Consider the following 288,358-nt stretch of genomic DNA (forward strand, 5'->3'; position numbering starts at 1 on the left):
GCAACTTTAAATGACCCTCTGTCAGCCATTCCTGATTTGGCAGAATAGGAGGAGGAAAAGTAAGAAAAGGTAGGGAATAGCCCACCTGGACTATCTGCAAGACCCACTTGTCCGATGTTATGCATCTCCAATGGGGGAGATAATTTAGAAATCTCCCACCAACTGGAGTAGTGTGATCCTGCAGAATCAGCCTAGGATTGCTTGGAGGCTGCGGCTACTAGGGGAAGAGTGGTAGACGACTTCTGGCCTCCATTCTGAGATCGCCAGGCTGGAGGAAGAAAACAACTTCTTCACAAATTAATCCATCCTCTTGGATTCCCTATCCGGAGGGGCGTAAGGGAATGCGTCTTGGGATGTAGAGGCCTGCAGCATCAAACTCTCTGGGGTGGGGTGCTGGCTTAGGAATTTTGGGTCGCCCAGAGCTGGGCGATGGCGGCGGGCAATCGTCCTATTCACAGGAGCCCATGTGCTAGGTTTGGACCATGTACCTAGAAGGACGTCTGTAGGTGCCTTAATTATTGGCAAAAGGGGTTCGGAAGTGGAAGACCCAGGTTGAAGCACCTCGGTCAGGAGATTATTCCTGACCAGCAATGAGGACAGCTCTAGTCCAAGGACCTCAGCTGCCCTCTTTACCACCATGGCATAGGCTGCTCCCACCTTCGTAACCACTGTTGGCGGAGAGAGCATGCCAGTATCTGGAGAAGTATCCAGTCCACTGGCTTCCCCAAGTTTCCTATACCAATTCAAATTCTATTCAGAGACTTCCTGTGTTTCAAGAGGGTCCCCAGACCCCTCCCATTCCTCTCATGAGCATAGCACATCCTCAAAGTGCTCAGGCGAGAACATAGAACCTCTGGGTTCTGTTGACATCGGAATAGGCGTAGATTGATGCCGTTCCAGCTCTGTGTCGTCGGGGATGAGGATGGGGCTTGTGCCACCGACGAGCATCGGTGATGTCGCAGGCACCGACTTCAGGTCCGATGTCAGGGAGAGTCATGTTGGCACGACCAGCGTTGAGCGGGATACGGGATCGGATCCCATGGCCCCATCAGCGTTGTGGCTGGAGTGACGGCATCAAACCCAATGGGGCCCCGTCCAAACCCGCGGGGCCTGAAGGCTCACCAGCAGGGGTCCTTCCGTCCAAATACTCGGCGCATGGACTCTCAAAACTCTTTTATTTGAGTGGTAGGCGCTCTGACTCCCGGAAAGGGGGAGAGGAGCAAAGTCGACTATGGTTCCAGCTCTGCGGAACCATGCCTAGAGAGTCAGTGCTCCTTATCTCTCTCGACGATGGAAGTCAGTTTAGGTGAAGAAGAAGTCTGCTTGGATTTCTTCTTCTTCTAATGCCACTTCCCCGAGTATCCCGAGGACCTCGAACGGGAGGAAGAGGACTTACGGCTCCGTGAGCTGTCCTGCAAAATCCTCTTCTTTGATTGGGACCATGAACTCCTCGGAGTCTCGCTTGACAGTGTCTACTGCTGGGCCGCGAATAAATTCATTGTCTGCTCCCTCAAGATCTTTGGAGCCATCGCCCGACAATCCGAATGCGACTTCGTATCGTGGTCGAGCTCGAGACACCACAGACATACGCGGTGGGGATCGGTGACCAATATCATGCAGGGAAAAGTCTTGCACGGCTTGAAACCTGCCTTCCTCGAAGACATCCCTCGCACACGAAGTCGGAAATTCCCAACATTTTGACAAGAGTAGAGAAAACGCCTGTAAAAAAGCAGCAGAGGGGTAGCTCTTCCCGGTTCGACGCAGAACTGGTGCAGAAAGAAAAGAACGGACGTCTGCGCACCTGGGTGGCACCTATACAGGCACTGCGACGTCATAAATAACACTAACGACACCGACGATGTCACGCGGAGCCGAATGGTGCCACTCGATGTCGCAAGCAAGGGGTATTGCTCAGCAAAAGTTCTCAGATCCAGCCTGACGCCTGGGAAATTCAAAGGTAAGGAATCTGCAGCTAAAAGTCTTTATCAGAAACACTCATTGAGGTCACCAGAAAGTGGCTGACACTCAGAAGAGTGGCATGACGGGAGTTGGCCTTTCATTTTGGCTTACGCCTGGCATTGTGAGCTCTGCCTCTCTAATGAAACTAGTAGAGAAAAGTGAGGTTTAAAATATGCCCTGTATAATGAGCAGAAAGTGACCCATGCAGCTTCTTCTGCACACATTTAGAGAGCATACGGTGTCAAAACAGAGGTTGACTAGTAACTATTGGCTTTTGTGCATGTGTCATCTTGCCCCTAAAAAAGCACTGCCACACTCAATGAGGTCTCTAGCAAGATGCTGACACTCAAAAGAGTGGGATGACGGGTATCATCCTCTCATTTTGGCTTCGGCCTGGAATTGAGAGCTCTGCCTCTCTAATGAAACTGATACAGAAAAGTGAGGTTTAAAATATGTTGCCAGATGTATTAACCTCTTTCCAAGTCCATATAAGTCTCTGCAAAGGTACACTGCAAGAAGGCCGTAGATAGTGAGGTGTGTGCTTTAAACTGAAAGCGTACTCTGTCAAGTTTGAATGTCTGACTGCTACCATATCTCAGATATGTCTCTACTTGTACATGTAGTCTGACACATGTGCTGCTGTTGATGACCCTAACTTAGAAACTATACAGTCTATCATACCCCTGCACAAATCTTGTCAGAGCTACTTCAGCATTCAGTCCCAGAAGCACAGATCTCTTAGCTAGGCAGACCTCATTGAAGCACTTAAACACAAAGCGTCATACCCGTCTGCCCTGTATAATAAGCAGAAAGTGACCCATGCAGCTTCTTCTACACACATTTACAGAGAATGCAGTGTGAAACAGAGGCATTCTAGTACGTATACCCTGCTTTACATGTGTCATCTTACCCATAAAAGGCATAGACACTGTCACTGACTACTCTACAAAGATGCTGACACTAATAAGAGTGACATGACAGGGATTGACTTTTCATTTTGCATTAGGCCTGGCCAGGGACATCTCTCTTTAAAGAAAGTGGACGAAAAATGTGAGATTTAAAATATTGTGCCAACTGTATTAACCTTTATCCTAGTCCATATAGCTCTCTGCAAAGGTACACTGCAAATAGGCCAAAGATAGTGATGTGAGTGCTTGAAATTGAAAGCGATTGCTGTCAAATTTGAATATCTGACTGCTACCATATTTCAGGTATGATTGTAGTACTGCATGTAGACTGACATTTGTGGGGCAGCTGATGACCCTAACTCAAAAACTATGGGGCATATCATCAAGACAATTATTGCCGCTTTAGCGGCCGTTTTCGGCCGGAAAGCGACGATAATTCTAACGCGGTATTAACAAGGACACGCAAACAGGCTTTAGCGTGTGTTACCTTGTGTCATCACCCATTTCACTAACGCCTTGCATTTTATCGCTAATGAGATGCAAGGTAGGCGTTCCTCACATGCACTATATGGCAAAACATCGATAACGCAGCTTCGCGCTATCAACAAGGATGCCCCATACCCACGTTGTGACTATGAAAGTCGCGCAAAGACACAATTAACACTGGTTTCTAACACCAGGTTAATTTCTGACTTAGCCATATTGCCCTATGGGGGGTGGATTGTCATGCGAAATCCACCATGGTATATTAGCAAGGAATTCCCTATCGCTGACATATTATCGCTGGATTACCAGCGATACTGCAGCATTTTGCTGCTATCGCTGGATATTTTATCGCTTTGGAGATAGCCGTTGATGATAACGTGCTATCTCAGCAGTAAAATCCAGCGATAGCCGGCGATCACTTTAATTGCACTAAGCACCCTTAGCAATATTTATTGCTGTCAGTTGCTAATATGCCCCCATACGTTCTATCATACCCATGGACAAATATTGTGAGAGCTATTTCACCTTTTAGTCCCAGAGGTGGCATTAAATACTGACGCATTCCCAGGTTTAAAAGTTCTCGCAAATCTGAGAATGCTTCAGATTCCATGTGTGTCGCGTGAGAACACCCACAGCAACACTCATGGAACGCCCCTTTCAAAAACTGATCTGCTTGAAAAAGGGTCCCATTTTTACAAGGCCACGAAAAGCCAAGTAAAGTGGCTTTGTGTGGCCTTGCAAATATTCCACAGCACACTGCGCCACTGGAACGTGAAAAAAAAGACGTTCCAGGGGTGCAAAAGAGCGCTTAAATGAGGCCCCAGGTTTTTCTTGGTCTTATTTTTGGCACTGCCCCATATCTTGTACATAGGGAGAAAAGGCAATGGCTGTTGCAGTACAACATCAACACCAATTGCCTGCCCCTTTGCCATAGCAGACTAGTGCAGTAAAGGTCATATTTACAAGGTGGCATTAAGCCACATTAAGAGGCTTAAAGCTACCTTGAAAATATGGCAAACACAAGGAGATGATGGACGGAGCGATGAAACTTTTCAGACACTCACCTCCAGTCACAGATCTGAGTTGAATCCATCATCGTTCTTTCGCCACCTCAGTTCAGACCCAGCCATATGCAAATCAGTCTTGACCCGGTGCCCCATGGGAACAGTCCAGCCCGAACTGCCAAGCCAGGTCTTCCCTGAACCGGAAACAAGCATCCTGGGACAGGTTTCAGCGTAACACCCCTCATCAGCCAGGTTAGCTTGAATCCAGTGGCAAAGTGAGCAAGGGACACATGTCTGGGCATACCCTGCCAACTTAAATGACATCACTGATGACATCACCCACAGAATATCTGACGCACACACTCACACCCCCATGTAATCTTTCATACACCCACTCCAAATTCCACACTACCATTCTCAAACCCATTCACGCACCCATACCAGTACTTACACAGCCTCTCATTGATTCATAGATTAATACACACATCCCCTCACTTAATGAAACAGCCACTCATACACCCACGCACTCACTAATACAGTCACTGACATATCCACTCATACACCCATACAGCCACTCACACACTGAGTCAGTCACCCATAGAGCTACTCATACACCTACTCACTCACCCATAGAGTCAATCACACAGCTACTCACTCACCCATACAGTTGCACACACTCTCACTCACTTACTCATACAGATACTAACATGTACTCACTCACCTATATTGCCACTGACACAAGAACACACTCGCCCATACAGCCACCCTCACATCCACTCGCTTACCCTATCACTCACCTATACTGCCTTTCACATACCCAATTACTCACCCATATACCACTAACAGATGCAATAATTTACTGACATAGCCAAACACACATGCACTTACTAACCCATACAGCCACTGACTCACGTACTCACTCCTCACCCACCCACACAGATACTCAGACACCCATAGAGATACTCAACCAATCATTCATGCATGCAGAAACTCTCACATATCCACTCACACAGCGATACAGCCACCTAGACACCAACTGACAGACAGATAGACATTCACACAACCAGTCACTCACCCATACATTCATTGAGCCACTTAATAATTGACTTACACAGTTAGTCACGCATCCACTGAATCATCCAATCAGGCACTCATACACCCAATGATTTACCAATACACCTTGGTATATAATTTAACACTCACACTTTTTAAAAACACTCACAGTCACCAGTGATGTCATATGAGATGTCATCAATTATGTCATGAGTGATGTCACTGACCATGTCATGAGTGATGTAATATGTGAGGTCATAAGCAGTTCATTGTGGGGGCGAGTTATAGTTAGCTCACTAACTACAACAGCTGAATTTCTCTGGTTTTGTACAAGTGAAACGTCAGCCTAACTATAACGTACCTGTAACCTTTGTTTTTTTTTCTGTGGAAATAAGCACTGAATGATCCCGCCCATGTGCGTGAACCCTGGAGCAGTTCTTCAATATATCTTCTTAAGTGTGGAGTTTCCCCTTTCTTCAGGAAGGCCTGCAAAGACACTTAAGAAAGAGACAGATTTTGCATCCTATATAATTAGGCTACAATGGCCGAATTCTTCATCGTGTAGACAAAAACGGGTCAGTATAAGGTATTTGAGGATAATTTGAGATGATTTGTAAACAGCATAAATCTCCCTCACAAACTCTTTTTTATGACAGAGATTAAGGAAAACAGGACAGATTAGCCTCATTGGGTGTCATTATATGGCTAAAACAGAGACTGTGCCTTTAAGAACCCAGAGACCACCAGTATCCCATCAGGCACAGCAGGTGGCAGTTGTTTCAGTTCTTTTTGAAGGCGATGTGTGAACACATCTAGATAATAAGGATACCTCTGTCCATCCCACCGGGGAGGAGAGACCCTGCAAGCTGAAGTTATTGCTACAAGGAAAGCTGTCTTCCAAGAAAGGTGTTGTAGGGGAAGCTATGTGAATAAGCTCAAAAGGATCCCGCATAATGCAGGAAAGCACTATATTGAGTTCCCAGGGAGGCGAGGGACGCCTAATGTGAGGGAAAACCTTCCTCAACCCCTCTACGAAATCTTTTATTACAGGTATTCGAAAAAAAGAGGTTTGTGACGAACATTTTCTATAGGCAGTAAGGTCTGCCAGGTGAACCTTTACAGAAGAGAACTGCAATTCAGATTTAGCCAAGTGTAGAAGGTATGGAAGAATAACATATTTTTGGCAGGTAGTAGGGTCCACGTTCTTAGAGGAACATAAAGTGTAAAATCTCTTACACTTGAAGGCATAAGCGGAGCGAATGAAAGGCCACTTAGCTTCCTTGAGTATCTCCATGCAGTCTTGTGGCAGGTTTAAATGTCCATACTGCACTAGCCCATGAGCCATGCAGTCAAATTCAAGGAGGAGCTATTGGGTTGTACCATCTGGCCTACGAACTTGTATAGCAGGTCTGGTCTGCATGGGAGCTTGAGATGCGGACGCTGTGACCGGTAAAGAAGGTCCAGGAACCACCATTGACATGGCCACTCTGGAGCTATGAGGATCATCTAGGCTTTCGATTGGACAGTTTGATCAGGAGTACCGGGATCCGGGGAATTGGTGGAAAAGCGTAAAGAAAGTTGCTGGACCAGTTGATCTATAGGGCATTTCCCAGTGTCTCTGGATGGTAGTACTTGAAGGCGAAGCCACTGCATCTTATGTTTTCCACTGTGGCGAACAAGTTGATAAAAGAGGTGCCCCACATTTGAAAGATAATCCGAACAACCTCATCATGCAAGATCTATTTGTGATTTTCAGCAAGACCTCTGCTGAGAGCGTCTTCCTGAACTTCTTGGGCACCTGGGAGGTGAGTTGCTGTAATTGCCAGTTTCCTGCCAAGAGCCATTTCAAATCGCCCGGGCCTCTAGTGACAAGGCTCTGGACCTAGTGCCCCCCCTGCTAATTGAGGTTGCACACAGTGATTGCATTGTCAATCTGAACAAGCATGGTGTTGGCCATGAATGATGGGTATAAAGCCTTGAGAGCTATATAAACTGCACAAGGCTCGACGAGATTGATAAGGTATGTCATCTCTCTCTGAGACCATGAGCCCTGAATCTAGAGGTAATTAATGTGGGCTCCCTATCCAAGTATATGTCACTATGGTCTGAGAGGGGACCTGTTGGTGAAACTGCATGCCTTATAGGAGATTGGTTCAAGAACACCACCAATTCAGGGTCTGTGTCACATGTATGGATAGCGGGATCCTGTCCTCCCAGGTGCCCGTCAGTTGGTCCCACTAGTCCTCTAGACATTCCTGGAGAGGATGCATGTGGAGGCAAGCATTCAGAGTGAGAAAGATGCAGGAGGCCATCCAGCCGAGAAGAGATGGTACTGCTCTTACTGTTGGTTGAGGGACCTTCATTAGAGTCTGACAATTCCGAAGGATCGATAAGCGTTGCTCCTCCGAAGGACACACCTTTGCTTGAATGGTGTTGAAGGAAGCTCCTAAGTAAAATAAAGTATGGACTGGTGTTGACGTAGACTTGTTGAGGTTAACATAAAGCCCCAACCGATGAAGGAGATTGCAAGTCCAATTAAAATGCAGTTGGGCTTCTTGAAAAGAGGACGCCTTTATGAGCTAGTCATCTAGATATGGGTAGTTGAAGATCTGGTGCTTTCGCAGATGGGCTGCCACTACAGCCATGCACATCAAGAATTTCCTAGGTGCTGGCTTCAGGCCAAAAGGGAGTACTGTGTACTGGTAATGGGCAGAACCCAGGAGTCTTTTGTGATGCCTTGCCACTATGCTATGCAATGGAAAATACTTCTCCCTACTGGAGTAGATAACGGAAGAGGGTGAAGGGCAAAAGGCTTAGCTCCTGTTACCTGTTTACCCCCTTTGGAAGGCTGTTGGGCAGAGAGTCCTCTTGTTTGTTTTTATTGTGGTTGGTAAGATTTTTGATGTTGCTGCTGAGATCTACCTGAGATCCAGTGAGAGGTTTGCACCCTCTGTGGGTAAAACCTACGTTGAAAGGGTCAGAATAATTTTGGTTGAAATTTGGGTTTTTCGAGACCCACAGCTTTAAGAATGCCCATTTCAGTTTTCATCCTTGCCATCTAGTTGTCAGCATGGCCAAAGACCGCTGAGCCAGACAATGGCAAGTTCTGAATGTGATGTTGCGCCTCTGGTTTTGGAGATGTTAACCGGAGCCAAGCATGTCTTCCTACAGTTAATCCCTGACAGTAGCCATGAGCAGCTAGTAACAAAGAATCTGCTTCAGTGCTGATGACTTGATTCAAGACCATTGTGCCCACATTGACGATTTCCATGAAATTCCCTCTCTCGTCTCTGGGAAGATGTTCTGCGAAATTTTGGATGGAATCCCTGAGGGCTTGATCATATTTGCCCAAGAGAGCAGTAGGGATGGCTGCCTTCATAGATGTGGCTGCTGTGCTGCGGATTTTTCAGCCTGCTGAATCCAGTTTTCCGCTCGCTTTTTCTAGAGGAGAAGATGATGATAGAGAGGTGGAATGGTATTTTTGAACAGCCAAAATGACTACAGAGTCCGGTGGCGGATCAGGACGGAGAAATAGAGAATTGTGTGGCTCAATGATTAGAGCGGCAGACCCTGATGCAGAGGTCTACCCCGGGTCCAGGGTTCAATTCCCCGCCTCGGCGGGTCTTGGGCTCAAAAATTCCACGGACCTGATAATTCTCGCCTCGGTGCCATTCCAATCATGGAGTCCCACTCTGCAACTCTGGCCAATAGCTTGCTTAATCTCCACAACGGCCCCCACAACGCTAAGGATGCCTGGCCTCCACCTTGGGGGTGCCCAGGAGTGGACGCCTCACAGGGAAAGCCAGGATGGGTTCCACAGCGGTATTCGTACAAGCGCCTTGAGACCCTTGCGGGTGAGTAGTGCGCTATACAAGTATCAATTTACATTTACATTACGGAACTCAGTCAAGTCAAAAAGAGAACCATGGTGTGTTCGAGGACACCGGGAACCAGTGGAAGCAAAGTGTCAAGAATTCCTGTCATACAAGGGAAACACGCCCTTATGTAAACAGGAGAGCTGTTACATAACTCAAGGGAAACACGCCCTTATGTAAACAGGAGAGCTGTTACATAACTCAAGGGAAACACGCCCTTATGTAAACAGGAGAGCTGTTACATAACTCAAGGGAAACACGCCCTTATGTAAACAGGAGAGCTGTTACATAACTCAAGGAAAACACGCCCTATAAAGGGAGGAACCGGGAGGTACAAGGCTGTCGGATATTGTGTTTACACCGACGTACCTGCTTCGTGAAGAGCAGTGTTCCGGAGTGGTGCTCCAGTAAGGCAAGAACGGAGGTAGGTCGAGTCGATACTCCCTGGGCCGTGTCTTGCCCCATCGTCACCTGTGAAGGACCCGGAAGCTCTACCGGTCAACCATTGAGCTTCGCTTTTTGACTCGGCTGAGTCCAAGCGCAGTGGCGCTTTTGCTGGTTGGAGTCGTAACTCCCAGCCCGACCAGAGACACAGGGACTGCCAGCTGTAACGCACACCAGGAGGTGTTTGCCGCGTTACAGACTCGGAAGTCCACAGGATCGATCGAGCGGCTGCTCTCGGTTCAGTCTTCTTGCTTGTGATTGGGGTATCGGTGACGCATCACCAGGAGGTGACTCCGCGTCCCGGTGCAGTCTGAGGAAGAGGTTGAGCGGCTGCTCCCTTCAGGTAGAGACCCCGGCTGGGTGTTTCCCTGACTCCTCGATTCTCCCCAACACTCTTCGTGCCCCTCACAGCCTACCGATTGGCATTGTCGGCCATTTCATTTCTGCCCTCTGTTGGCATACGCCGGGATCGGCGTATATGCAGAGGACGGTTAGGACCATCCGTGCTGTGGGCTGGTAACGTACTTAGCCTGGAGGATTCCAGTGACTATAACTTTTGTTTGTTCTTTGTATTTTATTTGCCTTCATTAAAAGAACTAACCCTTCACAAGTGGTTGCGTCCTCATTGTCGTGTCTGTTAAACGATCCTGAGACGTTCAGGGCGTTACAAAATATCCGACCTTAATAACACTAACTGTCTCCCGGTCGATAACAGACATGGCAACACTTGATGATGTGCTGGCTGCTTTAGCGGCCATGCAAGTTGAAGTGGCTGCCTCTAGGCAAGAAACAGCCGATGTAAAAGCCAGACTGGATGCTATCCAATTGGACCCACTCATGCCCAGCACCTCCCTCACGAACCAGACCCCTGCGGTAGTAGTGGAAATGCCGGTAGCCATCCCCTTGGCAACACCAGAGAGGTACAGTGGGGATCCTAACACAGTGCAGGTATTCCTCACACAAGTGGCGCTACATTTATCGTGCAAACCAAAGGGCGTTCCCCACGAGTCAGGCTCGTGTGGCTTTCCTTATATCCTATTTGGCTGGAAACGCGGCACAATGGGCCGTACCTCTGGTGAGCAGGGACGACCCCCTCTTATGTGATTGGGGTGCTTTTCGCGAGGAATTCCTGAAGGTATTCGACAGAAGGGCTGACTCGTACACGGCGGACCGTGAAATGCTTGAGTTGAGACAGGGATCCAACGACCTGGTGCAGTATCTCAACGCGTTCCGAAGGCTGGTTGCGGAAACCAAGTGGCCTGTTGCTAAACAGACGGCGCTCTTCCATCAAGGGCTGTGCGATGAGCTCAAGGACGCCGTGGCTCATATTGACCCTCAACCCAAGACATGTGAGGGCCTTATCAACCTGGTATTACGGCTGGAACATAGGCTCAGTGAAAGAAAGGGGGATCATGGGAAAAAAGGAAAATCCCTTCCATCCTATGTGACGGTGGGAAGTCCTGAAACTTCCACCGCATCCAAGGGAGAACCCATGGACATCAGCGCAATACGAGCGAGCCTCACAGCCACGGAGAAAGAGTCACGCCGTAAACAAGGATTGTGCCTATATTGTGGCAAAAAAGGCCACTACGTACGTGAATGCCCTGCCAAACCGAAGACGTCACGTTATCGGGCCAACCGGTCGGTAACAGCCGTGGTGGACATACCGACGGAAAACTAGAGGACTCCAAGACCAGAGAAGGGGCATCTCGGAGTCACTCATCCATCCCTTCACTTTCCAACTCGGTCACTAAGGGACAACGACACCTGTTTATCACGGTGCACGTGGGAGTGCATGACCAGTGGATACCCGTTGTGGCCATGGTGGATTCAGGGGCCACTGGCATGTTTATGGACCACAACGAGGCATGCAGGCTAGGGCTAGTGCTTCTTCCCAAAGCAGTACCCGAAGACGTCTATGCGGTAGACGGAAGGCGATTGGTGACGGGGCCCATCGGACAGCACACGGGGGTCCTTCCGATGAGATATGGGAGGAACCATTTGGAACAAATCGATTTTAACATCATCCGAGCGCCCCAATATGGCGTCATATTGGGATTGCCGTGGCTACAGAAACACAACCCCTTTGTGGATTGGCCAACACATCGCATCGAAATGACGTCACCGTATTGCATCCTGCATTGTGGAATAAGAACGGAATCCCTTGACGCAGATGAGAGCGGGAGTCAGACGGTGGCTACAGCGGCAGAAAAAGATGTGGCTCTCCCCCAGGCTTATCACAGTTTTGAGGATGTATTTGATGAGGTGAAGGCGGAAGTGCTACCACCACATAGACAGTTTGACTGCCAGATCGACCTGGTGCCAGGGGCCAGCGTTCCCAGCGGCAGGCTGTATGCCCTGACGGAGCCTGAAAACGTGCATCTCCGGGGGTACCTGGATAAACTCCTCAAGCTAGGATTCATCCGCCCGTCCAAGTCTCCGGCCGCCTCGCCACTCTTCTTCATCCCGAAGGCTAATGGGGAGCTGAGAGCCTGTGTGGACTTTAGGGCATTGAATGCGATAACCATAAAAAATCGGTACCCCTTGCCTCTCATCAGTGTACTTCTGGAACAGGTCAAGAAAGCTCGTATCTACACCAAGTTGGATTTGAAAGGGGCATACCATCTGGTGCGCATGAGGGACGGAGACGAGTGGAAGACCGCCTTTAAGACCAGGTTCGGCCTTTTTGAGTACCTCGTCATGCCGTTCGGTCTGTGCAACGCCCCGGCAGCCTTTCAGTACTTTTTGAATGAGGTATTCAGAGAGGAGTTGGATATCTACGTGGTCGTATATATCGACGACATCCTCATCTATTCGTCCAGTGTGGAGGAGCACGTACACCACGTCAAAGCTGTGCTCCAAAAGCTGAGGGAAAACATGCTGTTTTGTAAACTCAGCAAGTGTGACTTCCACGTCACATCCGTGGAATTCCTCGGAGTGATGCTGAGTCCAGAGGGACAGGAGATGGCAGAACGAAAGATCAAGGCGGTGAAAGAATGGCCGGTGCCCCAAAGCGTGAAGGACGTCCAAAGTTTCATTGGCTTCGCCAACTTTTACAGGCGGTTTATAGATGGATTTTCAGGAGTGGTGGCCCCAATCACACAGCTACTGAGGAAGTCCAAGGAGTTTGTCTGGTCCCCTGAAGCGAACAAAGCCTTTGAGGCCCTGAAAAGCGCCTTTGGTAAGGCGCCGGTGTTGGCTCACCCCGATCCGGATCTCCCCTACGTGGTGGAAGCGGACGCGTCGGATGTGGCGCTGGGGGCTATCTTGTCCCAACGCAACCACGACACAGGGGTGCTTCATCCCGTTGCGTACATGTCCCGCAAACTCAACGACGCCGAACGCAACTACCATATTGCGGAGAAGGAGCTTCTCGCAATCAAGGACGCCTTCACCGAATGGAGGCATTGGTTGATGGGGGCAAGACATGTGGTATCGTGTACACGGACCATCGGAACCTACAGTTCATGACGGCCACTAGACACCTTTCTCCCAGGCAGCTGCGGTGGATGATCTTCTTTGCGGGGTTCAACTTCCGCATCACATATCGGCCGGGGACGGAAAACCGGAAGGCGGACGCCCTGTCCCGTCAATCTGCAGTTAAGGAACCATTGCCTGCAACCGAGCGTTCCATCATTTCCCCGAGGATGGTATTGGGGGTTATCCAACCGGATACTTTCCTGAGGGGAATAAAGAGAGGGATCAGGTCATTCGCATGGCGGAGGTGGCTCCTCAGTCACAGAGAATGGCAGCTGAAGGACGGGATACCCCTGAAGGGCAGGTGCCTATTGATACCCACGCCTAGGCTAAGGAAACAAGCATTCATCTGGTGCCATGACTCTCCATGCGCAGGTCATTTGGGCTTTGAAAAAACGGTGGCTAGCATGGGACGGCATTTCTGGTGGCCAACCATGAGAGTGGATGTCAGGAGGTGGGGACAGGAGTGTCCTACGTGTGCTACCATGAAGGCCGACCATGGCCGAACCCAAGGGCTCTTACATCCACTTCCGACCCCGGATAGACCATGGGATAGCATATCACTGGACTTCGTGGTGGGCCTACCGGTAGACCAGGGGATGACGGCAATACTGGTGGTGGTGGATTACTTGACGAAAATGGGGCACTTCATCCCCTGCAAGAGAGTCCCTACGGCCGGGGAATTGGCGTCACTACTCCTAAAGAATGTGGTACGACTGCATGGATTACCTGGGGTGATCGTGTCGGACCGGGGGTCGCAGTTTACTGCGCAATTCTGGAAGACTTGGTGCACTGCGCTGCATGTTAAGACCGCCCTGTCCACCAGCTACCACCCTCAAACGGACGGCCAAACCGAGCGCCTGAACCAAACGCTCAAACAGTATCTGCGATGTTTTGTGGACCAGGGCAGGGAAGAATGGGTCGACTTGCTATGGGTTGCAGAGATAGCCTATAACAACGCCACTCACAGCTCCACACAGTCATCTCCGTTCTATAGCAACTATGGCCAACATCCCAGGTTCTTGCCATTTCTACATCCGTTCAGAGAGGACAGGATTCCCGCCACAGCGGACAGGGTGGCACACATAAAAGACACGTTGATGCGCTCAAGGGCTGTCCTAATAGAGGCCAAGAGAAGATACAAGGCTGCGGCAGATAGGAAGAGAAGGCCCGGGCCACTGTACCGCACTGGAGACTACGTCTGGATATCCACAAGAAACATGAGGTTTCGAAAGAACAGTGTGTTCCATCCCAAGTACATGGGCCCCTATCGAATTACCAAGTGTATGGGTCCCGTGAACGTGAAGGTGTGCTTGCCCCAGTCATTGCGGATACACCCTGTCTTTCATGTATCATTGCTCAAACCAGCACCCTCCAAGCCGTCTGGGACACCTAGGCCGGTATGCGTGGAGTCGGAGGTGGAGTATGAAGTGTCGGGCATACGGGCGTCCAAATGGCGCAGGGGGAAGCTGTGGTACCTGGTTGCGTGGAAAGGCTATGGCCCGGAGGAGCATTCATGGGAACCGGCTGAAGGGGTTCATGCTCCGCGCTTGGTCTCCTTGTTCCATCGGCGTTTTCCTGCCAGCGCTGGACCCGTGGGGAGCCGCTGAGAGGGAGGATGTACTGTCAAGAATTCCTGTCATACAAGGGAAACACGCCCTTATGTAAACAGGAGAGCTGTTACATAACTCAAGGGAAACACGCCCTTATGTAAACAGGAGAGCTGTTACATAACTCAAGGGAAACACGCCCTTATGTAAACAGGAGAGCTGTTACATAACTCAAGGGAAACACGCCCTTATGTAAACAGGAGAGCTGTTACATAACTCAAGGAAAACACGCCCTATAAAGGGAGGAACCGGGAGGTACAAGGCTGTCGGATATTGTGTTTACACCGACGTACCTGCTTCGTGAAGAGCAGTGTTCCGGAGTGGTGCTCCAGTAAGGCAAGAACGGAGGTAGGTCGAGTCGTTACTCCCTGGGCCGTGTCTTGCCCCATCGTCACCTGTGAAGGACCCGGAAGCTCTACCGGTCAACCATTGAGCTTCGCTTTTTGACTCGGCTGAGTCCAAGCGCAGTGGCGCTTTTGCTGGTTGGAGTCGTAACTCCCAGCCCGACCAGAGACACAGGGACTGCCAGCTGTAACGCACACCAGGAGGTGTTTGCCGCGTTACAGACTCGAAAATCCACAGGATCGATCGAGCGGCTGCTCTCGGTTCAGTCTTCTTGCTTGTGATTGGGGTATCGGTGACGCATCACCAGGAGGTGACTCCGCGTCCCGGTGCAGTCTGAGGAAGAGGTTGAGCGGCTGCTCCCTTCAGGTAGAGACCCCGGCTGGGTGTTTCCCTGACTCCTCGATTCTCCCCAACACTCTTCGTGCCCCTCACAGCCTACCGATTGGCATTGTCGGCCATTTCATTTCTGCCCTCTGTTGGCATACGCCGGGATCGGCGTATATGCAGAGGACGGTTAGGACCATCCGTGCTGTGGGCTGGTAACGTACTTAGCCTGGAGGATTCCAGTGACTATAACTTTTGTTTGTTCTTTGTATTTTATTTGCCTTCATTAAAAGAACTAACCCTTCACAAGTGGTTGCGTCCTCATTGTCGTGTCTGTTAAACGATCCTGAGACGTTCAGGGCGTTACACAAAGGTCTTCCGGCTGTACGCTGATGTAGTGTTTTGAAAATGACCAATGTGGAAGATGTAGGACACGACTTCTGTATGTTCAGCTTGGCTGCTCCTCAGACTAGAACCTCATGGATGGTTGTACTGTCATCCACCGGGGAGACACGAGGTGGTGGAGAGTCTGTCAAAGCTGGGGAATAAACAGTTTAGTGCTGATGAGACCGTGACCTTGATGTGGTGGGGTGAGAACCTGTGGCGCTACTGGTGGAGGAGGTGCTGTTGATGGAGGTAGCAGCTGCAGAGGGGGTGATGTCGGTGGAGAAGGCGACAAAGGTGGAGACAGATGTTGGTAGCACAACAAGAGAATATGAATACGCTCCTGAATATTGTAAATCAGAAAAAGGAATATATTATTCTCCTTTTTTTCCTTGTCTCCTGTGTTCTCCTCGATGCCTAAAAACTCCTCAATGTCGATCTACTCTGAAGTTTAGAAGTCGGTGCAGTCCTCGACGACAACCTCCCTTGACGTCGCGATGTTGAACCACTACTTCTTGATGGCAAAAAACGTCTTGACGTCGAACGCAGTCGGTGAGTTGACGGCGTATGTCCTTTCAACGTCAACTGGGTTGCCTCAACGGCAAGCAGCAACGCTTCCTCGTTGTTGAACCAGCTTTTGATGGCAGACAAGTCAGCACCATACCTTGCATGGACCTCGATCCTCTTGATGTCGACTCGAGTAGTTCCTGTTCAGAAAAACCCTTCTCAGATCTTCCACGTCCTCTGGAGTTTGAGAAAAGAGCCCTGGTGGAAGACTAACCTTTCCCTCGTTCTGAGGTCCCATTTGTAGGCTGTTTGTTGCCCCGTCTCTCTTCTGGTCCCTGAAGGTGAATCTCTATCTCTCTCTTTTTTTAATTTTTTTTTTTTTAAAGTCCTCACTTGTCAAAACAGTTGAAACTTGGAGATAAAATGGGTTTCTGGCTTTTTTTCGGCATACAGTACGAGGGGTGTCCGGTCACTCCTTTACGGAGGGGATGTATTACATCTCAGCCCCTCAATTTGCCTAGCCGCTTTTTCATTTTCTCCGATCGTACAGGTGCACTCGGATTTTCCAGCCCAGGGCTGCCAATCCTTCTTGGCCACTCCTGAACAATCCCTGACAGCCTGTAGTACTGCTTCTTAATCATAGGACTAAATAATAAGACAAAGGGAACAAAGAAATAAGTTAAAGCAAGGAAGAAATCAAGGGTGTAAGACTAAAGTAACATGAGCGTTTTCCCCTAAAGAAGATGTATTCTTATACCAGTTATCCCATAAACTCCAGAATTTTGTTCTTTTTGTGTTATAAGTTGCTCTGTCTAATTTTGCAATTCTATGTATTGAGGTGCACCATTCGTATTCTTAGGGGGAGACCGGTAAAATCCATTTAATGCACAGAACTCTACGTGCCAGTAATATTAACATAAAAATAAGGGTTTTGTATTGTTTAGATAAAGTAGTTGTGGAGTCTTCATCCGGAATTACCCCCAAAATTACCAGAGCTAAACTCACCTTAATTTTTGTCCCCCACAATACTGGACAACGTTGCACCCACTTTCTCTCACAAGACTTGGATGGAAGGACACCGCCAAAACATATGTGCTTCGTCTACATTGACTTCCCCGCATTTTGGGCACTTCTTCACAACTTGTAGACCCATTTTTGAGAGCCTTCGAGGGGTCCAATATGCCTTATGAATAGTAAATAAATGTTTTTTTCTTAGGGGTGCAGACTTCACAATGTACCATAAAAAAGATAGAGATACTTGCCATAATATGTCAAGCTCATAATCCGGCAGCTCCTTCCTCCAAGTCGTTTTAAACCAAGGCTGTGATTCTTCATATGGCTGTATCAGCATCCAGTACCATACTGAAACTTCTTTTTGACCAAGTGGGCACGAAATTATTTTTAACTCAAAAAACTTGTTTCCTTTCTCGCATTTTTTCCTGACTTTGGACCAACTTAACAATTGATAGCACTTGAATTTGGAGATAGTTCCTTACGTAATCTCCCGCATTTTTTGCCAAGAAATTAGATCTGAACCCTCTAGCAACTGACCCCATGTGTAGATTCCTTTTTCCTTGATTGGCACTGCTAAAGAGTCTTGTAAACAGGCTGGTATTCCAGGTGATCTCCAAATTGGGGCGTAACAACTATAGTACGGGATTTGTAATATGCCCCGAATTTGTGACCATACTTTACATGCTGTTTGTAGAATTTTCAGTCTCACCTTTTTGAAAAATTTTGGGTCTCCGAATTTAAAGAGAAAAAAGTTGGATTGATCGGTAGGGCCAAAAGTAAGGGCTTGAAATAATGGTGAAATATTAGCGGTATCTTTTAACAATTGCCTGAAAAGTTTTAGATGGAAGGCTCTCAGATATTGGAGAAGATTTGGACTTGCAATACCTCCATTTTCCTTTTTTTCCCAGATCTTCCGCCAAGCTATTTTAGGTCTTTTTTTTCCCCAAATAAAACTGGAAAAAAAGGCCTTGAACTTTCTTTATTCATTCCTTCTTAAACTCCAGTAGAATCTAATCAAATCGAATACGAAGGTATATTTGGGTAAAATTGACATTTTTAAAAGATTAGACTTGCCTAGGAAGGATAAGGGGAGAGATTCCCACTGTTGTAGTTGTTTTTTGACCTTAGAGGTAACCTTGTCAAAATTTGTTTTGGCTAATGATCCGAGATTCTGAACCACCTCAATCCCTAGATATCTGATAACTAAATCACTCCTATAGTTTGTGTTCCATTGCATAATCTCTGTCTTTGCGGGGTTGATGGCGTATCAAGATAGTTCGCCAAACCTTTCCAGCATTTCCCATATGACTGCAATTGACTCATGTAGCTGACCAGTAAATATCATCAGGTCGTCTGCATAAAGCCCAATTTTCTTTTCCCACCCGTTACAGGAAAATGGTATAATGTCCCTACATGCCCTTAATTTAATGGCGAGTGGTTCAATATACAAGTTGAATAATAGGGGGAAAGAGGGCAACCCTGCCTTGTGCCCCTACCTATTTTAACCTGCTTAGATAAATTGCCATTCACTAAAACTCGGGCGGATGGGTTTTTATATAAAGCCTTAATTGCAGAGACAAAGATATGACCCAAATTAAAATGCTGAATTACCACTTGAAGAAAAGGCCAACTGACCCTGTCAAAAGCTTTGGCAGCGTCGCATGTCATCACGGTTAGGGGGCTGGAACTTTTTATTGCTAAATCTATTGCGCCAATTAGTTCATGAGTCAAATCATGTAAATACCTGCCCTTCATAAAACCTTTTTGGTCACTGTGAATCAAGAGGCCGACCATCTGATCCTACCTTTTCGTTATTATCTGTGTGTACAATTTATAATCACTGTTAAGAAGGGAGATCGGCCTGTATGATTCACATACCCTTGGATTTTTATTGGGTTTTAACAAGATGACTATCGTGGCTAAGTCCCAGGATGAAGGAAGATCATGGTTTACAATATAGGCCGAATTAAACAAGTTAAGAAAGATAGGGGCCAACTCATCATTCAGGTGGGAGTAGATTTCATTTGGAAGGGCATCAGGCCCTGCAGCCTTGCCCTTTTTGAAACTTTTTATTGCACTATAAACTTCTTAGATTGAAAGGGGGGCAGATAGTTCTTCTCTAAGCTCATCACTAAGGAGAGGGAGATTCAGGTCCTGAAAAAAGGCCACCAATCGATCCTTATCTGGATTTAGATCTTCTGTGTATAGTTCTTGACAAAATTGAGCAAATGCCTGTTCCATCTCATCGTCAGTGATACTGTTGCCGGTAAATTGACATTACAACAAACAAATGATGGACGGAATGCTGACAATGCAGACATTCTCCCCCAGTCAAGAGATCTGGGTTAAATCCATCGTTCTTTTGCCCACTACGCCACCCCAGTTTAGACATGGCCATATGCAAATCAGTTTTGACCCTGTGCCTCATGGGAACAGTCCAGCCCGAACTGCCAAGCCATGTCTTCCCTGGACCGGAATCAAGCATCCTAGGACCGGTTTCTGGCTATCAGCCGTCATCAGCCAGGATAGCTTGACTCCAGTGGCGTAGTGAGCACGGGTCCCACGTCTGGGAATACCCATCCCACTTAGGGCAAAAAGCGTTACAACTCATCATTCAGGTGGGAGTAGATTTCATTTGGAAGGGCATCAGGCCCTGCAGCCTTGCCCTTTTTGAAACTTTTTATTGCACTATAAACTTCTTAGATTGAAAAGGGGGCAGATAGTTCTTCTCTAAGCTCATCACTAAGGAGAGGGAGATTCAGGTCCTGAAAAAAGGCCGCCAATCGATCCTTATCTGGATTTAGATCTTCTGTGTATAGTTCTTGACAAAATTGAGCAAATGCCTGTTCCATCTCATCGTCAGTGATACTGTTGCCGGTAAATTGACATTTTAGTTCTTTGATGGCATTTTTGGTCTTGTCAGCTTTAACCTTCCAGGCCAAAAGTTTACCGCAGCCTTCCCCATATTCGTAATTAGCAAGTTTGCTTGCTTCCCATTTTTGTTTTACCTTATTTTCCAAATAATCTGTTAGATTGGCTTTGGCGGTAGCTAACTCCGTCTCTAGATTTATGTTATTGACTGGATTTAAAAAACGCCCAATATTCCTTTGTATTGTTTTAAGTGAATCCTCTAGAAGTTTAAACTCCTTTTTGACTTTTTTATTATGTGACGCATTTAAACCAACTAATATGCCTCTAAGGTACGCCTTATACGTGTCCCATACCTTATTTAAAGGAGCTGAATCAAGGTTAAAAAGAAAAAAACTCATTTGTTAAGTTCTTCAGTTTATCAATTATTGAAACATCTAAGAGTAGTGATCTATTTAAGGTCCAACGCCTTTCAGCTGTTTTTTCTTTTACCAGAAATTGAAGCGAAACTACAGAATGATCAGATAGATGCTCCGGTATATGAGCAACACTCTTTATATGATTACTGATGGCGGTTGTTACCAAGAAAAAATCTATTCTAGATCAATAACCATGCTTTTTATTATGAAAAGTACATTTTCCCGCTTCTGCCCCCGACTTTACACCCTTTGAGATCCATGTATCGACAAGACCTAGATCTTGGATCGTTTGTCTTAGGGCCGCTTTCATTTTTGGTACAGCATCAACAGCTCTCTTAGAATTGGTGTCCTGGGCAAGGTTAAGAGCTATGTTAAAATCCCCTCCCATAATAATAGGTTCATTCAACTCAATGAGATGTAAAAATTGTGTATTTAGGGGAAGGGGGTCATCCAGGTTTGGCCCATAATATCCTACAAATGCAAGCCAGGTTCCCTGGATCTTCACCTTTGCTATTACCCATCTACCTAATGGGTCAACCTGAGTTTCACCTAAAATACATTGGGAAGCTTTCTTGATCAAAATTGCCACCCCTTTTACTGTAACCGCTTGAGTGGTGCAGATGCAATGTTCTATCCATGTTTGAGTTTTTAAAATTTCCGACCATTCTTCTTTTAGAAGATGTGATTCCTGAATAAAAATAACATCTGAATCACACAGCTTCAAATACTGTAATATCCTCCTCCTCCTCAGTATCAGTCTTAGCCCATTGACATTTCATGTCAAACTTTTCAGACTTCTGGGATTATTTACCCCTGCCATTTAGTGAGACTGTTTTCCTGTGTTCTCCTGGGTGACCTCGGAATTCAAACGGCCAAGAAAGCCATAACACTACTGGACTAACTGCCAAGTTATGTTATGCGCCGCAAAAAGTTCCTGCAGCTATGACAGGTGTCAGCCGATGAGATAAAGGTAGGCAGATGATACAGACTTCATAAGAGTCTGTTTTGGTCTTTTTCCTGACACATTTAGGGCACTTGTCAAGTAATTAAGGCATTTTATTTGACAAAAGCCTCACTTTTCTGTCAAAAAACAACAGAAAAGAGCAGGGAGAGATGAAAAACGTTGAGTAAAGGTGTTGTCTGCAATTTCTGAGGACAATTTTAGGTGAAAAAAAACTGTAAAAGGTCAAGCCTAATACTCCTAGGTCCTGCCAGCAAGAGATGGAAAAAAACAACTGATGCAACTGCCACATGCTGTGTATGATGGAATACTAGTGGTCTCTGGGTTCTTAGAGGCACAGTCTCTGTTTTAGCCATTTACATGAGGCTACTCTGTCCTGCTCTCCTTCATCCCTGTCATAAAAAAAGATTTGTGAGGGAGATTTATGCTGTTTACAAATCATCCCAAATTATCCTTAAATACCTTATACTGGTCCTTTTTTGTCTTCATGATCAAGAACTCAGCGTATGTAGCCCATATAGGCTGCATAATCTGTCTCTTTCTTAAGTGACTTTGCAGGCCTTCCAGAAGAAAGGCAAAACTCCATATATAGAAGAACTGCTACGGGGTCCCGGCACATGGGTGGGACTATTCAGTGCTTATGACTATAAATAGAAATCCCCTACAAGAAAAATATAGCTTTCAGACAGTAATAAAAATGTCAAGAAAACTCTTGTGATTATGTTCCTGCTAGAAAGAGAGATCAAAGTTTTGCCTAGTGGCAGTTTTGGCATGCCTTTAAGTAACGCAGAGGGTTATTGGGCCTGCTGCACAGAATGGATCTGTATTTTATGTCGATTGGTGAGTAGATTAGTGAAGCCAATTGATACCAGCGCTTTAAAGCAAATGAAATGTATGTGAGAGAGGGGCACGTTTTCTGGGTGGTAGTGAGGAAATCCAAGGAGAAGGTCATGGTGGGTTTTGGGTGGGGAGTGGCAAAAATGATTGTCGCACTGGGCGCCTCCAGCGCTAAAGGCTGTGATGATGGGCATGTTGCAAGTTGAAATGATTCTGTGAATTTTTTTGTGTCTTTGGAGAACCTGCTGATTTAGGAAAGGAGACAAAGTAAGAGTTTTAGAAGGACGGTTTTAGCCAGTAGCAAAGACAGCAGCTCAGTTGATGACTGTTGCCCAAGCCCTAATTCGGTTATGTAGGACAGTTCTGAGGCAGGATCAGAGACTGAGACATCAGATACTGAGACCAAAGATACTGAGACAGCATCTGAAGGAGAGGAAAATGGATCAGAATCTGGAAGTGACTGTTCAGCCGGTGGAGTCCCAACCTACGACTCATCTTCAGTGATTCTGAGGGACATGATGATGGCAGTTGTGCAATCTCTTCGCAAACACAGTCTGTGCAGCAGGACAACAGTTCAAGTTAGACCAACACAGAGAGCAGGCACATGCAGCAGCAAGCACAGTCAGAGTTCTCTCTTGGAAGCCCCAATTGTGCCTTTCACTGGTGACGCTGGATGTAAAGTCGATACGGACAACTTTTTGACAATTGACTACGTCTTTCTCTTTTTGAATGTTGACATCCTTGAGCAAACTGTACCGCAAACAAATCTGCCTGCTGAACAATTTCTGAGAGAGCCTGGAGGCACTCAAGGGCCTCATTCTAGGGCGAGCCAGTGGGCTCCCACTTTGTTTGAGGGGAAGGAGTGGGCGGAACTCTCAGATTTTTACTCCGTGGTATTCCACGGAGTTACATATAAACTTCGCAAGATTTCACGGAGTTCCGCCCACCTATAAAAAACACAACAAACAACTCAACTACATAAATATGCATACAGGAGTCTAGGGGGCCAAAGCAGAGTGCAGAGCGAGTATGGAAACGCGGCGACAAAAGAAAACATCCTGAACTAGTGCCTTTTTCCTGTTGCTTGCTTACCCCTACCTGCATCACCGCTTCCTGGCACTCGCTGACCTGGGCCTTGGACTCCAGATGGTGGGGTTGCCACAACCTTCGCATTTAGGCACAAGGCTAGGAGGCTCCAACCAGCGTGGACAACTTCTACTCTCAACTCCTCATCATGCATCCCCAAGGAGCACAAAGTAATAGAAGGATAACGCGAACGCTCTGACTGAGTGCACACCTGTAGCTGTGTGCGCGTTCATGACGGCTGCCTGCGTCAACTAGGCTTCCAGGGAGCTGAAATGCGCTCCTCATCAGGGGCTTTCAGTTTCAATATTAATACAATTAGACGCACATATGCTCATTGAGTGTGCATTACGAACAGTATGGTGTATTGCATCATTGAGATTACAATATTTATGGCCAATGTTTCTAAACATTATTGCAGAACTTAAATATTTTGTTATAAAAGGATCTATAAATTGTGATTCTGCAAACGTGGACACGCTTATAATGACAAGTAATTCCCCGAAAAATAAAGGCCCGTACACTGCGCTGTCACGCTACATCTTCTGAAATCTTGGGAAACCTTTCCATTCCTGATGGAAATACAGATATTTTCAGTCTTTCGTAGTACCCTTCTAACTCCAGCGCACATTTTGCTCCTGCCAGAGAGTTTATGACCCTGAGACCAGAGCAGCAAGGGCAGCGCCAGGGATCAAGGACAAGCCAGGAATAGAGAATCTACCCAGCCAAGCCCCCAGTGGACATCCATGTCTCCAGTCCAATAGAATGTTCCGCAAAGAGGGTGTTACAAGTCTACAACACGGACCCGCTGCAGCATTATTTAATATAATGAGCACTTTAAATAGTGTTTATACATATCCTGAGTGGAAACATTTCAAAGTACAGAACAGCGTGAGTTGTTCTGTAGCTGTGAGATGAGAGCCTTCCTCAGAGCTCATCAACGATTCACTCAGAAACAGATGGTTTATTAACAAGAGCTATTGAAGCATCCTGAAGTTCCATTTAAAAATAAGTTAAGCGTTTGTGCAGCACGGAAGCTATTAGTGGGTGTGGAAAATGCGAAAATGCAGAGCACAGAGACATTTTTGGCAGAAGAGGGGAGGATACATTATTGCGAGCATGGAACATTAATAAAGGCAACATAAGGGTGAAGACTAGGGGAGTGAGCAAGAAGATTTAGAAATATTGTCAAAAGGTAGGGCAGGTACAGTAGGGGGGGTTTAGAAGGTAGATAAAAATACAAGATAAGCAGGGAAGGCGAAGTGGATAAGAGATACAAGAGAGGACTCACTGACCAGGCAGTCAAAGTAGACCAGGGTAGACATATGAATGTGAGCTGCAGCCTTAATCCCAACCGTCCATCTTCCCTGAAAAGTGACTCTGAGCTGGATATCAAAGGCCCAGACCTCTCCTCTAGAAAACTGGGAGTCGGGGCATGTAACATCAAGGTTTTGCAGGCTCATAATATTTATTCTGGTGTTAAACCCCTACCTGCATCACCGCTTCCTGGCACTCGCTGACCTGGGCCTTGGACTCCAGATGGTGGGGTTGCCACAACCTTCGCATTCAGGCACAAGGCTAGGAGGCTCCAACCAGCGTGGACAACTTCTACTCTCAACTCCTCATCATGCATCCCCAAGGAGCACAAAGTAATAGAAGGATAACGCAAACGCTCTGACTGAGTACACACCTGTAGCTGTGTGCGCGTTCATGACGGCTGCCTGCGTCAACTAGGCTTCCAGGGAGCTGAAATGCGCTCCTCATCAGGGGCTTTCAGTTTCAATATTAATACAATTAGACGCACATATGCTCATTGAGTGTGCATTACGAACAGTATGGTGTATTGCATCATTGAGATTACAATATTTATGGCCAATGTTTCTAAACATTATTGCAGAACTTAAATATTTTGTTATAAAAGGATCTATAAATTGTGATTCTGCAAACGTGGACACGCTTATAATGACAAGTAATTCCCTGAAAAATAAAGGCCCGTACACTGCACTGTCACGCTACATCTTCTGAAATCTTGGGAAACCTTTCCATTCCTGATGGAAATACAGATATTTTCAGTCTTTCGTAGTACCCTTCTAACTCCAGCGCACTTTTTGCTCCTGCCAGAGAGTTTATGACCCTGAGACCAGAGCAGCAAGGGCAGCGCCAGGGATCAAGGACAAGCCAGGAATAGAGAATCTACCCAGCCAAGCCCCCAGTGGACATCCATGTCTCCAGTCCAATAGAATGTTCTGCAAAGAGGGTGTTACAAGTCTACAACACAGACCCGCTGCAGCATTATTTAATATAATGAGCACTTTAAATAGTGTTTATACATATCCTGAGTGGAAACATTTCAAAGTACAGAACAGCGTGAGTTGTTCTGTAGCTGTGAGATGAGAGCCTTCCTCAGAGCTCATCAACGATTCACTCAGAAACAGATGGTTTATTAACAAGAGCTATTGAAGCATCCTGAAGTTCCATTTAAAAATAAGTTAAGCGTTTGTGCAGCACGGAAGCTGTTAGTGGGTGTGGAAAATGCGAAAATGCAGAGCACAGAGACATTTTTGGCAGAAGAGGGGAGGATACATTATTGCGAGCATGGAACATTAATAAAGGCAACATAAGGGTGAAGACTAGGGGAGTGAGCAAGAAGATTTAGAAATATTGTCAAAAGGTAGGGCAGGTACAGTAGGGGGGGTTTAGAAGGTAGATAAAAATACAAGATAAGCAGGGAAGGCGAAGTGGATAAGAGATACAAGAGAGGACTCACTGACCAGGCAGTCAAAGTAGATCAGGGTAGACATATGAATGTGAGCTGCAGCCTTAATCCCAACCGTCCATCTTCCCTGAAAAGTGACTCTGAGCTGGATATCAAAGGCCCAGACCTCTCCTCTAGAAAACTGGGAGTCGGGGCATGTAACATCAAGGTTTTGCAGGCTCATAATATTTATTCTGGTGTTAAACACAAGTTTGTGCACAAAACAGCCTTAGCGATTGAACCCACAGTGATGAGTGCATGCCAAGAAGAGTTTAATAAATGGGTCGACAAAGGTCCACAATTACAAAATCAATAAATGTGTTAATACAGGTGTCTACTTGAGGATGATTGATGGCTCAGGATATCTGAAGAGGCAGAAGAATTTTGTTCAGAAATAAATATTTTTATGCATCAGAGTCATACTGCCATGTAGAGGCTGAAGGGCAAAATGTAACATTTCACAAATTACGGACATGAACACAGCCAAATGCAGTCATTAATGAAATTAATCGCAGGGGTGAGTGGTGGTAAACTCTGGCATGTGGCAGATTGTGGAGTTTTTGCCGAACTCTGCGCTCCAAGCAGAGTGTGGAGTGGCATAACTCCACGAACTCCGCCAGCGGACCTGAATTTACTATTCACCACTATTGAGGAGTTGAATAAACATTTGGGCCTTATGCTCAAAATGGGGTCAGTGCAGAAACCAACCTCGCAGTCCCACTTTCCAACTCGCACGGTTTGGGAATTCCCCATCTTCCCACCGTAAATGAGCAGAGATCCTTTTTTGCTACTGCAGCGCATGCTGTAATTCAGTGACAATTCTGCTGCATTGCCCAGGACCATCCAGACTATGAGAGGTTGTTCAAAATTTGGCCTGTCGCGGAACATTAGTCTTCCATGTTTCCAGAGATTTATACTCCTGGAAAGAATATAGCCAGATGGGTCCTTGATCCTGTACAAAGGGTGGCTGCTGTTCAGCCAGTACATTGAGAGCAAAAGATCTTGCTATGGCATCAAGCTGATCATGCTGTGTGAGAGCTCTACTGACTGTGTACAGCTTGAGAGTGTATACAGGGAAGGACTCAACTCCACTCTAAACCCTGTAGGTTGCCCTCCGACGCTAGGAGTCACATGAAAGACTGTATGGGAGTTTGTCTAGCCACTTCTGCACAAAGGTTTAAACCTTTATGTGGACAATTTCTATATGGGAGTAGAGCCTTTCACTTAGCTGTGCAAAACTGGCACTGTGGTCTGCCGTACAGTTCATTGTAGCTACAAAGGATTCCCACAGGAGCCTGTTTGTAGGAAGTTCCAGAAATCCCAGAGCACTGCGTTACATTCCAACAAACTGGTCGTAATCAAGTTCTCGGATAGGCATGATGTGTACGTGCTCACTATAAGTCATGATGAGAGCAGTCCCTTGTCACGGTTTGGGGTCAGAAGGCTGGAGTTCACAAGCCCACCTGTATACTTGATCACTCCCTTGTCACGGTTTGGGGTCAGATGGCCTAAGTTCACAAGCGCAACTGTATACTTGATTACAACAAGTACTCGGGCGGAGTGTATAAGAACAACCAGATTCTTCAGACATACAATGCGAGTCGTAATACTAACACTTCGTACAAGAAATGGTTTACCAACCTGATCCAGATGGCAGTATACAATGCATATGTTGTATATTGTAAGACAACCACAGCAAGATTCAGTTGTCAGTTATTGAAAGTCTTACTGCTACGGAAGCAGCAGCCTCCACTTTATATACACTGCACGACCCTGTTTGCACTAGTGTAAATAGTTTTTAACCCTGCTAGTTCAAGTAATTTTTTTGCGTGTACTTGTTTAAGAGAAAAACTGTTTCTTGAATTTGTTGGTTTGGCTGGGAGGAGGGAGCAACTAAAAATCGGGATTCCCGAGCATTTCTACCATTTTCACTTTGCTGGGATATGGAGAGGCACCATTTTCTGACAGTGTGCGTTCTAGTCCTCATGCATTTAAACAGAGGCGCTGAGCGGACATAGTAGGTCTCTTCAAACCTAATACCTGCACAAACCTGTTTGCACTTGTTTAAATTGTTTTTAACCCTGCTAGTTCAAGTACTTTCTAAGCATGTACCTGTTTAAGAGGAAAACTGTTTCTTGAATCTGTTGGTTTGGCTGGGAGGAGGAAGCAGCTAAAATCAGGATTCCAGAGCATTTCTGCCATTTTTCCTTTGCTGGGACACGGAGAGGCACCATTTTCTGACAGTGCACTCTGCATTTAAACAGTGGCGCTGCGCGGACGTGCCGCTGGCGTGCCGCTCGCGTGCCTCAGGCAAGCCCGTCTGCGCCCGTCAGCATCCCGGAGGCCGGTGGCGGCGGGCACGCTGCCAGTTTGAATGCAGACAAGAATTAGAGACTGGTGTATGATGGGTCAACGCTGCGAAATTTAGATACAAAATGATCCTGTAAGGGAAATTTTATGGGGTGCGGGAAATTTGATGTATTCCAATGCACGCGCTGTAACTGGGTCTTTTCACTAGGAGCAGAGGGTTCTCCCATGGCGCCAGTCAGCATCGATATCAGACTGAGGAGGGAAAAGCATGAGGGAGACTTCTCTGCTTTTCTGTTAAACATGCGCTCCCTGCAGAAGCATGAAATGCAGGTTTATGACCTTCTTCAGGACTTTCAACCTGACTTACTGTTTTGAACAGAAACGTGGCTCACTGATTCCTCCAATCACAAGCTTGCAGCTGCCATTTCACATGGGTATAAGGTACTTAGGAAGGTTCGTCACGTCAGTAAAGGTGGGGGAGGGTGGATGGTGGATATTATCTCTAAGCAAGAATTTGACTGCGCGGTCATCACCCTGGGTGTTATAGAGGGAGCGGAATGTCTTGGATTCTTCTGCTCTTTATCACCACATCAATCCCTTGCTGGAGTCCTGATTTACAGGCCACCAGGGTCGGCGGGTAGCCTTCCTGAGATCTCTTAATGAGGCGGTAGAACCTTTGGCCCTTAAATATAGCCACTTCTTATTTGGGGTGATCTAAATCTTCACATGGACAGACAAATAGTGTCAGAAGTCATTTCGCCAACTGAGACCCTTTCAGCTCTTAACCTCTTTCCTTAACCTGGAATGTAAGGGGGCTTAAATCGCCCAAAAAAACACAACAAGTAATGGCTTACCTAGATGGGCACGGGATCAATATCGCCCTCATACAAGAGACGCACTTAACAAGACACACTGAAGCTCAAATAGGTACAAAATGGGCGGGATATAGACAGGCTTCATCCTACTCATCATATGCACAGGGAGTAATCATGCTCATTAATAAAAATCTCCCCTTCACAGTCATTCAACACTGCATGGACAATGCAGGACGGTATGTCATAATACACAGCAAACTGGCGGGAGAACTGGTTACCCTAGTGAATGTGTACGGCCCTAATGTAGAGGACCCTGAATTCTATGAACGCATCATTGCTATACTGCGAGAATGGCCGTCAGCCATAATAATATGGGGCGGCGACTTAAACACTCACCTGGACCCGGCCAGGGACAAGTCTAGTGGGACAGGGGGGCATTCACCCAGAGCTGCTAGAGTTATAAACGATGGGATGTCAGAGCTTGCTCTCACAGACATACGGCGCCTGCACAATCTGGACAGGCTGGAAGGCACGCATGTATCCACCACACAAGGTAGTTGGTCAAGACTCGACTACTGGTTAATGAGTGAGGGCAGTGCGACCTGGGTGTCCAACGTAGCCGGGCTGCCGCGAACCCTGTCAGACCACAACCCAGTGCGGCTTGAATTGCATATCCCATAGTTTATCTGCAGACAGTTCACCTGGTGGTTCCGTTCCGAGTTGCTGCTTGACCCAGTATACACACACACAATCAGAGAAGCCATCACACAGTATTTCACACAGAATAAGGGGTCGGTGGACAGCACAGTGACTCTCTGGGAAGCTTTTAAGGCTACAATTCGCGGAAAGTGCATCAGCACACCCGCAGGGATACTCAAAGATCGTCATGGTCAACTGACCAAGCTCGAGAACACCCTGCAGCGTCTGGAGCGGGAATACGAGACTGCCCCTAGTGAGCCATTCCTTGCCCAAATAAAAGAATCACTGCTGGAATTCACTCAGTTAGGTGATGAAGAAATACAATACAAGTCCAAACGTCACATGGCCTGCGCATATGGCGAGGGGGGCAGACCGGGGCGTACATTAGCAACTAAGATAAAAGACAGGAAACACAAGCACACTATCACTAAAATAACTGACGTCACTGGGGAGGACCACTACACCACGACAGACATTGCCGCACAATTTCTTACAGCATATCCCGACATGTACACGTCACAGACTGGCACATCCCCAGCAGAATTGGATGACTACCTCTCTGATATCGCTCTGGCGTGGCTATCAGACGGCCAGAGAGTCTATCTCTCCCAACCGATCACAGAAGATGATATTAGGGCAGTCATCAAAACCCTTCCAAACAAAAAAGCTCCGGACCCTGATGGCCTGACCTGTGAGTTCTACAAGGAGTTTGCACAAGAGTTTACACCCCACCTAATTGAGATGTATACTGAGGCCTATGAGGTGGGCACACTACCCCCTACACTACGTGAGTCCCTAATCATTACATTGCTAAAAAAAGACAAACCATCGAATCGCTGTGATTCATACCACCCGTTGTCGCTCATAATCACAGACTCGAAGATATTGGCGTAGATATTGGCAACCCTTCTAACCCCTTTAATGCCTAATTTAGTCCTGCTGGATCAATCCGGATTCATGCCGGAACGTTCCACATCTCATAATTTGTGGACGCTGTTCGCCATGTACGTCCATATATATGTATATCCTAGACCGGGACGTACAAGCAGCGGCGGTCATGCTTGATGCCGCCAAAACTTTTGATTCCATCAAATGGAGTTACCTTTTCTTTTTATTAAACTTTTTATTGTTTTTTCACACCAACCAAAGACCGGTACATACAAAATATAGTCACTGTGAGAAATAGCCCTTCCAATACAGACATGTCTGTTACATAATGCCATTCACCCAATGGCAAAATGGGGGTCCATGCAAAAAATAATCATTATATATTTCCTGAGAATAAAGAAAGATCAAGTTATGCATCAGATGCAAGCAAACAGTGAATAGGGAGCAGGGGGTGGAGAGACCTAGAACATTACCCCTAAGGGGCAGAAGCCAGCACCTCCGCCGTCAACTGGGCCATCAGCGCTTGTCTGTCCCTCCGGAGATCCACCGTTGGGGAGATGCAGATGTCCCCTCTGTACTTAATCCATTTTCCCCACTTCTGGTCCCATTTTTTGGGGCAGCCTCTACTCTTGAATACTGAGTTTTCAGCCACCATGACAGTATCCATGTCCTGTGCCCAGTCAACCAGGCGTGGGACTGTGGCCACCCCCCAGTGTTGTGTAATATTCCGCTTCGCTATAATGAAACCCATAGTGGCCCATGTCTGTTCAACCTGCGTGAGATCGGACACGCCCCATATGTTAAGTAAGCATAATTGGGGTGACAGCTCAAGGGTTTTACCTCCCGCTCTCACAAGTTGGCGGGCGATTTCCACCCAGTAGTCGTGTATGTGTGGGCAGTCCCATAAAATATTAATAAAAGTACCCTCTTGATTGCAATGTCAGAGGCAGAGTGGATTGGGGCGTCTACCCAGCCGGGACAGGAGTTTGACATCGAAATATGCTCGGTGAAGGATCTTGAGTTGGAGCAGGCACAAGCGCATAGGGATGGCTATTTCTCGGGGTGAAGCTAGAGCGTTCGGCCACAAGTCATCCTCTATTTCACCCAGATCTCTCTCCCACCCCTCCCTAAGTTTCAACATCGGGTCGGGCGATTGTTTACCAGCTTCTTGTAGGTGAGCGAGATTGCCTTATGGTCCATGGGATCCAACAACAAGCGGTCCTCCAGAGGGGACGAATCGGGGAGAGGACTGACTTTAGGCAGAGCTGAAGACACCGCGTGTGTGATCTGTAAGTACCTGAACGTCTCTGACAGAGCCAGTTGATATTTAGCTTGGAGCTCCGGGAACAATGCCAGCCTCCCCTTAACCCAGATATCTCTGATCGTGGCGATTCCGATCAAATCCCACTTGTCGAAAACCAGAAAAGCGCTGAGATGACCTAAAATATCGGGCTCCCACAGAGGAGAAGCCTTCGTCAGGCGCCCGCGCCAGCCTAATTTTCTGGTGACGTCATGCCAGACCTCAACCGTACGTGCCGTGGGGCCTGTCAGATTAAGTTTGCGGGGATTGGTGTACAGTGCCCTGTTGTAACCGCCTCGTCCCAAAAGCCAGTGATCCATGCGGAAATTAGGCTTGTTGCGAGGCTCAAACACCCAGTGATTGACCACCACCAATTGGGACGCCTGGTAATACAGTCTAAGATCCCGTAAAGCGATGTCCCCATCATACCAACCCATGGTAAGTTTGGTCATTGCGATGCGCGGCCCTCCCATAGCAGTCCCCGCAATATTCCATCGATCTGCGAAAAGTAAGAATTTGGGATCGGGAGAGGTGTGTTCTGTAGTGCATAGAGAAACCGCGGGAGCGCTAGGATTTTGAAAAGGGACGCACGGCCAAGAAGAGTTAACGGGAGAGAGCGCCAATGCACAACGTCTGATTTGAAGCGCTGAAGAGGTCCGAGTAAGTTGAATTAAAAAAAGAGATCAGGTTCAGGAGTAACGAAAATCCCCAAGTACCGAAAACCCCGCAGTGTCACTGGGATATTAAATCCCCGAGGATTCGCCGGGCGGGAACCCCATAGGGCATACATCTGGGACTTAGTCCAACTTATCTGATAACCGGAGTGAGCGACGAATATGTGAAATATGTGGAGCACCCGTCGCAGCGACCGTGCAGGGGAGGCCAGGTATAAGAGGATATCATCGGCGTACAGGGAGATACGGTCTTCGTGAGATTCCGTCCACTTAAGTCCCCGTATCTCCGGATCACCCCAGACCCACACCGCAAGCGGCTCCAAGACAAGAGCGAAAATCAGTGGCGACAAGGGGCAGCCTTGTCTTGTGCTTCGATGAAGCGAGAAAGTGGCGGAGCGGTGATTATTGACAACAACGTGAGCCGTAGGGTGTGTATACAGTAGCCGAATCCAACAAATAGATTTGGGAACATTAAGCAACAAGCAATCCGTGACAGTCCAGCTCAAAACAACGAAAGTTCCGAGGCCAGTGTCGGTGCCGACCCCACCCCACAGCCCTCTATCCACCTGGAATCAGTTAATCCACCCCTAAGGAAAGGCATACAGACCAATTTCTCGGCTCCGCCTGCCACCTCATCACAATCAGGAAGTGGGGAACCACCACCTGAGGCCCGGGCATCTCCACCCATCCTCACGCCCTGGGCTCAATTGGTGTGACGGCCCGCCGTTCGCCAGCCCTCCAGCCAGTCCCAGGTCTCCTCCGGACTGGTGAAGAACCAGGATTTCCCCTCCGACTCCACCCTCAACTTGGCCGGAAACATCATTGCGTATTTCAGTTCCTTATCTCGGAGTGCTCGCTTTACTTCCAGGAAACTGCGTCGCTGTCTTTGCACCTTGAGGGTGAAGTCTGGGAAGAAAGTGATGCAACTATATTGGTACTCCACTGGTGGGGCGGACCGGGCACATCTCTATAGCGGAAGTTGAAGATTCTGGCCAGAAGCGGTCTTGGGGGGGGGCCCGGGCCGCGGCCGGCCCCCCAGCACTCAGTGCGCCCGCTCCACCGAGAAGAAATTGGAGAGTCCCTTGGGCTTGAGATAGGTAGTGATCAGCTCCTCCAGGAAAAGGGCCGCCGAGGGCCCCTCCGCGCGTTCCGGTACCCCAATTATGCGGACATTGTTACGCCTGGAGCGCCCTTCATAGTCATTCAGCTACGCTTCTAGTTTCATAGCGTGTGTCTGCAGCTCTTCCATCTTTTTCTGCAGCTCAGACGTGTCCTCCACCAGGGAGGATGCCTTGACCTTGACGTCCTTCAATCGTGAGTTCATTGAGTGCATGTCCTCCCTGATGAGGGACACCTCGGCAGACACTGAGTCAATGCGAACCTCCAGCGACGTGTGGACGGTGGTAATGGCCTCAAGGATATCCTGCAGCATTGGTTCTCTCTGCTTCCCACCGGGTTCAGACTTGTCAGCCGCGTTTGGTCCCCCCTTGGGGCTTGCGCCGGGGCCTCCATTCCATGCATACTTCGTTAGTTTGGACTGGAGGACTGTTCACGAACCGCGTCCTCCCGCCATGATATATGCGAGACCTTCCGAGGGGACTCCCTCACGGTCGGTGTAGGCTCCACGTGCGATAGTCAGCAGAACTCCACAGCCCACCTCAGCACGCTATGCAAACTGACGGTATCCTGCGGTGCGGGACGCTGAGATCTCACATCCAGCAACACCTTCACCACCAGAGCGGACATAAACAGTCGGCCCCTTCACGCAGGTAGTCCCCTGCCCGATACACAGCAGATTGAAGCTCAATCCCAAGTCACAATTATCAATACGGAGGGAGCAGATACAGCAGTCATTCAATCAAACAGCGGGAGCCTGGGGTCACACAACGCCCACTGACGCTCCAGTGGGCGGCCTGGCTCCACCCGGTCAGGCCATGGATAGCACCAGCACCGACTGCTGAAGCCACGCACACGAGGCCCCACCAGGATGTGCGCGAGTGCGCACCACCCCCGCTATGAGAAGGCGCCACAGCGGCGCAGTATGGGCGATAGTGACACCTGGGGGGGGGCACGCCGCTGATGCTCGCTGGCGGTCACTGGCGCTGCAGAACAAGTTACTTACCTTCGGTAACGATGTATCTGTAAGAAACATTAGTTAGTTAGATTCCTCACCTTAGAATATCCCCTGGCGTCAGGCTGGATCCGGAAAGATTTTTGTAGCAAAACCCCTTGCGCGTCGGTAGGCGTCGTCTGCGGCTCCGCGTCCGTCGTCGGCGTCGTGCGCCGGAATGACGTCGTCGGAGTACTTAGACGCCGTCCTCGCGCGCTGACGTCAGTTCTTATACATAGCTTTCCGCGCCAGGGACGCTGAGCCATGCAAGAGACCGACACTGGTGCCAAAAAATCTAGGGCCCTGAAAGGGAGAACCTTAACCCTAGATGTCGGTTCACAGAACGGGGAGGCTGGTTGGGTCGGTGAGGAATCTAACTAACTAATGTTTCTTACAGATACATCGTTACCAAAGGTAAGTAACTTGTTCATCTGAAAGAAACACGTTAGTTAGATTCCTCACCTTAGAATAGATACCCCAGCAATACCAACCCCGGAGGTGGGCCTGCGAACCAAGATCACACCAGAAAGTCCTGGAGAACAGAACGGCCAAAGTGGCCATCTCTCCGGACTTGGCTGTCCAGGCAATAGTGCTTGGCAAACGTGTGCAGTGAAGCCCACGTCGCCGCCTGACAGATGTCCAGCAAGGGGACTCCCCGCCCCAGGGCAGTTGTCGCTGCTGTGGCCCGGGTGGAATGGGCTCTCAGCCCAACAGGAGGGACCTTTTTCGCCAAGGAATAGCAGATCTTATTACACAACACGACCCATCGCGAGATGGTCCGCTTGTGCACAGCTTTACCCTTCCTAGCACCTACATATCCTACAAAAAGTTGATCGTCCACCCGGAACTGTTTTGCGCGGTCCAAATAAAAGGACAGCGCACGATTTGGGTCCAGACGGTGGAGCCGCTCTTCATCTTTTGAAGGATGCGGAGGCGGAAAGAAGGTGGGCAGCGTGACAGATTGCCCGATGTGAAAGGGAGTCACGACTTTAGGAAGGAAAGAAGGACGTGTCCGGAGGACAACCTTATCCGGATGAACTGAAAGGAAGGGAGGCTTAGCTGACAGAGCCTGGAGCTCACTCACCCGCCTAGCGGTGGTGATAGCCACCAGGAAGGCAGTTTTCAGAGTCAGTAGACGAAGTGGACAGTTGTGAAGGGGTTCAAAGGGAGCGCACATCAGAAAAGTGAGAACAAGGTTCAAGTCCCACGGAGGCATTACAAATGGAACAGGAGGGAACATATTAGTAATGCCCTTCAGAAAACGGGAGACAACACGGGACTTGAAAAGAGAAGGCTGATCAGGAAGCCTTAAGAAAGCAGAGATTGCAGCAAGATAACCCTTCAAGGTGCCCAGAGCAGAGCCCTGCTGGGCCAAAGAAAGAAGAAAGAGTAGAACCTCAGAAAGAGGGGCGGAAAGGGGATCCACAGCCTTTGCTGTGCACCATGCCACAAATTTGTTCCACCGGCAGGCGTATACCGTCTTTGTGGAGGGACGCCTTGCAGCCAGAATGACATCACAGACTTCGGGAGGCAAGTCAAATGGCATCAACTGTCGCCGCTCAATCTCCACGCATGGAGGTGGAGGCTGGACAGGTTCGGGTGTAGGACCGTACCCTGCTGCTGCGACAGAAGGTCCTCCTGAAGAGGCAGACGTATCGGGGGATCGATGGACATACTGAGTAGCTCGGGATACCAGTACCTTCGTGCCCAATCCGGAGCCACCAAGATGACTTGGGCCCGGTCGCGCCTGATCTTCTTCAGCACTCTGGGCAGAAGTGGTATAGGCGGAAAGGCGTACAACAGACCGCAACTCCACTCGCGACGAAAAGCGTCTCCGAGCGAGTGCCGCCTTGGAAATTCCAACGCGCAGAACTGCTGACATTGCGCGTTCTCTTCGGTGGCGAATAGATCTAACCAAGGCTCTCCCCACTGCAGAAAGAGACCTTGCGCCACGTCCAAGTTCAGACGCCATTCGTGATCCATCATGCACCGGCAGCTGAGTTCGTCTGCTCTGGCGTTCAGAGAGCCCGCCAGATGTTGAACCACCAGGGTGATGCCCTGATGTTCCAGCCATGTCCAGAGGCGCAGAGCCTCCTGACAAAGGGTCCAGGACCCCACCCCGCCCTGTTTGTTGCAATACCACATGGTGGTGGTGTTGTCCGTGAACACCTGCACGACACTTCCCCGGAGAAAGGGAAGGAAGGCTTTCAGTGCAAGTCCGATCGCCCTCAGCTCCAAGAGGTTGATATGGAGCCGAGTCTCCGCCGGAGACCAGAGTCCTCTGATCTCCGCCTCTCCCATGTGGCCCCCCATCCCAGGAGGGACGCATCCGTCACTACGACATGCTCCGGTTGGGGTAGGGAGAGGAATATGCCGCTGACCCAATCGCGATTCGTGAGCCACCACTGCAGCTGGTTCGCAGTGTCCTCCGAGATCAAGACGTGGTCGGACAGGTTGCCTCGATGCTGGGCCCACTGAAACTTCAGGTCCCACTGCAGAGCCCGCATCCGCCACCTGGCGTGAGGTACCAACAGGATGCAGGAGGCCATCAGCCCCAGAAGCCGCAGCACCAACCTGACCGAAACCCAGGACAGAGGCCGGAAGATGGAAATCAGGGCCTGAATGTAGGAGAGTAGGGTCTGCTTTCTATGTTCACCACCACTTTTTGCTTTTGCTTTACTGGTTTTCGACTTAGATGTGGCTGTGGGCCTGCTAATCAGACCCACAGCCCTGCTGTTCTCTCTCTAAATTGATACTATGTACTTTAGGTGCATAACCCATTTGGATAGGATCACCTTATTGGCCCCTGTACAGTGTACCCTAGGTACCCAGGGCATAGGTGTACCCTAGGCCTACCAGGGGCTGCAGCATGTGTTATGCCACCCCTGGCCTGGCCTTCCATTATGACACAACTGGCTGATCACTCAGCTGGGGCAAGGTCGTGTAATCACCCCTTGCTTAGGTGTAGTATTCCTATACCTAACTTACATATAGACACATGTGTACCTATCAGCCACTCCTATGGCAGGCCTTAACAATCCTGGAGGCAGAGTGCTTGGTAACATGTGAGATGGTGCTCTAGCATGAGCTGAGCCTGTCTGCAGCTTTCGGAACCATGTCCTTATAGCTGTTCTATGATATAGCCTACCATATACTCTTAAAGTGCCTTATAATCTTAAACGGTTATGGTAACTATGGTTTGGCTTTATCAAAACATGTCGTGTAAGGTGTCTAACACTTTGGAATAATACCCCCATCCCATTTCTGGGGATGAGGATATTATCCCTCCCTTCTAGAGGGAGAAGACATGTTGTAACCTACTTACCCGGTTAAAGTTAACCAGAGCCCCAGCATCACAAAATGGATGCTGCTGCCACAGACACGAGTCTGACCTCCTGCTGCTGGGAGTGATCCCGGCAAGGGAGGCTTGGACAATAGGTTTCCTGCCTTGGGAGGTGCGAGAACCACCCCAGACAGGCCTTAGTGTATTGGGGCAGGGAGGGATGAATAGAATGAGACATGCCTGGGGCACACAAGGTGTCCCGTGTATAGTCCAGTTCAAACCGGTGCTGGGGCACTCCAGCCCCAGTCCTGGCGCGAAACTGGACAAAGGGAAGGGGGTGTAACCACCCCCCTCCCAGGTCCCACCCATAAGGCGAGACCTAGCAGGTAACCCAGCCCCCCAGATTTGGATAAGAGTGGTAGCTGGCCCCAGGAGATTACATTATCCTGAACCTGCAACTTGAACAGAAACTCTGGACCTTCGACATTCGACGAAAGAAGAAGACTGAAGAATCTCCCTTGTGGCCAAGGAGTGGCTACCCTGTGCAAACAGGCACCATCAAGAGACTACCCCTTTGCTTTGCTAAAGTTCTACGAGGGACCGACTGCAGAGCCCGACCAGAGCCTTGACTTCCAGACTTCTCCGACCCTGATACACATCCACAGCCGAGCTGAGATCCGTGGAGGCGACGAGAGACGTGGGACCGGCTACCTGGGAAAAGTGGCGAGTATCTTCCAGCGCAGCTTCTGAGGCACCCTCGAAGTTGTGCACCGGGGATTGAGAAGCCCCAACCCCAAGCACCATCTGCACCGAAGATCAGCCCCCCACACTCCACGAGTCCTGCGTGGGGCCCTTCTGCATTTTCCTGCTTGCCGTGTCTGTCCGGTTGCTTGCCCGCTGGCTAGTGGCCTTTGTGACGACGCATCCTGAAATCTTCATCGCTGGTTTGGCTCCTCCAGACTGGCTCCCGCTTCTTTGCAAAAGAGAAGCACCCGAAACCTTCCTGGTCTGCACCAGAAGCAAGTCCTCCGTTCTTCGTGGGTTCCGCTTGCCAAGGCTTGGTGAGTCCTAGTCCAACTTCGACGCCGCCGACAGCAAGAGCCTTCGTGGGACAGCTCGCCTCCTGGTCCTGGTCGTCCTCGACGTTCCCTGGTCCTCGTGGTTGCAGCGACAAGCTTCACCTTCACCTGCAATCTTCACGACATCGCCTGGTTCCTTCCTGGTTCCACGTGGTCACTGGCTAGTGACCTTGACTCTGTCCCTTCTGCTTGCAGGTCTCCTCTCTTCTTGATCCCAGCCTTGGGATCCACCGGACACTCTTCACTGACTGCCTGTCAGCAACTTTCCTTCAGGCATCCATAGAAGTCCACGACGAAACCCGACGCAAGTTCACACCTATGCACCCGCAGTCCGTGGGCTAGGTAACTTGGGTACTTCGGTGCTCACAAGGGTAGTGACTATCCTAGGGTCTAGTTTCCGAGTCTCGACTCTCTAGCTGCTTCAGAGGTGTCCTTAAACTGTTTATTTCTAAACTGTACTATTTCTATCGACTATACGCATTACGCGTGAGTGTTTCCACTCTGCACCTGAATCCCGTGGGCCTCCCACTTCCTAACTGTTGCTAGTGTAGTGTAGCCCCAGCGATTCCCTAGGCCTATTCTATTTCCGTGACAGTGGTCCTTATACCACTTACTTAGTATATGGTTTGCGTGGCCCCCAGGGCCTAACTGTATTACTTACCTGTGTGACTTAATGTATGCTTAAATAAGACTGTGTTGTACTTACCTCTAATCTCATAAAGAGTGCTGAGGGTTTGACTAGAATAAATACACTTTATTTTATATATATATCTGTTGTGGTGTCCTTTCATTTGGTATTCAAGGGATTATATATGGTATCACAGCTGGCTTCACATGCCATTCAGAGTTTAGCCTAAGACTGCTCTTGTCCATGCTACCACTAGGATAGCTGGTCTATAAGGTTGACTTTACAACCAATCACCATAAGGGTTGTTTGGACTAATATAAGGTGTACACTAGAACTAGTGACATCATACATCAGGCCAACTTCTCACACTGAATGTCCCGGACCTGCTGTTCCGGCGGATAGACCCGGAACTGCACCGAATCGAGAACCGCCCCAATGAAAAGGAGCTTTTGGGAGGGACTCAGGTGCGACTTCGGCACATTGATGGAGAACCCCAGCGAGTGCAGGAGGTCGGCTCTAGTCTGGAGGTAGGAGACGACTTGCTGGGGCGAGCCCGCCTTCAACAGCCAGTCGTCGAGATAGGGGAAGACTGGGACCCCTGATCTGCGCAGATGAGCTGCGACCACCACCATCACTTTCGTGAACACCCGAAGGGCACTGGTGAGGCCGAAGGGGAGCACGGTGAACTGAAAGTGCTCCTGACCCATCGTGAACCTCAGGTAACGCCGGTGGGCCGGCAGGACGGGGATGTGGAAATAAGCGTCCTGCAAGTCCAACGCTACCATCCAGTCTCCAGGGTCTAGGGCAGCCAGAGCCTGAGGTAAGGGGAGCATCTTGAAACGGTCCTTCCGGAGGAAGGCGTTGACGCTCCTGAGATCCAAGATCGGGCGTAGGCCCCCTTTGCCCTTCTTGGGAGCCAGAAAGTAGTGGGAATAGCAACCACGACCTACTTCCGGACTAGGAATGCGCTCGACGGCCTCTGTGGCCAAGAGGGCCGAAACTTCCTCTCGTAGAAGATGCAAATGATCGCCCGACATACGGTGGTTCAGCGGTGGCATGGCTGGAGGGGTCGTCTCGAAGGGGAGGGAGTAGCCCCTTCAGACGATTTGCAGCACCCACCTGTCCGATGTGATGGAGCGCTAGTGGAGCAGGTGATGGCGAACTCTGCCGCCCACTGGCGTTGAATGGGCCTGAAAGCTCGGACTAGGAGGGCTTTGAGGCGGATGCTGCCGGGGTAGATGTGGACTGACCGGCACGTTGACCTCCAGTTCCGCCTCGGCGGAATCCACGTCCGCGTGCAGGTTGGTTCTGCGGCCGGTGGCTGGGCGGACGTGAGGAGGCGCCCCTTCCTTGACCACGAAAGGGACGAAAGGTGGAAGTTTGCGGCCGCGGGGCCCGAAAGACCCAAGGACTTGGCCGTGGTCCGGGAGTCTTTGAACCGAGCCTGCGCACTGTCCGCCTTCTCACCAAAAAAGCGAGTGCCATCAAAGGGCATGTCCATGAGGGAACTCTGGACATCCCCCGAAAATGACGTGGACCTCAGCCAGGCGTGACGCCGAAGCGCCACCGTGGTGGAAATCGCCCGACCCAGCGAGTCCGTGGTGTCAAGTCCACACCGAATGGCATGCCGTGCTGCATCTCGACCGTCAGCAAGTGCTTGAGCGAGCCGTGCCCGGGCCTCCACGGGACACAAGTGCAGCACGTCCTCCACCGTATCCCACAGAGAGTGGGAATAACGGTCCAAAAGACAAGCGGTATTTAAAGACCGCAGCCCCAAACTCAGGGACGAGAACAGTTTCTTGCCAAACTGTTCCAACCTCTTGGATTCCCGATCCGGAGGAGCAGATGGGAAGGAGGATTGGGAGGTTGAGGCCTGGATAACCAGACTCTTGGGGGTGGGGTGTTGGGAGAGGAAACTGGGGTCGCCCGGAGCAGGGCGGTGGCGCCGGGCAACGTTCCGGTCTACAGGAGGAACTGTGGAGGGCTTGGACCAAGTGCCCTGTAGAACGTTAATGAGGGCCTCATTAAACTGCAGCAGAGGCTCAGTGGAGCTTGCTGTCGGTTGAAGGACCTCTGTGAGGACGTTAGTCCTCACGGCCACAGCAGGCAACTCCAGCCCTAGGGCTTCGGCCGCATTGCGCAGCACCACTGAAAAAGCTTCACCCTCCTCCGAGGCCACAGTCGGAGGAGAGATGAAGCCAGCGTCCGGCGAAGTGTCCAGACCACTGTCATCCCCCAGTTCGTCTGCCCAGTCCTGTGCAAGTTGACCCTGGAGGGCCATAGGGTCCTCAGACCCCTCCCAGTCGCCCCCGTCTTCCAATTCCTGATAAACAGGAGGAACGATCGGAGCCAGACGGTAGATGAAATTGTCATCCATCGACGTCGGGAGCGGCGCCAGGCGGCGCCGCACCGGCGTCGGGTCTGGATCGGGGCTGAACCGGGGAACAGCGTCATCCGGAGACGGCGCCGGAGGTGGAACCGGTGTCGGCGTCGGCGGAGGAGGCGTCGTGAGGTCAACCGGCGCCGACTGAGATCCAGGCCTGGATCCCTCGGGGACCTGCGGTGTCGAGGCCGGAGCCGTCGACGGCGCCGGGGCCGGAGCCGCCGGCACGCGAGGTCGCCCAGTCGAGCCTGCGGGGCCGGAAGGCGCGCCGGCCGGCGTCGACGGCGAAGTCAGGCTCCTCATGGCCGAGAGGAAGGCACTGACCTCCGCCGGAGTTGCGTCAGTCCCAGGGACCGGCGGGTATGGGGACGGACACGACTCCTGCGGCTCCGACGGAGCGGCGGGGGTGGAACCACCCGGACCCTCAGCCGAGTCGCGCGACCGGCGAGGGGAGTCCGAAGAGCGATGTTGTCTCTTGGACTTCTTGGAGTGCTTCGACTTACCCGAAGACCGCGATGACGATGGCTGCGGCTCCGCGAGCGGTCCTTGGACCTCCTCCTGGACCAGGACCGAGAGCGACGCGGAGCCGAGTGGCGAAGCTCGAGAAGCTTATGGGACCGCTCCCGTCTAGCTTTCGACGTCAAGGCCTTGCAATCGAGGCACGACTCCGCGTCATGGTCGGGCCCCAGGCAATACAGGCACCAGTGATGGTGATCCGTCACCGACATCAGGCGATGACAGGCGTCACAGGCCTTGAAACCAGGCATCCTACCAGCACCAGAGTCGTCGACAGACCAAAAGGAGTCAAAAAGTTAGTCAAAAAATGACCAGGGGTAAGCTCTTCCCGGATCGGCGCTTACTGGCGCGGAAAAAAGAAGAACTGACGTCAGCGCGCGAGGGCAGCGTCTAAGTATTCCGACGACGTCAATCCGGCGCACGACGCCGACGACGGACGCGGAGCCGCAGACGACGCCTACCGACACGCAAGGGGTATTGCTACAAAAATCTTTCCGGATCCAGCCTGACGCCTGGGGATATTCTAAGGTGAGGAATCTAACTAACGTGTTTCTTTCAGATCCATAAGGCAGATCACATCGTGTGTCGGCACATGATGATGAAGCGGCGTCCAAAATCAGCCTGGGGGGGCACAGAAGCATCCAGGTCAGCAAGTCCCCAAAAGAGTAAGCCCCAGTGCAGTTCAACTGTCTCAATCCACACTGTGTCAGGAGCGGGGCCACAGCAGCAGACACACGGCCTCGCAGCAGCCCCAGCGATGCAGCAGCACAATGATCCCTGCCCCGTTGGTCCGTAAGCGAGCCAGGGTGGGTGACGGCACAACAAACGCTCCCCGGGCACTCCCGACTTCTCACATGCTCCGGGGAGGCCGTCAGCAATGGGGCAGCAGATGGCAACGACCCACCTCCAGCGGCTCCTCAGCTGGGCACGCCGCACTCAATACCTGGAGTCCACGGAGGTGCCAGCGGCAATCGATAGCCCGTCTTCACTGTCAAGGACCCCCATGAGGTTAGGGCCCATAGCCTTCCCGGAACGAACATCCTGTATGGCTTTTTGAACCTCCGTTACTGTAATGTCTGCCTCCAAGGTCTCTCTGTCCTGCGATGAAATAGTAGGGATATCGAGCATAGCCAGAAGATCAGGAGACAGGGAGGCCTGGGAATCGGGGGAGCCAGTGTATACCTCCGCGTAGTGGCTAGCAAATGTGTCAGCTATGTGTTGGGAGTCAGTAATTAGGGTACCCTCCAAGGTTGCGATCGTGCGGACCCATCTAGCGGCCTGTTCCCTCCGTTCCAGCCACGCCAAGAGTTTACCCGTCTGTTCCCCCTGCTCATAAATCCTGTGTCGGGAGGCTAGCTAACGCGCCGCCCCCTCCTCAAAGAGAAGCTGTCGATAGTCCTGAGCAAGGTCCGGATCCCGGGAGACCGACTCCTCCAAACTCGAGACCTCGGCCTCCAATTCCGATACCCTCTTAGTCCGCTCCGCCCTATGTCCCACCATGAGTGACAAGGCCCTGCCTTTAATAAATGCCCCGAAGGCCCACCACAGGGTCCCTGCGGAGTCGACTGAACCAACATTTTCTGCGAAATAAAATTCTGCGTCCTTGCGGAGGGCATCTCTGATGTGTGTAATTTTCAGCGCCCAGGGATGCACGGAAATAGAGCAGGGGCGTCCACCAGTGTGAGAACCCAGAGTCGCACGGACGGGGGAGTGGTCAGAGATACCACGAGTTAGGCAACCGGACCTTATGAAAAGCCGAACATCTTGGGCATGAGTGAATAAATAGTCTATTCTGGACTGGCTACCGTGCCCCCCGGATTGGAACGTGAAGCGGGTGTATGAAGGGTTGAACCACTGCCAGATATCCACCACCCCCAGAGCATTCGCAAATGCGGACAATTGTGAACCTCTCGTCGGATCCCCTTGGGGAGGGAGGCGGTCCAGAGAACCGTCCATTGTGAGATGGAAGTCCCCACCCAACACCAACACCCCAAGCAGCAGGTCCAACAACAGGGTCCCTACGTCACGTAGCGTCAAGCGCTGCAATCCGGGGGGGGGGGGGGGCGCGTAAACAGAGATGGCATTGACCACACACCGTTCCCAGGTGCCTGAAACCACAGCATATCTGCCCTGGGGGTCAGGCCAGGAGTTATGAATGATGTAGGGGCCGCCCTTCCTAAGTAAAAGCCCCACCCGCCTGAAGTGAAGCCAGAATGAACCACTATTTTGTACCCTTTCCTATTCAGGGCACCACAGGAGTTGCCAATCAGGTGTGTCTCCTGTAATAACACAAGGTCAAGCTTGTTACGCTTAGTGTACTGCAATACAATGCTTCTCTTAATTTTATCACCCAATCCATTAACATTCCAAGTGGACAAATTAAGTGTCAGACCACGTGTCATCACGTCCAACTGGTGGGAACCAAGTAATGCTGACGGTCAAGCGGGGGTGTGTGAAGCCGAGGCAGGAGCCCCATGTACCAATGGCAAGTGAATGGAGTAGGATAATGGAGAGGTGAACAATATCGTGTACCGGTGTAAAACAAAACAAAGACAAAAACAACTGACATACTGCTGTTGACATATGAATCTGAGAATACAAGCCATGCCTGTACAACAACAATGCCCAAACTAGAACACAAAAACAAATCCCTCCCCCCACCCCACAAGCCCATTATGCAAACCCCCAATCCCCCCACTCTGCCTCCCTGCTCAGAGGTAACAAAACTTTCTGCCCCCAAACTAGCAAAGTGCCTATCGCCCACCCTTCCAAAAACTTACGGGTTGGTGAAGCCAAACCGAGCGCACAACTCTAAGCATTTTACTATTACAACATTGACATCTACAGCCTAAAGGGCTTATACTAACTTCAATCAGGGCCCAATGCAAACGCCCAGTCACTCACATATGTGGCAAAAGAATGACAAAAGTCAGGGAACATTAAGCAACAAGCAATTCGTGACAGTCCAGCTCAAAACAACGAAAGTTCGAGGCCAGTGTCGGTGCCGACCCCACCCCACAGCCCTCTATCCACCTGGAATCAGTCAATCCACCCCATAGAAAAGGCATACAGACCAATTTCTCGGGTCCGCCTGCCACCTCATCACAATCAGGAAGTGGGGAGCCACCACCTGAGGCCCGGGCATCTCCACCCATCCTCACGCCCTGGGCTCGATTGGTGTGACGGCCCGCCGTTCGCCAGCCCTCCAGCCAGTCCCAGGTCTCCTCCGGACTGGTGAAGAACGTGGATTTCCCCTCTGACTTGGCCGGAAACATCGTTGCGTATTTCAGTTCCTTATCTCGGAGTGCTCGCTTTACTTCCAGGAAACTGCGTCGCTGTCTTTGCACCTTGAGGGTGAAGTCTGGGAAGAAAGTGATGCATCTATATTGGTACTCCACTGGCGGGGCAGACCGGGCACATCTCTATAGCGGAAGTTGAAGATTCTGTCCAGAAGCGGTCTTGGGGGGCCCCGGGCCGCGGCCGGCCCCCGGCACTCAGTGCGCCGGCTCCACCGAGAAGAAATTGGAGAGTCCCTTGGGCTTGAGATAGGTAGTGATCAGCTCCTCCACGATAAGGGCCGCCGAGGGCCCCTCCACGCGTTCCGGTACCCCAATTATGCGGACGTTGTTACGCCTGGAGCGCCCTTCATAGTCATCCAGCTGCGCTTCTAGTTTCATAGCGTGTGTCTGCAGCTCTTCCATCTTTTTCTGCAGCTCAGACGTGTCCTCCACCAGGGAGGATGCCTTGACCTTGACGTCCTTCAATCGTGAGTTCATTGAGCGCATGTCCTCCCTGATGAGGGACACCTCGGCAGACACTGAGTCAATCCGCACCTCCAGCGACGTGTGGATGGTGGTAATGGCCTCAAGGATATCCTGCAGCATTGGTTCTCTCTGCTTCCCACCGGGTTCAGACTTGTCAGCCACGTTTGGTCCCCCCTTGGGGCTTGCGCCGGGGCCTCCATTTCATGCATACTTAGTCAGTTTGGACTGGAGGGCTGTTCGCGAACCGCGTCCTCCTGCCATGATGTATGCGAGCCCTTCCGAGGGGGCTCCCTAACGGTCGGTGTAGGCTCCACGCGCGATAGTCAGCAGAACTCCACAGCCCACCTCACCACGCTATGCAAACTGACGGTATCCTGAGGTGCGGGCCGCTGAGATCTCACATCCAGCAACACCTTCACCACCACGCCCCACTGACGCTCCAGTGGGATGCCTGGCTCCACCCGGTCAGGCCATGGATAGCACCTGCACCGACTGCTGAAGCCACGCACACGAGGCCCCACCAGGATGTGCGCGAATGCGCACCACCCCTGCTACGAGAAGGCGCCACAACGGCGCAGTATGGGCGATAGTGACACCTGGGGGGGGCACACCGCTGATGCTCGCTAGCGGTCACTGGCGCTGCACCATAAGGCAGATCACATTGGGTGTTGGGACAGGATGATGAAGCGGCGTCCACAAGCAGCCGGGGGGGGGGGGCACAGAAGCATCCAGGTCAGCAAGTCCCCAAAAGAGTAAGCCCCAGTGCAGTTCAACTGTCTCAATCCACACTGTGTCAGGAGCGGGGCCACAGCAGCAGACACACAGCCTCGCAGCAGCCCCAGCGATGCAGCAGCACAATGATCCCTGCCCCGTTGGTCCGTAAGCGAGCCAGGGTGGGTGACGGCACAACAAACGCTTCCCGGGCACTCCCGACTTCTCACACGCTCCGGGGAGGCCGTCAGCAATGGGGCAGCAGATGGCAACGACCCACCTCCAGCGGCTCCTCAGCTGGGCACGCCGCACTCAATACCTGGAGTCCACGGAGGTGCCAGCGGCAATCGATAGCCCATCCTCGCTGTCTAGGACCCCTGTGAGGTTCGGGGGTCTTTGCACGCACACACACACACACATACCACCCTCGAGCAGGAGGCGGTCACGCAGACGATTCAGCACAGCCAATGATGATCCCAGCCGGCAGGCTGCTCAGACACGCTTCCACCCAGTTCCAGTCTGATGGCGCAGAGACCGCCAGCGCCGCCCCAGAATCATGATACGGCTGAGGGTGGCCTCAAACTGTTTAGGCAAAAATTTACGGATATACAATGGACATATCGCTCGGTCGGTAGAGCCGAGAGCTCAAGCGGCCATCTCATCGCTAGGCTTGGCCATGCCCCGGAGTTACCTTTTCAACATTCTCTGATGTATGGGATTCCCTCCCATTTTTACAAACTGGATACGTCTGCTGTACACTGCCCCGACAGCGCGGGTACGTGTGGAGGGCATAACGTCAGATACAATTCCAATTTGCAGGGGTACTAGGAAGGGATGCCCCCTATCACCGCTCCTATTTGAGCTCATGTTAGAGCTACTGGCTTGCATCATCCGACAGCGGCACAGAGAGGCGGCCTTGCAGTGAGCATATCCCTTTATGCGGACGATATGCTTCTATTTTTAAGGGAACCACACACATTTCTCTTGCCTGTACTTAGAGAATACATACGTTTCGGGCGCCACTCGGGCCTCACTATAAACTGGTCCAAATCAGTGGTGGTCCCGCTAACTGTGGCTACCAACACCCATGCGCTTGAGTTTCCATTGACATGGTCTGTGAAACCTGTAAAATATCTCAGGGTATGGGTACACTGCGACCCAGACATTGTAGTTGACAAAAATAAAGGCATGGCCTGTACAAAACTAGAACAAGTAGACAAGTGGATACGTCTGCCGCTCTCACTGGCAGACGGCATGGCCCTTATAAAAATGGCTGTGTTGCCTAAGTAAACAATCCGATCGCTGATAATCAGACAGATATAGGGGGGCAACAAGCATGTGTGGGTCTGAAGACCCTCACACTTGATTACAGTAGGGGGGCTTCAGTGTATCCGACATATACCTTTACTATCTTTGCGCTCAAGCTCAATTTGCCTACTACTGGTATAATGCTCATGCTTTCATACCACATGTGGCTGTGGAGGACGATGATGCACACCTCATCCTGCTCAGCTCCATACTGACCCAAGTGCGCAGGGGCACCTCCTGCTCGGAAATCAACCCTATTGATACTACAATTGCAGCCTGGCGGGTGCTGGGTCGCCGGGCAGAGAAACTGCCATTATACTCCCCACTTATGCCGCTGGCGCATCAAGCAGACATATTGGTCACACACGGTTCAGGCCCCATGCTCACTTTAGTGTCAGCTGGCATTGATAAAATGCAAGACCTCTTCCCCAATGGAAGTTTTTTAACACAAGACGACCTCAGCTATGTCCAAAACCAGCCACCTTTGTTTATTTTCAATATACACAGACTGAAGAAAGCACTTCCACCACACTAACCAACATTCCCAGCTGAGACCCCTACACTGCTGTCGATACAAACTCTACTTGCCAGCCCCACAAGACATAAAATTGTAACTAAACTCTATCGGGCTGCTAGAGAGGACACCCCATTACCCCATAACAGAAGCACCCAATGGTAACTTACGCCTTAATCATTTCAAATATTTTCACCAAGTTTACCACACACCACACAGGCTACTTAAATACGGTCTCAGAGACACCGACAGATGCAAGAGATGTAGCGCCCCTGGCGCGGATTTCTGGCACTTAGCATGGGAGTGTGGAGGTGTTAGGGCATTCTGAGCATCTATCATTGCTATAACGCAAGAAATGTCTGGGCTTGCGCTGGACTGTACTCCACATGTATGTCTGCTGGGCCTGACGCCAACCCTGAAGGGAGCTGGGAGAAGGCTTATAACTATTTCTTTGTTATTAGCAAAAACAAAGTGTGGCAATGTCTTGGGAGAATGATGCGAGTCCTTCTTCTAAACAGTGGTTGAGAGATATGGTCTACTGCCGTGACACCCTGGCCTTGTATGCTAAGGAACTCCCTACTACCTCTAGGCCCAAGGACATTTGAGATCCACTACTGCAATATCTCCGGGCGCATGTTGATGAGGCATCATCTACCCCCGATACATAGCTCTGCTGTATTATATTAGTTACTGTAGCTAAATGCACTGCACTTTATGTATAGAGCTCTGAAAATGTCTACACTACCGTACCTTTCCTAAGCCACAAGTTGTTTTCGCTGTTATATTGATCAAAGTACATCGAGATGTTATATATGTAACATGTCTAAGTTTCAATAAAAAGATTTGAAACCTCTTTCCTTTTGTGTCTCACCCTGCGCATAGGGCGGGAAATACACTAGATCAGGTGTCCTCTAATGTTAAGTTTGAGATGGATCTTCCAATACATATGGTTTGGAAGGACCACTGTCTAATTAGCTCAGATGGCCAATCTCCCTGAAAAATGCCCAAACATATTTGAGTGGTGTGGAGATAAGAGATAGAGCTCTTCACACAATTTCCCCAATGGCCCTGGGGGATGCCCTTGAAACTTTTGCCCCTCTTCTATCAGGGAACCCAGAAGGGGACGCTGTCCAGTTAGAATCCTGGGTGAGGCAGAGCATTAATGAGTTAGCTCCAATGATGATACGGAACTCAAATAAAGCTAAGCATTCTGCCCCCTGGTTTAATGAATCTTTGAAAACCAGTAAAAGAGCTTGTGAGTGTCTGGAAAGAAAATGGCGGAAAAACCATAGTTTAGAGGACAAACTTGTGTATAAGTTAGCCTTGAACGTCCATCACATAAAGTCAAGGCAATGAAAAAAAGCTATTTGGAAGAAAAAAACTGAGACTTCAAATAATAAAGGAAAGGAGATCTTTAAAATTGTAAAAGCCTTTTCCAATCCTGTGTCCACCATCAGAGATCATCCACTAAGATAGAATGTGTCAGACCTGGCACCTTGGCGTGAGTCTCCCTTCCACTTTTTGTCGCTGTGCCTCATGTGTTTTTATGGTGTTGGCCGCTCAGCGCACTGTGCCACTGCCAACCAGTGCCACAGTGCAAGTGCTCCCTATGTAAAATGTATATGTTGGTTGGATTCCATGATTGGCTTATTTGGTTTACTGTCAGACCCCAGTAAAGTGCACCAGGAGTGCCCAGGGCTTGTAAATCCAAATGCCGCTGGTGGGCTTGCAGCACTGGTTGTGCCACCCACAGAAGCGGCCTGGTAAAATATGTCTAGGTCTGCCATCGCAGAACCTACGTGCAGTCTGGTACTGACATGCTGACTGGCAAGTGCACCCACTTGCCAGTCCCTAAAACCTTCCCTTAACTTCATGCATCGCATCAACAAAGTGCTCCAGAACTGGACTGAACTAGGCAAGGGCCCCCCTGGCCTGGGAGAACAAAAGAAATGGTGTATAAAAGAAGGAGCCCTGCTCCTAAGAAATCAGATCTGCTTTGAACCAAGAAGAATCTCTGCCTGAGGAGGAGGCGCCAGGAAAGCTGTAAGGAGGAAGACTGTCCCTATCCTGGGGGACTGGCCTGCAGTGGTGACCTTGCTGCCAAAGGAGAGAAGAGGAACCCTTTACTAAAGACTTTGCTTCATTTTTATTTTCAAGAAACTTGTGCTTTCAAAAACGATCTCCAAGGGCCTGGAAGCGAGCTTGCCCCCTGAACTGAGCCCCAGGACCATTGGGCTCATCCTGACCTTCACTCTCCTACCGCTGGACTGTGGTGTTCCTTCCCTTGCCGGAGCCGTGACTCCCGTGCCCATCAGCCCCTCCTTGAGCCGTGACCGGACTGCTTAGCCGCCCCTGCCTTGGGAAGAGCCTCGCTCGATCCGAGCCGCTCTCCCTACGCCGTGCTGGGCTGCCCCCGTCACCTCGCTCGCCGGAGGCCCGCTGCGCACCTTCACCCCTCCCGCCGGAATCGGCGCTGTGAGCATCTCCAAAGCCTCGGACGGCCCGGACGTAGAGAACGTACCCGGCCGCCCCGCTCTGCTCACTTGCCAAAGTGAAACACCCCGCTCTTGCTGTGAGCTTGAAGGACCAGACCCCCCTCGTAAAGCGTGGGAGCCCCGGACACCACCTATCCCTTCTGAAGAGCCGCTGAGCGCCCGCACCCGCCTTTACTAAAAGAAACAAGGTACTGTAACTTACGATCTCGACCACGAGCTTGCATCGGATCCAGGGTCCGCAAAGTTCTGTTTTCCCTGCCGTCTGACACATGCCACCCGGTCACCGTCATAGTTCACCTTGATGCCCCGCATAAGAAGAACTTTCCGCATAAAGAGAACTTTCCGTAATCATAGAGATCGTGGCCCCACCGTTTCACCGTTACTGGGTCTTGTACTAAATCTGCTGAAAATATAAAAGCCTTATTTTTGTATACAACCTGTCTGGTGTCCGTTTGTGGTGCATGCAAGGTATTTACTGTGTGTATAATTGCAAGTGCTTAACCGTGTACGCTCTGAGGTTTAGCCTTGACTGCTCACGCCACGCACCTAGAGGGTGAGCAGGGGTTATTCTAAGGAGCCATCCTTCGCCCTGACTAGAAGTGAAGGGTCCCTGCTTGTCGCTGGTACTTGCCTGCGCCAACCAGAGCCCCCTCATTTCTAACATTGGAGGCAGCGGTGAGGATTTTCGGATTTGCATTTGTAGTCTGCATACAGTGGATCATTGATCACCACATAGTGAGTGCAGACCAGTAACGGAGCCACAATACTATTGATTTTTTTTTGTTTGGCCAAGAATTGCCACTTTTGAGAAACCATACCTGGTTCACTCCCTGCAGGAAGGGCAGCCTCTATAGTCTCTGGAATGGATGATGTAGATTGGGGAGAAGGCGCACTTGAGAGCCTCACAAATGAGGATTTGAAAGGCTTTTGCTCAAAGTTCAGAATTTCCCAAACTGGATTGAAAAACAAGGCCCAACTTGTAAAGGAGCTGAGGGCCTGGTATGAGTCAAGAGCACCAGAGAATCTGGTGGAAGTGGTTCCACCAGAAAGCGTCCACGAATTTACCAGAGGCCTGTTACCAGAAGAGTTGGCAGACAGGGCAGCAACCAGGGCACATGAAGTGGAGATGGCAAAGCTTAATGGGCAGATGGATATGGACAAACAAAGATTAGCCATGGAAGGAAGGAAAATCCAAATGGAACATGAGATGAAGCTGAGGGAGCTGGAGCTGAAAGCAAAACGTTTGGAGCTTAATCCCTCTGGTGGCAGCACACCGCCAGGGCCGGTGGAATCAAGGTATATATTCCTAAAGATGTGGTTAAGGAGTTTTTTAAGAATGATGACATAGGGCAGTGGTTCAAAGCCTACGAAGTAGCCATGTCCTCCCACCGGGTCCCCGAGAAGGATTGGGGAGTGGGGTTGTGGGGGCGGTTCTTGAGTGAAGGGCGGGACACACTGCTAGATTTGCCCTCAGATGTGTATAACTCTTACCCCCATATGAAGGATGCTTTAATGGCTAGGTATGGGTTAACTCCTGAAATGTATAGGCAGAGGTTCAGGGGTTGCACTAAGATTCCCAATAGTACGTATGTGGAGTATGTGACTTTTTTTGCAGGGCACTGGATGGTTGGGTAAAGGGTAGCAAGGTTGATAATTTTCAAGGGCTTCTTGATTTAATGGCATGGGAGAACTTGTCCAGTAATTGTTTTCCTGAGCTACGCCAGCACCTGATTGATAGTAGGCTGACTAACCCTAGGAAGCTTGCTGAGGAGACGGACCGCTGGGTCAGTACCAGGGTCCACAAGGGTCACGTGGGAGATTCCGCCAAAGGTGGGCAGGGTCCCCAGCAGAAGAGTGGGGGTGACAGGGGTAACCAGAGGGAGTTCCCAAAAAGGCCACAAAGTAATCCCCAAGGGAACCAAGGGAAAGGTTCTCAGCCTCCCCGAGACCGACCGGGACACCGACAGGTCCTCCTGTTCAGAAGGGGCCCCTGAAATGTTACAAGTGTGGTAACCTGGAGCATTTTGCCTCTGATGTAAAGTGTCCTTTGTATGGTAAACCAGCACCCACTGGTGCTCCACCCCGGCAGGTGGCTAGTGTAGCCTTGGGGGAGGAGATGGCAGTCCAAGGTGGGTGGGGTCCCGCAGAGATGTCCCTTGTCTCATTAGGAGACTGTGAGATGGTCCCCCAAACCCAGCTGCCTGATAACACTAAGAAATATAGGCAGTGGGTGACCGTCAATGGCCATAGGGTAGAAGCTCTGAGAGATACGGGAGCCAGATTGACAGCTGTCAAGTGTCACCTGCTGTCTCAAGAGCAGGTGGTCCCAGGAGCATTCTATCCAGTTGTTGCCGCTGACAACACAGAGTCACTGCAAGGTGGCTCAGGTTCCCTTTGAGTGGGGGGGGGGGGGGGGGTCTCTGGTACTCTTCAGGTAGCTGTGAGGCCCGCCATGCCTGTAGACTGTCTGTTAAGGAACAACTTGGAGAGCTCACCTTGGGCTAAGGTGGAGCGGAGTGCTCACCTGGAGATGTGGGGTATGCCGGATTGGGCGTGTGTCACAACACGGTCCATGGCAGCAAGTAGAGGTACTCAAGAGGTCCTGGAGCCTGAGAGGGAGGCCTAGGGACCGGCCTTAGAGAGAAGGAGCCGGGGGCGCGGAAAGCCGGCCCCTGAAGTTCCCACGGCCCAGGTGGAAGCAGACCTTGAGGGGGATGCCCTGGAGCCTACAGGGGAGCAGATAGCTGAACTGGGAGACCTGCCTGAGATGACCCATTGGCAGCAGGAAGCAGGCCCCTCCAGGGAGGACTTTTGTAAGGCGCAGAAAGAATGCCCTTCTCTCATGGGTATGCGGCAGCAGGCTGCAGACCAGGCCGCAGGTGATCAGTCTGGGTCACATTTCATTTACTGGGAGAACGACCTCCTATATACAGAGCCTAAGGTTGCTGAGCCTGGGTCAGCCCGTGCGCTGGTGGTACCCCAGGACTTCAGAGCCTTCCTACTGGGGCTGGCTCACGATGTGCCATTGGCAGGGCATTTGGGGCAGGACAAGACCTTTGAAAGGCTTGTCACCCACTTTTATTGGCCTCAAATGCGCAGGAGTTCAGACACTCACTGCAGGACATGCCAGACTAAACAGGCAAGTGGAAAGAGTGGAAGGAAGCAGAAGGCTCCACTCCAGCCATTCCCTGTGGTCGGTACCCCATTCCAGCGAGTGGGGATTAACATTGTTGGGCCACTGGAACCCAGGACAGCCATGGGCAACAGGTTCATCCTGGTCCTAGTGGACCATGCCACCCGGTACCCGGAAGCCATCCCTCTGAGGACAGTGACGGCCCCCGTGGTGGGACGTGCACTGATGGGAATTTTCTCCAGAGTGGGATTCCCTCTAGCGGTGGTGTCTGACCGGGGTACCAATTTCATATCCAAATATATGAAATCCCTTTGGCAAGAGTGTGGTGTAACCTACAAGTTCACCACACCTTACCACCCCCAAGGAAACGGGTTGGTTGAGAGATTCAACCGTACCCTCAAGCGCATGATAATGGGTCTGGAAGAACCCATGAGGCGTAAGTGGGACGTCCTCTTGCCATGCCTGCTCTTTGCATACCGTGAGGTGCCACAGAAGTCTCTAGGGCTCAGCCCCTTTGAGCTCCTGTATGGCCACCCCGTGAGAGGACCTCTAAGTCTGGTCAAGGAAGGCTGGGAGCAATCTCCCAGGAAACCTCCCCAGAATGTATGTAGCTACATGCTGGCCTTCAGGAATCAGACTAGGCGATTCAGGCAAATCTGGAAGCCAGCCAGGAGGAGATGAAGCGGTGGTACGACCAGAATGTCACTCTGGTAGAGCTTCAGCCAGGACAAAAGGTATGGGTCTTGGCCCCAGTGGAACCCTGTGCGCTCCAGGATAAGTGGACCGGTCCCTTTGAGGTGGTGGAGCGCAAGAGTCCTGTTACCTATTTGGTGGACTTGCGGTCTCCAAGGAACCCCTTAAGGGTCCTTCATGTCAACCGCCTCAAGCCCCACTTGGAGAGGTCCCAAGTGGGCATGCTCTTGGCGACAGATGCTGGGATGGAAGAGGAGACCGAGCCTCTTCCTGACCTCCTGTCAGCCCAAGAGCAAGATGGATCAGTGGATGGTGTCATCCTCTCTTCCGCCCTGACCCCTGAGCAACAGAATGATTGTCGCCAATTGCTGGGGCAATTTTCTGATCTGTTTTCCCTGGTTCCCAATGTCACTGATTGGTGCGTCCATGATGTGGACACTGGGGATAGTCCAGCCGTGAGGCACAAGGCCTACAGGGTGACTGACAGGGTGAGGACATGCATCAAGGAGGAGTTCTCCAAGATATTTGCACTAGGGGTAATTGAGTCCTCCAGCAGTCCTTGGGCCAGCCCAGTGGTCTTGGTCCCAAAGGCTGCAGCGCCGGGAGCCACACCCGAACTCCGGTTCTGTGTGCACTACAGAGGACTCAATTCAGTCACCAGGACTGACGCACACCCCATCCCCAGAGCTGATGAGATCATAGATCGGCTAGGGGCTGCCAACTACCTCAGCACGTTTGATTTAACGTCTGGGTATTGGCAGATCGCCTTGACCGATGGGGCCAAAGAGAGGTCAGCATTTTCCACCCCAGATGGGCACTACCAGTTCCGGGTTATGCCCTTTGGGATGAAGAATGCCCCTGCCACCTTCCAGAGGTTGGTCAACCAGGTGTTGGCTGGACTGGATTCGTTCAGTGCTGCCTACCTGGATGACATCGCAGTGTTCAGCTCCACTTGGGAAGAACACCTGCGCCACCTCTGGGAAGTGTTGATGGCGCTGCACAGGGCAGGCCTCACGATCAAGGCGACTAAGTGCCAGATCGGGCAGGGTTCTGTGGTGTACTTGGGGCACCAGGTTGGGAGCGGCCAGGTAGCGCCCCCTCAACCGAAGATAGAAACCATCCTGAATTGGGAGTCGCCCAAAACCCAGACAGAGGTGAGAGCCTTCCTAGGTCTCACCGGGTACTACAGGAGGTTTGTCAAGGGGTATGGCAACATTGTTGCCCCCTTGACAGCGCTGACTTCTAGGAAGCAGCCCAGGAAAGTGATTTGGACTGACACCTGTCAGAAAGCTTGTGAGGCCCTGAAAGCTGCTATGTGCACGGCGCCCGTGCTCTTGGCTCCCAACTTCTCCAAAGAGTTTATCGTTCAGACAGACGCTTCAGAGCATGGTGTGGGGGCTGTTCTTTCACAGATTAATGAAGAGGGCCTAGATCAACCTGTAGCCTTCCTTAGCAGGAGGTTACTTCCACGGGAACAGAGGAGGAGTGCTATTGAGCATGAGGCATTTGCTGTGGTCTGGGCGCTGAAGAAGCCAAGACCGTACCTGTTTGGGTCTCACTTCTGGGTTCAGACATACCACAGGCCCCTCAGATGGTTGATGCATATGAGGGGTGAGAATCCAAAGCTGTTGAGGTGGTCCATTTCCCTACAGGGTATGGATTTCACGGTGGAACATCGCCCTGGTACAGATCACGCCAATGCTGATGGTCTGTCCAGATTTTTCCGCCTCAGTGATGAGGAACTCCCTGGGGTAGGGTAGTTCTCCCCACTTTTCAGCTGGAGGGGACGCGTGTTAGACCTGGCACCTTGGCGTGAGTCTCCCTTCCACTTTTTGTCGCTGTGCCTCAGTTGTTTTTATGGTGTTGGCCGCTCAGTGCACTGTGCCACTGCCAACCAGTGCCACAGTGCTCCCTATGTAAAATGTATATGTTGGTTGGATTCCATGATTGGCTTATTTGGTTTACTGTCAGACCCTAGTAAAGTGCACCAGGAGTGCCCAGGGCTTGTAAATCCAAATGCCGCTGGTGGGCTTGCAGCACTGGTTGTGCCACCCACAGAAGCGGCCTGGTAAAATATGTCTAGGTCTGCCATCGCAGAACCTGCGTGCAGTCTGGTACTGACATGCTGACTGGCAAGTGCACCCACATGCAAGTCCCTAAAACCTTCCCTTAACTTCATGTTAGTCACCCCTATGGTAGGCCCAAGGGCAGGGTGCATTGTAGCATAAGGTAGGACAAGCCCTGATGCGTGTGGCATGTCCTAATAGTGAATTACCGCCATTTTCGTTTTTCACTATTGTAAGGCTACCCTGTTCTCATAGGCCAGAATGGGCGGTTAAGATTGTTACATCCTATGATCCTAACCGACCCAGGGAACATGGTAGAAAATCGAGTTTAGTATGCCTGAACTCGGCGTAATAAGGTACATCTTTTCGTAAGATTTATTTTAATATTCTGCGTTTGCAAATGGCACTTTTAGAAAGTTATACCAAAGGGGATGATGGACGGAGCGTTTGAGCAAATCAATCACTCACCCCCAGTCAACTGATCTGGGATTATTCCATCATCATTCTTTAGCTCACTCCACCACCCCAGTTCAGACATGGCCATATGCAAATCAGTCTGACCCTGTGCCTTATGGGAATAGTCCAGCCCGAAATGCCAAGCCATGTCTTCCCTGGACCGGAAACAAACATCCTGGGACCGGTTTCGGATTCATAACCCTCATCAGCCAGGCTATCTTGAATCCAGTGGCAAAGTGAGCAAGGGACCCACGTCTGGGCACACCCTGCCAACTTAGGGCGAACAAAGCGATACCAAAGGGGATGATGGACGGAGCGTTTGAGCAAATCAAACACTCACCCCCAGTCAACTGATCTGGGTTTATTCCATCATCATTCTTTAGCTCACTCCACCACCCCAGTTCAGACATGGCCATATGCAAATCAGTCTGACCCTGTGCCTTATGGGAACAGTCCAGCCCGAACTGCCAAGCCATGTCTTCCCTGGACCGGAAACAAACATCCTGGGACCGGTTCCGGGTTCATAACCCTCATCAGCCAGGGTATCTTGAATCCAGTGGCAAAGTGACACAGGGTCAGACTGATTTGCATATGGCCATGTCTGAACTGGGGTGGCAGAGTGGGCTAAAGAACGGTGATGGATCAAACCTGGATCTGTTGACTGGGTGTGAGTGTTTGATTGGTTCTGATGCTCCGTCCATCACCACCCCCTTTTGTACTGCTTTGTTTGCCACAAGTTGGCAGGGTATGCTCAGACGTGAGTCCCTTGCTCACTTTGCCACTGGAATCAAGCAAGCCTGGCTGAAGACGGCTGAAATGCCAGAAACCGGTCCTAGGAAGCTTGTGTCCGGTCCAGGGAAGGCATGGCTTGGCAGTTCGGGCTGTACTGTTCCCATGAGGCACAGGGTCAGACTGATTTGCATATGGCCATGTCTGAACTGGGGTGGCAGAGTGGGCTAAAGAACGGTGATGGATCAAACCCGGATCTGTTGACTGGGTGTGAGTGTTTGATTGGTTCTGATGCTCCGTCCATCACCACCCCCTTTTGTACCGCTTTGTTCGCCATAAGTTGGCAGGGTATGCTCAGACGTGAGTCCCTTGCTCACTTTGCCACTGGATTCAAGCAAGCCTGGCTGAAGACGGCTGAAATGCCAGAAACCGGTCCTAGGAAGCTTGTTTACAGTCCAGGGAAGGTATGGCTTGGCAGTTCGGGCTGGACTGTTCCCATGAGGCACAGGGTCAGACTGATTTGCATATGGCCATGTCAGAACTGGGGTGCAGAGTGGGCTAAAGAACGGTGATGGATCAAACCCGGATCTGTTGACTGGGTGTGAGTGTTTGATTGGTTCTGATGCTCCGTCCATCACCACCCCCTTTTGTACCACTTTTAGAAAGTTGGCATTTGCTTGCCTAACCATTTCAGCCCGCCTCTGCGTGATGTGTATCTGCTGTCTGGCTTGTGTGAGTGACAGGGCAGGGGAAACCCAGATGGGCAGGGCTAGGTAGCCTGGTGGTGAATAGAAAGATTCACCTGTAGATGGGTGGGAGGAGTACACCTGGACTCTGAATTGGGCTGTACTCTGCCACCACAATGCTGGCTCCAACCCCTGTGGAGCGTCTGATGGGTCTGCCCTGCACCCTGAAATAAGAAGCCTGCATCGCATCAACAAAGTGCTCCAGAACTGGACTGAACTAGGCAAGGGCCCCCCTGGCCCGGGAGAACAAAAGAAATGGTGTATAAAAGAAGGAGCCCTGCTCCTAAGAAATCAGATCCGCTTTTAACCAAGAAGAATCTCTGCCTGAGGAGGAGGCGCCAGGAAAGCTGTAAGGAGGAAGACTGTCCCTATCCTGGGGGACTGGCCTGCAGTGGTGACCTTGCTGCCAAAGGGAAGAAGAGGAACCCTTTACTAAACACTTTGCTTCATTTTTATTTTCAAGAAACTTGTGCTTTCAAAACCGTTCTCCAAGGGCCTGGAAGCGAGCTTGCCCCCTGAACTGAGCCCCAGGACCATTGGGCTCATCGTGAACTTCACTCGCCTACCGCTGGACTGTGGTGTTCCTTTCCTCGCCGAGCCGTGACTCCCGTGCCCATCATCCCCTCCTTGAGCCGTGACCGGACTGCTTAGTCGCCCCTGCCTTGGGAAGAGCCTCGCTCGATCCGAGCCGCTCTCCCTACGCCGTGCTGGGCTGCCCCCGTCACCTAGCTCGCCGGAGGCCCGCTGCGCACCTTCACCCCTCCCGCCGGAATCGGCGCTGTGAACATCTCCAAAGCCTCGGACGCCCCGGACGTAGAGAACGTACCCGGCCGCCCCGCTCTGCTCACTTACCAACCTGAAACACCCCGCTCTTGCTGTGAGCCTGAAGGACTAGACCCCCCTCGTAAAGCGTGGGAGCCCCGGACACCGCCTCGCCCTTCTGAAGAGCCGCTGAGCACCCCGCACCCGCCTTTACTAAAAGAAACAAGGTACTGTAACTTACGATCTCGACCGCGAGCTCGCATCGGATCCAGGGTCCGCAACGTTCTGTTTTCCCTGCCGTCTGACGCGTGTCACCCGGTCGCCGTCTCAGCGCGAAGTGCGCTAAGGCCCACAGTTAACCTTGTTGCCCCGCATAAGAAGAACTTTCCGCATAAAGAGAACTTTACGTAATCTTAGAGATCGTGGCCCCACCGTTTCACCGTTACTGGGTCTTGTACTAAATCTGCTGAAAATATAAAAGCCTTATTTTTGTATACATCCTGCCTGGTGTCCGTTTGTGGTGCATGCAAAGTATTTACTGTGTGTATAATTGCAAGTGCTTAACCATGTACGCCCTGAGGTTTAGCCTTGACTGCTCGCGCCACGCACCTAGAGGGTGAGCAGGGGTTATTCTAAGGAGCCATCCTTCGCCCTGACTAGAAGTGAGGGGTCCCTGCTTGTCGCTGGTACTTGCCTGCGCCAACCAGAGCCCCTCATTTCTAACAGAATGGACCAATCACTTATCAGATTTCTTTCATGACCTTACAGAACTCCTTCGCAGGGGTGCCTCTAGTTGATAACCCTGATATGTAAGCTCCAGATATGGGGCAGCCCTCCAGGGATTCCCCTTCTCTTTTGCAAATACCGCAGCTGACTGGCGTCACTAGGGTTGGTGTCACCCGATGCGGGTAACTCATGGTGTCACCCCCTCACGACTTACCGCATGGACCTCCTCCGCTCCGAGTCCGGCTTCCCCCTCATTTCAGGGCGTGCCTGGCGGTTTAACCAGATTTAACAGGTGGATGCCTTTCTGCCAGGCAGCTCTCCACCATGGTGGAGTCGTGTGACAATGACACCGTAGTTGAGCCTCCCACCCAGGCATGGACATCGGGGGGAGGTGCTCCTACAAGCTATTCCAAATAAAGGTCTCAGTTCAATAGCACATAAATGCCCAATAAAGGGCAGCCAAATATAGCCCCCGCCCCCCTTCCTGTACTCTTATGGGAGTGACAGAAGTAAATGGTCGGTCTGAAAAATGATAGCGCCACAGATTCACCCCTTGTGTTGTCTTACCATTTCAAATTACAGATGGCTGCCAGGACACCAGGTCACATGATAGTGAATTTTAAAGCACATTTTTCATTACATATTCAAATTGTATCAACTTTCAAAGCACAGTAAATAGTAGATGATGACCTTAAAGAACATCAGGTTACCCACCCAGTCATATGTACCCATAGACATTCTATCAGAGAGCACCAAAAATAGACACAAGTAGTGAATCAGAGGGAACAAAGTAAAAGTGAGACCAGCCCCCACATGGTGTGTAGCGAGCAAGCGCAGTGAGCAACCACTACTAGGGGGAGTTTGGGGGGTTGAACTTCTCCACCCCAAGAAAATTTGGGAGACAGAAAGGGCAAAACAAAGCAATTTTCAACACATTGATCATTACATATTAGATTGTATTAACTTTAAAGCATAGTAAATGATTACCTTATAGAGCACCAGGATATCCAGTCATAAATCACAGACATTCCTACAGAGAACACTAAAAAATGAAATGTCGAGCATGAAACATGAATTTAAATATAACCAATTTATTCTTCTACCACCCAAATCTGTGTAGACAGTGAGCGCCCAGCCGTGCCTCAGCAGACAGAGACCCCTATGCCTGTTAACAACAGTGTGATAATGACTCCTTAATCAGGTTGTACAGTGGGCTACCTGCTAGTCAACAGTTTATTGGAATTTATAATATCATAGGTATGGTACTTTATACTGGTGTGGTGTTCCCACTATCCGGCAACATGATATATCAGTGGTCGAAGTGGGGGAAAAAAGTAGGGCAAGTGTGGGTGGAGCATCAGAGGGCGGGAATAACCCAAGGATTGGATCAGTGGGCGGAGCCAGAGGTGTGGCCAGAATGCGCAAACATCCCTATTTTTTGTATTTGGTTTGACTGCCCAGTTTAATCAACCAATGGATACACATGATTATTTAAGGTTATAATGAGTTATTGACAGTAAAATGTATTCACAAAGTGGGATATACTTCTAATCACAGAATGTCCCCAAATACGATAAAAAGCACAAGCCATTTGTCTCCGAGCCATGGAGTTTCTGTCATCAGCACTTCTCCCTTTTCCACAACAGCAGTTCAAACATGAATGGCTAAAAATCCTAGTTTGCAAATGTTTTCTAAATAATAATGGCTCTGCCATATTTGCCTCATAATGCAAGATCTGCAGCATGATCTGACCATTTAAACGAATAAATTGTTTGTAGCTCAAACGCATCAAAAGTTAATAAAAAATGTGACTTGTGTTGCTGCGGAGTAGATGACAGTTAATAGCTCACTGTTCTATGTTAGGATTTTAACTTATAAACTGCAAGTAACAAAAGGATCTCTCTGACAAAAGCAGTAGCCCACTGGCCTATTTACATTATGTGCACCTTGTGATCTGCATGGTACATGTTCTTTGCAGCAGATACATTAACCCTCTGAGCTACCTTTCCATGAGTCAAATTTTCCATTAGACAAAATTCCGATCTCTCTCTACGTAGAACATTAATCACCAGAGTCATCATGACATTTTTATTGTTACCGAAAATTACTGGAGGCCAGGAAGGAGGCAGCAAGCTCTTTTAAAACCATAATATACTTGCAAAAATGATGCCTCCACCTAAAGTCAGCACCTGCTGCGGTCACAGTGGTTGCGCCACCCTAGAGCTGGCCCTTCTCAAGGGTCCTGTGATCTCAGTGACAGGGTCACTGTTGTTCTAGGGTGTGCTGCTTCATAGGCCTGCCCTCAAGACTGGAGGTGAACTTCAGTATGAATAGCGGTGGACAAGCCTTGAAAGTAAACCTACACTTGTCATGCTACGGTCTCCCTGCTGGTGCTACGACACCGTCTAATATAAGGTCTAGCATGAGATAGTGCTCTCTCAGTAGAGTGGTCTGATGGACTGGTCATGAAGGCTGAACCTGGTTCCCCAGTTCCAAATTCAGCAGCTCTGACCATAGTGCCACATCCTCTCCCCCACACTGAACACCATTCTGCCCCACTGAGAAAAACTCACACTGCCTTCAACTACAACCCAATTGTTGCCAGCTATAAACACCTGGATGCGGCTCAATTGAAATTACACACTGGGCAAGAGCAATATGTGGCCTACATTTACAACAAAAAAAGTGACAGCATCCTGGAAAAAGCAAACAATCATAGGGGATGCAAAATTTCACAAACCATGTGAAATGTAAGCAGGAACAACATGGTTACCTTAACGCTTTTACACTCACTGTTCAGAAATCAGTGAGTGCTTTTGTCTGAAAAGTTAAGGACATGACTACAGGGCCCTGAATGGACCTATTTCAATGGTCACTGCTTATATCCTTACAAAACGTAAGCAGTATGGTAAAAAAAGACAACATCCCTAGATGCAGAGCAGCAGTACAAATTTTGTTTTTCAATCCTCACATTGCAGTACCTCCAGGATTGGTGCACTAGTTCCAAGCCCAGGGAAAACAAAGCCAAGACAACAAAAATAGCGCTTCACTGGCAAACTCTGTAAAAGTGGCGCTAATGTGTTTGGGTGTGAATACAATAAATCTGGCCAGTTTGCTACCACTCTGTCTTACATTATTTAGTTATTCATTTTTCATATTTTTAAACTTGTATTCACGATGCTGCCCTTTGGAATTAAATGTCAGAAAAATACGTCATTGATTTCCAGCAAAAGTGATTTTCTTTTTTGGATCCATTTCACAGGGGTGCAAATAAAAGAAAGGAGAGGAAAGAGAGTGAGAACCCCGTCTTGCAGGCAGCCACTGTTTTCAGTAAGAGTCAGACTAGAGAAGAACTGCCGCGCTAGCAGGCGAGACTGAGGCCTGAAGTTATTTACAAGAAGAGATACACACAGTAGTATAACACCCTTCGAGGTACAGACACGAGCGGAGATCCGCATAACCTCGGCTTGACCACCACCCACCGCCACCTGACCCACATGGCTTAATCAATTGGTGCCGCCCGACCGGAGAAACTGAAATACACTCACCTGCTGAGTTGGCAATGATGGCAGACTGGGGGGGGGGGGGGACTACGTCGGTTGGTCGGTGGCCAGCCTTAAGCCTGGCTCCTTAGAATAAAATTAAATTATGGCGGGTGGTCAAACCTGCTGAAACCTCCTCCTCGACCCTCATGATGCCGAGTCACGCGGCGCACTTAGGGCCCAATGCGCATGCGGGATTCCCGGCCCGGGCCGGATTCAAAATTACGATCACTGCACCCCTCTAGTGACGATGCCGAGGCGCGCAGACGCGGTGGAGGAGGAGACAGTGCGCACTGTGCACAGGCACCTCCTCCTCCTGAAAGCAGGTAACTCTTTCCTTAAACTCCACTAAAACGATTAATCACAAATGTAAACAGGTCACAAAATCTAGAACACGTCACTTACGTCCAAAAGAAGCTCATCTGGGAACTAAATCAGTACGTTCCTCTCCGCAATTCCCAGACATACGAATAACAGCAAAGTGACCCCTCGTAGGACAGGTCCCCCTCCTACCTGCATCAGACACCAGCTTGTCCAGGTCGAGTTCATCAAGTTCCTCTTCCAACAGCAAATGAAGTCTTTGACCCACACCTTGGAGCCGAAGGATTTAAGACCTGCCTCCGCTCCTTAACTCTGTGTAACATGGTGAAACCCAAAGTTAATCTCTAACTCTGCCCGTCCCACGCTCCCAGCTCCTCCCCCGCGGGCAGCGCCAGGCCACGCCCACAGCGCGCCCTGGCAAGCGCTGTCATTCCGTCCAGCAAATCTGGTCACGTGGCTTCCCAGAACTCTTGAGCGTGACGTCACGGGAGAACATTCTGTAAATCATTAGAGGGAAAGTAAAGAAAATAGAATCTACTACAACATCCCAACTATTTAAACAAGCATCTGCAATGTAATAGGTCTCGTTAGGTTAGGTTGCGTTGCGCCGCGGTTGCGTTGCTCTGCAGTGCACACACACCGGCCCTTTGGTGTCACCCCATGTGAGGGTGTCACCCGGTGCGGTCCGCACCCCCCACACCCCCCTAGTGACGCCACTGGTTAGAAGAATCTCTGGCTATTATCACAGGACTAAAATCGGAATCCCCTGCTGATCCTTGACCAGCTCAACTTTTGTCAAAAGTGGCCACGGCCATCAATCCATGTGGCTAATAAGGTTCTTAATACCTCACTGGACAATGGATGTCTGCCTTTTATATGGAAACACGCTAAAATCCTACCGCTATTAAAAAACCTTTGGCGGATCCCAAAGTTCCTAGCTAATTATAGGCCGATAGCTCTATGTTCCGCCATTTCCAAGGTGTTGGAAAAACATGTGAATGCAGTCATCTCAGATTATGTGTGAAAAAAACAATCTACTGCATAGCAGTCAATCAGGCTTCTGGGCTAGCTAAAGCACTGAAACTTCCTTGCTGGAGGTTACAGAATATACCAAAGAGAAGTTAGATCAGAAGGGAAGAGCAGTCCTGTTTTTGTTGGACTTGTCAGCGGTATTTGATAGGATGGAGAAGCTTGGTATTGGCGGTACTGCATTAAAGTGGCAAGCCTTCTCTCTAGAGGCAGAAGTCAGAAAGTCTGGACTCCTCCCTTTGGTGCTACCATTCCTAATTTAAAAGTGGGGGTCCCGTAGGGCTGGGTACTAAGCCGTACACTTTTTAATATGTATCTGACCCCACTAGCATCATTGGTGGAAACATACGGGCTAAAATATTTTCATATGCCGACGATACTCAGCTGCTCTTCACCTGGGAAAAAGGGGCAGACTTTGAGAGGGGGAGGATTACAAGATGTCTCTTCAAAGTGTTCAACTGGATGGTGAACAATCAATTGAAGTACAACCCCGAGAAATAAGAGATTATCTTTTTTGGGGCACTTCCCTCTGAAAAGTGGAGACTCTGGTGGCCTTGAGACATGTCTCCACCACCCTCTGCACAAAACACAGTTAAGGATCTGGGCATCTCTATCGATAGCATCCAAATGGTAGCAGGTACCGGTTTTGGTTTACTGCGAATGCTCAGGAAATTTCTACCGCTGCTATCACTGAACACTGGGAAGACTGTGGTTCGAGACACTGGTCACTTCCAGACTGGATTACGCGAATGTTTTGTACCTGGGTCTGCCTGAATATCTTCTCAACTGTCTTCAGGTAGTGCAAAATGCTGCGGCGAGACTGGTTTTTACTTTAAATCCCAGGACCTATATGTCCCCTCACCTCAGAGTCCTTCACTGATTTCCAGTGAGAAAGAGGATCACATTTATGGCTTTGGTGCTTACTTTCAAAGACTTAAATGGCATGGGGGCTGGTTACCTCAGGAAGAAAGTATCCCATTACATGTCTTCCAGAACTCTGAGGTCTTCATCGATTCGCCTGGCTTCTTTACCCAGGACACATCGGGCTCGATCTGGAGGGAGGTCCTTTAAGTTCCTGTGAACCCAAATCTGGAACCTGCTTCCGGCGCCCCTTAGAGCTACAACGGATCCGGCTGGTTTTAGAAAACAGCTTAAAACATAGCTATTCTGCAACTAAGGGCACAGAGGAAAGTAGTTTGATGCTTATAAGCACCACAACACTCTTGTTAGAGTAGCCGTGTGCTTTACAAATGCGAGTTAATTCATTCATTCTTATGTTCTGGAGGAAGTGGCAAGGCTGCAGGAGCGACACTTTGCTGATTGCATTCCTGCAACACCTAAAAAGGCTCAACTATGTTTTTGTTGTAAAGTCTGCTCTAAGCAGAGAAAGAGGCAGTAGAGTCATGTTTACTGTCCCCAGTGCCCATATCAGCCAGTCCTGTGTTTTCCTACTTGCTTCTTGTTACATCATACCAAAGTGAAGTTCTGGGTAATTGGCTAAAGTGGAGCTGCTGTTAGGTAAACCTTTCAATGTCTGTGCATGGATACCTACCGTCCATGGACCATTACTTCGCTAGGGAACCTGCTGCAGAATTGTAGTTTCTCTTCTTCAGAAAATCATGGACTTCCTTATGGCCTGCCCGACACCTTTATCCGCTGTCAGAATGTGTTAGGTGTTCTGTTCACCGATTGATAAGTGCATTATATTCTTCACACTGCACATACTGGTGGACAGAACATATGTCACGTTGTTACAGAGAACTCTATGTGGCAAAATGTTAAAGGCTTGACTAGATTTTGAAGTGCTTGTAAGGGAACTTATGTAAACTAGAAAAGGACCACCCTGATTGCCGAAGAGAACCAGAGTAATTGTAATAAGTCAAACAAATGTCCTGTGGTACTTATGCACCATCATTTCTACTTCCTTTGAAAGTGTGCAAACTCAATTAGTAACTTGCATCATAATCAATGTTATTGAAAAAGGGTACAGGACACAAATCTTGTATGATGACAGTTTTCACATTTTTAGTATAAGATATGAAAACAATCTTCATATAAGATATTGTGGCCTGAACCCTTTTTCAATAACATCGGGTATGATTCAAGTTAGTAACAGAGGTTTCACACTGTCAAAGAACATGTAGAAGTGTCAGTGAATGAGTCCCACAGGACATTTGTTTGGCTTATTACTTAAAGTACTTAGGCAGTATTCCCCAGCATGTTTGCCTTAGTTTCAACAGTAGATATGCTCGCTCAAGGAATGAGGCCTCTGGGGCATACTCAGACAACTTGCATACACAAACTGGAAGGAGTTAGATTTAGCACAACAAGTGCACAGATGGCGCATTACAGACATGTTTTCTTGAGCTTCAATTAGCTAGGGACAGAAGTCATTAGTATAGGTTTACTTGGCAATTCTACAGGATTATTCAGGACTCTGATGAGGACAGAGACAGGAACGGGTAAGAAGCCTTTCGGTAGGTTTGCTTTCCCAGGGATAATGCATAGGTAGAAGGCAGATAGTAAAGGTAGTACAGATACACATGCCATGACTTCAACTTCACCTATGGATTCAAACCCAGTGGTGCCGCACTCACCCAAATGCTGAATTACTATGGCACATATGGGTAAATGCTTGACCTGCTTGCCATGTTCACTTAGTAATGTTCAGCTTGATAAAAGATAAGTGCATTACAGTCATAGCACTGCATATAATGGTGGATGGGACATATGCTACAGTCTCACGGACTACCTGTGTGTCAAAAACTACTGTTCTTCATAGTTTATGACATTCTCTTTGGGGACTTCAGAAAATTCCCCAGCATGTTTGTCTACATTTTAAAGGTAGATATAACATAACATAACGTGTGTATTTGTAAAGCGCACGTTCACCCCAGCAACGGGGCATCTTGGCGCTGAAATAACAGATGTATATCAAACACAGATCCCTGCAGTGGATGCATTAGTCCACTGAGCCACCAGACCCGGCTTTGTTTGAGGAATAGGTCTTGGGGGCATACTCGGACACCCCCAACTTGCATCCACATACTGGATTTAGCACAGTGAGTGCACAAAAAGGCGCATGAAAGACATGTCTTCCTGAGCCTCATGTGGCTGTCATGAGAGCCATTAGCAAAGGTTCAATAGGCAAGCATTTGGCAATGTTGTGAAAGCAGGAGACAGTTGCTTGACAGGTATTAAAATGTAGTCAAAACTGATTCCGTCCTGTGGCATATGAATGTGATGGGCCCTTGCAAGGCGGCGGTATGTTGATGAGAGTGCCCTGATTGGGTCAGTGACAGGAGGTGATAAAGTCTTGGTGAATGGCATGTGAATGGACCATTAAGCGGTTAGTGCAGTGAAGTGGCTTTATGGCTCACCTTCAGAAGGCTTGGTTTCAACATTCAGATACTTTGATAAGTATGTGTGCTTTGAAGCCAGAATTTCCGGAGGTACTAAAGCCAAACAGTGTAAGTGGTGGATGAACTTTAACAAATCAGTACCAGATTTATATCTACTACGGTAAGATGGCCCCTTCTAAGAACTGCTTGGGTTTTTCGTTTTGTAATTATGGCTAGCTGTGGATTTTGAGCCCTAGTTGAGCCGGCACCTAGGCAAACCTGCACATTAAAAAAATTAGATAAGCAGGGGAGTCCTTATCTTATCTATCTTATCTTGCCTAAAAAACACATTTCCCTTGCATTTCTGTGCGGAAAAGTCCTAGATTCTGCTGACAGCCACAAATGTGTTACCACCCAGAGTTCCCCCAAGTCTCTAGAGAAAAACGGTGCCTCATTTGCGTGGGTGGGCCGAGTTCCTGCTAAGGGAAGGGCCCAAATCCATCACAAGGGGGGGAATGGCCGAGCTGTAGACCAAGATGGCCGCACGGTATTGAAGCTCTGGTGCCAGATGCCCCCATTCTAACAAAAACTCCATGATCCTGCTGACTACACCGAGGAGATGCCACGCTAAGGTCGCCCGACACCGCGACAACGCTGCTGGAGGCGACAAGATCTTGCGATGACCCCCCTTTCACCGAGCGGCAGCAGACGCTGCGGAGGCGAGTAGAGACGTGCGGAGGAACAGCCAGTCTCGGAGGCCGGAGCTATGGTGCCCGGCTGGGCCCCCTGCCCACCTTGATCGCCGCTTCTGGAGACCTTGACCGCTGCTGCTGGAGACGTGGGGAGACGCCTCGCTGTGGACGCTACAATAAACGGCGGAGGCCATCTGCAACTGTGCCCCAGGTGAGTCAGCCAGGCCAGACTGCGTCGTGCGTGGTCTGGCGTGAGGACCCCCGCAGCTGTATTCAACTCCCTCTAGCTCCCCGAGCACAACACCATCCCTGCGAGTCCCCGCGCCTGCCCTGTTATAATACACGTGCGCCCCTCCATCCTGGTGTGGAACCCACAAGGCGCTTGGGGGAGATGCCCCAGAGCTGACTGCACGTGATGATGGTTAGCGCTGGCTGGAGCCCGCATTTGCATGCAGCTGTGGGACCGAGCACGGGCATTTTGAACTTGGAGTCCAGATTACAAAGATAAAATCTCCTGGTGCAGGAGATGTGGACGATATAGATTGTCACCCCATCTGAATCTGCGCGACTCCTGCAGGTGCCGATTCTCTTCCCTTATCTGGGGCGTGCAGCCCAATGAGCCGCCCGAGACCGGGAGTGGGGTGCTTGCGGACTGCCACCCTCCCACTCCCTTGCCTGCATCAAGAACCAAGTGCAACACTACGGACCAGGAGTGGCGAGATAGCTAGGGCCCGGTTGCACACTTTCCCTTCATGCCTCCCACATAGCCACCTACAATGGTTGTGCCCATGCCTACAGGAAGGTACCGGATGACCCCATGAGCGGCCTCACCTTTACGTGCTGATCACTTGAACCTAGCTCCTTGCTGTCCAGAGCAGAGGCAGTTAAATATTTTCCTATCCTCCAGGGATTCCCCCTTGTTGGGAGTGTCACTGAGCGGCGCCCCCCAGCAATGATTGCCCTCCCCGAGTCTACCTTTCAGTGGCGTTAAACAAGGATGTGTGCTGGCCCCCTTCCTTTTAGGTCTCGCATAGGCAGCGCATGCGCTGCCTCTCCGAGCCATCAAGTAATCAGTATTACTAGTGAAACTCCACCCATTGCGTTTCTCTTTGTTTTGTTGCTTGCCATTGGTGAAATCTGGCATTGCTCTTCTTATCTCACTGATTGTTGGCTAGTGGTCTCATACGTCACTTCCATTTTCTTCTGTGTCTGGGGGACGCAGCATCGACCAACTACAGTTAACTTACACTGCAGGGTGGTATCTTTTAATGTAGGGACTACTTTGTTGTTTTTTTGCAAAGGTGCCTGGTCCGCGCATACGTTTAATATGTACGACCGCTTTCCTCTGAGTTTTCACCCGCCCCTCGCTCCTTGTTTTTCCTGCTGCTGCCTGAGAGCGGCTATTAATATCAAAACCGGCTGTTGCTGGCAAACCGCGCCGTATCCCTCCCACTTTTTTTATTTGTCTCTCCCCACCCCCTGTCTGAGATCGCTGTTTATTTTTGCTTACGTCCTTTGATAACAATGGCAGCAGTTCTGTACTGCCATAAAAAGACATCAATAGGGTATTTTGCTTTATTTTGTTTTCAGTTCTTTTGTGAATTGATATTCCAGTGTGTTTTAGTTCAACAAGAAGGGACACCTAGCGGCAAAGTGTCTGCTTTGCATCTTTCACAAGGGACATCTATCGGTGGATTGGTGCCATTGCAACCTCTTTAAAGGGACACAATAGGCAATGCTGGCGTCTAGCTCAAATGATGTCTTGTAACTCGCGCCCACTGAGGCACAAGTGTTGCACTTCCAATGTGGGTGTCTTCCTTGACTCACGAACGGGAACTTTGTGCAAGATCAATAGAATCCTCCTCTTAAGCCCTCACAAGAAACAATAGCACTGCAGTCAAGCACTAACCGGGCTGTACAGGTCGCGGGTCAGAATTCATCTGTGTGCCTTTAGACCCTCAGCAGTCTGGAAGTACATCGCTGTCTGGGGAAAGAATGAACCCACTTTGGTATGTTTTGTATACACTAGATTGGCTCTTGGTTAAGGTGTAAGCAGCATGTCAATACATAAGAGCTTAAGTGGCAGTGACCCACCTTCACCACCTTCACAATAAAATACACACGCCTGTTTGCCGCAGCATTCATTTTACCTGCTTGTCCTTTCATTTAAACCGTTAAATACATCAAGGTCTTTTGCAAGGCAATATTTTGGGGGGTTTTTGCATTAGAAAACACGGTATTACTTTACATGCAAGTTTTGTGATTTAATACCTACGGACTATGTCATGAAAAGACATCAATAGGGTATTTTGTTTGATTTTGTTTTCAGTTCTTTTGTGAATTGGTATACCAGTGTGTTTTACTTCATCAGTAAGGGACACCTAGCGGCAAAGTGTTTCCTTTGCAGCTTTCACAAGGGACATCTATTGGTGGATTGGTGCCATTGTAGCCTCTTTAAAGGGGCTTCTTTGTAAACTGAGCACGCTTAGTCTAATCCATTATATTAAGGAATACTCCTTCTGCAGTGCACCTCCCGATCAGTGGATATGTGCAGAAGTAATGTATAATATGCTGCATATCTAAACACTTATAAGGTTCCAAAGGTAAACACATAGAGAAAATACATTATCATTTACAATGCCAATAGCTGTAACTCTCCCAAATGCGAGACCTATTGCATTGCAAATGCTTGTTTAACCTTTTTATCTCAGACTTTTCACAGCTATTGGACAACGTCAACTCCCACTCTCCACAACTTGGCGGATCTCGCATAAGCAATCTGCTACATCCAGATGATTTTGTTTTACTTAGTCACACAAGGGTAGGACTGCAGAGGCTTCTCGACTAGCTGCTTCCTTACACAACCAGTAATGACCTAGAATTAAACCTATTGAAGACGAAGACAATTGCCTTTGGGAAATGGAATTCGCCGAGTGGAGGGCGATGATTCAATGGTAAAAGCATTGAAAGCACAACATTCTACAAATACTTGGGCGTTTACATAGACTCAAAGGGTATCGTCTCTAAACAGAAGGAAGTGGTTGCAGCCAAGACTCTGTCAATTGAGGTAGCCTTTACAAAGCTTGCGAGGCAGCTATCCGGCCCAAGTTTAACCCCACTCTTAACAGTTATGAAAGTTAAAATTACTAATTACTTATCATATGGCCAGATTATGCTGGGGAGAGACTCTCACATGGTGGACAAAATAACAACAAGAACCTTTAAACGAGTATGGCATCTACCTAAAACCTCTTCCCCAGCTCAGTTAAGACTTGAGTTCAGCCTCCTAGATCACGGGGGTGTTGGGGCTGGTTCCTTCATTAAACTGTACAATAAACTGCATAATTCGCGGGAAGGACGTCTGCTGGCTAAGAAGTGGCAAGAAATAGCGTCCAGTCAAGTGGGACAAAAACATCAATGCTACCTAGAGTACTTGCTGCAAATGCCCTACAAACATGCATTAAAAAAACTGTGTGACTCTTGTCTTTTCACTCTGACAGGGCACAACTGGCAAAAGAAAACACGCCTGGACTGTCCTCTCAGGGTTCAAGCCTGGAGTAGCGGCACCATACCTATCAAGCACCTATGCAGTACTTTGGAAAAAAAGATTCTTGGCACTGAGGATGGGTGAATGGCCTTTTTTGTACCATCAACCAGATTAGCGCCGTTCAAGTGAAAACACTGAGTGCAGGGAGTGTGGGTGCATCCCGGAGTCAATCAAGCATGTGGCTTGCGTCTGTCCTGCCTTACTTAATGACAGAAGGATGCTGCTACGGGGTGAATGGAACAAACTTGGTGTCCGCTCCTGTCATCAAGCCATCATTTCAGCCATGAATCCGGAAAACATTATGCTCAACATATTTACCTTAGGGTGGTGCAGCGACCCCACCTCTCCACCTACACGGTTGTTGAGCTGATACCCTCGCTCACACTGCAGACATGAGACGAGGGGACCCCAAGAACTGCAGGCTGATCTCTGACAGGGCGGGCACATCAGAACATTAAGACCAGAACCTTGATGCAGATGGCGAGTCGGAGCAGAACGCTCAGCCTCCCGCCCTGGAGGGCGCAGCCGCTATAATGGCAGAGCTCTGTGCTGGGCTTCGTGCAATAGACTCTAGATTTGACACCCTCACCTCCAGGCTGGACAGAATGGGCGAGTGCAATGATGGGCACAGCACCCGGCTTGATAAAGCAGAGCAACGTATTTCTGCTCACTAAGACCAGGCCAAAGACACCCCATGTCGGTTGGAGAAAATGGAAAGACTGCTTAAGGCAGTAGCCACTAAAAACATGGACGTAGAGGCCCGGTCACGAAGAAACAACATTTGTATCTTGGGTCTTGTGGAATCTACAAACACTGGGCGCCCTGAGCTATTTGTCGAATCTCTATTTATCGATATATTTGGAGCGGATAAACTCTCCAAGACCCTCAGTGTGGAAAGGGCACACAGAACCCTGGGTCCTCGTTCTCTCCCTGGAGCCCCTCCACGGCCTATAATCACCCGATTGCTCAATTACAGGGACCGGGACACGATCCTTTGCCTGGCCCAAGAAAATGCGCCAGTGCAATATCAGGGCTCCGTGCTTTCTTTCTATCCGGACCACGCGGCCACAGTCCAAGAAACCTGTTGCTAATTTGCGGATGCTAAGCCACAGCCCCGCACATTTGTTCTAAAATATGCTATGCTGTACCCTGCACGACTACGGGTACTAGCGGGCAACAAACCTAGTTTCTTTGACACCCCAGCCAATGACCTGGCCTTCTGCAAACAACAACAAAGCAACAATCGTAGAAGCCCTACCTGCTCCTCTAGACGCTCCTTTCGTTGATTGGCAGCTGGCTACGAGTGTTGAGCTCTCCCACCCGAGGTGATGGCCATATGGACTCACTCGTCTCACTGGACTTTATTCGCCTTAATATTACCCGCCCATCTAGAACTACCTAACAGCTATGGCGTCTCCAAGTACTATCAATGTATTTGTATTCCTCTTTTACAAGTTACATACCTTCAGGAACGGGTGTCGGGCATCCGAGGAGTTGCCCACCCCCTACGGATGACTCTGAATGGTTTGCTTTTGGGACATTTTCATTTCGGGTTGGGATATTGGGTATTCACCAGGTCCCTGAGTTCTGGTGTGGGAGTTGTATTTTGGGGCTTTCTCTTTTGCATATCTTTCTTTCTGGCTCTCTTTACCCTCTTTAATCCCTTCCCATTGTGTCCCCCCCTCTCCATATGCAGCACACTCCCTACACTACAGTGGATGTACACACACATACATTCTCCCCTGTGGCGCAGACCTCTTGCACTAATGTGGAGGCCAAGTTGATTACCTGGAACGTGCGGGGACTTAACAATCCCAGGAAATGCAAACTCGTGCTAGCCTACCTTCAAAGACACAATGTCAAGATAGCATTTTTGCAAGAAACTCAACTCCCCTCGCAAAACTCCCCACCGTTCGCTTCCTCTTGGGGGGCCCCATAGATATTTCTCGTGCTACAGCAACAATTCTTGTGGAGTTTGCCTCCTTATTCACCACACCCTCCCCTTCACGTACAAACTCACAGTGTCTGATGCGCAAGGGCGGTACCTTTTAGTGATGGGAACACTATTGGGAAAAGTAGTCATGTTTGTTAACATCTACGCAACTAAGACTGATGACCCCGCTTTCTTCTCCAATCTCCATACTTTCCTTGACCGCCATGAGTATGACACACTGTTCCTTGGTGGAGATTTTAATATATGGCTCGACCTCAGCTGCGACTCCTCTGACCCCGAGCAAAGTACAAAGCCGCATACCCATCGGGCGCTCCGGCATCTAACACAAGCTTTTGCTCTACGTGACATATAGCACACATACCATCCAGATAAACCAAGATACACATTCCATTCGGCCCCGCATTAGACCTGGACATGAGTAGACTACTGGCTCACCAACGCACTAGGGTGTCAATGGGCCAGTGGCATAGAAACACTACATCGTACTCTTTCATACCATGCCCCAGTACTTCTTCATTTAAAAATTCGACACTACCGGGTGGGAGTGCAGATGTTCCTTCCCGGCCACAGCTCTGTTAGATGCGCTTTTCAAGTCTGAACTACAGGACGCTATTGACGAAGTCTTCACACTAAACGTAGGCTCAGTACCACACTATGCAACTAGGCCGGGGTCTTATGCTCAATAATTGGCAGTCTTGCCCGCATTGAATCCCAGTTGGCACCCCTAGACAATTTACCCACTACACCAAGCACCCTTAACAGACGCAATGCAAATTTACTTGAATTTAACACACACGCAGATAGTTAAGCCACCTTACTGGGCAAATACCATGCAGAGCGTAGATACGGAGATGGGTAGCACCCTGGCAGGACTCTTGCACAACTGGTGCGACTCTCCGAGGAGCTGGGCATATCGCGATGCTGCGACGGCCTGACAACTCCACAGCTACTGACAAAGCGGATATAATGGTAGAATGAATCTCATACTATCGGTTCCTATATGTGACTACACTCCCTGCAGGTTTTACGGAGAACCTTGCTTACCTATAAGAGATTGCAATGGTATGGCTAACTACAGGGCAGGCACAATTCCTAAGTGAGCCCTTTACCGTTGAGGAGATTACCCAGGCAACAGACGCGCTAGATGGATCGAAGGCCCCTGGCCTTGATGGTCAGTCGGGGTTTTCTACAAGACATTCAAACAAACACTAACACCGCATACTCTCGAGGTATATGCTGAAGCGCTCGACAAAGGCATTCTCCCCCCATCAACGGGGGAAGCAGCTATATCCCTCTTGTTAAAACCAGGTAAGGAACCACTAACTGCACTTCATCTCGCCCATCTCCATAATTAATTTTGACAACAAAATACTAGCCAAAATGTTGTCCACTAGACTGTCACTGCTACTGGACCAAATTCTCTCACTGGTGCAATCAGGCTTCATCCCACATAGTTCTACTGCCCTGAATCTCCGGACTGTATACTCTGTGATAATTAGGATATTGCTGACTGTCACGGCAGCAGTGGCCCTTCTAGACGTATAGAATGCCTTTGACTCTTTGGAATGGCCATTTTATCGTTGCCACGCTTTGTAAGCTTGGCATCCCAGCAAACTTTATTGCTCTGATTGCTCTGCTATACTCCTCCCCATAAGGCCAGGCTCTGAGTGAATGGTTCTCTGTCCCCCACTTTTCCGGTCTTGTGTGGCACCCGTCAGGGTTGCCCCTTATCCCCCTTACTTTTTATTGTAGCTATGGATCCCTTAGTCAGGCATTTACAAGAAAAGCACCTGTTTCACGGCCTCCAATTCCACTGCTGTTATCTATGTTGGATGACATCCTGCTCTTTATTAGAGACCCTATTCCATATTTACAACCTCTCATGGACGACCTCTGCCTCTTCGGCGGCAGGTCCGGGCTGCGGATTAGGCCAGGCCCGAAAGAGACTTGCCCGCCCCTACCCCCTTTAGGCGCATTGCATCCCCTAGGCATACTGCTTGATCCAAATGATATACAACCCCTACCCACCACTTGCTGGGCCTGGCACAGACTCAGCCGGCTACTGGGCTCTGGCTCTTTAGCCCAATCTCCCCCTACAGCAAAATCTGTTTCTACCGCTCACTTTCGAGAAGGTGGTTCAGCGCACCGTCAACAAGCTACAATTACACATCAAGTGATCCCTGTTCCCTAACGGGCATGCAGACCTAGCCGCATGGACCGAGGATAAATTCATAGCGACTAGACTCTCCGTTCGGCCGCTCCTTCGTTTCCTCTCCCTCCTGAAGAGTTTCCACCACTTACGATGCTTATAACTGACCAGGATGGGTGCCCAGGGCCGGACTGACTACGGGCGTTTTGGAATTCTGCCAAGCAGGGGGCTGATTTCACTGTGGTAGGGGTTGATTTCGTTCATGGAGACCTGCGTGTACTTTGAAATAACTAAAGCAAAACGAATTTCGTTCAATACATGCAGGTCCCCATCAACGAAATCAGCCCCAGCTCAGCAGCATTCCAAAACGCCCGGTAGTCAGTCCGGCCCTGATGGTGCCCATCTGATCACCAAGTTATATCAGGCGTGTATGGGGCTCAAACAAGTTCAGGACAGGGGGATGCAGCGTCACTGGGAAGAAGCAGTATAAAACTATGCTACCGTAGGTTCCTCGCTGTAGCACTATTGTTAGCAAAAACAGAAATTGCATTACACAATGCCCCAAAAAGGAAGCATGGCTTCGCAGCATAACTTACTGTGATATGCAGACTGACACATACGCCACACTTCAACCCCCCACTTCACAACATAAAGAAATTTGGCACATATACTGCCAGTACTTACAGCTAACACACTAGGTTCAATCAGCACTGTCTCCCTCATGCCTGTCCAACCTGGATGGGCCCTTATCCACAAGTCCCCCGCAGCAACCCTCAGATCTGATCCACTAGGATCTCATACCTCCATTGCCCCTGACGTATCCTCAGCTGCATACACGCTACCCACCCTCTCAACATCCTCTTTAGAAACAGTTTATCGTGTTTCTCTCACGACCCTCATCTCTGCGTATGCTCAGCGAGCATGTGCATCTTCCTCTGTACCCCCTCTCTCTTCCCTTCATCTTTTCTTTCACTTCTCCATTCTAAGCGATGAAACATGTCAAACTCTGATTTTTTTCATGAACAATAATATTGATATTCTCTGTTTCATATGCTTGTGAAACCAAACAATATAATCAATTAAAAAAAAAATAACAAAAAAATGATCTATCACAAAAGGACCTGGTTTTGCAAGGGAGGCATCTGCGTTTTTGGTACCAGGCTGGGCAGCCATCTAGGGGAAACCTACCAACCGAGACATTTCTGAAAACTATACACCGGGGGAGGTCCAGTGAGGTGTGGCTTAAATGGATGCCTCAAGACTTTCTTACTCAGAATCCCCTGCAAACCTCAGATTTAGCAAAAAAGACACATTTTCCTCACATTTTTTTTTTAGTCAAGCACAAATTATCCACGACCCAGCATTCCCCCAGGTCTCCCAAGAAAAATACTACCTCACTTCTGGTGGTGGGCCACATGCCTGCTACAGGGAAGGGCCATAAACATATTGTAGAGAAATCAAATCTATCACAAAACGACTTGGTTTTGCAAGTGGGGCACCTGCGTTTTTGGCCCCGGGCTCGGCAGCCATCTAGGGAAACCTACCAAATCCAGACATGTCTGAAAACTAGACAACCAGGGGAGTCCAGGGAGGTGTAGCTTGCATGTTCTTGCCCAGAACACCCTGCAAATCTCAACTTTAGCTAAATAATAACATTTTCCTCATACATCTGTGTGTGAAAGTTGTGGGATCACCAGGCCGGCCGGCACAAATTTACTACCACCCAGTGTTTCCCCAGGTCTACTGATAAAAATGCTACCTAACTTATGTGGGTGGGTGGAAGTGCTGCTACAGGGAAGGCATCAAAATAATCTATTACAAAACTACTTGTTTTTGCAAGGAGGGCACCTGCGTTTTTGGTCCAGAACTCGGCGACCATCTTCAAAAACCTAGGAAACCCAGAGATTTCTTAAAACTAGACACCCGGGGGATTCCAGGGAGATGTGGCATGCGTGGACCCCCCAATGTTTCCTTACCCCAAACCCCCTGTCACATTTTCCTCACACTTCTGTATGAGAAAGTTGTTTGGATCACCAGGCACAAATGTCCTACCATCCAGCATTCCCCAGGGTCTCCCGGTAAAAATTATGCCTCACTTGTGTGGGTGCCCAAAGCAGAGTCATCCTAAAAATATTTAAAATTAAAAACCGAGGGGGAACCCAAGTGGGTCCAAAAGGGAAATCACTACATGTTTTGGGCCCTTCCCAGTCGCAGGCACTTGGCCCACCCACACAATTGAGGTAACATTTTTATCGGGAGATCTGGGTGGTAGGAAATTTGTACCGACCCAGTGAGCCCCCAACTTTCCCACACGGAAAAGTGAGAAAAATGTTACTTTTTAGGTAACTGTGAGGTTTGCATGCATTTCAATGAAAAAAACACAACATTAGCCAACTTCGTTTTCAATTCAATAAAACTTTATTTCGACCTGATTCGGCCATAAAAGCAGCATATAAAACACAGTACATTAAAATACACAATGGAAAACAACAGTACAAAAATTTAGAGCTGATAAACCCAGGTTTGTCTAGGCACTGTTTCGAATTATAAAACTCCTTTTTATCCAAAATGCATGAAGATACTTTGAAAGTGCAAACACAATATGACCTGCTGTATTCGATTTAAAGATTCTAAGTGCATCTGCATATTTGCGGAAGCCCAGGTTCCTACAGATCGGTACAATCCAGTACTTCCGGGCTCTACTGTACATAGGACAGAAGAATAAGATGTGACAATCATTCTCTATGTCCGTGCCGCAGCCTGGGCATTTGGAAACCCCGGTACTAGACCACTTGTTTGTAAGGCATGCTAGAGGGAGGCAACCGAACCTCCATTGGATATATAGCATTCTGGCCAGTACAGGGTAAATTACATTCAAATAATCCTCAAAAGAGTATACAGTTTTTATCTCTAAGAATGAATTTACCATAGAACCATTACATGAGTCATGCAACCATGCACTAGTACGTCTAGATCTATAAGACTGGCTAAGCAGTTTCCCCGAGATCTCACTGCAGGCAATTGCTGGCTGATGCCACATGTCTGCAAGTCCCATTGACATTAGTTCATGTTTGACATAGGAGAGCCAGGGAATGTGCACAGCTTTACTCAAGTTTAGTACTTCCTGAAGTTCAGTTCTGTATTGTGTAAGTTCAGGGGTTAGCCATAATCTCCTCCAGAATCTAAGGGGTTTTATAGATAGTTCCTCCTGAATTGGGAATAAACCCAAATCGAGCCTTAAAGGAATGAGAGGAGTACTTTGTGGGAGCAATAGCAGCTGCCTCAAGAATCTATTCTCCGCTTTGGTTAATTCGGGACTCACAACATGCCCCCATAATTCCCCACTTTGTTTTCTGATATTGGAACAAGTACAACTCAAAGATGGAAGAGACAATAGAAAATTCCTACTCCAACGGGAATTATTTTGGATTTATAAATTGGATTCCCTGCATCCAAAGGGCTTGAATGACCGTGTGAAATTCAGTTGCCATTTATAATTATGCCGATGGTTTTTGTACTTCACATAATTTAGTGTGTCATCAGTGCCAGCATGTACTCCATATCAATATTAATGAAACAGACAGGGTTTGGTTTCACACACATATGCTTTACTTAGCATCGCATTTATTATGTTACTAATGCACAATTTTTTTCTGATTGGGAGTGTTTTCAGATTGGGAGGCTATTTGGAAGGTTACTGTGTGTTTTCATTTTTTGTATCTTTATTGACTGTGTTAATTGTGATTGCATTTGAAACTAACATTTGAGCTCATTTTTGGTTCCTCTTTTTGTGCTCACCTTTTAGGTTTTTTGTTTACCATCTAATTCACCATGTCGCAAATACGGTATTTTTTCTGATCGGGAGTCTTTCCGTAAGCTCACTGCACTATTTTTGTTGTTTGTATCTTTATTGACTGTGTTGATTGTCAGCGCAGTTGAAGCCAACTTTCGCGTCTATCTCATGGTCTTTCCTTTGTGTTCACGGTTCATGTTTATTATTTAAGGCACTTTCGGGTTGACTTTTTTTATGGTACCCGTCTTTAAGATTAACTGGACACACAAGTATGATTATCTGAAAAGCTCACTATCTATCTTACGCTACGTACAATCGCTCACAACGAATCGCCGGCACCACTAATTCACCGCTGACAATTTTTTCTGGAAAGAGTGTGAGCATTCATACGCATAGGCGTATTTTTGGTTTAGGTTGCACCAGCGTTACTAATTCATACCTATTCAGCACGCACCACATGTTTGATACCGGCATTTTCGTATCTATGCTTTGATTCTTGGACACGCTAATAATATTGAAGGAGATTTCACGCATTACCCACAGAGTCACCCCTCCCACACAAGCGGCACGTTAAAAAGTGCATTCATGCAATTTCCTCAGGGCAGTGTAACACAGATATTTTTGTTTGAATTCGTCCCATTAAATGCACGTCTAACACACAGTTTCAGCCTTAATATATTTTCAGGCAGTCGTTTTTTTGTTTAATTGACTCATTTCAGCTCTGAGGTTTCTAAGAGTACGTATTTTTGTTTACAGGGAGAACCCCTGAAGAAGGGCTAGTCCCGAAATGCACTGGGGATTAATACTCCTGTGATCCTATGAACGTACCATATGAACAAGTCTATATCCGAATGTTGAATATTTGATTTAATGAATCTACCTACGGAATTTAATATTGGAATAAACAGTTATTTATGAACATCAAAATCTTGATTACTTTCATTTGAAGACGAACTTGGTTCGTATTGGAGTGCTCTGGGATGTCCCTTCCAGTGGCGAAGGACTTTGGAAATTTTTGGGGAAAGAACAGGCACTTCAAAATGCTGCTTTATTTGGCCATTTTTCTTGTTCCCATCCAGGGTAATCCATAAACCCTGGGTACCTCTAGATTCTCTACAATGTTAAAACAAACATTTGCAATGCAAATTGGTCTCGCATTTGTGAGAGTTAGAGGTATTGGCGTTGTAAATGACAATGTCTTTTACCTACCAAAGAAATGAAAGACCAAAGAATATGGAAAAAGAAAGGATGGTAGAGAAAGGAGGAAAGCGAAACGGAGATGGAACGAATATGTGGAAAGAGAACAACTGGAGTGAAAATAAAATAAAGGGGGAAATGGAAATGGCACAACAAAGACAGAATGATGCAAAAGAGAGTTAAAGAAAGCAAAAATGCCCAAAGAAGCCAGAGCTCACTGTTCGTCCACTGGAAAGAGATGGTAACAGACATGTCAGTTCTAAAAGTAGCCTTCCCTCCCGGAGGCAGCACGCTGCGCATAACAGACCTACTTCTCACATTATAATGGTCTCTCAAACCATGTAGTCACCTTTCTAGTTAAAAGGACAGTTCTCCTTAAATTTGGAGACAGGGCTTTGAGACAGACGTGTGTGACTGTGCAGCCGTCTCCAGCCCCACCGAGATGGAAAAACTAGACTTTTCGTAGTCCTAGCACTGACGCTACAAATGAAGTTTCTTTGAAAGGTCTGTGTGTTGTAGGGGAAGAGAGTGGAAAAAAGCAAACGTGTGTAACTGTTTGGGGAACTACTTAAAGCTCCTGGCATTAGGTCCATAAGACATTGCACAGGAGCAGAAATTACTGCGCTTGGCATTCTGTACGAAGCATGCTGGTTCTTCCCTGATTCTTTACTTCTAAATTCACTGTCAGGCCCTGGTCCCTCACTTCACCATCCTCCCGAGTTCCCCCCCCATCTTAATTCTTCCACTCTTCATGTTTATACCCTGCAAGTTTTCCTGGCCTTTTTCCCCCTCCACTCTGCTTTGCGATGCGTGTCCTACCACCATCGTCTTCTCACAATAGTATCTCGAAACACTCTGAAGTAGGAAAGTGGTATGACGGTGCTTCATTTAACAGAAAATAAATAATGAAAGAATATATAACTTGTGACATCATTTTTCATAAAGCCTGCCTAAGAGCAACTTTCCAGAAAAATGAAATGTGTTTGTGTCTTGCATCATCTGTTTACATGCTGCATGTGAAAATGTTGTGTCCACCTCACTGCTGGATTCCCTCAGAATACACATTGACCTGACACATGTACATTGAGTTGCCAACCAGGACCCCATGTAATTGGGATTAAAATAGGACTGGTATATAAGAACTAGTCTAATTCATAAAAAGTTCCCTAGGTAACAGGGCTGACTTTTTAACTCCTTCGTGGAAACTGAATATACCAAGTTCATTCTGGCATTTTCCTACCTAAAACTACAATCTGTGAAGTTTCTCAGAGTTTGGCCCCCTTGCCTTCCCCTTTGCAACAGATGCAAGAGGCGACCCAACATGCTCATATTATTACAGGTCGCAGCATCGACTGCCCCTTGCATGCATACGTTTACCAGCTCGCCTTAAATTTACAGAAGGGATCTGCGGACCACCACCGCGTGGTACTGCCCAAACATTTCCAGCACTGAATACACCAACATCAGTGCTTCCTTAACAGTGGTGGCTGTTGACATTTGAAAGTGGTGTGGCGTAAAACAATTATTGTACCGCACTGCGGCGAGTGGGCGTAGCGAGCAAGCCTGAACCACCTACTGGGGTTTGGGTGGGTTCTCCCCCCGAGAAGATTTTGAAAAAAGAGTGGGCAAATGGTGCATTTTCAAGCAAATTTGAGAAAGCAGGAAGGTTATTAAAGCAATTGTGATTTTTTTTTTAACAAAGACAATGATTGGCAAAACTGTCAGTCTAATCAGATGCATATCACTCGCCAGCCTATCACGTGCTCTGTCCATCTGTGCCACTGTGTATTCTTCTTTCACAAGTCTAATGTGTCCCCGTTACTAATTGAGGTTTGGATCTTTTTTTTCAGTTTAGAACAAGCGCTAATTTGCTAGCTTTACTGATACAACAGTGCCTTTCGACGAGGTGCACACAGGCTGGAGGGTGGGCTTCACATCTACGGAAGGTAGTTATTGAGGAGAAATACCCAGCCTTTGCAATTGGAGGCTGTGTGCCGCAGCCAAGGCTTTTAAAAAAACAAAAAAAACTCACGAGTGGTCTACTGAATCCCCAGACTGCAGTGCTGCGCACGAAAGGGCAAAGCAAAAGAAAGGAAGAAAAAAAAAGCAAACCACGCCATTCATTTTAACAAAATTATTGGCCACACATTTATGTAACACAAAATGACACACCAGTGGGCTGCTAGATTTCAAGAACTCCCACGCCTTTGAGGGGAATTATTGAAGTCAAAGCGCGGGCACTGCTGATTGTGCTTACCTAGAGCTAACGAGTATGCCTTAATTTTGGGTTGGCATACCTCATAAAAGAGCTGCCACAGGTCTGTGCACGGTATAGACAGCCATAGGAGGGATTGCACCAGTTTGTCCTACACACTGCAGCACGTTTTTTATTTCCCATTTGCAACTGCATTTCACATTATTCAGGCACTCTGGCAATAACATCCATACTGTGTCGCCTTCTGTTTAAGTAGAGGGGATCTCGACTTTTCTGCTACCCTAGTTCACTGCCACCTTGGGTACAGGAGCACTCAGGCTCACCCTGTGTGCTTTAGAGCGTGAATCGAAACCCTCCGGCCTCACCACACTGCATTCTAGTGAACTTACGCTTGTGGGGTTACTCTAAAGCCCGGTGAGTGGCACGCTTGGTCAGCAGAGGTCCTCACATATGCCTTCCTGGCAGGACTGTACTCTACTCATAAAGCAGTAGGCGTCCACTGCAGTGACTGGACAATGCTCGTATGCGTCTATTACTGAACTCACTGGCAGTGATTGCACATTCCAATTACTGGGCAGCCCTTTAATCGAGGTACAATGAGGGCTCTGTCTATGCTTGGTGCTGTGTGCGCGCTTCACTCACACAAATTACAATTAAAATAAAAGTAAACGTACCTGAGTGCCGCCGGGATACCGCACTGCCTCCGCTCCGGCCTGTACTGGTGGGTCCGCGTGTTCCTGCTGCCGGAAGCAGCCAGCAGGCAGCTTCCCTCCACTACGCAACGCAAGGAAGCCAATCACAATGCTGGTAGGCGCAGCAGGCTAGCACCCCAGCCGGGACATTTTCTCTGCAAAGAGAAAGACGGAGAGTGGGCGGTCCTGCTCAAGGGCAGGGGGGAGTGGCTTACCCACTGTTGTGGGTACTGACTGTTTGGTCGGCCCTGAGCCGACCAAACAGTCATTACCCCCAACAGTGGGTAAGCCACTCCCCCGGCCCTCGAGCAGGACCGCCCACCCCCCCACCCCCAACCAGGCACAGAGGCACTTCTGCTTTCTCGCAAGGTGAGAAGGCAGAAACATAAATGGTAGTTTATACCGTTTATGTTTCTGCCTTCTCACACTGCGAGAAAGCAGTGGGGCAACGACCCACGCCCCAATGGGGGAGCCGCCACTGTTCCTTAATGCTTCAAAGACAGAAATTCTACTCAGAGGCCTTGCTGACCCAGACCCTTTATCTTCTGGCTGCCCAGTAAGCCAGAGTTGGCTTCTAGTTCCCTCCAAAATGTGCACAATCTGAGGGTTTTGTTCGACTGCATATTCTCCTTTGCTCCTTAAGAACACATTTAGAAAAGGTGTTTTTTGCCACTTCCGTCTGCTATGCGGGATCCTCCCCTTTCACAGGTGACTCATTAAATCCCTCTGTTTCTGGGAGTGGCAATATTCTGCAAGCAGTATTGTAATTTAGCATTAGTAGAACACACACCTGCTTTATTGTCTTACTCAGGTGTTTATAAGCGTTGCTAATGCCCTTTACACTGTATAGGTAATGCAACAGTTTAACATTGAGTTTTATTTATCTCTGGTGGGGCCATATGTAAGTAGCTAAATACCGGTCGGTAACGTCCGAAATTCTGTAAATATCATGTTACCGACCGGTATTTAGGCGATTGAGATGTAGGAGGTCAAAAAGCAGGATTCGGTAATTATGAATCGGTAAATACCGATTCATCTTTACCGAATTCTAAATTACCGATTCGGAATTACCGAATTCTTATTTACCGAATCGGTAAATAGGAAATGGTAAAACGAGAAAAGAGATGTAGGTAAATTCGGTATTACTGAATTGCATGAAATTGGGTATTTAAGAGTCGGTATTTAACACTGAGTGAAAGCAGGTGGTAATCAGCTACAGTGCATATAAGCAATCCCAAAATGCAACAGCGTGATCACCATGGCGGCTCTCTATGTGATTGCAAGGCGCCAACGTCTACAGGCAGCAGGAATGAGGATTTGGAGACGGGAGGAGCGCATTTACAGACAGCGCATCACACTCTTCCAACAGACTGAGGCTGAGATACATGAAAGGTACAGGCTACACCCCCAAACCATCATGGACCTGATAAGGGACTTGCACCCACTCCTGGACCATTCAACAACAAGGGTGCACGCCATACCACCACATGTGCAGGTGCTGTGTAGCCTCCATCTACTCGCATCTGGCAGTTACCAGGGGGTGATAGCTGCGGTAGGCGGGGTATCCCAGAGTTGCCTGTCCCGTTTCTTCAGGAAGTTTCTGGATGCCATGATGCAGAGAATGCAACACTACATTACATTAGCACATTAGCTTCCCAAACACACAGGCTGAACTGCTGAAAACCAAGACAGACTTCTACCAGATGGCACAGTTCCCGCATGTCATAGGCTGCATCGATGGCACACACATTCCTATCTGCCCACCAGCAGCCACTGAGCATATCTACAGGAACAGAAAGTCCACCCACTCTATAAATGTGCAGGTAATCTGCGATGCTGCCAAAATAATTACTGACATCGTAGCCAAATTTCCTGGGAGCACCCACGACTCCTACATCTTCCAGAACAGTGGGATCTACACACGCCTGGTTGCGGGAGAATTTGGAGAATGATACCTGCTAGGTAAATCACTGTGACACTCCCTTATACTTACCGCAGATGAATGTGTATTGGTGTATGTGACTAATGGCACCCTCTTTCTCACCTAGGCGATAGTGCATATGCCGTGCGGTCATTTATCCTCACTCCCTACCTACACCCATCAACCCTGAGTGAGAGACGATACAATGTGGCACACGAATCAACACGAAACGTGGTGGAGCGCACGTTTGGACTATTGAAAAGCAGGTTCCGCTGCCCCCACAAGAGCGGAGGCGCAAGCCAGTACACACCCATCATCTGCTGCAAGATCATTGCTACTTGTGCAATGCTGCACAACCTTGCCACAAAGAAAGGTACAGAAGTGGAAATAACAGATTTTGAGGAGGATGATGATGAATTTGCACAGCCAGAGCCCAACGCAGCAGGAGTGCCAGCAGCAACAGATGGGAGAGAGAGACGGGCAGAGATCACATGCAACTATTTCTAAGTAAGTAAGGAGACACAGCCAGTTGTTGGATGCAATGACGTAGTTTTAATTTTTGGCCACTACGCCACAACACGAACAGCCAAACTGGGCTTTCAAATTGGTGACATCCATTGTAGGAAGTCATGGGTTACTTCACCCAACTCTGTCCTGGCAGTGTGGCCTGCATCAGCGTCTGCGGCCACGCACTACAGTGTGGGATGCCAGTGACTGACTGTCCTCACTGGCTGTGGGACCAGTGGCAGCCCCATGCCGTCTGCTGCTCCTCCGTGTGTCTGTGACAGGGGGGATAATGCTGCTCCTACTGGTCGTGTCCTCGCTCTCCACGACATCCACAGCACCAGTATTGGCAGACTGGCTCGTCAGCAGCACCTCAAGAGCACTGGTCACCTTAACCAGCCCCCTAGTAACATCAGTGCTGCAGTGCGCAAGCCCCTCCTGCATGGCCACCGAGCGCCTGCAGAGCAGAGAAGTGGCAGTAGCTAGTCGGTTCACTGCCCTGGTATGGTGCACAATGTTCTGCCTCTCCCTTCGACGTGTTGCTCTGTCCTCCTCCATTTTACTGCACAGCAGCATCACAGACTGCGACATGTCCCGCATGCCCGCAGCCATCTCCCTCATGCCCTCAGCGATTGATGAAATGCCCCTGTCAATATTACCCATTTTGTCATTTAGGCACTTCATTTGTCGTTGAACCGACTGTATTGCTTTGCCTTGTAGGCGCTGCACCTTCACCATGGTTGCCTCCAGCCCTCCGAAGACACCATGGCTCTCACCCAGAGGAGGTGGACTGCTGACACGAGCCCTGCGGTGGCGTCTGGCACCTGTGTTTGCTCCCTCAACGGTGGACAGCACACCAGCATTGATATCATCCACTGGCACATTGGTTGTTTCATCCCCCCTCGAGTCTTCTGAGGAGGACTCGGACACATGCAGTCTGCCAACAGCACGCCTCCTAGGTCTCACCACTGCAGGTGGTGTTGATGCTGGTGAGGCTAGCAGTAGCGGCGATGCTGGGTGTGGTGGCGTAGCCGGCTGTGTTGGCGAGCCTGGCTGTGGTGGTGAGGCTGGCTGTGGTGGTAAGGCTGGCTGTGGTGGTGTTGTGTGCCCTGCACTCGTGGTGGCCTTCTCGTGGATGTGCTTCCTGGGTGCCCTCTCTCCCTTCTCCTGAGCAGTCCTGCGCGATGTCTCGCCTGTGGACAGAAACGTTACATTAGCTCAGTGTACCTGGAGGCCTACATTGCTCACATCATAATACATTTGTGCAACACTGTCTCTTTGTCCTCTGCCTGATTCTCGCTGATGTGTGTCACATGCCCTGTTGTTCGGTGCAAATCCTGTAATGTTAGGGTTACACTGACTACATCACCCATAATGCATTGCTGGTCTGACCTAACACCTGTACTGGAGTGGGACTCACAAAGCACAATTGGGGATTTGGGATAGGGGAAGGGGGGGCACAATGCTGCGCATGCTTCTTACCTTTTTTGGTCGCAGCTCTGGCAGAGCTGTCTGCATCCCCAATCCCAACAACACTTTCAGGCTCTATGGTGGACTCCACGAGCTGCTCCAGTTCAGTCAGGTCAGGTGCCCTGTTCCTTCCTCCTCCGGTCTGGCTGGCCTGTTTTTTTAGCTCAGCCATCTTCCTCTTGGTGATGATCCGGATGTCGTACCACCGCTTCTTTAGCACATCAATGTCCCGGGGGGTGACTCCAATCGCATTTACCTGCAACTGTATTCCTTGCCAGATCCTTCTTTTTTCAGACTCTGCAACTTGCAGGGACTGCTTTCCAAAAAGCTTGTTGTGGTGCTTAACCACCTCCTCCACAAGTACCTGCAGTTCCTTCACGCTGAATTTCATTTTCCTCTTCCTTTCACCTCCATCTGTGTCCTGGCTGGCCATTGTGCAGGATCAGTTGCAAATGTTCAGGCACTGGCTCTGTTGCACTCCTCAGCACTCCCAGCCTCTTCAGAGGGTTCTGATTGTGTGCACCTGCCTGGGTGTGGCCACTTCCTGGTTGGGAGGGGTGGTGGTTGCACATGATTGGCTGATTCCTCAATTGCAGTGTTTTTGAAATACCGATTCGGTAAATACCGAATCGGTATATACCGATTCCGATAATACCGATTCGGTAAATGCAGATTCGGTAGATACCGATTCTGGAATACCGGTCGGTATTGTGGAATCGGTAAACTTTTTCCAAATGTTACCGATTCGGTAAAATTTACCGAACAATTACGTACACACGAAATACCGATTTCTAAATACCGATTCGGTAAAATTTGGTATTTAGGAATCGGTAATTTTCACTTACCTACATATGGCCCGTGGTGTTTTAATCTTACAAGTCTTACAAGTACTCTCCTGTATTTTGTGCCAGCTCTGGGAGTTGCCCAAGTAGCATGTAAATCTTGCGCTCATCATTAATGCTCATTAAGTAGGTGATAATTGGGCAACTTCAAAGTAGCGGTTCAGTGTTTTCTAGTACCTGAGCCTGCCGATAAAATTAGCAAAATGTGCAATGACGCATTGGGTTTTAAAGAAGGGAGCGCTCCAGTATCTGAAGCCCGTTTTCTAACAAGGAAGTGGGGGCTCGATAAAGTTCTGTGTTCTTGGTACACTTTTGTAATCTGGGTCAAGAGTGGAATCCCTACATGGCTGAGAGTTGAAACAAGCATTGGCAAAGCTAATTGTTTTGCCTATGCAAGAGCTTTTGACTTTACTAATGTCTTTTAGCCGTGCTGCAGATCCAAGTAGCAGGTGTGCAGCAGGGTTATTTAGAAAAGAAAGCACTATGACACGGCAAACGCTGACTTCATCATAGTGCTTTTCTTTATTATGGAATCTGGGGGTAGACAACATGAACAAGGGGAGGGAGGGAACATGCAGCACAGAGAACAGGAGGATTAAAGGTGGGAGCCACCCCTCCCCATGCCCCCACGCCGCTGTGCATCCGTTACCTTCACCACGTCATTGTTGAGGTGTTTGGGGTCCCTGTCACCAGGTCGATCTCCTTGGTGTGGGCGGCGCTGCTTCTTGTGCATGCACTCCTTTGCCATGACTTTGTTGTTGGGCTTGTAGATGTTCCCGTGCTCCCTGCAGCAGGAGCTAAGGAGGCAGGCCAGTCCGTTTGGGAGGGTGCGCAGTGGGCTGCCTTTTAAACACACCCCTCGGTACCAGAGCACAGGCTCGCACCACCAGGGGTCAGCGGATAGCGGAGCTTTTACTGCTCAAAGTGAGGGAGACTCCACATTCCGGGAGATTCCCTCCTCCGCCTTTCTGCCTTTCATATTGAGGACGCCGACCTCATGAGCAGCTCACACACAGAAGACCCCTGCTGCAGCAGTGACGCGCTCACAGGGGAGAGACCAGCTCGCACAAGCACCTCTCCTAAGAGCCACTCTTCCCAAACAGCAGAACTAGTGGGAGGGAATACTGGGCGGGCAATCAGGACGCCAAGGTGGGCGGGGCTGCAATGCCTCCACGGAAACAGAATTGGAAATTAAATCAAAGGAACACGAAACAATACAAGTGGCCACAAGTGTCCAAGCAGCATTAAAAGTGAAAGCGCGCACAGCGCGCTGAATATAAGCAAAGCACGTTATATAAACAAGGCACTACTTTAAAAACCAGCATTTGCAATGCAATAGAACTCGCATTTACAGGAGTCCTATTGCATTTTAAAAGGGAGGACGGGCGGGCAAAAAAGCACAAATGGGAGTGCGTGGGGGGTGGTGGGGGGCCAAGAAGTCATTGACTGCAGGAGGGGACGGGAGGAGGCATGGGAACAAAAATGTTTATGAAGTAAACGGGCTGATAGCCGTGGAAGGACACAAACGACAACATGGCTGTCAGGAGGAGGGACTAACAAGCTGAAAACTAGTCCGAATGCAGCATTTAGGATGTAAGCCAATCCAAAATATGGGTGGAGCTTAAACAAAGCCTAGGCGAGACCTAAAAATAGGTCGCAAATTTGGCGTGGATACCATATGTGGGAAAAAGTAAAGAAGCCCTGACCAAAAACTACCCCAAATAGCCAAAAAGGCCTCAGCACTGGCCCAGCAGCTAAGGTCCTAATATCTGCAAGAGCTACTTTGCCCACATATGTGAGTTTAAGTTCCTTGCCTCTAAAGGAATGTGCCTACATTCCTAGTTATGTGTACTTACTTACATGCATTCCGGAGAAATAAACCATCGTTCTCTTCAAAAATTTAGTTAGAGCCGCCTTTGACTTATTGTGATTCTGGGACCTTATGCACAAATCTCACAGCTGCTGCAAAGTCAACATATATACTGTAGCTGGGTGCCCTACTCTGGGTTTATTTGCACCTTTTCTTCTGTTGCAGCAAGATATAGGCAGCTTAACTTACATACAGCCTTCAGCTCTCTGAAATGCAAGTTAAACATACTCGCCCATACGGAAAAAACATGCAAGACTATTCGATATCCTAACATAATGTTCAATGTGTTGAACATGGAGTGAGGTAATGTTTCTGAATTTGGCATCATGGACATAATAATATCATCCGCAGAGTTCTCTTACAACATGCACTGAATAAAAGTATATTGGAAGCAGAATGGATCCGCTCAAATATAAATCAACTTCTGTAAGAGTAAAAGCCAAGTATAGGACTCCATCATCTTAAAAGGAGACTAGCCACTGTCCCAACATCGCAAACTAATTTTCATCAAACTAATGTCTTTCTTGGTTTTTAGCTTACCTTTCACCTCTTCTATCCCCTTCCAGCCGATATCATGCAATTTACTTTACACACAATCTTTTTTTCTTATTTTCCTCTCTTCAAATGTAATCCCTACCTCACCTGCATTTTGTTGTATTTTGAATAGGTTCAGTTTTGTATGATGTTGTGTACTAAAGGGCTAGTAGGACAAAATGTGCTAAAATTAAACTAGAAAAAAAAAGTTGACATTCATATACATACATGCATTTGGACGACTATTGTTTGTTTCATATTTTGTATCAAATTCATAACGCAATTTAAAATTTTAAATCGCAATATAAAAGCCTTCCAATATGACAGCTTATCTGAAAATGTCATTGGCTATAAACATTGCTGCATCACCTGCAAGGCTCAGAGAAACAGTAGCCCTGCAAATTCATATATCCCTGCAGTCTTGTAAACACCTAAAATATCACCTTTCATTGTTACGTTTCGCCTGTGAAAGCATATGTGAATTTCAGCCGCCGCCATATCCAGAAAGCACCAGTGCTTTTCTGTAAGTGGGTTTTGCCACTCCACGAGAAATTGCAGTTGGGCGCCTGGGAGTAACGTAATAAATGTGGAATACCAAAGCAACTACTGGCCACCGGGAGATACGCGTGGTCTTTGGCCATTCTGGCACGCTTACCGCCCCAGATGAAGGACTCTATAATGGACTGAAGTTTCTTTATTGTGGATGTGGACAGCTGTAACGGCATCACCTGCATCAGGTATAAGATTTTGGGCAGGAGGGAAATTTTCCCAGCAGCTATTCATCCTAGGCAGAAGATAGGGCCCCCATGCCAGGACTGGATGAGGGATCGCACCGTGTTCAGCAATTCAGAATAGTTGTGCGACACAGATTTTTCAATTGAGGGGAGTATGTGTACTTCCAGATAGGAAATTCCTTGTGTAGCCCATGTGAAGGGGAACTTCGTTGTGAGATGTGCTTGTTTATCTTGTGGGAGAGTAATGTTGAGTGCTTGGGATTTGGTATTGTTTACCCTAAAACCCGATGTGCTGCCAAATGCTGCAAGTTCCTCCAATAGAGGGCGCAGTGACTGTCGAGGTTGGTAAACAACCGTCACCCTGCATCCGTAACCCCGCATGTTGTTACAATGCGGTCGTAACCACAACCGCATTGTAACAACGCATACCATTACCCCGCAAGTCGTTACAACGACTTGCAGAGGGGGGAGAAGATGTTGGATTTAAAATCCAACACCTTCCCTACAGTCCACACAGAGTGGAGTTGGAATAGCAAATTTTACTAATCCAACATCCAGCGCCCCTCTCCACAAGTCGTTGTTACGACTTGCCGGGTAATGGTATGCTTTGTTACAACATGGTCGTTGTAACGACCGCGTTGTAACAACATGCGGAAAAATGGTATGCGGGAAAAAGAGGCATATTCGTTTAGGCTTGGTAATAGTTAGCATCACATCGTCGTCTTTGTATAGAGTGATCTTGTGGAATTGGCCACCCATCCAGACTCCTTCAATGAGAGGATACCCTTGAATGCATTCCGGTAATGGTTCCATCTATAATGCAAACAGGAGTGGGGAAAGTGGGGAACCCTGCTGCTTTCCCCTAGAGATAAAGAATGAGGGGGATAGTGAGTTTTTGACGCGAATCACCACTAACGGAAACTATGTAGCTGGCCCAGATCCACTGCCAAAAACGGAGGCCTAGACCAATGGCCTCCAGTACCACGCGCAACAATGGCCATTGTACCTGGTCAAATGCCTTTTCGATGTCTATTAATAGGAACAGTGTGGGTGTCCAGGACCGGTTCGTTTTATCTAGCAAGCGAAAGAGGTGCTTGATGTTGTCTCCCCATGCATGTCCAGGTAGAAAACCTGACTGGTCAGCTTCCACCAGTCCAGGCATGCACTGCTGAAGTCTATGGCTTGGATTTTTGTGAATATCTTTGCATTCACATTGAGTAGCGATATGGGGCAGTAGGAAGCACAGTGTTTAGGGTCTTTCTCCAGTTTCGGCAGGACTGTTAAAATTGCAGTCCGCATAGACTCTGCGGAGCTGAAATTGTTGTACAGTCTGGCCAATATAGGGGACAATTGCTCCGCGTATAGCTTATAAAAGGCAACTATATACCCATCCTGACCGGGGCCTTCTCCATCTTAAGCCTCCCTATTGCTTCCATAACCTCCTGCTCTGTTATATCTGCCTCTATAGGCGCTGCTGCTGTGTGCTCCAGAAGTATCATGAGGGAGATCTGTTCGGCCTTCGCTTTAGCTAAAAGACGTACAGCTCTGATGTGGAAGTCTGGGATGAGCCCTACACTTGAAGCATAGGTGAAGGAGGTCTGGTTGAATTATAAATGTGCAGATGGGAGGCCTGTTACATAGAGGCCAGCTGTAAAAACTGTTGGTACAAGCAAAAGTTGCATCACGTGTACTCTAACTGCAGAATGCACAAAGTCATTTTAGTTTGTAAATGCATATTTATAAGTCAAAATGGCTTCATTTATACCTATCAGGAATTACAAGAATGATTGCTCGCTTGCATAAGTGGATTTAGTATTGCGTATTTCCCCACCACAAGGGAGAAGAAATGTGCAGTAGTTTTTATTTTTGTATTTATTTATTTGAGTTTTATATAGCGCTGGCTAGACCCGGAGGTATCAGAGCGCTTTACATAAGGAAACAGCGTGTTACAAGTTGCAAAAGTTTCACAATAGTTACAGAATGAATACATTTACAATATTAATACAGTAGTAAATTCCGTGCAAAGAACATAGGACAGGGCGGATCAAAGAGTGTTTTGCCTTGAAAGTTTATGAATGCCCATAGACCTGTGACTTTGTTGGCATTCACAAAATCCAATTTGTTTTTTTCCCACCATGGAAATGGTCAGAGTTTCACTCCAGCATAGGGTTTCTCCAAATTCTCTTCCAGGATGGAAAGGGGAATAAATCACGTGCAAAGTTGGAAGAGGTGAAAGGAAAGGGGTTTCTCTAACAGTAAAAAGTGTTCCCCAACAGAGAAAATAACAACGGAAAAAATGGGCAACTACACATCAGATTGATATTCCCTCGGGCAGAATATGGCAATGTCGTGCTTATTCTCTCTGGAAAACCAAATAAGGAGGTCTATCTTTTGATTGGCCTGAGCCCAATAGCACTCTCCAATAACGAACTGCCCTTGCCTGGGGATTGTGTGGATGATCCCAACAAGTAAGCTGGGTTACAGCAGAGATCAAACTTCTGGTTGTGGCACTGAAGAAACTGTTGCAGAACTCAAATGTGCAGGGCGTAAAACATTTTTAAGTCATTCCAGACTGAAATCTTGGACATAAAATTGAGGAAACACTGAGGGTTTCTCCTTTGCTCACTGTGGTACCAGCAGCCCTGTTGTCTGTGGAAGGACGTCTGAACTTAACATTGACCACAGCGCTGATGACAGACAGAGCAGAACCTTGGTCTCAATATGTCATCATCAAAATATTGGGCTCTATTCACAAAGGTAAATTTACACATGTAGATATACTCATGCTAAGTTTCCTCTTACACCTAGAAGTAACTTTACTACTTTTCGCTAATCACCATTTTTGACTCTAAAGTTACTTCTAGGTGTAGAATGATGTGTCTCCACCCTCTCAGTTAGGGGGTGGACTCAGCATAAATGTTACTTACAACTATAAAGTTACTTAGTGACTACTAGTAACTTTATAATCGTATTATATGTTCCTCACACTTGGCAGAGGCTTCCACAAATGGGGTGGAGGATTCTACTACTGGGCTAGAGAACTCCAAATGTAAGACAGAGACCTATACACGCTGGAAGAAGAGCTCCACATAGAAGGGAGTAGGCTCTGTTGTTCTCCTGTATATCTTTCAAAGCCTACAGTCACCACATTCTTCTGCAGTAATGCAGACCTCAACACATTCTATAAATACCTTGATGTTTTCACTACAATTCATTTATTTGTACAATTTTAATAAACCAACTCTTTCAACTAGATTGGTTGCTTCATCAGAGACAGTAATTGTAGGTGCATTAGGGCAACACACAAGGCAGGTCTCTCAATGAAGCCCAACTACAGACACAGGTATTTCATTGGCTGATGATGCAAAGTTGTGTGGTGATTAGTTAAGAGGGTGCAAAGAAAACAAGATTTGAAAATAATAATATTGTCTACAGATGCTCATGGAAGACAATTTCTATGGACTGGAATCTAGAGAATGCTTAAGTGATTCTGGTATTTTGCTGACCTCTGCTGTTCGTTTTCTATCAAGAAAGTTAAAAAGAGGCAGTTACCAGAAATTTCTTTAAAAGAAAGTCCCTAAGCAGAGAGCAGTTCTGGTATTTTATTGACCTCTGCTGGTCGTTTTCTATTAAGACAGTTCAATAGAGGCAGCTGAACAGAAAAAAAGTCCCTAAGCGGAACCAGACAAGTCCTAGGGCTGAACTCCAGAGCCCACAAAGTACATACACATATAAGTATATACAAGAGGTCTTGAATGCTCGACCTAAAAGGGGGGGGTCCCAAAATGGATTCTCAACCAATGCATTTTTAATAGACTTTTTAAACAGAGACAGCGGCAAAATGGCTGAAAGGATTTACATGAAATGTGGCAGGAATATAGATTATAAAAATAAATCCCGCTCCCGAGCGAAGGGTGAATTAATTTCATCAAAGAATAAGTCCGTAAAAGAGTATTAATCCAAAATCAGTGTTTCAGTGTTATTCTTTATTTTCAGGTTGTCATCACATTCAGAAGCCACAGGTATTTCACAGACGATTCATATCATCATATAGATGTAACCGATGTAGCCAACACGTGTTTCGGCTCACTGTGATCCGTATTTTAGGACTGGAGCACTCTCCACGGAACTGATACACGTCCTTATATTATACTCTACCCCTTTGGATACAAGCAAACTAAGACCCATGCTGAATAGGATTGTCTGCAGGCTTGCCTGGATATTGGCAGCCCTGCTCTCAAGTTATCATTTGCCCTGAGGTAGTCAATGGGCGATAAACCCAAGACGAAACACGTGTTGGCTACATCGGTTACATCTATATGATTATATGAATCGTCTGTGAAATATCTGTGGCTTCTGAATGTGATGACAACCTGAAAATAAAGAAGAACACTGAAACACTGATTTTGGATTAATACTCTTTTATGGACTTATTCTTCGATGAAATGAATTCACCCTTTGCTAGGGGGCAGGATTTATTTTTGTAACTTGCTTTCTGTGAACCCTGTCCACGGAGATCACTTGGAAACGTGGGTGGCTGTTTCCCTCTTGTTCCCTTGAGCAGTTATTGTACATTACTGACGTTTTTGCTATAGTGATGATATTGTGTGAATTCCAACCCAGCCACATTTCGAAGTTGTAATACGGAATATAGATTATGGTGTGGAAAAAGTAATTTTTGTTATTTGTCCTGAATTTGGTCTGTTGTTTGTAAGTATTAAGGGACAGCAACTTAGTGCTATATTGGGCTGTGGTATACCACAGTACCTTTGCAGTATTCCACAGTACATGGCAATGCCGAAACATCATATCATTAGCTAATAAAGACCCTTGCAAACTAAAAAAGCAGCCATATAGTTTAGACCACACTTTGTCTTTGTTCTGTGGTTTAACGTGAAATATAGAAAAACATACTAACTTCTCAAAATCATACAGAAAGTACCATGGTATTTACTGAAATAAAAGAATAAATATATAAATATGAGAAAATAACATTTAACATAATATGGGGGTGGGGGTTCAGCCAAGCTTTAAATAATTTTGTAGACACATGCTTAAGACTTTGCACCCACGATCAGGGTATACAACAAGCCTGTTCACTCTAGATGGAATAGGAAAAGATGCTCTGTCCTGTAGCCCACATCACTAACAGGGGGGGGGGTGTGTGGTGGTGTGTGTGGTGTGGTGTGGTGTGTGTGGTGTGTGGTGTGTGGTGTGTGGTGTGTGGTGTGTGTGTGTGTGTGTGTGTGTGTGTGTGTGTGTAAGGTGGGCACAGGACAATAAGGGGCTACTATTTAATTACCAATCAATACTGAAACATACCCTTGTTCACCAAAGAGGATAAAGCCCCAGGATTTCCCTTGAACACGTTAGAGGAATGAAGGCTATCTTACCTGGTGGAGGAGTGACTGGTAAGTATGCCTCCATCACTGACAAAGTAGAGAAACATACATTAGTACAAGTTATGTAACGAATTGCAAGAGAAAAGATTATAACTGAAAAACAATTGTGAAAGTGTTTTATCAACTCTAAAAGCAGGACGCCTAATAAATAGGGTGCACCCCTAACCTCTCCAATCTTCATTCTCCTCTGTCAAACTCATTACCCAGGAGGAACTGACAAAGCTAGTCATAACAACCAAGGGATTCAAGCTCCCAGCAGATCCATGACCAGATTCTTACATGGATACATTTCTTCCAGTCTCACAGACAACAATACAGGCATAATTAATGCCTCACTGTCAAGTAGAGTAATTCCCAACACTCTAAAGCACACTATCATCACATCCATATGCAAACCCTAGGCAGAACCTCAGCATTAATGAAAAAACCTATACTTACCCCTTTTAGCAGCCTACACGACACAAACAACTGACTCAAAAGTAATCATAATAATTGCATATGTTTGGGCAGTGGGCTTTTATATCACAATATCTTTTAAGCTATAAAAGTCGGCTTGTGTCTTGCTGTATGGAACTGCCACTTTATGACTAAGACCAATGAGCATTGATGAATGGAGGCTTGCAGATCATTAATTATTTCTGCATATACCTCCTAATTACTAGAGGCCAATCGGTAGATTCCTACTGGTTATTAATCGCTTCAAACAGAAGTTCCTATATAGGTGTCTGAAACCTCCCAAGAAACAAATGAAGCTCACTGAGGTATTCTTCAACCACAAAGAAAGGGAAAGGTACTGTTGTGAACTACAGCTGTCTTGGCTCTAGCTTACAGGCTAAATGAGAGGAGTGAGGTTTTGCTCAGCCCACAGTCATTCGAGATCGAGATGTTTGTGGGAGCAGTGCAAGTGTATCAGAGAGAATATAGTATGGACAGTTAGTGACCTCAATTTAATTTAGAAATGCTCCAACCTTCCAATTAAAATAAAAAAGTTGATGTGGGGTCACCGGTTTCCAGCAATGACTCAGTGGGTGTCTTCGGATTTCAATAAGTATTCAGTGGGGGTCCCTGGAGAAGTAATTAGATCATGTTCTGATGCGACCAGAATTTTAAAAAGTGATACTACACTGAAAATTGTATTTAGTGCCAATAGATTTTTATTTTCTGTTAACCTAATACGGACAAAGAAAGGTTTAAAATCCTAACATAGTGTCATGTAACAAGGCCCTAGCATGTATGCAGTCACACTCTTTCTAATCCCCTGTGCAGAGGCTTACCGGTAACATCAAGGAAGCTTAGATACCTCTGGCATTTTATAGTATTGGTGTGTTGACTCTTTCCTTTGATAGAGAAAAACGTGTAGTACACAGGAGCAGCTTGTAGCTTTTTGTACACTACAAACGCTTGCACTTTAACCAGGGTAAATTTTAATTTTAATTAATGACTTGTTAGCCATATATTATATGTCTGCACAGAGGCTTGTTTGCAACAATAAGGAACTGTATGTACACATCCTTGGCACCTTACAGCACTTGCACTTTATCTATGTCGAGGCCTCAACATTGAGTTGTTTTCTCTTTTGTCTTTGCCAGCATTTCGTAGCCTAAAACCTAGCCTGGAAGTCTAAAAGACTTCTTTTAATTTTTTTAATGTTTGATCTCATAAATGATCTACTTGTTTTAGAAAATTTTAAATTGCTTAAGAGCCTGGGTTTTATACAGAACAAACACTGAATATGCACAAAACGACTGCCAAAAGGAACGATTACTGAACTGGTGGTGTTTCTCTTTTCTGAATGTTTACCTGTTTTTACTGTGTCTCTTTTATGGTTTTCTAAACAGAATAAAGATTATTGAATTGAAGTAATGATTAATTGGGGGTTGCAGAAAAGCGAAAAGGTTAAGAACCACTGATTTAGTGCATGGTTCTGGGTATATGGATGCTACAAATGCACTTGCTACTGAGCACTGAATGTAGACTGAGCTACTTGCCACGCTGACAGTGTCCCCTTCGCTCGCTCTGGCCGCTTCGAGAACTGGGTAAGTAGCAACAACATAGATAAACACCAAATAGAGGTGTCTTATACGCAGCAGGAGACTATGTTCTACCGCTGATTTTGGATGGTGTTGGTGCTACTGTCACAGAGCAAAAACAAGAATGCAGGAGAAACATAGCAACCTAGACCAGCACAACAGAAAATACCTTATTTATATATTTTTTTGAATGGTTATTTTGTGGTCAAGGTTTCCTAATATCTGCCAGAGCTACTTCGCCTACATATCTGCGTTTAAGTTACTCGCCTGTACAGGAGGGTGCCCACATTCCTGGTCCTGTGTACTTACCACAAGCATTCCGGGGAAAGAAACCACCATTCTCTTAAAACATGTACTTAGAGCCACCATTTAATTGTTGTGATTTCTGGACCTTATACACAAATCTCACAGCTGCTGTAATGACATGTACACTGTAGCTGGGTGCCCTGCTCTAGGTTTATTTGCATCTCAGCTCCTGATGCAGCAATATATAGGCAGTTTAACTTACATACAGCCTTCAGCTCTCTGAAATTCAAGCTAAAGATACTCTCCCATACAGAAAAAAAACATGCAAGATAGAAACAATTTGTTACTTCCCTGTAACTCTTGTTCTCCAGTATTGGTATCTTTCATAGATTCATATTCTTGAATCATTCCTTGCCGTCAAGGTGGGAGTCCCACTGTGCTTTCCAAAGCAGTAGTAACGGCATACATAGCTTATAATGGCAAAAGGCATTGACTTTAATAGCTTATCTACATCATTTATAATGAACCAAACTCCAGCCAATCAGGTGACAGCATCCTATAGAAAACTCCCTGCAGAGGCATCTTCCCTCAGACTTTTCATCACTATTGTGAGTAGTCCTCACTTACAATAAGGACAGCCTCAATGGGGAGGAGGGTGGGTTGCCTGTGAATCTACAAAAGATATCACTACTAGAGAAGTGTGGAGAATCTATGATCAGTATTTTCTAGTGCTAGTATTAGACTCTTTAGTTGTGCCAGCTGCAGAGTGCAGTCACCAAGTGACTGCATGTAGGTTTTCTCAGGTTGGAATTCTCCATCGTGCATGCACCCTTTTACAATTGCGCACACAGCTGAGTATTGGTGATTAGTCCCCAAGGCAGGCTGGGCTGACCCATCAGTATATATGATGTAATCATAGCGATCTAGAGGCATTATTTCATTCGGCAAGAGAATATTCTTGTTCATACTGCTGAAATGCTTGTGTTTGCAGTGAAGAATCAAATCTATAGTATATATCTGTTGCAGTGAGTGAGTTAGCCCATTGTATCCATGGGGAATGTAAAGCCTTAGCGTCTGGAATGCTTGCTTTGGTAATGGCCTCTAAGGTTGGCACCGGGGTCATGACAAATATGCGTTTACCCTGAGCCAGGGCTCACTCCCTCACTACAGCAATCTGCACTGCTGTGAGCATTGAGCATTTGAGCATTGGTGTATAAGTGTGATTTATATGCAATCGGTACTGTGTCACCTTCATTGAACTTGACATAAGTGTACCCTGATGTTCCCACGAATACGTGGATCACCAGGTTCGTTGTGTTCACACGTGTGGGTCAATGTTTCGGAAGCTATCATATCAGCTTGTACATAACATAAAACATTTGTATGTTCCTGTGTCCAATGTGGGCTTGAAAAGTCTGTATCAGGTTGTAGAATGGTTTAACCCGTTCTGCGTAATCTAGAATGTATGTTCTGACAAAATGTAGGAATCTCAAAATGGTTTGCAATCTTTTAATGTTGTTGGTGGTTGAAGTAGCGCACATTTCTCTAGGACAGCTCATATCCCTGAAAAAGGACATTGAGGTGGACAATGTTTAATTTTTTGTAAAGCGCAAACAATTACCCAAGGGTGTCATGGCGATGGGGGGCGTCGGGAAGATTAAGCAAGCTATTGCCCAGAATCACATGGTGCTGGGCTGATCTGCCGCCAGCACCTGGGATCAAACCGTGAGCCCCTGGGTTCCGGAGTCAGCTGCCCTGGCCGCTGCGCCACACCTCTTCCCAGTACAATTATACACTCCACTCTTGTCAAGTGTTCCATGAGATCATCATCCGTCGGATAAATGTCATCGACATAAGACAATGCCTGTTTGTCAACATTTTATAATAGCTCTGTTACTCTGGCTGAGAACAGCCTGTGGCTATTCTTATTCCTCTGGGGCAATCAACAGATTTGCCTCTGAGAGGCTAGCGCACTTAAGGTGGTCAAATATTTGCTTATGGGTTCTATATTTTGTCAGAAAACTCCATGCTAGTGTTGTTTGTATTTCTTCTGCACAATGTTGTTCATAAGTGCGGCACGGTGTGCATTTTGTACTGCAAATGTGCGAGTAGCTGTGTTTAAATGTCTATCACCAAATCCTAGACAAAAAACAAGTTACTTACCTGTACACTGTGGTTCTCCAATATTGATATCTTTCATAGATCCACATGCTTGAATCTTCCCCGTCGTCATGGTGGGAGTTCGACAGTAACAGTAAAATAGCAGTATAAAAGCTTAAAGGATAATCTCCCTTGAAAATCAATAGCATTTAGTAACCAGTTAACCTGATTGAAGAACATCCAAACTCCAGCCAATCACATCACAGACCTAGAGTATCCATCCCCTGCAGGGCCCCCATACCTCAGATTTCGAGCATGAGTGTAGCTAGTAAAATAATAGAGGTATGGAAGGTGCACCTGTAAGGGGAGGACAGAGGCCTGCATGTGAATCTATAAAAGATATCAATACTGGAGAACTACAGTGTACAGGTATGTGATGATTCCTCATCACCAACGGGTTACACATACTCCTTCAACATGGCAGACCAAGAACCCCCGAGAGGAAGTGGAGTGAGCGGTCCAGACGCTCATTCCGGATCCCACAGGATGGAAACGCTGTCTTCGCGCTACTAGAAAAGCGCAAAGAGGCGAAGGGGGAAGTCTCTGAGGAAGCTGACGCGGTAGAAAAGCTAGAAGCAGAGGACACCCATCGGGAGGAGACACCATGACAGCGGGACCAGTCCGGACGGGAACCGAAGACCCACGAGGACAACCGCTCTGGGAGCAGCGCCCTCGAGTCCGGTACTCCTACAGTGGAAGTGGAGGCTGCGACTCCCCTTCCCACGGCCCTCCTGTGCCGTGGGCTCAGGCAAGTGCCGGGCTCTTCTTTGTTTTGGGGCTGGTGGGCGGGCGTATGGAGCACGGCACACTGATCACCGATTCCCTCCCTCACTTAGGCACCACACAAGTAGGGTTCGGGTGACGGTGGCACTAATCGAACCCCCCCCCCCCCCCCACCCCCCCCGAGCAGTTAAAAAGGTTCAGGAGAGAAACCTGATATTTTCTTTTGTTGTTGTTGTTTTTTTTGCTTCCCCATCCAGAGGAGACGGGCCCCCCAGCTGCCCTGGCCGCTGCGCCACACCTCTTCCCAGTACAATTATACACTCCACTCTTGTCAAGTGTTCCATGAGATCATCATCCGTCGGATAAATGTCATCGACATAAGACAATGCCTGTTTGTCAACATTTTATAATAGCTCTGTTACTCTGGCTGAGAACAGCCTGTGGCTATTCTTATTCCTCTGGGGCAATCAACAGATTTGCCTCTGAGAGGCTAGCGCACTTAAGGTGGTCAAATATTTGCTTATGGGTTCTATATTTTGTCAGAAAACTCCATGCTAGTGTTGTTTGTATTTCTTCTGCACAATGTTGTTCATAAGTGCGGCACGGTGTGCATTTTGTACTGCAAATGTGCGAGTAGCTGTGTTTAAATGTCTATCACCAAATCCTAGACAAAAAACAAGTTACTTACCTGTACACTGTGGTTCTCCAATATTGATATCTTTCATAGATCCACATGCTTGAATCTTCCCCGTCGTCATGGTGGGAGTTCGACAGTAACAGTAAAATAGCAGTATAAAAGCTTAAAGGATAATCTCCCTTGAAAATCAATAGCATTTAGTAACCAGTTAACCTGATTGAAGAACATCCAAACTCCAGCCAATCACATCACAGACCTAGAGTATCCATCCCCTGCAGGGCCCCCATACCTCAGATTTCGAGCATGAGTGTAGCTAGTAAAATAATAGAGGTATGGAAGGTGCACCTGTAAGGGGAGGACAGAGGCCTGCATGTGAATCTATAAAAGATATCAATACTGGAGAACTACAGTGTACAGGTATGTGATGATTCCTCATCACCAACGGGTTACACATACTCCTTCAACATGGCAGACCAAGAACCCCCGAGAGGAAGTGGAGTGAGCGGTCCAGACGCTCATTCCGGATCCCACAGGATGGAAACGCTGTCTTCGCGCTACTAGAAAAGCGCAAAGAGGCGAAGGGGGAAGTCTCTGAGGAAGCTGACGCGGTAGAAAAGCTAGAAGCAGAGGACACCCATCGGGAGGAGACACCATGACAGCGGGACCAGTCCGGACGGGAACCGAAGACCCACGAGGACAACCGCTCTGGGAGCAGCGCCCTCGAGTCCGGTACTCCTACAGTGGAAGTGGAGGCTGCGACTCCCCTTCCCACGGCCCTCCTGTGCCGTGGGCTCAGGCAAGTGCCGGGCTCTTCTTTGTTTTGGGGCTGGTGGGCGGGCGTATGGAGCACGGCACACTGATCACCGATTCCCTCCCTCACTTAGGCACCACACAAGTAGGGTTCGGGTGACGGTGGCACTAATCGAACCCCCCCCCCCCCCCCCCCCCCCCCCGAGCAGTTAAAAAGGTTCAGGAGAGAAACCTGATATTTTCTTTTGTTGTTGTTGTTTTTTTTGCTTCCCCATCCAGAGGAGACGGGCCCCCCAGTATCTGAAGAGTAAACAAGACCTGGAGTGCCTCACAATCAAGACCGCCAAAGAACGCCTTCAAACTTAGTGACGCTTAAAGACAATCCCACCTGTTGTAGAACACAGCCCTTCTCTACGCCTTTTGTTTTCCTTTCTTCCCCCCCTCCGAGTGCAGTCTCTGGTCACCCTGGAACTGACAGGTAAAGGCTCCCCCCCCGTAAGAAAAGAATAAAAGCTAATACTCTCCTGACTCAGGTCTGAAGCATATCTTTTAGAGGACTGAAGGGGCGATAGATCACTTCCGGGGAGGGACATGATCACAAGGTAAGTAACTTGCTTTTTCTCCAGTATTGTATCTTTTATAGATTCACATGCTTGAATCAGACTAGTAAGCAGTACATAAAGGAGGTGAGAACAGGTGAACCGTCCCACCATGCGACCATAGTATTATAACCAGAATCGCAAACAAATAACATAACCTCTGCATATATAAAATATATATATATTCACTTAAAAAACCATAGGTTTCACACATGTTATAGTTAGATGGACATTTCACTCGTAAAAAACCAATGAAATTCCCCCGTTATAGTTAGTGCAGGCAACTATAACTCACGCGACTGCAATCCTCTGCTGATGACGTCAGATATTACATCACTGTATTTAGACACTTATTTACCCATGTCTTCTTCCATTAATCTTTAGCTATACATATATTACAAATATTTATTTTCATAAAGACACATATGTCATCAGTGATGTAATATCTGACGTCATCAGCAGAGGATTGCGGTCGCGTGAGTTATAGTTGCCTGCACTAACTATAACGGGGGAATTTCATTGGTTTTTTACGAGTGAAATGTCCAGCTAACTATAACATGTGTGAAACCTATGGTTTTTTAAGTGAATTTGCAAGGTTTTTTAAATGCTAATTCGTAACTATAACGTGTGTGAAACCTATGGTTTTTTCAGTGAATTTGTACGTTTTTTTAAATGCTAAGTTATGTATTTATTAATTATTTTTTTTTCAGGTTTTTCACCGTGCCCGCACGGGGCACTTTGCGCACCGTGCGCGCACCTCGCGATTTTTAAAAAAAATAAAAATTGTTTTTTTCGCCCTTGGGGGTCCTTCTGTGACCCCCTGACCAAGGCTAGGGGGTCAGGAACTGTCCACTCTGCCCCCTTTTCCCGTTCTCCACCTTTTTTTTCACCCCCTCGGACTGCGAGAGACAAAATGGCGGCCGCCACTTCCTGGTTTCGACCGATTCGAATGTTTACCGGCATCTAACAACCAATCAGAATTGCGCTCGCGCACGGCAGGGTGCGCGCACTGTGCGCGCACGGTGCGCGCGTATAGATATTGATATGCTTTTAAATGCTATTTTCTCAGGAAATACTGAACAGATTTACACCAGACCTGCAAAAGGCACTTCCTTGACCTTATGGCTACCTCTCTGCCAAATTTCACGTAATTCTGTTCAGCCGTTCGGGCTGTAGCTGCGACCGAGACTTTCAGGGTAGGAGCTGAACGGAGCGCCCCATTAGTTTTGAAAATTTCACGAGGATTCGTCAACCGGCGCCAAAGTTATTCAAAATAGAATTTTGAGATTTCCTATGGAAACTAGGTTGTAACTATAACTATCTACAGGCGACCGCCAGTAGATAATATATACATATAACATTTGTCAAAACGCAAAGAGAAGAACAAACTCAGAAGAGTGGTATAGGCAAGAAGTAATAATAATAATAAAGATAATAAAAACTCTTAATAAACCTCAATAAAATGAGGCCTACCTTAAGCGAACAGACGACATAGGGCTGCTTGACCAACAGCAATATCTGTCTTCCGCAAGGTATCCAGGCAGTAGTGCCTTGTGAAGGTATGGACGTTCATCCATTTTGCCGCCCTGCAGATGTGAGGTAGAGGCACTCCGGTAAACAGGGCCGAGGACGTTGCCATCTTTCTAGTGTAATGGGCAGTTACTTTAGATGTTAGTGGGCGTCCGGCTCTTTCATGACAGTACACTATAGTAGAAGAAATCCAACGTGCAAAAAAGCTCTAGTCAAAGCCTTACCCTTCCTAGGGGCAGAGAAGGCGATGAGGAGTTGGGTAGATTTACAAAAAGGTCTTGTCCTTTGAAGGTAAAACTTCAAGCACTGTTTGATGTCCAAAGAATAGAGAGCTCTCTCCGCCGGTGTAGACGGAGCAGGAAACAATGAAGGCAGGACTACAGGTTCATTCAGGTGGAACATGGTAGGTACCTTAGGGATGAACGAAAGATTAGTGCGGAGCACCACTCTGTCCTCCTGAAATTGTAGGTAAGGATCGGTTGCCGTGAAAGCCTGAATTTCGCCAATACGTCTATCAGACGTGATGGCTAAGAGAAAAGCCACCTTCCAAGAAAGGTATTTCAAATCACACTTGTGAATTGGTTCAAAAGGTGATTTAATGAGATGAGACAAAACAATGTTCAATTGTCAGAGCACTGGAGGAGGTCGAACAGGCGGGTAGGCTCTAAAAAGACCTTTCATAAATTCTTTCACTAGACTGCAAGACCATAGGGACAACTGATTTGAACATCTCCTATACCTTGAAATTGCAGCCAAATGAACTTTAATCGAAGAGTTGGTAAGGCCAGCCTTGGCCAGAGATAAGAGATACAGCAAAACATCCTCCGGAGGAGAAGAGAGAGGATGGCAAGAGTTTTTTGGACACCAGGAGCAGTATCTTTTCCATTTGGCTAAGTAACACTTGACAGTGAAGGGAGCACAGGTCTTGTTAAGTATGGAACAGCACTCCTCAGAGAAAGCTAAGTCACCAAACTCCGCATGATGAGGAGCCAGGCTGACAAGTGAAGAGAGTGAATCTGTGGATGAACCACTTGGCCTTGGTCAATGGAAAGCAGACATTCCGAAGGATGAAGGCGTATTGGAGAAGCCTCTGATAGGTGAAACAGCTCTGTGAACCAGAATTGCCTTGCCCACGTCAGGGCAAAGAGAATGATGCTGCAAGGCTCCTGTTTATCTTCTGTAGAACTTTTGGTATTAGTGGAAGGCGTTCCCCAGAGAACCTGGCTGAGGAATTCTGCTGGCATAGAATTCAAATTTTTTGTAGAGTGATGTGGCAAACAGATCCAGGGTTGGAGATCCCCAAAGCTGAAATATTTTTCCCAGCTGAACGGCATCCACCTCTCATTTGTGACACTGCTTGGTGTCTCTGCTGAGCGCATCAGCCCATTTGTTTAACACCCCTGGAACGTGTTGGACTTGTAACAAAATATTGTGGTGAATCAGCCAATTCCGAATTCGCTGCGCCAGACTTGAGAGAGCCGGAGATCTCGTTCCCCCTTGCTTCTGTAGATAGAACAGGGTCGTTGTGTTGTCCGTGCGGATGAGAATCAACAAACCCTTTATCCTTGGTAGGAAGGAACGGATCCTTAGGAAGACTGCTTTCACCAACAGGTTTATGAGACATAACGACTCCTGGTCCGACCACCTCCCTAGGACCTGAAGTTCCAGGAGGTGAGCTGCCCATCCTTCCATGGAAACATCCGTTGTCATTATCATCGAAGGTTTCACTGGGAGGAAGGATAGGCCTTGTGAGAGATTTCTTCTTATTATCCACCAGGACATCGTCCTGATCATCTCTGGTGTGATTGACACGGTGTCGTCGAAGGAGCCTCAAGCTTGGATCCACTGGAGGTCGAGCTGCTCCTGAAGAGGTCTTATCTGCAATCGACAATGAGGAATCAACAGGATGCAAGATGACATCATGTCCAACACTGATTTGTAAATCCTCACAGAAACGCACCTTCTTGAGGAAAGGGACTGAACCATCCTTTAAGACGAGAAATTCTTTCTTCCCTAGGAAAAGCCATTAAGCAGGGGTATCTAACATCGCTCCCAGAAACACCAGTGACTTGGAGGGGAGGAGCAAAATCTTTTCTCTGTTGAGATTGAGACCCAGAGAGTGAAAAAGGTGAAGACAGGCGCTTGTGGACTCCCTTGCACCCTGAAAGGTTGAGGCCTTGACCAACCAGTCATACAGGTAGGGAAAAACCTGATGGCCGAAAGGCCGGAGATAGACCGCCACTGGTGCCAAACACTTGCCGAAAACCCTGGGCGCTGACTTTAGCCCGAAAGGTAGCACCTTGAACTGGTAGTGGCACCCTGCCACCTGGAACCCGAGAAAACGACGTTGCTTTGGATGAATGGGAATATGGAAGGACGTGTCCAGAAGATCCAGGGTGGTCATGTAATCTCCTGTATCTAAGAGAAGGAGAATCTCCTGGAGCGACAAAATCCTGAACGGCTGACTTTTGATGAACTTGTTCAACAACCTGAGGTCCATAATCCGCCTCCATTTTCCAGACTTTTCTTTATATGAAAAAAGTGAGTATAGAAGTCTAGGTTGTGCTGACTGCGTGGCACTACTTTGATTGCCTGTTTGCCGAGAAGGAGCTTTATTTCCCTTTCGAGAAGCGCCAGATGACGGTGAGCAGTCTTTCTTTGGAGGAAATTCAGAGGTTGTTGAAGAAATTCCAGGGTGTGACCATGGTTGAAAACGTCTAACACCCATCTGTCGAACAAAATGGAGTTCCATTGAACGAAGAATTTGGCGCAGTTTTGAGCCAATTGGAGTGGGACTGAGGTGACGGGTGCCTGAAAATTCTCATTGCCTTCTGCCTTCGTGCCGGAGCCCTCGTGTAAGCTGGTGCAGGCGTCTGACGAAAGGACTGTGCAGAATATTGAGGCAGGTAACTCTGCTGGTAATAGTGCTGAAAGCGCTGATGATGCTGGGGCCGAGATGTAAATTGGTCCCTTCCTCGAAAAAAAGAGAACTTCTTCTGTTGCCGAATGGCTAAAGATTTCACTGTATCAGTGTCAGATTTGATAGCTTGAAGAGCCTCATCCCATGTTTACCATAAAGGTACTCCCCGTCGAATGGCTTGTCAAGCACCTTAGCTTTGACTTCTGGACAAAATGTTGTCGCCTTCAGCTAACCCTGTCTGCGCACACTGCAGCACCTGCCATCTGCCTAAAGGTGGTAGAAGAGATGTCCAGCGCCACATCAATTGCTTCCGATGATGCTCTCTCTCCCTCTCACAGTATTTCTTTTGCCTCTTTCCTCTTGTCCTCAGGCAGAAATGTCAGAAAAGGAGCAATGTTTGACCACATCTGCCTATCGTACCTCCCAAGGATGGCCATGGCATTGGAGGCTCTGATGGCCGTTGCAGCCAGCCCGGAAAATCTTTTCCCAATGTTGTCTAACCTGCGCCCTTCCTTGTCTGGCGGAGTGGTACATGGTGAAGCAGGGCTCTTAGATTGCCTTTGAGCAGTTAGCTTTATTACAGAATCAGGCTTTGGATGGCCAATGAGACATGCAGGAGAGTCCTCAGGTGCCCGGTACTTCTTGCCTAATTTTGGAATAACTGCCGGCACAGAAACTGGATTTTTCCTCAACCTAATGCCTTCTTGCCACAAGAAGTCAACAATAAGGATTGCCCTAACAGTACGCTATGTGGCAGCCTTGAAATTATACAAGAAGCATTCCTCTTCCTTGACCGGCATGAGGAGGTCAAAGCGCTCGATGCCCTCTCGAGAAGGTCATGGAAGCCACGATATCTGCTGGAGGAGAATCAGCCACTGGCAGCGTGGGAGAAGGCGGTGTGTGTGCCAAATAGTCTATCCATTCCTCATAGATATCAAAATCCACTTGTAACTCCCCTTCTTCCAATTGTTGGTCACCACAGTCTGATGCCCGAGCAGGAATTTGCAGGGGAGGTAAGGACTTCTGTTTTGGTGGAGAAGGTGGAGCTTCCTCATCTGGTATAACGACGGGATCCTCCTGTAGAGGAACTGGCTTTTGAGGTACATTAACATAAGGGAAACGTTTATAGTAGTCACTGAGCATCATACTTAAGTCTGTGACCAGTGACACTGCAACGTTAATGGAGGGTTCTTGTTGGTGATCCTCCTCTTGCTGCTCATAATAGGGGTAATGCTCTTGAAAAGTGTCCATGCGCTGCATACCTGAGCGTCTGTACGAGAAGAAATAATTACCTTTCAAGTATGCAGGAGGGTCATCTGGTTGGTCTTCTACATCTGATTCCTGGCACTTTACTCTAAGTTGAAAGGGGCTGTAAGCACAGCCATAAGGACATTCATCCTCCGATTCCTGGAAATTCATAAGGCGAGAAGGAGGCAAATGAGAAATCTTGGAAAAGTCCTGTAACAAGGAAGGAATTGTTTTAGAGACTGGAATGTCCATTTTCCTCGTCGACAGGATAGTCAACAGGATCTTTGTTAGAGACTGCGCATACTGTGGGGAAATGTCTGTCGAAGGGGTGGAGACGCTTGTCGACGACGCAGCTCCCAACTGAACCATTGACGGCAAAGCTCTCAACGACATTGAGCTCCTCACAGAAGCCACCGATGACATCACCACTTCAGTTTTTGTCAACGCCACAGCCGTCGTTGTCTTAACCATTGACGTCGTAGCTGTCACTGAAAAACCGTCGACGGAGCCTTAGTTTCAACAGTCGTAGGTGGAGAATGCCTCGTCAACCTGCCCATCCATGGGCGAATTTTCTGAAAGGGAGTATGTGGTGCAGAAGTAGGAGCAGAACCAGATCTTTTTTGGGAATGAGATGAGCCAGGTTGCATCTTTTTTGCCCTTTTTTCCACAGATAACTCCTTGCTCTGAGATATTGACATTTTGGGATCTCTCTGGACAGAAGGAGGATCTTCTTCCTTTTCTCAGAGAGTGAGGCCTCTCCTCACTCTCTGAGTCAGAATCTTTAATAGATTCTCTCGTTTGAAGTCAGAGGAGAAGCCTTCCCTCTCGATCCTTGAGGGTTTTTGAAGAAAAAGTCTAGCTGTGCTTACAGTCTCTAGGCTTGTGTGCTGGATAAAGGCAGTATAGGTACTCTTTATGAGGATCTTCAGAGAAGAGCCTGGACTTTCCACAAGACTTGCAGGGCCTAAACTGCCCTTTTTTAGACACTGACATTCTGCAGCAAACACAGAAAGAAAATGATAAACTCACTTTCTAGCATCATCACAGTTGAAGAGAAGGTTGAGGAAAAGGAACTGCTAGCTCAAAGTTGAAAAGTTCAAGGTAGAAACACTGTGACTGAGCAGAGCTCAGGGAGACTCCCTAACACACGACGTGCAGTAAGAAATCTGAGGTATGTTGGCCCTGCAGGGGATAGATATTCTGGGTCTGTGATGTGATTGGCTGTTGTTTGGATGTTCTTTAATTTTCTAGGGAGATTATCCTTTAAGCTATTATATTTCTATTTTACTGTTACTGTGGGACTCCCACCATGACGAAGGGGAAGATTCTAGCATGTGAATCTATAACAGATACAATACTGGAGAATATAAATGGTCTGGTTTCATTACTGAAAACAAAGGATTATTCATAGATGAGTTGCAACTTTCTATTACAACCTGGTATTCAAGTTGTTCTAGGATTTCCCTAGCTTCATGTTTAATTGGGTATTGTCGTTGACGTTGTGGGGTTGTCCTCAATGGGATCTCATAGTGAGGGGAGCCATCATCCCACCCCACATGGTTGTGGTATAACGCAGGTGTTAGTGCTAACACCAATCCCTTGGAGTAAGAATGTTTTACTGATTCTGGAATGAAGTCGGAGAAAGAAGGTAATAGTGCAGTTTCCCATGTCAGTCAGTCAGTCAAAAACTTTATTTCGGCCACAAGGGCCATAAAAGCAAGAATACAATACAACAATTTATATGTCAAAAGCAAAAGCAGATCACATTTTAACCACCAGGACAGAGTAAAATAGTCAGATTAAAATTTTCACATTATTAAGAGTTGGTGGAAAATTTCCTGCGCTGAAACCATACAGCATTAAGAAAACGTGAAACTGCGAACACAATTGGGGGATGGGTGTCGTATTTTAAGACTCGCAGGGCATTAACACAGTCTCTAAAACCAAGGTTCCTACAAATCGATTTTACCCAACGTTTCCTATGGGTAAGGTACGCTGGACAAACAAAGAACATATGAATTTCATCCTCCAGTTTGTAGCCACATGCAGGGCATGAAATACTATTGTTAATGTCCCATCTAGAAGTAAAGGACCTGAGTGGTAGGGTACCCATTCTAAATTGAACATATAATTTCCTGGCTACAGGAGGGAAAATCAGATCCAAAAATAACTCCCTCCCATAGTTCGGTTTAATCTGAAGAAACTGTTCAGTCAGCCTGCCTATATTAGGATCCATGTGCAGGCGTGTTAGATGAAAGTATCTTAGTTCTTCAGCAAGATTGGTTTTAGAAACAGATAGGCAGGAACCTTCTGGGGTATCCCAGAGTTCCTGGCGACCAATCTTGAAACAAGTTTCCCTAACGTGGGTTAACCAAGGAATCTTCATGTGTTTAAGTGTAGGCCAGAGATCCAGAAATTCATCTCTAAAAATTTCCAGGTCTGGATTAGACCATAGTCTCTTCCAATAGTGGACAGGCCGGGCCGCCACCACTTCTTCAATAGGAAGCAGTCCCAGATCTAGTCTAATTGGGACCAGCGGGGTGCTAGGGGGTAAACTTAGTAGTTTCCTGATAAAGGAGTTTTCGACCCTCGTTAGACTATCTATTTTGGAATGGCCCCATAGTTCTGCTCCATAGGTAGAGGCAGGTCGGGCTTGAGTTTTAAAGATTTCTACCACTGGAGCCGCTGGTTTAAAAACCGTGCCACTAAACAATCTAGCCATACCTCCTGTTGTTTGGGTCAACTTGAGTGTAGAATTGACCACCTGGCCTCCCCAGCCAAGATCTTCTTGGAGTGTAATCCCCAAGTAAGTGAACGTTTTCACCCTTTCAAGGGGGATACCATTCAGAACTGGGCTGGGGCGAGTACTTTTAGGAGGGTTGAGAATCATAAATTTCGTTTTGGCTAGGTTGATCTCAAGGCCCCTGTCACCACAGAAGTCAACAAAGCCATCTAAAATTCGCTGGATTCCCATGGGAGTGCGTGACAACAGCAGGGTGTCGTCAGCGAACATTAGGGCAGGAACCTTGCCCGAGGCAAGCCTAGGAACATCAATATCTTTGAGGGCTAAAAGGTGTTTTATGAGTCCATTGATGTATAGGCAAAACAACGTAGGAGCTAACACGCATCCTTGTCGAACTCCTCGGCTAACAGGGAAGCGGTCGGAGAGTTCGCCATACTTCCCACATCTAACCTGGGCGAAATTGGCCTTGTGTAAGTTCTTCAAAACATCCAAGAGATAGGGGGGAATGTTGAGCATTTGCAGAACGGCCCAGAGCTTTTCTCTCGGAACCAGATCAAATGCTGACCTTAGATCAACAAAAATGAGGTAGAGGCTGCCACCCTCTACTCTCACAGTCTTCCAGAATATAACCTGAAGACGAAATATCTGGTCGAGGGTTGAAGTACCCTTCCTAAAGCCGGCCTGCAAAGTGCTTAAAACGTTATTTTCTTCTTCCCAGGCCTGCAATCTATTCAAAATTATGCGCCCGAATAGTTTTTGGGTCGTATCAATTAGACTTATCGGGCGATAATTTGAGGGCTGTAGAGGACAGCCTTTTTTGTGAATAGGCACTATCTCCGCGCCACGCCAGGTTACTGGTGGCTCTGCACCATACAAGATGGAGTTAAAAAGGACACATAAGTAAGGAGCCCACACCGTAGGTTCAGACCTAAAGAGATCGCCTGGGATTTTGTCCAGGCCCGGCGCTTTGTTAGGTATGAGCATAGAGATGGCATTTTCAACCTCCTTAATTTTAATTCGTGGGATAACTGCAGCACGACAAGCTGTATTAGGGGAAGAGTCAACTGGGGAAAGTAAATTAAGATCCGCTATAGAGTATAGGCCACCGAAGTGCCCTTCCCACACTGCAGGGGCAATATTAGAACCAGTGATGGCGTCAGAATCTTTCTTTCCATTGCTAACAATGGCCCAGAAAGTCTTAAAATCCTTATTCTGTAAAGATACTCTTAGCTCCTCCCACATATCGTCTTCCCAAGACTTCCTTGCCCTGTTGGTCTGTTGTTTATAAAGGGCACGGAGTGATTTAGTTCTAAGTTTATCCTTTGCTTTTATTGCCACAATCAACTCAGTTTTTAGTTTCCTACATTCACCTGTAAACCAAGATTGCTTGTTGGGCACAGGTGCCTTAGGAACCTCTGAACGAGAAAAAACGTCCAGAATTTTCATTGATAACTGAGTGTGGATAATAACAGGGCTGGATAAACTTTCCGTGGAAGAGCAGTCTAGCACAACGCCGGCCATTTCATTAAGGCAGGGAAGTGCCAATCTATAAGTTTCTGCCAGTTTCTCAGGACGCATGAGGATGCTAGACCATTTGACTCTTCGTTTATTATTATGAAGAGTTAAAGATTGCAAAGGAGGGAACACCCCACTGGCATACGTTGAAAATCCCCAATGGTCTGATTTTAATTTCAGGGTAAGGGCATTGTGGTCACTATCATCACGAACGACCACTCTAAAATCTAGGACCTTATTCCATGATTTTGTATTGATCAGGATATAATCCAAGATCGACAAATGCCCAGCTCTGTTAAAAGTAGTATGTCCAGGCTGGTCGGATTTAAATCGGCCATTACAAGCCCTCAATGATAAAGAGTGGGTAAGAGAAAGAATTTGGAGTACTAATGGGGTCCAAGCTCTGACCGTAGGGATCATAGGATCAGGGATATTTAAATGTGTGTCTTCCGCCACAGGGTCATTTTGAGCTGAGAGACTAAGTGGCTCAAACTGGCAGTTAAAGTCGCCGCCTACTATAACAGAATAATCTGGATCTAAAGTCAGAATAAAATCATTCAAAGCTGTAATGACCTTAGATTCGCCTCCTCCTGGGGAGGGTCTAGAATAGACATTTAGGAGAACCAAATGCCTGTTCTCAGGCAGGTCCAGTAGAACACATAAAATGTCATCATACCATGTGGTCACTCAATTATGAAATCAGGTGGCCAATCCTTTTCCGCCAAAAGAATATCGTAACCGTATGGTAAGTCCTCCCAAAAGAGAACATTGATGTATCTGGGTATGTCCCCTTCCAATTGGAGTTGTATTTCATATAAACAATGGGGAACACTTACGCTGGTATCAGGTGTTTCCATCGTAATATGCTCACTCAGCGCTACTCCCACCAGACAATCAATCAGGTTCCAGCAAACTATTATGACTTCTGCCGCACTGGCTAGCATTGTCACTGCAAAAACAACAGTTGATGGGCAGAATGCAGAACACTGTCATACATTCACCCCAGTACAGAGATCTGGGCCTAAATCCATCGTTAGCATTGTCACTGCCCACTCCCCGCTCAGAAACAGAGTCCTCAATATCCAGGGCATGCCTAATTTTTAGTCTAGCTACCTTCTTCTTTTTGAATTGAGGTTTGGAATTTTTCTGGCCTGGGAAGCTTGCGAGATGTGACCGGACCGGGCCCCCACACGTACACGCAGAATAAGAAACTATAGATGGATTGAGTGTTGACCCCAGGTTTGAAATAGTTGGATTTTCATCTTTTTTTTTTCTTTCTCTTTTTTCTCCTCCTTGCCATCTTTTTCATCTATTATATTTATTTGTTCTTCTTTCTATCTCTTTGTGTTCTCTGAGGTTATTTTCTTACGGGAGGAAAAGTAGTGACTGCATTTAGTGGTTATGGGCTGATGCCCGGGGTAGCTAATTGTGGTTGTGCAGCTTGAGCAGTCCGCGCAGGGTTAACTGTCAATGTTCGCACGACGAACTATGTAAGACTTCTGTATATAGTTACTAAATCTTTGTATAGCGTACTACTACTGGTAAATTATCAACATTATGATGCGGTGTGTATCCGGCTAAGACTGACCATGTCACTCTGTCATTGCTGAGCAGACGGGGTCTAACGTTTGCTGTTGTGTGTAGGAGGGTGCCTTTAAACCAATTTATATGTTCTTTGTACATGAGAGGAACTTCTATTTCCTCATAAGGAGTGTAGATATCCAGTATTTCATCCTCAGTGAAGGTGTGAAATAATTGTGTAGTGTTGTCTGTAGCTGGAAATGTAACCCAAGAGTAGAACGCATCTGTCGTGAATGCTTCTTGTGCCTCAACCACGAAGGCAACATTTTCACCCCCCAGCCGAGAGACCATGGTTTACTAGTTTCAGAGTAACCGCATGACTGCAGTTCTCGGCAATAGTCAATGTCCGGGGACTGTCATCCCCAGACATGATAGTGAATGAATTACAGAGAGGTTATACACACAGGGAAGTAGATCCTTTAAAAGTTCAAGCTTGACCGGGGCTATAGCCAATATATAGGTGTTACCTAGTCAGCTGAGGAGGCTATTCCCTACTGCAACGGATGTCTCCTGTTTGGAGGTAAGTAGGGGTCTTTGAGAAGGCACGACTGAACTACTCGGGTAATCCATTAAAATATGCACCTAACCAATGTTTGTGGCACCATGTTGTGTAGTTTCCACCCTGCAGTAGGGACTGCGTGTTGGTGGACTGTATAACCATTGGGATGGTGCCAGACTGACTCTATGCACCCCTTCAGGATATGTTGTCCTATAAACCAGCTAGCTCACAGTGCCTCCATAAGTACCCCTAAACCTAGGCGAGTAGCAAATGGTTCTGGTAACCACTGAACATGACAACCCTGATCCCCCCAGAAATTGTAGTAACATATATAGAAACTTTTTTCTCAGCCATTGGTGCTCTCTTATTCTCCAAAAAATATACAAGGTATACACAGAGGGACATTTTCAATGTTTTTTTGAACCAGCACGATTCTTGTATAAAATATGTGCTGCAATAATCAATAGACAGATGCAGATGAAAGTGATTAGAAGCACCAAGACAATGAATAGAATAAAAAGCCCCACCATTGTCCTAATACAGTGTATATATGTAGGCATATAAAACAATATAGAAAGATGGACATACTCCTACTATGCAGGCTATAACCTAAGTGTCTAGGGTGTGTGAATATGTTTTCTGCCAAGAATACCCGTACTGGATGGTTACCTGAGGAGAAAGAATGTTAAGGCCCCGTCTTGGTCACAAGCTGGATACCCTTGCAGAGATATTAGCAAGCTGCTGGGCTGAAGCTTCAGCGTGTACAGACCTCGTCGATGACAGAAAAGCGCTCCTCTAACTAAACCCAGAAATGCTTGTTGATTTATAATGAAAAGAATCCTTGCGAGTCCCGTGCAAGCCAGTACGTTTTTCAAGAGTTAGACCTGACAGCCTTAGGCTGACGATAGTCAGCCTATATTCTGCTAGCAGGAAGCATCATTGTTTTTCCAAATGGTGCCCCGTCAACCCCACAGAAATTACCAAGAAGAGGAATGCGGTGATAATGCTATTTGGTATACATTTTTGCTGAGAAAGACCGCATTGTAGGGTAACTTAGTGGGTTATTCAGAGAGCTGTGTGTACCACTATAATGGGATAATTCAGTGGGTCTGGAACCTCGTTGCAGCATATGAATAGCTGGCACATTCCAACGGACTACCACTTTGCCAACATAGGGCCATATGTATGAAGCAGTTTTGCGATCGCATACACTGCGAATCGCAAAAAAACAGTGTTTGCTATCGCAAAACACAGCTTTGCTAAGTAAGAGACACATTCTGTACGCAAAATTGCTCATCGCAAAATCTGTGATTAGCGAATTCGCAAAATGGAATGCATGAAAAAATCGCTAATTGAGATTTGGCGAAATTCGTAATTTCGAGGATTGCAATTACCACCAAGTCTGAGCAGGTGGTAACCAGGTGCAAACTATTTAAGGAGGCCCACAATGCAACAGATTTTTTCAACAATGGCTGGGCTGTATGTGATAGCCAGGAGGCTGCGACTCAGAGCTGCTGCACAGAGAAGGAGACGCCAGGAAAGGATCTTTTGAGCGCGCATAACCCTGTTCCAGCGGACCGAGGAGGAGATCCATACAAACTACAGGCTGGATGAAGAGAGCATCCTGGATTTAATAGCGGAGCTCAAACCTATACTTGAACACCCCACACGCAGGACACACACCATCCCCACCCATATTCAAGTCCTGTGATCACTACACCTCTTGGCATCAGGTAGCTTCCAGGGGGTGATAGCCACAGCAGGAGGGGTCTCACAGAGTGCATTGTCGCACTTTTTCCACGCGTTCCATGCCATGGTACAGAGGCTGCATCACCACATCCACTTCCCCAGCACACCACAGGCCCTAGACCAGACGAAGCAGGAGTTCTATCAAATTGAACAGTTTCCCCACGTCATTGGATGCATAGATGGGACACATGTCGCCATATCCCCCCTCCCAGAATGAGTATGTGTTCAGGAATCGCAAATCCTACCATTCCCTGAACATACAGATGGTGTGTAATGCCAAGCACATTATCACACACATCGTCGCAAAATACCCAGGCAGCACACACACCGCTTTCATCTTCCGCCACAGTGGGATACACCGTAGACTCACAAGTGGGGAGTTTGGTGAGGGATACCTACTAGGTAATTGCATTTGTACAAAGGACACACTAGTAAAGGACAGTATGGGCAGGACAGTGTTTAACCATATTCCTCCCGCCCCACAGGTGACTGTGCGTATGCGGTCCGTGAATTCATACTGACTCCTTACCTGAATCCTGCCAACGCTGGGGAGCGGAGGTACAACAGTGCCCACATAGGAACCAGATGTACCATTGAGCGGACCATCGGAATTCTCAAGAGCACATTCAGATGCCTACATAAGAGTGGAGGGGCAGTACAATACAGTCCCCAGACCTGTTGCAAGATAGTAGTAGCATGTACCATGCTGCACAACATCGCCACCAGTAAAGGCAAACCACTGGAGCACAGTGAATCGGATTCATCAGATGAGGAGGAGCCAGCGCCAGAACGCATGCCAGCTGGTGTAATTGGTGCAGCTGCTGGGCGCCAGAGGCGAGATGAGATCACACAGAACAATTTCTAGGTAAGAAAATATGACACAATGCTAACTATCAATTACGAGACTGTGTTTTATTTCCTTTACTACAGGATTAATATTGGCACACAGCCTGTGTAGCACACAATGTATTGTTCAATGCCCAGAACATGTTAGGAACACAGTGCGAATGAACAATCTGGACCAAGTGTCCGTGTACACTAGGTTGATGCACCCATCTCCTTGTCCAAGTCTGAGCACCTCAGCCCCTGGCTGTGGGTGCACAGTGTCCTCCTCACCTGTCCCTGAAGCCATTCTGTGACGCACACTACGGCGCCTATCCGGGGGGGGGAGGGCGGGGGTGTAATGCTGCTCCTGCCAGATTGGGTGTCCTCGTCTGTCGGAGTGAGGGCTCTTGGGCCAGTAGTGCGAGCTGCCCGCAGCTCATCCACAGCACATGTACATGTACCTGTACCAGGGCCCTTGCCACGTCCTGGCTGTTGTGTGCCACCTCACGCTGCATACTGATGCTGAGCCTTGACCGCCCTGGTGTAGAGGTCTAGGCGCTGCATCTCCCTGCGCCTAGCAGCACGTTCCGCCCTTAATTCAGCACAGAGTGCTTCCAGGGCACCCGCCATGCCCATGAAGCCAACCCTGATTTGCCTCTGTATTGACCTGATATTTCTTGCCTGCAGGCGCTGAACTTCCAACATGTGCCCCTCCAGCCCTCTGAAGACTGTGTCCTCTCCTGGGACTGCTGCACTGGTGGATGCACATGTCCTGCACCTGGATGGTATTGGCAGGATTGGATCAGCACGAGCTCGATCACGGCGTTGTGGCTCTGACTGTCCCGGGACTGGTTGGACATCGCCATCGGTGTCCTGGGCTTCCTCCTTCAGCGGGGGCAATGGTGGCACTGCATTCTGCCTGCTGCGTTTTGGATGGATGACTGCGCTGCCCTCCTGCTCCATTGCCTCCGCCTCCTCTTGCCCTGTTGACTCTGGGTTAGGGGATTCATCCTCGCCTTCACTGACTGTTCCCTGTGTTTCTGATGGAGCTGTGGACGTAAATGCACACATTAATTTTCTGTCCTGACTTGCATCTGTCATGCATTAAAATTCACTTTTTGGAGTTACATGGGTCCTGTCTGTCTGTATTTTGCCTTTCATGATGCGCACATACTGTTTGGGACTGGCTGGGAGTCAATGCTCCACTGTTATATGCATGTGACTACATCTCCCATAATGCATTGCTGTGAGTGCTTGTGTACCTGCACTGGAATTTTAGTTTCATTGTGCCCCTGGGTCTCTCCTGGGTGTGTGGGGGAAGTAGGGCGGTATCAGGGGTGTGATGGCATGCTTCTTACCGTCTTGGTTCCGGGGGATCGGTGCTGTCCAGGTCTGCCACGCCCATTACTCGCCGGAAGCAGGGTCCCCTCAACCATTTCCCCGAGTGGTGTTGAGGCGGTGGCAGTAGAGGTCCCACCACCGGTCTTCTTGGCCTGCTCAAACCTGGCAGCGACCTTCTCCTTTGAGCGCTGGCACATGTCGTACCAGCGCTTCCTGAGGTCTTCCACGCTTCGGTTGGTGACACCAATTGCGTTTACTTTACGCTGGATATCAGCCCAAATCCTCCTCTTGCGTGTCTCAGGCACACGCAGGGACTTCTTTCTAAAGAGGTGCTCGTGGCTAACGACCATTTCCTGAATCAGGACCTCCAGCTCACTTTCAGAGAACTTTTGTTGTCTTTTTCTGGGTGTCTCCCCCTGCTGCTGATTGTCCTTGCTGGCCATGTCTCCAGTCTCTGCCATTGTTTCTAGCACTGCAGTGATCCCTCACCTCCACTCCTACTCTCTCACTGTGCTTCTGAGACTCAGGTGCAGCATGGATAGTCACACTTCCCGATTGTGATGTCATCATGCTGCACCTGAGTTTCCGATTCTCTAATTTGCGAATTTCGCAAATTTGCGATTTTTTGGTATAATAAATCGTTATTTGACATTTCGCAATGGGAATAGCAATTTTTACGGAATTGCTATTTTTGTGCGAATTTTTATTTACATACCGTTTTGCGATTCACAATTTGCGATTCGCAAAAAATTGCAATTTGGGAATCGCAAAAAGGAGTTTGATACATATGGCCCAAAGACACTTAAAAACAAGAAGTTCTTAAGACGCTTGTGCTAACATGGCGGTTGTGTTTGTGAAACAGAAGTGTGTCCTTTGAAGTCAACAGTGAAAATACACCCAGCTTCTGTTTTTGCTGCATGTCCTAGTGGTATTAGGGTTATAATAGCCCCCGTGCAGGCATGTAAAATGTAATACTTTATAAAGGAAGTGGTGGGTGCTCATCACAGTAAATTGATAAACATCTCTCTTGCATTTTAAGAATCAGAATTGTCCAAATACCGTTTCTTAAAGTACGGTTTAATTCATGTATGAAGGCAACGTTGACTATGTTGTCCATCATTTAGCTAACACAAAATATGGCATCCTTTCTCCCACTGCTCAAATCGCAGGAGGGTCAGGGGAATGTAATGGACAAAACTATTCACACTGTTTGGCATAGGTATTTAGGTCCTAATAGGTTGAAGCGGCAGGCCAGTTAAACGCTAAAACCAGGGGCACTTAAATTTTGTGATACTGTGGACGTGGCTTATTCTGCATAGTTATGGAATTGCCACACTTGCTATATAACCAGTCATCTGCTACATTATACATTGAAACATCTGCTACATTATACATTGAAACAATACAGCGACATGTGTTACCTTCAGTAGAAAGCCGTTTGTAAAGACTGACTGGTCATCTTTCAGTAGCTTATTGCTGCATTTGGGTGTTAAAGTGGTACTAATAACGTGAAACCTTTGATAAGGCTGTGCTAACAGGGGTAAAAATAATAAAAATCTAAAGTAGTACCATACCAATATGTGCCGCATTATGCCACATATTTTAGTCAACCTTGCTGCATAATTTGGTCCCCTCCTGCCACATAGTTCCAATGACCCTGCCTAAAACCCAGCTAAGACAGTCTGGGCATTCTTGCCAGTCCAGTGTTCCTCCCCTTCTGGTAAGAATAGGGCCTTAGCGCCACCTCAGCTTCAGAGCAGCATCAGCTCAGCACAGCACAAACTCAGCACCACCTGAGCCCCAGCTCAGTATCACCACCTCAGCCTGAATCATCACCACCACATCACCACTCAACACCCTCTCAGCATCGCTCAGCACCACCTCATTATCACTCAGCATCACCTCCGCACCAGCACACCACCACCTCAGCCTCACTCAGCACCACCTGAGTATCATTCAGCATCATCTCCCCACCAGCACAACACTACCTCAGCATCACTCAGCACCACCTCAATCTGCCCTCAGAATCTGGCATCTGTTGATTCTTCCCTAGTGTCCGTACGCTGCTTGTATTATAATTCAGATACCATTTCTTAACCTCCACCCTCCCGTTGTTTATGTCTACCACCCCATAACAAAAAAAAGCTATAACAAACAAGCATTAGGACAGGCAGGAAGAAGTTGCCAACATTGCAAGAACAGAAAAACTAGAAGACAGTTTTTATGATGATTCTTTTTTTAATAGGGCTGTTTAGTTCTACATAATGTTTCCTTGGTTATATATATGCAAACAAAAATACTTATCACACTTTATCATAACTTTTCAACATGCTGCACAGCAGCCACGCTGCTCTACCAGATAGTTTAAAGACATTAGCAAAGCCAATACCTCTGGCTAAACATTTATGAGGTCCCAAAGACGAGACCTATTGGCTATGGAAAACAGCCATTTCAACGCAACTTTTACTACGCGTTGCTATTACATCGCATGTGTTACAATGCATGCGATGTAACAACACGTAGCGTTTACTACGCATGCGCTTTTTTAACGCATGCGATGTAATGGCTATCCAACTCGTTGTGAGGAAACTGAGGCTGTTTCCTCACCACGACCTGCACCGCCCCTCGAAGCAGGAACCAGGAGCAGAGACAGTGACGCTGGAGAGGAACCACGAGGAAAGAGAGGTAAGGGGGTTTGCGCTTGGGGTGGGGGTTACTTTTGTAGGGTTTAGGGTAGTGTTAAAGTAGTGTTGTAATGTTTGTGTTGTGTGGGGTTGTGTCAGTGTTTTAGGGTTTAGTGTAGTGTTGTTGTGTTTGTGTAGTGTATTAGGGTAGTGTCAGTGTGTTAGGGTTTAGTGTAGTGTTATAGTGCTTGTGTAGTGTAGTGTCAGTGTTTTAGGGTTTAGTGTAGTGTTGTAGTGTTTGTGTAGTGTAGTGTATTAGGGTAGTGTCAGTGTGTTAGGGTTTAGTGTAGTGTTATAGTGTTTGTGTAGTGTAGTGTTTTAGGGTAGTGTCAGTGTTTTAGGGTTTAGTGTAGTGTTGTAGTGTTTGTGTAGTGTAGTGTATTAGGGTAGTGTCAGTGTGTTAGAGTTTAGTGTAGTTTTGCAGTGTTTGTGTAGTGTTTTAGGGTAGGGTCAGTGTTTTAGGGTTTACTGTAGTGTTGTAGTGTTTGTGTTGTGTAGTGTTTTAGGGTTTAGCGTAGTGTTGTAGTTTTTGTGTAGTGTAGTGTTTTAGGGTTTAGGGTAGTGTTGTAGTATTTGTGTAGTGTAGTGTTTTAGGGTAGTGTTGTAGTGTTTGTGTAGTGTTTTAGGGTTTAGGGTAGTGTTGTAGTGTTTGTGTAGTGTAGTGTTTTAGGGTAGTGTTTGAGTAGTGTAGTGCATTAGGGGTTAGGGTAGTGTTGTAGTGTTTGTGTAGTGTTTTAGGGTTTAGGATAGTGTTTGTGTAGTGTTTTAGGGTAGTGTTTGTGTAGTGTAGTGTTTTAGGGTTTAGAGTAGTGTTGTAGTGTTTGTGTAGTGTTTTGGGGTTTTTGGGTAGTGTTGTAGTGTTTGTGTAGTGTAGTGTTTTAGGGTTTAGGGTACTGTTGTAGTGTTTGTGTAGTGTAGTGCATTAGGGTTTAGGGTAGTGTTGTAGTGTGTGTGTAGTGTAGTGTTTTAGGTTAGTGTTGGGGGGGTCATGCCGGGTAGTGTAGTGTGACCGGGGGTCGGGGGGAGGGTTGTGTAGGGGTAGGGTAGTCAGTTACCTTGCAAACTTTAACCACGAGTATAGCTTTACCACGCATGCCTTTGCGTTGTAATGGCATGCGTGGTAAAGGCATAGTCGTGGTAATAGTTTGCGATGTAATGGCATGTCGTTGTCGTTGTCATTGACATCGCGTAGTAATACCCGCGTTGTAATGGCATGCGTGGTATTAGTTTGCGATGTAATGACATACATTCATTGGCTATGCCAATGCTTGTTTAAATAACTTGCTTCTTCAGAATTGGTATAAACAACCTGTTCTCCATGATTATATAAAAATAACCAACCAAACCTTTGACTATGAGACAGTAGAATCTCATTGTCTGCGTAAGAGTACCTGCAGACATTTACTACTCATTTTAGCAGAGAACATGAATACCACTAAAATCTTGGAAGATGGCATTGCCAGTGCTGGATTTATTAATAACTGCACACAGAAGGCACCTTTAAGGTGCCCCCTGAAAGCCTACTGAATGCTGGTGTGTTGACTGACTGGTCTTGACCAGCCAGCCACCACAGAAAGTGTTCACACCTCCTCCAAGCAGGAGGAACATTCCAGGGAGGAAGTTTAAAGGCACTGCTGCCTTTGTTATGCGACCCCGGGCCTTTCCAGATAGTGGAAGTTCCCCCCCATGTCGTAACCCAACTTTTTGGCTGCAATCTAGGCAGGAAGATTAGTTATATTAGGAGGTATGCCCACATACAGCCAGCACCAGCCCTAGGGTGGGCCAGCTGATGTGGACCCCACCTTTCAGATTTCTCCACGTTGTTTTGGAAGGCATTAACCCTCTAGGGTTATACCCACTTACCAGAGGAAGTGGTCATATAGAGGGTGTAGACACACTGAGGGTAGTTAGCCCATTGGCTCTTGCCTGTCACTCCCCATGACGCCCCTAAATTAAGTTTATAGGTGGCACCCCTAAACCTATGCCCTCAAATTTGGCAGATCAACAGAAGGAGGAAGAAGAGTCACTGCCTGGCAAGAACTGCAGCAGAATTTTGGACTTTGGTGACAAACCCTGCCGTCCTCAGCCTTCGCTTGACAATCGCAACAGAGTGACTTGTCCTGCGAGCTGGAACACTACCAAAGACTGGGGTAGCCTGCCAGCACCTCAGCAAACAACATAAATCTTCCTAGGAGTAGAGGAGCTACTCCCCAGCAGTCCACAGGCACTAAAAACCAGGAGAAGGTACTCATACCCTGGAAGGTCAGACCTGGTTCCCCATCGAGTGTGAAGACACCAGGAACAATCAGAGCTGTGTAGCACCAATCCCCCAGGGTACCAGACGCCCTGCACCAAAACACCAACAGTAAGTGTCCAGTCCGTATTCCCGCTGCACCAGGACCATCAGCCGTCAAGGGACGTCAGCATCGCTAAGACCCACTTTGAGAGTGGTCGAGCTGCCTTGATTTCACCTCTTTCAGCTGTTTGTTACTGAATGCAAGGTGCATCTTTACACACCAGCCCAGCCTACCAAACCACTCACTCCTCAGCAACCCCACCCCCCTGGGCCCGGATCCTGACGAACCGGCTGCGCACCTCTGCTCCAAGACCCCTTGCGACCTGAGCCCCCGTTTGGGAGCCCTTTGACTTTCTCGCAAGTCCCCCTGTGCAGCCTCCTTTCAGGTGACTTCTCCATAACATGCCAGCTTCCAGCCTCACCAGCACCCTGCTCCCGGTCGTACCTGGGAGGTTCCTGAAGAACTGCTGGTAGTTTGAATCTTGGCCCATTATTATTCCAATTCCAGACGGTGAACCCCAGAAACTGACTGTACCTACCATACATGGATCTTTGTCTTTTCCTCCCATAGGATTGCATTGTGCGTAAAAGAGCACAGGTTTGAAACGTACCTATGAGTATTTTTATCGAAAACCAGTCTTACCTTGAAACGAAGTGCTTGAGGTTGAAATATATATAAGAAGAAGTGTTATTTTTCTCAACTGGTCTCAGATTTATTGAGTGTGTTTCTCATTATTGCCTCTGTGAGTACTGCAAATGCTCAGCACTATCTTCTGATAAGCCTAAATGCTCGCCTACGCTACCCCAAAAAATAGCGTTAGTATTATGTACTTTAGCCTCTGTAAACCAATTGGGGACCCACTGGACTCTCTACACAGTGTACTTCATTTTAGTATACTATATAGAGGGCCAGCTTCCTACATTTGTGGATCAGCAGTGGGGTCTATGACTTTGCATTTGCTTACACCACTTTGCCAATAAGTGACCACACAAGTGACCAGTATCCTTGTCTTTAGCTAAATTGGTCATTTTTTTTCAAAATTGCTAAAATTAACAGTTACGGCCTTTGGTTAAGTCCCTGAAGTTTAAAACTGCTTACGACTTAAAAATGTACTATAGTTTGGACTGAGAAAACTTGTCTCCCGTCGTGTGATAAGGGATCGTGCAGGGGACATGGCTAAGAAGCTCGACCTTACCCCTTATCTTCAGCTTCCCTTAAAGCAGCTAAGGGTGACCTGCAAAGGGTACAACATTGAAAAAGGGTAAAACTCTTCCACCGTACAGTTTCAGAAGCTGTTGGCAGAGTATGAGAGGCCCATCCTACTGATGAGGCCACCGGCCCTGAGGACCAGGGCGGAGTGAGTGAAAAAGATGACATCAATATGCCTAAACTTGAGGTAGAGGATACCGTACTTCCGCCTGAAAAACCACCCACAGTACCAAGGGTACCTGCCTCTAGTGAGGACGGTTCAGGTCACTCAAGGTACATAGAAGAGCTCTCAGAGGAGGAGAGTCTTCTTCAAAGACTGGCATGAAGAATAGTCCTGGAGGACAGGATACTGGTCACAGAAAGGGAAAGGGCAGATATGGGTTTAGGACCCATAAATGGTGACAGCAATATTATTCCTAGGGATGGAGAGGAAACCTTTGGGCCTAAAATCCCCAAAGGGATTTTTCCAAAATATACAGAAGGTGATGGCATCATAAAATGGTTCACAGAGTTCGAGAGAGCCTGTAGTGCAAGGAAGGTCAGCCAGAAGTATTGGAGCTCAGTCCTTGGGAAACTGTCCTCTGGTAAGTGCAGCGATAGACTCCTGACAGTAACAGGAACAGAAGCTGAGTTCTATGACCATATGAAGGGTACCCTGATTGAGGCTTTGAACTCACCACTGAAAAATATAGAATCAGGTTCTGGGAGCCTTGAAAAACCCAGAGTCAGTCCTGGGAAGATTTTGTAGACTTTTCAGTGAAGACACTAGGTGGATTTTTGAAACGTAACAATGTGCATGACTATGATGGGTTTGATTATAAAAGTACACCTACTAATTAATTGTTATCAAGAAAAGTTGCACCAGTACTTGGTAGACCTAGGTACAAATTGTCCACAAGAATTGGAGAAGAAGGCGGACCACTGGGTCAAGACTAGGCTGACCAAAACTACCAGTGGTGGTGGTGACCAAAAGAAAGGAGTTATTAAGCCTCCTAGGGAAAAGAGGGTGAAGAACCTAAAGATACAAATAAAGTGTCTTCTAAAGGCCTCTGCTAAGGTGGGTGGGCCCCAACCCCTCACAACCCAAAACTGGGTACCAAGGTAAGATTTAAGATCCTAAAAGGGCATGGTGGCACAACGACTGGACACTAAAGTGGAGACTCTGTCTGTACCAAAAAGAATCTCCCTACTACTATTCAATTTGGCAATGGAATAGCAAGTCTCCAGGTGGGATTCCTCGTGTGCCCTGAGCAAATCTGAGTGCACATTGAAGCTTCACTAGTCTCTGAGGGTGGGGTGGACCTTGCAACCGTAGCTGTTTGACCAACCAATATGGGAATATACAAACAGCAGCCCTTGAATAATGGATTAGAGTAGAAGCCCTGAGAGATGCAGGTGCCAGTGTCACCATGGTGACAGAAAAAAGTTTTCTCCAGGATAGTACCTGACTGGACAGACTTATCCAGTCATCAACACTGACAATGTCACTAAGGTCCATTCCATGGCTATGGTAACCTTAGAATGGGGAGGGGTTACTGGCCTGAACAGGTAGTGGTCTTTTCTGCAATCCCAGTCAAATGTCTGCTAGTAAAAGAATGATTTGGAGCCCTCCTCTTGGGCTAAGGTTGAGCTTAAGTCCCATGCAGCCATGCTGGAAATTCCTCGACGGGTGTGCATAAAAACCCCGAGCACAGAGCAAGGTCCAGGGTGAAAAAGAGGTATTGGAGCCTGAAATGAGGGACCAACCATCCAAGAGAAAAGGTAAGAAGTCTGGGAGGCCAGCTTCTGAACAGCCACAAGTTCAGGTCCCCTCTCCTCAGGGAGGAGGCCTGTAAGCCCAAGAGGGAACTGAGCCCCAGGAACCTGGGCCTTACATGGCAGACCTCCTAAGCTCAGGGGGACCCTATCGGGAAGAGATGTGCCAAGGGCAGAGAACCTGTCCTACTCTTGAAAGTCTGAGACAGCAAGCTGCTGCACAGGAACAGGAAGATGTCAGAGGCTCCCACGGGACCTATTGGGAGGAAGAGCTCCTGTACACTGAGGCCAGAGACCCCCAAACCTGGTGCCAGCAGGTGAGTGGTAGTGCCTCAGCAGTTCAGAGAGTTTCTACTCACATTGGTACATAACATCCTCCTAGCTGGGCACCTTGGCCAGACCAAAACTTGGAGCAGGCTTGTCAGCCACTTCTACTGGCCAAACATGTCCCAGAAAGTGAAGGAATTTTGCAACTCCTGTGCCACCTGAAAAGCCAGTGGCAAGGCAGGTAGCCACCCAAAGGCCCCCTTAATTCAACTTCCAGTGATTGGGGTACCCTTTGAAAGGGAGGGAATTAATATTGTCGGCCCCTTTGACCCTCCGACTGCATCAGGAAACAGGTTTATGCTGGCAGTAGTGCATCATGCTACCAGGTATCATGAGGCAATTCACTTAGGACTACCACTGCTCCTGCAGTGGCTAAGCTTGTGGACTGAATTTGGAGTGCCTTACAAGTTCACTACCTTTTACGACCCACAAACTAATGGCCTAGTTGAGAGATTCAACACAACCATTAAAGGCATGATCATGGGACTACCTGAAAAACTCAGAAGGAAATGGGATGTCCTTTTGCCATGCCTGCTTTTCGTTTACAGAGAAGTGCTACAGATGGTATTAGGTTTTTACCCCTTTGAACATCTGTTTGGCCATTCTGTGAGGGGACCACTTTGTCTTGTTCAGGAGGGCTGGGAGATACCTCCCTATGAGCCTAAGCAAGATGAAAACAAGTTACTTACCTGTAACTTTGGTTCCCCAGTATTGGTAACTTTCATAGATTCTCATGCTTTGTATCATTCCCCGTCGTCGGAATGGGAGCCTCGGTAACAAAAATATATATATATATACATATGTATAACCATAGAAACAAAAGAGAAAAATAGGCCTAGGCCTCATCTCATTTTGTAGTATATCACCCTCTTTGTGTAAAAGAGCCCAAACTTTTGCCAGGACCAATCAGCACAGCCTCACCCTCTGGAACCTTCCTGAGAGAGCTCAGAGCCTCAGATTTTCGTAGCCGTTGTGCCAACAGCCACTACCTTAGTAAACCGGCAGAGTTTTCCCAGGGGAGGTGGGTGGGCGCATGAGAATCTATGAAAGTTACCAATACTGGGGAACCAAAGTTACAGGTAAGTAACTTGTTTTCTTACCCCAGTATTGGAACTTTTATAGATTCTCATGCTTTGTATCAGAATAGCAAGCAGTAAATCACAACAAGCACATTTCGGAAAACACATGGCTTTACAAAATCATCTCAGTGTACATGATAAAACAACCATTACTGAAACCAAATGTGCTTACCAGGATGGAGGTGTTAGAAAGGATAGACGGACCGGGAGGGTCGGCCGGGGTCAGGAGGAGAGGTCTCCGGGGAGAGCCGTCTCCAGCGATCGTACAGACAAGTAACTTCCCCCCCCCACAGACAGATACCACACACGGATAAGGTTCAGTGTTCTTTATAAGCACTTCTTAAGGTACGGTTGAATGTTACAAGGAGGTCTGGACTCAGGGGTCCCCTCGATTCAAGTCTCTCAAAGCAGGGTAAGGGGTAGCGGGACAGTCTGTCTACCAGTCAGGTAGTTTGGATGAGATGATGATTAGCTCACAATCCTCGAGCTTAGTTGGTGCGGGCCGCGGCAGCGCCAGCAGGTCCCGGAAAGATGGTCGATGTACGGTCCGCGGCAGCGCCAGCAGGTCCCGGTGAGGATGGTCGTTACAACGGGCCGCGGCAGCGCCAGCAGGTCCCGGAAAGATGGTCGATATACGGTCCGCGGCAGCGCCAGCAGGTCCCGGTGAGGATGGTCGTTACAACGGGCCGCGGCAGCGCCAGCAGGTCCCGACGAGGATGGATGTTGTAGAAGGCCTCGGCAGCGCCAGCAGGCAGGACGAGGGTTCACAGGAGCGGGCTACGGCAGCGCCACTAGTCCGTCAAGGCTGAGTTCTCTCGGTGTCTCTCGACTCCAGGATACAACTGCCTTCCTGCTCCGGAGTTGCCCCAGTTATAGGGCAGGCGCTCTTTGATGTCCGGACCCTCGCACTTGGAGGTCGGAGGGCCCGGGATGAAGGTGTCCAGACACCCAGCAGGGGGTGGAGCCAGCGCCTGGGGGAGCTGGAGGCGATCGGCACCTGGCGGGGGAAGAGCTCTTGACACTTCGTCCTCCTATTGACCTGCCAAGTGGTCCGCTCACCTCCCAGGTGGATGGTGGTGCCGGGATGTCGGGGCCGGTCAGGCCCGGGGTTTAGGGTCGGGGCGAGGCCACGCGGCCTCGTGGTGAAGGGCCCAAGATGGCGGCTTGAACCGGCCGGGGGAGCCGGTGGGGCTGGGCCCCGTGATGAGTAGAGGTCCGAGGGCAGAAGATCCGTCGGGAGACGGAGTACGGGTGCTTTTCGTGGGTTAAGTCTGGTGGGCCGGAGCTCGGGCCCTGTCGTGCGGGGAGGGAGCAAGCCCTTCGTGTGGCCTGTCCAACATGCGTCCCCCCCAGCTGAAGGCGGGGAGAGTCACCCATCTCCTTGGGGACTCTCTTCGTCGAGGCGGAAAAAGCGGGACAGGCCATCCGCGTTGGCGTGGTCTTGGCCTGGTCGGTGCTCCACAGTGAAGTCCATTCCCTGCAGGGAAATGGACCAGCGCAAGAGTTTTGGGTTCTCCCCCCGCATCTGCATCAGCCACTGCAGGGGTCGATGGTCGGTTTGTACCCGGAAGTGGGTACCGAAGAGATAGGGCCGGAGCTTTTTGAGGGCCCACACCACTGCGAAGGCCTCCCTCTCGATGGTGCTCCAGCGCTGTTCTCGGGCCAGGAGACGTCGACTGATGAAGGCCACCGGCTGGTCATGACCTTCGGGGTTCAACTGAGAAAGGACAGCTCCGATGCCGTGGTCGGAGGCGTCGGTCTGTACCATGAATTCCCGACTGTAATCGGGGGCCTGGAGCACAGGGGCGGTGCATAGAGCGGCCTTCAGCTTCTCGAAGGCCGCTTGACAATCGGGGGTCCAGTTAATCCGCTTCGGCTGGTTCTTGGACGTGAGACCCGTGAGGGGCCCCACGATGCTGCCGTAGTCCTTCACGAACCGCCGGTAGTAGCCGGTGAGCCCCAAGAAGGCTCGGACCTCGGTCTGGGTGACGGGGGGCTGCCAGGACTGGATGGCAGCAATCTTAAGTTGTAGCGGGGCCACCAGCCCGCTTCCCACTTGGTGCCCAAGGTAGGTCACAGACCCTTGGCCAATTTGGCACTTGCCGGCCTTAATTGTGAGGCCGGCCCGCTGGAGGGCCTGTAGGACCTCTTGGAGGTGACGGAGGTGGTCGGGCCAGTGGTGGCTGTATACAGCGATTTCGTCCAGGTAGGCAGCGCTGAACTCTTCGAGCCCCGCCAAGACCTGGTTCACGAGGCGTTGAAACGTGGCGGGGGCATTCTTCATGCCGAAGGGCATGACCTTGAACTGGTAGTGGCCATCGGGGGTAGAGAAGGCTGACCGTTCCTGAGCCCTGGGTGTGAGGCCGATCTGCCAGTAGCCCGCTGTTAGGTCGAAGATACTGAGGTAGCGGGCGGCCCCCAGCCGGTCGATCAGCTCGTCTGCTCGGGGGATCGAATGAGCGTCGGTCCGGGTGACAGCGTTCAAGCCCCGGTAGTCGACGCAGAATCTCAGTTCAGGTGCGGTGCCGGGGGCAGCGGCTTTGGGGACCAATACAACCGGACTGGCCCAGGGACTGTCCGAGGGCTCGATGACCCCGATTGTGAGCATCTTGGTCACCTCCTCCTGTATGCAGGCCCGTACCCGATCTGGTACGCGGTAGGCCCGGTGTCGGACAGGGGGACTGTCCCCGGTGTCCACGTCGTGCAAACACCAAGGGGTGACCCCGGGGGTGAGGGAGAACAGGGTAGCGAACTGCAGCAGGAGGTTCCGGCAGCCCTGGCGTTGCTCCGAAGTGAGGGCGTCAGAGAGCCGGACCCCGTCCACGGAGCCGTCATTCTCCTGAGTCTTCAGAAGATCCGGGAGGGGTTCGGAGTCTTCCTCTGCCCCACTGTCCGTAGCCATCAGGAGGCTGAGTTCTGAGCGCACAAAGTGTGGTTTGAGTCGGTTGGTGTGGAGGACCCGAAGGGGGTTCCGGGAGGTCCCCAGGTCGATGAGGTAAGTGACGGGGCTTTTGCGCTCGACCACTTTGAAGGGCCCCGTCCACTTATCTTGCAAGGCACATGGTTCGGTGGGGGACATCACCCATACCTGTTGTCCAGGCTCGAACTCAACGGAGGAGGCATTGTGATCATACCACTTCTTCATGTCCTCCTGGCTGGCCTCAAGGTTCGCCTTGGCCATCTCTCTGAAGCGCCGGGTCTGATTGCGTAGGGCCAGGAGGTATTTGAAGACGTCTGGAGGGGTCTTTAGGGGGGCCATCTCCCAACCTTCTTTTACTAGGCTGAGGGGCCCTCGCACAGGGTGCCCGTACAGGAGTTCGAAAGGGCTAAAACCGAGGGACTTCTGGGGAACTTCGCGGTAGGCGAAGAGGAGGCACGGGAGTAGTACATCCCACTGGCGACGGAGGGGCTCTTCCAATCCCCCAATCATCCCCTTGAGGGTGCGGTTAAAACGCTCCACTAGTCCGTTCCCTTGGGGGTGATAGGGGGTCGTGAATCTGTAGGTGACCCCGCATTGTTGCCAGAGGGACTTCATGTATTTGGATATAAAGTTCGTGCCTCGGTCGCTGACGACTTCTCGGGGGAAGCCTACCCGGGAGAAGATCCCCATTAGGGCCCGGCCAACCACCGGAGCTGTCACGGTCCGTAGGGGCACCGCCTCGGGGTAGCGGGTGGCATGGTCCACCAGTACTAAGATGAACCTGTGTCCTTGTGCCGGGCGGGGGTCCAGAGGCCCCACGATGTCTATCCCCACCCTCTCAAACGGGGTGGTGACCACAGGGAAGGGTTGCAGAGGGGCTTTCAGCTTCCAACCACTCTTCCCGCTGGCTTGGCATGTGGGGCAAGATCGGCAGTGGTTCAGGACGTCGTTCCTCATCTTCGGCCAGAAAAAGTGGGTCACTAGGCGGCTGTACGTTTTATCTTGGCCCAGGTGTCCAGCCAGGGGGACATCGTGGGCCAGGTTGAGCAGAAAGTCTCTGAAGCGGAGAGGTACCACCAGTACTCGACCGGCCCCCAGCTCGGCGATTCTTTGCTCGCTGTATAGCAGGTCGTTATCCCAGTAGACCCAGTGAGTTCCGGTGGAGTCCCCTGCGTTCTGGGCGCTGGCTTGTTGGCGGAGTCCCTCGAGGGAGGGACAGGTCTTTTGTTCCTGGCGGAACTGTGCTTGGGTGGGCCCCCCCTCTTGACGCCACTGAGCCAGGTCAGGAAGGTCCTGGGGTTGCGCGTCCCCTTCGGCCGTCGGGTCTGGGAGGCTGGCCTCGTCGTCGTCTTCTACTGGGGCGACTGGGGGCGGAGGTGCTGGCCATTCTGGTTCTTCTGATCGAGGGACGGCACGGGCGGCCATGGACCGGGTGGTTATGCAGGCCCAGTCCGGGAGGCCCAGCATCCCCAGGTGCTCTCTTCTCTCAACGGTGGCCCACGGGGAACTCTCGAGGTCATTCCCCAGGAGGCAGTCCACGGGGGCATCGTCCCGGACCGTCACCTTCAACAGGCCGGAGACCCCTCCCCATTCGAATGGAACGCAGGCCATTTGACACATACTTTCAGAGTTGTCTGCCGAGCGGACGGGGCAGAGAATGTTCGGCAGGATCTGCTCGGGCTTCACCAGGTGACAGCGGACGGCCGTCACACTGGCGCCTGTGTCACGCAAGGCCTCGGCTCGCTGTCCATTAATGGTCACCCACTGACCGTATTTCCTGGTGTTAGCGGGTAGGGGAGCCCGCGGGACCATGTCTCTTCCCCCTAAGCACGCCAGGACCATGGCGGCCGGTTCCCACTCTTGCTGGGCCGGCTCATACTCCTCTGGTTCCTCCAATGATCGCTCTTCCCCCAGGGCGGCGGCAGCTACCTGGCGGGGCTTGGGTGTTTGGTTCTGCGGGCAGCTCGGGTCATTGGCGTAGTGGCCGACTCGCTGGCATCGGTGGCACGTGACGTTGGCTCGGACCCCAGGGCGCCACGGGGGGTTTCCCCGACCGGCCGGAGCCGTGGTGCTGGCCACGGGTGTTGCGGGCAAGGCGTCTCTCCCTCGCCCCTGGCCCCCTCCTCCTCCCCGAGGACGGTGCTGGCCTTGGTTGTTTCTGTTCTGTTCGTGTGGCCCCCTCCGGCCCACTCGGGTGCTTTCCCATCGGTCAGCTTCGGCGGCGAGCTGCCGGGGGTCAGTCAGCTTACTGTCGAGGAGGTGCTGCCTGAGCTCGACGAAGCAGTTGTTCGACAGGTGCTCCCATACCATCAGGTTAAAGAGTTGTTCGTAGGTGGTGACCTGGCTCCCCTTTATCCAACCCTCGAAGGCACGGCTGAAATAGTTCACGTATTCTACCCAAGTTGTACCTGGGATCCGGGTGCAATCTCTGAACCTCTGGCGGTACATCTCGGGTGTGAGGCCGTATCGGGTGAGGAGGGCAGCCTTCATGTGGTCGTAGGACGACATTTGGTGATCTGGGAGCTGCAGTAGGGCATCGCGCCCCTCGTTGATAAACCTCCCCCAGAGTCCGGCTCCCCAATCACTCCGGTCGATCCGGTGGGAGGTCATGGCGATCTCGTAGGCTTTAAACCACTGTTGTATGTCGTCTTCTCGGACATACTCGCGGACAACATCCTTGGGGATGTGGACTTTTTTCTCGATTGGCCCCGGGGTGTGTGGTCGCTCAGGCACCCCCAGTTCTTTATTCTGTTTCCGAAGTTCTATTTCCGCCAGTTTGCGCTCGTGCTCGAGCGTTATTTTTTTCTCCTCCAGGTCTCTCTGTCTCTGCTTCTCTTCTCGTTCATCTCGGAGCCGCATGTGCTCGAGGTTGAGTTTCTGTTCAGCTAACTTGAGTTCCCCATCCATCTTGAGTCGTGCCATTTCCAACTCGTGCAATCTGGTTCTTTCTCTTTCTCGGATCTCCTCCTGCGAGAGGCCCGTTCCCCGCTCCTCAGGAGCCGTGGCGTTCCCCTCTGGTGTGATGCTGCTTTGGTCGGAGGGTCCGGCGACCCCAGTTTCTGTCCATGACTCTAGGGCGTGCTTTAGATCATCTTTGGTACTCAGGCCGGTGGTAGCAATGCCAAGTTCTATGCAGAACTGTCTCAGTTCGCGGTGGTTGTATTCTTCTAATTTATCCATTTGGAATTTCTCGGTGGAGTTGCTATCTTTGGCTGACATCGTGTTGTTGTCGTGGGGTGAGCTACTCTCTGTACGATTACGCGTTGATTCGGATCGCGCCGCTGGCCACCAATGTTAGAAAGGATAGACGGACCGGGAGGGTCGGCCGGGGTCAGGAGGAGAGGTCTCCGGGGAGAGCCGTCTCCAGCGATCGTACAGACAAGTAACTTCCCCCCCCCACAGACAGATACCACACACGGATAAGGTTCAGTGTTCTTTATAGGCACTTCTTAAGGTACGGTTGAATGTTACAAGGAGGTCTGGACTCAGGGGTCCCCTCGATTCAAGTCTCTCAAAGCAGGGTAAGGGGTAGCGGGACAGTCTGTCTACCAGTCAGGTAGTTTGGATGAGATGATGATTAGCTCACAATCCTCGAGCTTAGTTGGTGCGGGCCGCGGCAGCGCCAGCAGGTCCCGGAAAGATGGTCGATGTACGGTCCGCGGCAGCGCCAGCAGGTCCCGGTGAGGATGGTCGTTACAACGGGCCGCGGCAGCGCCAGCAGGTCCCGGAAAGATGGTCGATATACGGTCCGCGGCAGCGCCAGCAGGTCCCGGTGAGGATGGTCGTTACAACGGGCCGCGGCAGCGCCAGCAGGTCCCGACGAGGATGGATGTTGTAGAAGGCCGCGGCAGCGCCAGCAGGCAGGACGAGGGTTCACAGGAGCGGGCTACGGCAGCGCCAGTAGTCCGTCAAGGCTGAGTTCTCTCGGTGTCTCTCGACTCCAGGATACAACTGCCTTCCTGCTCCGGAGTTGCCCCAGTTATAGGGCAGGCGCTCTTTGATGTCCGGACCCTCGCACTTGGAGGTCGGAGGGCCCGGGATGAAGGTGTCCAGACACCCAGCAGGGGGTGGAGCCAGCGCCTGGGGGAGCTGGAGGCGATCGGCACCTGGCGGGGGAAGAGCTCTTGACACTTCGTCCTCCTATTGACCTGCCAAGTGGTCCGCTCACCTCCCGGGTGGATGGTGGTGCCGGGATGTCGGGGCCGGTCAGGCCCGGGGTTTAGGGTCGGGGCGAGGCCACGCGGCCTCGTGGTGCAGGGCCCAAGATGGCGGCTTGAACCGGCCGGGGGAGCCGGTGGGGCTGGGCCCCGTGATGAGTAGAGGTCCGAGGGCAGAAGATCCGTCGGGAGACGGAGTACGGGTGCTTTTCGTGGGTTAAGTCTGGTGGGCCGGAGCTCGGGCCCTGTCGTGCGGGGAGGGAGCAAGCCCTTCGTGTGGCCTGTCCAACAGGAGGGATTGTAGGGAAAGCTCCCCTCTCATTGAAAAAGATTCCGGAGGACTGCTTGACCAACAGCAGCGTCAGCTCGTCCCACCGATTCCAGGCAGTAGTGCTTCGTGAAGGTGTGTACACTGCTCCACGTTGCTGCCCTGCAAATGTCCTTGATCGCCACTCCCGCAAAGAGAGCCACTGAAGACGCCATCGCTCTCGTAGAATGAGCCCGGGCCCTTTTATCCAAAGGTTTGCCCGCAGCCTGATGACAGTACTGAATTGCACTGGAGATCCAGCGGGAAATGCCACTCTTGGCGAGCGGCAACCCCTTCCGTGGTGCACTGTAGGCAATAAATAGCTGAGTAGACTTTCTGAAAGACCGTGTGCGCTCGAGATAGAATTTCAGACATCTTTGGACATCCAAAGAATGCAATGTTCGTTCCGCTTGTGTGGAAGGACGCGGAAAAAAGGAGTTCAAAATTAAGGGTTCATTCAAATGAAACTCCGAAGGCACCTTCGGGATGAATTTTGGGTTGGTTCTCAAAATCATCACATCCCGCTTGAACTGCAGAAAAGGCTCCACTATAGAGAGAGCCTGGAGTTCACTAACCCTCCTAGCCGAAGTTAATGCCAAGAGAAGGGCTAGTTTCCACGATAGGAACTTCAAGTCCGCCTTGTGAATAGGCTCAAAGGGCGCTTTCATCAGTTGAGCCAGTACTAGGTTAAGCTGCCAGATAGGAGGGGGTGGTCGGACCGGAGGAAACATCCAAAATAACCCCTTAAGGAACTGCTTAACAATCCTTGCGGACCATAGAGATGGCCCCGATGTCTTCCGTCGAAAGCGGGATATGGCAGCCAGATGCACCTTGATCGAAGAGTGCGCCAGACCTGATTTAGCCAGAGACAGGATGTAAGGCAAAACCTGATGTGGCCGGGATTTGTAAGGATGGAGTTTATTCCTCTGGCACCACAGACAAAATCTCTTCCATTTTGCCCTGTAGGTCTTATTAGTGCTTGGTGCCCGCGCCTGAGATAAAACATCCCTGCACTCCTTGGAGAGATTCAGATGGCGGAATTCTCTGTGTTCAGGAGCCACGCTGACAAGTGAAGTGACTCCGGATCCGGATGGAGCACCTGCCCCTGATCTCGCGACAACAGAGATGGAATCAGTGGCAAGCGAATCGGGCGATCCTGGGAGAGAAGCAGGAGTTCCGTGTACCAGAACTGTCGCGCCCATGCTGGAGCAATGAGAATCATCTTGCATGGTTCCGCCCTGACTTTCCTGAGAACTCGAGGAATGAGGGGAATTGGAGGAAAGGCGTAGCAAAATGCGCCGAACCAAGCAATCGAAAGGGCATTCCCCAGAGACCCTTGCTGGGGAATTTTGCTTGCGTAAAACCGGCACTTGGCGTTCTCCGGGGACGCAAAGAGGTCTATGGTCGGAGTACCCCATCTCTTGAACACTGCTTCCAGCGTGGCCTGATCCAACTCCCACTCGTGTGTCACTTCCATCTGTCGACTTAGGGTATCCGCTGTGATGTTGAGACACCCTGCTAGGTGCTCGGCTTGCAGAGTGATCTTGTGAGAGATCGCAAAATCCCAGATCATCTGAGCTTCTTTGGACAGAGTCCGCGACCTTGTTCCCCCTTGCTTGTCGATATAGTGCATGGCCGTCGTGTTGTCTGTCCGGACCAGCACTGCACGATTCTGAAGTCTGGGAAGGAACGCCAGCAAGGCTAAGTGAATGGCCCTGAGCTCCAAAAGATTGATGTGGCGTAGTCTGTCTGCTGGACTCCAGTGACCGCTGACCTGAAGCTCCTGGAGGACAGCTCCCCATCCTTCTAGGGAAGCATCTGTGGTCACCACCATAGGAGAAGGAGGGATCCGGAACGTTAATCCTCCTGCGATGTTCTCCTTCACCAGCCACCATTCGCAGGCTTTGCGCATGGCAGGCGTTATCGACACCCTGTCGTTGAACGAGCCTTCTGCCTGGCGCCATTGTTTGTCCAACTCCTCCTGTAGAGGACGCATATGAAGCCTGCAATGCGGTATCAAAGGTATGCAGGATGAGATTGATCCGAGCAAGGACTTGTACTGTCGAACCGATACATGTCTCTTGTGCAGCATTTGACGAGCGGAAGTGGTCAGTTTGCCCTGACGCTCCTCCGACGGACGAGCTGTGCATCGTTTCGTGTCCAGAATAGCCCCAAGGAACTTCCGTGACCTGGAGGGTATCAGCTCCGACTTGGACACATTGAGCTGAAGACCCAAATGGGCGAACAATCGTATGCAAGTTGACACTGCCTGAGATGTTGCCCTGAACGACGGAGCCTTGACGAGCCAGTCGTCCAAGTACGGGAACACTTCCAAGGACTGCTTCCTTAGAAAAGCAGCGACTGGTGCCAGCATCTTCGTGAAAATTCGGGGTGCCGACCGAAGGCCAAACGGGAGCACCTTGAACTGGAAATGGCTCTTGCCTACTGTGAAGCGTAGATATTGCCTGTGAGCTGGGTGGATCGGAACATGAAAGTATGCATCCTCTAAATCAAGGGACGCCAAAAAATCTCCCGGATTGAGTAGTCGTAGAATATCCTGGAGAGTGACCATCCTGAAAGAGAGTTTGATGAGATAGGTGTTGAGCTCCCTGAGGTCTAGTATAGGACGCCATGTATCCTCCGTCTTCCGAACCAGGAAGAACCTGGAATAAAACCCCTTGCCCCTTTGTGAAAGCGGCACGGGCTCTATCGCCCCCTTGATGAAAAGTTGGTGGGCTTCGAGATGTAATAGTCGGAGATGTTTCGATGCACGGGCGTCCGGAGCTCTTGTTGGAGGAAGATCTTGGAACTCCAACGTATGGCCATTCTGAACGATATTCAAGACCCACCGGTCTGATGTTAAACGCACCCAGCTGTCCAGACAAAAAGATATCCTGCCCCCGACCGGTGTTTGTGGTAGGGGAGAAACAGTAGCCAGAGCCAGGAGGCCGCTATTGCCTCTTGGCGTTGTCTCGTCCCTGACGATTCTGACGTCCTCTCTGGGACTGTCGAGAGAAAGACGCCGAATGTCCTTGGCGTTGGCTGGAGTATTGACCTTTATAGGACTGTCCTGATTGTGTGGAATATTGACGTTGGTTTCCTCTGTAATTAGAAAACCCCCGACCACGTGCCCCTCTGAATGGCACTTTGCGATAGTTCAAAGATCCCAAGGACTTAGCTGTGTCTGTGTCCTTTTTAATGCTTTGGAGGGCGTCATCCACATGCTTACCAAAAAGCATCTCCCCGTCAAAGGGAAGGTCCAAGATCTTATTCTGGACCTCCTGGCGAAACCAGGTCGCCTTCAACCAGCCTTGACGGCGCAAGACCGCTGACCCTGCCAAAGCCCTGAAAGCAGTAGAAGCTATGTCCATCGCACAGTCAATGACTTCCGAAGAGCATCTTTCTCCTTCCATCAGAACCTGCTTGGCTTCCTCTTGACTCGAGTCTGGTAGCTGGTCCATGAACGGCTCCATATCACACCACATCTGGCGGTCGTACCTGCCCAGAATAGCCAGAGAATTAGCTGCACGCACCAACAAGCTGGCCATGGTGGAGAATCTTTTACCCACATTGTCCAGCCTTCTGCCTTCTTTATCTGGAGGAGTGGTTAATGGAGTGGACGGATTTTTTGACTTGCTTTGTGCGGCTTGTGAAATAACGGAATCCGGCTTAGGTTGTCCTAGAAGACACGCAGGACTGCCCTCCGGGGCCTTGTATTTCTTCTCCAGCCGGGGAAGAACCGGAATGACCGTCGCCGGATTCTGCATCGTCTTAATTCCCTCATCCCAGACATGTTCTATGATGGGAATTGATCTGACCGACTTCTTATACTGAGCTTTAAAGTCATATAGGAAGCAGTCGGACTGCTCCACTGTAAGGGGCGGACCAAACCTCTTGGATGCCTGTTCCATCAAATTATGGAAACCACCAATGTCTGCTGGAGGCGATATATTTGTCTCTCGGCCCACAGCATCCGGATCCTGCGTATCATCAGGGTCCCCATCAGGATCCCCTGGATCAGTAAGAGGAATCACCTGTCCCTCGTCGTCCTCGACCGTATACACATCTTGTGTGTCTCGATCGGCAGGTTCCGTACCTGAAGGTTGGGGAACCACTAAGGGCACCACCGGTGAAGTGGTACGAGGTATGTCCCTTGGCAGAGGTGGCAAGTCCATTGCCATGTCACGTGGCACTACAGACGTAGAAGGACGCACCGGAGTGCGATCCGGCAATGTCGGAAAACGAGATTTATAGTCTTGCAGCATCAGTTGCAAATCCGTCACTAAAGCCACTGGCAAGGCAATCATATCCTGCCTCAGAGAGCGGGGGTGTACTTCCTGTGTCAAGCTTTGCCGCCCCTCCTGCACCTCTGGACCATAAAAGTCCTCCGTATCTGTGTCCTGCTGTTTCACATTCAGGTCTGAAGGGCTGTATGCGTCCCCATACTGCCCATCCTCTTCATCCTCTTCCGAGTCCTCGAGAAGCATGGATGGTGGCAAAGGCGTGACCCGCCTAGGAGAAGTCATGTCCGGCGTAATCTTTAATCTTTGGATGGCAAATCCTGAATTTTTCGTCGTCGACGGTCCCGTCGACGGTCCCGTCGACGGAGTCGATGGCAAAGGGATTCCCAGCGTCGACGAACTCGACGACGACATCGTCGACTGAAGGGTAACTGTCGTCGACGGAGCTAGAATCGTCGTCGGCGATGAGGCCGTCGACAGTTCCGAAATCGTCGTCGACGGAGCAGTCGTCGACGGAGCTTTCTTCTTCGTCGACGGAGCATGTTTCATCGTCGGCGGAGCACCCGTCGACGGTCTCGTCGACGAACTCGTCGTCAGCAACATCGACGAACTCGTCGTCGTCGTCGTCATCGTCGACGTGGTCTTCGTCGTCAACACCGCCGTCGAAGACGAGAAAGTAGCCGTCGTAGACGATGAAGTAGATATCGTCGACGGTCTCGTCGACGACCTCATGGAAACAGTCTTAACTATGGAGATCGTCGTCGACGTACCTGCTTTAGCCTGCGTCGACGGACGCGGTTTCTTCACTGGAATTGACTGAGGAGTTTCTGCAGCATGTTTTTTCACAGATTTCTCCTTCTGGGACGGAGGGGAAGATGTTGCAACCTCCTTTTTGTCCTTAAGGGCTACGTCCACAGCAGCAGCCCGTCCCTGCCTCTCCTTTACACTGCCGTGAGGAGATTTCATGGGACCAGCCTCCTCAGACCTGTCAGAGATCCCGTGAGGGGCTTTGAGAGGGGGTTCCACAGAGGTGGAGGGAGATGACCTACCCCTCTTCTTAGATCTCCTGGAGGAGGTACCAGAGATAGATTCCTCCTCATCCGAAGAGAGGACCTCCGTCCTGGTCTTTAGCTTCTGCAGCCACGTCAGCAAGCGACCCTCTCTGTCTCTCAAGGTCTTGGTCGAGAAGGTCCGACAAATTTTACAGTCTGTGGCCTTGTGTTCCGGGTACAGGCAGTATATGCAGTTTTCATGCTTATCTTCCACAAACAGTCTCTTCTTCCCACAAGAAGCACAAGATCTGAATAAAGCTTTTTTCTCCTTTTCTGACATTCTGTCACAAAAGATGGCAATAAAGATAACCAATAGTAAAATTCTGATAAACTGAGCAGAGCTCAGTGGAGACTCCCTAGCACAACGTGCGGTAGAAAAATCTGAGGCTCTGAGCTCTCTCAGGAAGGTTCCAGAGGGTGAGGCTGTGCTGATTGGTCCTGGCAAAAGTTTGGGCTCTTTTACACAAAGAGGGTGATATACTACAAAATGAGATGAGGCCTAGGCCTATTTTTCTCTTTTGTTTCTATGGTTATACATATGTATATATATATATATATTTTTGTTACCGAGGCTCCCATTCCGACGACGGGGAATGATACAAAGCATGAGAATCTATGAAAGTTCCAATACTGGGGTAAATTGTGGACTATGTACTAGGCCTACATTCTAGGATGGCAGAGTACATGGACAAGGCAAGCAAATACATTGATGCCAGCCAACAGCTTCAAAACCTCTGGTATGACCAAAAGGCTGCCAAGGTGGAGTCTCAACGAGGGCAGAAGGTATGGGTTTTGGAGCCTGTGGCACCTAGGGCCCTCCAGGGCAAATGGACTGGGCCCTACCCTATCTTTGACAGGAAACGTGAGGTCACCTATTTGGTTGACATTGACACTAACAGGAGCCACAAGATAGTCATCCATGTTAACCGCCTGAAAGTTTTCCACGACAGGTCTGAAGTGAATATGCTGATGGTCGTTGATGAGACTCAAGAAGCAGAGAGTGAACCTCTCCTTGACCTCCTCTCCAGCAGCCCAAAAGATGGGCCAGTGGATGGAGTTGTCTAATCAGACACCCTTGCAAGTCTTGGAGTAGTATGTTGGGCCCTTCTCCTTAACTCCTGGACAGACATACTGGCATACCCATGATGTGGACACTTGCCTGTCAAAAATAAAATCTATCGACATTGTGACAATGTCAAGGAGAGCATCAAAGCTGAAGTCAGCTAGATGTTGGAGTTAGGGGTTATTGCACCCTCTAACAGCCCCTGGGCTAGCCCAGTGGTCTTAGTCCCCAAACCTCACTCCAAGGGTGGGAAACCAGAAATGAGGTTTTGTGTGGACTACAGAGGGCTCAATACTGTCTCTAAGACAGATGGTCACCCCATACCCAGAGCTGATGAGTTGATCGACAAATTGGGAGCAGCCACATTTCTCAGCACCTTTGATGCTATATCTGGGTACTGGCAGATTGGCATGGCTCCAGGAGCAAAAGGAAAGACAGCATTCTCTACTCCAGATAGGCATATCAGTTCTCTGTTATGCCCTTTGGCTTAAAAAATGCACCGGCCAACTTCCAAAGGTTGGTGAACCAAGTCCTTGCTGAGCTGGAAGCTTTTAGTGTAGCATGTCATGATAATATTACTGTCTATAGCTCCACCTGGGAGGAGCACCTGATCCACCTTGGCAAGGTTTTGTAGGGCATGCAGACTGTAGGCCTCACTATCAAGGCATCCAAATGCCAGATAGGACAGGACAACGTTGTATATTTGGGTCACCTGGTATGTGGAGGCAAAGTTGAACCCTTACAATCCACAATAAAGACCGTTCTGGATTGGGAAGCTCCAACCACTCAGACTCAAGTCAGGACATTCCTCGGCAACACAGAGTAGAGTATTACACAAGGTTTGTGAGGGGGTATGGTTACATTGTGGAACCCCTCACAGAACTCACTTCCATGATAACGCCTAAAGAAGTAAACTGGACAGTTAGTTGTCAAAAGGCTTTTGACAACCTAAAAGAAGTAATTTGCTCAGGACCCATTCTCTAAGCTCCAGATTACTTTAAAGAGTTTATTGTGTTGCTCGGCTATGGATTATCCTTCAATAAATGAAAGACATGCGGTGTTTGGCAAAACAAGAACAGCTGGTTTAATTAAATGCAGCAGCCGGGAGAGCAGGCAACAGAGTCGGGTCTGAAGACTGTCTCAGAGGACATTGGTTTTCGCCCACATTTTAAACATTTCACAAGGTGTAATAAAGTGATTTGTGCATTATTTTAAGAACAGGAATCTGGAACTAGTCACTGAGCCATAAATCTGGTCATTGGATAAGCACAGGTAGGTCTGGTCCCTGGGTTGACACAATGAGGAACTAGTGGGTACGTGCCCAGATGTTTGACAAGGGGAGAGCATGCTCACTGCGTGTAGTGTGCATGCTATTTTCTGATTGGCTGAGCTTTCCTAACTTAGTGTGGCATCTTACTTTATGGTGCTTTAGGAACGCGTGCCCCTCCAGCCAAACTTATTTTATAGGAGACCAATTCCATGAGACCATTGTGGCGTCACAGCCTAACTGTGAAGTCGACCTGGGTTTTCATGTTCACATGTTTGTCTAAGGGTTACCTGTCACCCGACCTGTGATCTGTCAATCAGTTGCTTCGGGCCAAGGACGCAGGCCCTGCCTGATCACGTACTACTGACTCTGGGTTGAGGGGGATTTCAACAATGGTGATGCGAGTTTTTCATTATACACACATATCTTGACGTGCATTGATATTGTATTTTCCAATATTAACAATTGTGCAGACTGATGCCTCTGAGCAAGGGATAGGAGCGGTCCTATCCCAAACAAACAATGGTGGCCATGACCAGCCTGTTGCTTTTATAAGCAGGAAGCTAATCCAAAGGGAACAGAGTTGGAGTGCCATTTAGAGGGAAGCCTTTGCTGTGGTTTGACCCCTGAAGAAGAGGATACCATACCTGTTTGGTACTCACTTACTTGTTCAAACCAACCACAGACCTCTCAGATGGCTTATGCAGTGCCTAAAACCTTTGAGGTGGTCTATATTCCTACAGGGAATGGACTTTGCAGTGGGACACAGACCTAGAATTGACCATGCCAATGCAGATAGTTTTTCCAGGTTCTTCCACTTAAACAATGAAGACTCTCTTGGGAAAGGTTAGTCTCATCCTCTTTCATTTGGGGGGAGTTGTTTAGGAAAGTGCCCCTTTTTACATGGTTACACTCCATTTTTGACTGGTATCTGGTGCAATTTAGACAGAAACTGTGCTGGGTTCCTGCTCACCAGGTCCCCGCACCAGTGGTCTCTCTCTAAACTGTCCAATTGTTCCACAATTGGCAAACCCTTTGGGATCTCTTGTAAGACCCTAGTAAGTGGTGCACTTGGTACCTAGGGCATTGGACCTAAAGAGGGTCCCTAAGGGCTGCAGCACGAATTGTGCCACTCTAAGGGACCCCTCACCAAGCTCATGCAAAGTGCCATTGCAGTATTTGTGTCTTGGTGCAGAGAAAACCTTAGAGTCAACATGGCACACATTCCTGTGTGCCATGCCTGCCAGCACAACATGTGGTATACGTAAGTCAGCCCTAAGGCAGGCCTTACTGCCCTGAGGCAGGGTGCACTAAACCCATGTGAGGGCATATCTGCAAGGGTGAATAGGTGCAGGTGATATCTAAGTTCACACTTAGATATTACAGTGCACAGGGAAGCCATAACGAGTACATGGGCTAGACACTTGTCATTACGAGTTCAACCAGCTACATGATGGCTTCACTGTACCCCAAGGTGTTTGGTACCAAACACCTAGTCTTAATAAAACCACACTGATGTCAGTGCTGGATTTATTAATAAATGCACACAAAGGTCACTTTAGAGGTGCCCCTGAAAACCTACCGACTACTAGTGTATTAACTGACTGGTCTCGACCAGTCAGCCACCATAGACAGATTTCTGACCTTCTGAGGTGAGAGCCGTTGCTCTTAGAGGACAGGAACAAAGCCTGCTCCGGGAGGAAGTTTTCACACCTCCCCCAAGCAGGAAAGATGTTTAAGGGAGAAAAGTTTTAAGAGCCCTGCTGCCTTTGTTATGCGACCCAAGGCCTCTCCAGATAGTGGAGGTGCCCACCCCCCTGTCCTGGCCCCACTTTTTGGTGGGAAAATTGGTTAGATTAGGAGGTGTGATCACATTCAGCCAGCACCATCCTTAGGGCGGGCCGCTGATGTGGACACCACTTTTCAGATTCATCTGTCTTGTTTTGGCAGGATTTAGCCTTCTAGGGTCAGGGTTATGTCCAGTTCCCACAGTAAGTGGTCATTTAGAGGTCGAAGACAGCTTAAAGATAGGTAGTATATTGGCTACTACCTGTCACTCCCCATAACGCCCCTAAATTGAGTATTCAGGTTGCCGCCTGTAGGAAGCGGACTCTGTATATACTATACCAAAGTAAGGTATAGTGTGCACAGAGTCCAGGGAGTCCCCAGAGGTTTACCAGAGGCTAAACTAGGTATGTACTAACAGCACTATTTGTGGTAGTGTGGGCAAACAGTTAAGCTTATCCAGAGGGTGTGTTAAGCATTTATTGTATTCACTCAATCAAGACTGATGGCAGACACTCAGACAGAATACAGACCAGTATAAAAAAGGTATACTTATATTTTATTTCCAGAACATTGCAGGACCTGGTACAGGTAGGTAAGATATACTTTTAATTATAAACCTTTAAACAGAAATGCAATTGGGGATGAATTTGCAATTGCTACTGGTTGGTATGTTTTAAAAAAGCAGGTTAAATTACACAGTAATTACTTATAGAATACTTTTTAAATGCTTTCAGATTACATTGACTACTGGGGTGGTATGCCTAGATACCACACCGAGGAATCTCACAATACAAATAATGTAAGATTTTTCTTGGTTTAAGTTATAGTGACTTTCTCCTCCATACAAAACAACAGTTCAAAACTTATAACATTTTAGGCCCAGAATCTCATAACATGGATTCCTATGGGAAAAAATGGTTATCGATTTTGCAGGTAAGTAAATGTCTTACAGGTGGGGGTTTTGGGGGATAGTACCAAGGTTCCCCATGGTCTAGGTAGGCACTTGAGTTGCACCACCAGCGGCACTGAGGCGGCAGAGTGCAGGGGCCCAATGTTAGCCAATGGAGCCTTCGGTTGGGGACTGCTTACGGGCAGGCCACTTGAGTGTGAGAGCAAAGCTCCTGGGGTTAGGATCAGCACTGTAGGGACCAACAATCAGCACAGGAGCTGCACCATCAGCGGCACAGGGGCAGCAGGGTGCAGGGTGCCAAGAAGACGTCGGGAACCCGGTGTATTCCAATAGAGACCTTTGGTTCATCAAAGTTGCTGCAGGCTCGGACAGGGATACTTCCTGAAGGTGACCACCAGCTGGAAAGCTAAGTTGGGTTCTTGGGGTATGCCTGGACACCGTCAGTTGGGCCACCCAAGGCCGTGGGGCGTCGGGTGCAGGGATGTCTTTTGGCATTGGGTTTCTTTACCAGCTACGGTCGCAGTTGTTGGGGACCCTTCAGGCTGAGGCTGCAGGCATCGCCTTGAAGCTTGAGGGATGTCGGGGTTCACCAGATCCCATGTTAGCATCGCTTGGGAGACCTCCTCATGGTGTTGGGCCACTCAAACTCGGGCCATGGGATCAGGGAGTCGCCGAAATCAGGATTCTGTGGATGAGTCTTGGCTTGAGCAAACCCGATGCTCACTGGAGACAGAGTCTCCGAGTTCTGGGGGCTGCTGGACACTCTGTTTTATTTCGGTGTATGAAGGTTGGAGTCGAGACAGGCTGGTATGGCTGGGGCCAAAGCAGTGGTGTCCTCTTCTTCCTGTGTCAGCATGGGTCTTCGGTCCTTCTTCTTTCCTCCTCGAATCTGAGGAGGCAAGTTTCAGGGTTGCCCTAAAATACAAAATTTATGGGCGTTTAAAGGGTTGCGCAGGTCGGAACCCATGTGTCCCTTCCTTGGGGTTGGTACAACCCCTATTATGCCTGAGCATGAGCCTCTCCCTAATTGGCTGAGTCCCCTCATCTTCAAGATGGAGAGGGCTGAGATATGTGCTTCACCTCGCCTACCCCACCTAAGGGGTAGGATTGACAAAGGTGGACACACCTCTCTTCCTAACTTGGTTTTCCCGCTGATTCTCCCACCCAAAGTGGGGGGGCAGAACCAGTTGTAGCCAGTTGCTGGGGGCAGCAACAGGCAAGGACAGCTTCCAAACATGGCAGGCCTTTTAAGCTAGTCCTTTGTGGACCCAGCCCATCCTGCGGAGGAGCCATGACACCTCTGCCCAGGATGAGCTTTGTTCTGGACCTAGATAGTGGAGGCTCTCTACCCAGCCGTCCAGAAACCTGTCTGGTGGTCGCAAAGGGCGGGCAACGATTCAGAAACCACACCAGGGCTGGTCGGTTTTCAGGGGGCTTCGCTAATATGGCCTCTTAGTGCATTTTACATTAAATCCCACACTGACATCAGTGTGGGTTTAATGTGCTGAGAAGTTTGCTACCAAACATCCCAGTTTTTAGTAACATCATTATGGAGCTGTGGAGTCCCTAATGACCAACTCCCAGACCATATACTCTTTATGGCTTTACTACACTTATAATGTCTAAGAATGGACTTAGACACTGTAGGGGTACAGGGTTTATGTCTCTGTACCCTGACCTAAGGGCTAGAACACCCTGCTAGAGGGGTGACTTACCTAGGCACCAGGCAGTGGGATGCAGGCATGGCACACACAGATGTGTGCCATGTCAACTCTTTTCTTTTCTGTGCACCAAAACATACAGCCTGCAATGGCAGTGTGTGGGTGTTAAGTTACTGGGCCCCTAAGGGTGGCACAATAGGTGCTGCAGCTCTTAGAGGCCTTTCCTGGTCACAGTGCCCTTGGTACTGAAGTAGGGTATAGTTTTTACCATATAGTGCCCCAGGCCCATTCTGTCCATGTCTGAAGCATAAGAGTCTAAATTGCCCCTGCCAGCCCACAGACAGGGTTCTGTTAAAATTCTCCACACTGCATTGAGCGTCTAGGAGGCAGTAGGCCCCTTGCCCTCCTGTATACTCAGATGTACATCTTTCTGAACATCAAGATGTAGCAATAACAGGATGTGTCTGTCATTTAGAAGAACAAAATTGGGCAAGAGTAGAAGTGGGGGCTAACTGGGCCAACTGGGACTTTCCACAGCTTTAGAAATTACAAGTGACCTCAAACCCTTTGTATTCTTCTGCTTTCTTAAAAAGTTTCCGAGAAGTGACGCAAATCATTTATAATAAATATTCAATTTCATTATGATTTACGGTAAAACATCAAGTGACCTTTTGGTAAACTTTTGAAATGTAGTGTCAGTGTCACTTCTGTTTTCCTAATATTTCCGAGAAGTGACCAAAGTGCGTGATATTCTGCAGTCAAAGCACCTGCTAATGTTGTGATTCTGTGATCAATACTTCCTCATTAAAAGAATATAAATGATCTGCTGTTCAGTCCATTCGACGGACTACCTTGCACAATTGATCACATGGGTCATGACGCATGTGTGTGCCCCTCAGCCATCTTCTCTAGCATCTTTGGCTGAGGCTATAATGCTTATTATATTTTGAAATTGTCTCTTTCTTTCTCCTCTGCATTGGCGTGATTTTTAACCCCTTCTGTGCCCATGACGAGCTGGACTCGTCATGGAGCACAGTCGCGCTGTGCCCATGACAAGTCCAGGTCGTCATGGGGCATTCCCTGGGGAATCCCTCTGGTGCGGGTACCAGAGGGATTCCCTTTCACTGAAAATAGCCTCGGGAGCTGGGGAAGAGCTTCCCCAGCTCCCGAGGCCCCCCCCCCCCCCTGCTTTCAGTGCAATGACGATCGGCGCGCACGTCGCGCCGACGTCATTACACTGAAAGTGAAACTGAAATGAGCCAAGAGGCTCATTTCAGTTTCACTTTCTACGTGCTGAGGGGGCTATCTCACCCCCTGAGCACATAGAAAGACGGGAGAGGTATCGTTGGAAAGGGGAGAATCTCCCCTTTCCAATGGTACCCCTCCCCAGTGGATGCCTGCTTGGGGATCACCACAGGAGGGCGATCCCCAAGCAGGGATCCACCCACTAGACACCAGGGAGGGGGGAGCGGCCCCTTGGGCAAGGGCCTTTGCTCCCCCCTAATTATGTTGGCACCATGGAGTCTTTTTGCCCCCCTGGGGGGCAGATGGGGGCAGTAGCCCCAATCTGCCCCCCGGGGGGGCAAAAAGCCCACTAGACACCAGGGACTTTAAAAAAAAAAAAGAGAATAGGGGTGGGGGCTGCCCAAAACGGGCCGGCCCATGCCCCCACCCCACCCCCAATTATCAGTCTTTCTGCCCCCCTGGGGGGCAGATGGGGCATTGGCCCCAATCTGCCCCCCCCGGGGGGCAAAAAGACCACTAGACACCAGGGAATGAAAAAAAAGAAATAGGGGTGGGGGCTGCCCAAAACGGGCAGGCCCATGCCCCCACCCCACCCCCCAATTATCACAGTCCTTCTGCCCCCCCCCCCGGGGGCAGATGGGGTATTGGCCCCTAATCTGCCCCTTCAGGGGGGCAGAAAGCCCACTATACACCAGGGATTTGTTTTCAGTTTTTTTTTAGGGTGGGGGCTGCCCAAAACGGGCCGGCCCATGCCCCCACCCCACCCCCAATTATCAGTCTTTCTGCCCCCCTGGGGGGCAGATGGGGCATTGGCCCCAATCTGCCCCCCCCGGGGGGCAAAAAGACCACTAGACACCAGGGAATGAAAAAAAAGAAATAGGGGTGGGGGCTGCCCAAAACGGGCAGGCCCATGCCCCCACCCCACCCCCCAATTATCACAGTCCTTCTGCCCCCCCCAGGGGGCAGATGGGGCATTGGCCCCAATCTGCCCCCCGGGGGGGGGGGGGGGCAAAAAGACCACTAGACAACAGGGAATTAAAAAAAAAAAATAGGGGTGGGGGCTGCCCAAAACGGGCAGGCCCATGCCCCCACCCCACCCCCCAATTATCACAGTCCTTCTGCCCCCCCCCGGGGGGCAGATGGGGTATTGGCCCCTAATCTGCCCCTTCAGGGGGGCAGAAAGCCCACTATACACCAGGGATTTGTTTTCAGTTTTTTTTTAGGGTGGGGGCTGCCCGAAATGGGCATGCCAATGCCCCCACCCACCCGCCACCATTACAGCCTTTCTGCCCCCCCTGGGGGGCAGATGGGGCATTGGCCCCCAATCTGCCCCCCCCGGGGGGCAAAGAGACTACTAGACAACAGGGAATTAAAAAAAAAAAAATAGGGTTGGGGGCTGCCCAAAACGGGCAGGCCCATGCCCCCACCCCACCCCCCAATTATCACAGTCCTTCTGGGGGCATTGGCCCCTAATCCGCCCCTTCGGTGGGGCAGAAAGCCCACTAAACACCAGGGATTTGTTTTTAGTTTTTTTTTTAGGGTGGGGGCTGCCTGAAACGGGCACGCCAATGCCCCCACCCACCCGCCATCATTACAGCCTTTCTACCCCCCCTGGGGGGCAAATGGGGCATTGGCCCCTAATCTGCCCCTTCGGGGGGGTGCAAAGCCCACTTGACGCCAGGGATTTTTTTCGCGCAATTTTATTTAGGGTGATGGATTTTATTTAGGGTGGAGGCTGCCCGAAACGGGCACGCCAATGCCCCCACCCCCACCACCATTACAGCCTTTCTGCCCCCCCCGGGGGGGGCAGATGGGGCAGTAGACCCCAATCTGCCCCCCCCAGAGGGGCAGAAAGCCCACTATCCACCAGGGATTTTTTTTGCACAATTGTTTTTAGGGTGTGGGCTGCCCAAAACGGGCGCGCCAATGCCCCCACCCTCCCCCCCACAAAAATGACAGTCTTTCTGCCCCCCAGGAGGCAGATGGGAGCTGTAGCCCTCAATCTGACCCCCCCTGGGCTGACACAAATTTCCTACCACCCAGCGTTCCCCCGGGTCTCCCGATAAAAACGGTGCCTCACTCGTGTGAGACGCCCAAGTACCCGCGACAGGCAAGGGTCCAAAACGTAGTGCACCTCAACAGGCAAGGGTCCTAAACGTAGTGCGCCTCACTACGTTTTGGGCCCTTGCCCGCTGGGTGGTAGGAAATTTGTGTCAGCCCAGTGATGCCACAACTTTCCCACACAAAAATGTGTGAAAAAGGTGATTTTTTCAGCTAAATTTGAGGTTTGCAGGGCATTCTGGGTAAGGAAACATTGGGGGATCCACGAAAGCCATACCTCCTTGGAATCCCCCGGGTGTCTAGTTTTCAGAAATGTGTGGGTTTGGTAGGTTCCACTAGGTGGCCGCCGAGCACCGGGCCAAAAACCCAGGTGACCCCCCCTTGCAAAACCAGGTCGTTTTGAGCTAGGCAATTTTCATGTCGCCTCACTACGTTGTGGGACCTTGCCTGTCGCGAGTACTTGGGCCTCCCACACGAGTGAGGCACAGTTTTTATCGGGAGACCCGGGGGAATGCTGGGTGGTAGGAAATTTGTGTCAGCCCGGTGATGCCACAACTTTCCCACACAAAAATGTGTGAAAAAGGTGAATTTTTCCGCTAAATTTGAGGTTTGCAGGGCATTCTGGGTAAGGAAACGTTGGGGGATACACGCAAGCCATACCTCCCTGTAATCCCCCGGGTACCTAGTTTTCAGAAATGTGTGGGTTTGGTAGGTTCCCCTGGGTGGCCGCCGAGCACCAGGCCAAAAACCCAGGTGACCCTCCTTGCAAAACCAGGTCGTTTTGAGGTAGGCAATTTTCATGTCGCCTCACTACGTTGTGGGCCCTTGCCTGTCGCGGGTACTTGGGCCTCCCACACGAGTGAGGCACCATTTTTATCGGGAGACCCGGGGGAACGCTTGGTGGTAGGAAATTTGTGTCAGCCCGGTGATGCCACAACTTTCCTACACAAAAATATGTGATAAAATGTGATTTTTTCAGCTAAATTTGAGGTTTGCAGGGCATTCTGAGTAAGGAAACTTTGGGGGATCCACGCAGCCATACCTCCCTGGAATCCCCCAGGTGTCTAGTTTTCAAAAATGTATAGGTTTGCTAGGTTTCCCTAGGTGCCGGCAGAGCTATGGTTAAAAAACTACAGCTAGGCCCTTTGCCAAAAAAGGGTAATTTTTCATAGCGAAATTGAGGTATGTCCACGTTGCGTTTTGCGCCATTTCCTGTCGCGGGCACTAGGCCGACCCACACAAGTGAGGTACCATTTTTCTCGGAAGACTTTGGGGAGCACTGAGTGGGTGGAAATTTGTGGATCCAAGTAGATTCCAGAACTTTCCACCACAGAAATATGGGGAAAATGTGTTTTTTTTTGGCAATTTTTTAGGTTTGCAAGGGATTCTGGGTAACAGAACCTGGTGAAAGGCAGTCAAGTCACCCCATCCTGGATTCCCCTGGGTGTCTAGTTTTCAAAAATGTATAGGTTTGCTAGGTTTCCCTAGGTGCCGGTAGAGCTATAGTTAAAAAACTACAGCTAGGCACTTTGCCAAAAAAGGGTCATTTTTCGCTACGAAATTGAGGTGTGTCCACGTTATGTTTTGTGCCGTTTCCTGTCGCGGGCACTAGGCTGACACACACAAGTGAGGTACCATTTTTCTCTGAAGACTTTGGAGAACGCAGATTCCAGAAGTTTCCACCAGAGAAATGTGAGGAAAAAGTGGGTTTTTTGGCAATTTTTCTGGGATTCTGGGTAACAGAACCTGGTGGGAGGCAGTCAAGTCACCCCATCCTGGATTCCCCTCGGTGTCTAGTTTTCAAAAATGTATAGGTTTGCTAGGTTTCCCTAGGTGCCGGCAGAGCTAGGGTTAAAAAACTACAGCTAGGCAATTTGCTAAAAAAGGGTAATTTTGCATTGTGAAAATGTGGTGTGTTCACGTTGGGTTTTGAGCCATTTCCTGTCGTGGGCATTATGCCTACCCCTACAAGTGAGGTACCATTTTTATCGGGAGACTTAGGGTAATTCAGGTTTGTAAAGGAACTGTTATTACCTATTGCCTTTCGATGCATTTCTGCCTTCCAAATTAAAGACATCGTGTAAAAAAGAGGTCATTCTAAAAAATGACTGATAATTCTCATGCTAGTATGAGTATTCCCAATTTTGGAAATGTGCAAATATCTACTGTTTCTAAACTCTATATTTTGTTCCCATTTCAGAAATACATAGGTGTCTTTCATACCGATTTTTCCATGTACACATTTTTACAGAATAATTACTATATACCCGGTACATAATAAAAAACCATTGCAAGTTGCTGCTCAGTTTTTGGCTCTGGGTTCGTCGGGTTCTTGGTGAACCTACAAGACCTATATATCCCCACAACCAGTAATGTCCAGCGGATGTAACGGTATATTGGTTTCAAAGAGCTGTCATAATTAGAAGAAGTTACAGGTGAAAACGTTGACACAAAAGGCTTTTTTTTCCAACTAATTTTCAATATATACTATATTTAACTGTTAGTTTCTATAAAGAAACCTTGATGGATCTACACAAATGACCCCTTGCAGAATTCAGAATTTTGTCTACTTCTCTAAAATGTATAGCTTTCCAGGATCCATTATAGCTTTTGTACCCATTTCTACCATTAACTGGAAGGAGGTTGAAAGCACAAAAAATAGCTAAAGTAGGCTATGTCCCAGAAAAATGCCAAAACTGTGTAAACAATGTTGAGTTTCTGACAAAAGTCTGGTATCCCCTAAAAGCTGGGAAAATGGTGATTTCAGCCCCACAAACCCTTTTTGATAACCTTTGCAGGGAAAAACCCAGATGCTTTCATTTGCAGCCCGTTTTTCCCATTTTCCCAAAAAAAAACTACATTTTGCTGTATTTTGGCTAATTTCTGTGACCCCTCCAAGGGAATCCATAAACCCTGAGTACCTTCAGAATCCCCATGTTGTTGGAAGAAAAGGACGCAAATTTGGCGTGGATACCTTATGTGGTCAAAAAGTTACAGGGGCCTCAGCGCGCACTACCCCAAATAGCCAAAAAAGGGCGTGGCACAGGAGGGGGAAAAGGCCTGGCAGCGAAGGGGTTAAACATACAAAATTGCATGATTTACTTTTTTATCTAGGAAGGTGTCTCTGAAACTTGTTATCTTCTAGATTACACAATGCTATTTTTGATTAATAATGTGCCTTTGACACTTATGGTGTTAAACATTGCTCTTTAATAAAGTGCCACTCTGACTCAGTTCCTGCATCTTACACGTGTTTCCTTATTTTAGATAGCGCAACCCTGCTCAAATTAAGCTGGTGTAGTGCAACCTAAAAACCACCCTTCAACAGTACCCATGGCACCTTTTACAGGGGCCTTACCTGTGGCCAGAGATGTCTCAATTGTGGGTACAAAGGTATAGTCTTGGGAAAGAACACATGCCCTGGGAACCTGATTGGCAAGGAAAAAGGGCACAACAAGTCAAAGTGCATCAGAAATATGGAAAAAGTTGTGGTGGCGTGGGGGACGAATAATGCAACAGAAGCACACTTTCCTACACACCACTGAACGCCAAAATGCAGAGTTGAAGGATCAACAGAAGAAGGGCGAAGAGTAGTCACTGCCTGGAGGGAACTGCAAGAGAACTTTGGCGAGAAACCCCTGCCGTTCTCAGCCCTCTCTCGGCAATCGCGACAGAGTGACTCGTCATGCGAACTGGAGCACTACCAAAGCCTGGGGTAGCTTGTCAGAACTTCAGGAAACACTAAAAGTCAGCCTTGGTGTAGAGGAGCTACTCCCCTGCAGTCTGCAGGCACCGACAAGCAGAGTCCAGTCCACCGCCTTGCTGCTCCCAGACCCGGCCGATGCCGCAAACAACCAGGAGAAGGTAATCGTGCTCTGGAAGGTCAAATGTGTCTTTCCACTGAGTGTGAAGACACCAGGACTAACCGGAGCTGGGCAGCACCAACCCTAGGGGTACCGGACGCCCTGCCCCAAACACTGATCAACGGTGTCCAGTCTGGACTACCACTGTACCTTCCCTACTGTTGCGTAGGCTGGAGTTGGAATAGTAAATTATATATTTCTAATGTCAGTGCGCCATCTACTGCAAATCGATGTAATGACTTGCGTAGTAATGGCATTGCGTGCTAACAACACGGTCGTTGTAGATGTTTTGACTCGCGTAGTAACGAGTCATATTCCGAGGTGCATCATAAGTTGCTCCCAGTTCTGCATGGTATACAAAGTTAGAATAGCTAGTTGGAAGCCCGAGAAGATTTTTAAAGAACTCATTTTCAAACAGCTGTAATGCATCCACATTTACATGCCCCCACAGCTCAGAGTCATACATCGCAATTGACCGACATTTGGCGTTGTAAATGCTAATCATTACTTTAGGGTGTTTACAGCCCAATTTCTTTGAAAAATTGCACAAACCTGTGATCGATCTAAGAAATTGCATCCTTCTCGAATTTACTGCACTTCTCCTGTTCCTTTCACCATCAAATAAAATTTCCAAATACGAAAAGGAAGATGTTTTAGGTAAGATCGCATTTCCTATTAAAATGTTACGCCCCTTGGATTTCTTTCGGCCTGCTTTCATGATAAAGATTTTACTTATATTAACCCCTTCCATGCTGCGCGAATTCCGCCGCTGTGCTGACGGTTTCTTGCGCGGGCGTGGTCATGACGGAACGGTTCCGTCATGAGCACAGCTCAACCGTGGCTCATGACGGAACCGTTCCGTCATGAGCATGGAAGGGGTTAATTAAAATGTACAAATGTATCTAAAAGGAGCTGCAAAGCCATAGGGGTGTGGGCCATAAGCACCACATTGTCCGCATATAGCAGAACTGGTGTATGCCAATGGTCGATTTGTGGCAGATCAAAGCCTTTGTCCGCAAGGGGGCTACCCAGGCTATTATTGTATACATTAAATAAAAAAGGGGTGAGTACACACCCTTGACGGACCCCTTTTTTGATGTCAACAGATCGTGTACATTCACCTCTCATCCCAAAGCAGATCTTTGCAGAGCTAGTTGAATACAGATATCTGAGGAAGTTGACAATAGCAACATCTACGCCCATTGAAGTCATGACAGACCAAATTTATTCATGACAGATCATGTCAAAAAGGGCCACTTTCCTACAGAGCGTTGATACAAAGGAAAAATAAAAACTGAGCTAAAACACAGATATTGTCACTTCATGTACAGACTAGGCTATTTGAGAAAATGCATCTGAGCGCCAAATCTAACTTCAACTGAAATACCTGTGTTCAATTTGATAATTACATCTAGAAAGTCCACACACATCTAGCTGTTCTCACAGCAGTGAAGAAGACTGTGAAATGCCTCGACTGTGAATGCCTTAAACCTGGCCTCTATCTGGTGTTTAATACAGAGGTCAAATTCAGATAGAATAAGGTTCTTATTTAGGGTCGAGTGCAAAAAAAAACAGCTGTAAAAACTGTTTGGTGCAAACAGTTGAAGCATGTGTACTCTAACTGCAGAATGCACAGTCATTTTAGTCCGCAAATGCCTATTTATAACTGAAAATGGCTTAATTTATACTGAACAGGAATTACAAGAATGATTGCTCTTTGGCATAAGTGGATTTAGTATTGTGGATTTCTCTACAACAAGGGAGAAGAAATGTGCAGTAGTAAACTCCATGCACAGAACATAAGACTGGATGGATCAAAGTGTGGCTTGCCTTGAAAGTTTATGAATTCCTGTAGACTTAAGACTTTGTTGGCATTCACATAATCCAATTCAGCCTTTTCCCACCAAAGAAATTGTCGTAGTCTCACTCCAGCAGAGGGCTGAAGCAAATTCTCTTCCAAGATGGGAAGGAGAATGGATCACATGCAAAGTTTCTTGGTTTTTCCAAGGGTAAAATGTTTTCCCCACAGAGAAAAGAACAAACGAAAACATATGCAACTACACATCAGACTGATATTCCCTGAGGCAGAATAGTACAATGTTGTGTTTACTCTCTCCAGTAAACCAAATAAGGATTTTTGTTTTATATAGCACAAACTCAACCCGAAGACAGAGCGCTTTATTTGAGCACAGTTGCATTAAAGATGGGCATTTATTTTTGTGAGGCAAAGGGAGATTACGTGATTTGGCAGAATCACAGGATGTTGAGCATCCCTGCCGGGACTCGAACCCAGTTGCCCAGTTTCGAGGTCAACCCCTCCAGCCATTAGGCCACATCCTCTGCTGGCCCAAGCCCAATAGCATGCTCCAATAATGAACTGCCCTTATCTGTGGATTGTGTGGGGATCCCAATAAATAAGCTGGGATAAAGCAGAGATTAAACCTAAGGCTATGGCCCTGAAGCAACTGAGGGCTTAAATATTTCAAAGTCATTCCAGACTGAAACTTTTGACATAAAATAGAGGAAACACTAAGGGCATCTCCTTTACTTACTGGGGTACCAGAAGCCCTGCTGTATGTGGATGGACGATGGAACTTAACATCCACCGCAGTGCTGATTACAAATAGAGAAAAACTTTTGTCTCAAAATGTCTCAATCAAAATATGTCTTAATGGGGGCGTGGCCTAGACGCGAATGTAGTGAGACGTGTGACATCAGGTCTCCGCTCCATTGTGCCCCGTTACAACTGTTGCTCCCTGCCACCGGGTCTGCTAACCAGAGCAGGGTGCCTCGCTTGGAGGTGGAGAAAGACCCCCGGCCTGAGAGAAGTGGCTCTGCCGTGCATGGGAGCTGTGGACTTTGGGCTGCTCAAGCTCCTCTGGCGATCTCCTCTGCCGCCATCTTGCAGGGCAGGCCTTGCTTCAGTGAAGCCGCTGGGCTGTGGCTCCTGATCGATTGGCACGAGTGCCGGTAAAGTGCATTGGGGAGGCCCCCATGCCGGATCTCACCTCCTGAAGCTTACCTGACGCCGGGGGGAACAAAGCTGGGACTTGTACTCCTCCGGGAGGGCTGCAACGGAGCACCATGGCCCAGCTTCGCTGCGCTAGAGGGAGGAGCAGAGATATACTCGGAGCGGAGGTGCAGTGAGTCTTGCTGTGTGCGCTGTCTGGGGAGACTGAATAGTGCGTCCGATTGGCTCCGCGGTACTCCGGGGTTTGACGCTCCGGGAGTTCTTTGAGATGTGACCTTCCACTGCCATTTTGAGGTGGCTGCGACGACGAGGGCCACGGATCACCGCCGGCATTCAGGAAGGGGGGTTTGGACCTTTCCTACCGCCTAGGATTAATCCTCTCCCCATACTGTGGCCTGCTATCTCGACATCATTTATCTGGCAGGGTGAATGCTGCAATCCCGGACTCCTGGCTAAAAGTAGGCAGGAAGGCACCTGGGCCTGCCTCTGTCCGTGCAGCGCTGGGAGAGCGGGGTTGATCGACTCCCTGCGGAGAGTCCCATGCGCTTATGCCATTGCCCCTCTCTCTTCTGGAGCAGTCTAACTCCTGGTGTGGTCCTGAACCGGCCTCCCTTCCTACCGATTGGGGGCTGATCTTCCTTGTGGTGATTTGGGTGCAGCTGAGAGCCCTACTGGACCGCACATGAATTACTGCCCCCCCCCCCCCCCCCCCCGAGTGTGGTGAGAGACCCCCTCTCTGTACTTGGGATTTACGCTGTGGACCACTGTGGGGAAGGAACCCCGACCTATCTCTCGCGGCCTTGTCTAGCTGTGGAGCCCCGCAATTTCATTCTGGGTATCCCTGACATGGACAAGACTGTTAGGGTAGAGTAATACGACATCCTTGTCAGACATCTATCGCCCCCTGATAAGGCCAACACTACAAAAGCAACGTTTTGAGCTGTTACTGGAGTGATACTCCCAAGGGACTGGAAGTTTGACTCTGAATTCTTATAAAGTGCTAGGGAGTGCAGGGCCCTGCTGAAGTAAATGCATCTCCTTCTGAGTGAGCTGTGGGTGGAGTTTACGTAGTAGTCAACCGCATTTGGACTTTCTGTTGCACCCTAGGTACACGGCTCATGTTGACCTGATCAGCTAGAGAGGTAATCGACAAACCCGCACTACTTGCCACTCATTCACTACATCCTCGAGGGCTGGCCCCTCTTTACTGCTTGGAACACGGTCCTCATCAGCTATTCCGCCATGCCTCCTAAAAATAAAGCCAACCAAGAAGCTGAGTCTGCCATGACACGAGGCAACCCGTTAACGTCCCTCTGGTCTAAAACGAATGTGCAGGTGCAGGAAGATCCTGTCTCTTCAATTACGGCGTCAGGGAAAGCCAGCTCGGATGTGCCAATCACTCATCATTTCGGGTGTCCTTTCTCCAAGAAATTAAAGATGAAATTGGATCCCTTAAGCAAGACTTCAAGGCTGGACTGCAGGACATCCGTCGGGAGGTCACGGAGATCGGTGGAAGGGTGGATGATCTTGAGCGCACTATGGACACTAAAGCAGAGGACCACGAAAACCTATGGAAGAAAATGTCGTAAATAGAAGAACAAAATATCACCCTCCAGCTAAAGCAAGAAGATCTCGAAAATCGCAGTAGCCGAAACAACCTGCGCATTGGGGGAGTTCTGTTGGGAGCGGAAGTAAAAACATCATGGCTTACACGGCGGAAAAGCCATCAGAGAGAATGGAGAAGCTTCGCCCCCCTATGCTGGATAGAGGTCACCACGTCTTCGGCCCTCGCAATCAGCCTGACTTCATCCCAGATATCCTTACTCGAGTCCACTTTTATGATGACAGGGAAGCCATTTTGAAAAAGGTTCAAGGGATCAAAGCTCTTTCATATAATGGACTTTCGATTAAAATCTTCCAAGACTTAGCGCCAGCTACGCTCCGAAGGAGGAAAAACTTCAAAGCAGTCAGAGATAAGCTTAGAGACCTCAATATCAAATATCAGTGGGGACATCAATTAGGCTTTGATGTTTACCTGGGAGGGTAAATGGCGAGTCCTTCGTTCACTGAGAGAAGCAAAACAGCTCTTACAGCTTCCTCTGGAGCCTGAGGGTGAGGACCTGTCGTCACCTCGGGAGTGCCAGGTTGGGCCTCTCCGCCCGGTATGATCCACTGTCATGCCACCTAGGTCCAAGCTGCGCACGCATGAACATGACTCTTCACAAGTTAAACATGACATCATTAGCTACATTCTCTCCCTGAGTAGCTCCTCTTCTCCAACTCGATCACCAGACCATAAGGAGTAAAGTCTTCTGGGTATATCTGATCTCTCAGGCTTGCTATGGTGGCCCTTACGCCTGGATTCTGAGAGCGTCTGGTTCAAACCTTTGACATAAGGTCCTGACTCCACCTAACCCCAGACGAGGAATGGAACATTGCGAAAATGCGAAGGTACCACCTGGATTTCACACATGGTAGAGATATATCTTAAGACAATAATATTATTACTATTGTCACAGGTTCCCTTGGGGATGACCCGATGGGCAGAGCAATTATTGCTTTTCTTTTTTGTATTTCCAGAGGCCCACAAAACTCTTTGTGACTGCCACCCCCCCTCCTCAGAGTCTCTTAGGATGGTGAGTTTTCCTGAATGGCCCGTCTGATTGACATTGGGCTGTTCTTGGTAGTCTCTGATATGGCCCAGTTGGCCACTGTTTGTTTTCCCTTCTTAAATGCCCTTAAATGTGCTGTTTCTGGAGAGTTGTGGAGCTCGAGGGGGAAGATACACACCCATGGTCATGATGTGAGGGTTATTATGGGCAAATCACCTTTTTAGATGTACTATGACCAGTCCTTATTAGGTTTCTCTCCCTAAATGTAAAAGGGTTAAACTCCCCTAATAAGAGGCATCAGGTTTGGCAATATCTGCTCCAACAAGACCCTGATGTCATTTTCATACAAGAGACTCACTTGCTTCCCTCTGACACTCACCATAAGTCTCACCCCAAATACCCTACTCAATATTGGGCCTGCTCCTCTTCTAAAACTGTGGGGGGGTAGCCATTTTTTAAAAATCCGGCTGGCACGCGTCATCTCCTAAAGTTACGGTAGATGAAGGGGGGAGTTTTTTAAAAGTACAAATGGCCTGGGGCAGATGGCCCTTAACCCTTGTAAACATATATGCCCCAATCAAAACCAGGATGCTTTTTTACGCCTACACCTTAGCAATCTCTTGCAGTCAGTCACAACACCAATTATTCTTGGGGGAGATTTTAATTTGGTTTGGAATCCAGAATGGGATCGCACTGCACAAGCACACCAAACCGCTGGGGCGATGTCAGCAGCACTACGAAACACCATTACTGACTTAGGCTTAGTTGATGCCTGGAGATATCTACATCCTGATACTAAGGACTATTCCTTTTTTTTGTCATGCACACCGGTCATATTCTCGTATTGGCTATTACTTTCTTTCCCTCCCCTTGCTACATGCACTGAGCGGTGCAGAGATATACGATATATATCCTTAAGGGAACATGCGCATGTCCTGCTATCCCTACAACCCCCCCAATCCATATAGGAAGTCCTTACCTAGATGGAAATTGCCCCCCTAGGTCCTCCGTGAACCTGTAGATGTGGCGGACATTTGGAAAGAGATAGAGGCCTTCTTTCTTGCTAATAATCTTGCTGACACTGCTGAGGCCATTAGATGGGACGCCTTTAAAGTCAATATTCGTGGGGCTATTTAGTCTATATCTATTGCCAGAACCCGAGAAGCTTGGCAACTAGAAACCACCCTCTCTAGGGATATTAAAGCCCTTGAACAAAAAGATCACTTGCAACCATCCCTCCGCACTAAACGGCGTCTTGCTGAGCTACGGGGCCAACTGCGTTTGCATCGCACCAATAAGGCGGAGAGACTCCTACTTACCCTTAAGCAGAAATTCCATACGGGGGGATAAAGTTGGGGCATGCTTGGCACGATGCCTCCGAGCTCAGACCTCTAGAGCTCATATCGCTATACTTAAACGTCCGGACGGTATGTGGGCTATTTCAGACGCTGAAAAAAGTCTGGAGATGGCGAATTTCTATAGAGAACTCTATGCAGAAGCACCCTGTTCACTCGAGCCAGTCACTGATTTCCTAAACTCTTGATGCCCATCATGCGAAATTGATGGAAGACCCAATTACCCATGAGGAAATCGCGAGGGCTCTGAAACAACTTCCAATGGGTAAAACGCAGGGCCCTGATGGCTTGCCAGTAACTTTCTATCAGGTCTTCTACCCACAACTAAGAGATCAATTGCTAAATCTTTACAATAAATTCACAGATGTCTCGGGTCTTACCCCAAGAATGTCTGAAGCTGAAGTAGTACTTATTCCTAAACCAGGTAAAGAGCACTCTCTACCTACCTCATATCGCCCCATCGCTCTTTTAAACACTGATGCCAAGATATACATGAAAATTCTAGCAAATCGTCTGGAGCCTCACCTTCCAGGTCTCATTGATCCTGATCAAGTGAGGTTGATCCGTCTTCACCAGGGGGCAGACAACATCTGCCGGATAGCCCATCTTGTAGAAAAAGCATGATCCTGGATTATTCCTGCCTGCCTGGTGTCCCTCGATGCTGAGAAAGCCTTCGATCAAGTGGATTGGAGATTTCTCAAAGAAGTAGGATTAGGCCCTGGGATCATTTCTAAATTGATGGTGCCTAATGCGCACCCCACTACTCGCATTCGTCTCAATGGGCGTCTCACTGTTCCTATGCCATCCATCGCGTCACCAGGCAGGTGTGCCGACTATCCCCCTTACTGTTTGCCCTAGTGATTGAACGCCTGGCCATCGGCATTTGCTGTGATCAGACTATACGGGGTATCCCTATGGGAGGATGTAGGAGAGTAGGATCTGCCTCTTATGGTTACCCCCACTTTTTGCTGCTGTTACACTGTTTTTTGACTTTAGTTTGGCTGGGGCCCTGCTATTCAGGACCCCAGCCTGGCTGCTTCCTCTCTAAATTGATTCCGTGTACTTTAGGTACACCACAGATTGGATTCTGGGGTGCCCTTATAAGTCCCTAGTACAGAGGTCTTCAAACTTTTTGATGCCGAGACCCCCCTGTCAAAGTTTTTTAGGTGCAAGGACCCCCTCCTGACAAACATTTCTAGAACTTGGTACTCCTCATCATTGACAACTATCGACAACCATAAACGCCCCCAATTCCCACAGCAAATAATTTTTGCAGTGGGTAAATAATATTAAACCGTGTTTATCAAACCCAAGGTCAGTGAGCGTGGAAGTGTGGTCCAAGGTGTGGCTAAAAACAAAGGGCCTCATTTATGAGGAATTGTCCTAGGGCAGAGCTTCAAGTCTTCTTGCTGCGCTGCCCTATGCCAATGTGAAAGGGCAAGAATGCACCTTATTTATGAAATATGGTGCATTCCTGTCCTTTCCCACTGCGTTGGTGCCCAAATTGCTGCCTAGCGCATATGTAGGCAGGATTGTTTTTGTGCAGGAAGGTGCCCCGAGAGGGTTTCCTCTTTCTTTGTGAGCTGCAGAATGCAGCACACATGGAAAGAGGAAAATATACAAGGAGACATGGACACATTTCTCCTCATTACACCTGCTGTGGGGATGCGTAAGCTTTTGGCACTGTCCCAGGTTCATATGGTTTTGTAAATCTGTGGCAGTGTCAAAATCCATGGGTGTTGCGTGGGAACCCCCACCGCAATGCCCATGGAACTCCAACTTAACAGACTAAGGCAAGGCAGCGACTTGCGCTGCTTTGTCTTACTCCATATAAACGAGGCCACTCAACCACACAGGGTACTTTGCGTCGCCTCATAGATATGATTGCGACGATTGTGCCGCTGGAGCTTAAACAAAATGATGCTCTGGTGGCTCAAGCCTCTCAGAAATCAGCCCCCAAATAAAGTAGCTACATATAAAATAATGGGTAGCTTAAATGAAAAATACATTCTAAAAAGTTGTTACACAGTGGTAAATGCACTGTACTACATTAGAAAACCTCTATTAGTTAATGCACTTCAGAGGTCTGTGTGTAACCAGAGAGCCACATAATTATATTTGGTTGATGCAGTGGGGTATAGTGGCTTGTGGATTTTTGGTGCTACGAGGTCACAGCCTGTGACAGAAAGCACTGTGAAAGTGTAAGTCATTACTTTATTCTTGCAATACACACATTATAAGGTAGACACCTACAAACAGTGAAAACAGTTTTAGGATATAATGGAGCTTCCAAAGTGTACATTTTAGTAATACTAGTACATAAGTAATGCATTTTTTTTTTGCATTCCCTTTAACACGTCCTCTGAGGTACTAAGCAATTAAAAACATGCTCTTCTTACCACCAGTAAAACAAAAATATTTGCCATCACAAAGGAATTAAAGCCAGAATCACTCCCAAGCACCATTTGCATTAGCAGATTAACTCAAAACGCACAATTGCATTTCATTCAGGCAAGCAGGCACCCTGGCACGAAGGATTGTTTCACCTGTCCTCCCAGCCTCTTCCTCTCACAGAGCAAGAGACTCAATTACCTTCAGCTGAAGCATTTTAAGGGCCGAAATGAAGTGTCCCTGTTTTCAAAAGGAAGAGCACATGTTTTAGATTCCAGGCAGGAGTGAGGCCTGGAAATGCGCGACCCCCTTCCCAGGACTCCAGGGCCCCCCTGGGGGTCGCGCCCCACAGATTGAAAACCTGTGCCCTAGTATATGGTATAATATGTACCCAGGGCATAGGTACCCCGGAGGCCTACCAGAGGCTGAAGCATGTATTATGCCACCCCTGGGAAGCCCTCCAAAATGACACCACAGGTCTGCTACTGCAGCCTGGGTAAGGTGGTGCATGCACCCCTTACAGAGATATAGGTTCACTATATCTCACCTATCACTGCACATAGAAACCTATCAGCCACCCCTATGGCAGGCCTAATCAATTCTGAAGGCAGGGTGCTTGGTTATATGTGAGAGGGTGCCCAGGCATGAGCTGAGCCCCTCGGCAGCCTTCGGAATCCATCCTCCGGGGTTGTCAATAGTACAGCCTGACCATATACTCTTAAGTGCATTATAACTAAACGGTAAATGCTAACTTTGGACTGGCTGCACAGAAACATGTAGTGTTTGGTGTCAAACACCTTGGAATCATACCCCCACACCAGTAACCGGTGTGGGAGTATGATCCCACCCTTCTAGAGGGAAAGACATGACAGCACCTGTATACCCAGTACTAACTTAAAAGAGCCCTGGCATCACAAAATGGATGCTGCAGCCACAGACACAGGTCTGGGCTCCTGCTGCTGACCGAAACTACGGCAGCGGAGGCCTGGACAATAGGTTTCCTGTCACAGGGAGGTGTAACCACCTCCCAGACAGGCTGATGTGTATTAGGGCAGGGTGGGAACACTCTGAGAGTGCTTTGAAGTTCTGCACTAGGGGCACCTTAAGTGTCCCCGTGCATAGTCCAGCTCAAACCGGTTCAGGGGCTTCCAGCCCCTGCTCTGGTGCGAAAATGGACAAAGGAAATGGGTGTAGCCACCCCTCTTTCCAAACCCTCCCATAGGTAGGTCCCCTGAGTTAGTCCAACCCATTTCTTAAGTATAAGTAAGGAACCCCTGGCAACAGGACTTTAGATATCCCTGGACGAAACTCTGCAACTGAATCCTGGAACTTCGACGCTCTACTCAAGATTAGAGGATGGATGAAATCTCCCTTGGGGTCAAGGAGTGACTCCCCTGCTTGGCTGGCACCAACGAAGCAATTGCCTGTCTGCATCTCCGAAGCTCCGGATGGACTCCGAAGTATCTGCAGCCCAGGAAGAGGATTTCCAGACTTCACAGAGGCCGACCCGAGTCCCCAGCAAAGCTGAGATCCGCAGCCCTCGTGAGTAACGTGGAACGTGAACTCCTGGTCACCGTGCACATTTGCGAGTGCATTGACTTCTCTAAATTTCTTGAAGTTGTGCTTTGGGTTACGTGTAGCCCAAGCCCTGAGCACCTTTTGCACCAAAGATTGTGGGCTACACTCCACGAGTGTTCCGTGAGCCCGCTTCTTGCATTTCAGCTCAAGGCTGGTCCTTCGACTGGTGGGTCCCTGTGAAGGCAACTCTGATTTTCCTTGGGCTTCCCTGGTTGCTCCAGACGTGCCCTGACTCGCCACCACGTGGTCTGCACCAAAGCATCTTTCTCCTTTCTGCGTGGGTTGCTGTTGCCAAGGCTTGTTGTGTCCAATCTGGGCACCGATGCTGCAGCACTCGACATCCTTCATGGGACAGCTTGAATCCAGCTCCTAGTCGTCCTCCACGCCTCCTGGTCCTCGTGGCTGAAGAGTCAAGCTTCGCCTGAAATCACCCGACATCGGTGGGCATTCGTCTATCGTGCCCCTGGTCACTGGCTAGTGACCCAGACTCTGTCCCCTCTGCTTTCAGGTCCTTCTCATCTTTGATCCAGGCTTGGATCTCTTCGGACACTTCGTATCTTCCCGGCAGCAGCATTTCTTCGCCAGCTTCCATAGCAAACGACGACGCGACACAACACCATTTGACACCTATGCACCCGGCTTTGCTGGGTGAGGTAACTTGAGTACTCCAGTGCTCCGGGGTGTTGACCCTAGAACTTCCTAAGTCCAAGAGGGTTTGGTTCTAGCTCATCTCTAAGTGTGCCTAATCTTTAAAAATCTAACCGCGACTTTCCCCATAGAAGCTAAAAGGAGCTCGCGGCTGTGTTCTCACACTGCACACGGCTCCCGTGGGTCCCTTGTGTCACTACCTTGGGTGGTTCTTTGGGGTCCCAGCAATTCTACAGGCTCTAGGCCTTGTGACTAGTTAAGTCGTGGTTCTTACACCACTATTTTAGTATATGGTTTCGCTCGCCCCTAGGGACTAACGTGTATTTGTGCTACTTTACTGTAATATTTGAAGTGTAACTTATGTGTTGGGACCTCTAGCCTCATAAAGAGACTAGTAGGGTCTCTCCATAGCTACCACTTGGATAGATTTCAATAAAGGTTGTCTTTAACCTATCATCAATAAGGGGTTGGTTGGACTGGTGCAAGGTGGCAACTATAACTAGTGGCCAGAATATACAAGGCCAACTTCTCACAGAGGATATGAACATAAAGCCTCCCTCTTTGCTGCCGACCTCCTTCTCTCACTTTCTTCTCTGTCTACTTCCCTCCCAGCGTTGGCCACTCTTCTGCAGTCCTTTTAAAATGCGTCGGGTTATCAGATTAATCTTGCCAAGTCTCATGCCCTTAATCTTACTCTTCAGGCCTCCGAGATCCAGGAGTTGCAAGATCTGATTCCGGTACAGTGGTCTGACAAATTGATACGGTACCTGGGCTTAGACGTAACTCTCACACTTTCATCATGGGCCTCATCCAACTGGCCTAGACATAGAAGTGCCATTCGGGAGGAACTGCGCAGATGGAGAGGCATTCCTCTCTCATGGCTAGGCTGTATCAACATCATTAAAATGTCTGTTCTTCCCAAGATCCTATGTATCTTTCAATCCCTTCCCACTCCAACACCACAGTCGGATATCCTTGTCCTTCAATGCGATTTTTCCAACTCCGGTATATATCGAAGTGGGTGGTTCGTGAGATCGAAAAACACTGGTTTCACTTAGATCGAGCGGTGTCCTATAGACCATTGTGGGATTTGGCTTGGCTTCCTCGTGGGGCTCCACCCATAGCACATACATAGCCACCCCCACGAAGACAGTTTTAGAGATATGGGATAAGTTGGCGGTGTCCCGCGGGCTGACTACATTTCCCTCCCCTAACACGCCTATAGCTCATAATCCCATGTTCCCCCCTGCAATGCAACCTCAGGCACTTAGTGCGTGGACGGATGGTGAATGCCGAGTTATCCAAGACCTTTTCCAGGGCGATCAATTCTTTACATTTGAACAATGTAGGCAAGCTTTCCATCCTACTGAGGGGGCACGGATGCAATACTACCAGATACACCATTGGCTCAGATCCCAGACCTACACTCACGGAGCCACCAGACAACTTACTGCCTCAGAATCCCTGGTTCACAAATTTGAGGGATCAAAGGGTTTGATTTCTCACACCTATACTGTCTTACAGCACTCCCAGTGACCCACTCCCCATGTGTATCAGATGCGGTGGGCATCAGACCTGGAAGAAGACATATCACCAAAAAGCTAGGATCGATTATGGCAGGATATCACAAAGGTATATCATAGTATGCTGCAGCGTGAATTGGTGTACAAACTAATGATGCAATGGTACTACACCCAAACCAGTGTGCAATAAATGTTCCCAAACTTTCCCCCGATGTGCTGGAGATGCCAGGAAGACAGAGGAGACTTTATTCATATATGGTGGTCTTCTCCGAGCCTCACGATGTTTTGGAAAGGGATCCCTAGCCATGTCAAAGAGGTAGTGGGATTTCCTATTCCTTCCTCTCCGATAGTCACCTTATTAGAAATTAAACCCTCAACACTAACTGTTATGACATACATGGACTGGCGCTTGATTTTACACATGTTAGGAGCTGCCAGGCAGTCCATAGCCTTATTCTTGAAATAGCCACATCCTCTCGCTGTAGCCACATGGTTTCTACACTTGTGGAGCGTCTTAGCCCTCAAACTACTTACTGCCCGCATCAATCACACGGACACTAGATGTACCCGCATCTGGCAGCCGCTTATACACTATTTTACTAAAATCTGACATTCCTGGTTGGATCTCCCCGACTATGAGCCTTGCAACTATTTGAAGACTAGCTCGAACCATTCTATAGGGGTCGGAGACCGGAATCCCCAGAACAGCCCACCTGAGTGAAGAGGCTTATCCTCCTATCCCCTTACAAGTCTCTTGCTCCACCCCCCATGACCTAGATTCTCCCAGCGCATTCTCCCCCTTTCTCCCGTTTCCCTGATGCAAGTTTCTTTTCCCTGTCTACTTCTATAAAATTGACGACAGCTCCTTGTTGTTCCCTTAGACTAAAATGTGACCACGAATAGAGGACAGAGCCTATGCATAGAGACGTCATATATAGCTGGACACCAACGATTCCATTGGTTTGACAACAATAAAGTCCCATACAATGCTTGGATTACTGGGTGTTCCCTTTGGTCTATCCCTGAGACGAAAAATCTATCAGGATAGCTGTGGTAGGACGGTACTGCACAATTTCTCTTCCAACCCTAGCTGACTTCTAAGAGGAAGACCTTGGGGTTTATTGAATGGGATTGACTCTCTCATATATGTTCTTATCAAAATATTATGCTATGTAATGTGGATAGTAGACTTAATTTGACGTTTTTCTCCTAGGTACAAAAAACACAGTGGACGTCTCCACTAACAAATTCGACTCACTAGCAATGTTCCCTCAAATTTTTTTCTTCTGTGTGCAGCAGTGTAGGGTCTCTGTGCGCTGCAGCCATGGCTATCTGCGCCAGGAACCAGACCACGCATGTGTGCAGCGCCAAATATCACCCCAAAATTTTGCTTGAAAAAACAATCACTCCGCAGCCCAGCTCTGTTAAGAAGAGAAATTGTATTCCTCTGTCTGATGTAACATTTCCTATACATTGATTTACACACTATGATTCAGTGTCTCTGTGTAATGTGTATGCAATGTAAAGTGCTTAACACCTTTCATTGGTATGAGTGGCGCTAATAACAAAATAAATATGAAAGAGAGGGGGGTTATGGAGACTTGAGGGGCACTGTTTAAGGTTGGTAATGAGAGTATCCATGGCGGAGGTGGTCATTGGGGCGCCAACAAATATTGTCACACCAGGCGCCACCAGCACTAAAGCCTGCCCTGTTCAATTGGCACTAATAATTACAGTGAAATTATGAAAACGTCCTACATTGCAATTTGAAACCTTGGCAGCTATGTTGCTCCATTTCTTTTCTTAATAGGGCTGAGCTGTGGGGTGATTGTGTGCATTTGTTAAGGTTTTCGTGTTAATTGCAGCTCATGATGGGTGCTGCGATTAACATGAAAACTTTAACAAAGGCACAGGGATATCATAAGGATTTTGAGGGCCCTGGGCCAAACTTATTTCTGGGGCCCCTGATAAGAACAGCTTTTGATTTATGATCCAGTTTCAGCTTTTTCATGTGCTTTTTGGCCAGGTCACCGAGACTGCAGAGGCACGCTGGTCCAAATTCTAAATGTGCTGCCATGTAATATTCAGTGATAGTGATATGTGTTTTCAAAATTGTAACATAGCAGCCAGAAGGAAAAGGAGAGGATACTAGTGAGAAATAGGATTTAGTGGCGGAGAAAGGGGGAGAGAGGAACCAAGGAGAAAAAAAGTAATGGCGCAAATATGAAAAATGGAGAAGGGGGTAATGGAGAAATTGGCAAGAGAGGGACGGAACGAGAAAGGCAGCCAGAGGGTCTGGAGAACTGGGAGGGAGAACAGAGAATGGAAATCCTGTAAGAGAGAAAGCAAAGAACCGGCAGCGAGAGGGAAATCGAGACAAGATTGGGATGGGGGAGAAGGGGAAAGTGGGTAAATGTGGAGTATGACAGATATGAGGAAGAGGAAAAAGAAGAGAAGGAAACTGCGAGAGCAGCTGAGGAGTGGATGAAAAAAAGGACAAAAGATATGTCAGAGAAGACAGCAAATGTGATATGGCAAGGCTTCAGAAGTAGCAGCTCTGCATTTCGACGTTGGGGTTCTAAAGGAGACTTTTTCACCATCTTGTCATCTCTAAACGCTCGCTCTATGTAACCGTGCTCACTTGAACGAACTAAGAAGGGTGGAAGGCTGGTTAGGCCTTGCCAAGATTTTGAATCTTGCCAAGATGCAGGTCTGAGCAGATGGCAGCTGCAAGTGTGTAAATGACTGATCCATCTGTCGGGACTATTCTCTTCACTAACACTTGCCCATTTCCTACAACACTCTCCAAACCACTTCCTGCAGGCACAATCTCGGGCTGCGGCTGCTATGAAAGGACTAGTCTTGCACTGGCACGGAGTCTATCCAGAGTGACCCCCCTGCATGGAAGACCCAACGCTTCCTGCAGCTTTTGGCTTCCACCGAGAAAGCTCCCTTATTCGTGACATTTCCTCCTGGTAGTCCACAAATCTCACATGTAGTGCCAGGTCTCATGTGCTAACTGGCAGATTTAGACTCTTTGTTAATCAGCACCTAAAGTGCCCTTCCTCATATTCTGATTGTGTGATGTTCCTAACTGACACTGGGTGACTTATGATGGACACTACGTTCAGGGCTCTAAGCAGGCCGGATCTCACCGGTGCTGAGCACCTGCAGTTTTTTAAACGGGTCTCTATCGGGATCTTTTTTGTGCCCTGGCACAGACGGTCCGTTTTTTCCAGACTGCAGTGACAGCAGTGCGCGTGCTCACACTGATCACTTCTCACTAGGGGAGAAGTTACGGCATCACGTCATACCAGGTGAGCGTTGTAGGGGAAGGGAAATCCTTCAAAGAGAGTCTTTTTCTCTCTGGATTTCTTCTCTTTTTGAAACTCAGAGGCAGCAACAATGACGTGGTGTCATCAGGGATTTAAGTGGAAGCTTTTTCAATATTATATATAAGCCATAGTTGCTGCTTATTTATCTTATGCAACTAACAACCACTGACAAAGCCAATAGTCCAACTTGTTGTAGGTATGATGTTACTTGTTGTATCATAAATCTGGATGCAATGACAGAAATAGCAAAATACAGGTCAAGTGGCATACAATGCCCAGCACAGAAAAGTTTAATAAGTCACACAATCACTCCCAGGCTGCGCTCTATTAAGAAGAGCAATTCAGCAAGTCTACAAACAGGGGTGTGCTTTACGCGCCATGTTTGTAGAGTTGCTACATATCTTTTCTTAATAGAGCTGGTCAGTGGGGTGATTGTGTGACTTAGTTAAAGTTTTCAGGTTAATTGCAGCGCCCGTCAGGAGCTGCAAATTAACAAGAAAACTTTAACAAAGTCACACTATCACTCCGCAGCCCAGCTCTGTTAAGAGGAGAAATTCAACAAGTCTACAAACAGGGGTGTGCTTCACACGCCGTGTTTGTAGAGTTGCTGCAAATCTTTTCTTAATATTTATTTATTTTAAAAGTTTTATATAGCGCTAGCTTCACCTGTGGGTATCAGAACGCTTTACATATACACAGGAGATAAAGGTTGCATTACATAGCATGATCTAAGGAAGCAAAAAAGATATAAGCAAAAGCATAATAATTATGCACAACAGTGAGAGCTAAAGGTTGCATTACATAGCATGATCTAAGGAAGCAAGACATACAAGCAATCCTCAGGGGGCGGAACGACATACCAAACAGTAGGGTGACCAGGCATCCCGGATTTGCCCGGACGGTCCAGGTTTTTCACCAGCTGTCCCGGCAGATTTCAGGAAATTTAGCTCCTGTCCCGGTTTTTAGAGCGGTCGATTGAAAACGGCAGGAGGTGCTTTTTTTATGTTTTACAAAGCAAGGATAGTTATCAGTTGTTTCAAGGAAGCAATTTAATTAACATGCAAGATTCTGGGCTTAAAGATTGCATTTTATGTATTTTGTAACTTCCTGTTCTGTAATTCTCTGCTGAGGAGCACTGTCATTCTGTGCGCTCGCTTGAAGTAAAACTGCAGTCCTTCTTCTATTTTCCTGAAATGTCCCAGTTTTTGGCTTTAAAATTCTGGTCACCCTACCAAACAGTCAAATATCAAATGGCATGAGCTGAGAGAAATATTCTTCTGAGCGGAGCCAAAGGATCCTATGAATATTTTACAGAACTGGTAACAATAGCTATGTAGAAAGCTGTGCTGTCTAGCCGTACCTACAATACTTGTAAGTGAATGGGTCTTTAGTTGAGTATTCGTTGGATCACACCAGCAATGCAGCCATTTACAACGCGCTGGGAAGTAGGAAGGGCCCAACGAAAAGCAGAATAGGTAGCCTAAGTCAATACAACCTCTTAAGTCTTGACAGCCCCAAAAAAACAATCTCTCAAACTCTTGAAAAACCATCTGCTTCGATAACTGGACTATAAACAGTTACAGTAAGAACAGAATGTCTAACAGCAGCAAGTGGTCCCATCCCCTAGAGAGGTTTGACTAACTACCACTTTCTGGAGGGAGGGCAGATGATCCTGACTCTCTGCTTTGCTACAGGGCATACTAGCTAGAACCTTCTACATTGTCTTGTCCAAAATTATGTACCTCACAGCTACTTTACCGCCTCCAAATGTTACAGGAAGCAAATTATCCACATTTACTGCGCCAATCGTTGTCCATAACATGTTGTGAAAAGCAAAAAAGCGACACCCGACGGCATACAAAATAAGTAAAATATTAATTCAAAAGAGAAACTAAACAAGATAAAATTATTATAACAACACATTAATGTTAAGCATTAAAGTTGATTCCCGTTAAGTCTGCTCACTACCAGATGGATAGCAAAGGATCGGCTCATTAATCTTTACCCAGCAAGCAAAAGAAAGTGCTTTTTCAAACAGTAGCTATCGATCAGACGTCTGTATCTGGGTCAAAGAAGGGATTCCCTTGGGAGATGCCTCATTGCCCAGGGGAACCAAGTGCATATATTCACTCTACACATGAAAATGATAACCTCTGGACAGCGGGGTGATTGTGTGACTTAGCTAAAGTTTTCAGGTTAATTGTAGCACCTGTCAGGAGCTGCAAGTAACAAGAAAACTTTAACAAAGTCACACTATCACCACGCAGCCCAGCTCTGTTAAGAGAAAAAATTCAACAAGACTACAAACACTGCGTGAGCTTTACACGCTGTGTTTGTAGACTTGAGAATTTCTTTTGTTACAAAAGTGCTGCTGTGGGCAGAGTGTGAGCTTGTGTTTAACGTATTCATGTTAATCGCAGCATGAATACTTAAACAAAAGCACACAATATGCCCCACAGTGCACTCTAGGTACATAAGAATAAAGCAAGTGCCCTCCATAATCACCCAGGCTGCCGCAAGACTTACCTGCCGCTCCCTCGTCGTCTTTTCAAATTAGTCTATTCCGCCCTGAAAATACCCGTTTTTTGCGGCACTCTTGCGGGATCATGTGATGTGTGTGCACGCTCCACACACAGGACTGCGCGCTCATGGCAACAGAGGTGCGCAGGCCCACATGCGCGCAGCTTATTGGGAACAGTGCTCACTAGTACTTTTATGAGTGCCAGAAACCCATTAAGTTTGTTAAAAGACCCCATGCAGTGTTGCCAAAGAGAGGAATTCACCTCCCCTATATCTCCCTTTCCCACGACTTTACATCAAATAGCCATGGAAATCCGGTGGCTGGTGTGGTCGTTTGAGCGGGTCATGCCCCCTCCGTTAAATGTTCAAACAAAAGTCTCCATTTTACTGGGGGCCCCCGACCCTGCAGGGCGGACTCTGGCAGCAGGAACTGAGAATCCTGTTAAATAGGTTCTGCCAAAGATACATACAGACCCCAACACCGACTTATTCTCAAGATGGACCTTTATTCATCCGCGTTGCAGCATTACAGCCCACTCATCTCCTTAAACGTTTCAACATATGCTGTCTTGATCACAGGTGAGTGGTATTTAGTACTCCTGTAAAGTCGTGAGAAAGGGAGATGGGAAAGGTGATTCCTCTCTTTGGCAACACTGCATCTCAAGCAAGTATGAGGCGGAGCAGCATCGAAATGCACTTTGCTAATCAATTTGAGCAGCATGCACCTTTTAAAATACACTTCGCAAATTACCTTTGAGCAGTATGCACTTTATCAATATAGTGATTTTCGTGACATTTGCTTTTAAATAACGCTATTAAGCAGAATTGAATTCAGCATTTTGCCACGCTATGAAATTTACATGCAGGTGCATCCTGGGGCCTGTAGTTTTTTGATGGGCCATGTGACCACTAGGAGTACTAAATACCACTCGCCTGTGATCAAGACAGCGCATGTTGAAACGCGTAACGAGATGAGTGGGCTGTAATGCTGCATCGCGGATGAATAAAGGTCCATCTTGAGAATAAGTCGGTGTTGGGCTCTGGATGTATCTTTGACAGAACCTATTTAACAGGATTCTCCGTTCCTGCTGAGACTTTTGTTTGAACCTAAATATATATATATATATATATATATATATATATATATATATATATATATATATATATGTCAAAGAAATACCCTTTCAGGCATAGAGTGACGAATAAATTATGCAAAAAAGAAGCAGAGAACTCTGGGTAGTTCGCAAGTTTAGGTGGAAAGCAGCTCCTGTATGGAGCACTCTCAACACCAGCGACACTCTAGATCTGCTCACCTCAAATGTCTGTTTTTCTATCAAAATCTTTAAGCATAGGATTAGCACAGTGCCATCCACGCCGAGATAGAAAAGGACAAAGTCTTTTGCCATTTGTACAGCAAAGTCTTTAAGCATAGGACTAGCACAGTGCTGTCCTTGCCGAGCTGTAAAATGACAAAAGCCAATTACCTTTTCTATCTCGGCGTGGATGGCACTGTGCTAATCCTATGCTTAAAGATTTTGATAGAAAAACAGACATTTGAGGTGAGCAGATCTAGAGTGTCGCTGGTGTTGAGAGTGCTCCATACAGGAGCTGCTTTCCACCTAAACTTGAGAACTACCCAGAGTTCTCTGCTTCTTTTTTGCATATATATATATATATATATATATATATATATATATATATATATATATTTCCTATACTGTAACAAGCCCTCCAGCCAAGCATTCATTACCATTCTTTAATTGCAGAAGAGTATGTAGCATAACGCGTTTCAACTCAACACAAGTCCTAATCATATGCTAATTAGAAGGGTGGACCTTTGTACAATATTTATGCAACAGTTCATCAAAAGCCATGTCCCTATACATCACTGATTTGCATGTTCTTGTTACCTTTAATTCTTGCTTATTCCATACTTCAACGTGGCCTTTAAAGGTTTAAATTCCATCTGTGGCACAGTTGTATGTCATCATATCAGTATCAAAGGTTTTACTACTTCCTTAGTCCAAAATTAGATTGCTTATAGTATCTCACTATCCTGCCATTCATTTAAATTCCGTCATGCTGCCATGTAAGGGAAAATTCCCCTACAATCACCAATGCTTGGCTGGAGGGCTTGTTTTCACAGCACAGGAAAGTGCAATATGTGTTTTCTTTTGGAATATGTGGAGAGTGACGTGCCCTATCGAGAGATATATATACATATATGATCAAGATCGCTTTTGGCGATCGAAACGCGTCCAGGGCGGACACTTGTCTGTTTTTACTATTACGATGGTTGAATAAATCATGACCAAGGAGTAACACCTGCTGTTTGAAGCGGTTTCTTTTACACTTTGAGGATTTCGAGTGGTTCGTACCTGTGTGTTGAAATATATATATATATATATATATATATATATATATATATATATATATATATATATATATATAATATCTACTGGCGGTCGCCAGTAGATAGTTATAGTTAGGACCGTGTTTCCATAGGAAATCCGCAACATTCTATTTGGAGTAACTTTGGCGCCGGTTGAGGAATCCTCGCGAAATTTTCAAAATAGGTGGGGCGCTCCGCTCCGCTCCTACCCTGAAAGTCTCGGGGGGATTCGTCAAGCGGGGGCTGAGAAAAAAGGGGGGTCCCAAAACGCGTTTTTCCCATGCAATTTTCCATAAGGACCTTTAGTCCAAGGTACAGCCCGAACGGCTGAACAGAATTACTTGAAATTTGGCAGAGAGGTAGTCCTCAGCTCAGGGAAGTGCCTTTTGCAGGTCTGGTGTCAATCTGTTCAGTAGTTCCTGAGAAAATCAAAAGTAAAATCATATATATATGTGGGCGGAGCCTAACCACACATCTCATCCTGAGATCTGATTGGCTGTCAGCACTTCATCCAAGAAGTGTTGGCAGCCATCTTGGGACCAATATACATGATAGCACCTCATTAAAAAGCATTGCAGTTAATAGAAGGTTTTAAGACTTTAGTTACATTATAAATCATTTGTTGATGGTACCATACTCATTTTAGGAATTGTGGTATGTTCTAAGGTGATTTCACCATGTGAAAAAGCCTTCTGCTGGGATATCATGATTGAGAGAAAAATATTTTCTCATGCTTTTCCCACAGAGGTTTGGAAGGTGATCTATAAGCTAAACTGAGAGCTTATTTTCTGTAAATTCACATTATCTTTCTCAGTCATGTGAGAATGAAGTCTGACATTCTCAGTAAAATATGTACATCCAACAAGGGCAGAGACTGTCTGTTGATTCCTTTGTGTTCTACTGCAGCTTCCCAGAGTGTTCCAAAGAACAACTAGAGCGCTAACAGTCCTACTTATGATAAACGTATGGCACACCTGAAGCCATCTTGCTTGGATTAAAGTGGTAACTCTTAAAACATTTAATTTAAAAAGGAACAAAATGAGGGGGTTCATTTTTCCATAAAAAGTATGATTAGTGCTGCAGAAAGAAAAATTAGGGCACATTTTGAGTGACTTCTCAAATCCTCTTCTATTTCATTAAAAAATTCTGACATGCAGACTGAAACATGCACTTTCAATACCAGCAGCAGTTTTCCCTGGTGGGCAGTAGCTTTACTACAGTGATATAATGAGCAAAAAGAGTGCTAACATTCTGAATTTATGGCAAATGTGTGACAAATCTGAATGCCTTCTTGATGGAATCAAAGTAAAAAACTGAAAGTATTTCCTACTGAGGAGACTGCAGTAAATGAGGAAATTAGGAAACTTCATAACAAATAAGTCTCCCAAGATGGCCACCAGAGACAAAAGAGCCCAAATGTAACCCAAATATCACCCAGATGTAGCCCAAGTATAGCCCAATGACAGAATGTCCCAGAGTGTTCTTAAAAACAACTAGAGCGCTTACTGTCTTCATTATGACAAAAGTATGGCACACATGAAGCCATCTTGATTGGAATAAACTGGTAACACTTAAAACATTTAATTTAAAAAGGAACACAATGAGGGAGTTCATTTTGCCATAGAAATTATGATTAATGCTGAAGAAAGAAAATGAGGGCACATTTTGAGTGACTTCTCAAATCCTCTTCTATTTCATTAAAAAATTCTGACATGCAGACTGAAACATGCACTTTTAATACCAGGAGCAGACTTCCATGGTGAACAGTAGTTTTACTACAGTGATTTAATGAGCAACTAGAGTGCTAACTTTCAGAATTTATGGCAAATGTGTGACATATCTGAATACCTTTATGATGGAATCAAAGTAAAAACTGAAAGCATTTCCTACTGAGGAGACTGCAGTACATGAGGAAATTAGGAAACTTCATAACAAATAAATCTCCCAAGATGGCCACCGGAGTTAAAAGAGCCCATATGTAGCCCAAAATCACCCAGATGTAGCCCAAATTTAGCCCAATGACAGAAGTGTGCAAAACACTTATTATTTTGTGTTTTTGCAGTGTTATATAGTGCAGACTTGTCAGGTATTGGAGTGCTTTACATGAGCATTGGTTACATCACACAAGAACAAATTCATTTTGGTTGTAGACATGGGGAGACTAAGTGATTTGACCAGAATCACAGAATGTCGAGCTGAAGCAGAAACTCCAACCTGATTCCCCAGTTGCAAAGTCTGCAGTTCATAGAAGTAACACCACATCCTCTCCCCTAAGTGCAACATTTAATCAAGTGGTCAACTGGATAAAAAAACATAAAGATAACAAATAATTTAAAAGTGCTTTGTCGCTATTTGAAAACTCAGAAAATATGTCCTTATTTTAGTCTTTTAGAGCACTAACCATAATTTTGATGCCAATAAGACCCTCTCATATATGTAATTTCTAAAGGAAATGCTCAAGGTATTACAGTTTTGATTACATCAAGATGACGTCAGGCGTTCCACACTTTTGTAATAAATATAGAATGTTAGCAATCTAGTTGTTCATTAGGATACTGTTGAGAGGCAGAGGCCAGGGGCACGGACTCTAAAAATTGAAGGCAGGTAGGAGGGTGCAAAGGCAACAATTTAACCACACTGAGCAGGCAGGAAGGGCCGTGGCGGCACAACAGACTATGGAGGGCAGTGGAAAGGGGGGCAGGGGCAACAAACCAACAATACAGGACTTGCAAGAGAGGCTGTGGCAATGTAATAGACCATTGTGGGCAGAAGGAAGAGGCAATGGTAGTACAACCATACATGCCAACAGACCCGATTCAGCCAGGAAACGTCCAATGTTTTTAAGCTCAAATGGGCTTTATTTGATCTGTCTCCTGTCTTCAATCTCCTCTTTTTCAATGTAACTCAAAGGGGAAAATCAATACCCCAGTTTTTTTTCAAAATCTCCCTCTTACCAAGCTCAAAATGTTCGCAAGTATGGTACATTGGATCATGGAAGGAAATGGGGTAGGGACATGGACTTGGATAACAGACAGGAGGGACATGGAGAGGTGCACCAAACTGACCCTGCAGGGCATGCATCAGGGTTTGCAGCAGCACAATACACCACACAGGGCATGCGGGACGGGAGTGCAGCACAACAATCCATAGAAAGCAAGAGGGAGGGGACAGGACCATGCACATGGACAACACGTTTGTGACTGTGTCTCCGGGCTCACTTGGCAGAAACACCCCCTGACCCTCCACCCCCTATCGCAAAATGTAATGCCCGTGAAAAGGGTAGGTGAACACAGTGTTATATAGAACATAGTCCTGAGAGCACGATTGAAAATGAAAACTAGATATAGTGTATGGTATAAACTATGCACCAAAAAGTGTGATATAAGATGAACCGGGCGTGAAATATAAAATGCAATACATTGTGCGCAATGACAGATTCATTGGAGAGTGCGAGATAGCACAGGCACTAGCGCGTGCTATGCGAAATGCGCCTTGGAGTGTAATATGCACAGGGCAGTGTTGTGTAACCTAACTAGTCTCTTAAGTTGTAATATAAAATATGTGCTGGGGAGTGTAACGTTGCATATGCACTGTGACAAAGATATGGATCCCAGATTGTAATATGTATGGCATAGCACTGTGCGTTATAACATAGGCATCGAGGAAGGCACGTTAGATGGGGCAATATAACCCGTGCGAAGACAAGTGTGGCATGACATATTCACGGGGTGGTGTTACAGTGCACATGGGCTAGGGAGGGTCATAGCATATGCACTAGCTGGTGGAATACAACACAGAGGTGTGTGGCACTCAGCAGGCAATGGTGGGTGTAACACAGCATTGGGCTCTGCCAGGAGCGCGCTGTGACTCTCAAGTGATGTTCGTCCCCTTTCCAGAGAGTAAAATAAAAAGTATTACACATCCGGCAGTGGATGTGTGTTTTATTAACCGTGAGGGGGGTTTCTTGCATAGTTTTGGTCGAATTTTTGTCGAATCCCCTTTGAATGGCTTGGTGTGCATGTGTATTAAATGTGCCCGTCAATAGCTACCCATGTTTGTATAAATAAACGACAAGGGTGTCTACCGGGATTAGGCACGGTAGGGCATCAGACATGTCAGAGCTTCACTAGTGGTGTAAATACATTCCACGTGGATTCATTGTATGCATAGTCGCCTTTTAATGAATATCACGCAAATCGTCATGGTGATAGGTACGTACGGTTTGTCCAGCATGTCCTAGGTGTGTCTATAAATATATATTTTTTTAAAATAATAAAAAACAGTGGCCGGCCCTGGGGATTGGGGTCAAAAAAATATAATTAGGAGACAGGCCCTGGGGGATGGGGTCATCAGGGCCAATACATTAGAATAAGAAGGGGAACCACACAGAATTAAAATAAATAAAAGACTGGCATCGTGCCGGAGGCCACGCCCCCTCCTTGCAGCACTCTGCAAACGCGCCCCCTGGTGAGTTGTAAGTTGGGGAATTAATTCCTCTTCAATACTGAGGGTCCCTGAGGGCCAACTAGCCCAACAGGCATCTCCAGTATGCGCCAGGGAGCTGCGGTGCAGACAGGTGTTCTGCGGCCAAGCCCCTTTTTACACCTCTCTGCAACGCAGGTCTGTGGCGCTTACTGGAGGTACCTAGTGGTCTAGTTTGACCCTAGGGACCCTTAGGATTCAAGGGGACTTAATCTCTCAACTTAGAACAGCCACAGGGCGCGTTTACACAGTGGTGAAGGGAGGGGACGGGGCCTGAGGTGACGTGTGCAAAACACGCACTATGGCACGTTTTAAATTGGGGATATAATTTCCCTTCAATACTGAGGGCCCCTGGGGGCTAACTAGCCCACCAAGTGCTTCCAGTAAGCGCCACTGAGCTGCATTGCAGAGAGGTGGTCCAGGCCGTGCCACTTTTTACACCACTCTGCAACGCAGCTCTGTGGCACTTAATGGAGGTACCTAGTGGGCTAGTTGGACCCTAGGGACCCTCAGGATTCAAATTAACTTAATCTCCCAACTAAAAACGGACACAGGGCGTGTTTACACAGTGGTGAAGGGAGGGGAAGGGGCCTGAGTTAACGTGTGCAAAAACGCCCTGTGGCCTGTTTTAAGAGGTAGTTTTAACCCCCCTGCCCTATTATATACTAGGGGCTTACAGAGGAGGTCATGCTAATCACAGGGGGACCCCAACGCATAATGTTCCCTAGTGTATGTAGGTGTTTTCACTGTATTCTAAGTGTCTTTAACATAGCACTGGCTCTAGGACTGGTTAGTCAGACTCAGTTACCACCAGTATCCGTCTGAAAAAGTTGAGGGTACAGGATGATTTAGCAACAAGGATTCTTTCTGCTCTTCTTTTTGTTCTTTCTGCACATTATCCTTCTTCCTGCACTTTTCTTCGTCTTTGAGGACTTCTGTTGCTTCTTTCTGCACTTCTTTTTTTTCTTTCTGTGCATTTTTTCTTCTTTCTTCACATGTCCTATCTCTGTAGGCATAGTTAGAAATTAGCATTTAAAAAACCTTTGAAATTCACAGAAAAAACCATAGGTTTCAGGCACGTTATAGTTAGGAATTAGCATTTAAAAAACCTCAGAAATTCACAGAAAAAACCATAGGTTTCAGGGGTGTTATAGTTAGCTGGACTTTTCACTTGTACAAAACCATAGAAATTCCCCCGTTATAGTTAGTTCAGCTAACTATAACTCGCGCGCCCGCAATGCACTGCTGATGACGTCACATATTACATCACTCATGACATGGTCAGTGACATCACTCATGACATCACTGATGACATCTCAAATGACATCACTGATGACATCACTGATGACATCATCCTTGTGATAGAGTGGCAGACCTCCTCTCACCCTAATATAACCTTTGATACACACATTCAAAAATAGAGACTAAAATTTTCAAAACAATGGACATACCAATACCAGTTACAACAACCTCTTCAGTAATTCTAAGATCCACATACACATCCACTCATTCACCAACAGTCCTATACAGTCACTCATACATGTACTCACTCATCATATGTACTCATACACCTATACATCCTGTTACACAATGCCACTCATCCATAGAGTTACTCACACACATAGTCACTCATGCTAATAAAGAATCAAACGTACATTTACTTGCATATACAGTTATACACACACCACCACACTTACTTCTACGGAAACTTACACATACTTAGTCTTTTAAACAATCACTTATAGAAACACATACTTATTCATACAGGAACTCTTTCAATCTCTCACTCTCACATCTACTCACTTATATACACCAATAGTCACATATACTAGTTTAAAACATATGTAGTTACTCATAAAGACACTATTGGGACAGTCATTCACTCACTAACACACCCATACACACACTCATCCACCCATACAGTCCTGCACACATGCTGTCTTCAACACATACAAACAGTGAGTCACTCATTCATGCACCTATGCACTACGTAATACCCCCCACCGAACCATGCAGACACTCAGACTGATACTCAAAAAACCAACTAATAACCTATATAGACACCCATGTAGCTACTCACCAACCCATACAGCCACTTATACACAAAGTGAGAGACTGATACAGATATTTACATATTTAAACATTACTCACTAAGCCATGTATTCGCTATGATACACTTAATCAGTCAGTTACACAATCAATTTTTCAAAAACAAATCATCCATTTAGACACCTATATACCCATTTATTCTTCCATCATTGTTTAGATATACATATATAAAACATATTTAATTTTCAGGAAAACAGACATTCACTGGATAATGTCATCAGTGATGTCATTTGAGATGTCATCAGTGATGTCATGAGTGATGTCACTGACCATGTCATGAGTGATGTAATATGTGACGTCATCAGCAGTGCATTGCGGGCGCGCGAGTTATAGTTAGCTGAACTAACTATAACGGGGGAATGTCAATGGTTTTGTACAAGGGAAAAGTCCAGCTAACTATAACACCCCTGAAATAAATAAATATGGATCGCGCTGCCTGAAAGTGTTACAGGAACCAACAGAGAGGTATCGTTCCTCTTTGATCGGCACCAGCAGGGAGCATTATTGACATTGCACAATCTCATCCGGGAGCCCAATGGAGGGCTGTAAATGAATCCTGAAATGTCATGCAAGAACGGAACCCACTGAGGGGAGTGAAATGGCCCAAAACTACATATCCCAGCAGGCATTGGTGAAATTGAACTCTATTTAAAGAGGAGACCAATGGTGGTCGTGGAAAAGCATGCTGGGAAAATGCCGCATAAACGAACTCTGATGTCTTGCGTGAGGCCTCTGATGAGAAGCGGATAGGCTTCGAAACGCGCGTCAGGCCAAAGGAATAAACACTGTGATGGGAAACTGCAATGAGCCATACAAGGGCTTTGTGAGCCGCCTGCGGGTGAGTTGCGGCCTCAAATCTGAGCAAGTTGTGGATAATGAATTATCGCGGCGGCTTCGGCCGTGGAGGGATCGCGCTGCCTGAAAGTGTTATAGGAACCAACAGAGAGGTATCGTTCCTCTTTGATTGGCACCAGCAGGGAGCATTATTGACATTGCACAATCTCATCCGGGAGCCCAATGGAGGGCTGTAAATGAATCCTGAAATGTCATGCAAGAACGGAACCCACTGAGGGGAGTGAAATGGCCCAAAACTACATATCCCAGCAGGCATTGGTGAAATTGAACTCTATTTAAAGAGGAGACCAATGGTGGTCATGGAAAAGCATGCTGGGAAAATGTGACATAAACGAACTCTGATTTCTTGCGTGAGGCCTCTGATGAGAAGCGGATAGGCTTCGAAACGCGCGTCAGGCCAAAGGAATAAACACTGTGATGGGAAACTGCAATGAGCCATACAAGGGCTTTGTGAGCCGCCTGCGGGTGAGTTGCGGCCTCAAATCTGAGCAAGTTGTGGATAATGAATTATCGCGGCGGCTTCGGCCGTGGAGGGATCGCGCTGCCTGAAAGTGTTACAGGAACCAACAGAGAGGTATCGTTCCTCTTTGATCGGCACCAGCAGGGAGCATTATTGACATTGCACAATCTCATCCGGGAGCCCAATGGAGGGCTGTAAATGAATCCTGAAATGTCATGCAAGAACGGAACCCACTGAGGGGAGTGAAATGGCCCAAAACTACATATCCCAGCAGGCATTGGTGAAATTGAACTCTATTTAAAGAGGAGACCAATGGTGGTCGTGGAAAAGCATGCTGGGAAAATGCCGCATAAACGAACTTTGATTTCTTGCGTGAGGCCTCTGATGAGAAGCGGATAGGCTTCGAAACGCGCGTCAGGCCAAAGGAATAAACACTGTGATGGGAAACTGCAATGAGCCATACAAGGGCTTTGTGAGCCGCCTGCGGGTGAGTTGCGGCCTCAAATCTGAGCAAGTTGTGGATAATGAATTATCGCGGCGGCTTCGGCCGTGGAGGGATCGCGCTGCCTGAAAGTGTTACAGGAACCAACAGAGAGGTATCGTTCCTCTTTGATCGGCACCAGCAGGGAGCATTATTGACATTGCACAATCTCATCCGGGAGCCCAATGGAGGGCTGTAAATGAATCCTGAAATGTCATGCAAGAACGGAACCCACTGAAGGGAGTGAAATGGCCCAAAACTACATATCCCAGCAGGCATTGGTGAAATTGAACTCTATTTAAAGAGGAGACCAATGGTGGTCGTGGAAAAGCATGCTGGGAAAATGCGGCATAAACGAACTCTGATTTCTTGCGTGAGGCCTCTGATGAGAAGCGGATAGGCTTCGAAACGCGCGTCAGGCCAAAGGAATAAACACTGTGATGGGAAACTGCAATGAGCCATACAAGGGCTTTGTGAGCCGCCTGCGGGTGAGTTGCGGCCTCAAATCTGAGCAAGTTGTGGATAATGAATTATCGCGGCGGCTTCGGCCGTGGAGGGATCGCGCTGCCTGAAAGTGTTACAGGAACCAACAGAGAGGTATCGTTCCTCTTTGATCGGCACCAGCAGGGAGCATTATTGACATTGCACAATCTCCTCCGGGAGCCCAATGGAGGGCTGTAAATGAATCCTGAAATGTCATGCAAGAACGGAACCCACTGAGGGGAGTGAAATGGCCCAAAACTACATATCCCAGCAGGCATTGGTGAAATTGAACTCTATTTAAAGAGGAGACCAATGGTGGTCGTGGAAAAGCATGCTGGGAAAATGCCGCATAAACGAACTCTGATTTCTTGCGTGAGGCCTCTGATGAGAAGCGGATAGGCTTCGAAACGCGCGTCAGGCCAAAGGAATAAACACTGTGATGGGAAACTGCAATGAGCCATACAAGGGCTTTGTGAGCCGCCTGCGGGTGAGTTGCGGCCTCAAATCTGAGCAAGTTGTGGATAATGAATTATCGCGGCGGCTTCGGCCGTGGAGGGATCGCGCTGCCTGAAAGTGTTACAGGAACCAACAGAGAGGTATCGTTCCTCTTTGATCGGCACCAGCAGGGAGCATTATTGACATTGCACAATCTCATCCGGGAGCCCAATGGAGGGCTGTAAATGAATCCTGAAATGTCATGCAAGAACGGAACCCACTGAGGGGAGTGAAATGGCCCAAAACTACATATCCCAGCAGGCATTGGTGAAATTGAACTCTATTTAAAGAGGAGACCAATGGTGGTCGTGGAAAAGCATGCTGGGAAAATGCGGCATAAACGAACTCTGATTTCTTGCGTGAGGCCTCTGATGAGAAGCGGATAGGCTTCGAAACGCGCGTCAGGCCAAAGGAATAAACACTGTGATGGGAAACTGCAATGAGCCATACAAGGGCTTTGTGAGCCGCCTGCGGGTGAGTTGCGGCCTCAAATCTGAGCAAGTTGTGGATAATGAATTATCGCGGCGGCTTCGGCCGTGGAAGGATCGCGCTGCCTGAAAGTGTTACAGGAACCAACAGAGAGGTATCGTTCCTCTTTGATCGGCACCAGCAGGGAGCATTATTGACATTGCACAATCTCATCTGGGAGCCCAATGGAGGGCTGTAAATGAATCCTGAAATGTCATGCAAGAACGGAACCCACTGAGGGGAGTGAAATGGCCCAAAACTACATATCCCAGCAGGCATTGGTGAAATTGAACTCTATTTAAAGAGGAGACCAATGGTGGTCGTGGAAAAGCATGCTGGGAAAATGCGGCATAAACGAACTCTGATTTCTTGCGTGAGGCCTCTGATGAGAAGCGGATAGGCTTCGAAACGCGCGTCAGGCCAAAGGAATAAACACTGTGATGGGAAACTGCAATGAGCCATACAAGGGCTTTGTGAGCCGCCTGCGGGTGAGTTGCGGCCTCAAATCTGAGCAAGTTGTGGATAATGAATTATCGCGGCGGCTTCGGCCGTGGAGGGATCGCGCTGCCTAAAAGTGTTACAGGAACCAACAGAGAGGTATCGTTCCTCTTTGATCGGCACCAGCAGGGAGCATTATTGACATTGCACAATCTCATCCGGGAGCCCAATGGAGGGCTGTAAATGAATCCTGAAATGTCATGCAAGAACGGAACCCACTGAGGGGAGTGAAATGGCCCAAAACTACATATCCCAGCAGGCATTGGTGAAATTGAACTCTATTTAAAGAGGAGACCAATGGTGGTCGTGGAAAAGCATGCTGGGAAAATGCGGCATAAACGAACTCTGATTTCTTGCGTGAGGCCTCTGATGAGAAGCGGATAGGCTTCGAAACGCGCGTCAGGCCAAAGGAATAAACACTGTGATGGGAAACTGCAATGAGCCATACAAGGGCTTTGTGAGCCGCCTGCGGGTGAGTTGCGGCCTCAAATCTGAGCAAGTTGTGGATAATGAATTATCGCGGCGGCTTCGGCCGTGGAGGGATCGCGCTGCCTGAAAGTGTTACAGGAACCAACAGAGAGGTATCGTTCCTCTTTGATCGGCACCAGCAGGGAGCATTATTGACATTGCACAATCTCATCCGGGAGCCCAATGGAGGGCTGTAAATGAATCCTGAAATGTCATGCAAGAACGGAACCCACTGAGGGGAGTGAAATGGCCCAAAACTACATATCCCAGCAGGCATTGGTGAAATTGAACTCTATTTAAAGAGGAGACCAATGGTGGTCGTGGAAAAGCATGCTGGGAAAATGCGGCATAAACGAACTCTGATTTCTTGCGTGAGGCCTCTGATGAGAAGCGGATAGGCTTCGAAACGCGCGTCAGGCCAAAGGAATAAACACTGTGATGGGAAACTGCAATGAGCCATACAAGGGCTTTGTGAGCCGCCTGCGGGTGAGTTGCGGCCTCAAATCTGAGCAAGTTGTGGATAATGAATTATCGCGGCGGCTTCGGCCGTGGAGGGATCGCGCTGCCTGAAAGTGTTACAGGAACCAACAGAGAGGTATCGTTCCTCTTTGATCGGCACCAGCAGGGAGCATTATTGACATTGCACAATCTCATCCGGGAGCCCGATGGAGGGCTGTAAATGAATCCTGAAATGTCATGCAAGAACGGAACACACTGAGGGGAGTGAAATGGCCCAAAACTACATATCCCAGCAGGCATTGGTGAAATTGAACTCTATTTAAAGAGGAGACCAATGGTGGTCGTGGAAAAGCATGCTGGGAAAATGTGGCATAAACGAACTCTGATTTCTTGCGTGAGGCCTCTGATGAGAAGCGGATAGGCTTCGAAACGCGCGTCAGGCCAAAGGAATAAACACTGTGATGGGAAACTGCAATGAGCCATACAAGGGCTTTGTGAGCCGCCTGCGGGTGAGTTGCGGCCTCAAATCTGAGCAAGTTGTGGATAATGAATTATCGCGGCGGCTTCGGCCGTGGAGGGATCGCGCTGCCTGAAAGTGTTACAGGAACCAACAGAGCGGTATCGTTCCTCTTTGATCGGCACCAGCAGGGAGCATTATTGACATTGCACAATCTCATCCGGGAGCCCAATGGAGGGCTGTAAATGAATCCTGAAATGTCATGCAAGAACGGAACCCACTGAGGGGAGTGAAATGGCCCAAAACTACATATCCCAGCAGGCATTGGTGAAATTGAACTCTATTTAAAGAGGAGACCAATGGTGGTCGTGGAAAAGCATGCTGGGAAAATGCCGCATAAACGAACTCTGATTTCTTGCGTGAGGCCTCTGATGAGAAGCGGATAGGCTTCGAAACGCGCGTCAGGCCAAAGGAATAAACACTGTGATGGGAAACTGCAATGAGCCATACAAGGGCTTTGTGAGACGCCTGCGGGTGAGTTGCGGCCTCAAATCTGAGCAAGTTGTGGATAATGAATTATCGCGGCGGCTTCGGCCGTGGAGGGATCGCGCTGCCTGAAAGTGTTACAGGAACCAACAGAGAGGTATCGTTCCTCTTTGATCGGCACCAGCAGGGAGCATTATTGACATTGCACAATCTCATCCGGGAGCCCAATGGAGGGCTGTAAATGAATCCTGAAATGTCATGCAAGAACGGAACCCACTGAGGGGAGTGAAATGGCCCAAAACTACATATCCCAGCAGGCATTGGTGAAATTGAACTCTATTTAAAGAGGAGACCAATGGTGGTCGTGGAAAAGCATGCTGGGAAATTGCGGCATAAACGAACTCTGATTTCTTGCGTGAGGCCTCTGATGAGAAGCGGATAGGCTTCGAAACGCGCGTCAGACCAAAGGAATAAACACTGTGATGGGAAACTGCAATGAGCCATACAAGGGCTTTGTGAGCCGCCTGCGGGTGAGTTGCGGCCTCAAATCTGAGCAAGTTGTGGATAATGAATTATCGCGGCGGCTTCGGCCGTGGAGGGATCGCGCTGCCTGAAAGTGTTACAGGAACCAACAGAGAGGTATCGTTCCTCTTTGATCGGCACCAGCAGGGAGCATTATTGACATTGCACAATCTCCTCCGGGAGCCCAATGGAGGGCTGTAAATGAATCCTGAAATGTCATGCAAGAACGGAACCCACTGAGGGGAGTGAAATGGCCCAAAACTACATATCCCAGCAGGCATTGGTGAAATTGAACTCTATTTAAAGAGGAGACCAATGGTGGTCGTGGAAAAGCATGCTGGGAAAATGCCGCATAAACGAACTCTGATTTCTTGCGTGAGGCCTCTGATGAGAAGCGGATAGGCTTCGAAACGCGCGTCAGGCCAAAGGAATAAACACTGTGATGGGAAACTGCAATGAGCCATACAAGGGCTTTGTGAGCCGCCTGCGGGTGAGTTGCGGCCTCAAATCTGAGCAAGTTGTGGATAATGAATTATCGCGGCGGCTTCGGCCGTGGAGGGATCGCGCTGCCTGAAAGTGTTACAGGAAGCAACAGAGAGGTATCGTTCCTCTTTGATCGGCACCAGCAGGGAGCATTATTGACATTGCACAATCTCATCCGGGAGCCCAATGGAGGGCTGTAAATGAATCCTGAAATGTCATGCAAGAACGGAACCCACTGAGGGGAGTGAAATGGCCCAAAACTACATATCCCAGCAGGCATTGATGAAATTGAACTCTATTTAAAGAGGAGACCAATGGTGGTCGTGGAAAAGCATGCTGGGAAAATGCGGCATAAACGAACTCTGATTTCTTGCGTGAGGCCTCTGATGAGAAGCGGATAGGCTTCGAAACGCGCGTCAGGCCAAAGGAATAAACACTGTGATCGGAAACTGCAATGAGCCATACAAGGGCTTTGTGAGCCGCCTGCGGGTGAGTTGCGGCCTCAAATCTGAGCAAGTTGTGGATAATGAATTATCGCTTCGGCCGTGGAGGGATCGCGCTGCCTGAAAGTGTTACAGGAACCAACAGAGAGGTATCGTTCCTCTTTGATCGGCACCAGCAGGGCGCATTATGGACATTGCACAATCTCATCCGGGAGCCCAATGGAGGGCTGTAAATGAATCCTGAAATGTCATGCAAGAACGGAACCCACTGAGGGGAGTGAAATGGCCCAAAACTACATATCCCAGCAGGCATTGGTGAAATTGAACTCTATTTAAAGAGGAGACCAATGGTGGTCGTGGAAAAGCATGCTGGGAAAATGCCGCATAAACGAACTCTGATTTCTTGCGTGAGGCCTCTGATGAGAAGCGGATAGGCTTCGAAACGCGCGTCAGGCCAAAGGAATAAACACTGTGATGGGAAACTGCAATGAGCCATACAAGGGCTTTGTGAGCCGCCTGCGGGTGAGTTGCGGCCTCAAATCTGAGCAAGTTGTGGATAATGAATTATCGCGGCGGCTTCGGCCGTGGAGGGATCGCGCTGCCTGAAAGTGTTACAGGAACCAACAGAGAGGTATCGTTCCTCTTTGATCGGCACCAGCAGGGAGCATTATTGACATTGCACAATCTCATCCGGGAGCCCAATGGAGGGCTGTAAATGAATCCTGAAATGTCATGCAAGAACGGAACCCACTGAGGGGAGTGAAATGGCCCACAACTACATATCCCAGCAGGCATTGGTGAAATTGAACTCTATTTAAAGAGGAGACCAATGGTGGTCGTGGAAAAGCATGCTGGGAAAATGCGGCATAAACGAACTCTGATTTCTTGCGTGAGGCCTCTGATGAGAAGCGGATAGGCTTCGAAACGCGCGTCAGGCCAAAGGAATAAACACTGTGATGGGAAACTGCAATGAGCCATACAAGGGCTTTGTGAGCCGCCTGCGGGTGAGTTGCGGCCTCAAATCTGAGCAAGTTGTGGATAATGAATTATCGCGGCGGCTTCGGCCGTGGAGGGATCGCGCTGCCTGAAAGTGTTACAGGAACCAACAGAGAGGTATCGTTCCTCTTTGATCGGCACCAGCAGGGAGCATTATTGACATTGCACAATCTCATCCGGGAGCCCGATGGAGGGCTGTAAATGAATCCTGAAATGTCATGCAAGAACGGAACACACTGAGGGGAGTGAAATGGCCCAAAACTACATATCCCAGCAGGCATTGGTGAAATTGAACTCTATTTAAAGAGGAGACCAATGGTGGTCGTGGAAAAGCATGCTGGGAAAATGTGGCATAAACGAACTCTGATTTCTTGCGTGAGGCCTCTGATGAGAAGCGGATAGGCTTCGAAACGCGCGTCAGGCCAAAGGAATAAACACTGTGATGGGAAACTGCAATGAGCCATACAAGGGCTTTGTGAGCCGCCTGCGGGTGAGTTGCGGCCTCAAATCTGAGCAAGTTGTGGATAATGAATTATCGCGGCGGCTTCGGCCGTGGAGGGATCGCGCTGCCTGAAAGTGTTACAGGAACCAACAGAGAGGTATCGTTCCTCTTTGATCGGCACCAGCAGGGAGCATTATTGACATTGCACAATCTCATCCGGGAGCCCAATGGAGGGCTGTAAATGAATCCTGAAATGTCATGCAAGAATGGAACCCACTGAGGGGAGTGAAATGGCCCAAAACTACATATCCCAGCAGGCATTGGTGAAATTGAACTCTATTTAAAGAGGAGACCAATGGTGGTCGTGGAAAAGCATGCTGGGAAAATGCGGCATAAATGAACTCTGATTTCTTGCGTGAGGCCTCTGATGAGAAGCGGATAGGCTTCGAAACGCGCATCAGGCCAAAGGAATAAACACTGTGATGGGAAACTGCAATGAGCCATACAAGGGCTTTGTGAGCCGCCTGCGGGTGAGTTGCGGCCTCAAATCTGAGCAAGTTGTGGATAATGAATTATCGCGGCGGCTTCGGCCGTGGAGGGATCGCGCTGCCTGAAAGTGTTACAGGAACCAACAGAGAGGTATCGTTCCTCTTTGATCGGCACCAGCAGGGAGCATTATTGACATTGCACAATCTCATCCGGGAGCCCAATGGAGGGCTGTAAATGAATCCTGAAATGTCATGCAAGAACGGAACCCACTGAGGGGAGTGAAATGGCCCAAAACTACATATCCCAGCAGGCATTGGTGAAATTGAACTCTATTTAAAGAGGAGACCAATGGTGGTCGTGGAAAAGCATGCTGGGAAAATGCGGCATAAACGAACTCTGATTTCTTGCGTGAGGCCTCTGATGAGAAGCGGATAGGCTTCGAAACGCCCGTCAGGCCAAAGGAATAAACACTGTGATGGGAAACTGCAATGAGCCATACAAGGGCTTTGTGAGCCGCCTGCGGGTGAATTGCGGCCTCAAATCTGAGAAAGTTGTGGATAATGAATTATCGCGGCGGCTTCGGCCGTGGAGGGATCGCGCTGCCTGAAAGTGTTACAGGAACCAACAGAGAGGTATCGTTCCTCTTTTTGATCGGCACCAGCAGGGAGCATTATTGACATTGCACAATCTCATCCGGGAGCCCAATGGAGGGCTGTAAATGAATCCTGAAATGTCATGCAAGAACGGAACCCACTGAGGGGAGTGAAATGGCCCAAAACTACATATCCCAGCAGGCATTGGTGAAATTGAACTCTATTTAAAGAGGAGACCAATGGTGGTCGTGGAAAAGCATGCTGGGAAAATGCGGCATAAACGAACTCTGATTTCTTGCGTGAGGCCTCTGATGAGAAGCGGATAGGCTTCGAAACGCGCGTCAGGCCAAAGGAATAAACACTGTGATGGGAAACTGCAATGAGCCATACAAGGGCTTTGTGAGCCGCCTGCGGGTGAGTTGCGGCCTCAAATCTGAGCAAGTTGTGGATAATGAATTATCGCGGCGGCTTCGGCCGTGGAGGGATCGCGCTGCCTGAAAGTGTTACAGGAACCAACAGAGAGGTATCGTTCCTCTTTGATCGGCACCAGCAGGGAGCATTATTGACATTGCACAATCTCATCCGGGAGCCCAATGGAGGGCTGTAAATGAATCCTGAAATGTCATGCAAGAACGGAACCCACTGAGGGGAGTGAAATGGCCCAAAACTACATATCCCAGCAGGCATTGGTGAAATTGAACTCTATTTAAAGAGGAGACCAATGGTGGTCGTGGAAAAGCATGCTGGGAAAATGCGGCATAAACGAACTCTGATTTCTTGCGTGAGGCCTCTGATGAGAAGCGGATAGGCTTCGAAACGCCCGTCAGGCCAAAGGAATAAACACTGTGATGGGAAACTGCAATGAGCCATACAAGGGCTTTGTGAGCCGCCTGCGGGTGAATTGCGGCCTCAAATCTGAGCAAGTTGTGGATAATGAATTATCGCGGCGGCTTCGGCCGTGGAGGGATCGCGCTGCCTGAAAGTGTTACAGGAACCAACAGAGAGGTATCGTTCCTCTTTGATCGGCACCAGCAGGGAGCATTATTGACATTGCACAATCTCATCCGGGAGCCCAATGGAGGGCTGTAAATGAATCCTGAAATGTCATGCAAGAACGGAACCCACTGAGGGGAGTGAAATGGCCCAAAACTACATATCCCAGCAGGCATTGGTGAAATTGAACTCTATTTAAAGAGGAGACCAATGGTGGTCGTGGAAAAGCATGCTGGGAAAATGCGGCATAAACGAACTCTGATTTCTTGCGTGAGGCCTCTGATGAGAAGCGGATAGGCTTCGAAACGCGCGTCAGGCCAAAGGAATAAACACTGTGATGGGAAACTGCAATGAGCCATACAAGGGCTTTGTGAGCCGCCTGCGGGTGAGTTGCGGCCTCAAATCTGAGCAAGTTGTGGATAATGAATTATCGCGGCGGCTTCGGCCGTGGAGGGATCGCGCTGCCTGAAAGTGTTACAGGAACCAACAGAGAGGTATCGTTCCTCTTTGATCGGCACCAGCAGGGAGCATTATTGACATTGCACAATCTCATCCGGGAGCCCGATGGAGGGCTGTAATTGAATCCTGAAATGTCATGCAAGAACGGAACACACTGAGGGGAGTGAAATGGCCCAAAACTACATATCCCAGCAGGCATTGGTGAAATTGAACTCTATTTAAAGAGGAGACCAATGGTGGTCGTGGAAAAGCATGCTGGGAAAATGTGGCATAAACGAACTCTGATTTCTTGCGTGAGCCCTCTGATGGGAAGCGGATAGGCTTCGAAACGCGCGTCAGGCCAAAGGAATAAACACTGTGATGGGAAACTGCAATGAGCCATACAAGGGCTTTGTGAGCCGCCTGCGGGTGAGTTGCGGCCTCAAATCTGAGCAAGTTGTGGATAATGAATTATCGCGGCGGCTTCGGCCGTGGAGGGATCGCGCTGCCTGAAAGTGTTACAGGAACCAACAGAGAGGTATCGTTCCTCTTTGATCGGCACCAGCAGGGAGCATTATTGACATTGCACAATCTCATCCGGGAGCCCAATGGAGGGCTGTAAATGAATCCTGAAATGTCATGCAAGAACGAAACCCACTGAGGGGAGTGAAATGGCCCAAAACTACATATCCCAGCAGGCATTGGTGAAATTGAACTCTATTTAAAGAGGAGACCAATGGTGGTCGTGGAAAAGCATGCTGGGAAAATGCGGCATAAACGAACTCTGATTTCTTGCGTGAGGCCTCTGATGAGAAGCGGATAGGCTTCGAAACGCGCGTCAGGCTAAAGGAATAAACACTGTGATGGGAAACTGCAATGAGCCATACAAGGGCTTTGTGAGCCGCCTGCGGGTGAGTTGCGGCCTCAAATCTGAGCAAGTTGTGGATAATGAATTATCGTGGCGGCTTCGGCCGTGGAGGGATCGCGCTGCCTGAAAGTGTTACAGGAACCAACAGAGAGGTATCGTTCCTCTTTGATCGGCACCAGCAGGGAGCATTATTGACATTGCACAATCTCATCCGGGAGCCCAATGGAGGGCTGTAAATGAATCCTGAAATGTCATGCAAGAACGGAACCCACTGAGGGGAGTGAAATGGCCCAAAACTACATATCCCAGCAGGCATTGGTGAAATTGAACTCTATTTAAAGAGGAGACCAATGGTGGTCGTGGAAAAGCATGCTGGGAAAATGCGGCATAAACAAACTCTGATTTCTTGCGTGAGGCCTCTGATGAGAAGCGGATAGGCTTCGAAACGCGCGTCAGGCCAAAGGAATAAACACTGTGATGGGAAACTGCAATGAGCCATACAAGGGCTTTGTGAGCCGCCTGCGGGTGAGTTGCGGCCTCAAATCTGAGCAAGTTGTGGATAATGAATTATCGCGGCGGCTTCGGCCGTGGAGGGATCGCGCTGCCTGAAAGTGTTACAGGAACCAACAGAGAGGTATCGTTCCTCTTTGATCGGCACCAGCAGGGAGCATTATTGACATTGCACAATCTCATCCGGGAGCCCAATGGAGGGCTGTAAATGAATCCTGAAATGTCATGCAAGAACGGAACCCACTGAGGGGAGTGAAATGGCCCAAAACTACATATCCCAGCAGGCATTGGTGAAATTGAACTCTATTTAAAGAGGAGACCAATGGTGGTCGTGGAAAAGCATGCTGGGAAAATGCGGCATAAACGAACTCTGATTTCTTGCGTGAGGCCTCTGATGAGAAGCGGATAGGCTTCGAAACGCGCGTCAGGCCAAAGGAATAAACACTGTGATGGGAAACTGCAATGAGCCATACAAGGGCTTTGTGAGCCGCCTGCGGGTGAGTTGCGGCCTCAAATCTGAGCAAGTTGTGGATAATGAATTATCGCGGCGGCTTCGGCCGTGGAGGGATCGCGCTGCCTGAAAGTGTTACAGGAACCAACAGAGAGGTATCGTTCCTCTTTGATCGGCACCAGCAGGGAGCATTATTGACATTGCACAATCTCCTCCGGGAGCCCAATGGAGGGCTGTAAATGAATCCTGAAATGTCATGCAAGAACGGAACCCACTGAGGGGAGTGAAATGGCCCAAAACTACATATCCCAGCAGGCATTGGTGAAATTGAACTCTATTTAAAGAGGAGACCAATGGTGGTCGTGGAAAAGCATGCTGGGAAAATGCCGCATAAACGAACTCTGATTTCTTGCGTGAGGCCTCTGATGAGAAGCGGATAGGCTTCGAAACGCGCGTCAGGCCAAAGGAATAAACACTGTGATGGGAAACTGCAATGAGCTATACAAGGGCTTTGTGAGCCGCCTGCGGGTGAGTTGCGGCCTCAAATCTGAGCAAGTTGTGGATAATGAATTATCGCGGCGGCTTCGGCCGTGGAGGGATCGCGCTGCCTGAAAGTGTTACAGGAACCAACAGAGAGGTATCGTTCCTCTTTGATCGGCACCAGCAGGGAGCATTATTGACATTGCACAATCTCATCCGGGAGCCCAATGGAGGGCTGTAAATGAATCCTGAAATGTCATGCAAGAACGGAACCCACTGAGGGGAGTGAAATGGCCCAAAACTACATATCCCAGCAGGCATTGGTGAAATTGAACTCTATTTAAAGAGGAGACCAATGGTGGTCGTGGAAAAGCATGCTGGGAAAATGCGGCATAAACGAACTCTGATTTCTTGCGTGAGGCCTCTGATGAGAAGCGGATAGGCTTCGAAACGCGCGTCAGGCCAAAGGAATAAACACTGTGATGGGAAACTGCAATGAGCCATACAAGGGCTTTGTGAGCCGCCTGCGGGTGAGTTGCGGCCTCAAATCTGAGCAAGTTGTGGATAATGAATTATCGCGGCGGCTTCGGCCGTGGAGGGATCGCGCTGCCTGAAAGTGTTACAGGAACCAACAGAGAGGTATCGTTCCTCTTTGATCGGCACCAGCAGGGAGCATTATTGACATTGCACAATCTCATCCGGGAGCCCAATGGAGGGCTGTAAATGAATCCTGAAATGTCATGCAAGAACGGAACCCACTGAGGGGAGTGAAATGGCCCAAAACTACATATCCCAGCAGGCATTGGTGAAATTGAACTCTATTTAAAGAGGAGACCAATGGTGGTCGTGGAAAAGCATGCTGGGAAAATGCGGCATAAACGAACTCTGATTTCTTGCGTGAGGCCTCTGATGAGAAGCGGATAGGCTTCGAAACGCGCGTCAGGCCAAAGGAATAAACACTGTGATGGGAAACTGCAATGAGCCATACAAGGGCTTTGTGAGCCGCCTGCGGGTGAGTTGCGGCCTCAAATCTGAGCAAGTTGTGGATAATGAATTATCGCGGCGGCTTCGGCCGTGGAGGGATCGCGCTGCCTGAAAGTGTTTCAGGAACCAACAGAGAGGTATCGTTCCTCTTTGATCGGCACCAGCAGGGAGCATTATTGACATTGCACAATCTCATCCGGGAGCCCAATGGAGGGCTGTAAATGAATCCTGAAATGTCATGCAAGAACGGAACCCACTGAGGGGAGTGAAATGGCCCAAAACTACATATCCCAGCAGGCATTGGTGAAATTGAACTCTATTTAAAGAGGAGACCAATGGTGGTCGTGGAAAAGCATGCTGGGAAAATGCGGCATAAACGAACTCTGATTTCTTGCGTGAGGCCTCTGATGAGAAGCGGATAGGCTTCGAAACGCGCGTCAGGCCAAAGGAATAAACACTGTGATGGGAAACTGCAATGAGCCATACAAGGGCTTTGTGAGCCGCCTGCGGGTGAGTTGCGGCCTCAAATCTGAGCAAGTTGTGGATAATGAATTATCGCGGCGGCTTCGGCCGTGGAGGGATCGCGCTGCCTGAAAGTGTTACAGGAACCAACAGAGAGGTATCGTTCCTCTTTGATCGGCACCAGCAGGGAGCATTATTGACATTGCACAATCTCATCCGGGAGCCCGATGGAGGGCTGTAATTGAATCCTGAAATGTCATGCAAGAACGGAACACACTGAGGGGAGTGAAATGGCCCAAAACTACATATCCCAGCAGGCATTGGTGAAATTGAACTCTATTTAAAGAGGAGACCAATGGTGGTCGTGGAAAAGCATGCTGGGAAAATGTGGCATAAACGAACTCTGATTTCTTGCGTGAGGCCTCTGATGAGAAGCGGATAGGCTTCGAAACGCGCGTCAGGCCAAAGGAATAAACACTGTGATGGGAAACTGCAATGAGCCATACAAGGGCTTTGTGAGCCGCCTGCGGGTGAGTTGCGGCCTCAAATCTGAGCAAGTTGTGGATAATGAATTATCGCGGCGGCTTCGGCCGTGGAGGGATCGCGCTGCCTGAAAGTGTTACAGGAACCAACAGAGAGGTATCGTTCCTCTTTGATCGGCACCAGCAGGGAGCATTATTGACATTGCACAATCTCATCCGGGAGCCCAATGGAGGGCTGTAAATGAATCCTGAAATGTCATGCAAGAACGGAACCCACTGAGGGGAGTGAAATGGCCCAAAACTACATATCCCAGCAGGCATTGGTGAAATTGAACTCTATTTAAAGAGGAGACCAATGGTGGTCGTGGAAAAGCATGCTGGGAAAATGCGGCATAAACGAACTCTGATTTCTTGCGTGAGGCCTCTGATGAGAAGCGGATAGGCTTCGAAACGCGCGTCAGGCTAAAGGAATAAACACTGTGATGGGAAACTGCAATGAGCCATACAAGGGCTTTGTGAGCCGCCTGCGGGTGAGTTGCGGCCTCAAATCTGAGCAAGTTGTGGATAATGAATTATCGTGGCGGCTTCGGCCGTGGAGGGATCGCGCTGCCTGAAATTGTTACAGGAACCAACAGAGAGGTATCGTTCCTCTTTGATCGGCACCAGCAGGGAGCATTATTGACATTGCACAATCTCATCCGGGAGCCCAATGGAGGGCTGTAAATGAATCCTGAAATGTCATGCAAGAACGGAACCCACTGAGGGGAGTGAAATGGCCCAAAACTACATATCCCAGCAGGCATTGGTGAAATTGAACTCTATTTAAAGAGGAGACCAATGGTGGTCGTGGAAAAGCATGCTGGGAAAATGCGGCATAAACGAACTCTGATTTCTTGCGTGAGGCCCCTGATGAGAAGCGGATAGGCTTCGAAACGCGCGTCAGGCCAAAGGAATAAACACTGTGATGGGAAACTGCAATGAGCCATACAAGGGCTTTGTGAGCCGCCTGCGGGTGAGTTGCGGCCTCAAATCTGAGCAAGTTGTGGATAATGAATTATCGCGGCGGCTTCGGCCGTGGAGGGATCGCGCTGCCTGAAAGTGTTACAGGAACCAACAGAGAGGTATCGTTCCTCTTTGATCGGCACCAGCAGGGAGCATTATTGACATTGCACAATCTCATCCGGGAGCCCAATGGAGGGCTGTAAATGAATCCTGAAATGTCATGCAAGAACGGAACCCACTGAGGGGAGTGAAATGGCCCAAAACTACATATCCCAGCAGGCATTGGTGAAATTGAACTCTATTTAAAGAGGAGACCAATGGTGGTCGTGGAAAAGCATGCTGGGAAAATGCGGCACAAACGAACTCTGATTTCTTGCGTGAGGCCTCTGATGAGAAGCGGATAGGCTTCGAAACGCGCGTCAGGCCAAAGGAATAAACACTGTGATGGGAAACTGCAATGAGCCATACAAGGGCTTTGTGAGCCGCCTGCGGGTGAGTTGCGGCCTCAAATCTGAGCAAGTTGTGGATAATGAATTATCGCGGCGGCTTCGGCCGTGGAGGGATCGCGCTGCCTGAAAGTGTTACAGGAACCAACAGAGAGGTATCGTTCCTCTTTGATCGGCACCAGCAGGGAGCATTATTGACATTGCACAATCTCATCCGGGAGCCCAATGGAGGGCTGTAAATGAATCCTGAAATGTCATGCAAGAACGGAACCCACTGAGGGGAGTGAAATGGCCCAAAACTACATATCCCAGCAGGCATTGGTGAAATTGAACTCTATTTAAAGAGGAGACCAATGGTGGTCGTGGAAAAGCATGCTGGGAAAATGCCGCATAAACGAACTCTGATTTCTTGCGTGAGGCCTCTGATGAGAAGCGGATAGGCTTCGAAACGCGCGTCAGGCCAAAGGAATAAACACTGTGATGGGAAACTGCAATGAGCCATACAAGGGCTTTGTGAGCCGCCTGCGGGTGAGTTGCGGCCTCAAATCTGAGCAAGTTGTGGATAATGAATTATCGCGGCGGCTTCGGCCGTGGAGGGATCGCGCTGCCTGAAAGTGTTACAGGAACCAACAGAGAGGTATCGTTCCTCTTTGATCGGCACCAGCAGGGAGCATTATTGACATTGCACAATCTCATCCGGGAGCCCAATGGAGGGCTGTAAATGAATCCTGAAATGTCATGCAAGAACGGAACCCACTGAGGGGAGTGAAATGGCCCAAAACTACATATCCCAGCAGGCATTGGTGAAATTGAACTCTATTTAAAGAGGAGGCCAATGGTGGTCGTGGAAAAGCATGCTGGGAAAATGCGGCATAAACGAACTCTGATTTCTTGCGTGAGGCCTCTGATGAGAAGCGGATAGGCTTCGAAACGCGCGTCAGGCCAAAGGAATAAACACTGTGATGGGAAACTGCAATGAGCCATACAAGGGTTTTGTGAGCCGCCTGCGGGTGAGTTGCGGCCTCAAATCTGAGCAAGTTGTGGATAATGAATTATCGCGGCGGCTTCGGCCGTGGAGGGATCGCGCTGCCTGAAAGTGTTACAGGAACCAACAGAGAGGTATCGTTCCTCTTTGATCGGCACCAGCAGGGAGCATTATTGACATTGCACAATCTCATCCGGGAGCCCAATGGAGGGCTGTAAATGAATCCTGAAATGTCATGCAAGAACGGAACCCACTGAGGGGAGTGAAATGGCCCAAAACTACATATCCCAGCAGGCATTGGTGAAATTGAACTCTATTTAAAGAGGAGACCAATGGTGGTCGTGGAAAAGCATGCTGGGAAAATGCGGCATAAACGAACTCTGATTTCTTGCGTGAGGCCCCTGATGAGAAGCGGATAGGCTTCGAAACGCGCGTCAGGCCAAAGGAATAAACACTGTGATGGGAAACTGCAATGAGCCATACAAGGGCTTTGTGAGCCGCCTGCGGGTGAGTTGCGGCCTCAAATCTGAGCAAGTTGTGGATAATGAATTATCGCGGCGGCTTCGGCCGTGGAGGGATCGCGCTGCCTGAAAGTGTTACAGGAACCAACAGAGAGGTATCGTTCCTCTTTGATCGGCATCAGCAGGGAGCATTATTGACATTGCACAATCTCATCCGGGAGCCCAATGGAGGGCTGTAAATGAATCCTGAAATGTCATGCAAGAACGGAACCCACTGAGGGGAGTGAAATGGCCCAAAACTACATATCCCAGCAGGCATTGGTGAAATTGAACTCTATTTAAAGAGGAGACCAATGGTGGTCGTGGAAAAGCATGCTGGGAAAATGCGGCATAAACGAACTCTGATTTCTTGCGTGAGGCCTCTGATGAGAAGCGGATAGGCTTCGAAACGCGCGTCAGGCCAAAGGAATAAACACTGTGATGGGAAACTGCAATGAGCCATACAAGGGCTTTGTGAGCCGCCTGCGGGTGAGTTGCGGCCTCAAATCTGAGCAAGTTGTGGATAATGAATTATCGCGGCGGCTTCGGCCGTGGAGGGATCGCGCTGCCTGAAAGTGTTACAGGAACCAACAGAGAGGCATCGTTCCTCTTTGATCGGCACCAGCAGGGAGCATTATTGACATTGCACAATCTCATCCGGGAGCCCAATGGAGGGCTGTAAATGAATCCTGAAATGTCATGCAAGAACGGAACCCACTGAGGGGAGTGAAATGGCCCAAAACTACATATCCCAGCAGGCATTGGTGAAATTGAACTCTATTTAAAGAGGAGACCAATGGTGGTCGTGGAAAAGCATGCTGGGAAAATGCGGCATAAACGAACTCTGATTTCTTGCGTGAGGCCTCTGATGAGAAGCGGATAGGCTTCGAAACGCGCGTCAGGCCAAAGGAATAAACACTGTGATGGGAAACTGCAATGAGCCATACAAGGGCTTTGTGAGCCGCCTGCGGGTGAGTTGCGGCCTCAAATCTGAGCAAGTTGTGGATAATGAATTATCGCGGCGGCTTCGGCCGTGGAGGGATCGCGCTGCCTGAAAGTGTTACAGGAACCAACAGAGAGGTATCGTTCCTCTTTGATCGGCACCAGCAGGGAGCATTATTGACATTGCACAATCTCATCCGGGAGCCCAATGGAGGGCTGTAAATGAATCCTGAAATGTCATGCAAGAACGGAACCCACTGAGGGGAGTGAAATGGCCCAAAACTACATATCCCAGCAGGCATTGGTGAAATTGAACTCTATTTAAAGAGGAGACCAATGGTGGTCGTGGAAAAGCATGCTGGGAAAATGCGGCATAAACGAACTCTGATTTCTTGCGTGAGGCCTCTGATGAGAAGCGGATAGGCTTCGAAACGCGCGTCAGGCCAAAGGAATAAACACTGTGATGGGAAACTGCAATGAGCCATACAAGGGCTTTGTGAGCCGCCTGCGGGTGAGTTGCGGCCTCAAATCTGAGCAAGTTGTGGATAATGAATTATCGCGGCGGCTTCGGCCGTGGAGGGATCGCGCTGCCTGAAAGTGTTACAGGAACCAACAGAGAGGTATCGTTCCTCTTTGATCGGCACCAGCAGGGAGCATTATTGACATTGCACAATCTCATCCGGGAGCCCAATGGAGGGCTGTAAATGAATCCTGAAATGTCATGCAAGAACGGAACCCACTGAGGGGAGTGAAATGGCCCAAAACTACATATCCCAGCAGGCATTGGTGAAATTGAACTCTATTTAAAGAGGAGACCAATGGTGGTCGTGGAAAAGCATGCTGGGAAAATGCCGCATAAACGAACTCTGATTTCTTGCGTGAGGCCTCTGATGAGAAGCGGATAGGCTTCGAAACGCGCGTCAGGCCAAAGGAATAAACACTGTGATGGGAAACTGCAATGAGCCATACAAGGGCTTTGTGAGCCGCCTGCGGGTGAGTTGCGGCCTCAAATCTGAGCAAGTTGTGGATAATGAATTATCCGCGGCGGCTTCGGCCGTGGAGGGATCGCGCTGCCTGAAAGTGTTATAGGAACCAACAGAGAGGTATCGTTCCTCTTTGATCGGCACCAGCAGGGAGCATTATTGACATTGCACAATCTCATCCGGGAGCCCAATGGAGGGCTGTAAATGAATCCTGAAATGTCATGCAAGAACGGAACCCACTGAGGGGAGTGAAATGGCCCAAAACTACATATCCCAGCAGGCATTGGTGAAATTGAACTCTATTTAAAGAGGAGACCAATGGTGGTCGTGGAAAAGCATGCTGGGAAAATGCGACATAAACGAACTCTGATTTCTTGCGTGAGGCCTCTGATGAGAAGCGGATAGGCTTCGAAACGCGCGTCAGGCCAAAGGAATAAACACTGTGATGGGAAACTGCAATGAGCCATACAAGGGCTTTGTGAGCCGCCTGCGGGTGAGTTGCGGCCTCAAATCTGAGCAAGTTGTGGATAATGAATTATCGCGGCGGCTTCGGCCGTGGAGGGATCGCGCTGCCTGAAAGTGTTACAGGAACCAACAGAGAGGTATCGTTCCTCTGTGATCGGCACCAGCAGGGAGCATTATTGACATTGCACAATCTCATCCGGGAGCCCAATGGAGGGCTGTAAATGAATCCTGAAATGTCATGCAAGAACGGAACCCACTGAGGGGAGTGAAATGGCCCAAAACTACATATCCCAGCAGGCATTGGTGAAATTGAACTCTATTTAAAGAGGAGACCAATGGTGGTCGTGGAAAAGCATGCTGGGAAAATGCGGCATAAACGAACTCTGATTTCTTGCGTGAGGCCTCTGATGAGAAGCGGATAGGCTTCGAAACGCGCGTCAGGCCAAAGGAATAAACACTGTGATGGGAAACTGCAATGAGCCATACAAGGGCTTTGTGAGCCGCCTGCGGGTGAGTTGCGGCCTCAAATCTGAGCAAGTTGTGGATAATGAATTATCGCGGCGGCTTCGGCCGTGGAGGGATCGCGCTGCCTGAAAGTGTTACAGGAACCAACAGAGAGGTATCGTTCCTCTTTGATCGGCACCAGCAGGGAGCATTATTGACATTGCACAATCTCATCCGGGAGCCCAATGGAGGGCTGTAAATGAATCCTGAAATGTCATGCAAGAACGGAACCCACTGAGGGGAGTGAAATGGCCCAAAACTACATATCCCAGCAGGCATTGGTGAAATTGAACTATATTTAAAGAGGAGACCAATGGTGGTCGTGGAAAAGCATGCTGGGAAAATGCGGCATAAACGAACTCTGATTTCTTGCGTGAGGCCTCTGATGAGAAGCGGATAGGCTTCGAAACGCGCGTCAGGCCAAAGGAATAAACACTGTGATGGGAAACTGCAATGAGCCATACAAGGGCTTTGTGAGCCGCCTGCGGGTGAGTTGCGGCCTCAAATCTGAGCAAGTTGTGGATAATGAATTATCGCGGCGGCTTCGGCCGTGGAGGGATCGCGCTGCCTGAAAGTGTTACAGGAACCAACAGAGAGGTATCGTTCCTCTTTGATCGGCACCAGCAGGGAGCATTATTGACATTGCACAATCTCCTCCGGGAGCCCAATGGAGGGCTGTAAATGAATCCTGAAATGTCATGCAAGAACGGAACCCACTGAGGGGAGTGAAATGGCCCAAAACTACATATCCCAGCAGGCATTGGTGAAATTGAACTCTATTTAAAGAGGAGACCAATGGTGGTCGTGGAAAAGCATGCTGGGAAAATGTGGCATAAACGAACTCTGATTTCTTGCGTGAGGCCTCTGATGAGAAGCGGATAGGCTTCGAAACGCGCGTCAGGCCAAAGGAATAAACACTGTGATGGGAAACTGCAATGAGCCATACAAGGGCTTTGTGAGCCGCCTGCGGGTGAGTTGCGGCCTCAAATCTGAGCAAGTTGTGGATAATGAATTATCGCGGCGGCTTCGGCCGTGGAGGGATCGCGCTGCCTGAAAGTGTTACAGGAACCAACAGAGAGGTATCGTTCCTCTTTGATCGGCACCAGCAGGGAGCATTATTGACATTGCACAATCTCATCCGGGAGCCCGATGGAGGGCTGTAAATGAATCCTGAAATGTCATGCAAGAACGGAACACACTGAGGGGAGTGAAATGGCCCAAAATTACATATCCCAGCAGGCATTGGTGAAATTGAACTCTATTTAAAGAGGAGACCAATGGTGGTCGTGGAAAAGCATTCTGGGAAAATGTGGCATAAACGAACTCTGATTTCTTGCGTGAGGCCTCTGATGAGAAGCGGATAGGCTTCGAAACGCGCGTCAGGCCAAAGGAATAAAGACTGTGATGGGAAACTGCAATGAGCCATACAAGGGCTTTGTGAGCCGCCTGCGGGTGAGTTGCGGCCTCAAATCTGAGCAAGTTGTGGATAATGAATTATCGCGGCGGCTTCGGCCGTGGAGGGATCGCGCTGCCTGAAAGTGTTACAGGAACCAACAGAGAGGTATCGTTCCTCTTTGATCGGCACCAGCAGGGAGCATTATTGACATTGCACAATCTCATCCGGGAGCCCAATGGAGGGCTGTAAATGAATCCTGAAACGTCATGCAAGAACGGAACCCACTGAGGGGAGTGAAATGGCCCACAACTACATATCCCAGCAGGCATTGGTGAAATTGAACTCTATTTAAAGAGGAGACCAATGGTGGTCGTGGAAAAGCATGCTGGGAAAATGCGGCATAAACGAACTCTGATTTCTTGCGTGAGGCCTCTGATGAGAAGCGGATAGGCTTCGAAACGCGCGTCAGGCCACAGGAATAAACACTGTGATGGGAAACTGCAATGAGCCATACAAGGGCTTTGTGAGCCGTCTGCGGGTGAGTTGCGGCCTCAAATCTGAGCAAGTTGTGGATAATGAATTATCGCAGCGGCTTCGGCCGTGGAGGGATCGCGCTGCCTGAAAGTGTTACAGGAACCAACAGAGAGGTATCGTTCCTCTTTGATCGGCACTAGCAGGGAGCATTATTGACATTGCACAATCTCATCCGGGAGCCCAATGGAGGGCTGTAAATGAATCCTGAAATGTCATGCAATAACGGAACCCACTGAGGGGAGTGAAATGGCCCAAAACTACATATCCCAGCAGGCATTGGTGAAATTGAACTCTATTTAAAGAGGAGACCAATGGTGGTCGTGGAAAAGCATGCTGGGAAAATGCGGCATAAACGAACTCTGATTTCTTGCGTGAGGCCTCTGATGAGAAGCGGATAGGCTTCGAAACGCGCGTCAGGCCAAAGGAATAAACACTGTGATGGGAAACTGCAATGAGCCATACAAGGGCTTTGTGAGCCGCCTGCGGGTGAGTTGCGGCCTCAAATCTGAGCAAGTTGTGGATAATGAATTATCGCGGCGGCTTCGGCCGTGGAGGGATCGCGCTGCCTGAAAGTGTTACAGGAACCAACAGAGAGGTATCGTTCCTCTTTGATCGGCACCAGCAGGGAGCATTATTGACATTGCACAATCTCATCCGGGAGCCCAATGGAGGGCTGTAAATGAATCCTGAAATGTCATGCAAGAACGGAACCCACTGAGGGGAGTGAAATGGCCCAAAACTACATATCCCAGCAGGCATTGGTGAAATTGAACTCTATTTAAAGAGGAGACCAATGGTGGTCGTGGAAAAGCATGCTGGGAAAATGCGGCATAAACGAACTCTGATTTCTTGCGTGAGGCCCCTGATGAGAAGCGGATAGGCTTCGAAACGCGCGTCAGGCCAAAGGAATAAACACTGTGATGGGAAACTGCAATGAGCCATACAAGGGCTTTGTGAGCCGCCTGCGGGTGAGTTGCGGCCTCAAATCTGAGCAAGTTGTGGATAATGAATTATCGCGGCGGCTTCGGCCGTGGAGGGATCGCGCTGCCTGAAAGTGTTACAGGAACCAACAGAGAGGTATCGTTCCTCTTTGATCGGCACCAGCAGGGAGCATTATTGACATTGCACAATCTCATCCGGGAGCCCAATGGAGGGCTGTAAATGAATCCTGAAATGTCATGCAAGAACGGAACCCACTGAGGGGAGTGAAATGGCCCAAAACTACATATCCCAGCAGGCATTGGTGAAATTGAACTCTATTTAAAGAGGAGACCAATGGTGGTCGTGGAAAAGCATGCTGGGAAAATGCGGCATAAACGAACTCTGATTTCTTGCGTGAGGCCTCTGATGAGAAGCGGATAGGCTTCGAAACGCGCGTCAGGCCAAAGGAATAAACACTGTGATGGGAAACTGCAATGAGCCATACAAGGGCTTTGTGAGCCGCCTGCGGGTGAGTTGCGGCCTCAAATCTGAGCAAGTTGTGGATAATGAATTATCGCGGCGGCTTCGGCCGTGGAGGGATCGCGCTGCCTGAAAGTGTTACAGGAACCAACAGAGAGGTATCGTTCCTCTTTGATCGGCACCAGCAGGGAGCATTATTGACATTGCACAATCTCATCCGGGAGCCCAATGGAGGGCTGTAAATGAATCCTGAAATGTCATGCAAGAACGGAACCCACTGAGGGGAGTGAAATGGCCCAAAACTACATATCCCAGCAGGCATTGGTGAAATTGAACTCTATTTAAAGAGGAGACCAATGGGGGTCGTGGAAAAGCATGCTGGGAAAATGCGGCATAAACGAACTCTGATTTCTTGCGTGAGGCCTCTGATGAGAAGCGGATAGGCTTCGAAACGCGCGTCAGGCCAAAGGAATAAACACTGTGATGGGAAACTGCAATGAGCCATACAAGGGCTTTGTGAGCCGCCTGCGGGTGAGTTGCGGCCTCAAATCTGAGCAAGTTGTGGATAATGAATTATCGCGGCGGCTTCGGCCGTGGAGGGATCGCGCTGCCTGAAAGTGTTACAGGAACCAACAGAGAGGTAACGTTCCTCTTTGATCGGCACCAGCAGGGAGCATTATTGACATTGCACAATCTCATCCGGGAGCCCAATGGAGGGCTGTAAATGAATCCTGAAATGTCATGCAAGAACGGAACCCACTGAGGGGAGTGAAATGGCCCAAAACTACATATCCCAGCAGGCATTGGTGAAATTGAACTCTATTTAAAGAGGAGGCCAATGGTGGTCGTGGAAAAGCATGCTGGGAAAATGCGGCATAAACGAACTCTGATTTCTTGCGTGAGGCCTCTGATGAGAAGCGGATAGGCTTCGAAACGCGCGTCAGGCCAAAGGAATAAACACTGTGATGGGAAACTGCAATGAGCCATACAAGGGTTTTGTGAGCCGCCTGCGGGTGAGTTGCGGCCTCAAATCTGAGCAAGTTGTGGATAATGAATTATCGCGGCGGCTTCGGCCGTGGAGGGATCGCGCTGCCTGAAAGTGTTACAGGAACCAACAGAGAGGTATCGTTCCTCTTTGATCAGCACCAGCAGGGAGCATTATTGACATTGCACAATCTCATCCGGGAGCCCAATGGAGGGCTGTAAATGAATCCTGAAATGTCATGCAAGAACGGAACCCACTGAGGGGAGTGAAATGGCCCAAAACTACATATCCCAGCAGGCATTGGTGAAATTGAACTCTATTTAAAGAGGAGACCAATGGTGGTCGTGGAAAAGCATGCTGGGAAAATGCGGCATAAACGAACTCTGATTTCTTGCGTGAGGCCTCTGATGAGAAGCGGATAGGCTTCGAGACGCGCGTCAGGCCACAGGAATAAACACTGTGATGGGAAACTGCAATGAGCCATACAAGGGCTTTGTGAGCCGCCTGCGGGTGAGTTGCGGCCTCAAATCTGAGCAAGTTGTGGATAATGAATTATCGCGGCGGCTTCGGCCGTGGAGGGATCGCGCTGCCTGAAAGTGTTACAGGAACCAACAGAGAGGTATCGTTCCTCTTTGATCGGCACTAGCAGGGAGCATTATTGACATTGCACAATCTCATCCGGGAGCCCAATGGAGGGCTGTAAATGAATCCTAAAATGTCATGCAAGAACGGAACCCACTGAGGGGAGTGAAATGGCCCAAAACTACATATCCCAGCAGGCATTGGTGAAATTGAACTCTATTTAAAGAGGAGACCAATGGTGGTCGTGGAAAAGCATGCTGGGAAAATGCGGCATAAACGAACTCTGATTTCTTGCGTGAGGCCCCTGATGAGAAGCGGATAGGCTTCGAAACGCGCGTCAGGCCAAAGGAATAAACACTGTGATGGGAAACTGCAATGAGCCATACAAGGGCTTTGTGAGCCGCCTGCGGGTGAGTTGCGGCCTCAAATCTGAGCAAGTTGTGGATAATGAATTATCGCGGCGGCTTCGGCCGTGGAGGGATCGCGCTGCCTCAAAGTGTTACAGGAACCAACAGAGAGGTATCGTTCCTCTTTGATCGGCACCAGCAGGGAGCATTATTGACATTGCACAATCTCATCCGGGAGCCCAATGGAGGGCTGTAAATGAATCCTGAAATGTCATGCAAGAACGGAACCCACTGAGGGGAGTGAAATGGCCCAAAACTACATATCCCAGCAGGCATTGGTGAAATTGAACTCTATTTAAAGAGGAGACCAATGGTGGTCGTGGAAAAGCATGCTGGGAAAATGCGGCATAAACGAACTCTGATTTCTTGCGTGAGGCCTCTGATGAGAAGCGGATTGGCTTCGAAACGCGCGTCAGGCCACAGGAATAAACACTGTGATGGGAAACTGCAATGAGCCATACAAGGGCTTTGTGAGCCGCCTGCGGGTGAGTTGCGGCCTCAAATCTGAGCAAGTTGTGGATAATGAATTATCGCGGCAGCTTCGGCCGTGGAGGGATCGCGCTGCCTGAAAGTGTTACAGGAACCAACAGAGAGGTATCGTTCCTCTTTGATCGGCACCAGCAGGGAGCATTATTGACATTGCACAATCTCATCCGGGAGCCCAATGGAGGGCTGTAAATGAATCCTGAAATGTCATGCAAGAACGGAACCCACTGAGGGGAGTGAAATGGCCCAAAACTACATATCCCAGCAGGCATTGGTGAAATTGAACTCTATTTAAAGAGGAGACCAATGGTGGTCGTGGAAAAGCATGCTGGGAAAATGCGGCATAAACGAACTCTGATTTCTTGCGTGAGGCCTCTGATGAGAAGCGGATAGGCTTCGAAACGCGCGTCAGGCCAAAGGAATAAACACTGTGATGGGAAACTGCAATGAGCCATACAAGGGCTTTGTGAGCCGCCTGCGGGTGAGTTGCGGCCTCAAATCTGAGCAAGTTGTGGATAATGAATTATCGCGGCGGCTTCGGCCGTGGAGGGATCGCGCTGCCTGAAAGTGTTACAGGAACCAACAGAGAGGTATCGTTCCTCTTTGATCGGCACCAGCAGGGAGCATTATTGACATTGCACAATCTCATCCGGGAGCCCAATGGAGGGCTGTAAATGAATCCTGAAATGTCATGCAAGAACGGAACCCACTGAGGGGAGTGAAATGGCCCAAAACTACATATCCCAGCAGGCATTGGTGAAATTGAACTCTATTTAAAGAGGAGGCCAATGGTGGTCGTGGAAAAGCATGCTGGGAAAATGCGGCATAAACGAACTCTGATTTCTTGCGTGAGGCCTCTGATGAGAAGCGGATAGGCTTCGAAACGCGCGTCAGGCCAAAGGAATAAACACTGTGATGGGAAACTGCAATGAGCCATACAAGGGCTTTGTGAGCCGCCTGCGGGTGAGTTGCGGCCTCAAATCTGAGCAAGTTGTGGATAATGAATTATCGCGGCGGCTTCGGCCGTGGAGGGATCGCGCTGCCTGAAAGTGTTACAGGAACCAACAGAGAGGTATCGTTCCTCTTTGATCGGCACCAGCAGGGAGCATTATTGACATTGCACAATCTCATCCGGGAGCCCAATGGAGGGCTGTAAATGAATCCTGAAATGTCATGCAAGAACGGAACCCACTGAGGGGAGTGAAATGGCCAAAAACTACATATCCCAGCAGGCATTGCTGAAATTGAACTCTATTTAAAGAGGAGACCAATGGTGGTCGTGGAAAAGCATGCTGGGAAAATGCGGCATAAACGAACTCTGATTTCTTGCGTGAGGCCTCTGATGAGAAGCGGATAGGCTTCGAAACGCGCGTCAGGCCACAGGAATAAACACTGTGATGGGAAACTGCAATGAGCCATACAAGGGCTTTGTGAGCCGCCTGCGGGTGAGTTGCGGCCTCAAATCTGAGCAAGTTGTGGATAATGAATTATCACGGCGGCTTCGGCCGTGGAGGGATCGCGCTGCCTGAAAGTGTTACAGGAACCAACAGAGAGGTATCGTTCCTCTTTGATCGGCACCAGCAGGGAGCATTATTGACATTGCACAATCTCATCCGGGAGCCCAATGGAGGGCTGTAAATGAATCCTGAAATGTCATGCAAGAACGGAACCCACTGAGGGGAGTGAAATGGCCCAAAACTACATATCCCAGCAGGCATTGGTGAACTTGAACTCTATTTAAAGAGGAGACCAATGGTGGTCGTGGAAAAGCATGCTGGGAAAATGCGGCATAAACGAACTCTGATTTCTTGCGTGAGGCCTCTGATGAGAAGCGGATAGGCTTCGAAACGCGCGTCAGGCCAAAGGAATAAACACTGTGATGGGAAACTGCAATGAGCCATACAAGGGCTTTGTGAGCCGCCTGCGGGTGAGTTGCGGCCTCAAATCTGAGCAAGTTGTGGATAATGAATTATCGCGGCGGCTTCCGCTGTGGAGGGATCGCGCTGCCTGAAAGTGTTCCAGGAACCAACAGAGAGGTATCGTTCCTCTTTGATCGGCACCAGCAGGGAGCATTATTGACATTGCACAATCTCATCCGGGAGCCCAATGGAGGGCTGTAAATGAATCCTGAAATGTCATGCAAGAACGGAACCCACTGAGGGGAGTGAAATGGCCCAAAACTACATATCCCAGCAGGCATTGGTGAAATTGAACTCTATTTAAAGAGGAGACCAATGGTGGTCGTGGAAAAGCATGCTGGGAAAATGCGGCATAAACGAACTCTGATTTCTTGCGTGAGGCCTCTGATGAGAAGCGGATAGGCTTCGAAACGCGCGTCAGGCCAAAGGAATAAACACTGTGATGGGAAACTGCAATGAGCCATACAAGGGCTTTGTGAGCCGCCTGCGGGTGAGTTGCGGCCTCAAATCTGAGCAAGTTGTGGATAATGAATTATCGCGGCGGCTTCGGCCGTGGAGGGATCGCGCTGCCTGAAAGTGTTACAGGAACCAACAGAGAGGTATCGTTCCTCTTTGATCGGCACCAGCAGGGAGCATTATTGACATTGCACAATCTCATCCGGGAGCCCAATGGAGGGCTGTAAATGAATCCTGAAATGTCATGCAAGAACGGAACCCACTGAGGGGAGTGAAATGGCCCAAAACTACATATCCCAGCAGGCATTGGTGAAATTGAACTCTATTTAAAGAGGAGACCAATGGTGGTCGTGGAAAAGCATGCTGGGAAAATGCGGCATAAACGAACTCTGATTTCTTGCGTGAGGCCTCTGATGAGAAGCGGATAGGCTTCGAAACGCGCGTCAGGCCAAAGGAATAAACACTGTGATGGGAAACTGCAATGAGCCATACAAGGGCTTTGTGAGCCGCCTGCGGGTGAGTTGCGGCCTCAAATCTGAGCAAGTTGTGGATAATGAATTATCGCGGCGGCTTCGGCCGTGGAGGGATCGCGCTGCCTGAAAGTGTTACAGGAACCAACAGAGAGGTATCGTTCCTCTTTGATCGGCACCAGCAGGGAGCATTATTGACATTGCACAATCTCATCCGGGAGCCCAATGGAGGGCTGTAAATGAATCCTGAAATGTCATGCAAGAACGGAACCCACTGAGGGGAGTGAAATGGCCCAAAACTACATATCCCAGCAGGCATTGGTGAAATTGAACTCTATTTAAAGAGGAGACCAATGGGGGTCGTGGAAAAGCATGCTGGGAAAATGCGGCATAAACGAACTCTGATTTCTTGCGTGAGGCCTCTGATGAGAAGCGGATAGGCTTCGAAACGCGCGTCAGGCCAAAGGAATAAACACTGTGATGGGAAACTGCAATGAGCCATACAAGGGCTTTGTGAGCCGCCTGCGGGTGAGTTGCGGCCTCAAATCTGAGCAAGTTGTGGATAATGAATTATCGCGGCGGCTTCGGCCGTGGAGGGATCGCGCTGCCTGAAAGTGTTACAGGAACCAACAGAGAGGTAACGTTCCTCTTTGATCGGCACCAGCAGGGAGCATTATTGACATTGCACAATCTCATCCGGGAGCCCAATGGAGGGCTGTAAATGAATCCTGAAATGTCATGCAAGAACGGAACCCACTGAGGGGAGTGAAATGGCCCAAAACTACATATCCCAGCAGGCATTGGTGAAATTGAACTCTATTTAAAGAGGAGGCCAATGGTGGTCGTGGAAAAGCATGCTGGGAAAATGCGGCATAAACGAACTCTGATTTCTTGCGTGAGGCCTCTGATGAGAAGCGGATAGGCTTCGAAACGCGCGTCAGGCCAAAGGAATAAACACTGTGATGGGAAACTGCAATGAGCCATACAAGGGTTTTGTGAGCCGCCTGCGGGTGAGTTGCGGCCTCAAATCTGAGCAAGTTGTGGATAATGAATTATCGCGGCGGCTTCGGCCGTGGAGGGATCGCGCTGCCTGAAAGTGTTACAGGAACCAACAGAGAGGTATCGTTCCTCTTTGATCAGCACCAGCAGGGAGCATTATTGACATTGCACAATCTCATCCGGGAGCCCAATGGAGGGCTGTAAATGAATCCTGAAATGTCATGCAAGAACGGAACCCACTGAGGGGAGTGAAATGGCCCAAAACTACATATCCCAGCAGGCATTGGTGAAATTGAACTCTATTTAAAGAGGAGACCAATGGTGGTCGTGGAAAAGCATGCTGGGAAAATGCGGCATAAACGAACTCTGATTTCTTGCGTGAGGCCTCTGATGAGAAGCGGATAGGCTTCGAGACGCGCGTCAGGCCACAGGAATAAACACTGTGATGGGAAACTGCAATGAGCCATACAAGGGCTTTGTGAGCCGCCTGCGGGTGAGTTGCGGCCTCAAATCTGAGCAAGTTGTGGATAATGAATTATCGCGGCGGCTTCGGCCGTGGAGGGATCGCGCTGCCTGAAAGTGTTACAGGAACCAACAGAGAGGTATCGTTCCTCTTTGATCGGCACCAGCAGGGAGCATTATTGACATTGCACAATCTCATCCGGGAGCCCAATGGAGGGCTGTAAATGAATCCTGAAATGTCATGCAAGAACGGAACCCACTGAGGGGAGTGAAATGGCCCAAAACTACATATCCCAGCAGGCATTGGTGAAATTGAACTCTATTTAAAGAGGAGACCAATGGTGGTCGTGGAAAAGCATGCTGGGAAAATGCGGCATAAACGAACTCTGATTTCTTGCGTGAGGCCTCTGATGAGAAGCGGATAGGCTTCGAAACGCGCGTCAGGCCAAAGGAATAAACACTGTGATGGGAAACTGCAATGAGCCATACAAGGGCTTTGTGAGCCGCCTGCGGGTGAGTTGCGGCCTCAAATCTGAGCAAGTTGTGGATAATGAATTATCGCGGCGGCTTCGGCCGTGGAGGGATCGCGCTGCCTGAAAGTGTTACAGGAACCAACAGAGAGGTATCGTTCCTCTTTGATCGGCACCAGCAGGGAGCATTATTGACATTGCACAATCTCATCCGGGAGCCCAATGGAGGGCTGTAAATGAATCCTGAAATGTCATGCAAGAACGGAACCCACTGAGGGGAGTGAAATGGCCCAAAACTACATATCCCAGCAGGCATTGGTGAAATTGAACTCTATTTAAAGAGGAGACCAATGGGGGTCGTGGAAAAGCATGCTGGGAAAATGCGGCATAAACGAACTCTGATTTCTTGCGTGAGGCCTCTGATGAGAAGCGGATAGGCTTCGAAACGCGCGTCAGGCCAAAGGAATAAACACTGTGATGGGAAACTGCAATGAGCCATACAAGGGCTTTGTGAGCCGCCTGCGGGTGAGTTGCGGCCTCAAATCTGAGCAAGTTGTGGATAATGAATTATCGCGGCGGCTTCGGCCGTGGAGGGATCGCGCTGCCTGAAAGTGTTACAGGAACCAACAGAGAGGTAACGTTCCTCTTTGATCGGCACCAGCAGGGAGCATTATTGACATTGCACAATCTCATCCGGGAGCCCAATGGAGGGCTGTAAATGAATCCTGAAATGTCATGCAAGAACGGAACCCACTGAGGGGAGTGAAATGGCCCAAAACTACATATCCCAGCAGGCATTGGTGAAATTGAACTCTATTTAAAGAGGAGGCCAATGGTGGTCGTGGAAAAGCATGCTGGGAAAATGCGGCATAAACGAACTCTGATTTCTTGCGTGAGGCCTCTGATGAGAAGCGGATAGGCTTCGAAACGCGCGTCAGGCCAAAGGAATAAACACTGTGATGGGAAACTGCAATGAGCCATACAAGGGTTTTGTGAGCCGCCTGCGGGTGAGTTGCGGCCTCAAATCTGAGCAAGTTGTGGATAATGAATTATCGCGGCGGCTTCGGCCGTGGAGGGATCGCGCTGCCTGAAAGTGTTACAGGAACCAACAGAGAGGTATCGTTCCTCTTTGATCAGCACCAGCAGGGAGCATTATTGACATTGCACAATCTCATCCGGGAGCCCAATGGAGGGCTGTAAATGAATCCTGAAATGTCATGCAAGAACGGAACCCACTGAGGGGAGTGAAATGGCCCAAAACTACATATCCCAGCAGGCATTGGTGAAATTGAACTCTATTTAAAGAGGAGACCAATGGTGGTCGTGGAAAAGCATGCTGGGAAAATGCGGCATAAACGAACTCTGATTTCTTGCGTGAGGCCTCTGATGAGAAGCGGATAGGCTTCGAGACGCGCGTCAGGCCACAGGAATAAACACTGTGATGGGAAACTGCAATGAGCCATACAAGGGCTTTGTGAGCCGCCTGCGGGTGAGTTGCGGCCTCAAATCTGAGCAAGTTGTGGATAATGAATTATCGCGGCGGCTTCGGCCGTGGAGGGATCGCGCTGCCTGAAAGTGTTATAGGAACCAACAGAGAGGTATCGTTCCTCTTTGATTGGCACCAGCAGGGAGCATTATTGACATTGCACAATCTCATCCGGGAGCCCAATGGAGGGCTGTAAATGAATCCTGAAATGTCATGCAAGAACGGAACCCACTGAGGGGAGTGAAATGGCCCAAAACTACATATCCCAGCAGGCATTGGTGAAATTGAACTCTATTTAAAGAGGAGACCAATGGTGGTCATGGAAAAGCATGCTGGGAAAATGTGACATAAACGAACTCTGATTTCTTGCGTGAGGCCTCTGATGAGAAGCGGATAGGCTTCGAAACGCGCGTCAGGCCAAAGGAATAAACACTGTGATGGGAAACTGCAATGAGCCATACAAGGGCTTTGTGAGCCGCCTGCGGGTGAGTTGCGGCCTCAAATCTGAGCAAGTTGTGGATAATGAATTATCGCGGCGGCTTCGGCCGTGGAGGGATCGCGCTGCCTGAAAGTGTTACAGGAACCAACAGAGAGGTATCGTTCCTCTTTGATCGGCACCAGCAGGGAGCATTATTGACATTGCACAATCTCATCCGGGAGCCCAATGGAGGGCTGTAAATGAATCCTGAAATGTCATGCAAGAACGGAACCCACTGAGGGGAGTGAAATGGCCCAAAACTACATATCCCAGCAGGCATTGGTGAAATTGAACTCTATTTAAAGAGGAGACCAATGGTGGTCGTGGAAAAGCATGCTGGGAAAATGCCGCATAAACGAACTTTGATTTCTTGCGTGAGGCCTCTGATGAGAAGCGGATAGGCTTCGAAACGCGCGTCAGGCCAAAGGAATAAACACTGTGATGGGAAACTGCAATGAGCCATACAAGGGCTTTGTGAGCCGCCTGCGGGTGAGTTGCGGCCTCAAATCTGAGCAAGTTGTGGATAATGAATTATCGCGGCGGCTTCGGCCGTGGAGGGATCGCGCTGCCTGAAAGTGTTACAGGAACCAACAGAGAGGTATCGTTCCTCTTTGATCAGCACCAGCAGGGAGCATTATTGACATTGCACAATCTCATCCGGGAGCCCAATGGAGGGCTGTAAATGAATCCTGAAATGTCATGCAAGAACGGAACCCACTGAGGGGAGTGAAATGGCCCAAAACTACATATCCCAGCAGGCATTGGTGAAATTGAACTCTATTTAAAGAGGAGACCAATGGTGGTCGTGGAAAAGCATGCTGGGAAAATGCGGCATAAACGAACTCTGATTTCTTGCGTGAGGCCTCTGATGAGAAGCGGATAGGCTTCGAGACGCGCGTCAGGCCACAGGAATAAACACTGTGATGGGAAACTGCAATGAGCCATACAAGGGCTTTGTGAGCCGCCTGCGGGTGAGTTGCGGCCTCAAATCTGAGCAAGTTGTGGATAATGAATTATCGCGGCGGCTTCGGCCGTGGAGGGATCGCGCTGCCTGAAAGTGTTATAGGAACCAACAGAGAGGTATCGTTCCTCTTTGATTGGCACCAGCAGGGAGCATTATTGACATTGCACAATCTCATCCGGGAGCCCAATGGAGGGCTGTAAATGAATCCTGAAATGTCATGCAAGAACGGAACCCACTGAGGGGAGTGAAATGGCCCAAAACTACATATCCCAGCAGGCATTGGTGAAATTGAACTCTATTTAAAGAGGAGACCAATGGTGGTCATGGAAAAGCATGCTGGGAAAATGTGACATAAACGAACTCTGATTTCTTGCGTGAGGCCTCTGATGAGAAGCGGATAGGCTTCGAAACGCGCGTCAGGCCAAAGGAATAAACACTGTGATGGGAAACTGCAATGAGCCATACAAGGGCTTTGTGAGCCGCCTGCGGGTGAGTTGCGGCCTCAAATCTGAGCAAGTTGTGGATAATGAATTATCGCGGCGGCTTCGGCCGTGGAGGGATCGCGCTGCCTGAAAGTGTTACAGGAACCAACAGAGAGGTATCGTTCCTCTTTGATCGGCACCAGCAGGGAGCATTATTGACATTGCACAATCTCATCCGGGAGCCCAATGGAGGGCTGTAAATGAATCCTGAAATGTCATGCAAGAACGGAACCCACTGAGGGGAGTGAAATGGCCCAAAACTACATATCCCAGCAGGCATTGGTGAAATTGAACTCTATTTAAAGAGGAGACCAATGGTGGTCGTGGAAAAGCATGCTGGGAAAATGCCGCATAAACGAACTTTGATTTCTTGCGTGAGGCCTCTGATGAGAAGCGGATAGGCTTCGAAACGCGCGTCAGGCCAAAGGAATAAACACTGTGATGGGAAACTGCAATGAGCCATACAAGGGCTTTGTGAGCCGCCTGCGGGTGAGTTGCGGCCTCAAATCTGAGCAAGTTGTGGATAATGAATTATCGCGGCGGCTTCGGCCGTGGAGGGATCGCGCTGCCTGAAAGTGTTACAGGAACCAACAGAGAGGTATCGTTCCTCTTTGATCGGCACCAGCAGGGAGCATTATTGACATTGCACAATCTCATCCGGGAGCCCAATGGAGGGCTGTAAATGAATCCTGAAATGTCATGCAAGAACGGAACCCACTGAAGGGAGTGAAATGGCCCAAAACTACATATCCCAGCAGGCATTGGTGAAATTGAACTCTATTTAAAGAGGAGACCAATGGTGGTCGTGGAAAAGCATGCTGGGAAAATGCGGCATAAACGAACTCTGATTTCTTGCGTGAGGCCTCTGATGAGAAGCGGATAGGCTTCGAAACGCGCGTCAGGCCAAAGGAATAAACACTGTGATGGGAAACTGCAATGAGCCATACAAGGGCTTTGTGAGCCGCCTGCGGGTGAGTTGCGGCCTCAAATCTGAGCAAGTTGTGGATAATGAATTATCGCGGCGGCTTCGGCCGTGGAGGGATCGCGCTGCCTGAAAGTGTTACAGGAACCAACAGAGAGGTATCGTTCCTCTTTGATCGGCACCAGCAGGGAGCATTATTGACATTGCACAATCTCCTCCGGGAGCCCAATGGAGGGCTGTAAATGAATCCTGAAATGTCATGCAAGAACGGAACCCACTGAGGGGAGTGAAATGGCCCAAAACTACATATCCCAGCAGGCATTGGTGAAATTGAACTCTATTTAAAGAGGAGACCAATGGTGGTCGTGGAAAAGCATGCTGGGAAAATGCCGCATAAACGAACTCTGATTTCTTGCGTGAGGCCTCTGATGAGAAGCGGATAGGCTTCGAAACGCGCGTCAGGCCAAAGGAATAAACACTGTGATGGGAAACTGCAATGAGCCATACAAGGGCTTTGTGAGCCGCCTGCGGGTGAGTTGCGGCCTCAAATCTGAGCAAGTTGTGGATAATGAATTATCGCGGCGGCTTCGGCCGTGGAGGGATCGCGCTGCCTGAAAGTGTTACAGGAACCAACAGAGAGGTATCGTTCCTCTTTGATCGGCACCAGCAGGGAGCATTATTGACATTGCACAATCTCATCCGGGAGCCCAATGGAGGGCTGTAAATGAATCCTGAAATGTCATGCAAGAACGGAACCCACTGAGGGGAGTGAAATGGCCCAAAACTACATATCCCAGCAGGCATTGGTGAAATTGAACTCTATTTAAAGAGGAGACCAATGGTGGTCGTGGAAAAGCATGCTGGGAAAATGCGGCATAAACGAACTCTGATTTCTTGCGTGAGGCCTCTGATGAGAAGCGGATAGGCTTCGAAACGCGCGTCAGGCCAAAGGAATAAACACTGTGATGGGAAACTGCAATGAGCCATACAAGGGCTTTGTGAGCCGCCTGCGGGTGAGTTGCGGCCTCAAATCTGAGCAAGTTGTGGATAATGAATTATCGCGGCGGCTTCGGCCGTGGAAGGATCGCGCTGCCTGAAAGTGTTACAGGAACCAACAGAGAGGTATCGTTCCTCTTTGATCGGCACCAGCAGGGAGCATTATTGACATTGCACAATCTCATCTGGGAGCCCAATGGAGGGCTGTAAATGAATCCTGAAATGTCATGCAAGAACGGAACCCACTGAGGGGAGTGAAATGGCCCAAAACTACATATCCCAGCAGGCATTGGTGAAATTGAACTCTATTTAAAGAGGAGACCAATGGTGGTCGTGGAAAAGCATGCTGGGAAAATGCGGCATAAACGAACTCTGATTTCTTGCGTGAGGCCTCTGATGAGAAGCGGATAGGCTTCGAAACGCGCGTCAGGCCAAAGGAATAAACACTGTGATGGGAAACTGCAATGAGCCATACAAGGGCTTTGTGAGCCGCCTGCGGGTGAGTTGCGGCCTCAAATCTGAGCAAGTTGTGGATAATGAATTATCGCGGCGGCTTCGGCCGTGGAGGGATCGCGCTGCCTAAAAGTGTTACAGGAACCAACAGAGAGGTATCGTTCCTCTTTGATCGGCACCAGCAGGGAGCATTATTGACATTGCACAATCTCATCCGGGAGCCCAATGGAGGGCTGTAAATGAATCCTGAAATGTCATGCAAGAACGGAACCCACTGAGGGGAGTGAAATGGCCCAAAACTACATATCCCAGCAGGCATTGGTGAAATTGAACTCTATTTAAAGAGGAGACCAATGGTGGTCGTGGAAAAGCATGCTGGGAAAATGCGGCATAAACGAACTCTGATTTCTTGCGTGAGGCCTCTGATGAGAAGCGGATAGGCTTCGAAACGCGCGTCAGGCCAAAGGAATAAACACTGTGATGGGAAACTGCAATGAGCCATACAAGGGCTTTGTGAGCCGCCTGCGGGTGAGTTGCGGCCTCAAATCTGAGCAAGTTGTGGATAATGAATTATCGCGGCGGCTTCGGCCGTGGAGGGATCGCGCTGCCTGAAAGTGTTACAGGAACCAACAGAGAGGTATCGTTCCTCTTTGATCGGCACCAGCAGGGAGCATTATTGACATTGCACAATCTCATCCGGGAGCCCAATGGAGGGCTGTAAATGAATCCTGAAATGTCATGCAAGAACGGAACCCACTGAGGGGAGTGAAATGGCCCAAAACTACATATCCCAGCAGGCATTGGTGAAATTGAACTCTATTTAAAGAGGAGACCAATGGTGGTCGTGGAAAAGCATGCTGGGAAAATGCGGCATAAACGAACTCTGATTTCTTGCGTGAGGCCTCTGATGAGAAGCGGATAGGCTTCGAGACGCGCGTCAGGCCACAGGAATAAACACTGTGATGGGAAACTGCAATGAGCCATACAAGGGCTTTGTGAGCCGCCTGCGGGTGAGTTGCGGCCTCAAATCTGAGCAAGTTGTGGATAATGAATTATCGCGGCGGCTTCGGCCGTGGAGGGATCGCGCTGCCTGAAAGTGTTATAGGAACCAACAGAGAGGTATCGTTCCTCTTTGATTGGCACCAGCAGGGAGCATTATTGACATTGCACAATCTCATCCGGGAGCCCAATGGAGGGCTGTAAATGAATCCTGAAATGTCATGCAAGAACGGAACCCACTGAGGGGAGTGAAATGGCCCAAAACTACATATCCCAGCAGGCATTGGTGAAATTGAACTCTATTTAAAGAGGAGGCCAATGGTGGTCGTGGAAAAGCATGCTGGGAAAATGCGGCATAAACGAACTCTGATTTCTTGCGTGAGGCCTCTGATGAGAAGCGGATAGGCTTCGAAACGCGCGTCAGGCCAAAGGAATAAACACTGTGATGGGAAACTGCAATGAGCCATACAAGGGTTTTGTGAGCCGCCTGCGGGTGAGTTGCGGCCTCAAATCTGAGCAAGTTGTGGATAATGAATTATCGCGGCGGCTTCGGCCGTGGAGGGATCGCGCTGCCTGAAAGTGTTACAGGAACCAACAGAGAGGTATCGTTCCTCTTTGATCAGCACCAGCAGGGAGCATTATTGACATTGCACAATCTCATCCGGGAGCCCAATGGAGGGCTGTAAATGAATCCTGAAATGTCATGCAAGAACGGAACCCACTGAGGGGAGTGAAATGGCCCAAAACTACATATCCCAGCAGGCATTGGTGAAATTGAACTCTATTTAAAGAGGAGACCAATGGTGGTCGTGGAAAAGCATGCTGGGAAAATGCGGCATAAACGAACTCTGATTTCTTGCGTGAGGCCTCTGATGAGAAGCGGATAGGCTTCGAGACGCGCGTCAGGCCACAGGAATAAACACTGTGATGGGAAACTGCAATGAGCCATACAAGGGCTTTGTGAGCCGCCTGCGGGTGAGTTGCGGCCTCAAATCTGAGCAAGTTGTGGATAATGAATTATCGCGGCGGCTTCGGCCGTGGAGGGATCGCGCTGCCTGAAAGTGTTATAGGAACCAACAGAGAGGTATCGTTCCTCTTTGATTGGCACCAGCAGGGAGCATTATTGACATTGCACAATCTCATCCGGGAGCCCAATGGAGGGCTGTAAATGAATCCTGAAATGTCATGCAAGAACGGAACCCACTGAGGGGAGTGAAATGGCCCAAAACTACATATCCCAGCAGGCATTGGTGAAATTGAACTCTATTTAAAGAGGAGACCAATGGTGGTCATGGAAAAGCATGCTGGGAAAATGTGACATAAACGAACTCTGATTTCTTGCGTGAGGCCTCTGATGAGAAGCGGATAGGCTTCGAAACGCGCGTCAGGCCAAAGGAATAAACACTGTGATGGGAAACTGCAATGAGCCATACAAGGGCTTTGTGAGCCGCCTGCGGGTGAGTTGCGGCCTCAAATCTGAGCAAGTTGTGGATAATGAATTATCGCGGCGGCTTCGGCCGTGGAGGGATCGCGCTGCCTGAAAGTGTTACAGGAACCAACAGAGAGGTATCGTTCCTCTTTGATCGGCACCAGCAGGGAGCATTATTGACATTGCACAATCTCATCCGGGAGCCCAATGGAGGGCTGTAAATGAATCCTGAAATGTCATGCAAGAACGGAACCCACTGAGGGGAGTGAAATGGCCCAAAACTACATATCCCAGCAGGCATTGGTGAAATTGAACTCTATTTAAAGAGGAGACCAATGGTGGTCGTGGAAAAGCATGCTGGGAAAATGCCGCATAAACGAACTTTGATTTCTTGCGTGAGGCCTCTGATGAGAAGCGGATAGGCTTCGAAACGCGCGTCAGGCCAAAGGAATAAACACTGTGATGGGAAACTGCAATGAGCCATACAAGGGCTTTGTGAGCCGCCTGCGGGTGAGTTGCGGCCTCAAATCTGAGCAAGTTGTGGATAATGAATTATCGCGGCGGCTTCGGCCGTGGAGGGATCGCGCTGCCTGAAAGTGTTACAGGAACCAACAGAGAGGTATCGTTCCTCTTTGATCAGCACCAGCAGGGAGCATTATTGACATTGCACAATCTCATCCGGGAGCCCAATGGAGGGCTGTAAATGAATCCTGAAATGTCATGCAAGAACGGAACCCACTGAGGGGAGTGAAATGGCCCAAAACTACATATCCCAGCAGGCATTGGTGAAATTGAACTCTATTTAAAGAGGAGACCAATGGTGGTCGTGGAAAAGCATGCTGGGAAAATGCGGCATAAACGAACTCTGATTTCTTGCGTGAGGCCTCTGATGAGAAGCGGATAGGCTTCGAGACGCGCGTCAGGCCACAGGAATAAACACTGTGATGGGAAACTGCAATGAGCCATACAAGGGCTTTGTGAGCCGCCTGCGGGTGAGTTGCGGCCTCAAATCTGAGCAAGTTGTGGATAATGAATTATCGCGGCGGCTTCGGCCGTGGAGGGATCGCGCTGCCTGAAAGTGTTATAGGAACCAACAGAGAGGTATCGTTCCTCTTTGATTGGCACCAGCAGGGAGCATTATTGACATTGCACAATCTCATCCGGGAGCCCAATGGAGGGCTGTAAATGAATCCTGAAATGTCATGCAAGAACGGAACCCACTGAGGGGAGTGAAATGGCCCAAAACTACATATCCCAGCAGGCATTGGTGAAATTGAACTCTATTTAAAGAGGAGACCAATGGTGGTCATGGAAAAGCATGCTGGGAAAATGTGACATAAACGAACTCTGATTTCTTGCGTGAGGCCTCTGATGAGAAGCGGATAGGCTTCGAAACGCGCGTCAGGCCAAAGGAATAAACACTGTGATGGGAAACTGCAATGAGCCATACAAGGGCTTTGTGAGCCGCCTGCGGGTGAGTTGCGGCCTCAAATCTGAGCAAGTTGTGGATAATGAATTATCGCGGCGGCTTCGGCCGTGGAGGGATCGCGCTGCCTGAAAGTGTTACAGGAACCAACAGAGAGGTATCGTTCCTCTTTGATCGGCACCAGCAGGGAGCATTATTGACATTGCACAATCTCATCCGGGAGCCCAATGGAGGGCTGTAAATGAATCCTGAAATGTCATGCAAGAACGGAACCCACTGAGGGGAGTGAAATGGCCCAAAACTACATATCCCAGCAGGCATTGGTGAAATTGAACTCTATTTAAAGAGGAGACCAATGGTGGTCGTGGAAAAGCATGCTGGGAAAATGCCGCATAAACGAACTTTGATTTCTTGCGTGAGGCCTCTGATGAGAAGCGGATAGGCTTCGAAACGCGCGTCAGGCCAAAGGAATAAACACTGTGATGGGAAACTGCAATGAGCCATACAAGGGCTTTGTGAGCCGCCTGCGGGTGAGTTGCGGCCTCAAATCTGAGCAAGTTGTGGATAATGAATTATCGCGGCGGCTTCGGCCGTGGAGGGATCGCGCTGCCTGAAAGTGTTACAGGAACCAACAGAGAGGTATCGTTCCTCTTTGATCGGCACCAGCAGGGAGCATTATTGACATTGCACAATCTCATCCGGGAGCCCAATGGAGGGCTGTAAATGAATCCTGAAATGTCATGCAAGAACGGAACCCACTGAAGGGAGTGAAATGGCCCAAAACTACATATCCCAGCAGGCATTGGTGAAATTGAACTCTATTTAAAGAGGAGACCAATGGTGGTCGTGGAAAAGCATGCTGGGAAAATGCGGCATAAACGAACTCTGATTTCTTGCGTGAGGCCTCTGATGAGAAGCGGATAGGCTTCGAAACGCGCGTCAGGCCAAAGGAATAAACACTGTGATGGGAAACTGCAATGAGCCATACAAGGGCTTTGTGAGCCGCCTGCGGGTGAGTTGCGGCCTCAAATCTGAGCAAGTTGTGGATAATGAATTATCGCGGCGGCTTCGGCCGTGGAGGGATCGCGCTGCCTGAAAGTGTTACAGGAACCAACAGAGAGGTATCGTTCCTCTTTGATCGGCACCAGCAGGGAGCATTATTGACATTGCACAATCTCCTCCGGGAGCCCAATGGAGGGCTGTAAATGAATCCTGAAATGTCATGCAAGAACGGAACCCACTGAGGGGAGTGAAATGGCCCAAAACTACATATCCCAGCAGGCATTGGTGAAATTGAACTCTATTTAAAGAGGAGACCAATGGTGGTCGTGGAAAAGCATGCTGGGAAAATGCCGCATAAACGAACTCTGATTTCTTGCGTGAGGCCTCTGATGAGAAGCGGATAGGCTTCGAAACGCGCGTCAGGCCAAAGGAATAAACACTGTGATGGGAAACTGCAATGAGCCATACAAGGGCTTTGTGAGCCGCCTGCGGGTGAGTTGCGGCCTCAAATCTGAGCAAGTTGTGGATAATGAATTATCGCGGCGGCTTCGGCCGTGGAGGGATCGCGCTGCCTGAAAGTGTTACAGGAACCAACAGAGAGGTATCGTTCCTCTTTGATCGGCACCAGCAGGGAGCATTATTGACATTGCACAATCTCATCCGGGAGCCCAATGGAGGGCTGTAAATGAATCCTGAAATGTCATGCAAGAACGGAACCCACTGAGGGGAGTGAAATGGCCCAAAACTACATATCCCAGCAGGCATTGGTGAAATTGAACTCTATTTAAAGAGGAGACCAATGGTGGTCGTGGAAAAGCATGCTGGGAAAATGCGGCATAAACGAACTCTGATTTCTTGCGTGAGGCCTCTGATGAGAAGCGGATAGGCTTCGAAACGCGCGTCAGGCCAAAGGAATAAACACTGTGATGGGAAACTGCAATGAGCCATACAAGGGCTTTGTGAGCCGCCTGCGGGTGAGTTGCGGCCTCAAATCTGAGCAAGTTGTGGATAATGAATTATCGCGGCGGCTTCGGCCGTGGAGGGATCGCGCTGCCTAAAAGTGTTACAGGAACCAACAGAGAGGTATCGTTCCTCTTTGATCGGCACCAGCAGGGAGCATTATTGACATTGCACAATCTCATCCGGGAGCCCAATGGAGGGCTGTAAATGAATCCTGAAATGTCATGCAAGAACGGAACCCACTGAGGGGAGTGAAATGGCCCAAAACTACATATCCCAGCAGGCATTGGTGAAATTGAACTCTATTTAAAGAGGAGACCAATGGTGGTCGTGGAAAAGCATGCTGGGAAAATGCGGCATAAACGAACTCTGATTTCTTGCGTGAGGCCTCTGATGAGAAGCGGATAGGCTTCGAAACGCGCGTCAGGCCAAAGGAATAAACACTGTGATGGGAAACTGCAATGAGCCATACAAGGGCTTTGTGAGCCGCCTGCGGGTGAGTTGCGGCCTCAAATCTGAGCAAGTTGTGGATAATGAATTATCGCGGCGGCTTCGGCCGTGGAGGGATCGCGCTGCCTGAAAGTGTTACAGGAACCAACAGAGAGGTATCGTTCCTCTTTGATCGGCACCAGCAGGGAGCATTATTGACATTGCACAATCTCATCCGGGAGCCCAATGGAGGGCTGTAAATGAATCCTGAAATGTCATGCAAGAACGGAACCCACTGAGGGGAGTGAAATGGCCCAAAACTACATATCCCAGCAGGCATTGGTGAAATTGAACTCTATTTAAAGAGGAGACCAATGGTGGTCGTGGAAAAGCATGCTGGGAAAATGCGGCATAAACGAACTCTGATTTCTTGCGTGAGGCCTCTGATGAGAAGCGGATAGGCTTCGAAACGCGCGTCAGGCCAAAGGAATAAACACTGTGATGGGAAACTGCAATGAGCCATACAAGGGCTTTGTGAGCCGCCTGCGGGTGAGTTGCGGCCTCAAATCTGAGCAAGTTGTGGATAATGAATTATCGCGGCGGCTTCGGCCGTGGAGGGATCGCGCTGCCTGAAAGTGTTACAGGAACCAACAGAGAGGTATCGTTCCTCTTTGATCGGCACCAGCAGGGAGCATTATTGACATTGCACAATCTCATCCGGGAGCCCGATGGAGGGCTGTAAATGAATCCTGAAATGTCATGCAAGAACGGAACACACTGAGGGGAGTGAAATGGCCCAAAACTACATATCCCAGCAGGCATTGGTGAAATTGAACTCTATTTAAAGAGGAGACCAATGGTGGTCGTGGAAAAGCATGCTGGGAAAATGTGGCATAAACGAACTCTGATTTCTTGCGTGAGGCCTCTGATGAGAAGCGGATAGGCTTCGAAACGCGCGTCAGGCCAAAGGAATAAACACTGTGATGGGAAACTGCAATGAGCCATACAAGGGCTTTGTGAGCCGCCTGCGGGTGAGTTGCGGCCTCAAATCTGAGCAAGTTGTGGATAATGAATTATCGCGGCGGCTTCGGCCGTGGAGGGATCGCGCTGCCTGAAAGTGTTACAGGAACCAACAGAGCGGTATCGTTCCTCTTTGATCGGCACCAGCAGGGAGCATTATTGACATTGCACAATCTCATCCGGGAGCCCAATGGAGGGCTGTAAATGAATCCTGAAATGTCATGCAAGAACGGAACCCACTGAGGGGAGTGAAATGGCCCAAAACTACATATCCCAGCAGGCATTGGTGAAATTGAACTCTATTTAAAGAGGAGACCAATGGTGGTCGTGGAAAAGCATGCTGGGAAAATGCCGCATAAACGAACTCTGATTTCTTGCGTGAGGCCTCTGATGAGAAGCGGATAGGCTTCGAAACGCGCGTCAGGCAAAAGGAATAAACACTGTGATGGGAAACTGCAATGAGCCATACAAGGGCTTTGTGAGACGCCTGCGGGTGAGTTGCGGCCTCAAATCTGAGCAAGTTGTGGATAATGAATTATCGCGGCGGCTTCGGCCGTGGAGGGATCGCGCTGCCTGAAAGTGTTACAGGAACCAACAGAGAGGTATCGTTCCTCTTTGATCGGCACCAGCAGGGAGCATTATTGACATTGCACAATCTCATCCGGGAGCCCAATGGAGGGCTGTAAATGAATCCTGAAATGTCATGCAAGAACGGAACCCACTGAGGGGAGTGAAATGGCCCAAAACTACATATCCCAGCAGGCATTGGTGAAATTGAACTCTATTTAAAGAGGAGACCAATGGTGGTCGTGGAAAAGCATGCTGGGAAATTGCGGCATAAACGAACTCTGATTTCTTGCGTGAGGCCTCTGATGAGAAGCGGATAGGCTTCGAAACGCGCGTCAGACCAAAGGAATAAACACTGTGATGGGAAACTGCAATGAGCCATACAAGGGCTTTGTGAGCCGCCTGCGGGTGAGTTGCGGCCTCAAATCTGAGCAAGTTGTGGATAATGAATTATCGCGGCGGCTTCGGCCGTGGAGGGATCGCGCTGCCTGAAAGTGTTACAGGAACCAACAGAGAGGTATCGTTCCTCTTTGATCGGCACCAGCAGGGAGCATTATTGACATTGCACAATCTCCTCCGGGAGCCCAATGGAGGGCTGTAAATGAATCCTGAAATGTCATGCAAGAACGGAACCCACTGAGGGGAGTGAAATGGCCCAAAACTACATATCCCAGCAGGCATTGGTGAAATTGAACTCTATTTAAAGAGGAGACCAATGGTGGTCGTGGAAAAGCATGCTGGGAAAATGCAGCATAAACGAACTCTGATTTCTTGCGTGAGGCCTCTGATGAGAAGCGGATAGGCTTCGAAACGCGCGTCAGGCCAAAGGAATAAACACTGTGATGGGAAACTGCAATGAGCCATACAAGGGCTTTGTGAGCCGCCTGCGGGTGAGTTGCGGCCTCAAATCTGAGCAAGTTGTGGATAATGAATTATCGCGGCGGCTTCGGCCGTGGAGGGATCGCGCTGCCTGAAAGTGTTACAGGAAGCAACAGAGAGGTATCGTTCCTCTTTGATCGGCACCAGCAGGGAGCATTATTGACATTGCACAATCTCATCCGGGAGCCCAATGGAGGGCTGTAAATGAATCCTGAAATGTCATGCAAGAACGGAACCCACTGAGGGGAGTGAAATGGCCCAAAACTACATATCCCAGCAGGCATTGATGAAATTGAACTCTATTTAAAGAGGAGACCAATGGTGGTCGTGGAAAAGCATGCTGGGAAAATGCGGCATAAACGAACTCTGATTTCTTGCGTGAGGCCTCTGATGAGAAGCGGATAGGCTTCGAAACGCGCGTCAGGCCAAAGGAATAAACACTGTGATCGGAAACTGCAATGAGCCATACAAGGGCTTTGTGAGCCGCCTGCGGGTGAGTTGCGGCCTCAAATCTGAGCAAGTTGTGGATAATGAATTATCGCTTCGGCCGTGGAGGGATCGCGCTGCCTGAAAGTGTTACAGGAACCAACAGAGAGGTATCGTTCCTCTTTGATCGGCACCAGCAGGGCGCATTATGGACATTGCACAATCTCATCCGGGAGCCCAATGGAGGGCTGTAAATGAATCCTGAAATGTCATGCAAGAACGGAACCCACTGAGGGGAGTGAAATGGCCCAAAACTACATATCCCAGCAGGCATTGGTGAAATTGAACTCTATTTAAAGAGGAGACCAATGGTGGTCGTGGAAAAGCATGCTGGGAAAATGCCGCATAAACGAACTCTGATTTCTTGCGTGAGGCCTCTGATGAGAAGCGGATAGGCTTCGAAACGCGCGTCAGGCCAAAGGAATAAACACTGTGATGGGAAACTGCAATGAGCCATACAAGGGCTTTGTGAGCCGCCTGCGGGTGAGTTGCGGCCTCAAATCTGAGCAAGTTGTGGATAATGAATTATCGCGGCGGCTTCGGCCGTGGAGGGATCGCGCTGCCTGAAAGTGTTACAGGAACCAACAGAGAGGTATCGTTCCTCTTTGATCGGCACCAGCAGGGAGCATTATTGACATTGCACAATCTCATCCGGGAGCCCAATGGAGGGCTGTAAATGAATCCTGAAATGTCATGCAAGAACGGAACCCACTGAGGGGAGTGAAATGGCCCACAACTACATATCCCAGCAGGCATTGGTGAAATTGAACTCTATTTAAAGAGGAGACCAATGGTGGTCGTGGAAAAGCATGCTGGGAAAATGCGGCATAAACGAACTCTGATTTCTTGCGTGAGGCCTCTGATGAGAAGCGGATAGGCTTCGAAACGCGCGTCAGGCCAAAGGAATAAACACTGTGATGGGAAACTGCAATGAGCCATACAAGGGCTTTGTGAGCCGCCTGCGGGTGAGTTGCGGCCTCAAATCTGAGCAAGTTGTGGATAATGAATTATCGCGGCGGCTTCGGCCGTGGAGGGATCGCGCTGCCTGAAAGTGTTACAGGAACCAACAGAGAGGTATCGTTCCTCTTTGATCGGCACCAGCAGGGAGCATTATTGACATTGCACAATCTCATCCGGGAGCCCGATGGAGGGCTGTAAATGAATCCTGAAATGTCATGCAAGAACGGAACACACTGAGGGGAGTGAAATGGCCCAAAACTACATATCCCAGCAGGCATTGGTGAAATTGAACTCTATTTAAAGAGGAGACCAATGGTGGTCGTGGAAAAGCATGCTGGGAAAATGTGGCATAAACGAACTCTGATTTCTTGCGTGAGGCCTCTGATGAGAAGCGGATAGGCTTCGAAACGCGCGTCAGGCCAAAGGAATAAACACTGTGATGGGAAACTGCAATGAGCCATACAAGGGCTTTGTGAGCCGCCTGCGGGTGAGTTGCGGCCTCAAATCTGAGCAAGTTGTGGATAATGAATTATCGCGGCGGCTTCGGCCGTGGAGGGATCGCGCTGCCTGAAAGTGTTACAGGAACCAACAGAGAGGTATCGTTCCTCTTTGATCGGCACCAGCAGGGAGCATTATTGACATTGCACAATCTCATCCGGGAGCCCAATGGAGGGCTGTAAATGAATCCTGAAATGTCATGCAAGAATGGAACCCACTGAGGGGAGTGAAATGGCCCAAAACTACATATCCCAGCAGGCATTGGTGAAATTGAACTCTATTTAAAGAGGAGACCAATGGTGGTCGTGGAAAAGCATGCTGGGAAAATGCGGCATAAATGAACTCTGATTTCTTGCGTGAGGCCTCTGATGAGAAGCGGATAGGCTTCGAAACGCGCATCAGGCCAAAGGAATAAACACTGTGATGGGAAACTGCAATGAGCCATACAAGGGCTTTGTGAGCCGCCTGCGGGTGAGTTGCGGCCTCAAATCTGAGCAAGTTGTGGATAATGAATTATCGCGGCGGCTTCGGCCGTGGAGGGATCGCGCTGCCTGAAAGTGTTACAGGAACCAACAGAGAGGTATCGTTCCTCTTTGATCGGCACCAGCAGGGAGCATTATTGACATTGCACAATCTCATCCGGGAGCCCAATGGAGGGCTGTAAATGAATCCTGAAATGTCATGCAAGAACGGAACCCACTGAGGGGAGTGAAATGGCCCAAAACTACATATCCCAGCAGGCATTGGTGAAATTGAACTCTATTTAAAGAGGAGACCAATGGTGGTCGTGGAAAAGCATGCTGGGAAAATGCGGCATAAACGAACTCTGATTTCTTGCGTGAGGCCTCTGATGAGAAGCGGATAGGCTTCGAAACGCCCGTCAGGCCAAAGGAATAAACACTGTGATGGGAAACTGCAATGAGCCATACAAGGGCTTTGTGAGCCGCCTGCGGGTGAATTGCGGCCTCAAATCTGAGAAAGTTGTGGATAATGAATTATCGCGGCGGCTTCGGCCGTGGAGGGATCGCGCTGCCTGAAAGTGTTACAGGAACCAACAGAGAGGTATCGTTCCTCTTTTTGATCGGCACCAGCAGGGAGCATTATTGACATTGCACAATCTCATCCGGGAGCCCAATGGAGGGCTGTAAATGAATCCTGAAATGTCATGCAAGAACGGAACCCACTGAGGGGAGTGAAATGGCCCAAAACTACATATCCCAGCAGGCATTGGTGAAATTGAACTCTATTTAAAGAGGAGACCAATGGTGGTCGTGGAAAAGCATGCTGGGAAAATGCGGCATAAACGAACTCTGATTTCTTGCGTGAGGCCTCTGATGAGAAGCGGATAGGCTTCGAAACGCGCGTCAGGCCAAAGGAATAAACACTGTGATGGGAAACTGCAATGAGCCATACAAGGGCTTTGTGAGCCGCCTGCGGGTGAGTTGCGGCCTCAAATCTGAGCAAGTTGTGGATAATGAATTATCGCGGCGGCTTCGGCCGTGGAGGGATCGCGCTGCCTGAAAGTGTTACAGGAACCAACAGAGAGGTATCGTTCCTCTTTGATCGGCACCAGCAGGGAGCATTATTGACATTGCACAATCTCATCCGGGAGCCCAATGGAGGGCTGTAAATGAATCCTGAAATGTCATGCAAGAACGGAACCCACTGAGGGGAGTGAAATGGCCCAAAACTACATATCCCAGCAGGCATTGGTGAAATTGAACTCTATTTAAAGAGGAGACCAATGGTGGTCGTGGAAAAGCATGCTGGGAAAATGCGGCATAAACGAACTCTGATTTCTTGCGTGAGGCCTCTGATGAGAAGCGGATAGGCTTCGAAACGCCCGTCAGGCCAAAGGAATAAACACTGTGATGGGAAACTGCAATGAGCCATACAAGGGCTTTGTGAGCCGCCTGCGGGTGAATTGCGGCCTCAAATCTGAGCAAGTTGTGGATAATGAATTATCGCGGCGGCTTCGGCCGTGGAGGGATCGCGCTGCCTGAAAGTGTTACAGGAACCAACAGAGAGGTATCGTTCCTCTTTGATCGGCACCAGCAGGGAGCATTATTGACATTGCACAATCTCATCCGGGAGCCCAATGGAGGGCTGTAAATGAATCCTGAAATGTCATGCAAGAACGGAACCCACTGAGGGGAGTGAAATGGCCCAAAACTACATATCCCAGCAGGCATTGGTGAAATTGAACTCTATTTAAAGAGGAGACCAATGGTGGTCGTGGAAAAGCATGCTGGGAAAATGCGGCATAAACGAACTCTGATTTCTTGCGTGAGGCCTCTGATGAGAAGCGGATAGGCTTCGAAACGCGCGTCAGGCCAAAGGAATAAACACTGTGATGGGAAACTGCAATGAGCCATACAAGGGCTTTGTGAGCCGCCTGCGGGTGAGTTGCGGCCTCAAATCTGAGCAAGTTGTGGATAATGAATTATCGCGGCGGCTTCGGCCGTGGAGGGATCGCGCTGCCTGAAAGTGTTACAGGAACCAACAGAGAGGTATCGTTCCTCTTTGATCGGCACCAGCAGGGAGCATTATTGACATTGCACAATCTCATCCGGGAGCCCGATGGAGGGCTGTAATTGAATCCTGAAATGTCATGCAAGAACGGAACACACTGAGGGGAGTGAAATGGCCCAAAACTACATATCCCAGCAGGCATTGGTGAAATTGAACTCTATTTAAAGAGGAGACCAATGGTGGTCGTGGAAAAGCATGCTGGGAAAATGTGGCATAAACGAACTCTGATTTCTTGCGTGAGCCCTCTGATGGGAAGCGGATAGGCTTCGAAACGCGCGTCAGGCCAAAGGAATAAACACTGTGATGGGAAACTGCAATGAGCCATACAAGGGCTTTGTGAGCCGCCTGCGGGTGAGTTGCGGCCTCAAATCTGAGCAAGTTGTGGATAATGAATTATCGCGGCGGCTTCGGCCGTGGAGGGATCGCGCTGCCTGAAAGTGTTACAGGAACCAACAGAGAGGTATCGTTCCTCTTTGATCGGCACCAGCAGGGAGCATTATTGACATTGCACAATCTCATCCGGGAGCCCAATGGAGGGCTGTAAATGAATCCTGAAATGTCATGCAAGAACGAAACCCACTGAGGGGAGTGAAATGGCCCAAAACTACATATCCCAGCAGGCATTGGTGAAATTGAACTCTATTTAAAGAGGAGACCAATGGTGGTCGTGGAAAAGCATGCTGGGAAAATGCGGCATAAACGAACTCTGATTTCTTGCGTGAGGCCTCTGATGAGAAGCGGATAGGCTTCGAAACGCGCGTCAGGCTAAAGGAATAAACACTGTGATGGGAAACTGCAATGAGCCATACAAGGGCTTTGTGAGCCGCCTGCGGGTGAGTTGCGGCCTCAAATCTGAGCAAGTTGTGGATAATGAATTATCGTGGCGGCTTCGGCCGTGGAGGGATCGCGCTGCCTGAAAGTGTTACAGGAACCAACAGAGAGGTATCGTTCCTCTTTGATCGGCACCAGCAGGGAGCATTATTGACATTGCACAATCTCATCCGGGAGCCCAATGGAGGGCTGTAAATGAATCCTGAAATGTCATGCAAGAACGGAACCCACTGAGGGGAGTGAAATGGCCCAAAACTACATATCCCAGCAGGCATTGGTGAAATTGAACTCTATTTAAAGAGGAGACCAATGGTGGTCGTGGAAAAGCATGCTGGGAAAATGCGGCATAAACAAACTCTGATTTCTTGCGTGAGGCCTCTGATGAGAAGCGGATAGGCTTCGAAACGCGCGTCAGGCCAAAGGAATAAACACTGTGATGGGAAACTGCAATGAGCCATACAAGGGCTTTGTGAGCCGCCTGCGGGTGAGTTGCGGCCTCAAATCTGAGCAAGTTGTGGATAATGAATTATCGCGGCGGCTTCGGCCGTGGAGGGATCGCGCTGCCTGAAAGTGTTACAGGAACCAACAGAGAGGTATCGTTCCTCTTTGATCGGCACCAGCAGGGAGCATTATTGACATTGCACAATCTCATCCGGGAGCCCAATGGAGGGCTGTAAATGAATCCTGAAATGTCATGCAAGAACGGAACCCACTGAGGGGAGTGAAATGGCCCAAAACTACATATCCCAGCAGGCATTGGTGAAATTGAACTCTATTTAAAGAGGAGACCAATGGTGGTCGTGGAAAAGCATGCTGGGAAAATGCGGCATAAACGAACTCTGATTTCTTGCGTGAGGCCTCTGATGAGAAGCGGATAGGCTTCGAAACGCGCGTCAGGCCAAAGGAATAAACACTGTGATGGGAAACTGCAATGAGCCATACAAGGGCTTTGTGAGCCGCCTGCGGGTGAGTTGCGGCCTCAAATCTGAGCAAGTTGTGGATAATGAATTATCGCGGCGGCTTCGGCCGTGGAGGGATCGCGCTGCCTGAAAGTGTTACAGGAACCAACAGAGAGGTATCGTTCCTCTTTGATCGGCACCAGCAGGGAGCATTATTGACATTGCACAATCTCCTCCGGGAGCCCAATGGAGGGCTGTAAATGAATCCTGAAATGTCATGCAAGAACGGAACCCACTGAGGGGAGTGAAATGGCCCAAAACTACATATCCCAGCAGGCATTGGTGAAATTGAACTCTATTTAAAGAGGAGACCAATGGTGGTCGTGGAAAAGCATGCTGGGAAAATGCCGCATAAACGAACTCTGATTTCTTGCGTGAGGCCTCTGATGAGAAGCGGATAGGCTTCGAAACGCGCGTCAGGCCAAAGGAATAAACACTGTGATGGGAAACTGCAATGAGCTATACAAGGGCTTTGTGAGCCGCCTGCGGGTGAGTTGCGGCCTCAAATCTGAGCAAGTTGTGGATAATGAATTATCGCGGCGGCTTCGGCCGTGGAGGGATCGCGCTGCCTGAAAGTGTTACAGGAACCAACAGAGAGGTATCGTTCCTCTTTGATCGGCACCAGCAGGGAGCATTATTGACATTGCACAATCTCATCCGGGAGCCCAATGGAGGGCTGTAAATGAATCCTGAAATGTCATGCAAGAACGGAACCCACTGAGGGGAGTGAAATGGCCCAAAACTACATATCCCAGCAGGCATTGGTGAAATTGAACTCTATTTAAAGAGGAGACCAATGGTGGTCGTGGAAAAGCATGCTGGGAAAATGCGGCATAAACGAACTCTGATTTCTTGCGTGAGGCCTCTGATGAGAAGCGGATAGGCTTCGAAACGCGCGTCAGGCCAAAGGAATAAACACTGTGATGGGAAACTGCAATGAGCCATACAAGGGCTTTGTGAGCCGCCTGCGGGTGAGTTGCGGCCTCAAATCTGAGCAAGTTGTGGATAATGAATTATCGCGGCGGCTTCGGCCGTGGAGGGATCGCGCTGCCTGAAAGTGTTACAGGAACCAACAGAGAGGTATCGTTCCTCTTTGATCGGCACCAGCAGGGAGCATTATTGACATTGCACAATCTCATCCGGGAGCCCAATGGAGGGCTGTAAATGAATCCTGAAATGTCATGCAAGAACGGAACCCACTGAGGGGAGTGAAATGGCCCAAAACTACATATCCCAGCAGGCATTGGTGAAATTGAACTCTATTTAAAGAGGAGACCAATGGTGGTCGTGGAAAAGCATGCTGGGAAAATGCGGCATAAACGAACTCTGATTTCTTGCGTGAGGCCTCTGATGAGAAGCGGATAGGCTTCGAAACGCGCGTCAGGCCAAAGGAATAAACACTGTGATGGGAAACTGCAATGAGCCATACAAGGGCTTTGTGAGCCGCCTGCGGGTGAGTTGCGGCCTCAAATCTGAGCAAGTTGTGGATAATGAATTATCGCGGCGGCTTCGGCCGTGGAGGGATCGCGCTGCCTGAAAGTGTTTCAGGAACCAACAGAGAGGTATCGTTCCTCTTTGATCGGCACCAGCAGGGAGCATTATTGACATTGCACAATCTCATCCGGGAGCCCAATGGAGGGCTGTAAATGAATCCTGAAATGTCATGCAAGAACGGAACCCACTGAGGGGAGTGAAATGGCCCAAAACTACATATCCCAGCAGGCATTGGTGAAATTGAACTCTATTTAAAGAGGAGACCAATGGTGGTCGTGGAAAAGCATGCTGGGAAAATGCGGCATAAACGAACTCTGATTTCTTGCGTGAGGCCTCTGATGAGAAGCGGATAGGCTTCGAAACGCGCGTCAGGCCAAAGGAATAAACACTGTGATGGGAAACTGCAATGAGCCATACAAGGGCTTTGTGAGCCGCCTGCGGGTGAGTTGCGGCCTCAAATCTGAGCAAGTTGTGGATAATGAATTATCGCGGCGGCTTCGGCCGTGGAGGGATCGCGCTGCCTGAAAGTGTTACAGGAACCAACAGAGAGGTATCGTTCCTCTTTGATCGGCACCAGCAGGGAGCATTATTGACATTGCACAATCTCATCCGGGAGCCCGATGGAGGGCTGTAATTGAATCCTGAAATGTCATGCAAGAACGGAACACACTGAGGGGAGTGAAATGGCCCAAAACTACATATCCCAGCAGGCATTGGTGAAATTGAACTCTATTTAAAGAGGAGACCAATGGTGGTCGTGGAAAAGCATGCTGGGAAAATGTGGCATAAACGAACTCTGATTTCTTGCGTGAGGCCTCTGATGAGAAGCGGATAGGCTTCGAAACGCGCGTCAGGCCAAAGGAATAAACACTGTGATGGGAAACTGCAATGAGCCATACAAGGGCTTTGTGAGCCGCCTGCGGGTGAGTTGCGGCCTCAAATCTGAGCAAGTTGTGGATAATGAATTATCGCGGCGGCTTCGGCCGTGGAGGGATCGCGCTGCCTGAAAGTGTTACAGGAACCAACAGAGAGGTATCGTTCCTCTTTGATCGGCACCAGCAGGGAGCATTATTGACATTGCACAATCTCATCCGGGAGCCCAATGGAGGGCTGTAAATGAATCCTGAAATGTCATGCAAGAACGGAACCCACTGAGGGGAGTGAAATGGCCCAAAACTACATATCCCAGCAGGCATTGGTGAAATTGAACTCTATTTAAAGAGGAGACCAATGGTGGTCGTGGAAAAGCATGCTGGGAAAATGCGGCATAAACGAACTCTGATTTCTTGCGTGAGGCCTCTGATGAGAAGCGGATAGGCTTCGAAACGCGCGTCAGGCTAAAGGAATAAACACTGTGATGGGAAACTGCAATGAGCCATACAAGGGCTTTGTGAGCCGCCTGCGGGTGAGTTGCGGCCTCAAATCTGAGCAAGTTGTGGATAATGAATTATCGTGGCGGCTTCGGCCGTGGAGGGATCGCGCTGCCTGAAATTGTTACAGGAACCAACAGAGAGGTATCGTTCCTCTTTGATCGGCACCAGCAGGGAGCATTATTGACATTGCACAATCTCATCCGGGAGCCCAATGGAGGGCTGTAAATGAATCCTGAAATGTCATGCAAGAACGGAACCCACTGAGGGGAGTGAAATGGCCCAAAACTACATATCCCAGCAGGCATTGGTGAAATTGAACTCTATTTAAAGAGGAGACCAATGGTGGTCGTGGAAAAGCATGCTGGGAAAATGCGGCATAAACGAACTCTGATTTCTTGCGTGAGGCCCCTGATGAGAAGCGGATAGGCTTCGAAACGCGCGTCAGGCCAAAGGAATAAACACTGTGATGGGAAACTGCAATGAGCCATACAAGGGCTTTGTGAGCCGCCTGCGGGTGAGTTGCGGCCTCAAATCTGAGCAAGTTGTGGATAATGAATTATCGCGGCGGCTTCGGCCGTGGAGGGATCGCGCTGCCTGAAAGTGTTACAGGAACCAACAGAGAGGTATCGTTCCTCTTTGATCGGCACCAGCAGGGAGCATTATTGACATTGCACAATCTCATCCGGGAGCCCAATGGAGGGCTGTAAATGAATCCTGAAATGTCATGCAAGAACGGAACCCACTGAGGGGAGTGAAATGGCCCAAAACTACATATCCCAGCAGGCATTGGTGAAATTGAACTCTATTTAAAGAGGAGACCAATGGTGGTCGTGGAAAAGCATGCTGGGAAAATGCGGCACAAACGAACTCTGATTTCTTGCGTGAGGCCTCTGATGAGAAGCGGATAGGCTTCGAAACGCGCGTCAGGCCAAAGGAATAAACACTGTGATGGGAAACTGCAATGAGCCATACAAGGGCTTTGTGAGCCGCCTGCGGGTGAGTTGCGGCCTCAAATCTGAGCAAGTTGTGGATAATGAATTATCGCGGCGGCTTCGGCCGTGGAGGGATCGCGCTGCCTGAAAGTGTTACAGGAACCAACAGAGAGGTATCGTTCCTCTTTGATCGGCACCAGCAGGGAGCATTATTGACATTGCACAATCTCATCCGGGAGCCCAATGGAGGGCTGTAAATGAATCCTGAAATGTCATGCAAGAACGGAACCCACTGAGGGGAGTGAAATGGCCCAAAACTACATATCCCAGCAGGCATTGGTGAAATTGAACTCTATTTAAAGAGGAGACCAATGGTGGTCGTGGAAAAGCATGCTGGGAAAATGCCGCATAAACGAACTCTGATTTCTTGCGTGAGGCCTCTGATGAGAAGCGGATAGGCTTCGAAACGCGCGTCAGGCCAAAGGAATAAACACTGTGATGGGAAACTGCAATGAGCCATACAAGGGCTTTGTGAGCCGCCTGCGGGTGAGTTGCGGCCTCAAATCTGAGCAAGTTGTGGATAATGAATTATCGCGGCGGCTTCGGCCGTGGAGGGATCGCGCTGCCTGAAAGTGTTACAGGAACCAACAGAGAGGTATCGTTCCTCTTTGATCGGCACCAGCAGGGAGCATTATTGACATTGCACAATCTCATCCGGGAGCCCAATGGAGGGCTGTAAATGAATCCTGAAATGTCATGCAAGAACGGAACCCACTGAGGGGAGTGAAATGGCCCAAAACTACATATCCCAGCAGGCATTGGTGAAATTGAACTCTATTTAAAGAGGAGGCCAATGGTGGTCGTGGAAAAGCATGCTGGGAAAATGCGGCATAAACGAACTCTGATTTCTTGCGTGAGGCCTCTGATGAGAAGCGGATAGGCTTCGAAACGCGCGTCAGGCCAAAGGAATAAACACTGTGATGGGAAACTGCAATGAGCCATACAAGGGTTTTGTGAGCCGCCTGCGGGTGAGTTGCGGCCTCAAATCTGAGCAAGTTGTGGATAATGAATTATCGCGGCGGCTTCGGCCGTGGAGGGATCGCGCTGCCTGAAAGTGTTACAGGAACCAACAGAGAGGTATCGTTCCTCTTTGATCGGCACCAGCAGGGAGCATTATTGACATTGCACAATCTCATCCGGGAGCCCAATGGAGGGCTGTAAATGAATCCTGAAATGTCATGCAAGAACGGAACCCACTGAGGGGAGTGAAATGGCCCAAAACTACATATCCCAGCAGGCATTGGTGAAATTGAACTCTATTTAAAGAGGAGACCAATGGTGGTCGTGGAAAAGCATGCTGGGAAAATGCGGCATAAACGAACTCTGATTTCTTGCGTGAGGCCCCTGATGAGAAGCGGATAGGCTTCGAAACGCGCGTCAGGCCAAAGGAATAAACACTGTGATGGGAAACTGCAATGAGCCATACAAGGGCTTTGTGAGCCGCCTGCGGGTGAGTTGCGGCCTCAAATCTGAGCAAGTTGTGGATAATGAATTATCGCGGCGGCTTCGGCCGTGGAGGGATCGCGCTGCCTGAAAGTGTTACAGGAACCAACAGAGAGGTATCGTTCCTCTTTGATCGGCATCAGCAGGGAGCATTATTGACATTGCACAATCTCATCCGGGAGCCCAATGGAGGGCTGTAAATGAATCCTGAAATGTCATGCAAGAACGGAACCCACTGAGGGGAGTGAAATGGCCCAAAACTACATATCCCAGCAGGCATTGGTGAAATTGAACTCTATTTAAAGAGGAGACCAATGGTGGTCGTGGAAAAGCATGCTGGGAAAATGCGGCATAAACGAACTCTGATTTCTTGCGTGAGGCCTCTGATGAGAAGCGGATAGGCTTCGAAACGCGCGTCAGGCCAAAGGAATAAACACTGTGATGGGAAACTGCAATGAGCCATACAAGGGCTTTGTGAGCCGCCTGCGGGTGAGTTGCGGCCTCAAATCTGAGCAAGTTGTGGATAATGAATTATCGCGGCGGCTTCGGCCGTGGAGGGATCGCGCTGCCTGAAAGTGTTACAGGAACCAACAGAGAGGCATCGTTCCTCTTTGATCGGCACCAGCAGGGAGCATTATTGACATTGCACAATCTCATCCGGGAGCCCAATGGAGGGCTGTAAATGAATCCTGAAATGTCATGCAAGAACGGAACCCACTGAGGGGAGTGAAAAGGCCCAAAACTACATATCCCAGCAGGCATTGGTGAAATTGAACTCTATTTAAAGAGGAGACCAATGGTGGTCGTGGAAAAGCATGCTGGGAAAATGCGGCATAAACGAACTCTGATTTCTTGCGTGAGGCCTCTGATGAGAAGCGGATAGGCTTCGAAACGCGCGTCAGGCCAAAGGAATAAACACTGTGATGGGAAACTGCAATGAGCCATACAAGGGCTTTGTGAGCCGCCTGCGGGTGAGTTGCGGCCTCAAATCTGAGCAAGTTGTGGATAATGAATTATCGCGGCGGCTTCGGCCGTGGAGGGATCGCGCTGCCTGAAAGTGTTACAGGAACCAACAGAGAGGTATCGTTCCTCTTTGATCGGCACCAGCAGGGAGCATTATTGACATTGCACAATCTCATCCGGGAGCCCAATGGAGGGCTGTAAATGAATCCTGAAATGTCATGCAAGAACGGAACCCACTGAGGGGAGTGAAATGGCCCAAAACTACATATCCCAGCAGGCATTGGTGAAATTGAACTCTATTTAAAGAGGAGACCAATGGTGGTCGTGGAAAAGCATGCTGGGAAAATGCGGCATAAACGAACTCTGATTTCTTGCGTGAGGCCTCTGATGAGAAGCGGATAGGCTTCGAAACGCGCGTCAGGCCAAAGGAATAAACACTGTGATGGGAAACTGCAATGAGCCATACAAGGGCTTTGTGAGCCGCCTGCGGGTGAGTTGCGGCCTCAAATCTGAGCAAGTTGTGGATAATGAATTATCGCGGCGGCTTCGGCCGTGGAGGGATCGCGCTGCCTGAAAGTGTTACAGGAACCAACAGAGAGGTATCGTTCCTCTTTGATCGGCACCAGCAGGGAGCATTATTGACATTGCACAATCTCATCCGGGAGCCCAATGGAGGGCTGTAAATGAATCCTGAAATGTCATGCAAGAACGGAACCCACTGAGGGGAGTGAAATGGCCCAAAACTACATATCCCAGCAGGCATTGGTGAAATTGAACTCTATTTAAAGAGGAGACCAATGGTGGTCGTGGAAAAGCATGCTGGGAAAATGCCGCATAAACGAACTCTGATTTCTTGCGTGAGGCCTCTGATGAGAAGCGGATAGGCTTCGAAACGCGCGTCAGGCCAAAGGAATAAACACTGTGATGGGAAACTGCAATGAGCCATACAAGGGCTTTGTGAGCCGCCTGCGGGTGAGTTGCGGCCTCAAATCTGAGCAAGTTGTGGATAATGAATTATCCGCGGCGGCTTCGGCCGTGGAGGGATCGCGCTGCCTGAAAGTGTTATAGGAACCAACAGAGAGGTATCGTTCCTCTTTGATCGGCACCAGCAGGGAGCATTATTGACATTGCACAATCTCATCCGGGAGCCCAATGGAGGGCTGTAAATGAATCCTGAAATGTCATGCAAGAACGGAACCCACTGAGGGGAGTGAAATGGCCCAAAACTACATATCCCAGCAGGCATTGGTGAAATTGAACTCTATTTAAAGAGGAGACCAATGGTGGTCGTGGAAAAGCATGCTGGGAAAATGCGACATAAACGAACTCTGATTTCTTGCGTGAGGCCTCTGATGAGAAGCGGATAGGCTTCGAAACGCGCGTCAGGCCAAAGGAATAAACACTGTGATGGGAAACTGCAATGAGCCATACAAGGGCTTTGTGAGCCGCCTGCGGGTGAGTTGCGGCCTCAAATCTGAGCAAGTTGTGGATAATGAATTATCGCGGCGGCTTCGGCCGTGGAGGGATCGCGCTGCCTGAAAGTGTTACAGGAACCAACAGAGAGGTATCGTTCCTCTGTGATCGGCACCAGCAGGGAGCATTATTGACATTGCACAATCTCATCCGGGAGCCCAATGGAGGGCTGTAAATGAATCCTGAAATGTCATGCAAGAACGGAACCCACTGAGGGGAGTGAAATGGCCCAAAACTACATATCCCAGCAGGCATTGGTGAAATTGAACTCTATTTAAAGAGGAGACCAATGGTGGTCGTGGAAAAGCATGCTGGGAAAATGCCGCATAAACGAACTCTGATTTCTTGCGTGAGGCCTCTGATGAGAAGCGGATAGGCTTCGAAACGCGCGTCAGGCCAAAGGAATAAACACTGTGATGGGAAACTGCAATGAGCCATACAAGGGCTTTGTGAGCCGCCTGCGGGTGAGTTGCGGCCTCAAATCTGAGCAAGTTGTGGATAATGAATTATCGCGGCGGCTTCGGCCGTGGAGGGATCGCGCTGCCTGAAAGTGTTACAGGAACCAACAGAGAGGTATCGTTCCTCTTTGATCGGCACCAGCAGGGAGCATTATTGACATTGCACAATCTCATCCGGGAGCCCAATGGAGGGCTGTAAATGAATCCTGAAATGTCATGCAAGAACGGAACCCACTGAGGGGAGTGAAATGGCCCAAAACTACATATCCCAGCAGGCATTGGTGAAATTGAACTATATTTAAAGAGGAGACCAATGGTGGTCGTGGAAAAGCATGCTGGGAAAATGCGGCATAAACGAACTCTGATTTCTTGCGTGAGGCCTCTGATGAGAAGCGGATAGGCTTCGAAACGCGCGTCAGGCCAAAGGAATAAACACTGTGATGGGAAACTGCAATGAGCCATACAAGGGCTTTGTGAGCCGCCTGCGGGTGAGTTGCGGCCTCAAATCTGAGCAAGTTGTGGATAATGAATTATCGCGGCGGCTTCGGCCGTGGAGGGATCGCGCTGCCTGAAAGTGTTACAGGAACCAACAGAGAGGTATCGTTCCTCTTTGATCGGCACCAGCAGGGAGCATTATTGACATTGCACAATCTCCTCCGGGAGCCCAATGGAGGGCTGTAAATGAATCCTGAAATGTCATGCAAGAACGGAACCCACTGAGGGGAGTGAAATGGCCCAAAACTACATATCCCAGCAGGCATTGGTGAAATTGAACTCTATTTAAAGAGGAGACCAATGGTGGTCGTGGAAAAGCATGCTGGGAAAATGTGGCATAAACGAACTCTGATTTCTTGCGTGAGGCCTCTGATGAGAAGCGGATAGGCTTCGAAACGCGCGTCAGGCCAAAGGAATAAACACTGTGATGGGAAACTGCAATGAGCCATACAAGGGCTTTGTGAGCCGCCTGCGGGTGAGTTGCGGCCTCAAATCTGAGCAAGTTGTGGATAATGAATTATCGCGGCGGCTTCGGCCGTGGAGGGATCGCGCTGCCTGAAAGTGTTACAGGAACCAACAGAGAGGTATCGTTCCTCTTTGATCGGCACCAGCAGGGAGCATTATTGACATTGCACAATCTCATCCGGGAGCCCGATGGAGGGCTGTAAATGAATCCTGAAATGTCATGCAAGAACGGAACACACTGAGGGGAGTGAAATGGCCCAAAATTACATATCCCAGCAGGCATTGGTGAAATTGAACTCTATTTAAAGAGGAGACCAATGGTGGTCGTGGAAAAGCATTCTGGGAAAATGTGGCATAAACGAACTCTGATTTCTTGCGTGAGGCCTCTGATGAGAAGCGGATAGGCTTCGAAACGCGCGTCAGGCCAAAGGAATAAAGACTGTGATGGGAAACTGCAATGAGCCATACAAGGGCTTTGTGAGCCGCCTGCGGGTGAGTTGCGGCCTCAAATCTGAGCAAGTTGTGGATAATGAATTATCGCGGCGGCTTCGGCCGTGGAGGGATCGCGCTGCCTGAAAGTGTTACAGGAACCAACAGAGAGGTATCGTTCCTCTTTGATCGGCACCAGCAGGGAGCATTATTGACATTGCACAATCTCCTCCGGGAGCCCAATGGAGGGCTGTAAATGAATCCTGAAACGTCATGCAAGAACGGAACCCACTGAGGGGAGTGAAATGGCCCACAACTACATATCCCAGCAGGCATTGGTGAAATTGAACTCTATTTAAAGAGGAGACCAATGGTGGTCGTGGAAAAGCATGCTGGGAAAATGCGGCATAAACGAACTCTGATTTCTTGCGTGAGGCCTCTGATGAGAAGCGGATAGGCTTCGAAACGCGCGTCAGGCCACAGGAATAAACACTGTGATGGGAAACTGCAATGAGCCATACAAGGGCTTTGTGAGCCGTCTGCGGGTGAGTTGCGGCCTCAAATCTGAGCAAGTTGTGGATAATGAATTATCGCAGCGGCTTCGGCCGTGGAGGGATCGCGCTGCCTGAAAGTGTTACAGGAACCAACAGAGAGGTATCGTTCCTCTTTGATCGGCACTAGCAGGGAGCATTATTGACATTGCACAATCTCATCCGGGAGCCCAATGGAGGGCTGTAAATGAATCCTGAAATGTCATGCAATAACGGAACCCACTGAGGGGAGTGAAATGGCCCAAAACTACATATCCCAGCAGGCATTGGTGAAATTGAACTCTATTTAAAGAGGAGACCAATGGTGGTCGTGGAAAAGCATGCTGGGAAAATGCGGCATAAACGAACTCTGATTTCTTGCGTGAGGCCTCTGATGAGAAGCGGATAGGCTTCGAAACGCGCGTCAGGCCAAAGGAATAAACACTGTGATGGGAAACTGCAATGAGCCATACAAGGGCTTTGTGAGCCGCCTGCGGGTGAGTTGCGGCCTCAAATCTGAGCAAGTTGTGGATAATGAATTATCGCGGCGGCTTCGGCCGTGGAGGGATCGCGCTGCCTGAAAGTGTTACAGGAACCAACAGAGAGGTATCGTTCCTCTTTGATCGGCACCAGCAGGGAGCATTATTGACATTGCACAATCTCATCCGGGAGCCCAATGGAGGGCTGTAAATGAATCCTGAAATGTCATGCAAGAACGGAACCCACTGAGGGGAGTGAAATGGCCCAAAACTACATATCCCAGCAGGCATTGGTGAAATTGAACTCTATTTAAAGAGGAGACCAATGGTGGTCGTGGAAAAGCATGCTGGGAAAATGCGGCATAAACGAACTCTGATTTCTTGCGTGAGGCCCCTGATGAGAAGCGGATAGGCTTCGAAACGCGCGTCAGGCCAAAGGAATAAACACTGTGATGGGAAACTGCAATGAGCCATACAAGGGCTTTGTGAGCCGCCTGCGGGTGAGTTGCGGCCTCAAATCTGAGCAAGTTGTGGATAATGAATTATCGCGGCGGCTTCGGCCGTGGAGGGATCGCGCTGCCTGAAAGTGTTACAGGAACCAACAGAGAGGTATCGTTCCTCTTTGATCGGCACCAGCAGGGAGCATTATTGACATTGCACAATCTCATCCGGGAGCCCAATGGAGGGCTGTAAATGAATCCTGAAATGTCATGCAAGAACGGAACCCACTGAGGGGAGTGAAATGGCCCAAAACTACATATCCCAGCAGGCATTGGTGAAATTGAACTCTATTTAAAGAGGAGACCAATGGTGGTCGTGGAAAAGCATGCTGGGAAAATGCGGCATAAACGAACTCTGATTTCTTGCGTGAGGCCTCTGATGAGAAGCGGATAGGCTTCGAAACGCGCGTCAGGCCAAAGGAATAAACACTGTGATGGGAAACTGCAATGAGCCATACAAGGGCTTTGTGAGCCGCCTGCGGGTGAGTTGCGGCCTCAAATCTGAGCAAGTTGTGGATAATGAATTATCGCGGCGGCTTCGGCCGTGGAGGGATCGCGCTGCCTGAAAGTGTTACAGGAACCAACAGAGAGGTATCGTTCCTCTTTGATCGGCACCAGCAGGGAGCATTATTGACATTGCACAATCTCATCCGGGAGCCCAATGGAGGGCTGTAAATGAATCCTGAAATGTCATGCAAGAACGGAACCCACTGAGGGGAGTGAAATGGCCCAAAACTACATATCCCAGCAGGCATTGGTGAAATTGAACTCTATTTAAAGAGGAGACCAATGGGGGTCGTGGAAAAGCATGCTGGGAAAATGCGGCATAAACGAACTCTGATTTCTTGCGTGAGGCCTCTGATGAGAAGCGGATAGGCTTCGAAACGCGCGTCAGGCCAAAGGAATAAACACTGTGATGGGAAACTGCAATGAGCCATACAAGGGCTTTGTGAGCCGCCTGCGGGTGAGTTGCGGCCTCAAATCTGAGCAAGTTGTGGATAATGAATTATCGCGGCGGCTTCGGCCGTGGAGGGATCGCGCTGCCTGAAAGTGTTACAGGAACCAACAGAGAGGTAACGTTCCTCTTTGATCGGCACCAGCAGGGAGCATTATTGACATTGCACAATCTCATCCGGGAGCCCAATGGAGGGCTGTAAATGAATCCTGAAATGTCATGCAAGAACGGAACCCACTGAGGGGAGTGAAATGGCCCAAAACTACATATCCCAGCAGGCATTGGTGAAATTGAACTCTATTTAAAGAGGAGGCCAATGGTGGTCGTGGAAAAGCATGCTGGGAAAATGCGGCATAAACGAACTCTGATTTCTTGCGTGAGGCCTCTGATGAGAAGCGGATAGGCTTCGAAACGCGCGTCAGGCCAAAGGAATAAACACTGTGATGGGAAACTGCAATGAGCCATACAAGGGTTTTGTGAGCCGCCTGCGGGTGAGTTGCGGCCTCAAATCTGAGCAAGTTGTGGATAATGAATTATCGCGGCGGCTTCGGCCGTGGAGGGATCGCGCTGCCTGAAAGTGTTACAGGAACCAACAGAGAGGTATCGTTCCTCTTTGATCAGCACCAGCAGGGAGCATTATTGACATTGCACAATCTCATCCGGGAGCCCAATGGAGGGCTGTAAATGAATCCTGAAATGTCATGCAAGAACGGAACCCACTGAGGGGAGTGAAATGGCCCAAAACTACATATCCCAGCAGGCATTGGTGAAATTGAACTCTATTTAAAGAGGAGACCAATGGTGGTCGTGGAAAAGCATGCTGGGAAAATGCGGCATAAACGAACTCTGATTTCTTGCGTGAGGCCTCTGATGAGAAGCGGATAGGCTTCGAGACGCGCGTCAGGCCACAGGAATAAACACTGTGATGGGAAACTGCAATGAGCCATACAAGGGCTTTGTGAGCCGCCTGCGGGTGAGTTGCGGCCTCAAATCTGAGCAAGTTGTGGATAATGAATTATCGCGGCGGCTTCGGCCGTGGAGGGATCGCGCTGCCTGAAAGTGTTACAGGAACCAACAGAGAGGTATCGTTCCTCTTTGATCGGCACTAGCAGGGAGCATTATTGACATTGCACAATCTCATCCGGGAGCCCAATGGAGGGCTGTAAATGAATCCTAAAATGTCATGCAAGAACGGAACCCACTGAGGGGAGTGAAATGGCCCAAAACTACATATCCCAGCAGGCATTGGTGAAATTGAACTCTATTTAAAGAGGAGACCAATGGTGGTCGTGGAAAAGCATGCTGGGAAAATGCGGCATAAACGAACTCTGATTTCTTGCGTGAGGCCCCTGATGAGAAGCGGATAGGCTTCGAAACGCGCGTCAGGCCAAAGGAATAAACACTGTGATGGGAAACTGCAATGAGCCATACAAGGGCTTTGTGAGCCGCCTGCGGGTGAGTTGCGGCCTCAAATCTGAGCAAGTTGTGGATAATGAATTATCGCGGCGGCTTCGGCCGTGGAGGGATCGCGCTGCCTCAAAGTGTTACAGGAACCAACAGAGAGGTATCGTTCCTCTTTGATCGGCACCAGCAGGGAGCATTATTGACATTGCACAATCTCATCCGGGAGCCCAATGGAGGGCTGTAAATGAATCCTGAAATGTCATGCAAGAACGGAACCCACTGAGGGGAGTGAAATGGCCCAAAACTACATATCCCAGCAGGCATTGGTGAAATTGAACTCTATTTAAAGAGGAGACCAATGGTGGTCGTGGAAAAGCATGCTGGGAAAATGCGGCATAAACGAACTCTGATTTCTTGCGTGAGGCCTCTGATGAGAAGCGGATAGGCTTCGAAACGCGCGTCAGGCCACAGGAATAAACACTGTGATGGGAAACTGCAATGAGCCATACAAGGGCTTTGTGAGCCGCCTGCGGGTGAGTTGCGGCCTCAAATCTGAGCAAGTTGTGGATAATGAATTATCGCGGCAGCTTCGGCCGTGGAGGGATCGCGCTGCCTGAAAGTGTTACAGGAACCAACAGAGAGGTATCGTTCCTCTTTGATCGGCACCAGCAGGGAGCATTATTGACATTGCACAATCTCATCCGGGAGCCCAATGGAGGGCTGTAAATGAATCCTGAAATGTCATGCAAGAACGGAACCCACTGAGGGGAGTGAAATGGCCCAAAACTACATATCCCAGCAGGCATTGGTGAAATTGAACTCTATTTAAAGAGGAGACCAATGGTGGTCGTGGAAAAGCATGCTGGGAAAATGCGGCATAAACGAACTCTGATTTCTTGCGTGAGGCCTCTGATGAGAAGCGGATAGGCTTCGAAACGCGCGTCAGGCCAAAGGAATAAACACTGTGATGGGAAACTGCAATGAGCCATACAAGGGCTTTGTGAGCCGCCTGCGGGTGAGTTGCGGCCTCAAATCTGAGCAAGTTGTGGATAATGAATTATCGCGGCGGCTTCGGCCGTGGAGGGATCGCGCTGCCTGAAAGTGTTACAGGAACCAACAGAGAGGTATCGTTCCTCTTTGATCGGCACCAGCAGGGAGCATTATTGACATTGCACAATCTCATCCGGGAGCCCAATGGAGGGCTGTAAATGAATCCTGAAATGTCATGCAAGAACGGAACCCACTGAGGGGAGTGAAATGGCCCAAAACTACATATCCCAGCAGGCATTGGTGAAATTGAACTCTATTTAAAGAGGAGGCCAATGGTGGTCGTGGAAAAGCATGCTGGGAAAATGCGGCATAAACGAACTCTGATTTCTTGCGTGAGGCCTCTGATGAGAAGCGGATAGGCTTCGAAACGCGCGTCAGGCCAAAGGAATAAACACTGTGATGGGAAACTGCAATGAGCCATACAAGGGCTTTGTGAGCCGCCTGCGGGTGAGTTGCGGCCTCAAATCTGAGCAAGTTGTGGATAATGAATTATCGCGGCGGCTTCGGCCGTGGAGGGATCGCGCTGCCTGAAAGTGTTACAGGAACCAACAGAGAGGTATCGTTCCTCTTTGATCGGCACCAGCAGGGAGCATTATTGACATTGCACAATCTCATCCGGGAGCCCAATGGAGGGCTGTAAATGAATCCTGAAATGTCATGCAAGAACGGAACCCACTGAGGGGAGTGAAATGGCCAAAAACTACATATCCCAGCAGGCATTGCTGAAATTGAACTCTATTTAAAGAGGAGACCAATGGTGGTCGTGGAAAAGCATGCTGGGAAAATGCGGCATAAACGAACTCTGATTTCTTGCGTGAGGCCTCTGATGAGAAGCGGATAGGCTTCGAAACGCGCGTCAGGCCACAGGAATAAACACTGTGATGGGAAACTGCAATGAGCCATACAAGGGCTTTGTGAGCCGCCTGCGGGTGAGTTGCGGCCTCAAATCTGAGCAAGTTGTGGATAATGAATTATCACGGCGGCTTCGGCCGTGGAGGGATCGCGCTGCCTGAAAGTGTTACAGGAACCAACAGAGAGGTATCGTTCCTCTTTGATCGGCACCAGCAGGGAGCATTATTGACATTGCACAATCTCATCCGGGAGCCCAATGGAGGGCTGTAAATGAATCCTGAAATGTCATGCAAGAACGGAACCCACTGAGGGGAGTGAAATGGCCCAAAACTACATATCCCAGCAGGCATTGGTGAACTTGAACTCTATTTAAAGAGGAGACCAATGGTGGTCGTGGAAAAGCATGCTGGGAAAATGCGGCATAAACGAACTCTGATTTCTTGCGTGAGGCCTCTGATGAGAAGCGGATAGGCTTCGAAACGCGCGTCAGGCCAAAGGAATAAACACTGTGATGGGAAACTGCAATGAGCCATACAAGGGCTTTGTGAGCCGCCTGCGGGTGAGTTGCGGCCTCAAATCTGAGCAAGTTGTGGATAATGAATTATCGCGGCGGCTTCCGCCGTGGAGGGATCGCGCTGCCTGAAAGTGTTCCAGGAACCAACAGAGAGGTATCGTTCCTCTTTGATCGGCACCAGCAGGGAGCATTATTGACATTGCACAATCTCATCCGGGAGCCCAATGGAGGGCTGTAAATGAATCCTGAAATGTCATGCAAGAACGGAACCCACTGAGGGGAGTGAAATGGCCCAAAACTACATATCCCAGCAGGCATTGGTGAAATTGAACTCTATTTAAAGAGGAGACCAATGGTGGTCGTGGAAAAGCATGCTGGGAAAATGCGGCATAAACGAACTCTGATTTCTTGCGTGAGGCCTCTGATGAGAAGCGGATAGGCTTCGAAACGCGCGTCAGGCCAAAGGAATAAACACTGTGATGGGAAACTGCAATGAGCCATACAAGGGCTTTGTGAGCCGCCTGCGGGTGAGTTGCGGCCTCAAATCTGAGCAAGTTGTGGATAATGAATTATCGCGGCGGCTTCGGCCGTGGAGGGATCGCGCTGCCTGAAAGTGTTACAGGAACCAACAGAGAGGTATCGTTCCTCTTTGATCGGCACCAGCAGGGAGCATTATTGACATTGCACAATCTCATCCGGGAGCCCAATGGAGGGCTGTAAATGAATCCTGAAATGTCATGCAAGAACGGAACCCACTGAGGGGAGTGAAATGGCCCAAAACTACATATCCCAGCAGGCATTGGTGAAATTGAACTCTATTTAAAGAGGAGACCAATGGTGGTCGTGGAAAAGCATGCTGGGAAAATGCGGCATAAACGAACTCTGATTTCTTGCGTGAGGCCTCTGATGAGAAGCGGATAGGCTTCGAAACGCGCGTCAGGCCAAAGGAATAAACACTGTGATGGGAAACTGCAATGAGCCATACAAGGGCTTTGTGAGCCGCCTGCGGGTGAGTTGCGGCCTCAAATCTGAGCAAGTTGTGGATAATGAATTATCGCGGCGGCTTCGGCCGTGGAGGGATCGCGCTGCCTGAAAGTGTTACAGGAACCAACAGAGAGGTATCGTTCCTCTTTGATCGGCACCAGCAGGGAGCATTATTGACATTGCACAATCTCATCCGGGAGCCCAATGGAGGGCTGTAAATGAATCCTGAAATGTCATGCAAGAACGGAACCCACTGAGGGGAGTGAAATGGCCCAAAACTACATATCCCAGCAGGCATTGGTGAAATTGAACTCTATTTAAAGAGGAGACCAATGGGGGTCGTGGAAAAGCATGCTGGGAAAATGCGGCATAAACGAACTCTGATTTCTTGCGTGAGGCCTCTGATGAGAAGCGGATAGGCTTCGAAACGCGCGTCAGGCCAAAGGAATAAACACTGTGATGGGAAACTGCAATGAGCCATACAAGGGCTTTGTGAGCCGCCTGCGGGTGAGTTGCGGCCTCAAATCTGAGCAAGTTGTGGATAATGAATTATCGCGGCGGCTTCGGCCGTGGAGGGATCGCGCTGCCTGAAAGTGTTACAGGAACCAACAGAGAGGTAACGTTCCTCTTTGATCGGCACCAGCAGGGAGCATTATTGACATTGCACAATCTCATCCGGGAGCCCAATGGAGGGCTGTAAATGAATCCTGAAATGTCATGCAAGAACGGAACCCACTGAGGGGAGTGAAATGGCCCAAAACTACATATCCCAGCAGGCATTGGTGAAATTGAACTCTATTTAAAGAGGAGGCCAATGGTGGTCGTGGAAAAGCATGCTGGGAAAATGCGGCATAAACGAACTCTGATTTCTTGCGTGAGGCCTCTGATGAGAAGCGGATAGGCTTCGAAACGCGCGTCAGGCCAAAGGAATAAACACTGTGATGGGAAACTGCAATGAGCCATACAAGGGTTTTGTGAGCCGCCTGCGGGTGAGTTGCGGCCTCAAATCTGAGCAAGTTGTGGATAATGAATTATCGCGGCGGCTTCGGCCGTGGAGGGATCGCGCTGCCTGAAAGTGTTACAGGAACCAACAGAGAGGTATCGTTCCTCTTTGATCAGCACCAGCAGGGAGCATTATTGACATTGCACAATCTCATCCGGGAGCCCAATGGAGGGCTGTAAATGAATCCTGAAATGTCATGCAAGAACGGAACCCACTGAGGGGAGTGAAATGGCCCAAAACTACATATCCCAGCAGGCATTGGTGAAATTGAACTCTATTTAAAGAGGAGACCAATGGTGGTCGTGGAAAAGCATGCTGGGAAAATGCGGCATAAACGAACTCTGATTTCTTGCGTGAGGCCTCTGATGAGAAGCGGATAGGCTTCGAGACGCGCGTCAGGCCACAGGAATAAACACTGTGATGGGAAACTGCAATGAGCCATACAAGGGCTTTGTGAGCCGCCTGCGGGTGAGTTGCGGCCTCAAATCTGAGCAAGTTGTGGATAATGAATTATCGCGGCGGCTTCGGCCGTGGAGGGATCGCGCTGCCTGAAAGTGTTACAGGAACCAACAGAGAGGTATCGTTCCTCTTTGATCGGCACCAGCAGGGAGCATTATTGACATTGCACAATCTCATCCGGGAGCCCAATGGAGGGCTGTAAATGAATCCTGAAATGTCATGCAAGAACGGAACCCACTGAGGGGAGTGAAATGGCCCAAAACTACATATCCCAGCAGGCATTGGTGAAATTGAACTCTATTTAAAGAGGAGACCAATGGTGGTCGTGGAAAAGCATGCTGGGAAAATGCGGCATAAACGAACTCTGATTTCTTGCGTGAGGCCTCTGATGAGAAGCGGATAGGCTTCGAAACGCGCGTCAGGCCAAAGGAATAAACACTGTGATGGGAAACTGCAATGAGCCATACAAGGGCTTTGTGAGCCGCCTGCGGGTGAGTTGCGGCCTCAAATCTGAGCAAGTTGTGGATAATGAATTATCGCGGCGGCTTCGGCCGTGGAGGGATCGCGCTGCCTGAAAGTGTTACAGGAACCAACAGAGAGGTATCGTTCCTCTTTGATCGGCACCAGCAGGGAGCATTATTGACATTGCACAATCTCATCCGGGAGCCCAATGGAGGGCTGTAAATGAATCCTGAAATGTCATGCAAGAACGGAACCCACTGAGGGGAGTGAAATGGCCCAAAACTACATATCCCAGCAGGCATTGGTGAAATTGAACTCTATTTAAAGAGGAGACCAATGGGGGTCGTGGAAAAGCATGCTGGGAAAATGCGGCATAAACGAACTCTGATTTCTTGCGTGAGGCCTCTGATGAGAAGCGGATAGGCTTCGAAACGCGCGTCAGGCCAAAGGAATAAACACTGTGATGGGAAACTGCAATGAGCCATACAAGGGCTTTGTGAGCCGCCTGCGGGTGAGTTGCGGCCTCAAATCTGAGCAAGTTGTGGATAATGAATTATCGCGGCGGCTTCGGCCGTGGAGGGATCGCGCTGCCTGAAAGTGTTACAGGAACCAACAGAGAGGTAACGTTCCTCTTTGATCGGCACCAGCAGGGAGCATTATTGACATTGCACAATCTCATCCGGGAGCCCAATGGAGGGCTGTAAATGAATCCTGAAATGTCATGCAAGAACGGAACCCACTGAGGGGAGTGAAATGGCCCAAAACTACATATCCCAGCAGGCATTGGTGAAATTGAACTCTATTTAAAGAGGAGGCCAATGGTGGTCGTGGAAAAGCATGCTGGGAAAATGCGGCATAAACGAACTCTGATTTCTTGCGTGAGGCCTCTGATGAGAAGCGGATAGGCTTCGAAACGCGCGTCAGGCCAAAGGAATAAACACTGTGATGGGAAACTGCAATGAGCCATACAAGGGTTTTGTGAGCCGCCTGCGGGTGAGTTGCGGCCTCAAATCTGAGCAAGTTGTGGATAATGAATTATCGCGGCGGCTTCGGCCGTGGAGGGATCGCGCTGCCTGAAAGTGTTACAGGAACCAACAGAGAGGTATCGTTCCTCTTTGATCAGCACCAGCAGGGAGCATTATTGACATTGCACAATCTCATCCGGGAGCCCAATGGAGGGCTGTAAATGAATCCTGAAATGTCATGCAAGAACGGAACCCACTGAGGGGAGTGAAATGGCCCAAAACTACATATCCCAGCAGGCATTGGTGAAATTGAACTCTATTTAAAGAGGAGACCAATGGTGGTCGTGGAAAAGCATGCTGGGAAAATGCGGCATAAACGAACTCTGATTTCTTGCGTGAGGCCTCTGATGAGAAGCGGATAGGCTTCGAGACGCGCGTCAGGCCACAGGAATAAACACTGTGATGGGAAACTGCAATGAGCCATACAAGGGCTTTGTGAGCCGCCTGCGGGTGAGTTGCGGCCTCAAATCTGAGCAAGTTGTGGATAATGAATTATCGCGGCGGCTTCGGCCGTGGAGGGATCGCGCTGCCTGAAAGTGTTACAGGAACCAACAGAGAGGTATCGTTCCTCTTTGATCGGCACTAGCAGGGAGCATTATTGACATTGCACAATCTCATCCGGGAGCCCAATGGAGGGCTGTAAATGAATCCTAAAATGTCATGCAAGAACGGAACCCACTGAGGGGAGTGAAATGGCCCAAAACTACATATCCCAGCAGGCATTGGTGAAATTGAACTCTATTTAAAGAGGAGACCAATGGTGGTCGTGGAAAAGCATGCTGGGAAAATGCGGCATAAACGAACTCTGATTTCTTGCGTGAGGCCCCTGATGAGAAGCGGATAGGCTTCGAAACGCGCGTCAGGCCAAAGGAATAAACACTGTGATGGGAAACTGCAATGAGCCATACAAGGGCTTTGTGAGCCGCCTGCGGGTGAGTTGCGGCCTCAAATCTGAGCAAGTTGTGGATAATGAATTATCGCGGCGGCTTCGGCCGTGGAGGGATCGCGCTGCCTCAAAGTGTTACAGGAACCAACAGAGAGGTATCGTTCCTCTTTGATCGGCACCAGCAGGGAGCATTATTGACATTGCACAATCTCATCCGGGAGCCCAATGGAGGGCTGTAAATGAATCCTGAAATGTCATGCAAGAACGGAACCCACTGAGGGGAGTGAAATGGCCCAAAACTACATATCCCAGCAGGCATTGGTGAAATTGAACTCTATTTAAAGAGGAGACCAATGGTGGTCGTGGAAAAGCATGCTGGGAAAATGCGGCATAAACGAACTCTGATTTCTTGCGTGAGGCCTCTGATGAGAAGCGGATAGGCTTCGAAACGCGCGTCAGGCCACAGGAATAAACACTGTGATGGGAAACTGCAATGAGCCATACAAGGGCTTTGTGAGCCGCCTGCGGGTGAGTTGCGGCCTCAAATCTGAGCAAGTTGTGGATAATGAATTATCGCGGCAGCTTCGGCCGTGGAGGGATCGCGCTGCCTGAAAGTGTTACAGGAACCAACAGAGAGGTATCGTTCCTCTTTGATCGGCACCAGCAGGGAGCATTATTGACATTGCACAATCTCATCCGGGAGCCCAATGGAGGGCTGTAAATGAATCCTGAAATGTCATGCAAGAACGGAACCCACTGAGGGGAGTGAAATGGCCCAAAACTACATATCCCAGCAGGCATTGGTGAAATTGAACTCTATTTAAAGAGGAGACCAATGGTGGTCGTGGAAAAGCATGCTGGGAAAATGCGGCATAAACGAACTCTGATTTCTTGCGTGAGGCCTCTGATGAGAAGCGGATAGGCTTCGAAACGCGCGTCAGGCCAAAGGAATAAACACTGTGATGGGAAACTGCAATGAGCCATACAAGGGCTTTGTGAGCCGCCTGCGGGTGAGTTGCGGCCTCAAATCTGAGCAAGTTGTGGATAATGAATTATCGCGGCGGCTTCGGCCGTGGAGGGATCGCGCTGCCTGAAAGTGTTACAGGAACCAACAGAGAGGTATCGTTCCTCTTTGATCGGCACCAGCAGGGAGCATTATTGACATTGCACAATCTCATCCGGGAGCCCAATGGAGGGCTGTAAATGAATCCTGAAATGTCATGCAAGAACGGAACCCACTGAGGGGAGTGAAATGGCCCAAAACTACATATCCCAGCAGGCATTGGTGAAATTGAACTCTATTTAAAGAGGAGGCCAATGGTGGTCGTGGAAAAGCATGCTGGGAAAATGCGGCATAAACGAACTCTGATTTCTTGCGTGAGGCCTCTGATGAGAAGCGGATAGGCTTCGAAACGCGCGTCAGGCCAAAGGAATAAACACTGTGATGGGAAACTGCAATGAGCCATACAAGGGCTTTGTGAGCCGCCTGCGGGTGAGTTGCGGCCTCAAATCTGAGCAAGTTGTGGATAATGAATTATCGCGGCGGCTTCGGCCGTGGAGGGATCGCGCTGCCTGAAAGTGTTACAGGAACCAACAGAGAGGTATCGTTCCTCTTTGATCGGCACCAGCAGGGAGCATTATTGACATTGCACAATCTCATCCGGGAGCCCAATGGAGGGCTGTAAATGAATCCTGAAATGTCATGCAAGAACGGAACCCACTGAGGGGAGTGAAATGGCCAAAAACTACATATCCCAGCAGGCATTGCTGAAATTGAACTCTATTTAAAGAGGAGACCAATGGTGGTCGTGGAAAAGCATGCTGGGAAAATGCGGCATAAACGAACTCTGATTTCTTGCGTGAGGCCTCTGATGAGAAGCGGATAGGCTTCGAAACGCGCGTCAGGCCACAGGAATAAACACTGTGATGGGAAACTGCAATGAGCCATACAAGGGCTTTGTGAGCCGCCTGCGGGTGAGTTGCGGCCTCAAATCTGAGCAAGTTGTGGATAATGAATTATCACGGCGGCTTCGGCCGTGGAGGGATCGCGCTGCCTGAAAGTGTTACAGGAACCAACAGAGAGGTATCGTTCCTCTTTGATCGGCACCAGCAGGGAGCATTATTGACATTGCACAATCTCATCCGGGAGCCCAATGGAGGGCTGTAAATGAATCCTGAAATGTCATGCAAGAACGGAACCCACTGAGGGGAGTGAAATGGCCCAAAACTACATATCCCAGCAGGCATTGGTGAACTTGAACTCTATTTAAAGAGGAGACCAATGGTGGTCGTGGAAAAGCATGCTGGGAAAATGCGGCATAAACGAACTCTGATTTCTTGCGTGAGGCCTCTGATGAGAAGCGGATAGGCTTCGAAACGCGCGTCAGGCCAAAGGAATAAACACTGTGATGGGAAACTGCAATGAGCCATACAAGGGCTTTGTGAGCCGCCTGCGGGTGAGTTGCGGCCTCAAATCTGAGCAAGTTGTGGATAATGAATTATCGCGGCGGCTTCCGCCGTGGAGGGATCGCGCTGCCTGAAAGTGTTCCAGGAACCAACAGAGAGGTATCGTTCCTCTTTGATCGGCACCAGCAGGGAGCATTATTGACATTGCACAATCTCATCCGGGAGCCCAATGGAGGGCTGTAAATGAATCCTGAAATGTCATGCAAGAACGGAACCCACTGAGGGGAGTGAAATGGCCCAAAACTACATATCCCAGCAGGCATTGGTGAAATTGAACTCTATTTAAAGAGGAGACCAATGGTGGTCGTGGAAAAGCATGCTGGGAAAATGCGGCATAAACGAACTCTGATTTCTTGCGTGAGGCCTCTGATGAGAAGCGGATAGGCTTCGAAACGCGCGTCAGGCCAAAGGAATAAACACTGTGATGGGAAACTGCAATGAGCCATACAAGGGCTTTGTGAGCCGCCTGCGGGTGAGTTGCGGCCTCAAATCTGAGCAAGTTGTGGATAATGAATTATCGCGGCGGCTTCGGCCGTGGAGGGATCGCGCTGCCTGAAAGTGTTACAGGAACCAACAGAGAGGTATCGTTCCTCTTTGATCGGCACCAGCAGGGAGCATTATTGACATTGCACAATCTCATCCGGGAGCCCAATGGAGGGCTGTAAATGAATCCTGAAATGTCATGCAAGAACGGAACCCACTGAGGGGAGTGAAATGGCCCAAAACTACATATCCCAGCAGGCATTGGTGAAATTGAACTCTATTTAAAGAGGAGACCAATGGTGGTCGTGGAAAAGCATGCTGGGAAAATGCGGCATAAACGAACTCTGATTTCTTGCGTGAGGCCTCTGATGAGAAGCGGATAGGCTTCGAAACGCGCGTCAGGCCAAAGGAATAAACACTGTGATGGGAAACTGCAATGAGCCATACAAGGGCTTTGTGAGCCGCCTGCGGGTGAGTTGCGGCCTCAAATCTGAGCAAGTTGTGGATAATGAATTATCGCGGCGGCTTCGGCCGTGGAGGGATCGCGCTGCCTGAAAGTGTTACAGGAACCAACAGAGAGGTATCGTTCCTCTTTGATCGGCACCAGCAGGGAGCATTATTGACATTGCACAATCTCATCCGGGAGCCCAATGGAGGGCTGTAAATGAATCCTGAAATGTCATGCAAGAACGGAACCCACTGAGGGGAGTGAAATGGCCCAAAACTACATATCCCAGCAGGCATTGGTGAAATTGAACTCTATTTAAAGAGGAGACCAATGGGGGTCGTGGAAAAGCATGCTGGGAAAATGCGGCATAAACGAACTCTGATTTCTTGCGTGAGGCCTCTGATGAGAAGCGGATAGGCTTCGAAACGCGCGTCAGGCCAAAGGAATAAACACTGTGATGGGAAACTGCAATGAGCCATACAAGGGCTTTGTGAGCCGCCTGCGGGTGAGTTGCGGCCTCAAATCTGAGCAAGTTGTGGATAATGAATTATCGCGGCGGCTTCGGCCGTGGAGGGATCGCGCTGCCTGAAAGTGTTACAGGAACCAACAGAGAGGTAACGTTCCTCTTTGATCGGCACCAGCAGGGAGCATTATTGACATTGCACAATCTCATCCGGGAGCCCAATGGAGGGCTGTAAATGAATCCTGAAATGTCATGCAAGAACGGAACCCACTGAGGGGAGTGAAATGGCCCAAAACTACATATCCCAGCAGGCATTGGTGAAATTGAACTCTATTTAAAGAGGAGGCCAATGGTGGTCGTGGAAAAGCATGCTGGGAAAATGCGGCATAAACGAACTCTGATTTCTTGCGTGAGGCCTCTGATGAGAAGCGGATAGGCTTCGAAACGCGCGTCAGGCCAAAGGAATAAACACTGTGATGGGAAACTGCAATGAGCCATACAAGGGTTTTGTGAGCCGCCTGCGGGTGAGTTGCGGCCTCAAATCTGAGCAAGTTGTGGATAATGAATTATCGCGGCGGCTTCGGCCGTGGAGGGATCGCGCTGCCTGAAAGTGTTACAGGAACCAACAGAGAGGTATCGTTCCTCTTTGATCAGCACCAGCAGGGAGCATTATTGACATTGCACAATCTCATCCGGGAGCCCAATGGAGGGCTGTAAATGAATCCTGAAATGTCATGCAAGAACGGAACCCACTGAGGGGAGTGAAATGGCCCAAAACTACATATCCCAGCAGGCATTGGTGAAATTGAACTCTATTTAAAGAGGAGACCAATGGTGGTCGTGGAAAAGCATGCTGGGAAAATGCGGCATAAACGAACTCTGATTTCTTGCGTGAGGCCTCTGATGAGAAGCGGATAGGCTTCGAGACGCGCGTCAGGCCACAGGAATAAACACTGTGATGGGAAACTGCAATGAGCCATACAAGGGCTTTGTGAGCCGCCTGCGGGTGAGTTGCGGCCTCAAATCTGAGCAAGTTGTGGATAATGAATTATCGCGGCGGCTTCGGCCGTGGAGGGATCGCGCTGCCTGAAAGTGTTACAGGAACCAACAGAGAGGTATCGTTCCTCTTTGATCGGCACTAGCAGGGAGCATTATTGACATTGCACAATCTCATCCGGGAGCCCAATGGAGGCCTGTAAATGAATCCTAAAATGTCATGCAAGAACGGAACCCACTGAGGGGAGTGAAATGGCCCAAAACTACATATCCCAGCAGGCATTGGTGAAATTGAACTCTATTTAAAGAGGAGACCAATGGTGGTCGTGGAAAAGGATGCTGGGAAAATGCGGCATAAACGAACTCTGATTTCTTGCGTGAGGCCCCTGATGAGAAGCGGATAGGCTTCGAAACGCGCGTCAGGCCAAAGGAATAAACACTGTGATGGGAAACTGCAATGAGCCATACAAGGGCTTTGTGAGCCGCCTGCGGGTGAGTTGCGGCCTCAAATCTGAGCAAGTTGTGGATAATGAATTATCGCGGCGGCTTCGGCCGTGGAGGGATCGCGCTGCCTCAAAGTGTTACAGGAACCAACAGAGAGGTATCGTTCCTCTTTGATCGGCACCAGCAGGGAGCATTATTGACATTGCACAATCTCATCCGGGAGCCCAATGGAGGGCTGTAAATGAATCCTGAAATGTCATGCAAGAACGGAACCCACTGAGGGGAGTGAAATGGCCCAAAACTACATATCCCAGCAGGCATTGGTGAAATTGAACTCTATTTAAAGAGGAGACCAATGGTGGTCGTGGAAAAGCATGCTGGGAAAATGCGGCATAAACGAACTCTGATTTCTTGCGTGAGGCCTCTGATGAGAAGCGGATAGGCTTCGAAACGCGCGTCAGGCCACAGGAATAAACACTGTGATGGGAAACTGCAATGAGCCATACAAGGGCTTTGTGAGCCGCCTGCGGGTGAGTTGCGGCCTCAAATCTGAGCAAGTTGTGGATAATGAATTATCGCGGCAGCTTCGGCCGTGGAGGGATCGCGCTGCCTGAAAGTGTTACAGGAACCAACAGAGAGGTATCGTTCCTCTTTGATCGGCACCAGCAGGGAGCATTATTGACATTGCACAATCTCATCCGGGAGCCCAATGGAGGGCTGTAAATGAATCCTGAAATGTCATGCAAGAACGGAACCCACTGAGGGGAGTGAAATGGCCCAAAACTACATATCCCAGCAGGCATTGGTGAAATTGAACTCTATTTAAAGAGGAGACCAATGGTGGTCGTGGAAAAGCATGCTGGGAAAATGCGGCATAAACGAACTCTGATTTCTTGCGTGAGGCCTCTGATGAGAAGCGGATAGGCTTCGAAACGCGCGTCAGGCCAAAGGAATAAACACTGTGATGGGAAACTGCAATGAGCCATACAAGGGCTTTGTGAGCCGCCTGCGGGTGAGTTGCGGCCTCAAATCTGAGCAAGTTGTGGATAATGAATTATCGCGGCGGCTTCGGCCGTGGAGGGATCGCGCTGCCTGAAAGTGTTACAGGAACCAACAGAGAGGTATCGTTCCTCTTTGATCGGCACCAGCAGGGAGCATTATTGACATTGCACAATCTCATCCGGGAGCCCAATGGAGGGCTGTAAATGAATCCTGAAATGTCATGCAAGAACGGAACCCACTGAGGGGAGTGAAATGGCCCAAAACTACATATCCCAGCAGGCATTGGTGAAATTGAACTCTATTTAAAGAGGAGGCCAATGGTGGTCGTGGAAAAGCATGCTGGGAAAATGCGGCATAAACGAACTCTGATTTCTTGCGTGAGGCCTCTGATGAGAAGCGGATAGGCTTCGAAACGCGCGTCAGGCCAAAGGAATAAACACTGTGATGGGAAACTGCAATGAGCCATACAAGGGCTTTGTGAGCCGCCTGCGGGTGAGTTGCGGCCTCAAATCTGAGCAAGTTGTGGATAATGAATTATCGCGGCGGCTTCGGCCGTGGAGGGATCGCGCTGCCTGAAAGTGTTACAGGAACCAACAGAGAGGTATCGTTCCTCTTTGATCGGCACCAGCAGGGAGCATTATTGACATTGCACAATCTCATCCGGGAGCCCAATGGAGGGCTGTAAATGAATCCTGAAATGTCATGCAAGAACGGAACCCACTGAGGGGAGTGAAATGGCCAAAAACTACATATCCCAGCAGGCATTGCTGAAATTGAACTCTATTTAAAGAGGAGACCAATGGTGGTCGTGGAAAAGCATGCTGGGAAAATGCGGCATAAACGAACTCTGATTTCTTGCGTGAGGCCTCTGATGAGAAGCGGATAGGCTTCGAAACGCGCGTCAGGCCACAGGAATAAACACTGTGATGGGAAACTGCAATGAGCCATACAAGGGCTTTGTGAGCCGCCTGCGGGTGAGTTGCGGCCTCAAATCTGAGCAAGTTGTGGATAATGAATTATCACGGCGGCTTCGGCCGTGGAGGGATCGCGCTGCCTGAAAGTGTTACAGGAACCAACAGAGAGGTATCGTTCCTCTTTGATCGGCACCAGCAGGGAGCATTATTGACATTGCACAATCTCATCCGGGAGCCCAATGGAGGGCTGTAAATGAATCCTGAAATGTCATGCAAGAACGGAACCCACTGAGGGGAGTGAAATGGCCCAAAACTACATATCCCAGCAGGCATTGGTGAACTTGAACTCTATTTAAAGAGGAGACCAATGGTGGTCGTGGAAAAGCATGCTGGGAAAATGCGGCATAAACGAACTCTGATTTCTTGCGTGAGGCCTCTGATGAGAAGCGGATAGGCTTCGAAACGCGCGTCAGGCCAAAGGAATAAACACTGTGATGGGAAACTGCAATGAGCCATACAAGGGCTTTGTGAGCCGCCTGCGGGTGAGTTGCGGCCTCAAATCTGAGCAAGTTGTGGATAATGAATTATCGCGGCGGCTTCGGCCGTGGAGGGATCGCGCTGCCTGAAAGTGTTCCAGGAACCAACAGAGAGGTATCGTTCCTCTTTGATCGGCACCAGCAGGGAGCATTATTGACATTGCACAATCTCATCCGGGAGCCCAATGGAGGGCTGTAAATGAATCCTGAAATGTCATGCAAGAACGGAACCCACTGAGGGGAGTGAAATGGCCCAAAACTACATATCCCAGCAGGCATTGGTGAAATTGAACTCTATTTAAAGAGGAGACCAATGGTGGTCGTGGAAAAGCATGCTGGGAAAATGCGGCATAAACGAACTCTGATTTCTTGCGTGAGGCCTCTGATGAGAAGCGGATAGGCTTCGAAACGCGCGTCAGGCCAAAGGAATAAACACTGTGATGGGAAACTGCAATGAGCCATACAAGGGCTTTGTGAGCCGCCTGCGGGTGAGTTGCGGCCTCAAATCTGAGCAAGTTGTGGATAATGAATTATCGCGGCGGCTTCGGCCGTGGAGGGATCGCGCTGCCTGAAAGTGTTACAGGAACCAACAGAGAGGTATCGTTCCTCTTTGATCGGCATCAGCAGGGAGCATTATTGACATTGCACAATCTCATCCGGGAGCCCAATGGAGGGCTGTAAATGAATCCTGAAATGTCATGCAAGAACGGAACCCACTGAGGGGAGTGAAATGGCCCAAAACTACATATCCCAGCAGGCATTGGTGAAATTGAACTCTATTTAAAGAGGAGACCAATGGTGGTCGTGGAAAAGCATGCTGGGAAAATGCGGCATAAACGAACTCTGATTTCTTGCGTGAGGCCTCTGATGAGAAGCGGATAGGCTTCGAAATGCGCGTCAGGCCAAAGGAATAAACACTGTGATGGGAAACTGCAATGAGCCATACAAGGGCTTTGTGAGCCGCCTGCGGGTGAGTTGCGGCCTCAAATCTGAGCAAGTTGTGGATAATGAATTATCGCGGCGGCTTCGGCCGTGGAGGGATCGCGCTGCCTGAAAGTGTTACAGGAACCAACAGAGAGGTATCGTTCCTCTTTGATCGGCACCAGCAGGGAGCATTATTGACATTGCGCAATCTCATCCGGGAGCCCAATGGAGGGCTGTAAATGAATCCTGAAATGTCATGCAAGAACGGAACCCACTGAGGGGAGTGAAATGGCCCAAAACTACATATCCCAGCAGGCATTGGTGAAAATGAACTAAATAAAGAGGAGACCAATGGTGGTCGTGGAAAAGCATGCTGGGAAAATGCGGCATAAACGAACTCTGATTTCTTGCGTGAGGCCTCTGATGAGAAGCGGATAGGCTTCGAAACGCGCGTCAGGCCACAGGAATAAACACTGTGATGGGAAACTGCAATGAGCCATACAAGGGCTTTGTGAGCCGCCTGCGGGTGAGTTGCGGCCTCAAATCTGAGCAAGTTGTGGATAATGAATTATCGCGGCGGCTTCGGCCGTGGAGGGATCGCGCTGCCTGAAAGTGTTACAGGAACCAACAGAGAGGTATCGTTCCTCTTTGATCGGCACCGGCAGCGAGCATTATTGACATTGCGCAATCTCATCCGGGAGCCCAATGGAGGGCTGTAAATGAATCCTGAAATGTCATGCAAGAACGGAACCCACTGAGGGGAGTGAAATGGCCCAAAACTACATATCCCAGCAGGCATTGGTGAAATTGAACTCTATTTAAAGAGGAGACCAATGGTGGTCGTGGAAAAGCATGCTGGGAAAATGCGGCATAAACGAACTCTGATTTCTTGCGTGAGGCCTCTGATGAGAAGCGGATAGGCTTTGAAACGCGCGTCAGGCCACAGGAATAAACACTGTGATGGGAAACTGCAATGAGCCATACAAGGGCTTTGTGAGCCGCCTGCGGGTGAGTTGCGGCCTCAAATCTGAGCAAGTTGTGGATAATGAATTATCGCGGCGGCTTCGGCCGTGGAGGGATCGCGCTGCCTGAAAGTGTTACAGGAACCAACAGAGAGGTATCGTTCCTCTTTGATCGGCACCAGCAGGGAGCGTTATTGACATTGCGCAATCTCATCCGGGAGCCCAATGGAGGGCTGTAAATGAATCCTGAAATGTCATGCAAGAACGGAACCCACTGAGGGGAGTGAAATGGCCCAAAACTACATATCCCAGCAGGCATTGGTGAAATTGAACTCTATTTAAAGAGGAGACCAATGGTGGTCGTGGAAAAGCATGCTGGGAAAATGCGGCATAAACGAACTCTGATTTCTTGCGTGAGGCCTCTGATGAGAAGTGGATAGGCTTCGAAACGCGCGTCAGGCCAAAGGAATAAACACTGTGATGGGAAACTGCAATGAGCCATACAAGGGCTTTGTGAGCCGCCTGCGGGTGAGTTGCGGCCTCAAATCTGAGCAAGTTGTGGATAATGAATTATCGCGGCGGCTTCGGCCGTGGAGGGATCGCGCTGCCTGAAAGTGTTACAGGAACCAACAGAGAGGTATCGTTCCTCTTTGATCGGCACCAGCAGGGAGCATTATTAACATTGCACAATCTCATCCGGGAGCCCAATGGAGGGCTGTAAATGAATCCTGAAATGTCATGCAAGAACGGAACCCACTGAGGGGAGTGAAATGGCCCAAAACTACATATCCCAGCAGGCATTGGTGAAATTGAACTCTATTTAAAGAGGAGACCAATGGTGGTCGTGGAAAAGCATGCTGGGAAAATGCGGCATAAACGAACTCTGATTTCTTGCGTGAGGCCTCTGATGAGAAGCGGATAGGCTTCGAAACGCGCGTCAGGCCAAAGGAATAAACACTGTGATGGGAAACTGCAATGAGCCATACAAGGGCTTTGTGAGCCGCCTGCGGGTGAGTTGCGGCCTCAAATCTGAGCAAGTTGTGGATAATGAATTATCGCGGCGGCTTCGGCCGTGGAGGGATCGCGCTGCCTGAAAGTGTTACAGGAACCAACAGAGAGGTATCGTTCCTCTTTGATCGGCACCAGCAGGGAGCATTATTGACATTGCACAATCTCATCCGGGAGCCCAATGGAGGGCTGTAAATGAATCCTGAAATGTCATGCAAGAACGGAACCCACTGAGGGGAGTGAAATGGCCCAAAACTACATATCCCAGCAGGCATTGGTGAAATTGAACTCTATTTAAAGAGGAGACCAATGGTGGTCGTGGAAAAGCATGCTGGGAAAATGCGGCATAAACGAACTCTGATTTCTTGCGTGAGGCCTCTGATGAGAAGCGGAAGGCTTCGAAACGCGCGTCAGGCCAAAGGAATAAACACTGTGATGGGAAACTGCAATAAGCCATACAAGGGCTTTGTGAGCCGCCTGCGGGTGAGTTGCGGCCTCAAATCTGAGCAAGTTGTGGATAATGAATTATCGCGGCGGCTTCGGCCGTGGAGGGATCGCGCTGCCTGAAAGTGTTACAGGAACCAACAGAGAGGTATCGTTCCTCTTTGATCGGCACCAGCAGGGAGCATTATTGACATTGCACAATCTCATCCGGGAGCCCAATGGAGGGCTGTAAATGAATCCTGAAATGTCATGCAAGAACGGAACCCACTGAGGGGAGTGAAATGGCCCAAAACTACATATCCCAGCAGGCATTGGTGAACTTGAACTCTATTTAAAGAGGAGACCAATGGTGGTCGTGGAAAAGCATGCTGGGAAAATGCGGCATAAACGAACTCTGATTTCTTGCGTGAGGCCTCTGATGAGAAGCGGATAGGCTTCGAAACGCGCGTCAGGCCAAAGGAATAAACACTGTGATGGGAAACTGCAATGAGCCATACAAGGGCTTTGTGAGCCGCCTGCGGGTGAGTTGCGGCCTCAAATCTGAGCAAGTTGTGGATAATGAATTATCGCGGCGGCTTCGGCCGTGGAGGGATCGCGCTGCCTGAAAGTGTTACAGGAACCAACAGAGAGGTATCGTTCCTCTTTGATCGGCACCAGCAGGGAGCATTATTGACATTGCACAATCTCATCCGGGAGCCCAATGGAGGGCTGTAAATGAATCCTGAAATGTCATGCAAGAACGGAACCCACTGAGGGGAGTGAAATGGCCAAAAACTACATATCCCAGCAGGCATTGGTGAAATTGAACTCTATTTAAAGAGGAGACCAATGGTGGTCGTGGAAAAGCATGCTGGGAAAATGCGGCATAAACGAACTCTGATTTCTTGCGTGAGGCCTCTGATGAGAAGCGGATAGGCTTCGAAACGCGCGTCAGGCCAAAGGAATAAACACTGTGATGGGAAACTGCAATGAGCCATACAAGGGCTTTGTGAGCCGCCTGCGGGTGAGTTGCGGCCTCAAATCTGAGCAAGTTGTGGATAATGAATTATCGCGGCGGCTTCGGCCGTGGAGGGATCGCGCTGCCTGAAAGTGTTACAGGAACCAACAGAGAGGTATCGTTCCTCTTTGATCGGCATCAGCAGGGAGCATTATTGACATTGCACAATCTCATCCGGGAGCCCAATGGAGGGCTGTAAATGAATCCTGAAATGTCATGCAAGAACGGAACCCACTGAGGGGAGTGAAATGGCCCAAAACTACATATCCCAGCAGGCATTGGTGAAATTGAACTCTATTTAAAGAGGAGACCAATGGTGGTCGTGGAAAAGCATGCTGGGAAAATGCGGCATAAACGAACTCTGATTTCTTGCGGGAGGCCTCTGATGAGAAGCGGATAGGCTTCGAAACGCGCGTCAGGCCAAAGGAATAAACACTGTGATGGGAAACTGCAATGAGCCATACAAGGGTTTTGTGAGCCGCCTGCGGGTGAGTTGCGGCCTCAAATCTGAGCAAGTTGTGGATAATGAATTATCGCGGCGGCTTCGGCCGTGGAGGGATCGCGCTGCCTGAAAGTGTTACAGGAACCAACAGAGAGGTATCGTTCCTCTTTGATCGGCACCAGCAGGGAGCATTATTGACATTGCACAATCTCATCCGGGAGCCCAATGGAGGGCTGTAAATGAATCCTGAAATGTCATGCAAGAACGGAACCCACTGAGGGGAGTGAAATGGCCCAAAACTACATATCCCAGCAGGCATTGGTGAAATTGAACTCTATTTAAAGAGGAGACCAATGGTGGTCGTGGAAAAGCATGCTGGGAAAATGCCGCATAAACGAACTCTGATTTCTTGCGTGAGGCCTCTGATGAGAAGCGGATAGGCTTCGAAACGCGCGTCAGGCCAAAGGAATAAACACTGTGATGGGAAACTGCAATGAGCCATACAAGGGCTTTGTGAGCCGCCTGCGGGTGAGTTGCGGCCTCAAATCTGAGCAAGTTGTGGATAATGAATTATCGCGGCGGCTTCGGCCGTGGAGGGATCGCGCTGCCTGAAAGTGTTACAGGAACCAACAGAGAGGTATCGTTCCTCTTTGATCGGCACCAGCAGGGAGCATTATTGACATTGCACAATCTCATCCGGGAGCCCAATGGAGGGCTGTAAATGAATCCTGAAATGTCATGCAAGAACGGAACCCACTGAGGGGAGTGAAATGGCCCACAACTACATATCCCAGCAGGCATTGGTGAAATTGAACTCTATTTAAAGAGGAGACCAATGGTGGTCGTGGAAAAGCATGCTGGGAAAATGCCGCATAAACGAACTCTGATTTCTTGCGTGAGGCCTCTGATGAGAAGCGGATAGGCTTCGAAACGCGCGTCAGGCCAAAGGAATAAACACTGTGATGGGAAACTGCAATGAGCCATACAAGGGCTTTGTGAGCCGCCTGCGGGTGAGTTGCGGCCTCAAATCTGAGCAAGTTGTGGATAATGAATTATCGCGGCGGCTTCGGCCGTGGAGGGATCGCGCTGCCTGAAAGTGTTACAGGAACCAACAGAGAGGTATCGTTCCTCTTTGATCGGCACCAGCAGGGAGCATTATTGACATTGCACAATCTCATCCGGGAGCCCAATGGAGGGCTGTAAATGAATCCTGAAATGTCATGCAAGAACGGAACCCACTGAGGGGAGTGAAATGGCCCACAACTACATATCCCAGCAGGCATTGGTGAAATTGAACTCTATTTAAAGAGGAGACCAATGGTGGTCGTGGAAAAGCATGCTGGGAAAATGCGGCATAAACGAACTCTGATTTCTTGCGTGAGGCCTCTGATGAGAAGCGGATAGGCTTCGAAACGCGCGTCAGGCCAAAGGAATAAACACTGTGATGGGAAACTGCAATGAGCCATACAAGGGCTTTGTGAGCCGCCTGCGGGTGAGTTGCGGCCTCAAATCTGAGCAAGTTGTGGATAATGAATTATCGCGGCGGCTTCGGCCGTGGAGGGATCGCGCTGCCTGAAAGTGTTACAGGAACCAACAGAGAGGTATCGTTCCTCTTTGATCGGCACCAGCAGGGAGCATTATTGACATTGCACAATCTCATCCGGGAGCCCAATGGAGGGCTGTAAATGAATCCTGAAATGTCATGCAAGAACGGAACCCACTGAGGGGAGTGAAATGGCCCAAAACTACATATCCCAGCAGGCATTGGTGAAATTGAACTCTATTTAAAGAGGAGACCAATGGTGGTCGTGGAAAAGCATGCTGGGAAAATGCCGCATAAACGAACTCTGATTTCTTGCGTGAGGCCTCTGATGAGAAGCGGATAGGCTTCGAAACGCGCGTCAGGCCAAAGGAATAAACACTGTGATGGGAAACTGCAATGAGCCATACAAGGGCTTTGTGAGCCGCCTGCGGGTGAGTTGCGGCCTCAAATCTGAGCAAGTTGTGGATAATGAATTATCCGCGGCGGCTTCGGCCGTGGAGGGATCGCGCTGCCTGAAAGTGTTACAGGAACCAACAGAGAGGTATCGTTCCTCTTTGATCGGCACCAGCAGGGAGCATTATTGACATTGCACAATCTCATCCGGGAGCCCAATGGAGGGCTGTAAATGAATCCTGAAATGTCATGCAAGAACGGAACCCACTGAGGGGAGTGAAATGGCCCAAAACTACATATCCCAGCAGGCATTGGTGAAATTGAACTCTATTTAAAGAGGAGACCAATGGTGGTCGTGGAAAAGCATGCTGGGAAAATGCGACATAAACGAACTCTGATTTCTTGCGTGAGGCCTCTGATGAGAAGCGGATAGGCTTCGAAACGCGCGTCAGGCCAAAGGAATAAACACTGTGATGGGAAACTGCAATGAGCCATACAAGGGCTTTGTGAGCCGCCTGCGGGTGAGTTGCGGCCTCAAATCTGAGCAAGTTGTGGATAATGAATTATCGCGGCGGCTTCGGCCGTGGAGGGATCGCGCTGCCTGAAAGTGTTACAGGAACCAACAGAGAGGTATCGTTCCTCTTTGATCGGCACCAGCAGGGAGCATTATTGACATTGCACAATCTCATCCGGGAGCCCAATGGAGGGCTGTAAATGAATCCTGAAATGTCATGCAAGAACGGAACCCACTGAGGGGAGTGAAATGGCCCAAAACTACATATCCCAGCAGGCATTGGTGAAATTGAACTCTATTTAAAGAGGAGACCAATGGTGGTCGTGGAAAAGCATGCTGGGAAAATGCGGCATAAACGAACTCTGATTTCTTGCGTGAGGCCTCTGATGAGAAGCGGATAGGCTTCGAAACGCGCGTCAGGCCAAAGGAATAAACACTGTGATGGGAAACTGCAATGAGCCATACAAGGGCTTTGTGAGCCGCCTGCGGGTGAGTTGCGGCCTCAAATCTGAGCAAGTTGTGGATAATGAATTATCGCGGCGGCTTCGGCCGTGGAGGGATCGCGCTGCCTGAAAGTGTTACAGGAACCAACAGAGAGGTATCGTTCCTCTTTGATCGGCACCAGCAGGGAGCATTATTGACATTGCACAATCTCATCCGGGAGCCCAATGGAGGGCTGTAAATGAATCCTGAAATGTCATGCAAGAACGGAACCCACTGAGGGGAGTGAAATGGCCCAAAACTACATATCCCAGCAGGCATTGGTGAAATTGAACTATATTTAAAGAGGAGACCAATGGTGGTCGTGGAAAAGCATGCTGGGAAAATGCGGCATAAACGAACTCTGATTTCTTGCGTGAGGCCTCTGATGAGAAGCGGATAGGCTTCGAAACGCGCGTCAGGCCAAAGGAATAAACACTGTGATGGGAAACTGCAATGAGCCATACAAGGGCTTTGTGAGCCGCCTGCGGGTGAGTTGCGGCCTCAAATCTGAGCAAGTTGTGGATAATGAATTATCGCGGCGGCTTCGGCCGTGGAGAGATCGCGCTGCCTGAAAGTGTTACAGGAACCAACAGAGAGGTATCGTTCCTCTTTGATCGGCACCAGCAGGGAGCATTATTGACATTGCACAATCTCATCCGGGAGCCCAATGGAGGGCTGTAAATGAATCCTGAAATGTCATGCAAGAACGGAACCCACTGAGGGGAGTGAAATGGCCCAAAACTACATATCCCAGCAGGCATTGGTGAAATTGAACTCTATTTAAAGAGGAGACCAATGGTGGTCGTGGAAAAGCATGCTGGGAAAATGCGGCATAAACGAACTCTGATTTCTTGCGGGAGGCCTCTGATGAGAAGCGGATAGGCTTCGAAACGCGCGTCAGGCCAAAGGAATAAACACTGTGATGGGAAACTGCAATGAGCCATACAAGGGCTTTGTGAGCCGCCTGCGGGTGAGTTGCGGCCTCAAATCTGAGCAAGTTGTGGATAATGAATTATCGCGGCGGCTTCGGCCGTGGAGGGATCGCGCTGCCTGAAAGTGTTACAGGAACCAACAGAGAGGTATCGTTCCTCTTTGATCGGCATCAGCAGGGAGCATTATTGACATTGCACAATCTCATCCGGGAGCCCAATGGAGGGCTGTAAATGAATCCTGAAATGTCATGCAAGAACGGAACCCACTGAGGGGAGTGAAATGGCCCAAAACTACATATCCCAGCAGGCATTGGTGAAATTGAACTCTATTTAAAGAGGAGACCAATGGTGGTCGTGGAAAAGCATGCTGGGAAAATGCGGCATAAACAAACTCTGATTTCTTGCGTGAGGCCTCTGATGAGAAGCGGATAGGCTTCGAAACGCGCGTCAGGCCAAAGGAATAAACACTGTGATGGGAAACTGCAATGAGCCATACAAGGGCTTTGTGAGCCGCCTGCGGGTGAGTTGCGGCCTCAAATCTGAGCAAGTTGTGGATAATGAATTATCGCGGCGGCTTCGGCCGTGGAGGGATCGCGCTGCCTGAAAGTGTTACAGGAACCAACAGAGAGGTATCGTTCCTCTTTGATCGGCACCAGCAGGGAGCATTATTGACATTGCGCAATTTCATCCGGGAGCCCAATGGAGGGCTGTAAATGAATCCTGAAATGTCATGCAAGAACGGAACCCACTGAGGGGAGTGAAATGGCCCAAAACTACATATCCCAGCAGGCATTGGTGAAATTGAACTCTATTTAAAGAGGAGACCAATGGTGGTCGTGGAAAAGCATGCTGGGAAAATGCGGCATAAACGAACTCTGATTTCTTGCGTGAGGCCTCTGATGAGAAGCGGATAGGCTTCGAAACGCGCGTCAGGCCACAGGAATAAACACTGTGATGGGAAACTGCAATGAGCCATACAAGGGCTTTGTGAGCCGCCTGCGGATGAGTTGCGGCCTCAAATCTGAGCAAGTTGTGGATAATGAATTATCGCGGCGGCTTCGGCCGTGGAGGGATCGCGCTGCCTGAAAGTGTTACAGGAACCAACAGAGAGGTATCGTTCCTCTTTGATCGGCACCAGCAGGGAGCATTATTGACATTGCGCAATCTCATCCGGGAGCCCAATGGAGGGCTGTAAATTAATCCTGAAATGTCATGCAAGAACGGAACCCACTGAGGGGAGTGAAATGGCCCAAAACTACATATCCCAGCAGGCATTGGTGAAATTGAACTCTATTTAAAGAGGAGACCAATGGTGGTCGTGGAAAAGCATGCTGGGAAAATGCGGCATAAACGAACTCTGATTTCTTGCGTGAGGCCTCTGATGAGAAGCGGATAGGCTTCGAAACGCGCGTCAGGCCACAGGAATAAACACTGTGATGGGAAACTGCAATGAGCCATACAAGGGCTTTGTGAGCCGCCTGCGGGTGAGTTGCGGCCTCAAATCTGAGCAAGTTGTGGATAATGAATTATCGCGGCGGCTTCGGCCGTGGAGGGATCGCGCTGCCTGAAAGTGTTACAGGAACCAACAGAGAGGTATCGTTCCTCTTTGATCGGCACCAGCAGGGAGCATTATTGACATTGCGCAATCTCATCCGGGAGCCCAATGGAGGGCTGTAAATGAATCCTGAAATGTCATGCAAGAACGGAACCCACTGAGGGGAGTGAAATGGCCCAAAACTACATATCCCAGCAGGCATTGGTGAAATTGAACTCTATTTAAAGAGGAGACCAATGGTGGTCGTGGAAAAGCATGCTGGGAAAATACGGCATAAACGAACTCTGATTTCTTGCGTGAGGCCTCTGATGAGAAGCGGATAGGCTTCGAAACGCGCGTCAGGCCAAAGGAATAAACACTGTGATGGGAAACTGCAATGAGCCATACAAGGGCTTTGTGAGCCGCCTGCGGGTGAGTTGCGGCCTCAAATCTGAGCAAGTTGTGGATAATGAATTATCGCGGCGGCTTCGGCCATGGAGGGATCGCGCTGCCTGAAAGTGTTACAGGAACCAACAGAGAGGTATCGTTCCTCTTTGATCGGCACCAGCAGGGAGCATTATTGACATTGCACAATCTCATCCGGGAGCCCAATGGAGGGCTGTAAATGAATCCTGAAATGTCATGCAAGAACGGAACCCACTGAGGGGAGTGAAATGGCCCAAAACTACATATCCCAGCAGGCATTGGTGAAATTGAACTCTATTTAAAGAGGAGACCAATGGTGGTCGTGGAAAAGCATGCTGGGAAAATGCGGCATAAACGAACTCTGATTTCTTGCGTGAGGCCTCTGATGAGAAGTGGATAGGCTTCGAAACGCGCGTCAGGCCAAAGGAATAAACACTGTGATGGGAAACTGCAATGAGCCATACAAGGGCTTTGTGAGCCGCCTGCGGGTGAGTTGCGGCCTCAAATCTGAGCAAGTTGTGGATAATGAATTATCGCGGCGGCTTCGGCCGTGGAGGGATCGCGCTGCCTGAAAGTGTTACAGGAACCAACAGAGAGGTATCGTTCCTCTTTGATCGGCACCAGCAGGGAGCATTATTGACATTGCACAATCTCATCCGGGAGCCCAATGGAGGGATGTAAATGAATCCTGAAATGTCATGCAAGAACGGAACCCACTGAGGGGAGTGAAATGGCCCAAAACTACATATCCCAGCAGGCATTGGTGAAATTGAACTCTATTTAAAGAGGAGACCAATGGTGGTCGTGGAAAAGCATGCTGGGAAAATGCGGCATAAACGAACTCTGATTTCTTGCGTGAGGCCTCTGATGAGAAGCGGATAGGCTTCGAAACGCGCGTCAGGCCAAAGGAATAAACACTGTGATGGGAAACTGCAATGAGCCATACAAGGGCTTTGTGAGCCGCCTGCGGGTGAGTTGCGGCCTCAAATCTGAGCAAGTTGTGGATAATGAATTATCGCGGCGGCTTCGGCCGTGGAGGGATCGCGCTGCCTGAAAGTGTTACAGGAACCAACAGAGAGGTATCGTTCCTCTTTGATCGGCACCAGCAGGGAGCATTATTGACATTGCACAATCTCATCCGGGAGCCCAATGGAGGGCTGTAAATGAATCCTGAAATGTCATGCAAGAACGGAACCCACTGAGGGGAGTGAAATGGCCCAAAACTACATATCCCAGCAGGCATTGGTGAAATTGAACTCTATTTAAAGAGGAGACCAATGGTGGTCGTGGAAAAGCATGCTGGGAAAATGCGGCATAAACGAACTCTGATTTCTTGCGTGAGGCCTCTGATGAGAAGCGGATAGGCTTCGAAACGCGCGTCAGGCCAAAGGAATAAACACTGTGATGGGAAACTGCAATGAGCCATACAAGGGCTTTGTGAGCCGCCTGCGGGTGAGTTGCGGCCTCAAATCTGAGCAAGTTGTGGATAATGAATTATCGCGGCGGCTTCGGCCGTGGAGGGATCGCGCTGCCTGAAAGTGTTACAGGAACCAACAGAGAGGTATCGTTCCTCTTTGATCGGCACCAGCAGGGAGCATTATTGACTTTGCACAATCTCATCCGGGAGCCCAATGGAGGGCTGTAAATGAATCCTGAAATGTCATGCAAGAACGGAACCCACTGAGGGGAGTGAAATGGCCCAAAACTACATATCCCAGCAGGCATTGGTGAAATTGAACTCTATTTAAAGAGGAGACCAATGGTGGTCGTGGAAAAGCATGCTGGGAAAATGCGGCATAAACGAACTCTGATTTCTTGCGGGAGGCCTCTGATGAGAAGCGGATAGGCTTCGAAACGCGCGTCAGGCCAAAGGAATAAACACTGTGATGGGAAACTGCAATGAGCCATACAAGGGCTTTGTGAGCCGCCTGCGGGTGAGTTGCGGCCTCAAATCTGAGCAAGTTGTGGATAATGAATTATCGCGGCGGCTTCGGCCGTGGAGGGATCGCGCTGCCTGAAAGTGTTACAGGAACCAACAGAGAGGTATCGTTCCTCTTTGATCGGCACCAGCAGGGAGCATTATTGACATTGCACAATCTCATCCGGGAGCCCAATGGAGGGCTGTAAATGAATCCTGAAATGTCATGCAAGAACGGAACCCACTGAGGGGAGTGAAATGGCCCAAAACTACATATCCCAGCAGGCATTGGTGAAATTGAACTCTATTTAAAGAGGATACCAATGGTGGTCGTGGAAAAGCATGCTGGGAAAATGCGGCATAAACGAACTCTGATTTCTTGCGTGAGGCCTCTGATGAGAAGCGGATAGGCTTCGAAACGCGCGTCAGGCCAAAGGAATAAACACTGTGATGGGAAACTGCAATGAGCCATACAAGGGCTTTGTGAGCCGCCTGCGGGTGAGTTGCGGCCTCAAATCTGAGCAAGTTGTGGAGATATATATATATATATATATATATCTCTCTCTCTCTCTCTCTCTCTCTCTCTCTCTCTCTTCAAATCCTGGCCTGACACTCCCCAACAGGAAACCCAGGCACGGACCTCAGTGCGCTCCAAAATCAATCCAAAGATGCTTTGAAATGTGCAAACCGCAGTGTAGAGTTTATTGCGACATAATATCCACAAAATAAACAGGCATAGTGCCTGCCATGACACGTTTCGCTCGCATCGCGCGAGCTTGATCACATGACGCGTCTCGTGCTTGGGAAACTCACTCAATACAGAAATGTGCACCAAGAGCCTGGGAAACAAACGTCCCAGCTGTGAAACTAAAAGACAGACTGGTAAACAGCTTGAAATTCAACTGTATCGTAAATTCCACATTATTTCAAAGAGGACAAATAATCTATTAGATGATTTCCAGCATTGAGATGGAGGAAAAACCATATCTGTGCAAATACGTAAATACAGTACTGGGTAAGTTATGTTAAAATGCTAACTGTTTAAAAAGTAAAAAGGTCATAAAAAAGTGCTTAATAATTAAGAGCAGACGGATCATTAATACATATAAAGTGCAAGGGCAAGATTGATCCTCAGTTCTTAAATATACGCATAATTCCTAGTAAATAAAGTGCAAGTGCAAGATTATTTAAATATCCTAAGTAGGATATATCAATTGATACCTAGGTAATGTTAATATACGTATAAAAGTAAACTTGAATCTTTAATATGTAAAAAAGAATAGTTGTTTACGACTATATCCATAATCAAGGAATAGTCAGTGTAAGACCTCGTACCATTGGTGTGAGTCTCCCTTCCATTTTTTACAGATTGCCTCCTCTGTTTTTGATCTGTCTGCTGGTTTTAGATGATTTGGGCACTGTGCCACTGCTATTCAGTGCCACAGTGCAAGTGCTCCCTATGTTAAATTGATGTATTGATCAGTGACTCCATAATTGGGTTATTTGATTAACTTGTCAGACCCTAGTAGAGTGTACCATGTGTGCCCAGGGCTTGTAAAGCAAATGCTGCTGGTGGGCTTGCAGCATTGGTTGTGCCACCCGCAGAAGCAGCTTGTAAAGTGTGTCTCAGGCCTGCCATTGCAGAGCCTGTGTGCAGTCTCTGACTGCCATGTCGGCTTGGCAAGTGCACCCACTTGCCAGTCCCTAAACCTTCCCTTATCTTCATAGCAGACACCCCTAAGGTAGGCACAAGGGCAGGGTGCATTGTATTTAACATTCTATGTTTGAAAATACCACTTTCTCGCCTAACTGCCCAAGCCTGCCTCTACTAGGTTGTGTATTGTGTGTCTGGGTTTGTGAGTGACTGGGGGATTTCAGGAGGCAGGGTGAGTCAGCACAAGGCTGAATAGAGAGATCTGCATGTAGATGGGTGGGAGGAGTTGCACCTGGGTCTGAATAGGGCTGTGCCTTCCCTCCACAATGCTGGCTCCACCTCCTGTAGTGCGTATGATGTCCCAAGGCCTCCCCTGTCAAAGGAAAGAAGGAGTTGAGGTTCTGGACTTTTAAGAGTCCAGAGGTGTCAGGGAAACAACACCCAAAGACCATGAGTTCCTCCTGTCTCGGTGCACAAATAAACAGAGACACGGGCTTCTCGATGGTGGCGTCAAAGACCAAGGTTTATTTACTGCAGGGACACAGAAGTCATAGGAACCACACAGAGGCAGAATCTACGAGACTGTTCAAATTGCATTAAGTGGGTTGTTCTTTAAATACACGCAAAATGTCTTTAGGCAACATTACACGAATATTTCTCATGTCCAACCCGGTATCCCAAACAAACAGTAAATAGACGTCAAACAATAATTAGTCGTAGGATTTCGGTATTCGATCAGGTTCCCTTGACAGTTTTCCATTCTTTGTCCGATCCTCCCCATCATAAAAATCGTAACCTCCCCATTGTAAAAGCCCAGAAGGAGAGGAGCAGAGCCAGGTGCAAAGGATTGAAAAGTAGGATAAGAGGTGTTTATGGATCATAAATGGGCATGGCTACCGTCTTTGGCCTTTCAGTCAGGACAACGGACACGAGAACCAGTATAGCAGGACTGGCCTCAGGCAGGGGAGGCAGCTTGATTCTGCCTAGTCATGTAGCGTCAGCCTTTCTCGGGGCCTGAGCTTACGTGTCCTTAACAAGGTGACTCTGCCGGGGTCATCGCCCGTTCATTGACTATGTGAGGGCAAGAAACAAAATGGATGCCGTAACTAAAATGGATGCCATGACTTTACAACAGAATGCCCTATTTCTCAGTGAATTCATGATAGTTGCGTAGCGAAAACACTGTCATGCATGTAATGGATCATTTGCGGTTCATTGGTACCGAAATCGTGTCAGTACTACGATACCGAATTCACGGGTTCGGATCGCTACAGAACCTCAGACCGTCCTTTTGCCCTTACATAGGCAATAACTCACTCTATGTCAGAATCCATTTCTATGTTCATCAGGTCACTGATATGTTGTTGAAGCATTACTCTATCCCGTGGCGTATCTCTAAAAACAAGTGGTCTTCTTACGCATGTTGAAATGCAGAGGTTACATAAGGCAGGACCACACTGAACAATGAGACAGCACGAAAATAAAAATACCAACGCAACACCAGTGACTATCAGAACCTTCCATCCCCACGCAGACAACAGGCTCCAGAACCATCCCATTAATGACCAGTCACCTTCCTCTACATGAATAGAGTCAGAAATCTTATGTAACTTAGAGATGGCCTTGTACACCGTTGGCGCATTATCTGGGATAAAAACACAGCAACTCGATTGGATCATCTTACACACTCCACCTCGATCTGCAAGTAACACATCAAGAACCATACGGTTCTGTAACGTCATGAGGCGATCCGCTTGAAGCTCAGCTGTCAGGTTACTAAGGGCACCCGCAGTTTCGGTGATAGTGGATTCAACTACCCGTGTTAGTTGACGTAAGTTTCTACTGTTGGCCATAGGCCCCCAGAACAGAAGGAAACCTTTGAAGAAGTCTCCTGCTTCTTGGCCAGCAGTATCTTCCTTACTGAAAACACCTCTCACAACTCTAGTTTTGTGATAGTCCGGTGCAGCAGTGTATGTCGGAGGTAGTAGTTGAGCGATATAACATGAGCCTGAGAAGTCAGCAGGCAACCATGTGTATGCTCTGTCTTGGCAAACAAAATAGGTACCCTTAGCAGCTAAGAATGCAGGGGAAGACTGTGACGGGAAAACATATGTTTCGATACAGTCACTCTTCCCTAGTCGAGCTTTCGGATTCCTCCCATTTCCTTGCAAACAGACCTGACCTTGGTGGGGTACGACCCAGATCGGAGTCGAGCTTTTACGTTTGTTCTCACCCAGAGTAATGCCATATTCCGTAACATTCCAACCCATGTAAACTCGCAATTCATCCTTGGGAATGAACGGAGTATTATTGACATCTCTAACCATGTCAGTGATTCCTTTTACCAAGGCTCTATTAGCAGAGTTATACCGAGTGGAACGTGGAGGTCGTGGAGGATAGGTCTCTAGGGCATAAGCGAACATGGTCTGAAATGCCCAGAATGATCCATTATAACTAAAGGGCAGAACCAGATAAGGGATGCCCTTGTCCATGGTATGTGGTATCAAGCCACACACCCAGCAGTTTGTTGTGTTAACCACTAGTTGATGTTGGTGCTGAATGAAAGTGTTATTTATAAACTCAGAGCGTCGAGCTTACTCGTGGGCAGGAAAAGGATGGAAAGAATGAAGAGAAACAACAGTCGGAGAAACAGGAACATGGGGAGATACTGTAGATGTAACAGGTGTAAAGATCAACTGAATACCAAAAATAATTCCGCCTACCAAAGTTATCAAAACAATTAGAAGTGTCAGAGTACATTGCATTAGAAAACATTTGCTATATAATATGTCATATAGCTTTGTCTTGTGCACATTTATGACATTAACCCGTTGCAGTTCAGGAAGCTCCATCTTCTATAACCGTTCGCAACGGATGGTTTGTACCTGTTAAAAACTTGCCTCTGTTTACCCTGGGAGTTCCCAAGATAGACAGAAGAAACCGACCTTATGTCTGATTCCCTGCAAATTAAAACAAGGCACACGTTACGACCCTACGGTAACCCAGACGGCAAGGTGAGAGAAACAATAAAAACAAAAAGATAAAAATTTTGAGCAAACTTCCTGACTGAATGGAATGCAGTAAGATCAAAACAGTTTTCAAACAGAAAGGTAATTATGCAATGTCATTAGTTCATAACATGAGAACGTAGATTATATCTGTACTTTCCGGGTCTTGTCTGATCTTGAAATAGCTGGTCTACAGGTGCGGAAATGTTCGACTCCACAGGTGACAAATGTTCACTTTGTACAATACTCGGTCCAAGATTCAAAGGAGCGGTTCCTGCTGAGGTGTCAAAGTTCTGTGTTTCAGTTCGTGGGTGGTCCGTTATGTACTCTGCATCACTGAAAGGGATGTGCCTAGGAACAGGTTCTGTCTCGGATACACCAAATCCCTGTCTAACCCAATTGTCATAGGGGAGTGGGAGAGGGACACGCTTCGTATGGCTAGCGTGCACCCAATTTTTCCTTCCAGCTAGGCGTACAGCAGTTCTTGTTGTGAGGAGTACCTGGAACGGACCCACGAATCTTGGCTGGAGGTTCCGAGTTCGTTCGAAATTCCGAACTACAACTTGGTCGCCTGGTTTCAACGTGTGGCCTGGACTCTCTGGCAGTTTAGGCAAGGATTCGAATACCTGTTGATGAATAAGGCATAATTTAGCAGTCAGATCATAAAGATAATCAATCAACATTGGGTATTCAATCTGTTTGAATTCCTTTGGCCTAGGGACTCCCCAAACATTAGCAGGACGACCGAACACAATCTCATATGGGCTAAGCCCTACTCGAGAGTGTACAGTCGCTCTGGTGGACAGTAGAGCTAAAGGCAGTGCGTCTGGCCAAGAGAGACCAGTGGAAGCTTGAATTTTAGCAAGTTTCAGCTTCAGGGTGCCATTGTACCCTTCAACCAAACCCGCTGACTGTGGGTGATTCGCACTGTGAAATTTCTGGGTAATACCCAGACCCGCACACACACTCTTCATAACTTTCCCTACAAACTCACTTCCATTGTCCGACCAAACAATCCGTGGCATACCATACCTGGGGAAGTATTCTTTGAGGAGGATTTTGGCAGTGGACATAGCAGTGTTATCCTTCAACGGATATGCCTCAATCCATCTTGAAAAGGCACAGACTACCACTAGGACGTATTTAAGATTGTTACACCTATCCATGTGGATATAATCCAACTGAATCACTTCAAAGGGACAAGAAGGGGGAGAAAAATGACCAGTTGGGGATGGGGTTCCCTTGCCAGGATTATGCATCAGGCATATCATGCAATTTTTCACCACTCTTTCCGCACACTTAGTAATTCCATCGTTCTTCCATACTGGAGCTAACATTTTACAGATCCCTTTCGAACTGATGTGCGCCGCTTTATGCGCCATCGTGACTACCGCAAGTACATACGCATCAGGTAACATCCAACGTTGCTGCTCAGACAAATCAACCCAACATCCACTTGAATCCATTTTACCCGTTTTCTCCTTCCATTCATTCTTCTCATTTTCAGTTGCTTCATTCTGGATTGCCTTCACAATTTCAATCGTATCCTCACACATCCCTGATTCAGCAATTCATCTTGCAGACGTTGCAACATACATTCGGCTCGTCATGTTCTTGGCCGTCTCTTTGGCGACCTCATCAGAAAACGCATTCCCACGGCCAACATCATCCGTAATCTTCCGATGTGCACTGCACTTCACAATCGCAACTTCATTCGGTAGGGTCAGGGATTCCAATAGATCACTGACTAACTGTCCATGTTGGATCTTAGTCCCATGGGACGTGAGAAAACCTCTTTCTCTCCAGAGACGTCCAAAGCTATGTGATACGCCGAAGGCGTATTGGCTATCAGTAAACACATTCACTCTCTTTCCCTCAGCTAAAACACACGCTCTTGTTAGTGCAATTAATTCTGCAGCTTGGGCAGAATTCTGACTTACTCTTGCGGTCTCAACAATCGTACTCAAAGTCGTAACTGCATACGCGGCCGTCACATCACCATTCTGTAATTTAAAACACGACCCATCGACATATAAGGTGCCGTCTGGATCTAGTAACGGAGTATCTTTCAAATCAATCCTACCTTTTGTCACTTCCTCAGTTCTGAAACAACAGTCATGGGGCTCTGAATCACTCGACTCCTGAGTAATCGGCAACATCGTTGCTGGATTCAATATGTTGCATCGCTTGATCTGAATGTGACTTGCCAAAAGCGTCAGCTCGTAGCCTGATAGTCTAGCACTGGTGAGGTGCTGAGTTTTCGTTCGATTCATGAGTGTATCCACAGCATGTGGAACCATGACTACTAACATGTTGTTCATGACTAGTCCAGCAGACTGTCGGATAGACACTGCAGCTGCTGCTGTAGCTCTCAAACAACTTGGTAATTCTCTGGCTACCGGATCTAATGTGGATGAGAAATATGCACAAGGTCGCTGTTTGTCACCAAATTGTTGCGTTAAAACACTCAACGCACAACCTTCTCTTTCATGGACATATAAAGTAAACGGCTTACTGTAGTCAGGAGTACCCAACACAGGAGCTGAACACAGCGCATCAAGTAAGTCAGAGAAGCTCTGTTGACATTCATCAGACCATGGCAAAGGGCTCGGAACACCTTTTCCAGTCAGGGCTACCAATGGTTTTGCCATGAGAGAAAAATTTGGGATCCATTGCCTGCAGTATGACGTAATACCCAAAAACGCACGCACTTCTCTCTGTGTGCTTGGTACAGTCATCTGCGAGATTGCTTTGATTCTCTCTGGGGTCAACCTTCTTCCCTCCTTTGACAAAAGATGACCTAAGTAGGTCACTTCTTGGCAACAATATTGCAGTTTAGAAGGTGACACCTTGTGATGCAAGTCTGACAAATGACGTAATAGAGAAATTGTAGCTGCTTTGCAAGTTTCCTTGTCATCAGCAGCCAGTAAAAGATCGTCTACGTATTGGATCAGAGCAACACCAGGAGGAAGTACAAGAGCATCTAATTGACTCTTCAATGCTTGACTGTAAATTGAAGGGCTCTCACAATAACCTTGTGGAGCGCGCTTGAATCTGAAACTGCGACCTCCTAAGGAGAAACCAAAAATGTCTCTACTTTCCTCGGCTATGGGAATGCTGAAAAATGCATTTTTCAAGTCGATAACTGTAAACCATGAGGCTGAGGCAGGAATCAACGTCAATAATGCAGTGATATCTGGGACTACAGGAAACTGTGGGATCACTATTTTGTTAACCTCTCTGAGGTCAATCACAAATCTGTAGATTGGAGGTTTGGAAGGGTCAGTACGTTTCAAAATCGGCAGAACAGGACTATTGCAGACATTTCCTCTAGTTTCCTCAATCACATCTTTCTGTATTAAGTCTTTCACAATCAGTAAGAGTGCTCGTTCACCTTCATTCGAAATCCGATACTGTGGGATTCGTGGGAATTTAACATTCGCTTTCAGACTTACCACATAAGGGGGAATTTCCAAGAGGCCTACATCGTTAGGACCAGTCGCCCAAAGAGTATCAGGGAGAGAACGCAGCTCCGGTGGGAGCTTATCCATCGACATATACATTGGAGAGATGACTCTTTTGCCTAATGTGAGCTGTACTCCCGAAGGAGAACAGTACAGTGTCGCATGCAGGCGTTTCAACAGATCTAAACCAAGCAGATTCTCATTACAACCGGTTGTTAGAATAAGGGGTGCTTCTAGTTCGCATGGCCCAACAGATATTGGCAAAGGACTAGAAACAGGATTGTGAACAGGGGCGCCTGAAAAACCTACTGAAGTGTTCGTTAAGCCAGACAAAGGTGCGCCAGGGAGTTTCGCATGCATAATTGAACTTTTTGCCGCACCAGTATCCAACAGAAACGGTTCGACCACGCCTGAGGTAACTACTGCGACATAAGGTCCACTCTGATCAACTGGAACTGATACTACTCCCTCTCTTTGCCTGTGGCTGTCCTAGTGCTCGCTTCTCTGAATCTCCTCATTATGATCATAATAATCTTCAACATGATACTGTGGAGATCTACCTGCTTGCGCAGATTGTGCATTTCGCTGATCGAAATAATTCGATTGGCGATCGGCCTGTGGTGTCATAGTACCACGTCCTCTACCTCTAGGAGTTTGCATAAACCCAACAGTACCTCTCTGAGCCGGGACACCACTAGTTTGTGCGTGCAGTACCGGACACTCATTCTTGTAATGGCCCTCCTTTTTACAATAGGCACACTGATTCCATGCTAACTGCTGTCGAGAAAAACCATAATTAAATCTTTGGGACGTCCCTTGCTGGAATTGTGGCTGTTGCTGAAACTGGGGTCGCTGCTGTGAATCTGACTGATTCGAACGAGGCGGATACGCCTGTTGCAAAAGAACTTTAGTCTTTAAATCTTTTGTTTTCTTTTCTGACTTTTCCTTCTCTTCCTTCTCTCTATTCTCGTAATACTGAGCAGTTGCAAGTATCTGTGCTGTTGTCGACACTGCCCATGCACTTTCAGAATCCTTTAACTTGTTACTAAGTTCAGGTAGTAAATTAAACACGAACTTGTCGACAAACAATCTCTGGCCTCCTTCAGTACTCATATCTTGCCCACTG

Source organism: Triturus cristatus, chromosome 7 (assembly GCF_964204655.1).
Source record: "Triturus cristatus chromosome 7, aTriCri1.1, whole genome shotgun sequence".
Lineage (NCBI taxonomy): Eukaryota > Metazoa > Chordata > Amphibia > Caudata > Salamandridae > Triturus > Triturus cristatus.